The following is a 269,450-nucleotide window of genomic DNA, read 5'->3' on the forward strand; positions in this document are numbered from 1 at the left end:
CAACCCCTCTGCCATTGCATCTCCTGCCTCACCCACATGCTCACCTGGCTCCAGCCAGCCTGTCGCTCTAGTCTGCTGCCCTGTCCCACCACCATCCTACCACCTCTCGTGGGATGGAGCCCTCCCTCTTTGTCCCCCATCCCAGATGGCTTGGAGCTGCAGCAGCCTGTTGACCTGCTGGTCCCATTTTTCTCCTCATGCCACTGCCCACACAAAGGTGGGGGCTGTGCGGCTGCACTGCTCTGGGAGCTGTTGGTTTTTTCAAATTAAGTCTCTGGGCCAACCGTGGAACCCTGCTGTGGTTGTTGAGGCTCTGCACTCAATGTGCCCTGGCCTTTCTGCTGCTTCTGAGCTGGCCGCAGGGGCTAGGACTGGAGGCTGGGGCTCTAGGGAAGCCAGTCCTGGGAAGGCTTCGTGCTCTGGAGCTGCCCTGGGCTCTCCTGGGCTTCCTGCTGGGCCTGCAGGTGGAAAGTTCCCCAGACCACATCAATGCAGAGATGGCCTATCTCTCATGGTGGGACCATCTGCTGGACTGGGCCACTCAGATCTCCCTGCGATACAGGACTCAGCTCAAGGCCCACCCCAGGTACAGCGGCAACTGGAGCAGGTGTAGGGGAATGATGAGAGGGGCAAGGCAGCTGGGGCCTGCTGTCCAAGAGACATAGAAGGAATGAGGGCTGTTGTACCTCAGGGGCTCGTCTGGGTTGGGGGACAGGCTTGGCTGGCAGTTTGACCAGTCCCTGTGATTCTGGGATTCTGCCTTCATCTCCCCGGGAGCCCCTTCCTCCTACTTCTCTGTCTTTGCCGTAGGGAGGATTTAGATGGGCAGGGAAGGCGGGGAGTGGGGAGCAGAGGCAGTATGAACAAAGGTGTGACAATGGGAATCAGCATGGGCTGGGGGCCCAAAAGTCTACAGGTGCATGATGGGACAGTGGGCTGGGGGCACAGGGTCAGTAGAAGGGCAGCATGGTAGGTCCTTGGGTAGAAGTGGTCTGAGAGGAAAGCATGGCAGGTGCGGCCCCAGGCTCCGAGGGGTTCCACAGCTTCAGACTGAAGTGGAAGAGTCAGACCTAGGCCCAGATGGCCCTGAGTCTGCTCTTAAACTTAGAATTGGACGGATGCATTTCCCCAGGGTCCACTGCACACAGGCCCAGCGTTTGGGGAGAGATGGAAGGGAGCTGACCGTGGCTATGCCCTATCAGCGGCATCCCCATGTCTGGGCTCCCACTTTATCACCTCCAGGGCAGAGGCTGAGGTGTCGGAGACAAGGACAAGGTGCCCAGGGGAGGGGGGATACATTGCCCAGGCAGGCCTGGGAGGAGGGGGTGGGGGCTGGAAGTGAACAGACCTTGGGGAGATGGAGGCTGACTGCTTTGGACAGCCCTAAGTGTGGGGATCTAGCAGGGAGAGGGTGGGGACAGGGGACTGTGATTCCCTCTGCAGAAAGCTGGCGATCCTAAACAATGGCAGTAGCAACAATAACACAGGCCACTTGCTATGAGTCATGTGGTCCTCAGTGGGCCCATGAGATAGAGGTTGCCGCTCCCTCATTTAATAGATCTGGAGACTGAGGCCAAGAGACGGGGTGACTCTTGGCTGAGTTGCTACTTCCAAGCCCTTGTGTTACTTGTTGGGACCTTGGGGTGTGGCCCTGCCACCTGGAAACCCACCTCCTCTGTGGCCCCCGAGCCTGGCCCAATCACCGTACCAAACTGCAAGGGGGCATCCTGGACCCCATCCTAGCCACACAGACCCCCCCCCCACCCACCCAGGGGTCTTCCCAGGAGGCCTCAGTGTCCAGCCTTGGATCCTGGGGCTGCCTCTGTTACAGGCGGCCCAGACAGCCCTGACCGTGGCGGCACCTGAGAATGACCTTGATAGGGGAGGCTGAGGTTTGGGAACTTCCCCAGCCCAGAAAAGCCAGGCATCTGTGCCCCCTGCTGGCACAAGTGGTCTCTGGGTGTGAGCTCTGCAGAGGCTTCAGCCAGAGTGGCTGTTGGACTGTGGATGGGGCAGTGGTCCAAGGCCAGGGAAAGGGTATAGTTTTAACGTCCCAAAACCTGGGAAGAATGGTTCAGGTAGGGTGGGGGACCTGGCTTTACCACTTACAGCTGTGTGGCCTTGACCTGTCCTCTCCTATCTCTGAGCCTCAGTTTCCCCAGCCATAAGGCACTGGGCTGCAAGCTACTTGCATTTAGCCAGCGACCTCCAGGCTCTGACCCCTCCAGGCTGCCTGTCTCTATCCCTGCCTCCCATCTGGGGGCCTTTGTCCTGAAACAGGGCCCAGGGGCCCAGGAACAGCCTGGCCTGGCGCCCGCCTGGGCCTTCATCCTCCTGGCCATGTGGCCAGGCCTCGCAACTTGCCCCCTAATTGCCACTGCTCTGCAGAAAGGAATGACTTCGCCACAAATTATTTTGTTCTAGAGAAGAGAAGCTGAGAGGGATGGGGGGCAGGAGAAGGAGGAATTGCCTGAGTCGGGCTTTGTGCTGCGCTTTAACCCTTTACTGCTGGATGTTGGGGGGAGGGGCGGGGCTCTAGTGGCGCCCAACCCCCCATCCTTCTGTAAGATGATAGTGGCCTTATCTCCCACCATCAAGCTGTCACTCTCCAACCTTATCTCTCCCCACCTCTCTTTGTCTCTCATCAGCTGCCTCTCCCACCTTATCTCCCTCTCATTGCCTCCGCCTCCTCTCTCTGTCTCCACATCCCTCTGCTTCTGTACAACTTGATGGCGGCAGTTCAGTTGTGGTGACCGAGCCTGTGACCTGGTGAAGGAGCCAGCTCAGGTCACAGACCTCCTGGGTACCTGGAGGGGCATATGGACCCAGCCAGGGACAGAGCCACATGCAGGGGTATGCAGTGCATGCACACATGTGTGCACACACATGTATGTGCACATACCCCAAGACCCCAGCCACGAACAAAGACGCCCACTGAAATCTGCTCATAAGACTCACGTACAAGCCCCAGGCTTAGTCTAGAGGCCCTAACCCCACCTCATGCCAGCACACAGGCACCGGCACACAGATGGGTGTGTGTTGAGCCATAATGCAAAGGCTCGCACACAGGTACAGACTGTCCTAGTTACACCCGCATGCACATGTGCACAGGTCCACACCCTGAGGAGGAGTGATGGGCAGACCCACTCCTCCACCTGCATCTTCCTCCTTGGTCGCCTCTACATAGTCTGTGCCCTGAGTGACAGAAGAGCCTCCAGCACCCAGAGCCCCTGCTACAGTTTCTGCAGACATCCTGGGGCAGTGCCAGCAGAAAGGGATGTTGTTGCCTGAGCTGTGTGGCGTGGCGGCTGTATGTGTGATGCATGTGTGGGTGTATGTGTGTGTGCATGCGTGAGCATCATTGTGTTGATGTATGGGTGTGTAACGTGTGCTTATTGGTTCCATCTCCCTGCCACCATGCCCTGCCCCTTCTGGTGCTCAGAGCTACTCTGGGCTAGTCATGGAGATGCTGCTTATGGCCCTCAGAAGGGGAATACTGACATCCCCACCCCATAACCACCATCCCCCAACCAGCCCAAACTGGGAGCCCATCCCGGATGCTAGCTGTGGAGCCCATCCATGAGGACACTGGGTTGAACCCCTAGACTTCATCCAGGCTGCCTCAAGGTAGCCAAAGCTAGGGTGGGGGTGGGGTGGAGGCTGTCCTGAGGTGAGCTGTGCTGAGAGGCTGTGCAGGGGCCATGGCATGGGAACATGGGACGACACCAGCCTCACTGCCAGCCTCTGCTTTCTTCCAGATCTACAAGGACAACCGGAACCTGTTTGAGGTGCAGGAGAATGAACCTCAGAAGTTGGTGGAGAAGGTGGCGGGAGACATTGAGAGCCTGCTGGACAGGAAGGTGCAGGCCCTGAAGGTAGGCATGTGTGTGGGGTTGATGAGGACGAGGCCAGTAGCCATGCACCCTGAGGGCAATGTCCCTACTCCCTGTGATCACACAGCCCTCTGGTCCCTCTGAATTCAGGCTGAGCCATCGTTGGCAGGCTGTGCACATGCAGACTATGGGCAGCTGTGGCAGGAGCAGGATGGTTATGTCTGGAGTAAGATGTAGGCTGCAGGAGGGGTGACCTGGGGGTCTCAGAGACCTTATGTAGGCGTGAAGGCGGGGCCCACTCAGGCCTCACCCCACCCCCACCGGACCTGGAGTCCTCCCATTCCTCTGAGTGCCCCAAACTGTCTATGGGTGATGCCCTAGGTGAGCACCTGACCAGGACAGCGACCTGTTGATGGCAGAGTCTGCCCCCGAAGGAGCCAGGAGGTTGAGCTTCAAGCTGTGGTGAAGAGGGAGTGTGGAGAGGCCCTGGATACCCCACAGAGAAGGCTGTGGCTGTGGGAGGCTGGGGCCTATAGCCCCTGCTCTGCCTGTGACCTTAAACGTTTCTCTACCTCCCTCTGGGCCTCAATCTCCCCATCTATACCCAGAGAAATTGTGCCTGTCAGTTCCATGGTGCTCCTGGCCACAAGGTGCTGTGGTTCTCTGGGGTGACAGGGCCCACTGAGCTGTGTGAGGAGGTCTACAACACTGGCAGTCCCTGGTATGCAGCCAACCCAGGGAGAGTAGGTGGGGAAGGGCATCTGGAGCTGCAGTGTCCTGAGCAGGTCATGAGGTAAATGAAGAAGGAGGGTCCAAGTGTCATCAGATCAGAGGCCCAGCTGCAGCTACCCCTGACTCTGTCAAAGATAGGAATGCATAATAAAAATAAACAGAATTCTAATACACGCTACAACATGGATGAGTTTGAACACATTATGCTCAGTGAAAGAAACCAGCCACAAAAGACCACATATTGTATGATCCTATTGTATGAACTGTCCAGAATAGACAAATCCCTTGAAACAGAAAGTAGAGTAGTGGTTGCCTAGGGCTGAGGGGTAGGGGAGGGGAGGGGAAAAGGCTAGGAAGTGCCTGCTAATAGATACATGGCTTCTTTTTGAATTGATGAAAATGTTCTAAAATTAAATAGTGGTTGCTTGCTGTCTTAGTTATCTAGTGCTGCTAAAACAGAAATACCACAAATGGATGGCTTTAACAAACAGAAATTTATTCTCTCATAGTTTAGGAAGCTAGAAGTCTGAATTCCGGGTGCCAGCTCTAGGGGAAGGCTTTCTCACTTTGTCAGCTCTGGGGGAAGGTCCTTGTCTCCTTTCAACATCTGTGGGCCCTGCATTCCTTCTAGAGATCTCCACCTGTCTTGACATCAATCTTCCCCTGGGTCTAGGAGGCTCTCAGCACAGGGACCCCGGGTCCAAAAGACACACTCCTCTCCTGCCTCTCTTTCTTGATGGTAGGAGGTCCCCCCTCTCTGCTTGCTTCTCTCTCTTTTTATCTCTTGTAAGATAAAAAGTGATGTAGACCAGACCCCAGGGAAACTCCTTACAATGGGTCAGGGCTGTGACCTGTGTAAGGGTGTTGCATCCTACCCTACTCCTCATTAACATGACCTAATCCTGCCTCATTAACATAATAAACTGCTCACTCCCAAATGAGGCCATAACCACAGGCATAGAAAACAAAAACCAAACCCGTTGTTACTGCTGTGGAGTTGATTCTGACTCATAGCCACAGGCATAGAGGCTAGGATTTATAACATCACAAAATGGAGGATAATCAGATCACAAAATGGAGGACAACCACACAATACTGGGAATCATGGCCTAGCCAAGTAAACACATATTTCTGGGGGGACCTATTTCAATCCATGACAGTTGCACAACTCTGAATATGTTAAAAACCACTGAATTGTATACTTCAAATGGATGGATTTTATGGTATGTAAATTATAGCTCAATACAGCTCTTTAAAAAAAAAAAAAAGATAAGTGAGTTCACACTAGCCATGCCCAGGCTCAAGCCAGGGTCCTGCAAGGTCAAGTCAAGGCAACCAACCTGGCCTAGACCCCCACCACATCCAGGCATCCGGGTAGAACCAGAACCCCTTTCCCAGGAGCTGGGCCCTGCTTTCCTCCCTGGAGTCCTCTGCCTGCCCCATGTGACCCAAGGTCATGGAGTAGAGAAAGGCTGAGATCCTGGGGCCAAGGACCTGGAAAAGGTAGACCATGAAGGCCTCCTACTCAGTGCAGACCCAGAGCTGGGTCCAGCCCCCGTCCAGAATGCAGGACCTCCTAGTGGAGGTTGTAGGGAGGCGATTAGGGAAATGAACTGTCTGGGGAGGAGCCAGAAACCAAGCCTTCAGCGGGGACAGGAGCCCAGCTGGGGTCTCCCCTGATCATGGGAAACGTTCTTATCACCTTGCCCAGCCAACACATTGCTTCCCACCTGTTTGCCTTTACTGGACCTGGGCTTTCCATTCTATCTTTTTGTTTCCGTCTCTCCCCTCCCCGCCTCATTTCCAGACCCGTTGCTTGCATGCTGCTTCCTTGCTTTGCTGCCCCCCTTCGCAGTTTGCAGAGTGCAAGCTGCCCAGTCCCCAACTTGTGTTGGAAAAGTCTGATAAATTGGAGAAGGATCACCCTTCAGGCCTGCCACCCACCCAGGCTTCAGGCCTGGTCCCCACAGAGGGTGGTGCTGAGTGGTGACAGTGACAGATTCCTAGCTCGCCCTCCACACAGGGAGCTCAGGGCCCAGCTCTGGCTGTGTTGCCTCCGGAGCTGCAGGGCTAGAGTCCCTCCCCAGACCCCTCTCCCCTTCCAGGGGTATGGATCAACTCCAACAGCTGGGTGGGGGGAGGTGCCTGGGGTCCTGGTCCCACCTCTCTTCCTGCAACCCACAAACCGGCCCCTGCCTCATGAGGCAGGACAATTGTCTGTCTCCCTTCCACTGCTCTGCAGCCCAGCCCATGGCCTGATACACACTCAGCACTGAATACAAATTATTTTCAATGGAAGAAATGATGGGGAAAGGTGCCCACTGGCTGAGCACTCACTGTGTGCGAGCAAGGGAGGCCCTGCTACCCCCACTTCACAGATGGGGACACTGAGACTTGGAGGTGCTATACATCAGGCCAGGGTGTGGCAAACTCATGATTTTTTTCCTTTTTAATTTTTATTGTGCTTTAAATGCAAGTTTACAAATCAAGTTGGACTCTCATACAAAAATTTATATACACATTGCTATATACTTCTAATTGTTCTCCCCCTAACGAGACAGCACACTCCTTCCCTCCTCTATTTCTTTTCGTGTCCATTCGGCCAGCTTCTGACCCTCTCTACCCTCTCATCTCCCCTTCAGACAGGAGATGCCAACATAGTCTCATGTGTCTACTTGATCTAAGAAGCTTATTCTTCACCAGTATCATTGTCAGTCCCATACTCTAGTCCAATCCCTGTCTGAAGAGTTAGCAAAGTCAGGATTTGAACTCAGGTCTCTCGGACCCTAAGCTGAGCCCTCAAAAAAAAAAAAAAATTTATTCCTGAGGTATGCATAGAGCCCTCCTAGCCGGCTACTGCTACAAGCGCCCCCTGGCTGCAGGCCCTCAGGATGCACCTTGTCCACATCCCCAGTAGCAGGGGGAACCACCATCCCCCTTCTGGGTCCTAATTGTTCCAAGATGCGCTTTGGTCTTAATTATGTTTTAAATTTGCTTTTAATCAAGTTCTGGCCCTTTTCTCCTTTGCCACATTTGTTTGCAGCCTGACTGTGTATGGAGGGAGGGGTGTTGGGGGGCTGGATCCCCCCCACCCCCACTCCATTGTTCCTTTCTCCCTGGACCCCATCCAGTAATCCAATTTAAATCCCCTTGCTCTGGTCTGGAATTTTAAGTCGGGGCTTGCAAAGAGGGAGCGAAGCAGCACAGGCTCACCAGGATGGAAGTTTATTGTCTCATCTAATCAGGGACAATCAGATGTTTGTTACGAGTTTCTTGAACCTGCATAGGCTAGTTGATGGAGCTGAGAGTCACGGGGGAGCAGTCAGGTTGGGGGAGCCTTGCACACAGGCAACCAGCATCCCTAAGTCTGGGAAATATGCTGGGGCCTCAGCTTCAGAAATGTGGAGGGGAACCTGCCTTGGAACTTTGACTACGCAGGGAGAGGGGGCCTCTGAGCCAGGGCTCATACTCAGGGTCTTGAGTCCCCAGAAGGATAGGGAGGTGCCTAAGGGACAAGGCCAAGGGCCTTGTGGCTGGGCGGGGGGATGCCAAGCCTGGGGCCAGGGCAGCCAGGCCAGAACAAGTCCTAGGAGGGCATCAGTGTGGGCCAGAAACGTGCTCTCGGGAGGCTCTTCGACCTCCAACCTCTAACAAGCAAGGGCAGTGGAAAAACCTGGCTGGGATCCAGGACCTAAGCCCCCAGCCTTAGGCTTAGCTCTGTCATTCTTACCATGCTCATGTTTCCTATGCTCTTCCTCAGGTATGTCCCCCTGTCCCAGGGGCCAAGCCCTTCCAGCTGCCCTACCTTCGTGCCTGCCATTCCCTTTGCCTCCATGCACATTGGAATCATGATGCCCAGGCTCCACCCACATCAAGTACATCAGGGTCTCCAGGAGCGGGCCAGACATCATCGTTTTTTAGTGCTTCCCAGATGATTCTGTATCAATTCAGCGTTCAGGACCTTTCCCCGGAAATGGCAGAAATCATTCCTTCCCATGATCACTGGCCTCTCGCAGAGTACCTGCCGAGTGCCGGGCTTACGATAAGCCAGAACTCTCGGGATCAGTCCACATCCTCACCACAAGCTCACTCTTATATTCCCATTTTACATCTGAGGAAACCAAGCCTCAAAGAGGTTAAGCCACTTGCCCCAAGCCTCACAGCAAGAACAGGCTTGGACCCAGGCAGACCCCACAAAGTACCCACAACACTGCCCTCCCCTGTGCTGCCATTAGTGGCCACATGGCACTTGCTCCCCACAGAGGGGCAGGGCTGAGAGAAGAGAAGATGGAGCAATTTTCTTCTCTGACAGGGACTTGTTGTGTGTTGACCTAGTGACCTTGGGCAAGTCCTTGTCCCTTCTGTTTCCTCCTTGGGCCCTGGAGACTCTGAGTACCCTGCTCCTTCCAGTGAGGCTCAGATGGACGGGCAGGGGGAGGTACAGCTCTGGCCCTGGCTCTGGGGGCTACAGCAGGCAGTGTTCCCACCATCAGCAGCCTCTCTGGGGAGCGAGCATCATTTAAAGAATAAAATTAAAAAGCCTCCTGCACGCAACAGCCCCGTTTTTGCCGTTAATGGCCACTTAACCCAATTAAGCTGGCGCATTGTTGGCAGTGTGGCCAGGTCTGTTCAGGAACTGGGCTGTGGGCTGGGTAATCAGAGGAGCAGGGGGTATGAGCTAGGGAAGGAGCCAGGGAGCAGGGGCTGTGGTGCAGACCACCCCCCTTTGTCAGCCAGTCCCGGAAGAGAGAACATTCTGCCTGGCTCCCACTTATTCACTGCCTCCTCTCTTAAAAAAAACCCTTAGGCTTCATCTAATGCAAAGGTTCTCAACCTCAGCACTACTGACATCTTCAGCTAGATAATTCTTTGCTGTGGGGGCTGTCTGGTGCATTGCAGGATGCTCAGCAGCCTCCCTGGCCTCTACCATGATTGGCACACCACTTCCCCAGTTATAACCACCAGAAATGCCTCTAGATGTGGCCAAATGTCCCCTGGGGGCAAAATCACCCCTGGTGGAGAACCACTGGTCTGATGGGACAGGGAGGTGCTGCCATGGTAAACAGAAGCTCTGCAGGCATGGGGACTTTGGGGACCTGTGAGAAATGCAGATGGAATGGGGCAGTCCCAGCAAAAAGAACACCTCTTTAATCCAAGGGGGCAATAGGGAAGGCTGCCTGGAGGAGGCATCGAGGCTATTGGGGGAAAGTTTGGCATTGAGGTAGCTGGAGGCCATTTCAGAGCTGGGCCCACTGATGCATTTATTGACGGGGGTTAGGCAAGCAGTTTCAGCCCTTGGAGGACAAGGCCACCGGTGGCACCTACTGCCAAGGCCTGGCCCAGGGTAGGAGCCTCATGAGTGTCTGCAGAGCAGATGACAGGACTGTGGCTCTGGGTTCTAGCCAGAACTCAACCTTGGCATCTGACTTCAGACCAGAGACGCTCTAGAAAATGCAGTAACGGTGGACAGACAGCCTGGGCATTCTGTAGCGTTGGCTGCCTCCGCCCACCGTTCTCTGAGCAATTAAAAGGTGTTTATATGGGGCTGGCAGTGGCTTCTGCCTCCCCTCCATTATGAACATTAAGAGATCTTGACCCTTCTACTTTCCCTCTTTTGAAAGGAGCCGCAGACACGTGGAGCCAATTAGGCACACGCGTGGGCGCCAAGGGCCTGAGCAGCCTTTTCTCCCTGATTGCGGTGTTTACGGCTGATTATTCTCCCCTCACCCAAACAGCTCTGCCGCTTCCTGGCAGGATGCCACTGCCACCCAGAGGAGCCGGCTGGGGCCCCTAGGGATGGGGTGTGCGGAGAATTAGTGAACAGGAATTTGTTGAGCACCTATTATGTGGCAACCCTTGGGACCCTCTGCCTGTGGGAAAAGGCGGCCGGAGAAACGGCCAGCAAGGAAATAAAAAAGGGGGCTTGGCTGGTGATAAGAGAGACAGGGCAGCATGCCGTAGTAGAGAACGCCACTCAGATATGGGGGTCTGACCCCAAATTCTCATATGACCAGACTTAATGGTCTGACTGAGACTAGAAGGACCCCGGTGGTCATGGCCCCCAGGCCTTCTGTTGGCCCAGGACAGCAACCATTCCCAAAGCCAGCTCTTCAGACAGGGATTGGACTGGACTGTGGGTTGGAGAGGGATGCTGGTGAGGAGTAAGCTTCTTGGATCAGGTGGACACTTGAGACTATGTTGGCATCTCCTGCCTGGAGGGGAGATGAGAGGGTGGAGGAGGTTAGCAGCTGGCGAAATGGACACGAAAAGAGAGAGTAGAGGGAGGGAGTGGGCTGTCTCATTAGGGGGAGAGTAATTGGGAGTGTGTAGCAAGGTGTATATGGCTTTTTGTGTGAGAGACTTACTTGATTTGTAAACTTTCACTTAAAGCACAATAGAAACTATAAAAAAAAGAAATGGGGGTCTGAGGGGGCTCCTCGGAGGAGGTGGCCTGAATATGTGTGGAGGGAAGGTGAACTGCTGTCTACTCCCCACACACCTGAAGGGCCTGGGGATCAGTGTGCACCTGGAGCAAAGACACAGCAGCTGCTCCCAGAAATCAGTGGGTGTGAGGGTGGGGACGGCTACTCCATCAGATGGCCAAGAATCTGGAGACTCCACCTCAAAGACCTTTAGGCTGTGCTGGCAAGGCAGGGAGCTGGCCTCCCTAGAAAGGTCACAGGAGACAGAGAGCAGGTGAGGTGTAGCTGGGGTATGGCTGAAGGGTCCTTCAGGAGAACATGTCATCCCTCACCTTCCCCCACCTGCTCAAGCTAGTGGTGGTCAGACAAGGGCCTGGCCTGGTCAGGCCTGGCAGGCCTCAGGAAGGGTCAGGTCAGGAATTTGATGCTGTACCCCCTGTGGGACAGGCCTCTCTCCTGGGTCCTCCTCCAAGGTGCAGGTAGCTGCAGGGCCCTCCAGAAGGGTCAGAAGAGTTGTGATCATTTTCTAGCATCCTAGCCAAAGGAAGGGTTTAGGTGGGCTAGGGTGTGGTGTCACTGAGGCCCACAGAGCTTGGTGGGTCAGCTTTTCACACACCCTACCCCACTGCTGAGTTCTCTGGAGCCGCTGAAGGTCAGAGAGAAAAGGCCGAATACAGCCATGTGTCAGGTTAGGAGGCTCACTATCCCATTCACCCTGATCAGCATCACCTTCACCTACCTGCTGTGGGGACACCTGGACTGGAATGCCCTAGGCCCAGGTATCACCCCAAGAGGGGTGTCTGAGCCACTCCCGCCCAGTGGCCCTGCCAGATGTGTGTCCTGTGCATGCCGTTCAGTCTCCCATTTGTTCCCTTGCTCACTCATTCAGAAGTCCTTCTCCACTGCCCCTGGCCTGGCCTGGCCCTAGGACAGGCTTGGTACCAGTCTCTACTCACTGTGGGGCAGAATTCCCATTTTACAGATGAGGAAACAGACACAGAGAGAGGATGCAACCCCAGTCAGTGCCTGGCTGAGACAGGGTCACGATTCCTCTGCTTGCCCTAGTTTCTGAGCCTGTTACCTCCCCTGCATCCTGAGCCCCCAGAGGTTGGGAGGAAGCAGAGTGGCGGTGACTGGGGGAGGGGAAGGTGAGGGTACACCAGGCAGAGGGCCAAACACAAGCAAGGGCCTAAAGGCAGGGCTCAGTTGGGAGATGTTCGGGAGCATCTGGAAAGGATGACAAACTGGGTTGGGGTGGTCCCCAGGTGCAGCCCAGGAGCCAACACTTGAGTTCCCTTTTTAACACCCCTGTACCCTGCCCACCACAGGAAGAGGAATCTAGGGCATGGGGCTGGGAGGGGGAGGGTGTCAGCTAAATAGAAAAAAATGAGCCCTGGGCCCGAGGGAGACGCAGTGGGCACTATTCCCTGAAGAAGGGCTGCACTGAGGGGGGATCCCCTCAGTTTCTGCCCACCTCGCTGGGGGTCCCAGTGAACAAAGGGGGGTGGGTGCTAGGAAGCAGAATGAAAAGGCCTGCAGGTGCCACAGGGACAAACCAGCCTAATTTAGGATCAGAGAAGAGAGGAATTTAATTGAGTTTTAATAGCATCTGGCCCTTTGTTCTGAAATCCTCACGTTCAAGGGCTGGGGGAGCGTGGGGGTGCATCAGAGGTAGGGGAACCAATGGCTGGGCTGGTGCTGCCCTCCAGGGCTTCAGACTGCAGGGAGCCAGAGAGCAGGCTTCACAGACCCGAGGCGCAGAGCGGCTCATGTGGGAGAGGTGAGTCTAAGAAGACAGCCTGGAGGAGGTGGTGTTTGAGCTGAGTCTCGGAAATCGAGTGGAATTCCCAAAGGTGGAGAAAGGGAAGAAGGAAAGCACCCAGGCCAAGCTCCCAGCCCAAGCACTGGCCCAGCAGTGAGTGAGCAGAGCTGATGCAGGCTGGGTCTTTGGAGGTGAGAGCACTATGGGCCTGGGGGGTGCAGCCTGTACAGCAGTGTTTCTACTGGAGTGAAGAGGAGGCCAGGAGGTGACAAGGGCAGGGAGAGGCAGGACTTAGCACCTGATTTCTGGGGTGGTATCTGCACATTCGCAAGCAGGATCCCCTCATAATGCAGGCAGCCTGGAGTGGTCAGTCACCTTTCTCACTCCAATTTCTGTGGCTTAAAATACATAGCGAACAACGCCTCCATTGTAGCAGTGAGCGGCTGTGGGAGAATGAGCCAGGCTCACACGGGCGCTGGTGGGAAGGGCACAGTGCCACAGGCCCAGCCCTGGGGGGGTGGAGGCGGGGCACTGGGGTGGCAAGAAGCCCCCTCTGAGGGCCCTCACGGGACCCTCAGCTCTCTTTTCCATGCCCACACCTGGAAGCTGGACCAGGCCCAGGTGCCGTGATGACCCCGGGCAGGGTTTCCTGGAAGAGGCCACATGACCCTGGCTCATTACATCATGGGATACCAGGGCCTCAGGTGCCTTTGCATCCTTCAGCCTCTGTTTACTGAGCACTGAGCACCCGCTGTGTGCAGGCACCGTACCAGATGCAGGGAATGGTGGGAGTAGACTCGCAGGACCCCTCCCTCGAGGAGTGCAGACGTTGAAGGTCACAGTGATGTGATCCACGCAACAAAGTGCATAGCCAGGGTGGCAAGCCCTGGGGGCACTTGACCAGGCCTAGGAGGGACCTTTGCCAGGGACTTAGGCAGGCGAAGGAGGATAAGGAAGGAAGAGGGCTAGAGGCAGAGGGAACAGCAAAATGCAAAGGCCAGAGTATACAGTGTCTGCATACTTGTGCATATGTACATAGGTAGTGATGGGGGATCTTGCCCGCTGGTCTGGCTCTGCATAACATGTGCACAGAGGCACTCGGAGACAGGTTTCAAGGTAGAAAGGCCTGTTTGGGCTGTGTCCATTGCACATACCCCTTGCTGGGATCCAGCAGAGACCTTGCCTGGTGGCCGTAGCCCACCCAGACCTGCTCTTGCACCCAAAAATGGAACCTCTGGCCACAAGCCCTCCTCAGACAGATGTAACTCGACACATGGTGCACATGACCAGGCCCAGAGCACTGAGGGTGGCCGAGAGTCAGGGGTCTCACCCACCGCTGTGCTGCAGCGCCCACTCGGCACTTGAGCAGCATCGAGCACTTGGCAAATCTCTCACACTCTCTGGGCCTCAGCTTCCCTCCCTTACACTGGGAACAATGTAGCCCCAGAGATCTGTCGTCAGAGTTTGCACCAGGCTTTGGTGCCGTTGATTCAGGACAGATACTAATGGAGGTATCACATGAGGCAGGCCCCATGGACAGGACTGACCTGTGTTCCTTTGGCCCTGCCCAGCATGTGAACAAACCTGGGGCTGCAGGACCTCATGTCAAGCCCCCCTCCTGGGTGCAGGAAGAGTAGGACTGGCCTCATCAAAGCCCCATCCTTATCTCCCACCTCCATGGGCCGTTCTTTCTAGGCTCTTCAGTGCTTCCTTCCTCCTGGCACAGGCTTTGGGGCCTTCATTTGAGAGGCTGGTCACGGTTGTTGGCCCTTTGTGCCAGCCTCCCTGTGTTTGCCCACTCTGTGCCTCTGCAAATGGGAGTCAAAGCATGTTTGCTGTGTCAACACCAGCTGGAGCCCAGTTATCAAGAGAGCCGAGGGCATGAGGCCTGGTCTGCCAGCTGCCTAAGGTTCAGTTCCTCTCTGGGCATGCAGTCATGTTGGTTGGTGGGTAGGTAGCCCCTTACCTATGCACCATCCATTCACCCCACAGGATCACTGGACATGAGCTGGGGTGGGTATCTGAAACCAATGAGTGTGGTCCCAGGTGGAGAGCAGGGCTTAGAAAGGGCCAACAGGGGAAGCAATCTTTTGTCAGTGCAGTCCAGGGAGGCTTCCTGGCAGAAGTGGCATTCAAACCTTTGAAGACTGAGTATGGAGCTTCTCCACCCCTTCATGCAAGATTGCTTTGATGTCCCTGATCCCTAGCCCCAGCCGTCTCATCCCCTCATTCCCAGTCATCAGGCCCAGCAGTTTATGAGGAGAGGAGGCCTCAGTGGTCAGACAGATGAATAGACAGACAGCAAGACCGTGTCAGAGCAGGTGACCAGAACTCCAGAAGACCTGAGTGGATCATGAACTGGGCATACTGCTATGTCTCATCCATGTGTATGCAGGGGTAGGGCAGCCACAGCCCAGGGAGGGCTGAGATGGGCAGCTTCTGGCTGGTGGCTGGCACTAAGAACAGAGGCCCAGAGATGGGGAGCTAGTTGCCCCAGGCCTGGATGAGAACCTGGGTTCCCTCATTCAGTGAAGGCTGTTCTGCCACCTGGGGGCTGGGTCAGTTGGCCACAAGGAAGGACAGGATCTCTGAATCCTGTTTACTCCTAGGATGGGACCCCTACCCACTTTATCAGTGGGTTTTCCATAAATGGGCATTTCAGGGTGACTCCCTCAGGAGACAGAAGCCTCCAGGGCATGGGCCAAGTGGCTGGATCAAGAGCAGAAAGAGCAGTTGAGGTCAGAGCTGTAGCACTGACACCCCTGCTGCATGACCTTCACTAGTGATTTCCTTTCTCTGAGCCTCAGTTCCCCCATCTATAAAATGGGACAGTAAGAGTCCAGCTGGCAGGGTTGCCAAGAAGATCACCAGAGCTGAGACGGGGCCAGAGCATCTTCCTGTGCACCTCTAGTGCCCAGAGGCCACAAAGCTGGCAAGGAGGGCACCGTGGGATGAGAAGCCGATGTCTCCCCACACACACCCAGTCAGCAAGTAGAGTTAGGAGGGGCCTGTGTCAGGCCCAGCAGGAAGTAATGGGCATGTGAACAGAGAAAATAAACCCATCTGTGCTCAGCCAATGAACAGAAGTGACAGCCCAGTTAATGATACGGACCCAGCTCCAGTGTCCTCTGGCTCAGAACATGTGTGTTGGGGGCCCACTGCGAGCGCCCATGCCCCGACCCTGAGATACCAGCTTGCAGTGGGAGGGAAGAAGGGGAGGAGCCCTTGCAAATGCTCCTTCAGCTGTGTGTGTGTGTGTTGGGGGGGTGTCCATGGAGGTGACCGTGTGTATTCTCATGTGCGTACACACACCTGCTCACTTTCCTGAAGCTACGACTCCCACGCGGACTGGAACCAAGCCGTGTGACTGGCCTGAGTGAGGGGGTTGCCACCCCACACCCCATGGCCCAGGCAGAAGCCCTGGGCTCCCCTGTCCTCCAGTGATGACACTGACCTTTCCCAGCCACCCATGTGCATACCTGGGCCTCCTTTTTATCAAATATTCTGTTAATCATATCTCCCTGTGTGACTGCCGTGTCATTAGCTCATTTCACAGAATATTGCATCTGTCATATTTTCCCCTCTGTTTTTTTTCTTTTTCCAGCAAGGGGTGGGAGAGGATGGGGTCGAGGAAGATTCCTGGGCATGGGACCACCTTACGGGTCAGCTCTGGCTCCACCCCCTGCACCCAGGGCCCCCACATGCACTGACACACGCCCCTCTACACACACCCCCAATCCAGAGCCTGGCGAACAAGAGAAAAGGTAGGCTGGAGGGTGTCCAGAGCCTGCCTGGTGCTAGGAGGAAGGAAGGGTGCAGGCCTAGCTAAGCCCTACCCCCAGGAGTGCCCCCACACACCTGCTCACCCCTAGGGACTGCTCAGGCCCAAGATGGGCTCAGACAAGCTTGATACTAAGTGGCATTGCCCACCAACAGCCCAGCATGTTGTGGGCATGTATGTGACAGGCAAGCTGGGTTGAGTAAGGGTCAAGTGGGCAGCACCCTGGGATGGCGCCTCTGCTGGACCATGTATGGATGGCGTGCAGCAGACACTCGGTTAACAGTCCCCATGATCCTCACTATCGACTGCCCACCCCCACCTGTCAGACACGTTCTCACAACTGTGGACTGCCCCAAACTCTCACATTGTCCCTCCCACCCACCCACCCACCAAAGCCAGGGCCTGGCCCAGCTGTGAGGTGGGTCTGCTGGGACAGTGAACCATGGACAGGGCACACATGGAGCCCGTGATGCATCACATGTGGCTTAACCCCAGCCAGGGGACCCGAGGCCTCGTCCTCCTCCCTGGGAGCAGAAACACTGGTCCTCCCTGCCCCCAGAGGTGGGCCAGGCAGACGAAGCTGCCCAAATGTTTAAGCTATTCTAGCATCAGAATTCGGTGCTGCCCTGACCCAGCCATTGCCGCTGAGCCCCCCGACCCTCACCTTCCCTCACCCACTCCCCAGATGGAAAACCACAGGTTGCCGAGGCCACACCTGGACAGAATCCTCAGTGACACCTGTCTACCCCGCCAGAGCCTGCTGCAAGGGCTGGGCTCTGAGCCCTGAGCCAGGGTGGCCTACTTTCCTGCTGCCCCCTCTGTCCCCTCTTCGCCTTTCCCACCTTCTCCTGCTGCGACTCCCTCGGGATGTGAATTCTCTTGAACTTTTAATTAAAAAGATTCTCCTTTCTCTCCTTAAGATTTGCTTCCCTGTGATTTTCCCCTTAGAAGGAGAAGTGGCAGGAGTAGCAGGCAAGAAAGTGGGGATAGGCCTTCCTGGGTTTTCATGAGGGACCTGGCGGAACCAGGGCCTGGCCCAGGGTAGGCTGCTAGCTACCTTCTGCCCTGTGCCACCTTCCCTGGCTTCCTGGCTCTGCCAGGGGAGGCATCTCTGAAGGTCCCAGCACTGCCTGTCACTGCCAGATCCCTCACCCATCCTACCTTATCACTCAGGACTTTATGGCAAGTTCCAGTTAGACAGGCCAGGATTTCACCACATAGAAGGAGCCTCCTGCTTTCAGTAAGGGTGCCATTAGCCTGTCCCTGAGTCTAGAGGGAGATACCGCCATATCCTCAGACCCCCATTTCAGGGTTGGAGCCACTAACTGGAAGCTCTTCCTTGCTCCAGACCACGATCCCTCTTGTTGAAGTCTAAGCCCGTTTCCTTGGCTCCACCTCCAGAAAACTGCCTGGCCCTCATCGAGAGCATCGGGATGCCCCAGGGAAGGGGCAACAATGGAGGCATTGGCCCATGGCTGGAACAAGGGCCCTCCCGCCACCAGTCTCCTGATACTCCCAGCATGTAGCCTGCTTTTTGGACCCCAGGGCAGCTCCACTTGGTCCTGGGAATTGTCAGAGAGACATCTCCATACAGGTGGGTGGTGTCCTAGCAGGATCTGAGGGTGGGTGAGATTAAAATTGGCTGAGGAGGGGCAGGCATGCCAGGTAGGAGCACAGCATAAGCAAAGGCAGAAGAGGCTCTGGGCAGGGCACTGGTTGGGGGTGGCAGCAGTATAAGGCCAAGAAGGTAGAAAGGGAAGTGGGAGGCCTTGAACCCCAGATACTAGGATTTAGACCCCAGGCATCAGAAGCCTGAACAGCCTCTTGAGTAAGGCAGTGGCATTATTCATTCATCTTACAAATATATGTTGAGTACCTACTGGACTACCATGCCTGTGTCCTGGCCTGGTCCAGCCCCTAGGCAGTGCCCACCTCCCCTGCAGATGCTGTGAGGCTCTAGGGGTGATAAAGTGGGAGTGATCATAGGGGAGAAGTCTGGCATCCCCCAGAGGGCAGGGGCACAGCCTCTCTGGCTCTTCCTGTCTCTCAGCACTGCCATCTCCTCCTGGCTGGCATCCCCTAGGGCCCATTAATTTCCAAACTTGATGCTGGTGGAGGTGGAGAGCGCTTCTTCCCCCAGCAGCATGTCTTGGTGCTCCCAGACCCACCCCATCATGCCAGGCTCTACCCATCCATTGATTTTCTAAGCACACATTGAGTGTCGACTGTGTGCCAGGCCCTATGCTAGGCGCTGGGGATTCTGCAGTGACAGAGGCAAACCTGGCCCTCCTTGGGGTCCTTGTGGTCCAGATGGGAGGCAGAGGGTAGTTAAGTAATGTGAGGATGTGTAGTGAGGTGGCAGAGGGGTGTCAGAGGACAAACGCAGCAGATAGGCAAGGAGAGGGTCTGGTGACGATCTCAGCACTCCTCCCCCACATCTGCAGGGGCAAACCCAGAGCCTGAGCAGGGGTGAAGGCAGTGAGGAGGAAGAGACAGGCTTTCCTCCTGGCTTAAGGTCTGAGCCCCATCTCCTCACCTGGGCCACAGCTTCCCAAGGTTTTGGGGGTCTCCACTCCCTTCTTCCCAGCCCTGCTCCTGCTGGGAACACAAATAGCGAGAAGTCTCCCCCAAGGGGCAAGGTGCAGCTCTGCAGAAAACTGTGCCAACTGAAAAGCTACCCCCATGCCCTGCAGGGCCTGCTGAGCAGTGCCTGCAAGCAGGTGGGCACTGGGAAGAGCAGGCAGCGCTAGATCTTCCTGGGTTCCCCAGCCCCCGGCCACCCTGAGCCACCGCTGATGTCAGCAAAGGAGAACCCCAAGTGCTCCTAAAGAGCTTACAGCAGTGGAGGGGGGGTCTGCGTATGCCAAGGAACAAATGGAGTGTTTGTGCACGCTTTTGCACACACACACACACATGCTAATGAGGGGTTGTCTGTGTGACTAGGGCATGCCCCATATGCATGCCAGGTATGGTTCTGGTGGATATGCCCATGTGTGTGGCAGTGGGTCTCCATGACAGGCCAGCGTCTCCATGACAGGGCCTGCAGTCACGCCTTTGTGTGAGAGATGTGTGGTGTGGGCTGAAGGAGTCTGAAGAACTGAAAGTGAGAGGGAAAGGAAGAGCCTACCACCTCAAGACTCATGCTATACCAACATGGCCCATCTGCCTTACAGACACTTGTGTGGGCATGCTTTGGACACCCACAAATGTATATATGTACACAACCCATGTGCACATGTCCCTTCCTCCCTGTCTACAACCACACAAGCATCCCTGGGCCTGTGCCCTCATGTGAGTGCACAGATACATGCAATACACGTACACGAGTGCACCTTGGTCCATGCACACCCACATGTGCACATTCTTATTCCTGTTATAAACCCCCTGTCACTTCTATGTGGGCAGCCCCATCACAGAGCAGGGGGCAACTGAACTGGGTGTTGGGAGGTGGAAACAATTGCCCAAACAAAGGAGGGAGGAGAATGACCTTCCAGGCAGAGGGAATGGTATGTGCAAAAGCACAGAGGTGTGTCATAACAGTCAGAGATATTTACTGAGTCCCTGTCTCATGCATTTGAGCATCTGTGCAGCCAAGGCCCTTCATTCATTCACCAAATAGTTAATCAAGTGCTGAATGTCATGGTCACTGGGATGGAAAAAAAACAGCATCCCTGTCTCAGGGAGTGTACTGCTGGGAAATTACAGAACAGGGCAGTAAAGTTGTCAATGAGGGGAACACAGGCACCAAAGGAGCCTTGAGAAGGGGCCTACCCAGGACTGGGGCTCACTGGTTGATTTGTTTATCGATATTTGATTGGTACCCAGTCTTTAGAGGCCTTCGAAGCTGGGAGGACCCTTGGCGGTCCAAGTTTATACCCTTTATTATATTAAAAAAAGATTATATTATTATCATAGAGACTAAGCTCAGAGCCCAAGTCTCCAGGGTTCCTGTTTTGGGAATGTAGTGGTACTGGCTAAAGCAGGTCTCTACCATAGCCAAACCGAGCCCTGGACTCACACAGGACTCAGTCCCTCTGCACAGCACCTCCTGCAACACAGAGGTTGAATTGCAGAGCCAGGAGCCAAACCTATCCAGGCTCCCTCAGAGCTGGACGTGACCTTCTTAGGCTGGCAGTAGTGTCTGGAGACCTTGGATATGCCTTTGGGCCTCAGTTTCCCACCACAGAATGGAGACATGATTCCTGGTCCGGCTGCCTACCCTGCTGGGTTGTTGAGAATGGGGAGTGTGCTGATTCCCATGAGGGTGCTCTCCGAGGCCTTACTACTAAGGGAATGTTGGGCTGCTCACCTGCAGCTGCAGGACCGATGACTGGCTTCTCCTCCTCCTCCATGGCTTTGAAGCCATCCGTCACTTACACCTTCTCCTCATTTCTAAATAAAAAAAAAAAAAAAATGATTTGTTAATTTGAATGAGTGATCGCCAGCGTCCGAGCCTTTTTGCAGGTCCAGGAACAGCTTGTGGGCTCCCGGAGCCTCCGTGCCGCTGGCCTGACGCAGACTTGGAGGGGTTGTTTTCGATTTAAATGTGAATTGAATGAGGAGAAAAATGTTTCTCTTGGCAATTCCATAGGAGCTTGCTCTTCTGACAGATGTTGGAGTTTATTATCCCATCGGGCCTGCGTTTTGTCGAGCAGAATTGCTAATTATCTCAGAGGCCCGACCACAGCCGAGGAGGGGAGGGAGGTGGTGGTGCGGCTTTGGGCAGCATCTGTCGACAGGCAGGCACTGGGACTGTAGGCCCAGCCTGCTACCCCTTTCCCCACCATCCGCGATCTGCGGACATTTTGGGGTGGGGGCTCCCCCTCCCTTGGTTTTTGCTGCATGGAGTACCCTGGAGGAGAGTGTGGTCGTGTTTGTTCTTGTCAGTGCTGCTTTGGCCTTGGAATAGGACTCTGGGAGGTCAGTCTTGGGGTCTTGAATTGCTTGTGGGTTTAATGGGTTCAGGGGGTGGAGGAAAGAAAAAGGCTGCAGAGAAGCCAGTGTTTTTCTCTGTGGGAAGCCTAGCCTTGATTGTAAGGGTGTGGGCAGACAGGGGCTATGCTTATGCAGGGGCGGGGCTGAATGTCTCTTAACTAGGGGCTCTGTGCAGGCCTGTGTGCCTTTGGCATGACTGTGTTTGCGTGTCACGGGCCACCTCACGCGTGCCTGCGTGTTTCTGTGACTGAGATGTCTGTGGCTTTGCCGCAGGGGCTTCAAGGTATGGCTTTGATGTCTGGAGCCTAAATCCTTGTAGCTGGAAGACAGATTGTCAGAGGGAACTGGACCCCTGGAAGGGTGGGCTGAGGCTGCCCAGGGTGTCACCCAGCCACTGTGAGGGTGCCACAGGTTTCAAGGGGCTCCTTGGTGGATGGACTAGGAGGGTGGATTTTGTTGTGGAGATGTGACCCTAGCTCCCAGACTCCTGCCCCTTGGGGGAGACTTCTGGCCACGGACCTTAACCTCACTTGGGGCAGATTAGAGCAGGGCAGCATAGCCAGCCTCCCCCAACCCAGTGGGGGCCCCAGAATTCCTCCAGGGCTGGATCCCAGAGCCCCCTGACTCCACACAGCCCCAGGTCTGACTCCAGAGCTGTGTTATTCATCTCTGATCTGACCCCAAGAAGACCGTTCTTCTGCTGCAGCCCCTGAGAACCAGCCCCCTTGAGAGAGTCCCTCCACCTCTCTCCCCTTTCTTACCTTCATCTCTCCTTCCAGAGCCCTGAGGCAGGGAGGGGGCTGGATGCCATGACTGCCCCCAGGCTTCAGCACTTCACCCCTCCCCCATGCTTTGATGTCCTGTCCCCTCCCCCTTCCCATCCCCTCCTCCCTCATCCTCCACCATCCCCAAAGTACCCCCACCAACTCCAGGCCTCCAAAGTTCAGCTTTCTGGGTGTAACACAAAGGCAGCCACAGCAGCTGGGCAGGATTTTATAACCGTAATTAACACTGGATTCCCTGGGGTCCTGGCTTTAGAATCCTGATGCCGGCTGAGACCAGCAGAGCTCCAGCCTGGGAGAGTCCGCCCTGGTGCCAGGGCGGGCAGATGGAAGCTCGGTCCACGGCAGCTGAACCTACGAAGGGCCCTGCAGGCTTGTTCTCTCCCCACGCGAGTGCTGGGCCCTAGCAGCCTCCTTAACGGGGACACTGGGGAGCAGGAGAGGGGTGCCCAGCCACCCCCAGGCTAAGAGCGTGCCAGGCGCCTCTGATTGACCGCAGGTCCCTGGGAACCGGGTCTTCTCTCTCCTCTGGATAAAACTCCACCGTGACATCCTTCCATTAAATAGGGCATGTTCAGAAGAGAAAATTGCTACTATTTTCCCCTTTTACTTCACTGTCATCAAAAATTGATCCCATATTGCATCCTTATTTCAAAGAATGAGCTAAAAAAAATGATAATAATAAAAATCCCCACTTCTCAGAGCCACGGCTGCATCAAGCTTCCCACTCCCTCCACACCTCCCAAAAAAAAGAAAGAAAAGGAAACCAGGGCCCTGGAGGGAGGGCACAACTGCCATCTGGGATGCCTGGGATGCGCATGACCTGGGCTGGGGGTCCCCCTCCCGGGCAAGACGGTGGCGCAGGCAGGCTTCGATCTGGTGAAATGTGGTAGAAAATGGGTTAATAAGTGGGAGAGGTTAATTTGGATCTAAATGGAGCGATTCGTTATCTCAATAAGAAGCGTCTCGTTTTCCAGGGAGAGGGCTGCACCTGCCAGATGCCAGCCTGCCCGCTGGCGTGTGATGGCTCAGAGCAGGGCCCCACGTCAGTCTAACCTCACAGAGCAGCCCACCCTGCCCGGTGGACATGGGGAAACTGAGGCTGGGAGAACACTCCACAAAGTGCTGGGCCTCCTGACTCTTGTCCAGTGTTCCTTCCCATGGGTCTAGCTGCCTCCTGGAAGAGGGAGGGCAGTTTAATTTGCCTTATTCCCCAATTCATTTAGCAAAGTGCAGAACAGCTCTTCACACAAGCTCATGCAGTAAAAATCAGGACTGGACAGCATCAGGACCAGGCTATCTGAGCTTTCAGGTTGACTCTGAGCCTCCTGGCAGCCAAAAGAAAAAGGAAGCCCCAGTGCTTGGTGCTCTCACCAGAGGAGACAAGACGTTTAGATCAACTCCCCATGGAAGCCGAGCCCAGCTCCCACGGGGTGGTGTTTGGGGGACTTTCACAATGGTGCCCCTCAGGCTCTAGTCCTGCATCTACCACCATGGGACTCAGTGTGACCTTGGATGGGTCTCTCCCTGGGTCTCAGAGCCCCATCTGTTCCTGTGCCAGGCGCTACATGCAGGAGCCGCCAGCAGTGCTGCAGTTGCTGGTCACTCAGGTGCGGTTGGTGCGGGTACGTGCTGTGTGCTGTGGGTTCGCCATCTGAACAGACTTAGGTTCCGATTCCTAAGCCTGGCAGCTTAGTGGCCCTGAAGCACTCACTGCAGTGTTCTGAGCCGGCTTCTTCTGAAAACATGGGCCAGTAGCACTACTACCATCCCTCCCCACCACCATCTCATGATTGTGACAGTCAAGTGGGGACAAGATCCTGGGCACAGCACCCAGTTGGCACCCATAAGTGATAGCTGTGGTTATGAGGGCACCTGGTGGGCAGTTGGTTGGGATCAATGTGTGAGGTTTCCATGGTTCAGCTATGTGTCTAGCCTGATGTTAGCTGTACTGTGTCTGGGGGGAGGGGCATGGAGATGAGCAGCACCCCCTCCTCTCTGCTTGGACTCTGAAGGTGGGGATGGGTCTGATTCATCCTGTGTGTCTGGCACCCAGCACAGGCCATGAACCCAGAAAGTGCTGAATAAATGTTTATTGAAAGAAGAAGGGCACTGGGGTCACTGTTTCATTGATTCCACACTGTGGGGTAAGTAGGGGAACATAACACAAAACAAAATGATCACAGGCAGGGGTGAGGGCTAGGAAGAAGGTAAACCAATGGAGAAATTGAGGGCACATTAAAGGAGGGGACAGCTGGGTGTGAGCCAGCAGCTTGCAGTTAGAAAAGCCCATTTCACCAGGCTTGAGCAGGTGAGTGGTGCTTCGTGAGGCGTGTCCAGGACACGAAGGCGTAGGTGGGCTGCCCCTACTGTGTATACATATGCTGACACATGGATGCATACACATGTGCAAATACTCAGATGTACACATACATGTATACATCCTCTTCCTCTCACCCTAAGCCTCTACCTCCCAGGATCGCAAACTTGACCACAAAGTCAGAAGGAGGAGCCTCCCTGCCCACAACCACTAAAACCACAGACTCCTGCCATCCCCCTGTTTGGCAGACCTTCCTCAGTGGAGGCCCAAGAAACCCTGCCACAGGGATCTGCTTATCCCCCTTTCTTCTGGGGGTGTCCTGCAAGGAGTCCCTTGAGGGCAGGAGTACTGGGAAGGGGAGGCCCCCATGGCCAGGGTCCAGACCTGGAGATGGGTCGGCAGGCCTGGGCTGGGTGGAGCAGTGGGCTGGGAATCAGGTGGTCCAGAAGCCTTGTATGGGCTGAGGGTAGGTGGTACTGGGGGTACAAGGACCCTCCCTCCCCGAGAGACCACTGACTCTGTGGATTCAGGAAAGGGAAGTAGACGCAAGAGTAGTGAACAATGCTGACATATGGGGTCCCTGGGTCAGGGGGGTGCAGTTCTATGCTTAGACTCACTACTCACTCTCACCCCAGGGGAGTTCCACCTCTTGCTGAGCTCCTGTGGCTTCATCTGTGAAACTGGGTGAGGACAGCTCATGTGAGACATTCAATAAGCTCTTGATGGGCATGGAAGGGCAGCTCTAGGACCTGCTAAGTCAGCCCAAGACTCTGCGTCTGCTTCTCAGGGGGTAGACCTGGCCCTGATCTTCTACCTTTAGCCCCTCCAGGCCCCTCTTTCAGGCATGTCTCTGATCTAGGCAGAGCAAAGTGCAGCTGCCCCCAAAGGGTCACGGGACTCAACATTGATAAACAAACCCATAGCAGCAGCTCCCAGCCCCAGCACTGATGCCTTGAGGGTCCCAGCCCAAGCCTAGCAGCAGTGCTGGACACTGACCACATGTGGAAGAGGACTTCAGGAGCCCTTGTGTGACCTTGGGCAGGGCACAGAGCTCCCCACCTTCTTTGGGTTCTCCTCTGCCACCTCCGACTTAAGCCTGTGCCCCGGGAAAGGGGCAAGAACTCTGAAGCCATGCAGGAGGACAGCCCGGGTCTCCTCCTGCCCCCTGGATTCCTCCCCACCCCAGTGCTGTCTACCCAGCTCATGCTCTCTGATCCACGGCAAGCTGAAGGGCCCACTTCCTCCTCAGAGTGGGCAAATCAGCAAATGGGAGAGGGGCTGCAGTGACACAAACCCACAGATAATCTCTCACTCTGCCCTCAAAGAACTGTGATCACAGGCAAACTGAGTGACCGCTTCTGAGGCTCAGTCTCCTCATTTGGAAATTCACGTCGCAGTCCCCACCTGACAGTGGATGGTGAGAATTCAAGGCGAAGGCATGTGGTGAAGGAAAGAAGAGCCGGGTGCTGGGCTCAAGCCCCACATCCGTCCCTTACTCACAACTAGTTCTTGACAAAGTGCTCTAGCTCTCTGTGCCTCAGTTCTCATCTGAAAAAATGGGCCTGCTTCACAGGGGCTACTGTAAGGAGTGATGAATGGTGCTGGGCCCTGGGAGTGCTCAGTGGCATCACCCCTGACAACAGCCTGTGAGCTCCAGGACAGTGCTGGCACCCAGTCCTCATGGGTGCTCTGGCAGGAGTAGGAATTCCTTGTCAACCCTGCATATTTCAGGAGTACTTATTCAAAACCCCACTCCATCACCCAGCTGTGGGTCTGGCCTCTCCAGCAAACACCTGGCCCTTTGCTGAAGCTTGCTCTGGCTCCTTCTTCAGGGGCCTACCTCTTCTTCAGGTGGCCCTGGGGTCCACGCTTCCTCTCCCACCCACCCCTCTGGTCTGACTCTACTCCCGGCCCTTCCCCATAAGCCCAAGGGCCACTGGCCTCCACGTGGCCAGCACAGCAGCGTTCCCGTGCTTTTGCACTGATGTGCTCAGGCTACCTGGGTGGCTGGTGCCATTTCTGTTTTATGGGGAAGAAAACGGAGGCCAAGAGAGGCGAAGTCGTTATACCAGAGTAGATCCGAGTCCAATGTGGGTTCACCACTAGAGGGTCTCTCCCACACAAAGTCCAACCCAAGGGCTGAAGGAAGAGAGCCTTGGGCAGCTGGGATTCAGGGTGCTCTTGTCTGGGGGGTGGCATGGTGAGACCCAGGGCAGGGGGGCTGCAGTCTGAATGGAGGCAGAGATGGCAATGATGTCCCAAATAGGCAGGCATGTGCTGCGTGGCTGCTGCCCAACCCTCCCCAGCTGGCACACGGCACCATGGCCGTTGCTAGGTGTCTGTAAGGCCCAGGTGGGCCCTACCTGTCCTGGAGCAGCCGCGCAGCATGGGGTGGGCACGGGGCCCGGGCAGGAGCAAGGCCGCCTCCGCCTGCCCGCCCTTCTCTCACTTGGCAGCAGCGAGCAGAAGCCATTAGCGCCTGGCAGCCTGTGTCCCACGGCTCTGACAAACGCCTTAAATGTTGTCACCATGGCTCCAGCTGTCCCGCCGGCCGCCTTTACTTCTCGTAATAACCGAGTGTCAAGGCTGATTGCAGCAGCGGGATGTAGCCAGTATTCAGAGCAGCTTTTACCCTGGGCGTTTCCACCCAGCAACCTCCATGCCCACCCCGCCCTCCTCCTCCAGGCCTTTGTCTGCCTGCCACCTCCACCCACACCCCCTGCATCGCCCCTGGGACAGCTGGTGCCCAGCTTTGTGTCCTGGTGGTGCCCAAGTAGCCACTACCAGAGCTGGTGGGCAGTGACTAGTGGGCACTCAGGCACCCACGCCCAGAAGAGTGACAGCCTGGTGGGAAGATCTGGCTCCAATTCCCACTCTTGGGTGGACTCTGCAGGGATCCCCTGCCTCATCTTGGGCAGCCTCATCTCTTGGCCTTGATGACCAGGGAGGCAGGGAGTGGTCAGAGCCCAGGCCTGTTGTGGACAAAGCTGGTTTCCAATGTGAGCTCCTCCATTCAACTGCTATGTGGTCTTGGACAAGTGACTCACCCTCTCTGAGGCTTGATGTCCTTGTCAGTAGAATGGGAATAACAATTGGGCTTCGTGGGCCTTAGAGGGAATGTGTGTGAATCAAGGTATGAATAATGATGTCCACACTGGCCACACTGATGAGTGTAACACGGGGGCATAAACCCTTGGATTAAGGGAGGCTGCCCTGGCCTTGACTGCCCTCTTCTCCCCCACAGAAAAGTCCACTCATTCCCACCTCCACACCTTTGCCTCTTCTGAGGTGCCCACTTGGAATCACCTCTCCTCTCCCCTTCATCAGCCCTTCTCCCTCAAGTTTTGACTGCTGCTCCCTCTTCTTGGAATCCCTCTCGGCTTGGTCTAACCACACTCGTCTCACACAAGGTTTACATGGCCTTTGAGCAGGCCCTGAATGTGCAACATTTTCCTCTCATCAACTACCTTTATCTTCACACAGTCTTGTGAGGTGGGGACTATTAGAAGCTCCATTTTAGAGATGAGATCATCCAGGTTCAGAGAGGTATATCAGTTGCCAGTGTCACACACACAGCTCCTGGCTGGCAGAATGAGGATCGAGCCCCTGGCTTGGAGTATATGAGTGCCCCAGGCTGGCTCTGACCACACCCTGCCCATCCCAGGCTGGCAGGGCCTCCTCACTTCCAACTGGGCAGCCCTGAGATCAGGGACCAGATTCCCCTATCCCTAATTAGTGGCTCAATCTCTGCTTGCCTAGGACAGACTTCTGCACTCTAGGGGTACGAGGGGGTTCAAGGGCCTGAGGTTAGGAGCCACCCTCCTGTAGGCTCACACCAAGAGTGAGAGGCCCAGTCAACACAACCAGGTTGGAGACAGGAGCAGATGGACAGATGGGGTGAGGCCAGGTAGTCTTCAAGCTGGGCTGCAGGGGCAAGAGGAACTTCTGTCAGCAGCAGACATGGAAGACAGGAAATTGCAGGCCTTGGTGGGACAGGAATGGACCAACAGCTGGCACTGCTGGAAGGCAGTGTAGACAGGCCATGCTGCCACCCCAGTCAGCACTTCATCACTGATCAGAGGGAATGGGTCCTCCCAGTGGACAGTGCTGGGCACTCTCAGCATGGGGGGTCTTCCTGTGAGTGGGTCCCTTATGGACCGATCTTGATCCTGTCCCATGGGGCACTGTGGCCACTGATCTCCATCTGCTCAGCCTCAGGTCCCTGCTAGGATCAGGGGAGTGAACTAAACCCTGCTCCTTCCAGGACCTCTACCAGAATGAGTGCCCCCCCTACCCCAGCTTAAGGGCTTCCTTCCTGAGCCATTCAAGCACAAGTACCAGTGTCCAGGTTGGATTTGAGTGGTTGATACATGTGGTCTCTGAGCACTGAATCATTTGTTTACAGGTTCCCTAATGCTCTGATGATGCTAGAGGGGGATGAGCAGAGAAAGCAGAGCGAGTGGTTCATCAGACTTTTCTCTGGTGTGCACAGGCGATGGTGCAGGTAGGCAGTGATGGCGGTGATGAATATGATGGTGGTGGTGATCAGTGTGATGGTGGTGGTGATGGAGGTGATGAAAGTGATGGTGTTTATGTCAGTGACGGTAGTAGTGAATGTGGCAACGGTGATAGAGTTGGTAATAATGGTCGTGGTGATGAGGCAGGTGATGGTAATGGTGTTGGTGATGGTAATAAAAAATAGGGATGAAGGTGATGGTGGTAAAGGGTGATTGAAGTAACATTGACGGTTGGTGATGGGGGATCAGTAGTGATTTATCAGGTAGTGAGTTACTGGGAGTAACAGTGGTAGTGGTGATGCGAATAATATTGTGATAATGATGGGGGTAATGGTGGTGGTGTTGGGGGTAAGTGGCAGTAGTGCTAGGGGTAACTTTGATTTGATGGAATAATGTTGGCAGTGGGGTAACACTGACAGTGATCACAGGAACATTGGTGGTAGTGATGGGATAACAATGGTGATGGTGAGGGTAACATTGGTGGTGGTAAGAGGAGTAATGGTGTTAACGGTGGTGGTGGCAATGGGGGTGATAAGGCTGGAAGGGCTCCCTGTGGACTGTACTTCTCAGGACAGCCCACCAGGCAGCCCTGCTCCGCTCATAGACTGCAACCTAGCTGGAGGCAGGACTCAGTGGGGCTTGCTTGGCTCTCTTTTTCTTTTAACCTCCAGTGAGCACAGCCTTCTGGGTAATGAGATGTAAATGGACAGAAAAGACAATGAGCCAGCCTGCGGCCGGTGGGGCAGCTTTTAGAGTTAGGCTGATTGCCTCCGTGCCAATTTGCATGGCATTAGCCATGCTTGTCTCCTCCAACGGGCTTGTACATTTCATCAGCGGTCATTCAGATTGTTACCATGCTTGCAACCGACAAGGGGCAGTGGCCTGTAATTCCAGGCCAGGGATAGGGCAGAGCTACATTGACCCTGACCTGACCAGACTCCAGGTTGTGGCTTCAAAAAGTCTGGGTCTATGAGGGTGGGCAGTGGATAGAGGGCTTCCTGGTCAGCCAGGGCCAGGGCCAGGCCAGGGATCAGGATCCACATCTGGCAGGCCTAGGAGGTCCAGTTTGGCCGGCACTGTGGTTCCATCTGAGCATTTTACAAAGGCGACAGACAGACCTCAGGAGGGAGGCCTGGTCCTGGCCTGGGATGCCTCAGTGCAGGTCCAGGCTCTGCCCCTAACTGGGACTGTGGTCTGGGCAGTCCCTCCAGTCTCTGGGCCTCGGCTTCCTCATTGTGCAGTGGGGCCAGTGAGCCCCTGACCTCATGGTCTCTACAGTGAAGGTGATGATCGTTAAGCCAGGCCCTGACTGTGGTTGCACAGCAAGAGTGGCTGGGGTCAATTTTCCACATCCAAGGTCACTCACCACAGCCCTCTGTAATGGTCTACCCTTTGTTTCGCTGTCACCGTCACTCAAGCTACCTAGGAATCATTTATCTCCCCCTAAGTGGGGGGCTTAGGAAAGATAGGACCCAGGTCACTGTCCAAACCTGGCCTTGTAGACCACCCTGCCCATTCTCCCACCTCTGTCTGTGGTGCTGAAAGTCATGGGCCCAATCCACCCTGCCCATTCTCCCACCTCTGTCTGTGGTGCTGAAAGTCATGGGCCCAATCCACCCTAGGGTCCCTGATGCTGAGGTAGATAGACCAGGGGTCTTTCCCCTACTGCCTTTGCTCTCTGACCCCTAGCCTGACACAATGCAACTCAAGGCTCCGTGACCTCCCCTAGAGCAGGCAATAGTGGGCCCCAGGGCTCTTCCCTCCCCCTCTCCACCCTCTGCTGTCCGCCCCATCCCAGCAAGTGTCCCTGAGGCACATCCCAGTGCCCCTCTGGCCCCGCCTCCCTGCTCACTGTCCCACCCCCTCTCCTGAGGTTGGGCCTAATCAGAGCTAATCAGAAAATTATGAGCTGCCTGATTACTGATTAGATTCCTAATGTTAATAGAGTCGAGAAGGGCCCGCTCGGGCTGTGTTTTAGGAAAAAGTATAAAAATAACATCGTGGGAAGAGAGTGTGGTGGCTGGGCGGGGGCTGGGACCAAGCTGTCCTCACAGGTGGGGGCTGGGGCAAAGCCATTCTAGTTGGGGGTGGGGTGGGGGGCCCAGGCTCAGCTTTACTTGAGGCTGGAGGCTAGACTCAGGCCCTGCCTGAGCTGAAGGGTCAGACGTGATGATACCTTTCAAAGCAGAGGGACCTTCTGGCACCCCTACATTCTGCCAGTGAGATTGCCACCCCAGGCATCTCTTTCTCTAGAGACCTGTAGCGATTGGTGTGATCAGGACTGAATTGTACTGGAAAGAAGTTAGGTGGGATATAAAGAACTTGCTGATGTATGCTAGGCCATCTCTATTGCTTGTTACCTCCTCATGCCTAGCACAGGCCAGGCACACAGTAGGTGCTTAACTAACATTTGTCAATAGGAAGGAGGGAGGGTCACATCAACCCCTTTCCACTGGATCCCTACCCTGCCCTGCCCTGTTCCTGAGCCATATGAGGGCACAGAGGGGAGAGGCATCTAAGAAGCCCCCTCAGGGGGACATTGGAGCACATCAGAAGAATGCAGTGGTCTGAGGCCAGGGCAAGGGGTGCTGAACTCCCCAGGGACCCAACTCCTGGCTGACCTAGCCAGATAAGAGCCCCATGCCCCTCCCCCAGCTTCTCACTCCAGCAGGGCCCCAGCAGCTTTTGCTTTTGCAGCAGCTGGGTAGGCTGTAGGTGACATTTTCACAAGGCCTAGAGTGAGGTTGGGGTCCTGGAGTACAGACGTCAGCGATTCAGATGCCTGACACAGCCCTTGGCCCCTCTGCCTGGGGTGCCCAGTGAGGCTCATGTTTAGACTCAGCTCAACCTACCCACATCTTCATCCCTGTACCATCTCGGATCGCTGTTTTCTATCATCAGCCCTGTCCTGGTGTGGCTTGGTCTCTGCCATCTCTGTCCCAGGGAAACCAAAGCCTCTGAGCTGGCAGGTCCTGAGGACGCCTCTGATCTACCGCCACCCCCACTCCTGTTTCCTCTCTTGACCATGAAGGGAGCCTGAGGCTACTTAGCACCTCTGGGCTGAGCTGAACTGGGCCACACAGATCCATGAGCCCAGTCCCTGCCCCCCAGGGACCACATGTGGCAGGGAGTCAGATACACAAGCATGATAGAGATGCCACAGGAGACTCTGGGAGCCCAGCCTGGCAGGGGCGCCAGCCTTCCTGGAAGAAGTAGATCACCCTGACTCCTAACAGCTGAGGAGGAGCAGGCCGGGTGAGGGGCAGAGGAAGGGCCAGGCCAGGCATAGGCACAGCACTCACAAGGGTGGAGAACACAAGCATGGCAGGAAGGCAGCAGTCAGGGTGAGCATGGTGGGAGAGTGATGAGGTTGGCAGGGCCAGGCCACACAGGGCCTTGTAAAGGATGGCAGCAGGTAAGGGAGGAGTGGTCAGCGCTTCCAGGAAGCACTGGTCAGAGGGCACATAAGCCAAGGCGGGGATGCAAAGGGCCTGAGGCGAGGCCTGAAGGTGCAGGGGCTTGGGCAAATGAGCCAAGCAGCTCTGGGCAGGAGGCTGAAGCCTACCTGCTTTGGGTTGGGGGTGTGCTGGAGAGGCCTGGCTGGGAAGGCAGTCATGGAAGTGGGGAGATTTGGAGGGAAGCAGCTTCTAAGAGATGACCTTGGGAAAATGATGGCTCATCTTGGGTAGCTCCTAGGCCCTTGCCTTGGGCATGGCTGAGCTGGAAGCCAGGGCAGGAAGAGCAGACAACAGTTCCCAGCAAAGGCAGGGCTGTAGAAAGGGACAGCCCACTGGCATCAGGAAAGACCAGGTGCCCTCCAGGGTGAGGTTAAGCCAAGGGGAAGGGCAGTCAGGAGTCCCCTCTGGTGGGGTCAAGGAAAGAGGCAACCCAGGGCCTGGGACTGTGACTCCAATATCCAAAGTGAGTCCACATCTACATACTGCTCTCTGTCCATGTACCCACAGTCCTGGGAGGGAGTCAGGCAGGGTTCTGGTCTCATAGGTGAGAAACTGAGGTCCAGGGAGGTGAGGGTGATGGTCCCCAAATTATGTGCTGGGTCAGTTGCCAAGCCTCAGGAACTCAGGCCTCCCACCCCCAGAGGGAGTGAGTAGTTGTCACACGTAAGCACACGCACACCCACGTGCACACGCCGGCAGTCTCCTGAATGTGGCCTGATGAGGGGAAAAAAGCAGCGCCGCGCTTTATGTTCCACTCAAATAAATAACGTGTCATCCAGCTCCCCTAGCCAGAGAGTGGCCGACAGCCCTCGGCCTGATACCTTCACCGCATGCTATCTGCCTGTTGTTTAAAAGGATGAAAGAAATTGATGAATTATACTGGGTCATAATTCAGTGGAAGGAAGACTGACAAAACTGTCAAAATTATGAGAAATTCCACCTGGCTCACCAAGGACCGATTCATTTCCCCCACTGAAATGCGTGGGCTTTGTGTTGAGGACGGTACTGGCTAGATTGGAGAGTTCTCACCCACTTGAGTCCCCAAGGAATTGGGCTGGGCAGGGAAGTGCCATGGAACCACCCCCGGCAGCCTGGGAGTGGGCACAGCTCGGGAGTTTCACGCACAGGGTGAGTCTACCTCCACAGGGCTGTGCTCGGGAGCTCCAGCGCAAACATGCAGCCCAAGCTGTTTGTCTGATTTATTGATTTGTTTCTTTTTGGGACACCTCTCACACATGCTTGACATCTGGGGGACCCAGGAGCAGCAACAGTAACCCAGCAGGGCAGAGACCTGTAGCCCCAAAAGCCAGGCCTGCCCTCTACCCCGTAGTTCTGCAGGCTACCCTCCAGTGACAGGGCATTCACTCCTCCTGAAGCAGCCAGAGGCCAGAGTTGAAATCTCCAGGGCATGGGCCTGCTTTGGAGGCAAGACCAGCTGGGCCGGGGGTTTAAGTAGCACCCAAGCCTGGGGAGTGGGTTTGACCCACGGGTCCCAAAAGCTGGTCTGTAAATTTAGGCTCGTCCCTTGCAGGTGGTCTGTCTTGCCAGAGGCCCCTTTCCTAGTCCCATCCACACTGGACACATTTGGCTCATGTCCCACAACACATCCAACCCACTCTTCTGTAGTAAGCGTGGTTCCAGTTTAAAGATAGAACAGCAACCCGTGGAATATACGTTATCACTTATGGGTGGCATGTCACTTCCTTTCCTTTCCGGGAAGGATTGTCTTTCAGAGTTCATGTTCTTCCTACTACTGAGGTCGTCATGTCCATCTTTTGGTAAAATACTAGTAATAGGGAAGAATGAGGTTTTTAAGTATCTTCTCTTGCAAGTACAACATTGGCAGCCGTCCCTGAGTCCCCAGGGATGTCCTGGGAATTCCTGTCTGGTCTGAAATTCCAGCCTCTGGGACACCATGTCCCCTACCCCAGTTGCTCAAGCCCTTGCCCTTCCCATTTCCATCACCGGGCACCACTTACTTCTTCGTATTTTCTGGGAAATTAACACACAGGCTGTCCATTCCAGGTGGGACCAAGGGGCACAGGAATCGATAACCAAGCCCAGAATGCCCATGGGGAGCCAGCTAGCCCAGACTCAAGGGTGGAGAGGCAGGAGCCCCCTGCACAGGGAAGCCACAACTGGAATGAGTTTTTCCCTGTTACACATATTCTGACCTTTTTTTTTTTTAAGAAAAAAAATGCATTTCACCACAATTTTTTTTTTTTTTAATCAATTTGTGGAGAATGCGTGCAGTTGGAAGGGAAAAGGTCAGGCAGCCTGTCGCTGCCAAGAACAGGGTGAGCCTCACGTGACAGCTTTCCCCTGTGGCGCCCTGTGTGGCTAGAGGGTTTGTTATTTTCCCTGCAGTTTTTGGTAGCTGGAATTTTAGTCAGGGTCTTGGATCCCACCATTGTTCTGGTGGTTGTTTTATCCTGATGCTGGAAGCACAGTTAATACAGAAAGGGTAGGTTGGATATGTTGTTGGGCAGCAACCAAATGCATCCATTGTGGATGGGGCAAGGACGAGGGAAGAGACCTCAGGAAAAAGGGGTGCAGAGGGTGGGCGGAAAAGCCGAGAGCCCATCCTGGCCCCAGGAGGTGGGAGCATCAGAGTGCACCTGATAGAGAAAAGCAAAGCCACCGGTGTCTGTCCATCATCTGTAATGCATAAGGTTATGGATCCTGGTCCAGCACCGCTCTGCGCATCCTGGTGCCTTCCTTTTCATCCATCAGAGCCCAGCAGAGTGAGGGACCAGGACAGGGCCTGCCTTCAGGAGGTTGTGGTGAGTGAGGTTGTGCACATAAAGCTCTGAGTACATCATGTGCCCCAGATGGCGGCAGTCAAAGGGGTTGTCGAGGCAGCCATTGCTCAGGAAGCAGGAACTGTCTGTCCATGTGTGTGCCTCCCCCCAGACCACGAGTTGTGCAAGGACAGTGGCCAAGGTGAGATTTTCCTTGTCCCTGACTGTGGATGTACCTGCTTGGGGCAGGCAGTGGACGAACAGAGGCCCACTCAAGCCAAGGCCGAGGCCACAGGAAGGAGAGAAAAACAGGGCCAGGAGGACCCCGGCGCCCTGCCTGCACTTCTGCCCCTACTGTCAGCCCGGGGCTCCAGCTCCCTCCTTCTGAGCCAGGTCTTGCTTCGTTATCATGCAGATATTTTAATTATGCAGATATGTTTTTAGACAGTTTTAAATATGTATATTATTTACTCATTAGACCATAACAGCTCTGGAAATTGGAAATCTGTATTTAGTATCTATCAGTGCACAATACAGAGCTGATACAGGCCCACAGGTGGGGAGGGGAGGAAGGTGATAGCGGTGGCAGCGCTGCCCTGGGCCAGAGTTGCTAGGCACCCTGGAGCTCACCCCCTCTGGGGCCCAGTGACACCAAGGTTGGGGATTGGGCCCATAGCAGCATCTGGGGGGCAGGTATGTATCTGAGGGCCCTGAGCCCAACCACCCAGGCCCCACCTGGCCAGACTGGGCTCCTTCCCTGAGACATTCACTGTCCAACATCGCTGTGCTTTGGCATCAGGCATACTTCGGTTTGATGTCCCCTCCACCACTTCTTCGCCAGGGGCCTGGGGCAGTGGCACAAATGCTCCTTCTCAGTCCCCTCGCCTGTTAAAAGAGGAGTGCAAAAGAACCTGCCTCTCAGGCATCTGGCTCCGTCAAGGTGGGGGCATAGTCCTTCACCAGATGTGAGATTAACTGCATCAGTCAGTGACACCCTGGCCCAGGGTGGGGGCTGGGGGCAGTGTCTGGTGCCATCTTGTCATTATTACCTTCCTTGCAATCCTCCAACGGGATTCTCAGGCCATCTGCTTGGTGCTATGACTTTGCTCAGGGCTTAGCTGCCCCCAGCCTCCACCTCAGGGTCCTCCATCATAGCCTCTACACAGCTCAGCTCCAGTGGCCCAGATCTCAATATCCTGCCCCATGGGTTCAGGGCCATTTATCCTAAACCTCTCACATCCTCTTGGAAGTGGGAGTAGCTATAACTAAGACCCAAAACACTGTTACAGTTTTTCCTTCTGGGCTACACAGAACAAGTCTTGTTTGATGGGCTGTTGCTCCCCGAGGCCTCTTCAGGGCAGGCTGGGGCTTGGGTGGAGGGGACTCCTAGGTGAAGAGAAAAGGAGAGTGGGGTACCCAGCCTAGGGGGAGGAGCAGATAGCAAAGAGAATAGGGAAGCCTGAGGGCTCCAGCCTGCCAGCACCGAAGTGCCTCCCAACATGCAGTGGGACATCACCTGCCAGGCAATGGCCTCTGGTGGTGCCCACCATGGCCCCCCAGACCTGAGTCTTTTATCCAAAGTCATTGTCTATCTCAGTTATGTGGCAATTGAAAAACATTTAGCTTAGTGAAATTTGAAGGTATCCGTGGAGAGGGCTGCTCCCCATGGGAGCTTCGTCCCCAGCCCAGCGCCGCCTGTCCTGTCTTGGCTTTTCCTCTAAGAATCGTCCTGGATCTGAGGGAATTGATGGTTAAGTGAAACTCTCCGATAATGGCGTCTGAAATGCCCACTGTTATCGCAGTGGCATTGCTGGGGGTGCGGGCTGTGTGGACTGCACCAGGTGACACTGTCAGGGGGGTGACACCAAAATGACTGTCCATAAAATTTTTGTGCAGTGTTTCAGCAGAAATTTATCATTTTTAATAAAAATATCCCTATAGTTAGTTATAACAACAAAAACACTTTTCATAAGCCCAGCTTACACGCATCGATACACCTACAAGGCTAAAACTCTTTGCAAATTTACTTTTTGAACCTTCTAATGCACGCCGGTCAGAGCTGTCATCATTACCCAATTACAGTGACACTTCGAATCACGTAGTTTCTTGTGCGTACGCTACAAGCATCCGCTGTCGTTTTCATTGCTGCCAGTGTTTTTATAGTCGCTGATTTTTCAAAATTTCTGATGTTTTAGCTACAACATTGTGGTAATTAGTACTTGTGAACCTATATCAATAATTGTTTTGAGAATGAAGTAGTAACTAAAGGAAAAGAAAGAATGATTTACGGGAATTACGATTTACGAGTAACATTAGTACAAAAAACATTACTAAGGATTCAGTATGGTCTGGTATGGGAGGAGGTCCATGTGAAGGGGTGACACCATAGTTAAAGCCCTGGGTGACACCAGCCCTAGTGATGCCACTGTGTTATCATGATGGACTTGGCATGAGCAGCACCTCTCAGCAGTCTACTGCAGATCCCTACAATGCCATGGTCGGGACAGGGACAGTGTGGGCCAGGCAAGGAACCATCAGTGGCTTCATAGCAGCACCATCCTCCTGGGCAACCCCCAATCCCTGGGAATGAGGCTCAGAGAGGTTTAATCACATGCCTGGGGTCACACAGCTGGCCTGGCAGAGCCAGACTCTAGCCCAGGCCCAGAGCTGCCCTGGCCTTGATTTAGCAGGCATTCATTGTGCACCTACTGTGTGCAGGTGCCAGACACTGACACCACTGAGCTGAGGGCTTGGAGGGGAAGGATGCGGACCAGGCAGAGGGCTTGTTGAGTGCCACAATGGGGGACGGGTAGGGCTTGGCAAAGGGAGTTTAGCAGTGATCAAGCAGTGGTCGGGAAGAGATCCTAAGGTTTAAACTAACAGACAGCTCAAGGGTGAAGGAGTGAACCAGGCCAGAGGAGTCAGGGTGAGAGTCATCGGGGAGGGAGTAGCATGTGAGGGGCTTGGGGGCCAGGAGAACCAGAGACGCAAGCAGAACACAGCCAGAGCAGGTATGAGCAGGGAGCCGATCTCTTGACAGGCAAGGGCCCTGGAAACAGGACCGAGCCATGGCCCCAGCCCCGCCCCTGGCCTCCTGAGAATCCTGGGTAGGTTCTCCCCTTAGCTCCAGACCTGTTTCCTCAGTTTTCTTCCCTTTCCTGCCTGCTGCCCCAGGCCATCAGGAGGGCTCCGGTGAATTGGGAGGATTGCTGGAAGAATGAACCGTGGGGGAGGTGGGGGCGGGGCTGTAAGCATGTTCACCACAGGCCACTCCTGAACAGGCCTGACTGTTGTGGGCAGTATGGGGACAGGAGCCTGAGGCTCGGAGTGCCCAGCCTGGGCCAGGCAGGTGGGGCTAAGCTTGAAGATCCCTCCCCTCAGAACGTGTCCTGCCTGGCAGGGGGAAAGGGAAGTCCATGAGGTGAGCAAGGGCAAAAGGGAGCTTCCAGAGGAGGTGACACAGACTGATAGGGCTGAGAGAGGTGATGGGGAGGGCGTCCCGGGCAGAGAGAGCAGGATAACAGAGGAAGGCTTGGAGTTGGGCAAGAGCCAGCGAGCTTGGAGCCAGCAAGAGAAACTCCAGAGGACTAACCCCACTGTGTGCAGCTGCTGGGGGTCGAAAGTGGGGGGCTGCCAAGATCCTACCTGCCCTCTGAGTAGGGGTAGTTTCTGTCTCCAATGTACAGACAGGAAATCGAGGGCCATGGGAGTGAAGCCACTGCCTGAGGAAGCAAGAGGCAGAGCTGGGATTTGGGCCAGGCCAGGGCTCCAGGGTCCAGGCTCTGGTCCCCATTTGGAGCCCCAAGTGGACCACGCCAGCGGGTGCTCCTGGTCCTCTCACTTCTCCCACTGTTGGGCCTGATGGGACCGAGAGTGGCCACGGCCTGCCCACTGCATCCGCATGCAGCCACCTTGGCCCTTCCTGGAACGCCACCAGGCCCGCGCGCTTAGCAGTTTCTACACGTTCAGTGCCTGGGGATGGACTGATTGATCTGTAACACCGAAAAAAAATAGTAATGGCTTGATCGTCACTGAGGATTAAAAGTAATCCTTTAGCTGTGGCTACTGCGACTCCGTTACTCATGAGTCAGCGGGCTGACCCAGGCCTTCAAGCCCACGGGACTCCATGAGCTCAAGGCAGCTGGGCCCTCCCCCGCCAGGTGTCCCTCGCCTTGGCCGTGCAGCCAGGGAGCTAGAGGACCCTGTGGCCTCCATGGTCTTGGAGCCGCTGGTTCCTGGGGTCAGAGCCAAGCCCCGAGAGGGTGGAGGCGCTGGCATCCCCTGGCCAGGGGTGGGGGTGGGGGCAGAAGGGGACAGCTCCTCAAAACATGGCCCAGCTTGGAAACCTTCACTAGTAGTGGTTCGATGCCTACATCCCCATCAGCTACTTGGCTTTTCTGTGAGAAGAGACCCCATCTGGTTGTTCCCACACCTTGCCCAAACCTCAGCCCCATGAAGGACAGTGGCCCTGGCAGAGCCCAAGTGGACTCTAGGCCTGCTCTGAGGAGGATCTGGGTTCCAGGAAAGGAGGTGGGCCACTGGGTGAGGAAAGGGGGGTGCAGTGATGACTGCCTAAGGCCCAAGGCTATAAGAGCTGAGGTGCTGAGCTGGGCCCTGCCCCCAGGTATTGCTTTTTTCTGGAAGAGCTGCCTCTCGGGCTGAGTCCCTGGGCTTCACAGATCCTCCAGGCCAAGTGCCGAGCTCTGAGCCTGGTTTGCTCAGTTAACCTTAGTGACAGGTGTTAACCATGCAGGTAATGTCCTCCGAGGAAGGGTGCTGCGGGCTTGTGAACCTGGGGCCTCACCCACCCTGGGGTTAGAGTCAGGGCAAGGGTATGTTGGTTTAGGCCAAGAGGAAACCCCAGGGTGGACACAGAGGGGCAGGCGTTGAGCTTAAGTGAGCCTCATGGGGTCTTAATAGGATCTTTTCTTTTATATCCAGAGCAATAGATAGCTACTGGAGGGTTTAGGGGGGCTGCAACATGGTCAGATCTCTATTTTGAGATGAGGCTCCGGCGGGTGTATGGAGAAGGATGAAGAAGCACAAGAGGGAACACGGGCCTGGGGGAGGACAATGCTGGGACAGTGGCAGACTGGATGGGGGTAGGGGGATGAACAGAAGGTGATCTGAGTAGTAGGTGGGGTGATGGATTCTGAGGCAGATGGGCTTGTTCCAAACAAGAGGAGGTGGTGTGAGCTCAGGTGGGCCTGATGATTGTCCCAGAAGGCATCCAGAAGCTCAGGAGGGGCCAAGATTGGAGGTGACACGTGGGAGGCATCTGGGAATAGAGAGGCCTATGGTCCCTGTGGCCCCAGGAGTGGGAGTGTGAAGACCAGTTGTGGGGGGGAGGGTAGGCAGAGGAGGGTGTTAGTCCTGCCCTGCATTCAAGGGCGGGTGGAGGATGGAGCCTATAAAGGAGATGGTGGGCATCTAGAGAGGAAGGTGGAGGCCAAGAGGGGCTCAGCACTGTGAGGTGAGGGTGTTTGACTCCAAGACGGACTTTCTGACCTTCCCTGCCCCTAGGACGCTTTTCTCCACCCAGTCCTCTTGGCCTGGGTGGAGGTAGGGGGACGCCAGGCCCAGGAGGAGTAGGGAGGGCTCTGAACAGCCACTCTAGCTGCCAGGGGTGGTATCCTGTCTCAGGAGATTGGAAACCAAAGCTCCACATGGGGTTCCACCATACTCTCCCTTCCACGCTGTCCCATGCTGGAAAGGAGGAAGAGCTGGTCCCCTGCATCCTACCTCCCACTTCCCCTTAATGGGTAGCTGCCAGCCTTTATTAGAACCTCTTCTCTGGGGACCCACGTGCCATGTCGGGTCTGGGCTGGTGCATAGGGGGTTGGTGTCCTGAAAACCAAGGTTCTGAGGGCTCCTGAGTGGGGAGGGGAAGCCTAGAAGCAAAACCCTGGTTCCACCCACAGGACAGGGCTCCCAGGACCAAGATGGCACCTTGGGGAAGAGATGGGGGACAAAAGCTGCCCCCCGCCGTGAGTTGCTCTACCCCTCACCGGGCATGGTGGGCCCCACAGAGGGTGGCCTGGGGGCCTCGGTCATAGGCTGGGCAAGGAGAATTCGGTGATGAGGGCCAGGCTCAGGGCCCCAGCCCAACCCAGACTCTGTGACCATGGGCAGACTGCTTGTCATCTCTGTACCTGGGTATCCTTGTTTGTCAAGGGGCCATAACAGGCTCGTGTCAGACACGTGAAGATAGCAGGTACAAATGTGTCACTGGCCTGGGGAGCACTTGACATGCAGTAGGGTCAGAGCTGCAAGCTCATGGTCACGGTCATCATGATTAACAAGGCTTCACTGCACTCAGCTCTGCTGGAGGCCCAGGAGGGCCAGACTCAGCCCAAGCCTCAAGAGTCCCGAGACGTCACAGAGGGTCAGGATCCTTGGGACAGGCCAAACGAGAACTCCTGGGTGGCCCAAGTTCAGGCGCACAGCATGGCCAGGTCCCAGTGCCTCCTCCAGGAAGGCTTTCCTGATGTCCCAAGTTCCCTCAGCCCTAAGCTTCCTGCATCTTAGCTACCCCCACCCTGTGCTGTTCTGCCTGGCTATGTCTCTGTTACCCTCTCTGGACTGTGAACTGGGTGCACCCAGTGACAAGGCCGGGGATGAACAGTCACACGGCAGTGCTCTAAGGGAAACATGGTCTGCTCGCAGGCACAGGGCCGTGCTGGAGGGGGCTGCTGAAATGAGCCCCAAAGGATGGGCTGGGCTCGTGTACACAGAGGGCTTGGGGAACCCTGCCAGGAAGGAACTCAGAAAGCCTGGGAGAGGGATGGTGGGAGAGGGTACGTCCTGCAGGGCCCTGAGCTGACTGAGAGCAAAGGAGGATCAGTGAAGCACTATGTAATTTATGGCAGATCACCCCTTGGCAGGGGAGGACATTCCTCTTGGTGCTGAGGTGACACTGGCTTGTGGGGTATGGAGAGTGGCAATGGGGTTTGGGGCCCCCAGTCCTCCCCTGGGGGTCTCCCTACCAGTGGGAGACCTGCTGGGCGGAAATACAGGGAGTCGCTCAGAGATGACACTCTGTGCAGGGTTCACCTTTCCTGTGTAAGTCCAGCAGTAGGTGGGGGAAGTGCCCACACAGCAAGTTGGGTATGTCTGGGGCCAAGGTATCTCTGGCAGGATGGAGGGGTCCCTGAGCTGGCCTGGCCCAGGGTGTGCTGGAGAGGCGGGGGAGAAGAACACTGTGGGATGGCCATGGGGCAGGCTGCCTTCCCTCAGCCTCTGACCTCCCTGTGCTCTGTCCCTCAGAGATTGGCTGACGCTGCGGAGAACTTCCAGAAAGCCCACCGCTGGCAGGACAACATCAAGGTAAGAACCAAGACATCTTTACCATCCCCTACGGCCTGCCCACCCCCAGCGAGGGTGGATGTGAATGGCGTTGGGTGCCCAGGCACTCTGGAGGAGCACTGAGGGGTCTATAGAGCCAGGAACCTTTGCAGCAAACATTCGAGGCTCCCCCTCAGTGCTGGGGCATGGGATGCCGACCTCAGCTCCTGTTCCCCAAGAAGAGCATGGAGTTACTCGTGAGTGAACAGACTGCTCTGAAGTCATGTTCCCCAAAGCTGGTGTTGCCTTGGTCGTTAAAGAGGTGGCCAGATTCCTTGGAAAACTCATGGGCCAAAAAGGCCTCTTCTTGACTACACGACTTTTCAGAGCCTTTAATACGCTAACTGGAAGAGACACTGAAAGACAAGGGCTGCATCCCTTTGTGCTCTTCCATGAGCAGCAGCCTGTCGTCCCAGGAGGCCCTCAGGCTGGCATCAGGGGACCAGGCCATTCCCAAGAGGGGGTGGCTTCGGGCCATCCTCTTCTGTGGTCTCCCTGGGCCTGAGACAGGTAGGCAGGATGATCAAATCTGTGTTACAGACGAGGAAGCTGAGGCTAAAGAGAGGTGGACTTTCCAAGGTTTCCCAGCGAGTCAGGGGCATGGTGGGGTGAAACTTAAGCTCCCAAAGCCAGGGTCTGTCCACTGGAGAAACAGGTCTGATTATTATCCTTGTTTTATTGATGAGAAAACTGAGGCACAAAGTGGTTAGACCTACCTGAGTTACCTGTCGGTGGCAGAGATGTATGGCCAGGCTGTCAGGTGCCGGGGGTTCACAGCTCTGATCCAGGCCCCCCAATCCTGTTCTTCCTCCCAGGTCGCCATCCCCTGAGCTACCTTGCCCATGCCAGGGCATTCTTCCTTTACTGCCTGGTGGCTGCTGGGTGCTGCCCTCAATGAGCTCACGTGGGACTTGAAGGCAGATGATTTTTACAGTGAATAAATAAATGAGCTAATGACTCTTGGGGAAACCCTGGTGGCATAGTGGTTAAGTGCTGTGGCTGCTAACCAAAGGGTCGGCAGTTTGAATCCGCCAGGCGCTCCTTGGAAACTCTACGGGGCAGCTCTACTCTGTCCTATAGGGTCGCTATGAGTCAGAAACAACTCGACAGCACTGGGTTTGGTTTGGTTTTTAAGGGGCCTGAGACTGACCTTTCTCTGTCTTCCCATACCAGTACCACCACCCATCACTGGGCCCCTGTGCCTCCTCAGCTCCTCGATACCAAGTATGGGAGACAGCAGCCAGGTTCTGTCTCTCACCTGCCACCAGGACCACGCTTCTCACGTCCAAATAATCCCTGTCCTGACACCTCCACCTTTAAGGCCCAGTCCTGAGCCTGGATCCAGCCACTGTTCCCCCCTTGCCAACCTCACTCCTCATTCCACTCCTCCTGGGCTCTAGCCACACTGAACACCTCTCTTCAGGCCCTTTCTTACCTCTGGCCTTTGCTCATGCTGACCCCTCCACCCAGAATGCCTTCAGTTCCTCCTGGAGCCCAGCTGACCTGTCCCCTCCCTGGGAAGTGATGCCCAGCTCATCAGCCCCTCCACCTTCAGCGCATCCAGGACCCTCAGCTCGTGCTGTGTTGCTGCATTCATCCCTGACACATCTGCTTTCCCCTCACACACATACCTCCTAGGACAAGTGTACAGAGCAGACACAGGAAGGGCGAGTGAAGGAATCAGGCCCTAGTCCAGGCCCCAAATGGAGACAGGCTGCCTAGGCCCCTAACCCGCTTTCTCTTCCTGACTGCGGAAGACCCAAGATTTCCAAGGGTCACCTGCCAGACCCCTGACCCCTGATTTTCAGCCATTCCCTGAGGCACAGGCAGCTTCTCCCAGACCAGGGTAGGCACCCAGGGGGCCTGCCAGGGAGGAGGGCCCAGCTCTCAGGGGCATTGGGGTGATGCTAAGACAGATTCTGCTGGAAGATTTGCTTCCTAGGCACTGGGTCACAGTCCCTCTCTGGGCTCAGTCACCCATCTGGAGAAGAGCTGGCCAGTGTTAAGGCTGCCTGTCTGCTCTGACATGGTGTGTGAGAGGGTCAGTCGTATATCAGCCATTCAGGTGCCATGTTGGTGATGGTGTGGGTGTGTGTCTGGCTGTACCAACCCTTGGACCTTGGTATGCATATGTGTGGGCTCCTGGCCAGCCCTGGGCATGACCACAGGCAGCACGTATCTGCTTCCCCCCTAAAGGGCCAGCTGGGCCCAGCCTCACTCGCTCAATGCTCACTGCCTTCCCTCCGCAGTCCATCCAGTCTGCCCGCCCGCCTGTCTGTCTGTCCCACTGGGGTTCCCAACAGGGTAGGGCTGTAGTCATTCCCTCCTCCCCCGGCTGCAGGGTCACTGCTCTTCCAGGAAGCACTGCAGCTGCCAGGCCGGAAGGCATTAGCACTAATGGGCCTATCAGCCTGCACACTGGCCAGCCCTGCCTAGGCTGCTAGGGACAGCCCGAGCGGTTGCCAGCGGGGGCTGTCCATGCTGGGGGCCTACGGGGGCTTGAGGCTGGGGAAGGGATAATGTTTTGTCCTTTGCAAGCACATCACCCACCTCCTTCCCAGCGACCTTCAGGAGGTGACAGAGGAGCCGTGTTCCTCCACAGCTTGCAGGAGAAGCACCTGGCCTATACCACAACCCCAGCTTCAAACTCAGGGCCTTTATCCAAGCCAGATCTTCTCCCAGGAGTTCCCTTGCCCCCTTCTTCAAATGGGTAAAACCTCTCTCTCCAGATATTGGCCTAGGGCTCCTCTTTCTAGCCCCAATCCTAGGATTGGCCCCCGCTGCCCACAGCAGCCGCCTTTGGTGCCCCCATTACAGACAGTTCCCAGTTCAGGCTGTCTCAGGCCCATGTCCTAGGGCTCACCTGTCTGCCCCACTCCCAGCTCATCCAAGCCAGAAGCAGCCAGGCCTGGCTCAGCACATCCATGTGCCCAGCCAAGTGCCCTGTGAACAGAGAGACCAGGAGCACCCAGGCCTCCTTATCCATGAGACCGGGAGGATGGTGCCCAACAGAGCTGGGCACAGAGGAGACGCTTGATGTGTGGGACCAGACTACAGTCCACTTCACCCTCAGTAGGGTGTGACCCTCCCTGTGTCAACAGCAAACTGCTGAGGAACAATGATCAACCCACTCCCACCAAACCCTCCCCCTAACACCAGCCAGGGACTTGAGGAACCTTGGAGTCTGCAGGGTCAGAGCTGGCATAGAAGAACAAGGCAGCAATGTCTGAGAATGAACCCCCCCTGCCCTCCTCCCCAGTCTCAGGCCACAACCCCACACACTTGGCTCCAGTAGTCACAGCCCTGGAACACCCAGACCATAGGACCGCAGGGAAACCATGGCCCCCATTAGCAGACATTACCTCCCATGGCCCAGCAGACAGGCAGCAGGTGCTCCAGTGCCCATAACACTTAGGGCAGATGAAGACAACAGCCTGCCGGACACCGTGCCTGGCGCCAGCATCGCACTGTGCCAGCATTGTCTGCCACCTAACCCGCCGCCAGGGAGGAGCTGGCCCAGGGCAAGGGTTGGGGAGGGAGGAGACGCCATTGTCCCCAGAGCCTCCACGCCAATACCAGCATCTTGAGGAGACAAAGCCTTGCCCTGGAAATCTAAAGGGGGAGGTAGTCCTGCCCTGGGAAGTCTGATGGAGGAAGCAGCTTTACCTTCGAGAGTGTGATATGAAGTCAAAGCCCTGCACCGGAAGTCTGATGGGGGAGACAAAGCCCTCCCCTGGGGACCCTGATGGGGGAGGCAGCTTTGCCCTGGGCAGTCTAATAGTGGAGAAAAGCCCTGCCCTAGAAGTCTAATGGAGGAGGCAGTCCTGCCCTGGGGAGTCTAATGGGGGAGGCAGCTTTACCGTGGGAAGACTGATGAGGGAGACAGTCCTGTCCTGTGGAGTCTAATGAGAGAGGCAGCTTTATATCCTGGGGAGTCTGATGAGGGAGGCAGTACTGTCCTGGGAGTCTGATGGGAGAGGCAGCTCTGTCTGGGGAATCTAAAGAGAGGGCTGCGAAAGCTGGGCCAGATTGGAGGAGCCGGCTGGACAGGACAGGTGGCTGCCCTGGCCTGAAGGCCTACCCTAGCCATCGGGCCCACTGCCTGCTTCTCTGCCAAGCCAGCAACAGACGGCTGTCTCAGAAAACAGTCCTCTTGGCTGAGCTAAGCTGGTGGTGGGCCAGGGCAGGAAGGCCAAGCGTCCTCACTGGTGTGACAGGGGCTGGCCTGGGCCCTCACAGGGGGCTGATGGGCAGACGGTAGTCAGGTCTGGCCAGGGCATGGCAGCCGCCTTCCAGTGCATCAAACATGGACGAAAACTGCTGTTTCCTATGCTCATCCCATGCTGACTCTTTCAACCTGTGTCCCACCTGCTCACACCTCTCATACCCTCTCCTGGGCTCAGCTCCAGCCAAGGAGCATGTATGTGTCATCTACACATGGCCATGAGGGCCCCATGTCCTTAAAGGGCCCCCAGCCCCACCCCTCATGTACTGCCTATGTGCGGGGCATGTGTTTGAGTTCAGAAGGGGTAATTCCCTCCACCCTCTGCCCAATTTGAGCAAAACGGCCCTAAAATACCAGGTAACAGAGGGGTGTTAAGGGTGTGGACTGCAGATGTTGAGGACACCTCATTTTGCCCCACCCAGGGAATCCCTTCCACACTCAAGCCCCTCCTGTGGGGCTGCAGAGGTGCAAACATGAGGGGGGCCTCCTCCTGGGTAGAGTTGGCCCCAACCCCTGGGGAGGCCCAGTTCCCTGTCCTCTTAGCACCCTCAGGGCAGGGCGTCACCCTGACTTTACAGGTGGGGATATCAGGACCAGAAGGTCAAGCCTCACTGAGGCTACGTGACCTAGCCAGGCACCCCTGCCTCACTGGTGAGATGGAGGTGACCCCAGGAGTCCTTATGGGGCCATCAGGACAGTCTGTAGGTTGGAGCCCTTGAGGCTTCAGCCTTACTCTTCACTCACTGCTCAGAAGTTCACATGTGTCCAGGTCAAGGCTTGAACCCAGGCCCATTTGCCAAGGCCCCTGTACTTAATCACTAGGTAGTAGTAACTGCCTTATCGTTGTTTAACCCAGGAGGCAGGGCACTAATGGTGGACCCTCAGGCATTGTGTGGGCCAGAGCAGGCCCAGAGGCTTTCTTAGGGACCTTCACACCTCAATCCTGCTGGCCACATCCTGCCATACCACCTGCTTCATGTCACAAAAAGCTTACTCTGCTCACAATGTATTTTTACACGTGTGACCTTGCCCAGACACTGTCCCACACTACTCTCTCCAGGAAAGAGGCATGACCTGGTCCTCCTGAAGGTGGCAGGAGGGGGACCGGGAGGAAATCCTGCCCACATGCATGCCCCCCCTACCCGGGGACAGGGAAGGCGTGCAGATACCTGAGCCTCACCCACAGTCTGCAGGGGGCTGGGAATCCTCCAGTTTGATATGCACCCCACACACCCCATATCTCTGATGCCACCAATATCTGATCCTCTGCGACACCATGAAACAACAAAACAGAGAAATGGAGCCATTGGAGTAGCTGGGAGGGTGGGCCAAGTGAATGCCAGGGCATCCCAGGGACAGCCCAAGTGCAGGCAAGTCCCAGCTCCAACCTGCGAGGGGAGCCCAAGGCTCCAGGAGCCCAAGAGTGACTGGCCCCTATCCTGTGCCCTTTCCCGTCCTTGTGGAAGGTTCACCTAAAAAGTTGATGAGTGAAGCCCCATATTCTAATCTACAGTCCTCCCACCACGCCCGCTTGTTTTCATTACGGAGGAAAAGAGCATCAGAGCCGTGTTTATAACCCCTTTTTAGATAACAAATCACATTTTCTTTTCACCAGTGAGTGTGTTGAATTGATATTTTTTCCCCTCGGTTTAATGGGTTTGTGTGTTCAGGAATGATCTTCATCAACTGAAACTCCTTATTGTGTTTGATGTAATGTCAGCTTTCATTATGTACTGAGGTTGGAGCCAGGCGCAGGGAAAGACCATGCACCCTGGAGCTTGGGTCCCTGCCCCAGCCCCCGCCACAGGCTCTTTGGGCTCCAGTCTTCCTGGACTGGTGGGTGGGTGGGTGCGGGAGCAGCTGGAGATGATGAGCTGGAAAGGCGGCTTGGAGCCATGATGTGAAGCCTTTCTTATCCCTGCCTCAGTTTCCTCATCTGTATAACGGAGGTCATGGAGCTGTTGTGAGGACCCAGTAACTCAATATGTATGAAAGTGATTGTCAAGTCGCCTTTGGCCTGATGTACATCAAGAGTTTGTGTGTGGTCTTCCCCAAGCATAATGCCAGGCACGCAGTCAGTGTTCCGGAATGCTTGGACTGTGCCTGCATGTCCAGCCAGTGGCCTGCATCCCCCAGACCCCTGGTGGGAGACAGCCCCGGACTGCTCCCAGCAATGACCCCCAGTACTGACCACCTCAGGCCATGGCCTCAGACCCAGCAGTCCCCAAGGCCAAGACCCTTCCCCGAGAGATGAGGAGCCCAAGACAGAGAGGGGACGGTCCAGCCCTGCCGAGGTCACACAGAGCAATCAGGGCCTCATGAGGTTCCAGGATGGCCAAGGTGACTTTCACTCCCCACAGAGCAAGTACTATTTCAGTGCTCGCTGCGTTAGAGCCAGGCCCTTGGGAGCAGACATGGTCAAACCCCTGTTTGCAGACCACAAAGAAACAGGCCCCAAATGAGTGAGGGACTTCCCGGGCCATGCTGCAGGGCTTTGCTGCACAAAACAGGGCTGAGGAGGGTGACTTGGACACTGGCCCTGGGCGGGGGTCCTGGCCCTAGGGGTTGGGGAGGCGGCCTCTTCTGGGAGTATGGCACTGGTTGGCACCAGACTCACCTTCTGGTGGCCTCTGTCAGCCGTGCTTGGTTCCGATTAAAAAATATTAAACATGAAATTAGCCCGTTTGTATTACAGGTCCTCGGGGTGGCCAGTGATTATGACGCACAGTTGGCCAAGAACCCAGGCGGCAGGCGTGTGGTCCCATGCCAGGACTGGCGGGGTGGCACAGCGGCAGGCAAGGGCCAGGAAGCAGGCTCATAGGCCGGGCTTTGTTTCTTCCTGCTCCTGTTGTGTAAACCCTTTGCATTTCACAACAAATCACAGATAATTAATAAGTACATGCCTGTAATGAGCAGGCTTTTTAATAGAAGAAATTGGAAGATGCGGCCTCGAGTCATTATTTCACTCGGGCCCAGACTCTGCTTTATTTTTCCAGCTTCCTCACTCCGCCTCCCCTGCCCCCGCCCCCCAGCTTCAGCCACAGTCTCTGCCGGTGGGCCTCCTCTGACCCTATCTCCTGGCAGGGCTGCAGTGCTGGGACCAGGAGCCCCAGACCAGGAACCTCACCCCTCCAGAAGCCCAGGTGAGGCCTGGTGAGGGCAGTGCATCCCCAGCACTGGCTCACCCAGCGCCTCAGGATGTTGGCTCTGGAAGGGCAGAGGGGAAAGTGTGCCTCAAGACCCTCAGGAACTCCTGGAGGAATCTGAGGGGGCCATCCAGGCCTTGGGGCTGGGGTCCCAGCTGCATCTCAGGAGGCCTTGGGCTGTGAGTGCTGAGGCTTCTCTCCCCCACCAGGAGGAAGACATCATGTACTATGACGCCAAGGCTGACACTGAGCTGGTAAGTGCCCCACCTGGCTTCACTGCTGCCAGGTCAGGGTGGGGGCAGCTGTGAACCCCATGCCCCCTCTCTGGGTCTAGGAGGCTTCAGCTGTAAAACAGGTGTGAGGGCTCACTACTTGGATCCTGAGCTCTACCCTGCAGAGCTGTGGTGACACAGACCTCCCACTCACCTCCCACAACTTCCCTGACCCCTCCAGAGCTGTGGTAACACAGACCCCGCACTTACCTCTCACAACTTCCCTGACCCCTCCAGAGCTGTGGCTCAGTGGCCTCAGTGGCCTATGGCAAGGCTTCAGGGCACAGTGTAGAGCAGACCCAATCCCCTCCCTGGGCCGGGTGGTGAGGCCGTTGGACCGCCCCACAAAGGGCAGTTGAGAGCTCCAGCATAAGAAGGGCTCTCTGAGCACGATGAGAGGCGGGGAGAAAGGAGCATTTTGGGAGGGCTCCCTGGATGTGGGCAGGCAGGGCTGTGGTGCGGACGCCATGACGTCCAGGTGGCATGTCCAGGCCAAGGCAGGTTCCTTTCTTTGTATCCAGGGAAATAGCACCCCGCCCACCTATCTTGGCTGGAGCTCAGCCAGTACACGCTGGCTGCAGACACAGCCCAGTTCGTGTGCCCATTCTTCAAATGGAGGATGGGGCTCCGGCTCAGCTGTGGTCGCCCCTCCTCAGAAGTGGTGGCTCGGGACCCTCGTCACCAGAGGACTCATGCAGAAGATATGTGACCATTTTTGGGGGGTCTGTGGAGGGGAGAGGAGTGTCAAAGGTACAGGAGACTGGAGGTAGACAGTGTTTGGTGAACCTGTTAAGGCCTGAGCCCCTTTGTCTGCCTTTGAGGCAAAGTAGTAAAACCCAACTGCCCCTTATGTAAATAGAGGCATCACAGTCTCTGGGGTGCCCCTGCCCTGAGCTGGCTGGTACAGGAGACCCAGAATCCTGTCTTCCTCTCCCAAGCTTATTGGCCTGGGGTGTTTCCTGGAGTAAACAGGAGGTATCCAATGACACAGGAGGTGGGTACACTGAATGATCTCTTGCAGGGTCCATGGACCAGGCGGGGCTGGATGAGCCTTCGGGAGGGCAGGTGGGCAGGAGGCCTGAGAAGGAGGGGTGGGTGGGCTGAAGCAGGTGTGCTTCCCCTTGGCTGAGCCTCTGTGGCTCCCGGAGAAGTTGCTAAAATTAAAGCCGGAATCTGAAATTCAAATGAAGAGCGAACCTTTAATTAGACCCTGAATCTAATTCCTTACCCCCCTCGGCAGCGGGCTGTAATTTTAGCAATCAGTGCATTAAATATAAACCAGGAGACTGCGGTTGCCCACCCTACAAAGCCCCTGGGCTCTGGGGGTGGCACTGAGGGGCGAGTTGGCCAGCCTGGCCCTGCCCCAGTGTCCAGCGCCCTACCAAGACACTCTGAACTCCCAGCGGCCCCCAACTGTGTCCAGGTCCCCAGTCCCTGGCTCCAGATTGCTGGCTTCCTGTCCCTGGCCCCTTGGACATCTGCTGGGGACCTAGAGACTGCCCAAAGAGAGAGCTTCACCCCAGGGTGGGGCTGGGCTAAGGTCAGTAAGCTAACAGCCCAGCCTGGCCTGACAAGCCCCCGGTAGGAACAATGGCACGCAAACACTTGCCGGCTCACGTGCTTGTTGTGTTGTTCTGTTTTTTTAATCTTTGCCAGAGGTACAGTTAGGGATCTTTCTAGACCATTTACTTTTAAATTACCAGCCAGAAGGTGGGGGTGGGGGAAAGAGAAAGGAAGGAAAAAGTTCGCCAGCTGATAGCTTATCAGAACGGAATCCAAATGTCACATTAGTTGGAAAAGTTGGGAGATTAAATTTTCCAGCGCCCTTCATCTGCCGCTGACATTTCAGGGGCTTTCTTCTCCGGCGCCACCCCCTCGTCCGAGCAGAACGTGAGCGGAGCACGCCTCAGAGGCAGCTGGCTCCCTGCTCAGGCCTCCCTGCTCAGTGGCTGCCTGCCCTAGCTTTACCTGGCATCCAGGAGCGTCCGTGTGTCCTCAAGGGTGTGCCTGGTTGGGTAGAGGGGTGGCACACTGGGTGAGGGGCAATGGGAGAGCAGCAAATGGTTTGGGTTTGCTCCACAAAACCCACCCTTGAAGAGGTGAAAAGGGTGTTGTCAGAGACGGGCCAATCCCACACCAGTCCAGGCCACTGCCCAGCCCAGGTTGGCACCCCAGGGGGGAGGCCAAGCACCCCTGCGGTGTGTAGAGCACCTCTGACTGGCTCAGGAGAAAGCCAGCCCTGTGGGCATATCACCTTACCTAGGGATGGGAACATGAGGAGCGTGCACAGAACCCAGGGGCGGTACGGGATCCTCAGGGGAGAGGAAACAAGGCAAGTCTGGTGCTGGGGGTGGTCAGAGGTCTTGAGGGGCATTGAGGGAGCACAGGGTCGTTTAGCCACTTAGCCCCCTTCCTTCGAGGGCATAAAGCCCCCCAGCTCTGCTCCTCGTCCTGCCGCAGCCTCTGTCTCTCTCTCTGCCTCCTTAGTCTGGCTTTTCCCATCTCCCCCTCCTCTCTCTGCCACCATCTTCCCTCTCTCCTGCACACCTGCACCATGCCTGACCCCCCCTCGGCTGCGGCATCCATGCTGCAGTCGCAGACCCACTCCTGCCAGCCTCTGGTGGTAGGCGGGGGTGCACGGCGCATGCCCAGCCTGCCCAGCAGAGAGATGCCATAATTGGCACCTGTCAGACGGCTGCAGCTCATTTTAGAAAGTCAACGGGGGTCCTTGCGGTCCTGCCGCTAGCAGGCACCACAGGCCCTCCCTCTAGAGGCCACCGAGTCTAAGTGCTGGCCCCCACCCAGCCCAGCTCTCCCCGAGGACTGCTACTACTCCGGCTCAGCCCTGGACCCATCCTGCTGCATGAGTAGTGCCCATCTGCGTGGGGCCAGGGCCCCTCTCCCTGGTGCCAAAGGAACACCTGGCAGGGGATGAGTGGGGCCCAGGGTGGGGGTCACAGAGCTCCTGGGAGGGGCTGCCAAGGCCTCCCTGTGGTTGCACAAGGCACATCCTTGTGAGCAGAAGTCTGCAGCGCACTCCTTCTGACTGGATTTGCCCCCTTTGCTGATAATTGGTTTTCAACGATGTGGGGGCGGGGTTGGGTTTGGTTTTGGTTTTAGGATTTGGGTTTAGCAGACGTGGAGATGGTGGTCAGGGGCAGGAAGGGGCAGGTGGGAGTCACAGGCCACTTGGGTGAGCTCCGTACCCCTGGTCTGTCTGTCCCTTTGTCTCTCCATCCATCAGTCTCTTTCTCTCAGATGCCCCTGTTCCCGAGACACTGCCCTCCCTGCCCCCACCCACAGGCCTGCCTGACCCCAGCCCTGCTGTTTTCCAGCCTTGACACTGCTGTGGGGGTGGGGGTGGGGGGGTGCTCTCTGCAGGACGACCCTGAGAGTGAGGATATGGAGAGGGGATCAAAGGCCAGCACCTTGAGGCTGGACTTTGTCGAGGATCCAAACTTCAAGAACAAGGTCAACTATTCGTACACAGCGGTGCAGATCCCTACGGACATCTACAAAGGCTGTGAGTGTACAGAGCAATCCGGGCTCCCCACCCACCATGGGAGCAAGGCCCACTGCCCCAGCACTCCCAGGGCCCTGGGGATGGAAGGCCAGTGCCATCCACCCCAGCCTCCTACCCCCACGGTCACAAATGCTCACCTGATGCGCCCACAGGCAGGCATCAAGCCACACACAGTCACAGCCTTGCACTAACCCCCCAGCAAGTACAAAGCACAGAGCTTTTCAGCAAGCTACAAAGTACTGAGCTTCTTATACCTGTGCAAGTGTGGTCTCCTCATGTACACACATGTGCACACACGAATGCGTGCACACATACACGGTTCCCACACACAGAGCTGAGTCCTACCCAGCCCCTGCAGCAGCTCCTCCCCAACTCACCGTACTCCCTGCCCCTTTGTGAGGGAGGTTAAGGAGCTACCACATCAGGTGGATCCAGGGGCAGCGGGGACATGGAGCCACACCTCACTCACCGACACCAGCCCTGAAACACCTCCCGCTTCTCCTTGGCTAAGAGCACAGAGCTGAGGAGTTGGAGAGATGGTTTCCAGCCCAGAGCAGCCAGGGTCTGAGATGGGGAAGGAGATTGGGATGAGGGTGGTTGAGATTCCAGGAACAGAGCAGTTTTGCACAATGGGAAACCAGGTTACTACAGCTGGAAGGATTTGAGGTGGATATAAGGAGGAACTTCCTAATGATCTTGGGAGATGTAGGCAGAGGAGGCCAGGAGTCTAGGTAGGCTAGGAGGAGGCTAGGTGGGGAGCTCCACTGGCAGGATTCAGATGACTTCTTGAGCACTTACAGAGTAGCCTTAGAATCCAACGTGCCCACCAGGCTGGGGGTCCTGGGGCAAAGATTCCAGAGCTGATGTGTGGGTACCATAATGCAGGGAATCTTCCAGGATCCTCAGGGAGGCCCCCTCTACCCTTCGGGTCAGCCAGGCCATGTTGGCAGCTTCAAGCAGGAGTAGGGGAGGACACCCCCCCACTCCTCCCCCACAGGCCACCCACAGGCCACCTGCCCGAGCCAGTCGAGGGGCACTATCACAGGCAAGCACGCTAATTAAAACAGGAGCCACACGGCCCTCCCCAGTCACCCCTCGCTACCCACACAAATTACATTTTATATGTTTTTTATTTACTGTGTCACTTTTAATTAAATCTGTAATCGCCTGCCTGAGGGGGCATGGTCCCCGTTTCCCAACTCAGCTCCATCTGAGTGTGTGTACACACGGGTACGGGAGTGTGCACACGGGGCGGAGTAGCTGCCCCTTTCGAGGCGGGGGCAGGGTGTTTGCGCAGTGTGGCTTGCAATAAAGGTATGTGCACACGTATGTGGGTGGCCACATATACCTGCAGGGACAGCCCAGCAGGTACAAGGATTTTCTCTTGGCTCTTGACCTGAGTCAGGGACATGCCTCTGCCAGCAGCTAGAGGAGCTTCCAGGACCATCTGCTCTCAGCCTCTCTTTGTGCAGATGGGGAGATTGAGGCCCAGTGAGGGGTGGGGCTTGCCAAGCAAGGACAGGGCCCTACCTCCAGAGAGTACCATGTGAAATGTTTGACAGCCTGACTTTATTTGTTCCTTAAAAAGAAAAATAGAAATTGTTCAACTCACTAAGTTTCTAAATTAGGAATGAGACCATAACACACTGTTCAATAGGCACAGCCAATGCTAGGAATGTGTTTTGTTTTCATATTATGGCCAGTTAAGGGCAGCGGCAGGGACTGAGAGAAGGAGCAAGGGCAGACAGGGAGGGACTAGGCAGCAGAGAGGGCACAGCAGAGGTCCCCACCCTCTGGAGGGAGAAAACAGAAGGGAGAGTGCCCAGGAATATGTTGGTACCCCCTGGGCTGTGGGCAGCCTTGAGCGTTTGTATCTGTACATCACAGCTCCTCATCTGCTCTGAAGGTTTCAGTGTTCAGAGGCTCTGCTTTGAATAGAAGAGCAAAACTTTGGAAGGCATTGTCTGGTTCTCACTGAGGGTGGGTGCTTGACAGGGGTCCATTGTCTGGTTCTCACTGAGGTTGGGTGCTTGACAGGGGTCGGGATGGGATGGTGATGGTGGCAGGTCTCCACCTGGGAAGAAAGGGGTGGTGGCAGCTGGAGGAAGAAAAAACTGCCACCCAGGGGAGGGGATAAAGTACAGAGACCTGGCAGAAGCAGGTGTCCCACTCCTACTGCTTTTTCTGAGCACACGCGTGACACACACATGCCCACAGGTACAGTGCACACCTGAGAGCATGTGTCACACATCTGCGGAGCCATCGGGCAGATTTAGGGCTGCCCTGAGTTGGGGAGGGGGTCACTGCTAAAGTCACCCTGGGTCTCTGCCTGGGTTAAAGGATCCCCAGAACGGATGGTCAGCTGCCTGAGAGGAGCCCTGCTCTGTGAGTGTGCGTGCGGGGTGGGTCTGGCCAGGGGATTGCACGTGTGCAGCCACAGGAGGGTGGAGGCGAGGGGGGTTACTGGCTGGGGGGTTGTGAGAGCAGGACCCACTGAGGAACGGGGTGGTGTGTAAGCATGAGCATGTGTGCCCTGAGCCACGGCAACAGTCGGGGCTTCCAGGCAGTGGGCTTGAAGTGGGGAGGGGGTGGGGGGAAGCTAGGGGTCACACACCTGACTAGAAACATGGAGGTTGGCTGCAGGTATACCTGTAGGGGAATGCAAGCTCTGTGTGTGTGTGTGTCCGCGCACGCGCGCGGGTTGGTGCCTGTGTTGGAGCAGGATCAGGGCGCTGCCTCTGCCCCTCTGAGGGCCCCTGCCCCCTCCCCTGCCTGTTCCTGGCCCCGGCTGATTAATCATGGAGCTGAGTGGCTTCCAGCTTATCAGGTACCTTAATAGCTGAATAATTCCAGCCCCATCATCGGGCCCTTAATTGCTTTCTTGTGGCTGCAGCCCGGAGTGCATGCTGAGTGGGTAAGCTCCCGTGGGAGCAGCCTAGGCTCCAGGCAGGACGCTGGGCTGGGTCCCAGCTCACAGCTCCCACCACCCAGGCCACAGCCACCCTGCCTGATCACGTAGGCCCGGCTGAGGGGTAGGCTGAGCCAAACCTTCAAGGACTTGGGAGGAGTGAGGACCAGGAAGTCTTTCTGTAGGAGGCCCTGGGGAATGAGGGAGGCTCTGGACAGGCAGAGAGCAGGTGAGGCTTCCTAGATAGAGGGCACATGCAGGGGTGTCATTGTGGCAAGAAAAGTGGGGTTCAGTGGGAGACAGCCCTGGCACTTGCCACCCCAGCCGCCTGCTTCCCCATAGCCACTGTCATCCTCAACGAGCTCAACTGGACGGAGGCCCTGGAAAATGTCTTCATCGAGAACCGCAGGCAGGACCCCACACTGCTATGGCAGGTCTTCGGCAGTGCCACAGGAGTCACCCGCTACTATCCAGGTAGGTGCCAGCCTCTCCCCATCTCTCAGCCTACCTGTCCTGGGTGCACAGGGTAGGATGAGCATCCTGCAGGTGCGGAAGGGCCCGGCCACTCCTGCCAGTTCTGCCCTCGGGGCTGGGCCCTCCCCTGCCAGTCCCACCTCACACCCCCTTTCCCCCCACAGCCACCCCATGGCGAGCCCCCAAGAAGATTGACCTGTACGACGTCCGAAGGAGACCCTGGTGAGCAAGCAAGGGGAGGCCGGGTAGAGACACCTCCGCAGCAAACCCACCTCCCTGGCCTGCTCCCCTCCCTCCTGCTATCCAGTCCTTGGAGCAGGGCGCAGCCAGCTCTATCCAATTTTCATTTCACACATCGTTGCCACTGGAAAATGGATCCTATCACCCAGGCAGGCCTCCCAGCTGCCTCTGCCCCCCATCCACTGCCCAGTACCCCCACCTCCTCAGGACTGAGGGACTGGGACAGTGGGGGTTCCCAAGGGTGGATTCATCCTCTGCAAGGTTGGCCAGGCCCTGCCCTGCCCATCTGAGCCCTAGAAGCCCCTCCAACAGCGCCACTGCCAGGCCTGGGCTAGAAGGTCTTTGGCCCTGGTACTGCTCACTTCTCCTTCAGTATCCATGACCTCCTTCCTCTCTGTCACCTGTTCCATCCCATACACAGCTAAGGTTCTGCCCTTTGGGGCCTCAACCCGGGACAGGGGACACGACTAGCCACTGAGGCCAAGGAACAAACCTCCTGCCCCCTCTCTGGATCACCTACTCACCCTTCCCTGGGGTTGTTCATGTGCCAGGGAATCAGGTCACTGTGATTTATCAAAGTGGCATCCTCAGTGCCTAGAACAGTGCCTGGCCCTTGCAGTGGATGCTTACTAGAACCACGTTGAATCAATATCCACAAGGCCCCAGTGGGCCTGGCCCTGACTGAGGCTTCTCTGGGCAGGTACATCCAGGGGGCCTCGTCACCCAAGGACATGGTCATCATCGTGGATGTGTGAGTGAGCTTGCCAGGAGGCCAGGCTAGGGCGGGCCCAGGGATGGACTCTGCTTCCCCGGGAACATCATGCGGGATGGCAGGAGGACAGCTGAGGCCTGCCTGGCACCTCCATGGCCCCTGCCTGACCTCTGCAGGAGCGGCAGCGTGAGCGGCCTGACTCTGAAGCTGATGAAGACATCTGTCTGTGAGATGCTGGATACACTGTCCGATGATGACTATGTGAACGTGGCCTCGGTGAGTGCCAAGGCAGCAGGTGGGCAAGGTATTGGCCACCCCCACTCACACCATCCCCATGACCACCACCAGCCCCATCCATGCCAACAGCTGCCTAGCCTGGCAGCCTGAGGCAACTCACCACCCGCACTGTCCCTGCAGTTCAACGAGAAGGCACAGCCTGTGTCATGCTTCACGCACCTGGTGCAGGCCAATGTGCGTAACAAGAAGGTGTTCAAGGAAGCTGTGCAGGGCATGGTGGCCAAGGGCACCACAGGCTACAAGGCCGGCTTTGAGTATGCTTTCGACCAGCTGCAGAATGTGAGCCCCATGGGTGGGCAAGTGGGCGAGAAGGGGCGGGCAAGGGCCTGGGCACAGAGACACCAGGGAAATCAAGACAGATGGCCTTGTTAGTGCCGAGCAGGCAGGCAGCTCAGGCAGACAGCACTGTCTGCTGTGGGGAAGGAGGGCCAGAGAGCCAGGCCTGCCAGGGGAGGGAGGCTCTGCCCCTGGACTGGGGAGATGCCAAGAGCCACCTGACCCCATGCCTGCCCCTGCCCAGTCCAACATTACTCGTGCCAACTGCAACAAGATGATCATGATGTTCACGGATGGTGGTGAGGACCGAGTGCAGGACGTCTTTGAGAAGTACAACTGGCCCAACCGGACGGTGAGGCTCATCCCAGGTGGGGCTCTCCTGGCCTGGGCCCAGTTCAGGAGAGGGTTGTCCTCTGGTGGCCTCGGCAGTGACTTCACGCCCCCTGCAGGTACGCGTGTTCACATTTTCCGTGGGGCAGCACAACTATGATGTCACGCCCCTACAGTGGATGGCCTGTGCCAACAAAGGTACATTGCCCAGGTGCCACTGCCACAGGGCCTGCCTACCATTCCTGTTGTCCGTTGGGTTTGTTGTCTACCTGCCCATCCTTATGTCTGTCTGTCCAGTTGTTCTACTATTTGTTCATCCTCTGTCTATCCGTCTTTCCATACATGTGGCTGTCCATCTCTCAGCCTGTCTGATGGGCTGTCTAACTTGTCCATCTGACTGAGCGTCTTTCAGCCCATCTGTCTGGTTGTCCATTGTCCATCCATCTCCCAGCTTGTCTGCTGCCGTATCCCCGTTTGCTGGTCAGATCATCTCTCCATGCACTTGGGCCTGCCCCGGGTGGACTCTGAATGTCACTGCTTTCATAGCATGGGGGACTTCCAGCCTCAGGCCCCTCGCTTCACCCTATGTCTGCCCCAGCTCTGCTTCCTATACCCCTATACTTACTCCCCCTTTCACAGCAGCAGTCCCAATGACAGGGCAAGGGCAGGGAGCACCAAAGGGACATGAGTTTAGGGGGAGTGACACCAAAGAGAGAAAGAGCCTGAGGGAAAGGTCAAGGCTGCAGACACGCCCCACAGTGCAGGACCCCCAGCACTGTCGGTCCCACAGAGCCACCCAGGTCTGCCTCCCCTTCACTCACAGGTTACTATTTTGAGATCCCTTCCATCGGTGCCATCCGCATCAACACGCAGGTGAGACTGTGGAGGCGGCCCCCACCCCCAGCTGTGGGATGCAGTGTTCCTCGGGCTGGTGTGGGGCGAGAGCGCCCCCTGGTGGCTTTTAAGGGTACAATCCCAACACACAAAGTGACAGAATGGGAGGGTACAGTGCAGGGGCAGGAGTGTGACCTGCCCACACCCCCTCTCCAGGAATATCTGGACGTGTTGGGCAGGCCCATGGTGCTGGCAGGCAAAGAGGCCAAGCAGGTGCAATGGACCAACGTGTATGAGGATGCGCTGGTAAGGCCTCTGGGCAAGGTAGGGGTGGGGCTGACTACCTTTCCCCAAGGATGTGCCCACAGGGTCAAGTTCCTCAAGGGCTCTCTTATGGAGATAGATAAAGAAGACAGAGAGAGGTGCTGTGACTACTCAGGGTAGAAGCAGGTCTGGCCACAGGAAGGAGACCCATTGTCCTCCTCTCCTCTCCTTTCAGGGGCTAGGATTGGTAGTGACAGGGACCCTCCCCGTTTTCAACCTGACACAGGATGGCCCTGGGGAAAAGAAGGTGAGGCTTCACACTGGGGGAGGGTTGGGCATGCCCATGGCAGGTATGGGGATGGAGGGGCAATGGGACAGGACTGCTAACTCGGTGTGGGGAGCGGCTTGTGAGAGCAGGGTGAAGCTGTGGGTGTGGGGGCTGGACAGAGCGGGCTACCAAGGAATTGGGCCCATCACAGACCCCCAATGCCTCTGCTCTCAGAACCAGCTGATCCTCGGCGTGATGGGCATCGATGTGGCTCTAAGTGACATCAAGAGGCTGACTCCCAACTATACAGTGAGTGTCCACCTGCGCTTCTGCCTTACTCGGCCTCCTCCGTGGACACAGGCCAGGCTCCATAGAAGAGACCTGCAGAAGTTACAGCACCTGCCTCCACGGAGACCTCTGAGTGCAGGGAATCAGACAATGCTTCCAGGGGAGGTGACCTTGGGCCTAGTGCCAGGGTCGGCAAACTTTCTATAAAGGGCCAGACCGTAAGGGTTTTAGGTTTTATAGGCCATACAGTCTACACAGCTCTGCTATTGTGTGGCTCTGTTCCAAAACAATTTGACTTGTGGATTCTGAATTTTTAATTCCATGTAATTTTCACATGTCATAAAATATAATTCCATTTTGGGGTTTTCAACCATTTAAAAATGCAGACAGCATTCTTAGTTCATAGCCGTACGAGTGAAACAGGCAGCAGGCCAGACTCGACCCATGGACTGCCGGCCTGAACTGGAGCGCAGGCAGGAGTGTCCTGGGCAGAAAGAAGAGGAAGGTGTAGCTTAGGGAACTCTCTGGGTAAAGACCTGAAGGTGAAAAACAAAATGATAAACCAGGGAAGGAGCAAGATCACAGTGTGGCTGGCCCAGGGCCTGTGGGAAAGGGAATTTGGTTTTTGATTGTTGCAGGGGGCAGGGGGGTGTGGGTGGAGCAGCTGTGCCCTAAGCCCAAGCCACATGAGCAGGCAGGGGCCATGTCATTGGCCTCCATATGCAAGGAGAAAACTGTACCTCAGAGAGGTGAGTCAGGTTTCCCACCTACTCCCTCCCAGCTGGAGGGGAAAGCCCAGGCCTTCAGGATTTCAAAACCTATGCTCCTCCTTCCCCACACTCACTGAGATGAGGACAAGGGGAGGCACAGATCTGAGGCAGGAGGGAGCATCTGGCCTGCAGCTCTTGGAGGATGCGAGGCTAGAGACAGGATGGCCCATGGGCACAGCAGCCGGAGGAACAGACAGGACAGAAGCAGCAGGCTTGGACCGTGGAAGCAGAGAGGTTGAGCTGACTGACAGCTCCATGAGAACCAGGGGTAGGAGAGAGAACCACAGAATATCAAATTGAACGGGACCCCCACAAAGCTGGTGAACCTTGGCAAGGGCCAGTGCATGAGGGGCGCCCAGCATGCTGGGCGTTGGTTTGAGGGGTAGGCTTAGGCTGCATGGCATGTGGGGCAGACAAACAACACTCCTCAGTGGGGCAGAAAGCAAGAAGTAGAAGAGCCCTAGAACATAGGGAATCCCTGCCCAGCCCTCTAAACCCTGAGACCCTGATCTGTGTCCGCAGCTTGGAGCCAATGGCTACGTGTTTGCCATTGACCTGAACGGCTATGTGCTGCTACACCCCAACCTCAAGCCCCAGGTGAGCCAGATGGGCGGTCTGTAGGTGGGCGAACCCTTAGAAATGGGGACTCCTGACTTCCCACCCGGCCTCTCGCAGACCACTAACTTCCGGGAGCCTGTGACCCTGGACTTCCTGGATGCAGAGCTGGAGGATGAGAACAAGGAGGAGGTAAGGAGAGCGGGGGGAGCAGGAAGGGGAAACAGGGAGCAGAGGAGGGCAGGGGCCCTGCCCCTCATGTCTCTTGCCCCTCCAGATCCGTAGAAGCATGATTGATGGCAACAAAGGCCACAAGCAGATCAGAACGCTGGTCAAGTCCCTGGATGAGGTGAGAAGGTGGGGGAGTAGAGCTGGGAGTCAGGCTGGGCACCCTCCTGCCCCCCCACCCCACCACCACCTCGGCCTGCTAGCCTGAGCGCCTGACCCAGCCTCTTCTCCCAGAGGTACATAGACGAGGTGATGCGGAACTACACCTGGGTTCCCATAAGGAGCACCAACTACAGGTGAGTGGGGCCAGGGCTGGGCTGGCAGAGGGTGGCGGGGTGTGGGGGAGCCAGAGCCCAGAGTCTGAGCCGGGCTTCCCCCTCACTTTCCCACTCAAGTCTGCTGGGAGAACAAGGGTCTTGGCTGGCTGTGACCACCATCCCAGGGGGGCACCACCAGCCAGGGCTGCTCACTGAACACTCCGGGATGCTCGGTCCCCCAAGGGCTTCCGCCTGGCCCTTCAGGGGCAAGTGCCAGCCCCCTGGAACTAAGGACAGAGACAGGACAGTGCATCTGATGTCTCCCCACACCCAGCACCCTTTCTTGTCACTCCCGCCTGGATTGTACCCCCAGTATCTGCACCCAGGATATCATCCTCAGTACATTCACAGGCTGCTCTCAACTGGCATCACAGCTTCAGAGCAGGTCCCCCTATGGGCCAGGTCAGTCAGGGCAGCTGTTCTCTGTGCAGCCTGAAACTGCTGTCCTTCTGAGATGCCAGGGGCATCCACACACCCGCTATCACCAGTGACTGCCCCTCACCACCTTAGGCCAGCCCTGCTTCTCACCACCTCTCACATAGTGTAAGTGTCCGGACTGTAGACCCCACCCCTAAGGCAGTGCCTGCCCCCCCCAGCCTACCTCACTGGCAGTGTTTGTTCTGCCCCTTGTAAGTTTGCTGCTGGCTAGATGGGGGAGGCTGACTGGGCAGGTGATGTGCTGTGGGAGGCTGCTGGGGGTGGGATTTGTTGTGGGGCTGGGAGTTCTGTGGTCTCCAGAAGAGTTTGGGGGAGTGGAAGGTCCTGACCCCTGGGTGTCTCCATGGCCCCTAGGCCATGAATCTTCAGCTGGCCAGGGAAAGGTGTCCCTGGTGGTTGGGGCAGGGGACACCACAGCCTGGGCCTCTCTGCACAGCTCCAAGGTCCAGGGGGAGAGGGTGCCAGTGTGATCTGCCTCTCCCCAGCAGTGACCTATGCTCCTCCCTCCTCCCCAGCCTAGGGCTGGTGCTCCCGCCATACAGCACCTTCTACCTCCAAGCCAACCTCAGTGATCAGATCCTGCAGGTCAAGTGTAAGTGGCCCGGCCCCTGCCTGCGCCCTGCACCCCTGCCTCTCCCCCGCACCCTGGCCGGCCCCAGGCAGCATAGCCAGCCACCGCTTGCTGGAGGCAAGGGTGGCAAGGCAGCCCCTCCCACCCCGTGTGCCCACCCCAAGGCACCCACAGGCTGGGGGCACCTGCTGTCGGAAAGTCTGTGGAAATCTGCATGCTCGCCTTTTCTCAGATTTGGTTCCAGGCCATTCTTTCATGGTTTGAGGTTTCTGTTTTTGGTTTCTCCTACTCAGTGTCTTCCCTCCTTAGCCTGCCTCCCTGCACACCCCTAGGGGCTGCATTCTCGGAAGACACCCCCTTCCCTCACCTCTCCCTCCCCCTTTTCCCTGGTCAGTTCTCTCCCCCTGTGGTGTCCCCCAGGGTCCCTCTGCCTCCTCCTGTTTCCTCCTCATCCATGCTCAGTTCACACTCTGCCTCATTTTCTTCCTCTCACCTCCTCCCTCATCTTCTGCTTCACTCATCTCCCTATACCCCTGACTCTCTCCCTTACTGTCTCTTCCCCCTTCCTTCTCTCTCTTTCCTTCCCTCTCTCCCTCTCTTCCCCTCCCTTCTGCTCACTCCTTCCTTCTCTCTGTTCCACTTGCCCCCTCCCTCTCTCCCCTACCCCTGCACCATCACTCTCCGTCTGTCCACGTCATTCCAGTCTCCTTCCCTCCTCTGTCCCACCCTTGTTCTCTCCCTTTTTCACTCCCTCTCATCTGCTCTCCCTCCCCCCTCCTTCCCTCTCTTCTTCATCCCTGTCTCTCCCCCTTCCTTCCTACCCTCTCCCCCACCCCTCTGCCTGTGGCTCTCCCCTGCATGCCCTGCTCACCCTTGGCCTCCCCTGGAAGGCCCTGCTGCCCACCGCCCGAGGTCACTGGGAGGGAGGCTGGGGCTCCGGCCCCACCGGGCGCCCCCCACCTGCCTGGCCGACTGGGGCTCCTCTCCTTTGAGTTTTCTTGCTCTCTCTTTCTCTCTCATGTCGTTTTTTGCAAGAAGTTTCCTTTCGGTATGATGATGAGACACAATATTTTCATTCAAACAGCCATTGAATAAAATATTGTTTGTGCCCCTCCCCTTCCCCTCCCCTTTTTCGTTTGTTTTTTGTGTTTGTGTTGTTTTTGTTTTCCTCGCTTTCTCTCTTGGTGGACTGTCCCAGTGCCAATCAGCAAACTGAAGGGCAAGTATATCCAGAACCAGTGCACCCTCCTCTCCCCACCCCACCCACCCTCACACCCCTGCTTGCCCCCCTCCCTGCCCAGGACCAGCCAAACCTCTGCTCTCCAGGGCTCCCCTCCCAGCATCCCCTAGGATCCTCTAGATCTTGCCTTTCCTCTAATCCCTAAACCCCCATTAAAGCCGGTGGCCCACTCCCCTGGCCCTGCCTGCAGGGTGTTGTCCCCCGTGGGCTGAGAGCTCAGGCCCCTCCTCGTCTTCCTCACTCCCACTAGGCAGGCCCCTGGCTCCCCACACCTTCTCTGTCCCTCCAAGACAACTCAACAGTGGAGACAGGGCTAAAGGCCTCCCCATCACACTTCACCCAGCAGGGCAGGGGGTCTGAGATTCAAGGCGTAGGTCAGCCCTCAGAGAGGCTTATGTCAGGGTGAGAAAGGGGCCAGCTGCACAAGCTTCCCCTGGGGTGGCTTTCCCTCTTCTGACCTCTGACAGTAGCACCAAGCTGACCGCTGACAGCCCTCCACAAGAGGAGACAGAAGGCTTTGGAAACCTCACACCCTGAGCAGGATAGGGCAGGCAGCCAGGCCATTGGGAGGGAGAGCAAGGCTGAGCGAGGCCAACTGGACCAGCCCGGGCACTGGCCAAGGTGCTGAAGCACCAGCCCCTGCTGCTCTCCTGGCTTAGGCTTCGCTAAAGTCCAGTGGCCTGGCCCAGCCCTGTCCTGTGGGGCTCACTGCTCCTGGGCAAGTCAGAGGGTCAATGGGAGCACCAGACATAGCAGTGGTGTTCCCCTGGGTAAATAAAGGCAGACTCAGGGGCAGTGAGCCTGGCCAGGGAAGGAATGGAATCTGTCTGGACCCCCAAGGACCAGCAAAGGAGCTAGAAGAGAATCAGGCTGGGTGTGAGGAAAAAGGTTCTGGCACTCAGAAATGCCCGAGCAAAAGAGGCTTCTGGGAAAGGTGGGAAGTGAGCTCCCCAGTTCTTGGCAGAGAACAAGGGGAGGCTTGTCATGGAGGGTGCTGGGGAGTCAGAGAGTACAGCACACAAGGGTTGCTGCCACTGGCCCACAGAGAGCCACCCTTCCCAGAGAATAACTGGGCAGATGGGGCATGGAGAATTACAAGGGGATGCCTCATCCCCTATGGCCTGGAAGCAGGGGCTCCCCAAGAAGTCCAGGGGCTCTGTCCAGCCTAGCCCAGCAAAGGGGATACAGTGACCCCCACTGGCCTGGGTGAGGGTGGGAGACATGTCCTATTCTCACTGGCTTGAGTTGTCTTTTTCTTCCCCCATCCCAACAAATGAACCCAGAAATGCGGGATCCTAGTAACAGTGACAACCATAGCATAGTCTCCCTGCTCCTCCTCCCTCTTTTTTCTTTCTCCTTCTCCTCCTCTCCCCCTGCCACCCCCCCGCCACGTCCCATTGGCTTGTGTCCAAACCCTGCCTCACAGTCCTATCAGAAAGCAACAGTCCAACCAGTGACTGCCCAGCCCCTCCAGGCATGCCCAAGTCCTCCTCCCCAGAATCTTGCAGTGCATTGTGGGAGTATTTGGGAACAAGGAAGACTCCTCTTCTGCAAAAATGAAGCCCTGGGGGTAAGCAAGGTCGGGATCTAGGTCAAGACAGGATGGAAAGGTAGGCTGTCCTGAGTGGGGACAGCTAAGAGCTGAAGGGCCCTTCCCAGATATAGACCGCCAAAGGCAGCAAGTCCAGCTGAGCAGGGAGAGGCCACAGAGGGGGCCCAGTGGCCACATCCACAGGTTCACTCACAAACTCACACACACTCTCACATACAGACATTCACATACATACTTACACACATACACACACACACTCATGTACAGATCACAAGCCCAGGGCACAAGCCCAATTGGTGCACCCTTCAACAGCGCCCCCATGCCCTCCCTAAAGTCCCTAGCATTCCTCCCTGGCTCCTCTGACCCCAGGCAGGTCCTAAAGAAGGGAAGAGACCCCTCCCTATGCCCTCCTCACCTGCCCCTCATGCCTCCAGCCTAGGAGGACAGGTGTGCAGGTCCAAGTGCCCTGTCCCCTCCCACCTCCCAACCTCTCCTCCCACAGTGTAGGACAGGCCTGGGCACCTTGAAGGTCTCCCCTCACCCAGTTCCGTGCCCCAGGGAAGACTGCCCCACAATGCACTGCAGCCCACCACCAGCTGCCCACACCTGTCTCTGGTTGGACTGTCTGTGCCCATGAGAAACACCCTCGGTTTGGCCATGTTGATGCCTGACACAGAACAAAAGCGAGACCTACCAAAACGCAAATAGCTGCGGCAAAGAAAGATAAAAATCTGCAGCCAAAAGCCAATTCCCTTCCTCAAAGTCTCTTTGGAGGCAAAGGAAGCTCAGCATGCGTTTTTTTCCATTATGGGTGTGATAAGAGCAAGACTGGCGCCTCCCCCAGACCATGCATATATATAGCAGTGTGTGTATATATATGTGTGTGTGTGTGTCCGTGTATATGTGCTATACAGCCGTATGGAAGCATATACAGCCACGCCAAGGGACTCACTGCCGACAGAGGACCAGACCCGGGCAACATATTGGCTATAACTGCCCTCCTCCTGCGATGCTGTAGTCTCCACAGGCCCTCCACCCCTCCCCACCTGCCCCTTCTCTCTGGCTCGAAACTGAACATGGAAGTGGCGGGTTCCCTCTCTGCTGGTGTCTCCCTCTCCCTCAAGCCATCCTCTCCCCTACCTCTCCAGCCCCGTCAGCTCTGAGCCCCCTGGCCTCCCGCCTCCCCAGCCCCCGCCAGATAACCCCCCGTTTCTGTTGCAGATTTTGAATTCCTGCTCCCCAGCAGCTTTGAGTCTGAAGGACATGTTTTCATTGCTCCCAGGTAGCTTGTGTGTGGCCTTGCTGAGGTGTCCTCCCCCACCCCGACTGCCCCGGCCCCGCCTCTTGCACCGCTGCCTGGAGCTCTGTGTGTCTGTGTCCTGTGCAGTGTCGCCCCTCTCCCATACATAGCCCCGTATGTGCTGCCGTGCGCATACCCGGAGCCATGTAGCCACACCAGGCAGCAGTGGCCAGCAGTTCCACAGCTTTGGCTCCCGCCAGCCTGGGATGAGAGAGCTCTGGACTCTCTGCTGAACTTCCGTGGCCTCCCAGGCAACCAGGAGGGAGCCCTTCCTGCCCTGGGCTGGCTGTCTGCAGTTTGCCCCTCGCTGGGCGGCTGCTGCTCTGGTTTGTGGTGCTCTCCCCATCCCCCACCCGGCACCCTGTCATTGTCCTGTGTCAGTGTTTGTGTGGGTCTGGGGGCCGAGCCAGCCAGAGCCCCTGTCGGCACGGCAGTGCCAAGTCTAGGTGTGGTGGCTCGCTGAAGACTGGTGGGGTGGGGGCGGGGCTTTGAAGAGTTGCTCTGGCAAGTGATGGGTGTGGCCTAGAGCAGGCGGGGCCTGGGACCTTCCTGGAGCACACTCTCAGCATCCACACACACATTCTCATGCACACACTGCCTGTTGGCCCACAGCTGAGGAGGCAGGTGGCCCCCAGTGGTGAAACCCTGCCCTGTGACCTGGGTTTTGGATGAGGGCTGGTGGGTGCAGTTGGCAGAGACCTATGGCACTCTCAGGCACCACACGGGGGCTCTGGGCAATCCTCACCTCTGTGTGTGTGCACATGCGTGCATGCACCCACAAATTTCTCTGTGACTCTGTCAATGTGAGTTTGTATTTGTGAATCACTGTGTGTGTGTGTGTGTGTGTGTGTGTGTGTGTGTGTAAGAGTCCGGGTGTAAATGTGGGGTGGGCGTTCTGCATCAGTGACTGTGGGAATGTGTGAAAAGACCTGTGCAGCCCATGTAACCCTGAGGAAGCTCTCCGAGGTTGGGGACTGTGTTTTGGTCACTTCTGATTCTTTGGCTCAAGAGAGCTCACTATTTCCTGGGTGAGTGACTGAAGTAACCACAAATGTGAATGTGTGTATTGTGTGGGGGGCAGGGACTGCAAGTGACTTGGTGTCAAGCACAGCTGTGTGGGTGTCATTCTGGGTGTGTAAGGTGTGGCCTCCATGCATAGAGGTAAAGGTTGTGCACTGCACAAAGGCCCTTGGAGCCAGGGAGTAAGTAGGGACTGAGACCCAGTCCCAAATTCTCACAAAGTTGTTGGAGGAAAGTCCCTGGTGGATGAGGATCAGGGTAGAGGGACTACTTGCCAAGACTTCCTGGGGGAGCAGAGCCCCAAGAGGGCCCCTCCACTCCCCAAAGCCCCCGTATTCTCTGGACCCAGAGCCAATGTTGAGCCCAGTGAGGGCCTTGGGGAGGTGAGGGAGTTGGCATTTCTACCTCTGGGGAAAACATTCCAGGCAAAGAGAACATTCAGTCCAAGGACCCACATGCTCCCACTGACTTCCCAACACCCTGTATGGTAAACAAACAAACAAAAAAAAAACAACCCATTGCTGTCAAGTCGATTCCAGCTCATAGCGATCCTATAGGACAGGGCAGAACTGTCCCCATAGGGTTTCCAAGGCTGCAAGTCTTCACACAGCCACATCTTTCTCCTGCAGAGCCACTGGTGGGTTCAAACCACCAACTTTTCAGTTAGCAGCCAAGCACTTAACCACTGCGCCACCAGGGCTTCCACCCTCTATGGTGGGGCAGTGATTTCCCATTTTCTAAATGAAGACACTGAGGCTCAGGGAGCTTGAGCGAGTTGCCCAAAGGTGCACAGTCAAGAAGCAGGATGAGATCTTAGACGCAGGTTGACAAAGCCCATGCTGGTCCTGTGGCCTCACCTGTGCCCACATGGATGAGGCAGCCATGAAGCATTTCCTGGGGCCTCCAAGCGCACCATCCTGGATATATGGGAGGCTCTGCAAGTCCATGCTCTGGAGGGAGAACTGGCCAGGGTCGAGGAAGTTGACCCTCATTCTCCTGTCAGTTCTGTCCCAACTGAGACCTGGGCAGCCAGGCACATGGCGGCTGCAGGCCATGAGAACACGTGTCCCTCCCTGAGGCCTGGATTTCTCAGCGAATGGCCAGGTCGACCTGTTGAGAAGCCCCAGGCCCACTGCTCTGTCCAGCCCTGCAAGCCCACTCTTCTTGCCCCTCCCCACCCCCAGAGAGTATTGCAAGGACCTGAACGCCTCTGACAACAACACCGAGTTCCTGAAAAACTTCATTGAGCTCATGGAGAAGGTGACTCCAGACTCCAAGCAGTGTGAGTGCCCAGCAGGGCAGCCGGGTCTGGGCAGTGCAGTGGCAGCTCAGAGGAAGCCAGGGTCCCAGCAGGCAGGCATGGAAATATGCAGACCCAAGCCAGGGGCAGGGCCAGGGCCAGGTCCTGGGAAAGGCTCCTATGGGTGAGGGTGGATGAAGGGAGAAGGTTGGGGAGTGTGGGCAGAGGGCCAAAAGAAGATGCTCCCCTACCCAACCCTCAAATTCCAGGCAACAACTTCCTTCTGCACAACCTGATCTTGGACACGGGCATCACACAACAGCTGGTGGAGCGTGTATGGCGGGACCAGGACCTCAACACGTAGGCACCACCCAGCCTGTGGGGGCAGGAGGCTGGGATGGGCCTGGAGGCCCCAGCCCTGCTTGGCGGAAGACAGGCCTATGACCCTACCTCCCTGCTGCCCCCAGGTACAGCCTGCTGGCAGTGTTCGCTGCCACTGATGGTGGCATCACCCGTGTCTTCCCCAACAAGTAAGTGATCTGCCCAACTCCCTGCCCCTGTCCTGCTGCCCAGAAGCCTCCCTGCCTCTAATGAGACCACTGCTCCCCACTGGGCTAGGCCAGAACCACCCCTTGCCTACCAACCTCTGCCTTTCTGGATGCTCCAGGGCAGCTGAGGACTGGACAGAGAACCCCGAACCCTTCAATTCCAGCTTCTACCGCCGCAGCCTGGATAACCACGGCTATGTCTTCAAGCCCCCACACCAGGATAGTAAGTATCCACCCAGGGTGTCCAACAGCAGGTGGGAAGCCTCACCTTCCCTGTCCACCCAGCCAGGGCTGGGCTGTGCTGCCTGAGGCCCCTCTCGAATATGACACTGGCCAAGACTGGAGCAGACATGGAGAGAGTGCTGGGCTGCTCCTGTCTTTGTTGAGCACTCACTGTGCCAAACACTGTGTTGGGTGCTTAGGCCGGAGCCGGCCCTGGGTTGGGCTCCTGAGCCCATGAAGCCAGAGTGGAGGGGTCAGTGGCCGCCAACCCCTGCTCCTGATGGCCCCACCCCATCCCACCCCCAGCCCTGTTAAGGCCACTGGAGCTGGAGAACGACACTGTTGGTGTCCTGGTCAGCACAGCTGTGGAACTCAGCCTGGGAGGGCGCACACTGAGGCCAGCAGGTGAATGCCCGGAGGGGAGGCAACAGAAGGGGCAATGGGCAGGGTGCTGCCCAGGCAAGCAGGCATTGATGGCCCTTCACTTTCTGCAGTGGTGGGCGTCAAGCTGGACCTGGAGGCCTGGGCTGAAAAGTTCAAGGTGCTAGCCAGCAATCGCACTCACCAGGACCAACCTCAGAAGGTACCTGGGCAGGAGGCAGTAGGCCGAACAGTGCCCTTCCTGAATCCCCAGGAACCCCTACAAGCCTCCCGCCCAGAGTTGCACCGGCACCTAAGGAGAGGCCGGGGCTGCTGCAGGTGGCCTGGGAAACCAGATGTATGAGGGATAATGGGAGGAGGAAGGAGGGAGAACTGGTGGTCGCCTTATAGCCCTCACACTCTATCCAGCAGTGCGGCCCCAGCAGCCACTGTGAGATGGATTGCGAAGTTAACAATGAGGTGCGTGTACCCTGAACCTGCCCAGGATCCAAGCTTACCCACTCTCGGACATCTTAGTCCCAACCCTGACTACTGGCCCATTCCTTGGCCTGTGGGCCTCAACATCCCCACCCTGACTTCGCAGCCTTACCAGGGCTGAGGGAGGTGGCAGCACCCCCACTCTCAATCACTGGACTGCCAGGGCCTGGGGAGGAGGGTCTGAGGCTCAGCCCCTCTCCATCCTCCTTCCCCTTCCTCACCTCTCAGGACCTGCTCTGTGTTCTCATTGATGATGGGGGATTCCTGGTGCTGTCGAACCAGAACCATCAGTGGGACCAGGTGAAAGTCAGGAAAAGGGTGGAAGGAGAGGGACAAGGCTCAAACCTTCTGTGGGTGTGGCACTGCCAGCCTGTGTCCACAACCCCCTTCCGGCATCCCCAGGTGGGCAGGTTCTTCAGTGAAGTGGATGCCAACCTGATGCTGGCACTCTACAATAATTCCTTCTACGCCCGCAAGGAGTCCTTCGACTATCAGGCAGCCTGTGCACCCCAGCCCCCAGGGAACCTGGGGGCTGCGCCGCGGGGCGTCTTTGTGGTGAGCCCCCAGCAATGCCTGGTCTGGAGGTGGGGGTCTAGGAGACCTGCCCACAGATGACCCCCACCTCTGACTCACCCGAGAGGGCTGGGGGTGACCTGGGACGAGGGGCAGCGGAGGCAGCCCACAACCCTCTCTCCACTGCAGCCCACCATTGCAGACTTCCTTAACCTGGCCTGGTGGACCTCGGCTGCGGCCTGGTGAGTCCTGGGGGCGGTAGAGAGGGTGCTCCCTGGCCAGGAGGACTGAGGAGGAGTGGGGATACTGGCTTCTGCTGACAGCTCCCACTTGGTGCTCCGTGCCCTGTAGGTCCTTGTTCCAGCAGTTTCTCTATGGCCTCATCTACCACAGCTGGTTCCAGGCAGGTAGGCAGGATTTTGGAGACCCCTCCCCAACCCCTCCCCTCCATTCTAGGTAGAGAAGGATCCCAAGGGGGGCGGGGCTTACGGCTGAGTGAGGCTGAGGCCCGAGACCGTGCCAGCGTCTGTGGGCGGGGCTGAGGCACTCTGGGTCCTCGCAGACCCGGCGGAGGCCGAGGGGAGCCCCGAGGCGCGTGAGAGCAGCTGCGTCATGAAACAGACCCAGTACTACTTCGGCTCGGTGAACGCCTCCTACAACGCCATCATCGACTGCGGAAACTGCTCCAGGTACGCGGGGGAAGAGCCGCGAGCCGGGGCCCGGGGCGGGGCCTGTAGGTGGTGCTGGACGCGCCGGGAGGACAGAAGGGAGGAGGCGGGACCTGCGGCTGTACTCGGCCGGGGCGGGGCCGAGGCTGCAAACGGAGGGGCGGAGCGAATCTCAAAGCCAGGTCTCCCTGCGCTGCTGTCCAGGCTGTTCCACGCGCAGAGACTGACCCACACCAACCTTCTCTTCGTGGTGGCCGAGAAGCCGCTGTGCAGCCAGTGTGAAGCTGGCCGGCTGCTGCAAAAGGAGACACACTGTATCCTGCCACCGCCCCCCCGCCGCCCGCGCCCCTCCCTCCCCATGTGCCCCCTCCGTGCATCCGCGGCCTCCTTGACTACCCACCCATGCCCAGCGGACGGCCCGGAGCAGTGTGAGCTGGTGCAGAGACCGCGATACCGGAGAGGCCCACACATCTGCTTCGACTACAACGCGACGGTGAGGACGGGGGCGTCAGGCTAGACACCCCGCTTCCCTCCCCCAGGCCTGGTGAGGCCCTGCGTCCCGTCCTGCCCGGCTGATCAGCTGCCTGTTTCTCCCCGCAGGAAGATACCTCAGACTGTGGCCGCGGAGCCTCCTTCCCGCCGTCGCTGAGCGTCCTGGTCTCCCTGCAGCTGCTGCTCCTTCTGGGCCTGCAGCCCCAAGTTCAGGCCCACGCCTCATGTCGCCTTTGAGCGCCCCCACCCTCGCGCCTCCCAGCCTTTACCCAGCCCTCCAGCTCCATACTCCCGCCTTAGAGCCTTGCCACCTCCCCTCACTGAAGGACATGAACCCTGAGAGTTTGCGCCATGGGTTGGGGTCCCAAAGGAGGACGCCGCAGGTCTTTGGCCCCCAAGCCACATGTCACCGCTGAACTGTCACAGTGTCCCCAGACCCTTCATTCCCACTGGACTCACCCATCCCGGAGAACTGGGACAGGGAAGCCACACTCACTGGTGCAAGACAGGCCTCCACTGCCCACCAGGCCTCGAGTCTCCCTCTGCGTTGGAGACCTAACCCCTGCCCCAGCTGGATTCCTATACCATGGCCCGGCTGCCCCAGCCCAGCCCAGCCCAGCCCTGGTTTCCCTGGGAATAATGGAGGAAGGTGAGATGGGCACTTTGAGACTTGCGCATCCCAGCTCCCTGAGCAGGGTATGCAAGGGAGAGGCTCTGATTAAGCTTTAGCAGGAGAGGGGTCCTAAGGACCCCCCTGCCCCCGCAAGGGCTCCTGGCCCTCTGAGGCCTACAACCACCTCCCCTCCTTCAAGCCCTTCGGGTGCCAGGACAGACATGGTGACAGCGTTTCAGACACAACCCCATGCATACCCGGTGCCCTGAGGGCAGAAACTGGACTCATACTAGACATACCCTGGAGTATACACATACAGAGACATACACACACACACAAACACACACACACACACACACACACGACGGAGTGGGTGGGGCTCACAAAGCCTTATACTGGGTGAGGGGTTGGTGGGAGGGTTGCCACCTCACACTCCATCTCCTGCTCACCGCCTGCCTCTAATCTGAGCTGTACCCCAGCTGATCCTCCCATCTCTAAAGCAGGATGTCAAATAGTGCCAAATGCCAGGGCCAGGGCAGAGACCCCTCTGTCTTACCTCTGGCTGCCAGTGTCCCCCAAGTGCCCCTGACTCTGCCAGGTGCTCATTGTAACCATTTCTCACTAGTGTCAGGCCCCCACCGGGTCCATATGCCACTGCCTGCACCCCTCAGCAGAGGAACCCCTGCTAGACATCGGCCTTTGCCTTAGCAGGGGTGACTTGGTCTCTCCTGGCTGGGCCATCCCACCCTCAATCCGGCCCTCACACACTCAGGCCTGCACCTACTCCCTGTTCCATTTCCACTCACATATACACACTCCCTGCCCCCAGGAGGCCAAACTGCCCCTCCCCTACTGAACACACACTTGCACACACACACTGCACACACAGAGGCTGGGCCTGGGCACATCTCTTCACACTTCATTTTGGTCATTTCCCCCAAGGCATCCCATCTTGGGGGTCAGTGGGGGACTGAGGGCAGGGGGATGTGGCCATGGGGCTCAGATGGACTGGGAGGAGGGGGGAGGGTGATGCATTAATTAATGGCTCCGTTAATTAATGTCATGTTGCTTGTCGCTTTCTCGGTGTGTGTATGGTCCATGCCTGCTGCTGGTGCCCAGCCTGGTTGCCAGCCGTGTCCTGTGGGGGTGTGTGTGTAAATGTAGTGTAGTCAGGTGCTCAATGGAGAATATAAAAATAAAGAAACAAACATATACAGAAAAAAATATATTTTAAGTTTAAAAAACAGAAAAACAGACAAAACAATCCCCATCAGCTAGCTATCCAACCTCCAGCTGGGTCTGATCCTCCTCATAGCCCACCCAACCTGGCTGCCCCTTCACCTCGGGCTCAGGGGACCTGTGGGGGATGGGGGACCATTTCTTTTTTCTGCCCTTTTTTTTTTGTTCTATTTTGTACAGACAAGTCAGAAAAACAACAGTGACAAAAAAGACAAGAAACTTTGTAAAATATTGTGTGTGTGATTCCTTGTAAAATATTTTCAAATGGTTTATTACAGAAGATCAGTTATTAAATAATGTTCATATTTTCACTTCAAACAGTTCCCATCCACTGTGTCTGCCCAATGGTGGGGACTGGGTAGCAATGATGACAGGTGACCTTGACCTCAGAATCCCACCTACTGCTCAGCTGGGTGTGACTGCCAGTTGGGCATAGGGCATAATGCTTTTGGCAAAAAGAAAAAAAAAAGCCTCCCAAAGACTCAAGGACGGGACCCTGGAACGAGGAAGAGAGATGAAATACAGGTTTGAATGGGGAGAGCTGTAGGAGGCCGGGGGCTAGCTTGCCCACAAGCACAGCCGTAGTCCCCTCTGGCCCAGGGGAGGCCCGAGCCGCTGTTGCTAATGCTGGAGCCTGAATTCCAGGCAGTATTTGCAAAATTCTCTTGTGCTGCACTAACCAGGACCAATGCCCCTATGTCATTGTTCATTTTAAACTTAACCCTCTTAACCCTAGTCGACATGGCCTTCACATTATTTTCAAGAGAAGAGAGTTATAACCACCAGGGCTGAGGTTTTCTTCTGACCCGCAACCCTCATTCCCGTTCTAAAATGCACTTAGTTGCAGGGGCGGGGGGATTCGCTCACTCCTCGGTTACCCTGAGGCCTTGGGCCTTCCAACTGAGTCTTCGCCACAACCCTTTTTGTTGTTGAGTCAGCCCTGACTCATGGCGATCCCATGTGTGTCAGAGTAGAACTGTGCGTTACAGAGTTTCCAGTGCTGATTTTTTGAAAGCAGATGGCCAGGCTTTCTTCTGAACCACAACCTTAGGGGTGGGTAATACCGTGTTCCCATTCTGCAGATAAGAGAACTGAGACTTAGAGGAGAAATCCTTTCTTCCTGGGTGGGAAGGGTAAGAAATCAGCAAATGTTTCAGAGAGGAGGTGGCCAGTGGGAGGAGGGCCTTGGATGCTAAATAGATGGAAGGCATTTCAGCCCTCTGCAAAGGCATGGGGCTTTCCTCACTCCTCTGCAGGCAACCCGGGAGACAGATTCCATGACCCCTAACAGCAGTCCTGGAGTAGGATTGCCAGATACAGAACATCCAGTTGAATTTGATTTTCAGAGAAACAAGCAATAATTTTTTAGTATAGGTGTAATATGATAGGAGTAGAGGTCCCTATCTAACTTCACGAGGGAGTAGGATAACCAGTATCAGCATCAGGCCAAAGCTGACCTTATGAGGTGGAAGTCAGACATACTTCCATCTTCCAAATTTTGACCAATTCTGACACCAGCTGTCCCTCCCATGGCACTCTCTACTTCTCTCCTGGGCTTGATAATTTGTTGCAATGGCCAGACAGAACTCACAGACCACACTCATGATTATGGGGTTTATTAGGGAAGTAACAGGTTACAGTTCAGGATCAGGATCAACTTGGAAGTAACAGGAACAACTCAGGATACACTTACTTGATCAGGACAGCTTCTTCTTGGTCATGCATACCCAAAGGGAGGCCTCTGCCACTGGGCCCTGCTCGGGCCTGGCCTCTGCCCTGCTTGGGCAAGTGTTACAGTTCTTTAGCTTGCCAGTAAGTGCCCAGAGGCACCCCATTCTGCCAAGAAGCCTCCTGCCTGAAGGCACGCAGCTCTCTGGCTCTGTGGTTTGGTGAACCCACTGCAGCCATCTGCCGGTTCTGTGCTGCTGCTGTCTCATGCTACTGTCACAGCCTCCAGTGTTAACAGCTCTCCAATGTTAACAGCTGTCTCCTGGGACTAGGAGGTTCTCAGTACAGGGGCCCTGAGTCCAAAGGACGCACTTCGCTCCCAGCTGTTCTTCTTGATGGTAGTGAGATTCCCCCTCCATCTCTGGGATTGGCTCTTTTCAAGCCTAGTGGGATGGCAAAACTGACCAATCTCCCTGGTGGGCCACAAGCACCTTATTTGCATAGTCCCAGCCAGTCATTTAATGGGAGTTTAGAAGACCATGGCTAGAAAGGGCATACAAAAGTGATTCATTGCACCACAATAAGTATATTTCAAATAGGGAACCCTGGTAGTCCAATGGTTAAGCACTCAGCTGCTAACAGGTTGGCAGTTTCAACCCACCTGAGTGGCTTCAAAGGAGACAGACTTGGTGATCTGCTTCTGCAGAGATTACAACCTAGAAAACCCTATGGCGCTGTTCTACTCTGTCACACATGGTTGCTATGAGTCAAAAACTGGCTTGCCAGCACCCAATTGCAACATGTTTCAAATATTGCAGGGGCCATACTTACACTAAAAATTTTGGGACATGCATATTGCTAAAAATATTAGTAAAAAACACACATGGTTGCTATGAGTCAAAAACTGGCTTGCCAGCACCCAATTGCAACATGTTTCAAATATTGCAGGGGCCATACTTACACTAAAAATTTTGGGACATGCATATTGCTAAAAATATTAGTGTTCATTAAAATTCAAAATTAACTTGGTGTCCTGTATTTTGATTTACTAAATCTGGCAACTCTACCCTGAGGTTGTATCCAGTGGGAACCCACTCTCCAGACAAAGATAAAAGGTGTCGATGGCCTTTATAGCCCGGAAGGCTCCGCACACATCAGCAGCTGTACTTTGAACAGTGGCTGAGAAGAAGTTCTGAGCTTTATATAAACATTCTGTCATATAATTATGTTAATCAAATGCACACTTTAAAAAGTAACTCAGTATACAAAAAAATCAGTTTGCACAGGACACAACCTGCCGGAAGCCACTGGGCATGCCTGGCCCAGGCTTGTGGGGAGACCTCTCTTCCTCTCACCAGCGATCAGAAGTCTCTGGTGGAGGGCAACTGAGGACAGCCCGTCCTCACTCTTTTGGAGTGAGGAAACGGAAGACCTGGGTTCCTGCCCCAGTTCTACCTCAAGTGGGGCCTGAGCAACAACACTCTACTGGCAGTTTATACGTCTGTCTCCTCAAGGTAGGAAGGTCCTGCCATTATCTCCATTTTCAGGACCACGAAACCGAGTTCCAAAAAGTTTCAGTAACTTAGCCAAGGTCACAGAGTTGCCTAGTGGCAAAGCAAGGATTTCAGCCTAGGTTGGACACCATACATCCGACCGCCGAGATTCTGAGAACTCGCGCACACACCTTACACACACCAGGACCTTAGGGAATTCTCACCCCTACACACCTGCCCACAGGGACACACCCATTCAGATGTTCATACACAAATAGAGCCACTGTGGCTCTTCCCTAGTAACTGACAAGTGTCAGCCATGGGGTTGTGTTGCTGCCGGTACTCTCCACTTTCCCGAGATCAGCGATGCTCGTTCAGCCTCCCCCACCTCTTGAGAACCGGAGAAAACGGCGCTGAGAACTACAACTTCCAGCACACCCTCCTCTCACCACCAAGGGGAGCGTCCGGGCGCATGGCCCCCTGGGACTTGTAGTTCCTCTCAGAACACCGTTTCCACTCGTCCCGGAACTCCGAGGGACTCCATGTCCCAGCATGCCGCGGGGCCGGAAGACCAGCGCTCAGAGGGCACCCCGCCTTCGCTTGGGCGCGCAAGCGTAGCGCCCATGTTTGTCGGCCCCTGAAAAGGGAGGAGGTACAGTCGAAATCAAGACTGAGGCAGAGCCGAAGCTAACCGGACTTAACTCGGACCCAGAAGAAGGCGTCAGTCCCGCGCTCGGACCGATGGGACCCCGCTGGATGGAGGAGGCCGAGCCCTGAGATCAACAACGGCCCGGCCGGCCTGGCGCGGGGCCCACAGTGGGGCCAGGCAAGCGTGCCTAAGCCGCCCAGGGCCTTTCCTCAGGTCCCGGGCAAGGGGCCTAGGCCCCGGCCCCGCAACCAGGCCCGGCTCGGCCTCTCAGTATCAGTGCCCGATCCGACCGGAAGTGGAGCCTTCACCAGGGCCATAGTCCAGTGACTAGGCCGGTCCCGGGCCTCCCGTCGGGGCCGGACGGGAACGAGGCCCCGGGGAGGCCCCTAGGCCACCAGATCTTACCCCAAGGCTGTCGTCTCCCGCGAAGATGCAGCGCGCCCTACCAGGCGCCCGCCAGCACTTGGGGGCCATCCTGGCCAGCGCCAGCGTGGTGGTGAAGGCCCTGTGCGCGGCTGTGCTTTTCCTCTACCTGCTGTCCTTCGCCGTGGACACGGGCTGCCTGGCGGTCACCCCAGGCTACCTCTTTCCCCCCAACTTCTGGATCTGGACCTTGGCCACTCATGGGCTGATGGAGCAGCACGTGTGGGACGTGGCCATTAGCCTAGCTACAGTAGTGGTGGCCGGGCGTTTGCTAGAGCCCCTCTGGGGGGCCTTGGAGCTGCTCATCTTCTTCTCAGTGGTGAACGTGTCTGTGGGACTGCTGGGGGCCTTCGCCTACCTCCTCACCTACATGGCTTCCTTCAACTTGGTCTACCTGTTCACTGTCCGCATCCATGGCGCCCTGGGCTTTCTAGGTGGTGTCCTGGTGGCACTCAAGCAAACCATGGGAGACTGTGTAGTGCTGCGAGTGCCCCAGGTGCGCATCAGCGTCGTGCCCATGCTGCTGCTGGCACTGCTACTGCTACTGCGGCTGGCCACACTGCTCCAGAGCCCAGCACTGGCCTCCTATGGCTTTGGGCTGCTCTCCAGTTGGATCTATCTTCGCTTCTACCAGCGCCACAGCCGGGGCCGAGGGGACATGGCCGACCACTTTGCTTTTGCCACCTTCTTCCCTGAGATCCTGCAGCCTGTGGTCGGACTGTTGGCGAACTTGGTCCATGGCCTCCTGGTGAAGGTAAAGATATGCCAGAAGACAGTGAAACGCTATGACGTGGGTGCCCCATCCTCCATCACCATCAGCCTCCCAGGCACAGACCCTCAGGATGCTGAGAGGAGAAGGTACTGTGGAATCTTCCAAAACCTTTTCAAGCTAGCAGACTATTTATTGGTTCATCTGTAGAAGTGCTGCTGTGTGTAGGCTACTGGCCCTGGGGCAGATGCAGAAAGGGATAAAATGCAGTGTTTGGCCTTAAGGAACCCAGCATTTAGGTGCTTTCTAACGTTGGGGAGTCAAAGTAGCTTTTCTCGCCTCTTAGGCCACTTAACAAACCTCCAGAAATGCGCAGTTTCCTTTGATGCTGCGTGAGGGACTAATGGAGAACCACGTAAACATAACCCAGGCTTGGAATCCTGGACCCGGGTCCTACAGGAACCAGAGACAACCTGTTGGTCCCTTCTCCCCTGTGAGGGAGAGACAGGGAGGGAGTCTTGGGGTCCATAAGAGGCCATCTGGGCCACCCTGATTTCCAAATGTTGAACCCTGTATGCCTCCTGGTCCTTAATTCAGATTCTGTGCTTCTCTGCCGCTTATTTATTGAGAAGCGAGCTTGGGGTACTGCCAGATTCCCCTCCTCCTCCAGCAGGCACGTGTCACCAAACCCAAGGGACAGGCCACATGACACACCAGGGAGTGGAGGATGACCCTTTTGTTATCTGTAAACTAAGCCACCGGCACCATCAGGAGTCCCAGGTGAATTATTCACTGGGTGCATCTTGGCCAGGCCAGAATAGGTCTTTGTTAAATACTGCTCTGACTTTCCCAGCTCTGTGGCCTCACCAAAGCGGTCACAGCTTCCACCAGGCCCACAGCTCCATTTCCACCATCATTCTTGAGTTTTTTTGAGGCAATTATTCAGGTAGTAAAATCTAAGGCAGGTTCTGTTTCTCCTTTGTCATTTGTCAAAGACTTTTGCTTTTGTTCCCCTGTAAAATGGGTTCTTGGCAGGAAGCTTCATGAATTCAGCTGAACAGGTATCGCTATGCTTACCCTTCATTGGGGCTATGGAGTTGTTTGTAGAAGACATCCCTTTCTTGAAGGAGTTTCCAGGCTGGTGAAGGAGCGACATAAGATGATGGCTGTGGTCCAAGGTGGTGGGTGTCAAAAAGTACACAGAGCACACTGCAGGACATAATTCTGAGCCCTACAGCTTGCGTTCCTGCAGCTGATGAGCCCTAAAGACAGAGATAGTCTTAATCTTGTCACATGGACGAAATGGGGCTGGGAGAGCTGGGGCTAGTAAGAACCAAGCTGCCCTCAGAGCTATTCAGATGGGGCTAGACCTCAGTGGGGGCCCCTCCTCCAGTGAGAGAGTTGGTTAGGCGTTCCAAAAACCTCTGCCCAGGCCCAGGAAAATAGACAGGGGGAGGCAGGTTGCAGGAAGGGGGCAGGGTGCAGGAGGAGAATTCTTAACATAACCTTGTGGTTGTCACCTTACGTGGGGGTGGGGTCTGCTCCTCAAACCAGCTTGACATCTGACTGCATGCCACCTGCAGACCCAAAGGGCTACTAACAGAGGGAGACAAGGTTTCCTGTTTGTCTCTTTGACCCTTGTGAGAAAGAAGGCACTGGCATGCCACTACCTCGCTGCCTTGGCAGGCTTTAGACAGCTAGCAAGGGCTACTCTGGGATGGGGGCCTGGGTAGAGACAGGGAATAACTGACCTGCCTGTGCCAACTTGCTGTGTGCCAGGTTAGAGGGCAGAGTGGAAGTGTGCAGAGCCGTCTGTGCCTGTGCCCTTTTGCCTCTCCTGTCATGTTCCTGGCATGGTGAAGATTCGTTCTCTTCTAGAGCCTGGGAGGCTATACAAGCCATCCCCCAAACTGGTGGTAGAGTGTTTGGAGCATCAGGGGTCCATAGTGGCACTGTTGGAAGTATTGCCTGGCAGCATAGGCACTCTACCTGCTGGTGATTCTGAGCGCATATGTGTATGTTCTTATAGTGAATTTTCCCACCTCTCCCCAAAGTGGGGTCTGCTAGGGTCTGCCCTATGAAATGAGTAGGCTCTGATCTGTGCCCTACCCATGTGAGCTGTTTGCCCTTCCTCTCTTCCTGCAAGGGCTTAACTAGGCCCTGCTCTAACACAGGCCCTGGTGGCTTTGGGAATTATGGGAAGAAGGATATTAGAGTCATGTAGGAGGGATGGGCTGGCCCAAGTTGGCTGACAGACAAGGCAGAGGCCTGAGTTCCAGCCTTCCCTACAGATGGTTGCCAGGAACCTCAGGACACCCCTGACCTGGAGAGGGGGAGAAGTAATAACCTTCTCCCTGGATGTGATGACAGTGGCCAGGGACTTACCCTTCCACCATCTGCCCTGAGGCACCAGCTCCACCCACCCTTAGGTACTATATTCAGAACCTTCCTGTTGGCTGGCCTGGCTGGCAGTCTGGCAGTCAGCCTCCTGGCCACCTGGCAGATAGCCCACTGGCCTCAGCCTGGAGGTGGAGTGCTCCGTTTTTGGAGGGAAGGCTCAAAAGCCACTGGGTCCTATTTCTGATGGCAGAGTGGGCCCTAATCCAACCTCTAGGTAGCCCTGGGCCCTGCATGGGGAGGGGTAGCACATGGGATTCTGGGGGAGAAGCCTGGGTGCAGTCAGTCTCATGGGGGAAGGGTGCAGGGTATAAGCCAAGCCCAAGCTAAGAGTGACCTGTGACCTGTCTTCTCTCCTCTGGCCCCAGGCAACTAGCCCTGAAGGCCCTCAATGAGCGGCTGAAGAAAGTGGAGGACCAGTCTGTCTGGCCCAGTCTGGATGATGATGAAGAGGAGACCAGAGCCAAGGTGGACAGCCCCCTGCCATCAGACAAGGGCTCCACACCCCCAGGGAAGGGGGCTGCCCCAGAATCTAGCCTAATTACCTTCGAGGCGGTGACCCCGAATCTGTAACTCCACACCACCCCAAGGGCAGCACCTCCTAAGCCCCCTTCACCACCCTCTCAGCTACTCCAGGGCACCAGCTGCTCTAAGGGGAGGGAAGAATGCCTGCTGGATGTTTCCACAGCGTTCTGCTGTTTCTCGCCAACACTACCCAGGCCTCTTGCTAACTTGGTTTCAACTCCAGACAACCACTATGCCCAGGCATGGGGCTACATCAGGCAGCCCACGCCCCATCTGAGGTAAGACTATGCCTCAGCAGACAGCCCCAGGCAAGTGGCTGCAAGGACATTGGTGCCACAGCTCCTAAGCTGGCCCTCATGCCTGAAACTGGTTGCTGAGAGCCCTGAGCCAAGGCAAGGATTTGCCAAAAATGTTCTGGGGGCCCAGCCGGTGCAGAGCTGCACAGCCCCAACTACCCCCAGAAAGACTGAGTTCATTTCAGGATTTCTGTTTCCCTCTGCTGTGGCCGTGGCTGCTTCTGGGCCAGGACAGCCACAGGTCCCAGGTATTTTCTACAGGACCACTTGAGCGGGCAGCCAAGCCCAGCCTCGCAGTATCAATAAAGCAGTTCTTTGAGATGTGGCTCCTGGGCTCTGTCAGACCACTTTGGGCAGCACCCTCATCATGCCCAACTGCAAAGTTAGAGATTTTACTCTGAGTTTAAGGGCTCAGCCCTTACAGCAACTCCAGCTGGATAAGGGGCCCCAGTCCCCAACCACATGCCTACTACCAAGCAACCTTCCCAGAGCTGTCACCACAGACCTGTCCCCCTTTTCTCTTTCAGTGACCTCCCATCCCAAGTCAGGGAGGACCTATACCCCTACCCAGGGGATCTGATGATTGAGGACCTCTATCATAAAGAGTTGTTCCTACCCCTGGCTCATCTCCGTGACAGAGTGCCCAGTGCTGGCTGACTCCTGTGGGTATAGAAACCATCTGCAGCCCCCATCCTGTTGTTGTCCATATCTAGCCACCAGTGTGGAGACTCCAGCACAGTGGATAACTGGGAGACTGACAGGATGCACATTTATAGCTGCAATGCAGCGCTAGCCTTCCTGTGTGCCAGGAAGGCTCCCCTCACTCAGTGCACAGCCAGGGCAGGGATCCCCAACTTTCCCAGCTTCCTGTTTTCTCGTGCTGACGGTATTAGCAAGAACCATCCCCAACTCTGTGCTGCTCCTCCCATCCAGTCTTTTCAGTCATTTTTATTTTACTTTTTTTTTTCCTCGTAATTTCTGGAAATACCACTACTGATTTGCTGGGGAGGCAGTCTTGCAACCCCAACTTCATTCAGACACATGATCCATGTGGTCCTCTGGGACAATGGATAGAGAAGAGGAGGCACTCTAGCATGAAGAACAAAGATGTCACACACAGCTCTCCTCCCAACCCTGACTGCCCCAGTACTTGAGGTGTCCCCTTGACTCAGTCAACTGAGAGAGCCCAGGTGGTCATAGCCCCAGCTTGTATACTGAGGGACAAGTCCAGAGTTCCACTAGGTTAGGAGGGGTTCATGGCTGGATCCTCTTGCGATACAGATAGGCATTGCTCACCTGGTTCATGATGACAAGGCTGGTGAGGACAGGACATAGCACAGCCAGGTACCAGGCCCCACCAGTAACTGTGGCAGTAAACCACAGGGAGCACATGCCCAACAAGAGGCTGGCACTACCCAGAAGGTAGCCCACCAGCCCTGAAGTGGCATGGTACAGCTTGAGCTTGGCCAGGGGCCATCGGGTCAGCAGCTTGGGGTACAGCAGCCCCACCCCACCTGAGCACTGCAGCCCCGCCCACAGCACAGCCAGCAGCCCTGCCCGTCCATGCCACGTGGCCAGGTGGGCTTTGCTCTGTTGCTCCTTGTGGAGGATGACAAGACCCAAGCCCAGCAGCGCACACAGCAGGGCCAGCAGCTGCAGCACCCAGTGGCAGCGTGCTCGACCTTTCCTCGAGAGGGAGTGCAGCAGTGAACTTTCAGGAGAGAACACCAGTAGTGCCTCAGTCATCAGGAAGGAGAACTGGGGAGACAGGGATGGGAAACTCAAGTGAGGGTGCAGTCGCAGCAGAAAGGAAAAGAACTTTAGATAACCCTCTAAGCTGTCAGCCAATCTGGGCTGATTCCTCTTTATTTTCTCCCCACTTGGTGTCCATTTGATGAGAAAGGAGTGGAGAAGCCCATCTGGGACAGAACATCTGCCCTAAATAATCAGGGAGAGATGCCTCTCTACACTAGGTGCCATTCTGAAATGTCATCTCTGTTGAGTTACCCAGCAAATACAAGGTTTGAGCTGTGGCAGTTATAAATGATTCACAAGCTTTGTTTCTCTGACGTGGGACTGGATACAATTTCTTGGCAAGAGTTGGCCACATGGGTGCACTGTTTCAGAGGAAATTAAATGCATCATCATAAATCATGGTCGAAAGAACATAGATACATCCAAATAGGTAAAAAGGAACACAGGTATATGCAAATGCATTTTCTAAGCTTCTTGCCTAGAGATAGGTTAAACCTCATGTTGTGCTTAGACAAATTTCACCCATTTGCTCTAGGTCTTGAGCACTCTGGTTCAAGTCTGGGATACAGAACATGGGCAGGAGTTAGAATGTGCAGAAAAAAAAAAAAAAACAGACATTAATTGTTCACAAGGTTTCAGAGGCCACAAAGGCCATCACCCATGCCCAAGCTCCCTCCTTTCCCCCAGAGCTGACTAGGCCCACTACTTACAGCAAGAGACATAAGCACAGGGTGCCAGGAGAACAGGCCTGGAAAGAGAAGAGGAGGCCTTGTGAGGCTGAGGCAAGAACCCAGCCATGCCAATCCCTACCGACAAAAATATGGGCAGCCCATCACCCAAAGAGGTTTTGGCAAAGTGTGAGCCCCTCCTTACTGCAACAACGTGACCCCATACCTATTCTGTCTTCCTGGCCTCTCCTTGGATCAGAGACCACGCTTTGCCACCCCGCTTCTCTGGCAGTCCCCCCAGCATCTCCCAGGAGGCAGTCAAGTGGAGTACCAAGACAAGAAAAGAGATAGCAGGTACCCTGTTGGGCTTGGCCAAGCTGAGAGAGCCCCCTACACCCATCTGCTCCACCCCAGTCATCCCTCTAGCACAGCCAGCCAGGTCTATTCCCAGGAGTCAAGGCCAAAGCCACCTACCGGCCCTGTTCCCCAGGAAAGTGACCCTTTCCTTCCCAGAAGCCAACTCTGACTCCTACTTACTGGAGCCAGGCCTGGCAAGCACAGCCACAAAGATGGTGAAACCCAGGGCCACGAGGTGGGCAGCAGCACCGGAGGCAGTGCGCAGAGCTCGATAGATGTGCGATTCGGTCTCCACAGTCAAGGCCATAACCAAGCAAGCCCGTGGCTGTACCCTGAAAGCATAATAGAGTGGGCAAGGGTCTCAGGTGCCTGCTGTCCACTCCTCACTGGGGCAAGTTTAGCAGGGCAGAAAAGCCACCCTCTCCCAGGAAGGTAAGCTAAGAAGGGACATTGCCACAATATGCCAGTTAAGGCACGAGGAACAGTCACAATATACCACGTAAGGACTGGGGCCTGTCACCCTGTACCCACACCTGAGCTGGATCTGATTGCTGACCCGCCTCCCAAAAAAGATAAGCAAGGCCATGTAAGACTACAAATCCCAGCGTACATCACGCCATTGCCGGGCTTGGGGCGCCGGCGGAGAGGGCGTGGAGCACTACGGGAATTGTAGTTCCCAGCGGCGACCCACGGTTCCAGCGTGTATCCCTTCGCGAACAGTCTCCCCACGTGCCGCTCGCATGCTGCCCATCCATTCTAGGGATTCGCCTGCCTCACCCACAGTACCGATCCGACGCGGTGGTTTCCTCCCGAGAAAGCGGGATCCTCGGGGCCCTTCCGCGCTTGCCACAGCTCCGTCGCGGAGCCGCTTCACTTCCGGGTGCGACGTCCACCCGCCCGGGACTTCCTGGGACGAGCCCCCCAGCCACGCCTCTGAGTCGCGCTGCGCAGGCGCTGTTGAAGTGACGGCCTCGCTGTTGTTGGGCTCGCAGGTGCTTGTGACCCGGCAGCCGAGGCTTTCGAGCTGTCGCTAACAGGTGTTCTCAAGGGTGGGGGCGTCTCCGCCCGCGAGGGTCTAGAAGCTACGGACCTGGGCCCTGGTGGCGCAATGGGCAGCAGCTGTCGCATCGAATGCATATTCTTCAGCGAGTTCCACCCCACGCTGGGACCCAAGATCACCTATCAGGTGCCACTCGGGCTTGCGGGGCTAGACCAGGAGAGGGACGCTCTCGGGAACTCGGCCGACTGCCTGGAGGCGGCAGATACCCGAGATTCATGTGGGCGCGCCACTCCTTCATTCGAGGCGAAACTTGAACCAAGAGGATACTCAGACACAGGGTCCTGGCTCCTGTGTGTCAGAGGAGACATACATTACACAGGCAGTGATTGTCAGAAATCGGGCTGTGGGGAGGTGCCAGGCTTCAAGAACGGGGGTGGTGGTCGGTGAGTATAACTGGGTTATTGAGATCTAAACGATGCATAGGAAGTTAGGTAAGGGAGGGGAGTGTGTTTCAGGCAGAGGGAACAACACATGCAAAAGCTAGAAAGGGGGCAGGGCCTCGAGGGTCAGCCCTGTGCATCCATCCAGTCGCAAAATGCGATGAAGAGCCTCTTGCCGTTCCCCTTCCCAGGTCCCCGAGGACTTCATCTCCCGGGAGCTGTTTGACACAGTCCAGGTGTACATCATCACCAAGCCAGAGCTGCAGAACAAGCTCATCACTGTGTGAGGCCCCAGCTGGGGGATCCCCAGGAAGAGGGAATGGGGTTGGGGGAGAGCCTGACTGTTCCCACCTGTTTCCCCATCCAGCACAGCCATGGAGAAGAAGCTGATTGGCTGCCCCGTTTGCATCGAGCACAAGAAGTACAGCCGCAACGCCTTGCTCTTCAACCTGGGCTTCGTGTGTGATGCCCAGGCCAAGACCTGTGCCCTTGAGCCCATCGTCAAAAAACTGGCTGGCTACCTGACCACACTGGAGGTCTGCTTGGGCGGATGGGCAGGCAGAGCTAGGGCAGGTGCTCCCATGTTTCCAAAGCCCCCCAGACCTGGAACTGCCAGCCAGGTCTGGACCTAGACAGGGCAGGCAGACAGCCAGGGGTCCTGGGGTGTGCCCACCATGCTGTCCATGCTCCATCCAGCTAGAGAGCAGCTTCGTGTCCACAGAGGAGAGCAAGCAGAAACTGGTGCCCATCATGACCATCTTGCTGGAGGAGCTAAATGCCTCGGGCCGGTGCACTCTGCCCATCGGTATGTCCCAGCCTCTGCAAGGAGAACATAGTAGGGGTAGAGGAGGGATGGCAAAGTGACGGGGGAGGTAATCCCAGCCACGGGCAAGAAGGATAAGACTCACGAACAGATTGGTGGCTAGGAAATAGCTATGGGCTAGGCTGATAATGTCCAGGATCCAATGTGTAATGGAGTCAGGGTTTGGGGCTGGCAGAACCCTCCAGCTCTGCCCCCTGGGCATATCCTTTCCCCTCTCTGGACCTCAATCTCTCACTCTGTAAAAGGGAAGGCTGGCCCTACCTAGGGTCATCTGCCTGCTTCCAAGGATGCTGGGAGGCCTGAATGGTTATGGAGGGCCTCTTGGAAGAAATGACACTGAGAATGTGGGTGGGGTCCCTTGCAGATGAGTCCAACACCATCCACTTGAAGGTGATTGAGCAGCGACCAGACCCTCCTGTGGCTCAGGAGTATGATGTGCCTGTCTTTACCAAGGACAAGGAGGATTTCCTCAATTCACAGTGGGACCTCACCACACAACAGGTGTGCCAGCCCTCCCTGGGTATCATCCCTTGGGGCTGGCCACAGCCCTGACCTCATCCCACCCACACTGACCCTTCCCTGTCCTGCCTAGATCCTTCCCTACATTGATGGTTTCCGCCACGTCCAGAAGATCTCTGCTGAGGCAGATGTGGAGCTCAACCTGGTGCGCATTGCAATCCAGAACCTGCTGTGAGTAGGGCTATGGTCATGCCCAAGACAGGGTTGCCAGTCAGGGCAGAGCCCAGGGGCCCTGGGTGTGGGGGTAGGAAAGTATGACTCTCAGAAGCTGAGCACAGCTGTCTCCCCCAGGTACTACGGCGTTGTGACACTGGTGTCCATCCTCCAGGTAGATGGGTCTGGTTAGGTGGAGTGTGGCTGGGTCAGGCTGGGGGCTGTGTCAGATCCCCCAAGCCCCTTACTCAGGTCACTGTGCCTCCTGCTATCCTCTAGTATTCCAATGTGTACTGCCCGACGCCTAAGGTCCAGGACCTGGTAGACGACAAGTCCCTGCAGGAAGCGTGTCTGTCCTATGTGACCAAGCAAGGTAGTGGCCAGAAGATGGTGAGCTCTGGTGGAGACTGTCTTGGGGAGGGCAGGGCCAGCTGGTGAACTGAACCCTGGCATCCACAGGGCACAAGAGGGCCAGTCTCCGGGATGTGTTCCAGCTGTACTGCAGCCTGAGCCCTGGCACTACTGTGCGAGACCTCATTGGCCGCCACCCCCAGCAGCTGCAGCGCGTCGATGAGCGGTCAGAGGGGGATCCCTGGAGCATGACGGGGTTGCCTGAGGGCAGAAAGACCCTCTACATCTGTCAGGAGCCCTGATTTGAGGGGAGGCAGGGGATGCCCAGTGAGCAGAGTCATGTGGCACTGCCAGTTCAGGCAAGACTTCCTGGAGGTGATGGGCTTGGAGGCCAATCTGGCGACAGAGGCGAAATTAGAAGGGAGATGGCTGGAAAGGATTGGCCTGGCTGGATGGAGGCCTGGACAGGACATCACCCCTCTCTTCCCAATCCCACTCCAGGAAGCTGATCCAGTTTGGGCTTATGAAGAACCTCATCCGCCGGCTGCAGAAGTACCCTGTGCGGGTGTCTCAGGAGGAGCGGAGCCACCCTGCCCGGCTTTACACGGGCTGCCACAGCTATGATGAGATCTGCTGCAAGACAGGTGGAGGCAGGCAGGGCAGCCAGGGCAGGGGCAGGGTAGGGTGGCTGGCCAAGGTCTCTGACCTCACCTCCACCACCCTACCCAGGCATGAGCTACCATGAGCTGGATGAGCGGCTAGAAAATGATCCCAACATTATCATCTGCTGGAAGTGAGGCCTGTGGGGGCTGGACCGGGGCATACTGCTATGGGCACTCCCTCCTGCTAAGCCCTGCCTGGTGCCACATCCAGACTGGCTTCAAGGTTAACCCTCAGTTCTATAAATAAATTCATTCATTTCAACCTACCTTTATTGAGTACCACTTCTGTGCCATCCACCAAAGACCCAGCAGTGAATGAGACAGCCACAGTCCTGGGCCCCCCTCATCCAGAACAAGTAAAACCTGGAAAAACCTAGACCCATCTCCACAGAGTTGAATTCCAACTCATAGGGACCCTACAGGACAGAGTAGAACCGTCCCCTAGGGTTTCCAAGGCTGTAAATCTTTATGGAAGCAGACTGCTGCAGGTGGGTTTGAACTACCAGCCTTTTGATTAGCAGCTGAGCGCTTAACCACTGTACCACTAGGGCTCCTTCCCACTAATTATAAACTGAAATAAACAGAAACAATCAGGGAGGTGTGATGGAGAGTGAGTTGGGACAGAAGAAGGGGTTGCTCTGGATTAGGTGGACAAGGAAGGCCTCATTGAGGAGGTGACTTAAGCTGCATCTTCAAAGAGGCTGAGTTCCAGGCAGAGGTAACACGTGCAGAAGCCCTGCTGCAGAAAGCACTTTGGGATGTTGAGGAAGCCAAGGGAAACCCATGGGGCTGGAACATAGGAGGCAAGGATGACAAAGTCAAGAAAGTCCCAAGCTAGAAGAGGAGGAAAGGGCCAGACCTGCAGAGCTGCTGGTAAGCCACTTTGGACTGAATATTCTGAGGGCTAGAGGCAACCATAGAAAGGTTTCATGCAAGGGAATACTGTCTTTAAAAGACTCCTGGCTGTTCATGAGGGTCAAGAGTGGAAGTGGGTCCAGTGAAAAGACCGCTGCAGTTACCCCATGAGATGTGATGGCAGCCTAGACTTAGGATGAGAAGTTGTAGGACCTGGGCAGTATTGTGGAGGTAGAGCCAAGAGGTGGAAGTGACCCAGATGGGGCAGCCATAGGAGAAGCAGATAGGGGTCAGAATTGCCCCCATCCCTTTACGGGCTGCCTGGACATCCTAAGAGAGAAGGTCTAGGAAGCACCGGCCACGAGAATCTGGAGCTCAGGGGAGGCCAGTGGGCTGCAGCAGGTTGTCGGGGGAAAAAGCTCCAGAAATCCAAATCGGACGGCTACCGGCAAGCAGGCCGGCAGGCTTGCTGGTGGATCCGGACCCTCAAGTCGCCGCCAGGGGGCAGAACTCAGGCCATACTGCGCAGACGCTTGCTAACCCTTCTCCATGGCAACGAGGACCCACGCGACCCCAACCGCTCCGCAACAGTCCTGTCCTGGACTTCGTCCCCACCGGAGCCTTTCGTTTCCAAGCGTGGCCCTGTGTCAGATTCTCCCAGTGCCAGCTGCGGCCCCAAGTCAGCCGGACCCCACCTTCCCGTTTTCTGTCCTCATCCCCGATATGGGCGACCTGGAGCTGCTGCTGCCGGGCCAGGCGGATGTGCTGGTGCGGGGTCTGCGCAGCTTCCCGCTGCGCGAGATGGGCTCCGGAGGGTGAGGCAGCCAGGTCGAGGGTCAGGCGGTGTCATGGGGTCAGGACCCCTTGTGGGGAGGCTTTCGGCCTTACACTGCGGGAAGGGGTTGCCTAGGATGGAGGGGACTCCGGGTGAGGACAGAGAACTCTCTGAGCTAAGGATATATAGCCCCTGACGCCCCTCCGGCCTCTGGGGATCAGGTTAGGCTTGCAATAGGACCCAGATCCTACCCCTACTCCGCATACAAGTACACCCAAATGCACACATCCCCTCTGGGGCAGGTGGAACCAGCAGCATGAGAACCTGGAGAAACTGAACATCCAGGCCATTCTGGATGCCACGGCCAGCCAGGGTGAGCCCATCCAGGAGCTGCTGGTCACCCATGGGAAGGTATGCCGAGATCACAGGTAGTATTCCTGTCTTCTCCCCTGCCATCTCTCCTCTCTACCCGTCAGGAGCATGCTGGGTGCCTGCTTTCCCCTTTGGTACACCTGTCTTCCCCAAAGGGGAAGGAGTGTGTTACACATTCATTCTGCACTGCTATTAGACAGGACCCTGATGAAGTGGACAACCGTGAATCCTAGAACAGCCTAGGCAGCAGGGGGACGGCTGAATGCTATGGGTACACCTGAGTAGACTGTTAGGCTGGAAGGGGTCCTTACTAAAGTGGAGGTGGGACTTTGACATGAAGGGAGGCTGCCTTCCCAGTAGGGGAGTGGAGAGTTAGACACCAGGGATCAATGTGGCTGGAGCATTCGCCAGGAAGCGGCCCTAGTAAATGACCTGAGATATTACTTAAAAAGAGGCTCCCAGCAAGGAAAAGTAGAAACCTACCTTAGGGGGAAAGGGAAAGAACACTGTGAAGATCCCTGACGAAGGGTGAAGCCAAGGCACTCAACAGCCTCCAAGGGCCAGAGGACAGCGACAAGAGGGAGGCCTGGATGGGGGAACAAAGGCACAGGGGAAGAGGGAGCAAGGTGACTCCCAGCAGCCTGGGCAGGACAGAAGTCAGTCCTGGGCAGCAGCAGCACAGGGGGTGTCTCCATAGATGTGAGGAACAGCTGGAGATGCAGGTCTAAGGCTCAAGAGAGAAGTTAAAAAAGGTATACATGGGGCCTGGGAGAGTCTGGGGGCCCAGGGGAATTTGAGAGGAGCTGGGCTGTGCCAAGCCAGGGATGGGGAGGTTTCCAGGCCAAGGCAGGCCCACCTCATCCCTGTCCTCCCCCCGCCACCCCTCAAAGATCCCAACACTGGTGGAGGAGCTGATCACAGTGGAGCTGTGGAAGCAGAAGGTGTTCCCTGTGCTGTGCAGGCTGGAGGACTTCAAGCCCCAGAACACGTTCCCCATATATATGGTGGTGAGCTGGGCCCCCGGTTTGCACCCCTGCCCACCCCTTCAGAAGGCCCTGGACTGGGGAGGGCAGCTGGTGGTCCCTAACCCTCACTGTATAAGGCCCTGGCCTCATCCTCATCTTTGGATGGCAGGTACACCACGAGGCCTCCATCATCAATCTCCTAGAGACGGTGTTCTTTCACAAGGTGAGGCAAGTGGAAGTGGGTCCAGTGCCCCAAGCTGGGGTGTGGCAGGAAGAGGTTGTCCCTCAGTGGGGACGGTATTGAAGGCAGAAGGTTTCCCCTCCCCCTGCACCCCAGGAGGTGTGTGAGTCAGCAGAAGATACCATCTTGGACCTGGTGGACTACTGTCACCGCAAACTGACTCTGCTGGTGGCCCGGAGTGGCCGTGGTGGCCCCCCTGAGGAGGAGGGGTCCCAGGACAGCACTCCCATGCAGGTGGGCTGAGTTCCTTGGGGCTAGCAAGGGCTGGGCCTGAGCTCCCTCAAGCCTGGGCAGCAGGGAGTGGCCCACCCTGAGTACCATATGGCCCCCCTCCAGGAGCTCCAGAAGCAGGCAGAGCTGATGGAATTTGAGATCGCACTGAAGGCCCTCTCAGTGCTGCGCTACATCACAGACTGCATGGACAGGTAGGCAGCCCTACTGGGCCTGATGCCAATAGTGGAGAGCTGGGAAGCTGGGCCTGTAGCCTCTGCTAACTTCCCTCCATCCCCTGCCTCTAGCCTTTCCCTGAGCACTTTGAGTCGCATGCTCAGAACCCACAACCTGCCCTGCCTCCTGGTGGAACTGCTGGAACACAGTCCCTGGAGCCGGCAGGATGGAAGTAAGGGCCTGCCTAAACCCCAGCCCGCTGTTTCTAGGACATTCTCCAGGATTGGCAGTAGTTGGTAGCTTGCACACAGACAAGGCCCCAGAGGATACAAGGATGCCTCAGCCAGGGTGGTCCTGGACCTGGGCTCTGCAGCAAGCGAGACCTCTGTGTCTACTACTGAGATCTCAGCCTGCTCTGAGGCCAGCAGCACCCAGCCTGGGCAAGTCCCATGTCCAAGGCTCTCCCTACCATGCCCGGGTGGTGGTCAGCCAGCCCACACAGCTGGCTCACTCAAGGAGCATGCTCCACTTGCACCCAATGTGCTGGTCCCTCTCTTCAGGCAAGCTGCAGAGATTTGAGGGTGGCCATTGGCAGACTGTGGCCCCCTCAGAGCAGCAAAAGCTAAGCAAGCTGGACGGGCAGGTGTGGATCGCCCTGTACAACCTGTTGCTAAGCCCTGAGGCCCAGGCCCGCTACTGCCTCACAAGCTTTGCCAAGGGTCAGTTGCTCAAGGTGAGGAGTGGCCCCAGTTTCCCCCACACCGGTGCCCACAGCCCAGCACTGGGTCCCACGGGCACCTACAGACACCCTCAGCCCAGCCCAGCCCCGTAGCCAGCACCTGCCTCTCACTGGTTTCCCCTGGACACCTTTGCAGCTTCAGGCCTTCTTCACAGACACATTGCTCGATCAGTTGCCCAATCTGGCAGACCTGCAGAATTTCCTGGCCCACCTGGCCTTGGCCGAAACTCAGACCCCCAAGAAGGACCTGGTGTTGGAACAGGTAGGCACTGAGTAGTTACTCAGGACCACTGCCCACTGCCAGCTCCTCCCTGACCCTCTGCTTCTCTCTCCCTACCCCCACTCCCACCCCCCCACCCCACCCCCACCCCCACCCCCACCCCGCCTAGATCCCAGAAATCTGGGAGCGGCTGGAGCGAGAGAACAGAGGCAAGTGGCAGGCTATTGCCAAGCATCAGCTTCGGCACGTGTTCAACCCCTCGGAGCAGGACCTTCGGCTGCAGGCACGGAGGTGAAGTCTGCTGAGCTGGCAGAAGGGATGGAAGGGATGCAGGAGGTATGGAAGAGGGTGGGGAGCTCCATAGCCCCCACCTGCCACGCTCAGCCAGGCCCTCCCAATCTCCTCCCCAGGTGGGCTGAAACCTACAGGCTGGATGTGCTGGAGGTGGTGGCTCCAGAGCGGCCCCGCTGTGCCTACTGCAGTGCAGAGGCCTCCAAGCGCTGTTCCAGATGCCAGAAGGAGTGGTATTGCTGCAGGTGAGGGTACCCTAAGATCCTGGAACCCTGAGCCCCACCCCCCAAACCACTGCCCTCCTCACTGCCCCACCTGCCCACAGGGAGTGCCAAGTCAAGCACTGGGAGAAACACGGAAAGGCCTGTGTCCTGGCAGCCCAGGGTGACACAGCCAAGTGAGGGCTACAGCTGCAGAGGGCTGACTACTCCCGCCAAGGGATCCTACCGAGAGTGCGCCCGTGAACCTCAAAGGATCCTACCGGGAGTGCGCCCCTTAACCTTGAGACCTCTGCCCAGCCCCGGGCCTGCGCGTGGGGAAAGTCGTGGGGCAGAGTAGAAATGCTGACCCACCCCTCTCCGGCAAAGCGCTCCCCGCTTCCTGCCCCGCCGTGGAGAGCAGGCCGGCAGCTGCCTCAGCAAGCTGGGGCTGGAGACCTGAAGCTGAGGCGAGGGCGAAGGCCGGATGTGGGGACCCTCTTCCTCTAGCACAATAAAGCTGGCCTCCAGAAACACTCCTGTCTCCGTGTGCCCCAACGCCTTCGTCGTCGTGGGCGGAGAAGGATATTGCCCGAAGGGATGGAGGGAGGGAAGGAAAGGCAAGGCAGGGATTCTGCGAGAGCTCCTCCGCCCCGGTCATCCTCGGCTCCTTCTGCGGGCAGACACAGCCCCCGCGCCCAAGTTTCCATTGCACCGTTCCCCTCAGCTCTCTCCCACCGCCCGGCTTGAAGCCTAGAGGCGGTGCTGCAGTCGGGTCCCGCCCCGCGGCCCCGCCCGCCCAGCGCTCGCGCCCAGAGCAGCCCGCTTTTCGCTCGGGGCCGGCCGAAGTCCCGGCGGAGCCGAGCCATGTCAGCGGAGCCTGAGCTTATCGAGCTGCGGGACCTCGCTCCCGCACAGCGCGCCGGCCCGGGCCGCGCCCGCCTAGAGCGCGCCAACGCGCTGCGCATCGCGCCAGGCACCACGCGCAACCCCGCAAGGCAGCTGGCCCCCGGCCGCGGCCACCGCTTCCAGCCCGCCGGACCCACCACGCACACGTGGTGCGACCTCTGCGGCGACTTCATCTGGGGCGTCGTGCGCAAGGGCCTGCAGTGCGCGCGTGAGTAGTGGCCCCGCGCGCGGGCAAGAGCATAACGCGCGGCCGGGGGGCAGCACCATCGCTGCGGGCCAAGTCGCAGCGGAGGGGGGCAGTGGGGAAGGCTCACGCGGACCAGATCCGTTACTTTTGGTCCATCGCAGAAATGAGTGCGGGCAGATGACGGTTATCTCCTTGCCGCGCTCCACCTGAGTCTGGGGCACAGTTGGGCAGGGACAGTTGCCTGTGAATAACAAGGTGCTGATTGGAAGGTTTTTTTGTTTTTTTCTTTAATCTCTTTAAAGTGCCTTGGTCTTTCTCGAAAAAGGCTGTGAGCCCACCGGTCTTTGAGCCCACAGGCCTGTCCCTTCCCAAAGATTACTCACCGTTTCCCCCTCCAGAATCCCTGAGGTGAAGGGAATTCACCGACCTGTGGGAGGAGACCTGGATAAAGTTTAGGACATTGGGTGGGCCCCCTGCAAGCAAAGATTTTTCCGAGTCTTTATTCAGCAAACATCTCCTTTGGGATCCACTGAGCCAGGTACTGAAATATGGAAGCTAGCCACATTCCAGGGTTGCCTCTGCCCTTCTGGGAATCACTGGCCTGCAGAGGTCGCTCCCCATTGGCTGGAACGCTGTTGTAATCACCTGGGGCGACTTTACAGCCCTCCCACCCCCTATACCTGGACCCCATCTCAGAGCCATTGAATCAATTCCTAGGGGGGTGGCAGGGCTAGGCATCAGTCATTTTTTGGAATTCCCCAGATCATCCTAATGTCCAGCCTGCGTTGAGAATCAGTGCTGGCCCATTTAGAAACTTAGGGATGGTGTTTCAGTCCTGTGTGTGCACGGAGACCCTCCCATCCGGTTCTGAAGTCTGTCCCATATTCAACTGGGAGAAGCAGAGTTGTGATTGAATACAAAGCCATGAACAAGTGCTGGAGACACTGCAATATCCCCAGTGAGAAATAAAATGGCCATGGAGATGAGAAATGGGACAATCTGGGTGTGTTTCAGGAGACAGAGACAAGGGAGGAATCAAGAATGAGTTGGGATTTTGCCTCAAACACCTGGGGAAATGGTGGCTGTTTTTGATGCGATGAGGAACCCTGGGTTGAGGTGGAGGAAAAATAAGTTAAATTTTGGCGTTTTTAGTTTGAAATGTCTATTAGACGTTCAAGCAAAGATACTGACATATAGGATTTGATCTGAGGGTACAGGTCAGCGCTGGAGCTTTAGATCTGGGATGCAAAGGAAGCGGATGAGATTTGGGTACGTAAGTGTTGACAAAGAACACCGATCAAGACTGAGCCCCAGACACTCCGTCATTAATAGACGAGGGTTAAGGTGAAACCAGAAAATCGCAGAGCAGGAGCTGCAAGAGGAAGAGTGTAGGCACCTGGGAGCCAAGAGGAACAAGTGTCAAACGATGCTGAGGAGGTGGGGTGGAGAATGAACCACTCAGATTTGGCAGCGCGTAAGTTGCTGACGACCCCGACCACAGCAGTTTCGTGGAGGGAAGGACAAACCTGACTGGAGAGAGTGAAGGCAAGGAATTAAGAGTCTATGCAATTGTTTATAAGTTTTGGTGTGAGGGGAGAAAGATGACAGCTAGAGGAACATGTGGGTTAAAGGTTTTTGTTTTACCTTTAAGGAAATGAGAGGAGGAAAACTGACAATCTGGAAAGAGGGGGACCCTGCCTAGGCTCTACAGGTCCAACTGTTGAGCAAGCCTGGGTCTCTAACCGCCTGAGGCTTTCCAACCAGTTTTCAGACAACCAGGGATCGACAACAGTTTGTGTAACTGGCAGATAAAAGGCCCTGAGAGAACACGGGTTATGTAGGGCCCCCGGGCCTTCTTTTCCTTCCCCTGGAACGCTTCCGCGAGCTGGAGCAGGGGATCCTCCGCCTCACGGCCCGGCCTTTCCGCAGACTGCAAGTTCACTTGCCACTACCGTTGCCGCGCACTCGTCTGTCTGGACTGCTGCGGACCGAGAGACCTTGGCTGGGAGCCGGCGCTGGAGCGGGACACGAACGTGGTGAGCGGGGCCGGGGGCGTACGGGCGGGACAGAGACGGATGGACGGGCCACAGCGCAGGTGTCCCCAACTACTGCCCTGGCGCTGCGTGCTCTGAACGTTCTAATAGTATATTTCGCCGCTGCATAGGGCGGTTAATTCCGTATGCGGGCTCGGCTCGAACCTCACAGGCCGGAAGCCGAACGCAGCGGGCTCGGCACCGCCCAGGCTCTGCGCAAGCGCATTGTCCGCAAAGTGCCCCACTTGCATCCGGTCCAGCGGCCACGCGGTTGCACATGCGCGTACTTCCCGACACGTCCCCTACGGGAAGTGGGCGTGCCAGACAGAGAAGACCTGAGCTGTGCTGTCTGGGCAATGAGGTCATTCCTGGAAGTGAGGCGTGTGTGGCCCTGCCCCTTGATGTTCCTCCCCCAATGAGACAAGAGCTGGATCCCGGCTGTCTACGTTTCAGTCTTAACGGTTGCCGCGCGGACGCTGTTGGTCTTGGCGCACGCGCACACGAGCGCACGCGCCCGGGGCGGTGGTTGGCGGCTGCGGGCGTACGCTACCGGGGGACCGGGCGGGCTGGCGCGGCGATGGGCGAGGCGGACGCGGGGACGCCTTCTTTCGAGATGACTTGGAGCAGCACGACAAGCAGCGGTTACTGCAGCCAGGAGGACTCAGACTCGGAGCTCGAGCAGTACTTCACGGCGCGCACCTCGCTGGCTCGCAGGCCGCGACGGGATCAGGTGGGGGCCGGGTGCTGCTGGCGGCCGGCGGGGGGCAGCCGTTGGGACTCCGCCCCTCCCCGGTGAGTTGCCTTGTCGAGAGTTGGTGGGCAGCTCCACTTCTCATCACTTAGAAACTGCTCCCTTCTCGGCCGGGGGACGACCAGCTCAACCGTGTGTCCACTCTCAGCTCACGGTGAAGCCCTGATTCCAGCGCCTCGGTATCAGGCATCAAGGCCTCCTTCTCTCAGTCACAAGACCGGTTGATCCGGGGGAAGCAGCTACGTGGCTTGGGGTAGACCAGGAATGGGCATCATTCACCTGTGACTAAGGCCGAGACTGTACAGTCTGGACTAGCACCTCGATTTTCCCCTTCGGGCGCTCCCACCCCCTCCCTGGAGGACCAGGGGGAGGAAGTGGCGGAGTGCTCACCGGGAGTCCAAAAGTGTGTTAAGGAAAAGGGAGAGGCCAGGAAGATCCGGTCTTTTCATTAGCACTCCTGGTTGGAGCCAGCTGAGCCACCACTCCTGCTGGCCCTAGCCCGTCTCTAGCCGCTAGAATGTGGAGGATTCCAGTCCCCCTCTGGGGTGGACATGGAGAAAGGGGATTTGGGAATAGATAGAAGGAAGTCTTGTTTCCGAGGAAAAACATTAAGAAGCACTTTACCCTCCTTACTCTCAAGAGGTGGGTAGGGCTGTATAGTAAAATGCCATGAGAGGGGTTGAGAGAGATCAGGATTACTAATCCAGGACTGTAAAATGTGAAGCTGTCCCTGGGTTGTTGAAATTGATGCCAGGGCAGCTGAGCCTCTCAAAATGTCCTTGTAGTTATTGGGTGCTCACAAGTTAATTCCGACTCTTAGCGACCTCGTGCGACAGAGTAGAACTGTCTGATAGAGCTTCTTTTGGCTATAGTCTTTATAGAAGCAGTTTACCGCGTCTTTCTTCCACATAGCCACTGGGTAGATTTGAACTGCCAAACTTTTAGTTAGCAGCTGAGCACTTAACTGTTGTGCCACCAGGGCTCTATCACAGTCTCCTAGGTGTGTCTCCATTATCAGAGACCTCTCTGTGGTGTGCTAGGGTGTTAACTATCAGGCTCAGATAACTGCCCTGGGTCTGGGACCTGTCAGGGAAGCATCCAGACCAGGGTATTAGGAAAGAGAGATGGGGACTATGAGACTCACTACACCTGGCAGAACTGGGGCAGAATCCCTTACGTGAGCCAGGAAAAGAGTGTCGTGGATGTTTTTGGTGAAATTTTACAAAAGGAGTGATACTCAGCAGTCTGAAAAGAGCCCAGGGTCTTTTATGAGGCTTGAGTGTGGACCTTAGGGATTGTCCCTATGTCACTCAGCCCTGAGCCATTTTCCATTGTGAAAAAGTGGGAAAACCACAGTGAACTAACTCATTGAAAAAGAAGCCAGGGAGTCCGAAAGTGGTATTTAAAAAATAACGAGCTGTCACTATGGAGGGTAGCAGAGGAGAGGGTGGGTCGCTATGGTGCAAGGAAAGGAAAACTTCCTACTGTGCATCCCTCCAGGACAGCTGTTGGAATACTCCTCCAGTGAGTGGCTTTGGAAAAGGAAAAAGAAACTCTTCCTCTAGAATTCTGGCAGGAGAGTGCTGTCCTTCCAGCCCAAGGCCCTTGTTTTACAAGTGAGAATAATGAGAGAGGTCCACCTGGAGAAGGGAAAGGACTGGAACTGAGATCACTGTGGTGACCTGGAAAGGGAAGATGGAGGAGCAAGGTTTCTAATTCCCAGGGTGGCACTCAGAGCTGCCTCATGGAAGGGGAGTAAGCTGGCACTATTTCTGGGCCCTCTCAGTTCTATAAACAGAATATTATTGTTTTTTGCCCTGACACTAGAGTCTGTTCAGTGTTCTTCCTACTCCTGACCCTAGTATTCCTACATCCAGGTTCTCCTTCCTGTCAGGGCACTCCTTCCTGTCCCAAGCCTTCTCCCTGGGCCTGAACAAACATTTCTACCCTTTATGCCCATCATCCAGTCCTCATTTTACTCCCCAGGCCCCCATTTTCCAGGGTTCCCACCATTTGTTATGACTAGCCTGATAAGGTTACTCACTGTCCCCAACAAAGTTTCTGCTGGATTTTTCACTCCTGGGTGCTCTTCTCCATCCAGACCTTTGGAAACATGGGGAACCAAAAGGGCTTCCATTCCCACCTTTTCCCCAATACTTTTTTTCCTCTTTGAGGCCCCAGCCTCAGTCCTCAGCCCCATTAACTAGCTGGCTGCTGAACAGTAGCAGGTTCTTGGTGACTAGCATAATGCTAAAAGGCCATGGAGGACTCCATCTTCCCTCCATCTGTTCTCACTTGTCTCCATTGATGGTTTAATCCCCTTAGGGAGCTTCAGGGCATCAGGCAGGGAGAAACCCGGCTGTCCTGGACTCAGAGCTGGGCACAGGTCATTCTGCAGGAAACCCTGTGATAGGAAGTCCCTTGGAATAAGGCATCGATGGGTGGTGATTTCAGCTGTGTCTGTGACAACTCCTTTCTAGCTGACATCAACAGGAAGTAAGAGTGATGCAGTGGGGCCAAGGGAGTTTGGTAGAAGTCAGTTAATTGAGAGCCCAGGCCCTGGCCCACACTCCACCTTCTGGCAGGAATCCAGTCCTTCTTTAAACCTTAAACCAAAAATATCCCCTGAAGTCTTAAATCCAAACAGTAGTTTAGCTTAACCAGTAAAGGTGCATTTGAGTTATGGAGTTGGTGAAGAATATTGAATATACCATTACTGTCAGAAGAATGAACAAAACTGTCTTAGAAGAAGTATAGCCAGAATGCTCTTTAGAAGTGAAGATGGCGAAATTGTGTCTCATATACTTTGGACATATTTTCAGGAGGGGCCAGTCCCTGGAGAAGGACCTCATGCTTGGTAAAGTGGAGGGTCTGTGAAAAAGAAGAAGACACTCAACAAGATGGATTGATACTGGCTGCAACATTGGGCTCAAACAGCAACGATTGTGAGAATGGCACAGAATTGGGCAGTGTTTACTTCTTTTATACATAGGGTCACTATGAGTCAGAACTGACTCGACAGTACTTAAAAACAACAGAGATGGAACATCTAATCATGGCATATTAAATGACCACAACATATAAGATGGTCTGGGTTCTGTCAGACTCACTAAGTCATAAGGTCTGGTGGGCCCAAGAACAATCCACTGTAATAAGAAATGATACATCCTTGACCCGTATGATATGATCAGCAGGCACAAGTAAGCCCTCTATCGTACCAGTGCCTCTCTCTCAACTATTGCTGCAGGAAGGGAAGTGCGTCCCTCATGATCAGCTGGTGGAGGAGGAAAAAGGCTAAGCTTGTTCTAAGATAGCAGATTGGAGCCTGACCTGAAGCTGCCTTTTGTGCCAAATGGGTCAAGGTTAAACAGCACATCACAGTGGTTTCCTCACTATGTCTGAGACACAAAAGGTGGAGCCCAAGTTCCCCAGGAATGTTTATGTTGTGGAGGTTCCCTTTCTCTCCTGCCCACTGGTGGCTGGGCACCTGATATACACTAGTTCCCACACTTCCACCCTACACCCTATAGTAGTTATGGCCCTGTGTATGGGCAGAGAAAGTAGGCTGACTTCTCCAGGACATACCCTTACCCTACCCAGGTAGATTTTACTTTAAACAAGGATTCTTCCTCAACCCCTCAGCTTTTCTTGGCGCCTGGTCTCTTGCTCATAGTTCTGAGTGGAGTCTTTGGCCAGGCTCTGCAGGCATTACCTCTCCTGAGGGACACACCCAATGCTGAGGAGGCATCAGGCTGGCAGCAGAGGAGTCAAATGATTCTGCCTTTGCTGCCTCCACCCACACAGGCAGAAACAGGAGCAGTGGAGGGCTCAGGGTGGGCCACTCCTGGGTAGCTATGTACATCAGCAACAGGAGGTCAAAGGCAGCTCTGGGAGCAGGCCCAGAGGGCCAGGGATTCTTCTCATCAGGTTTCAGGCTTTGTTACCAGTGTCCAAGGGCTGCCCCTGAGCTTCAGGGAGGCCCTGGGTGGGCCAAAGCAAGCATGCATTCCAGCCTGTCTCTCTGGAGGTGAGGGGTGATAATGGTTCCCCAAGAATCCTCTCTGCCTGTGTCATGCATTGCAGAGAGATGTGTTCCTCAAGGGCCTACGTGTGTGCTGACTCTCTTTCAGGATGAGCCCGTGGAGTGGGAGACACCTGACCTTTCTCAGGCTGAGATTGAGCAGAAGATCAAGGAGTACAACAGCCAGATCAATAGCAACCTCTTTATGAGCTTGGTGAGTTGAGGGCCTGGGGTTGGAAAAGGGGGAACAGAAACCTAGCTGTGTGCTTAATGCCCAAAGGGTCACAGCTGAGGTATTCTTAGGAGAGTCCACGGAGTGATTTGTTGACACCCAGTCTAGCCCCAAGTGGACTGACCGTGCCTGAGTCTGTTCCATCTCACCTGGGTTCTGCAGTCATTGTTTCGTCTCTCCCTCTCTTCAGAACAAGGACGGTTCCTACACAGGCTTCATCAAGGTTCAGCTGAAGCTGGTGCGCCCTGTCTCAGTGCCTGCCAGCAAGAAGCCACCCTCCCTGCAGGATGCCCGACGTAGCCCAGTGCGGGGCACTGCTGTGAGGCGTCGCACCTCCTTCTACCTGCCTAAGGATGCTGTCAAACACCTGCACGTGCTGTCACGCACACGAGCACGTGAGGTCATTGAGGCCCTGCTGCGCAAGTTCTTGGTAGTGGATGACCCCCGCAAGTTTGCACTTTTTGAGCGGGCAGAGCGCCACGGCCAAGGTGGGCTTCCCAGCCTGCCCCTCCCTGTGTGAGTGTGTATGTGCATGCCACTGTTCATGTAAGGGTTACAGGGGCTGGGCCTCTCTTGACTCACTTGCCTCCCTTCCCACCTGGCCCTCAGTGTATCTGCGGAAGCTGTCGGATGATGAACAGCCCCTGCGGCTGCGGCTCCTTGCAGGACCCAGTGAGAAGGCCCTGAGCTTTGTCCTAAAGGAGAACGACTCTGGGGAGGTGAATGTGAGTACACACCTCTCCTTCATTTCTTGGTTGTCACTAGGCAGGACTGGCAGGTTGCAGCTACAGTAAGGCTTGGAGGAGGAACAGAGCTGGAAGACAAGCCCTACAAAGCCTGAAAGCTTTATGGTCCCAAAGCATTGCACCTGTGGAATGGGATTAGCCTGAGAGCCTGGGCCTGACTTGCCTCATGGGTGACTGGGGAACATCCGATTTGTTTGCCTGTCAGTGAGGTTAACCCATTGCCGTTGAGTCAATTCCGACTCATAGTGACCCTATAGGACAGAGTAGAACCGTCCCATAAGGTTTCCAAGGCTGTAAATCTTTGCAGAAGCAGTTCGCCACATCTTGGTCCCGTGGAGCGGCTGGTGGCTTTGCACTGCTGACCTTTCAGTTAGCAGCTGAGTGCTTAATCACTGTGCCACCAGGGCTCCTCAGTGAGATTACTGCCCTACTTTGTGGGGCATCCGTCTTCTATACTGATGGCCATCAGAGATCCCAGCATAGGCCACTCAGGCAAGAGCCTGACATCAGAAGACCCCAGCCTAACTTGTGTGACCATGAGATGCTGGTCTCCTGTGGGGAGGGGCTGCTGACTTGGCCCAGACCTGCTATGGCCTGTGTTCCCTCTCCTCTCGTAGTGGGATGCCTTCAGCATGCCGGAACTACACAACTTTCTGCGCATCCTGCAGCGAGAGGAGGAGGAGCACCTTCGCCAGATCCTGCAGAAGTACTCCTGTTGCCGCCAGAAGATCCAGGAGGCTCTGCATGCCTGCCCTCTGGGGTGACCTTGTCCACCTCAGAGGGTGGAAGGAGGAGAGTAGGCAGCACCAAGGGCATGCCGTGTGAATGTGACATGGCCCGTGGGGCCTGAGGAGTGAGTGTGCGTGGGGTTTCTCCCCTGTTGGGGGTACGAGCCCAGAGAACAGCTAAGGAGCTGACCTGTGTCCGTCAGTGGGTGCAGCAGAGTATGACTCTGCACCCCTTTGCCCTTCATGCACTGAGTCATGGTGGGCCAGGGCTTCCCTGGAAAGCTGCTTCAGGCTTCTGGCAGGAGTGGAGTAGACAGAAGTCTCCCTAATTCATGGCTCTGATGTGAGAATCATGGAAACCCTACAAGAGGAACAAGGGCGTGTTTGTAGGGGTGAGAGCCCTCATATATGGGGAAAGGTTGTATGTTTTGGGTATTGGATGGGTTCAGAAGACATCCTAGAGAGCCAAGGGTGGGTGCTCAGGATAAGGCAGGCATCGAGGGAGAATATATTCCCTCTAGACTGCCCTCTGACCCCTCATACACCCTGGGGTCAGTGAACACTGTCTCACAGTGCAGCAACAGTGCCTCAGTGCCTCCTCTGAGGAGGAAGTCCCTGGGCCAGGGCCCATGCAAGTGTGGGCACTGCCCAGGTCTGTGCCTTGTTTGCCAACTAAAGTCAGGGTCTCTCCAGTATTTTTGATGATGTGTGCGAATGTGTATAATGTTTTGTGGCCTCAGCTGAATGCCTTCTGTGGGGTGAAAGGGGTGGGGGTGTCAGTCATCATGGCCTGGGGCCTGAGAGAATTGACTGAATAAAGGTTTGAGAATACTCCTGCTTTTGGACTCTTTTTCATGGGCCCACAGCCACAGTTGCCCCTCATGCTAGAGACTACCAAGGGTGATGGACAGACTCACAGGGCACCTCTTTTGCCGAGTCACCGTAGGCCCAATTTATAAAGGATATGGGATGCTCTGTCAAGAAAATATACCCAGCCGTTACTCAGCACCCTGGGTCTCAGGTTGTGGCAAGGCCGAGTATCAGCTGCAGCCAGCTTAGGGAAACACACACACCAAGCTCTGGGGAGGTACTGTGGCATGACTCCACCAAATATTTACTGAGCTGCTACTGAGCTGTGGACCAGACACTGTGGCACTGAAGATAGAGCTGTCAACAGTTCTCACTTTGATGGAGCTTGTATTCTGGTGAGTTTTGAAAGAACAGTGAATTTAAAAGACATACTTTAGACCTGGGTCTATGTGACATTTGGTCTGTTAATTTTATTTAGACCCCGTTTCTTCACATGTGACGCTGGCTATCAAAAAGACACAGTTGTGGCAATAGAATAAGGCCAGGTGGGCACTCTGTGGCATGGCAAAACCATTCTTTGGTACACCTGGCCTGGCTCTGGGGAGACCTGGTGGTTGGGCCGGTCAGCTGGGCCCGAATTCCGGGAACTGGAGCGTAGGGGCACCACACACTCGAGAGCTCCAGATTTCTGGGTGGGACCTACCGCCGCTGGCGAGAGCGTGTCCTGCCGGTACCTGGCGTCTCGCAGAGCATGCTGGGATGCGCAGCGTCTTAGGGCCGCCATTGGTCTCGTTTCGCGGACCGACGAGAGAGGCAGCCAATCAGAGGGAGCACCGCTCGGGATGTGCGGAAGCGGAAGTGAGGTTTCCGTGGAGACGGCCGAGCCTGGGGAAGGCGGCGGCGGTGGCGGCAGCGACGGCGACGGTGGCACCTGCGAGCGGAGGCCGAGACAGGGCATGGCGGCGCTGTCGGCTCTGTGAGGGCGGAGCGGCCGTGGGGCCCGCCATGCGCCGGCGGCCCTGACATGGGCGCCAGCGGCTCCAAAACTCGGGGGCTGTGGCCCTTCGCCTCAGCGGCGGGGGGCAGTGGCTCGGAGGCGCCCGGCGCGGTGGGTGCTGATCAAGCTTTGGTGCGGCCGCGAGGCCGAGCTGTGCCCCCCTTCGTTTTCACGCGTCGTGGGTAAGTGCACGGGCCCCGCCAGCGGTGGACAGGAGGGCGCCGGCACCATTGGGAACTCCCGTCGCCTCACGCCCTACACCCGGGTCAGGACGATTCCCTATTTTAAGCCCTTATTGGGGCAAGAGATGGGGAAAGCTGGGCTTTCGGCTTCTGGTCTTCCTAGGGGAAGAACGGACCTGAGGCTTGTTCTTGGGGTTGGAGCACGCAGGTTTCTCTTCACTCAGTAAAGCCAAAATAAAGCCTCCTCGAGACCTCGGGCCTCTTTCATCCCATCGATTCCAATCTGCAGTCCCAAGGCTCCTAGCCCCACCCCCTCACCCCCATTCTTCCGAGGGGAGAATGACCCTCTGTTGTGGCTCCTCCCTTTTCCCACAGTGATAGGGCTGGACTTTTGAGGGTAGTATCCGGGAAAGCAGGGGTGGGCCTGGGTGAAGAAAGACCCTTACCTGGGTATGTTCTCCAGACTTGGAGCACTGACCTCCCCCAGAGGCCCAGACAGGAGCACCAGATTGGCCTGGCCTTAGTGGGCTTCTGGGGGAGGACACTCAGGTGATGCTGGAGATTTGAGTAGATACCAGGGAGATCCAACAGTGGCAGTTTGGCTGTACCAACCGCCTCCTGCCTTATAGGCTCCCTCCTAGCTTGGGCATCTGCTGTCTCAGGCTTTGGCACTGGACCAGCATGGCACTATGGAATAAGATCAAGATGTCCAGGCCATCACCCTGTCCAGTCTAGAGGTCCTTTACCATACCGAGTGAAGGCAAGTTCAGTGGGCTGCCCTTGCTGAACAAACCAGGGGTAAGAATTGGCCTTGGTTGCCTGCACAGTGCTCTGGTGTGGTCTCTCTTTTGAGGTCTGATAGAGTAGCATTGGCCACCACTCCACTCCCCACTGCCTTCTAGTTGATCCCAGTCCCAGCAAGGGGTTCTGCAGGCACATTAGCCTCCCTTCCTTCCACCAAAGTTGTTCCTGCCCACTTGGGTGTGGGCACACTTCCCTGTGGTCTGTGGTATTTGCCATGACTAGATGTGGGGCTCCAGCCCACTAACTCTGTTCACCTGTCCCTCTACACAGCTCCATGTTCTATGATGAAGATGGGGATCTGGCTCACGAGTTCTATGAAGAGACAATCGTCACCAAGAATGGGCAGAAGCGGGCCAAGCTGAGGCGGGTGCATAAGAACCTTATTCCTCAGGTGAGGGGCTGGGCAGTGGTCACAAATCCTACATTGAGTATGTGAAGGTAGGGTCTGCCTTCATGATGGGGACCTTTGTGGGAGGAGCTGGGAGGAACAGGAAGACTTACTGTAGTAGGGGGCCTGAGTTAGCCCTCACTACCCTCTGTTTCCATGGCAGGGCATCGTGAAGCTGGATACCCCCCGCATCCATGTGGATTTCCCTGTGATCCTCTATGAAATGTGAGCCTGGAGGGTGGCAGGCACAAGCGCCTCCTGCCCCAGCAAGAAATTCCCGGGCTCAAGGTGTGGCTTCCCTTGAGGACCTCAGGCTGGGGCCACAACCCTGAATAAACTCCGTTGGCCTGGAACCTTCAGCTGTGAGCAGGGCAGTTCTTCAGTGTTGGTGTGTGTGTATGGACAAGAAGCAAGACAGGACTACTCTGGTCAGGAATGCCTAGTTCTTGTGCCCTTGCCTGGCCTGCTTTCTTCCAAGCTTGCCTGAGGCCCAGGCCTGTTTGAGGCCATAGCACTTTACAAGTAAGGTCTGCCTTCTTCCAGCCCCTGGGCTGTGGGGGCTATACACAAATGGGAACTTCCATTCCTTCGCTTCCCTTGTCCCCTTGTTGGAGCATTTCAGCCGTTTGCTACCTCGATTCTTCCTGTGTTGGACAGAGGCTGGGGGCAGCACCAGCCTGATGCTTTCTGCCTACTTGCCCATCTGTTCCTACTCCCAGATGGATGAACACTTTGCTGGCAGTTGATAGTAGAGGGGACTGATGTGGGAGACTTCTCCTTCCACCCAGGGCTGGGCTGACCTCTCCCACTGCAACTGATTGTTGCACTGGTCCCCCAGTTAAGAGGGTGCAGGCCAGGTCAGGAAGGGGCGTCGATGCCTGTGCCTAAGGGGAGTTGCCCCAACCTACCTACTCTGTCTAATCCCCCTTGCCTTTGCACCAGCCCTCCCCTTCAGAGGTGATCATCCACAACCCTGTGATAATGGACAGCACCCCAGGGTGGTGCCAGTAGCTCTGAGGCACCCATCAACTCTCACCTGTAGTATCCCCACCCCTTCAGGATCAGTCAACGGAAAGTACTGGAGCCCCTGCCTTTTGTGCCCTAAGTAGGGACAGAAAGGAGGACACAATAATAAAAAGAAGACTTAAAATGTGAAGGTTTGTAAATAGTCCATGATGTTGTTGGGGCAGAGTCTGATTTCTATACAAAGATGGTTTTTTTTTTTTTTAATTACTGTGCAAGATGTGTGCTTCTAGAGTGTGGGAAAATGGCTAGGGGACAGTGGTCCCCAGCCTAGGAAGGCTGCTGTGTTACTTGTTCAATTTCAATAAAAGTATTTGTAGATCCTGCACACGAGTGAAATCTTGTGGGGCTGAGCCCAGCCTGCAGCCAGCAGGTGGCAGTGTGTGCACACGGACCTTGCTGCAGGATGGGGATGGGTAGGGGTGGGGCTCAGAATGGAGGCCCATTGTGTTCAGTGTGGTGGGGGGACCCTTGGAATTGGGAGGCCTTGGGAGGTCTCACTAGGAATTGGCCCCACCTGCCTGACCTGAGGTAAAGGTATGGCCCCAGGTAGGTCTGGAATAGCTGCTTTGCAGCCAGCAGTGCCAGCGACCGTGAGTGAGGTCATTGCCTGAGCCGTATGGACCCCCAAGGCTCAGCCTTAGGTAGATAGCAGTTTGATCGGTGCCACCATGCCCTCAGCCTATTTCCAGGCTGTGCAGCCCAAACCCACCTGCCTCTTCCCAGTCCTACCCGTGGACACCAACCAAGGAAAGTGGAATCAGGATTCCTGTTCAGCAGGCAAGGCTGAGCCCCCCAGTACCCCATACTGCCTCTGCTCCCTGCTGCCTAGTCTGCTGACCTGCACCCCATCCCCTGTGGACATTTTTCCCTACACTTCTCAGGGGCTGGTATGAGGCACAGTCTCTGCTAGGCCTTGCTCTTGGCCAACAGCCCAACTCCCAGTCAGGGAGGGAATAGTTAGAGGACACAAGCTGCTGGGTGAGGAGAGTTGGCCTGCCTCCAAGTCTGAGGCAGGATCACCCTGTACAGCCTGGACTTCCAGTAGCATGGGGCACCTTTCTATTCCCCTCACAAGATGCCAGGTATAAGGACCCATCATCCTCCACTTACCCCCCTCCCCAAAACTAGCTGCCCTGTGGCTGTGGCTCTTACATTCCAGATGTCATTCCATCTCCCACTACCACTGTCCCAGCATTGGGGAACTCCCTGTGCTGTGCCTGCCCCAGCTGACCCTGAAGCTGGAAAACAATGGGGGTCAGGCAGTGCTTCCCCACTCCCTCCCAAGGGCTGTGTTCACTTCCTTCCTGCTGGCTGCCTGAGGAAGTGTCCCTGCCCTGGGACAGTCTGGTCTGGCCTTCATTCCCCCAGGAGCCCCCAGCCCTGGAGCCTCCAAGGTGTCCATGCAGGGGTACAGGAACACTCCACCCTCCATGCCCAGGGCAAGATATCAAGCTAGCTGCCCACCTCCCGCAGTCCCCCTCCTCCTGTCTCACACAGCCTGTTAGAGAGGCCCTGGGCATCTGGAGGTGGGCCAGTGGTGTACTGGAGGTAAGAGGGATCTCAGGGTGATTTGAGGGTGTACTGCTACGTCTGCACCTCTGAAGGGGTCTGCTGGGACCCTACTGCAGCCTGCCTTGGGGCCAGCAGCATTATGGGCCCCTCTTTCTGCAGGACCACACTATCTTTCTTTCCTCACCCATCTTGTAAGGAGTCCCCTGCTCTGTAGCAGACTCAGTGAAAACCTCCCAGGAATGGTCTTCAGGAAAGTCCTCTGCAGAGCTCTCCTGCCCTCTCCTTCCAGGCACACATGTCAACACAACTGTCCACTTGAGCACACTTGGGATGCTTCTGCTCTCGGTGGGGGAAAAAAAAACATGGACTCAGCTTCTCCAAGTCCCCTTTCCCAGACCCCCACCCGGGGTGGTTCTCTTACTCTTTGGCACCAGTTCTGAGCCACTATCAGCTGAGCATTCCCGGAGTAGTCTGATTCCCAAAAGCACCACATCACTGGGTTCCCTCTGAGCACACTCTCCTAGATTTGAGCATGGGCCCAACCCAAGGGAAGGCCGGAGAGAAGAGGCATCTCCAGTGTTGGTGTGCGGGGAGGCCAGCATCTAAGCCTGGCCCCTCTCCTCTCACCTGGTGAAGTTGGTGGGGCCAGTGACCAGTCAGGGCAAGGTGGGGATGGCAGCCAGCCAGCCAGCCAGCCCCAGATGCCCGAAGGAAACAGTGCCTGTTCCTGGCCCTTTCCTCTCGGAGGGGCAGCAGGAAGTGAGGAGAAAGGACTGGGGTGGGAGGCGGGAACGGGTGGGAGGGGGATGGAGTTTATCAAGTCGCCGGCGGGCTGCCGGAGGACAGCAGCTGGTGTCAGTGGCCCGGCGGGAGAGGTTCGCCAAGGAAGAAAGGAGGCTGCTGACCTGCTGGGCCGACTGGCTCCCACACAGGTGAGCCCGGCGCAGACCGATGGTCTGCACCCCGGTAGATGCTCCCCAAGCAGCGCCCCCTTCCTCTCCTCCCTACCCTTCGAAGAGCTGAGCCCCACACGGGGGAGCGGATCTAAGAAGAGGCGAGAAGAGCTCGCACAGGACTCGCCCCTGCCCAGCTCCATGTCTGCTCCTCGCCGGGAGGGGCGTGAGGGGCTAGCGGGCCCTGGATACCGGACGGCGGCCCCTGAGGAGTCCCTCCAGTCGGCTTGCTCCGCGGCCTGTGTGGCAGCCTCTTCGGAGTTGAGAGGGAGCCCTGGAGGCTCCCACAGGATCCCTCCAGAGATTGGGCAGGAGGGAACGGGAATCCAGGGATTGGCTCGCCCCGAAGCGGGTACAAGGTAGCGGGGCGCCCTCCTGCCTAGCCCCTGCTGGGCCTCCCCGCTGCCAGTCCCGCCGGTCACGCTGCGACCCGCAGACCGGGTTGTCAAGACATCCAGTGCCTCTTGGCCCAAACCCCACTGGGCTGAGGCGGGTGTTTGGCCCCCTCCCCAAGCCTGGCAGCGGAGGGAGAGGGGGCCTGGACCAGAGGGGGCGGGGCATAACTCTCTCCGGAGGCTAAAGGCGAAAGTGTCAGGGTCCCTTTTTCCACTCCGAGGGACCCTAGGACTGGGAGCTAAACTCTGAGGTGCAGAGCCCGATCCGCTGGTACCCCCAGGCAAGGCCGCAGGATCCTACAGCACCTCCTTATGGCTGAACGGGGGAAAGCAACCTCTTTTATCCCTCTCCCTTCCACTGTCCCTTATGCCTGTCCCTTTAAGGGGCTGGCGACGCCGCGGAGTGGGGCGGACTGTACCACCGGCCGCAGACTGCAGGGGGAAAATCTCGGGCTGACGTGCCCTCGCAGCTGCGACTTCTGCAGGAAGCCTCATCGAGAGGGGCTTCATGGTCCCATATAGGAAGCCGCCCTTCCGGGCAGAGGGTTTGGAGGCCCTGGAAGCCGAAACCCGGAACTGGGACCGCGGGAGGCCGACATACCCTCCCTCCTGGGTCGCAAGTCTTGCCCAGGGCCCGCCTCCGTGCTGGGTTCTTAAAGGAGCCGGGGGCCAGGGGGCCGAGCCAGCAGAGGCGCCGAGCCGGGGCAGTGCCTGGGAGAGCGGCCGGAGTTTGCTGGGCTGGACTGGGGACGGCGGTGGCGGCGATGGCCATGGAGTGGGTCCCGGCTACGCCCCGCGCGAGGTGAGGGCGGGTAATGCAGGACTAGGGGGCTTTGTCCCTGCGGACTGGGCTCTGAACCCCTCCCGGGGGGTGCGCCCAGAGGAACGACCCAGGGACCCCACCCCCACCAGGCTGGGCTCAGGCCCCACGTGCGGGGCGGGGGCGGGGTCCCGCACAAAGGCCTAGAGGAGTGGGCTCTGCCCGGGACTACCCTGGCAGGGGGACGCGCGCACTCCCGCGGCGTCGGCGGTGGAAAGGGCCGGTTGGCTGGAGCCGCCGTGGGAGGTTCACCGCCCCTTTGTCGCCGCGGGGCCTCCACTGATCTCGGGAGAGAGTCTGCAAACGAGACAAAATCTTGACAGCTTCACTCTTCTGCCTGGCGGGTCCTACACAGATAACAACAGCTCCGAGGCATGTGCCTTCCAGTTTCTGAGGCTTTGCATGAGCTGTGCCCTGCCTTACCTGAGTGTTAGCATTTTTCTAGACCAAGAGTTCTTCACGGGGTGCAGGGTGGGCCTCAGGGGTTCAGGGCCCACAGAACTGTGTGCTGGGTGTATGTGAGTCTCTCAGCAGTGGGCCTATAGCCCAATTCGTCCATTCTCAGAAAGGTCACATATCTGAGAGGCCCCTACCCAACCATAAGCTACCTGCTCCAAGGAGCTGGATGCTCCTAGCAGTCTTCAGGATGTCTTGGTTTTAGCCACGTATGGTCGGAATAGCCGTGGGCATAGTGCCCATGCAGAGTGGGTTTTGGGAGTGCGGATTGGCTTGTGGTAGGTACCTCCAGGATTCTCTAGTGAGATTTGTTCTTTGTTTTCCCCCAACCTTCCCCCAGTTCCTGAACTGGTGCCAGACAGGTGACACCATCTTCCTGCAGCCTCCAGCATGCAGGCAGGCCCGAGCCCCTCCGTCACACTGGCCCTGATGCTGGCGGTGGCATGGGCCACAGAGCTCAAGCCGACAGCGCCTCCCATCTTCACAGGCCGGCCCTTCGTGGTAGCATGGGATGTGCCCACACAGGACTGCGGCCCACGCCACAAGGTGCCACTGGACCTGAAGGTCTTCGATGTGCAGGCCTCACCTAATGAGGGTTGGGTGAACCAGAACATTACCATCTTCTACTACGATCGGCTGGGCCTATATCCGCGCTTTGATTCAGAGGGGCGGTCTGTTCATGGTGGCCTGCCACAAAATGGCAGCCTCCCAGCACACCTGAAGACACTGAAGGCACATGTGGTTCACTACATTCGCACACAGGAGCCTGCTGGGCTGGCAATCATTGACTGGGAGGACTGGCGGCCTGTGTGGGTACGCAACTGGCAGGACAAGGATGTGTACCGTCAGTTGTCACGCCAGGTGGTGGCCAACCGCCACCCCGACTGGCCACAGGACTGCGTGAGCAAGCAGGCACAATACGAGTTTGAGTATGCTGCACGGCAGTTCATGCTGGAGACACTGCGGTGGGTCAAAGCAGTGCGTCCCCGGCACCTCTGGGGCTTCTACCTCTTCCCTGACTGCTACAACCATGATTATGTGCAGAACTGGGCCACCTACACGGGTCGCTGCCCTGATGTTGAGGTTGCCCGCAATGACCAGCTGGCCTGGCTGTGGGCTGAGAGCACGGCCCTCTTTCCCTCTGTCTACCTAGATGAAATACTTGCCTCCTCTGCCCATGGCCGCAAGTTTGTCAGCTTTCGTGTACAAGAGGCTCTTCGCGTGGCTCACACCCACCATGCCAACCATGCACTCCCTGTCTATGTCTTCACGCGGCCCACCTATAGCCGTGGGCTCACAGGGCTCAGTGAGGTACGTGCCTCAAAGGACCCCACCTTCTTCCTTCTCCTTTGAGGAACCACTAGCAGGTTTGGGCTACCAGGCTTGTAGTTTAGTGACTACTTCACATCCCCTTGCCTCATTCTCTCTGCAGCCTCGTGAAAGGATAGCTGTATTATCACCATCTTGCAGATGAGAAAACTAAGACCCAGAGATGCTGAGAAATTTACCCAAAGCTTCCCAGCAAATCCAGAGCAAAGCAGGGACATGGGCCCAGGCATTCTGACTTTGGAGTCCATCAGATGGATACCCTAGGCTCAAGTGTGCCCTAGGCTTGGGAAACTGAGGCCAAAATGGGGATGGAAACAAGCTTATAAACGCTTAAGGAGAAAATGAAGCAGATGAACCCTTGCTGGGAGGGTGAGAAATGATGACCACCAGCAAAGAGAGGGCTGGACGGAGGGCCAGCAGGTTAGAATAGGCTGGGGCCTGCCCACCCTGTCTGTTCTTTTCGCCTTGGGTCTCAGTCTCCCTCAGTGACTATCCCCTTCCCACACAGATGGACCTCATCTCCACCATTGGCGAAAGCGCGGCCCTGGGTGCAGCCGGCGTCATCCTCTGGGGTGACGCAGGGTATACCACGAGCACGGTAAGAGCTGAGTCTACAGGAACAGGCAGAGAATGGACCTTTGGCTCCCAACCTCAGGGTGGCCAAAACCAGTCTAGCCCCCTTGTCTCTTTCCCACCTGAGACGTCCCTGGTCCCAGCAGAGAAAGAAGGTACCCCCACCCTGCTCCCAGGAAAGGGGAAACTGTGTTCTGAACAGCTGTTGAATTCCACCCTTCCCCGCCTGCCCAGCTGGGCTTCAGTCTCTGCCCCCACCCTCTCCCCGCAAGAGCAGGAACTGAGGATTCAGGCATGCACCGTGCATGTATGTATGTGTGCACACACACGGGTTGATAAGAGAAGGTTCAGTCACCGTAGCGTGGACACAGTTTCCTGTGGGCTGGGGCAGCTGACCCCTGACCCTTGATTCCTGGCCTCTGCCCCCAGAATACCTGCCGGTACCTCAAGAATTACCTGACGCAGCTGCTGGTCCCTTATGTGGTCAACGTGTCCTGGGCTGCCCAGTATTGCAGCTCGGCCCAGTGTCATGGCCATGGACGTTGTGTGCGCCGTGACCCCAGTGCCAATGCCTTCCTGCACCTCAGCACCAGCAGCTTCCGCCTAGTGCCTGGCCATGGACCTGGTGAGCCCCAGCTACGACCCGAGGGGGAGCTCAGCAGGGCCGACCTTGACCACTTGCAGACACACTTTCGCTGCCAGTGCTACTTGGGTTGGGGTGGTGAGCAATGCCAGTGGGACCATGGGAAGGCAGCTGGGGGTGCCAGCCAGGCCTGGGCTGGGCCCCACCTCCCCAGCCTGCTGGCTCTGACAGCCCTGCCCCTCACCTGGACCTTGTAGGGGTCTCCCACGCAGCTGCCAGGCAAGCTGGCCTCTGCCACAAGGGCTCTGCTGGGCATGTAGGAGCCTGTAGGAGTAGGCGAATGAGTCCGGAGGGGGCAGAGCCCCCAGGATGCCCAGCAAGGCATCCATACCAGCTCTCACCACCCCACCTCTGTTCTAAGGGGGAGGGGCAGTCTCCTGGGAGGCCCCATCTCTCCCTGCTGGGGGGGTGGGGAAGGGGGACATAACCAGATAGGGGAGGGCCTGACCCTACTCCCCGGCCCTTGACTAGTTTATTGTTATTATTTTGGGGTCTCTTTTGTAAATTAAATATAAAACAAATGCTTCTGTGCTTGAACTTTCTGCACCTGGGCCAGGGTATGGGAGGGAGATTCCAGGGTCTCCCGAGAGGTTTGAGCTCAGCTTTGTCTGTGCCTGTGAATCCTGTTCTGGGGACTTCTCATCTATAAAATGCATTTGCTGGGACCTGAGTCTGTGGACCCACAGCTGCCTACTCTGCCACTGTCCTACTGGGGCAGGGGCCACTGGGAGTGAAGGGACCCACATTCTATCGCAGCACCAAGGGCCTTGCTTATTCCATATTGATTGGCAAGGGCTAGGGCCAAACCTTGTGTGAGAGACCTGTACCCTCAGCTGGGCTTGTGCGGGCTCCCCCGCCTTGCCTCGCCCACCCAGGGAGAAGGGGGAAGTGGATGTTTGATCTTCCCTGGCTGGGCAGGTAGCCAGCCACCCCTCCCTGCTGTTCCCACAGGCTAGAGTCTCTCCTCCACTCCCCTCTCCGGAGAGCTAGAGCAGTGGACTCCAGCCGCACATACCATACCTCTTCCTGCCTGGGTCGGGGAGGAGGAGCAGGCAGGGGCTTGGGATCTGAATCCTGAAGTTCAGTCCCCATCCCACTTTAGAGATACATTCTAGGACTGGGGGGCCATCCTCAGCCTGGGAGCAGAGGCATCCTCAAAGGTCAGCTCTGTCCTGACAATGAGAGGGCATGGCTAGTGCCAGGTTGTCCTATGGGGAAGAAATAGCAGCTGGAGCAGTCAGACCAGCTCTGATCTGTGTCACCACACCCACCTCTGACAGGAGTTACTCTGGGTAGGTCCCTGCCCCTCCCCTCAGCCATCAAACCCACACCCAGTTCCCCTTCTGAGTCAGAGATGACTCACCTGTGGGCACTGGCTAGCCCAGCTGCTTGGGGCTCGGGGAGATAACTTCCTACATCTTGTTTTGGAAGGTGAAGGGGAGAGGCACACTAGAAGCTAGAAGTGAAGACTGAGTCAGGTGCCGGGCAATAGAGGGTGCTCCCGAGAAGCACACAGGTGAGGGATGGTGTGGTCCAGAAGCAGAGCCTTGGAGGAGCAACCAGGCCAGGTGGAGGTCAGTCAGGTGGTAAAGTTATCCCTCATCCCTCTGGCTGTCTGTCGGTGGGCAGAGAATGGAGAAGGGGGGCTGGGTGATAGGACTGGGAGGGCAATGAGGTAAATTCACATGGTGGGGGAGGAGGCAGAGGGGTGCTCAAGTGCACATGGCCCTGGATGGGAGAGGCTGGGCTGGAGAGAGAAGGTTGTGAGATGGAGGAGCCCAGCAGAGGGAGGGCAAGAAAGGAGGAGCTGTCACCTATCTCCCGAACACCTGTGACTTCTCCCTACTCCTACCCAGCTGTGATTCTCTGCACCTGCCACCTGCCCCACCCGTTCTTATAATCTCCCGCACACACGAGTGACTCAGACATACCTGTGCCTTTCCTACACAGCTGTGACTTCCCAGCACACACCTGTGATTTCATATATACACAGGTGTGACTCTCCACAGTTGTGATCGGACCCATACAACTGCTGTTACCTTTCCCAAACATCTGTGAGTGCCCCACAACTGTGACCTGCACCTACCCAGGTGTGGTGAACACACCATGTTCCTAGGAGGTATCTGCAAGACAGCCTTGGGAAAGAGTACAACTCAGGGACAGCCAGAGCTGTCCTGTGAGTGAGGTGGGGGAAGGTGCAGGCAAGGTGACCCAGGCCCTCCAGTATGCACAGCCAGAGAGAGCAGGCAGGGCTGGACCCTCAAGCTGGACTACTGATCCCAGGCACACCACTTGCACCAATCTGGCCAGACCAGCCTGCAAGAGCAGGCTGCTGGGCAGGGCCCTGGAATGGGGGAGGGCTTTGGGAAGGTATCCTCAGTCTCTTCCTGCTGCCTGCCATTAGAGCTTCTCCCTTGGACTGAGGCCAGCTGGAGACATTGGCCTGCTGGTTGCTGGTTGCCTGTGTTGTGTCAACTGCTGCACTAGTTTTCTGGGGGCATCAAGAGGTAGCATAGCACCTCGGGGAGGGGGGTTAGGAGCTGCCTTGATGCTCTCCTGTCCCTTCAGCCTTCAGGAGTTGTGCCAAGTTTTCTGGGCCTACATGGTCATTACTCTAAGACCCTGCTTCCTGAACAGGATCAGCAGCCATTGTTCAGGCCGTGGCCACGGTGCCCACAGCTGCCAGTACCCTGGGGCCATCTCTCCCTCAACTCTTTCAGCTTCTCCATTTCAGCTGGCCTGTCCCTGGAGGCCCAACCCCAGATAGTAGACAACTATGAATGTCATTTCTGCAGCAGCCACCAGGCCAGGGTGCTCACTGACTCAGACTCTGCTGCAGACCCAGGCAGCACTTTCTCCCTTGGGAGGGGACATGGTTTTTCCTTCACTCTACCCTGGCAGGCAAGCCTGGGCCTGGGCATCTGGCAGGTCTCAATGATCAACTTCTGAATCCGAATAAGTGAAACCACCAATGAATGAACAAGCACATGGTCACTGATAAACCCGCAGCATACTCATGGTCACACAAACACAGGGTCTCAGGGTCAAAGACAACAGGGCCTCACACACACCCAGTCCCAGGCACTAGCTCCTACACTCACATACACGCACCACTGGAGTTTGTGCAGAGGCCGAGATGGTCACTAACTAGGGCTTCACAAAGACACTGTGACCCTGACCCAGCATGTTTACGAGTGATGACAGAGCCCTGACTTCACAGTCTTTCAGAAATAGGTCTCAAGAGCAGGGCTGACCCTCTAGGCAGCAGGCACAGAGCCTGAGGCCTACAGTACTTGTCCCACAAAAATGTCTTAATTTTTTTTAATCTGAAGAAAATAATAATGAGTATATAATAATGAACCCAGCCTGGATTGTATATGTTTATACCCACATAGTTGTAAAATACATTCTTAAATATATTTTTAAGGAGGAAGGGGCCCACAAAGGCAAAAGTGCCCAGGGCCCAGGAATGTTGTAATGTGGCAGTGCCTGAAAGTACACAACCCCTAGGCACCCAGACTAGAGGACCCAAAGAGGCCTCTGCCCAGCTAGGTTGGCCACCCAGGCTGCCACCCTCCCTAACCGCCCCCTGCCCTCCCAGTAAATCCACAAAGCCCGTCCCTAGTGTTGACAGGGTGGGAGGGGCTACTTCCCCCCCTACTCCCACCGAAGGCACTTTGCTGGGGGGTGCGGAGGTGACTGCTGCCTGGCAAGGCCTCCCAATCCAGGGCCTGCCCCTTGGCCCGCCCCCAGACTGGGTGGGGTCACCCCCTACAAAAGCTCAGAGTTTCCAGCAGCAGCTTCCTCTGAAAATTTCTGGTGCAGCTGCGACCAGAGTTGAGGAACAACGGAATCTGGCTGGGCCCTGCCTATGCCCCCACCCCGGGGCTCAGGAAGCTTAGAGATGAAGCCTTTCAGCCCTGAGGTCAGCAGGGACAAATGGGCAGACTGGCGGGTATATAGAAGGGCGGGGCTAACCTGTCCTTGGTCACTAAGCATCCCCTCCTCAAATGGATGGCCAGGATTCTGGGGGGAAAGGAGAGGAAAGGCCCTCATCAGCAGGTCAGCCTAAGGGCCAAGGGCCTGGCTCTTGGTGTTTTTCCCAGAACAGAAATCACAGCCTTCGTAGCCCTTGGGGGAAGTGGGGGAGGGTGGGCAGTTTGAGGCCAGGCTAAGGCCCGTGAGATTGAGGGCAGGGGCCTGGCCCATGAGGCAACTCAGATGTGGCCTTCAATGGCAGGGCTACCCTCCCTGCCTCTCCTCTGCCTTCTGACCTTTGTGAGGTCAGTGTTTGCCTGAAACCAGAGCAGGGGCAGTTTAATGAGCAAGGGGCTTGGTCTGCCTGCCCTAAGCTGGGTTAAAGAGTGTTTGAGGCCTGCTCTCAGCTCTGCCTCCCTTGAACAGGTTCCAAAAGACCCATCCTGTGCCATGGCAGCCCACCTGCTGCCCTTTTGTGCTCTCTTCCTGACCTTGCTGGGCATGGCCCAAGGCTCCAGGGGACCTGTGGTACCCAACAAGCCCTTCGCCACCATCTGGAATGCAAACACCCAGGGGTGCCTGGAGAGACACGGTGTGGATGTGGACGTCAGTGTCTTTGATGTAGTGGTCAACCCAGGGCAGACCTTTCGCGGCCCTGACATGACCATTTTCTACAGCTCCCAGCTGGGCACATACCCCTACTACACACCCACGGGGGAGCCTATCTTTGGCGGCCTGCCCCAGAATGCCAGCCTGGACACGCACCTGGCCCAAACACACCAGGACATCCTGGCTGCCGTGCCTGCACCTGACTTCTCAGGGCTGGCAGTTATTGACTGGGAGGCATGGCGCCCGCGCTGGGCCTTTAACTGGGATGCCAAAGACATTTACCGGAAGCGCTCACGGGAGCTGGTACAGGCGCAGCACCCTGACTGGCCATCTTCTTGGGTGGAGGCAACGGCCCAGGACCAGTTCCAGAGGGCCGCGCAGGCCTGGATGGCAGGCACCCTCCAGCTGGGGTGGGCACTGCGGCCTCGTGGCCTTTGGGGCTTCTATGGCTTCCCTGACTGCTACAACCATGACTTTCTAAGCCCCAACTACACAGGCCAGTGTCCACTGGGCATACGTGCCCAGAATGACCAGCTGGGATGGCTATGGGGCCGGAGCCGTGCTCTCTACCCCAGCATCTACCTGCCCGTAGCACTGGAGGGCACAAGGAAGGCACAGATGTATGTGCGGCACCGTGTGGGTGAGGCTTTCCGTGTGGCCATGAGTGCTGGAGACACTGACCTGCCAGTGCTGCCCTATGCCCAGATCGTCTACAACATGACAAACCGCTTCCTGCCCCTGGTAAGTCACTTTCTGTGACCCTGCCTACCTTGTGAGTTTGCCCTGTCAGGCATTGAGCCCAGTGACTCAGGCCACACAGTCTTGGGGCACTTTATCCATTCCCTCACACGTTCACTGAGCCTCTGTGCCAACCTGTGTGCTAGACACTGGTGATTATGCATGCCTTAGAAAGCTGAGTCCCTGCCAGTGTGGCACTTACAGACTAGAGGGGGCCAGCTTGCCTCTGGCCACCAGAGCAACCCCAGATGGAGGGTTAGAGAGCTATTTGTCCCATCCAGTGGTGTTACATCAACGTGCTGTGGGGAGGGAAGGAGGGAGGCCCCACAGAGCTGTGCTGTCCACTTTCCTAGGATGAGCTGGAGCACAGCCTGGGAGAGAGTGCAGCCCAGGGAGCAGCAGGAGTGGTGTTGTGGGTGAGCTGGGAGAACACACGAACCAAGGTGAGTTCAGGATGGGGCAGGGGGTAAGGGGTGGGGTGGGGCCTCCAGGCTGGCTGGGGAGACCCTGCCTTTTCCATCTCTGCAACCCTGGCAGGCCAGCGAGTAAGTGACTCAGTGCCCCAGGTAGGCATGTGCATGACTGCAATGTCCCTGACAGTCCCTCTTCTCTCCCAGGAATCATGCCAGGCCATCAAGGAGTACGTGGATGCCACGCTGGGGCCCTTCATCCTGAATGTGACCAGCGGAGCTCTGCTTTGCAGTCAGGCCCTGTGCTCGGACCATGGCCGCTGTGTCCGCCGCCCCAGCCACCCTGAGGCCCTCCTCATCCTCAACCCCACCAGTTTCTCTATCCAGGTCACACCCGGTGGTGGGCCTCTGACCCTTCGAGGTGCCCTGTCACTCGAGGATAGGGCTCAGATGGCTGTGGAGTTCAAATGTCACTGTTACCGTGGCTGGCGGGGAGTGTGGTGTGAGCAGCAGGGCATGTGGTGACTGGTCACCTATGAGAACACACACCTTGAGCATCTAATAATGCACTCTGGGCCTGGCCACAGCTTTCCAAGTACAGGCACAGTCACACAAGTCATGGTCACAGTCGGGCGTGCACTCAGTCATCACCATGGACATCTGCCCAGCACATGCACGCTTGCCCGCCCAGGAGTGTCACATAAGGAGTTAAAGCCATGGGCAGACACCATCCACTCATGTCCACAGGTGCCCCCCAGCAGGGTAATAGCTAATTCCTCCAGAGACATGGAGCCAGACTTTAAACTGCAGCCATCATAGAAGCTGACGTTCGCCGAGCATTTAAAGTAGACGAGCTCATTTAATCCTTCCAACACTATTAGGAAATTGAGGTACACACAGGAAGGGTAAGCACTTTGTCCAAAATCGCAGTCAGGAGGAGAAGCAGAAATTCGAACCCAGGCTGTCTAGTTACAGAGGTGGAGCCCTTGAGCTCCTACAGTGTGTTGATGGTGACCAGCCCTGCACAAGTCCTGAACGCATTCAGAGACACTAGCCCCGCACAGCCCTGCAAATAAAGAAGGCATGAATCTTCCTTTGAGGGCTGTTTATTGAGAGCCTAAAATGTGCAGGCCCCGGGATCTACAGGGCATGGGAGAGACCAGGCTGACTCGGTTAGCCCTCTGTACGAGGGCGGCTGCTTCCGAGGGCGGGGCCCAAATCTCAGGAGGAAACTTCACCTGAGGGTTGTCCTGCTGGGAATGGGCTGGGGCGCGGAGGAGAGAAAGGGGGCGGGACCTGTCTGAGCCTGGGGCGGGGCGAGGCGGAGGCGGAGCCAGCTGGAAAAGGGGCGAGCGCCCGGCAGAGGATGTGACGCGCTGGGCTGGGACGCGGCCGCGGCGGAGCTGAAGAGAGGCGGGCCCTAAACTGCGGCGGGCGGATCCAGAGACGGGACCCGTCGGGGGAGGAGGGCGGGGCGGGGCGGGGCGGGGCGGAGGCGGAGCCAGGGCACAGGCTGAGTCTGCGCCGGGGCAGAGTTATGACGCGCCGAGCCGGGGGCGGGGCCTAAGGGGTGTCGCGCGAGGCCGGGTTCGGGACCCGGCCGCTGGGGGACACCCTGAGGAGCTGGTCGTGAGCTGCGGGCCGCTACGGCTGCAGTGTGCCCGCCGGACCGCTGAGGACCAGAGCGAACGGACAGAGGAGTCCGAGCCAGAGCGAGATCCCGAGCCGCGCAGAGCCCGGACGCGGAGCATCCCGGAGCCCGGCGTCAACATGTCAGTACCGCTCCCTCCCCACGCGCGACGTACCTGCCCTCGCGGTTGGCGGCGCTTCCCCTGCGAACCGCATGTGCGGTCCCCAAGTGGCCGTGCTGCCCCGCACGCCCTCCCTGCGTCTGTTGTTACCTCCTAGCGTATGCAGGGCCACACCCACCTACAGAGTCAAACTCCCGAAGCCCCCACCCCCTAGAAACTCCACGGTCCGTGACCCATTAGGAGGGAGGGAGAAACCGAGGCACCGGAGAGGTGCAGTTCCCCTCTGAGCACCGCCCAGCCCATAGGAGGAGGAGTCTGCACTGAAGGGGTTAAGCCCACGGGGAAGTCTGGGGCTCCCGCCTAGAGGCGGATCCTGGGGGCTTCCTCTCTCCTGACCAAGGGGTGCAACGCTGCTGTGGAAGAGGCTGGTGCAGGTAAGGGGCCTACACTTCTGTGAGGAGAGGGGGCTGCCTGTTACTGATCAGCATTGAATTGGCCTCAACTTCAGGGGCCTCCCCTGGGGAAGTGGGGGAGGGGAGCCAAGACACCCCTTCTGAAGCAGGTGAGTATTGAGGTGGGGCGCAGTTGTCCCCAATTCCCAGAAGTCCGACAGCAGAGACTCCTGCCAGCAGGACCTGGGGCAGAGTGGGCAAGCAGTGGGGTCTGGGCACAGGAGGTCTGGACGCCCAGCTCAGCAGCCGTTGGACACCCCTGTGGGTATGGGAAGGAAGCTGTGGCCCTTATCTAGGGTAGCTACGAAACTCAGGCTAGTGGGGAACCAGGCCTGCAGGGGCCTCACTGCTGGGTGATGTGGGCCAGGCCTTGTGCTGGTTCTGGGGCCAGGGCACCGTCTGGGGGGACTGTTGGGCCCATGCTCAGTGAAAGTGCAGTGAAATGGGCAGAGTTGGGGAAGGGGCCATAGACTCTGTGCCCCAGCAGGGAAGGCTGTCCTAAGAGGGGAAAGCTGAGCCTGTGGATGGGTTAGTGGGGCCCCAGGATTGGCTAAGCAGTGGACATTGCCCACGTGGTTGAAAACGCTAGGAGCTGGAGGAGACCTGGGATCTAAGAAGAAGGAAGAGACAGAGGAGTGTCTGGAGGCAGCTGTGTTCCCACTTGAAGGGAGCCTTGGTGGGGTTAAACAGGGAAGTCAGGGGATTGAGTTTGCATGTTCTATCCAATAGCAAGCCTGCCCTGGTGGTGGACTGCTGAAGACAGGATGATCAGCAAGGAGGGTGGGTCAGCTGTCCTGGCACAGTGGAGTTCTGGGAAGGACAAAGCTGTAGCCATAGTAGGCTGGGGCCAGGACTCCTGGGTTCTTCCCTGGCCTTCAGCAGCTCACCATTGCCCTCAGCCTCCATCCCGTGTAGGGCAGGACACCCTGAACCCATCCTCCCTAATCTTCACCTGAGTCAGCCCCCCTAGATATAGGGAGTAGGTTTGCTCTACATCACCTGTGCAATCAGGTGAGCATGAGGACAAGGTACAGCCCACCACTCCCCAGTTCCAGGATGCATGCATGACCCTCCTTGCACTCTTAACACCTCCCTGTCCCAACCCCTGCATGCCTTCCTGGCCCAGCCCAGCATGGGCTGTTGTCCACAGGAGACGCTTTGTGGTCTGAAGAAACACCACTGCCTGGAGACTGTGACCTTAACTCCTAGCCTGGTGCTGAGCCACCTGCAGCCTGGCACATTTAAGCTTGGATCCTACATTCAGGCAAGAGCTGACTCTGAATCCCAGCCTATCCAAGCTGACCCCAAGCACAGACCCTGCATACCAGATGGAGCTGATCCTGAGGCCCAGCCTGTCCGAGCTGACTCTGGATCCTGTATGCTAGCCAGAGTTGACCCTGGATCCCTCACACCAACGAGAGCTGACTCTGAGCCCCAGGCTGGCTGAGCTGACCCCAAGCCCTCCATGCCATCCAGAGATGACCCTCAGTCCTGGTGCAGCTGAGATGATTCCAGATCCTGCACACCAGCCAGAAGAGACCCCAGTCCCCAACCTGGCCGAGCTGACCCTGGAGCCTGTACACTGCAGGCCTGAGCTCCTGGATGCCTGTGCTGACCTCATCAATGAACAGTGGCCCCGCAGCCGTGCCTCCCGCCTACACTCCCTGGGCCAGTCCTCAGACGCCTTCCCTCTCTGCCTGATGCTGTTGAGCCCCCACCCCTCGCCAGAAGCAGCCCCCATTGTGGTGGGCCATGCCCGCCTGTCACGGGTGCTGGACCGGCCCCAGAGTCTCCTGGTAGAGACGGTAGTGGTGGCCCGGGCCTTGAGAGGCCGTGGCTTTGGCCGCCGCCTCATGGAGGGCCTGGAGGTCTTTGCCAAGGCCCGCGGCTTCTGCCGGCTGCACCTCACTACTCAGGATCAGCTGCACTTTTACGCCCACCTGGGCTACCAGCTAAGCGAGCCTGTACAGGGCTTGGTCTTCACCAGTCGAGGGCTGCCCGCCACCCTGCTCAGTGCCTTCCCCAGGGCCTCCTACCCCCAGCCACCCTGCAAGGCCCCCAACCTGACTGCCCAAGCTGCCACAAGAGCCCCCAAAGGGCCCCCACTGCCACCTCCTCCTCCCCTGCCTGAGCTCCTAACTACCCCACCCCCACCCAAAGCAGGCTCCTCTCCACAAAGCCTGCTGGAGACACAATACCGAGACCTGAGGGGCTGTCCCATCTTCTGGATGGAAAAGGACATCTGAGGGCCACCCAGGGAAAGGCACCACCTTTTTGGGTCAATGGATTGCCTAGAACAGTACCAGCCCCTAACCCCTGGAGGTGGCTTTAGCCTGCATGTGTTTTCTGAGTACCAGTGGGGCCAGGAGGTGCCTTCCGGGGCTCTGGCTCAGAGCCATCAGTGTGGCTGAATAAAGGCTTCTCTTGGGTGTGGATGTGATCGTTCATTTGTTGATCCCCACCCTTGCCTCTCAGCCTTGCCTCAGGACCCCTGTCCCTATATGAGCCCCCAGATCTACCTTGGCCCTGGGGCCCTGGTGGAGGGACACCTACCTGCCTTTTGCCTCTCCCACCCTGCTGGGCCCAGGAGACAAAAAGCAGGGTGGCTATTCCCTTCCCCATTCACTCATCACCACTCACCGAGTACCTACTGTGTGTCAGGCTCTGGGCTAGGCACAGGTAACAGGGACAAGACAGATAGGTCTCAACCCAAAAGGACAGACAGGGAGACAGGCATAGAGGCAGGATTTATGCTGGGATGAGGAAGGTAACAGGTTGTGGGAGCCCAGATGCTCTCACTCCACCTGTGGATCCAGGAGGCCTCCCCAGGGAGGTGCTGTTACAGCAGAGATCTCAGTGCTGAGCAGGAATTAGCCAGGCAAGGAGGTGAGGACTGAGTGTTCTTGGGGCAGGGAACAAGATGGGCAAAGGAGAGAAGGGGCCTTCTGAGAGTGCTGGGGTGGAGTGGGGTCCGATGGCACAGTGGTACCATGGCAGAGACGGAGAACACAGGAGGGGAGCTGCCAAGGCTAGCTTGGTGTGTGGTTGCTCTGAGAGGCCTGTGGGACCCCTTGGGGACCATGCTTTCCCCAGCCCCTAAATCCTTTTGGGAATGGGCTGGGGAGCTGCCCTTTCTGTATGGAAGGTGTGGCTATGGCTGTGCTCTCTAAGCTCACACCCCCTCTCTCCTGCAGGTTTCCATCCCTGGGGCATGAGCATGCAGCCAGGCCTGGCCCTGGTGCTGGGGGTGGCCCTGTGCCTGGGGTGTGGCCAGCCCCCTCCGCGGGCCCCTGAACGCCCCTTCTCCGTACTGTGGAATGTGCCCTCAGCACACTGTAAGGACCGCTTTGGCGTGCTCCTGCCACTCAGGGCCCTGGGCATCACAGCCAACCGTGGCCAGCACTTCCAAGGCCAGAATGTCACCATCTTCTACAAGAACCGGCTTGGTCTCTATCCCTACTTTGGGCCCAGGGGCACAGCTCACCATGGGGGCATCCCCCAGGTTGTGCCCCTTGGCCGCCACCTGGCAAGGGCTGCCTGTCAGATCCGCCACAGCCTGCGACCTGACTTTGCTGGCCTGGCAGTGCTGGACTGGGAGGAGTGGTGTCCACTCTGGGCTGGAAACTGGGGCCGCCGTCGGGCCTATCAGGCAGCCTCATGGGCTTGGGCACAGCAAGTGTTCCCCCATCTGGACCCCCAGGAGCAACTCCATCAGGCCCGTGCTGGCTTTGAGCAGGCAGCCCGTGCACTGATGGAGGACACACTGCGGCTGGGCCAGGCACTGCAGCCCCACGGGCTATGGGGCTTCTATCGCTTCCCAGCCTGCGGCAATGGCTGGCATAGCATGGCCTCCAACTACACAGGCCGCTGCCACGCAGCCACCCTTGCCCGCAACACCCAGCTGCACTGGCTCTGGGCTGCCTCCACTGCCCTCTTCCCCAGCATCTACCTACCACCCAGGCTGCCACCTGCCCATCACCAAGCCTTTGTCCGACACCGCCTGGAAGAGGCCTTCCGTGTGGCTCACGCTGGGCACCTGCATCCCCTGCCAGTCCTGGCCTATGCCCGCCTCACATACCGGAATTCTGGGAGGTTCCTGTCCCAGGTGAGTAGAAACTGAGGCCTAGGGGTCTGAATGGGCCCTGTCCAAGGAAGGGCTGAGGACACCTTGCCCAGGATTATCTAGGGGAGGCCGTTCCCTGGGGCATCTGATGAGGGAAGCATGGCTCTGTCCTGGTGAATCTTGTGGGCAAGGCGAGGCCTGGCCTTTGGAGTGGTCTAAAGGGAAACATTCTCTGAGTGTAGGACCTGAGAGGCCACTTACAGGCTCAGTGCCAAGGTGCCCTACACTAGAGGTGGAGTCAGATAGATCATGGGGGTGAACCAGGAGAACTTCTTGAAAGTAGAAGTGAGCCTAAATGGGTCTGGCCAGCCCGGCTCTGGCTGAGCAGTTCTCTGCTTCCAGGATGACCTAGTGCAGACCATGGGTGTAAGCGCGGCACTGGGGGCAGCTGGCGTCGTGCTCTGGGGGGACCTGAGCATCTCCAGCTCTGAGGTGAGTATCGCCCCCTCCAGCCTGCCACACAGCCCACACTGCGGTCCAGCCAATGTTGGCGCCATGGAGCAGAGCAATGGCACATCCCACCCCCTCTCCTCAGGAGGAATGCTGGCGTCTCCACGACTACCTGGTGGGCACTTTGGGCCCCTATGTGATCAACGTGACCAGGGCAGCTATGGCCTGCAGTCACCAGCGGTGCCACGGCCATGGGCGCTGTGCTCGGCGAGACCCGGGACAGCTGGAAGCCTTTCTGCACCTGCGGCCAGATGGTATCCCTGGAGCTTGGGAGTCCTTCAGCTGCCGCTGTTACCGGGGCTGGGCTGGGCCTACCTGCCAGAAGCCTAGGCCTGGGCCTAAGGAGGTGGCATAAAGCCAGGAGTCTTCTGCTTCTGACCAGCCACTTCTCTGGTCCCTGCTGCCACCTGCCCAGGCCATGATGGAAAACTCTGGCTCACCCCTGCTCTATTCAGCTCATAGTCAACCTTCCCACTCACGCACCTCACTCCCCTCCCCATCCCTGGGGGGTGGAAAGGGCCAGAGAAAACACTTCCGCGATTTTAAAAATCTGACCACTCCTGAAGAGGAGGCAGCCCCAGAGTCAGCCAGGTTTCCAGCTGGTTAGGGCTGCCGGTCCAGAGCTCTGTTCCTGCACCTGACTGGGTCCACGGGGTGGTCACAGGAAACCTATCCAGGGGCAGATGAACCCCAAGAAAATTTTGGCTAAGCTCTGGGCGTGCCAAGCTGTTTGCTCTCTGTACTATGCTTTCCTCATAAACTCACTTTTTCTTTTCACTGTCTGAGGTTTAGCTGTCCTCACTTTTCTACTCAGCCCCAAGCTCCTGCCATGGTCACCTGATCGAGGTACCCGTGTAGACCCCGTCGCGAGTGCCCTGAGAGGCCAGTCCTGCCACGGGGGACTGCTCTGAGGGGCAGGTTCAGACTTAACGACCATGCACGTGTACGGTTGGGGGGGGGGGGGATGCAGGGCATTGTGGGTACAGAGTTCAGCAAGAGACTTGTCAGCTTACGGGCCCAAGGAGTAGACTACAACTCCCGAGGTGCTCTGCGCCCAGTCGGCGGGCGCTAATCCGTGCGCGCAGCCTCTTGGGAATAGTAGTTTCGGCCGCGTGGATGAAGGTCTGAGCCGGGTGACCAGGCACTCGCCTTCCCGGCGGCCCATTTGGCAGGGCGGGGCGCCTGGCGAAGATGGTGGAGCGCGCGGCGTGTGGCTCCAGTAGCTTGCCCAAGTCTCAGCTTCGCTCACCGGCCGGTGTCTCGCTGGTCCGGAGCCCCCGCCCGCCAGGTCCCTGACCCAGCGCCCCCCGTGTTCGGTTTTCGGCATGCCCCGCGCCCGCAAGGGGAACGCACCTCGCAAGAGCGGCCAGCGCCGCGGAGGGGGTGAGTAAGGGGCGCGGGGTAGTTGATGGACGGAGGGTCCCTGTCATGTGTCCCTGTCAGTGACTCTGAGGCTCCTGCGATGGGGATCCCCGCCTCGATCAGCCCGGTGCCGCCTTCCGGAACTCCCCTGGGGCTGGCACGTGCCCTGGGAAGCAGCGGCCACGTGTGCGCCCAACTTAGGTGTGCTGCCCCCAGTCTGGAGGCCGCGCTCCCGGCCATAGCCCAACAGGTACTTCCCTCAGGTTTTCCATTGCCTTTCCACCCCAGGTGCCTGCTGGGTTGGACAAACCCTCCAGAAAGGGAGGGTAGCCGGCCTTGTCGCCAAGCCTAATGTTTTCCCGTACTGGACGAGGAAGGTGGTGGGAAGCCCGGTCTGCCCGGGAGAACCGAGGGAGAGGGAGGACCAGCAGGAAGCGGTAGGAGTCTGGCCTCGGTGGGCTTGGCCCACGAGGAGATGGAGGGAGCCCACGCCCTGGAACCCTGGGCAGTCCCGGACTCACTTATCAACGTCGAGCAGGAGTGTAACCTGGTGCAGTAAACAGATATGTTTACTGTGCAGTAATGGGACACCCATGAGGCACAGCTCAGACCTGACCACTACTCTAATGGGACTTGGATTGGGGGACATCTAAGTGGGTAGTGACAAACCCAAAGGACAGCGCTGGGGCGTGTTCGCCAAGTGTTGTCAGCTCCAGAATTAGGGACTGGAGAGACTTCCCAGGGGTGGAGCTTCTGTGAGCCTTGAGAAGGTGGGAAAGACAGCACCATGCCAAGGGAACAAGTTATGCAAAGGCTGGGTTGCTTTGGCAGACAGAGTGGTGAGAGAGGAGGTGAGCAGAGACCAATGAGCTGGACTTTGTCTGGCAGGCAGAAGGAGTATTTTGTGAGAAATACAGCCAGTCTGATGACCAGAACCTGCCCAGCTGTCAGCCTCACCTCACGAAGAGTCCCAGTACCAGAGTGCTCCAGCCCTGCTGACCTGGACATCCTCTGTGTTCACCCATCTTCAGAGGCTCACACAGTTCAGGGTCACTTCCTTTTTGCTGCTACTCCTAGCATTGGGAGGAGCTTGTGTGTCTATCACTCAGGGTTGAAGGCCCACGCTGGACCAAGGGGAACTTAGAGGACAGTATGTTTGAAGCCTGGGGTACTTACCTACCTCTTATGAGCTGGGCTGCTGCCCCCAAGGCTGAGAGATGGCTTGGTAAGATTGTTGATCCACAGAAGAAGCATTAAAAAAAAACTTGTTTAGTCATAATCTCCACCTGTTCCCGCCTGAAAGAGATGCTTTTGCATCTCTATTTTGCAAATGGAGAAACCGAGTCTGGTTACCTGACCTGGTTATATACCTGTAAAAGTGTGGAGTCAGGATTTGAAACCCGGGTCTGTCTGATTCTAGAATCTAAGCCTCTGACCTTCACCCTGCCCACTTTGTGGTCATAATCCGGGCTGGTGGCTGATCTTGCCCAGGATCTGCCTGTACATGGCCCCACTCCAGGCTGAGCCACAGTCCTAGGTGAGGACTGTGCAGCTCCTTCTGCCTCTACCTGCCTTCTAGTCCTTAAAGAAGGCTCTGGCTGCAGGAAGACATTGCCCACCAAGCCTGACAGGGTGTCAGTAGGCTGGGTCTGATACCTAATGCCGTCTAGTAGATAGACCTTCCTTTTCTCCTGCTTTCTGGCTCAGTGCTGCCTGCATCAGCCCTGTGCTGCCCACCTCAGCCTCTGTTTTCTTATCTCTGAGAGGGGACCATGTTCTGTCTTGCAGGGTCGTGGGGCTGGGGTGAGGTGCCTCCAGCCATCCCTCACCAATGGAGGCAGGCTAAGCACCCTTTTCCGCTTTCCCCAGGTGCCCGGAGCAGTGCCCAAGCTGACTCAGGTTCCAGTGAGGATGAGGCGGCCAGTGAGGCCCGCAGCACCACCAGTGAATGCCCCAGCCTTCTCAGTGTCACAGCAGAGGACTGCCTTGGTGAGAGCTGGTGGGAGCAGGGACCGGCTCAGTGGGGCCTCAGTGGGCAAGGGTAGGAAGTGGGACTGACCAGCTGGCTTTGCAGGGGGAGATGCTGTGAATGAGCAGGCTCAGCAGGAAGACCTTGAGGATAAGCTAAAGGAATATGTGGACTGCCTCACAGACAAGAGGTACCGGCAGCCGCCAGCCAACCCCTACATCCATATCCCTCCTCAGCCCATGCCAATTGTGGGCTGGTCCACATGACCCTCCTTCTCTGCCCCCACCAGTGCCAAGACCCGGCAAGGTGCCCTGGAGAGCCTGCGCCTGGCCCTGGCATCCCGCCTACTTCCTGACTTCTTGCTAGAGCGCCGCCTCACACTGGCTGATGCCCTAGAAAAGTGCCTCAAGAAAGGTTGGGAGCAGGAATGTGTGGGGGACCTGAACTGGACGGGTACTGACCCTTGCTGCGCAGGCTTACAGAAAGCATCCCCTAGGGAAGGGTGAGGAGCAGGCCCTGGCTGCTGCTGTGCTAGGCCTCTTCTGTGTGCAGCTGGGCCCTGGGCCCAAGGGTGAGGAGCTGTTCCACAACCTGCAGCCCCTGCTGGTTTCTGTGCTCAGCGATGGCACAGCTAACCCTGCTGCCCGGCTCCACGTGAGTGTTCCCACGCCCCTCCCCCACCCCTAAGGAGCGTGGTGGGTTCCTCTTAACTCCATGCTCCCCTACTCTAAGGGACTGTGAGACTCGTGATTGGAATCCAGGCTCACACTCCTGACTGTGACCTGAATTTGCCCTCCTCCCAACAGTGCGCTTCTGCTCTCAGCTTGGGCTGTTACGTGGCTGCTGCCGATGTCCAGGTGAGTGGCCTTTAGGGGCAGGTGGTAAAGCACCTATGCCCTCGCTCTGCCCCTAAGTCACTCCCCTACCTTCCTGTGTCCCTAGGACCTGGTCTCTTGCCTTACTTGCTTGGAAGGTGTTTTTAGCCGGGCCTGCGGTATGGGTGGCTCCACAGCCCCAGGGGCCCCTGCCAGCCTACATGGCCTGCTGTGTGCTGCCCTGCAGGCCTGGGCGTTGCTGCTCACCATCTGCCCCAGCACTCACATCAGCCACATCCTTGACAGGTAGGGGCACCGGGAGGGGAAGGAGAAGGGAGAGGAGCCCCCTAACCTACACATGAAGCTCAGCCTACCCTTTTCCCAGGCAGCTGCCCTGGCTGCCCCAGCTCTTGTCCAGTGAAAGTGTGAACCTGCGGATCGCTGCCGGCGAGACCATCGCTTTGCTCTTTGAGCTCGCCCGGGACCTTGAGGTGCAGGAAATTGGTGGGGAATAGTGTCTGCGAATGCCACCTGCCCCCCGCCCTCGGCTGCATACAGGCGATGCCAGAGAACTGGGCAGGGGTGTCCAGCCTAGGCAGGGGCCAAGGAGGGGCTCAGGAGGCTAGGCAGGAGAAGAGAAGGGCTTTGTCAGTGAAGGAAGGGCTTGGGTGGCCCATGTTGAGAGCCAGCTGTGCTCTAGTCCTGCCCACATGCTCTGTCCCTCCCCACAGGAAGACTTTATTTACGAGGACATGGAGGCCCTCTGCGGTGCTCTGCGCACTCTGGCCACTGACAGCAACAAGTACCGGGCCAAGGCTGACCGCCGGCGCCAGCGCTCAACTTTTCGTGCTGTCCTGCACTTTATTGAGGTGTGTGAGAACGCGTGTGTCCTAGTGGGGGTGCACCCCCAAGCACCGTGGCCAAGCCCTGTCTACCCTGCAGGGTGGCGAGTGTGAGGAAGAGACAGTCCGCTTTGGGCTCGAGGTGCTGTATGTGGACAGCTGGGCCCGGCGCCGGGTCTACACGGCCTTCAAGGATGTGCTGGGTTCTGGCATGCACCACCACCTCCAGGTGGGGGACCGACCGGGTGGGAGCAGGAAGGGCTGCTTCTGACTGGCTTGATCTCACTGCCCTCTTTGTCCCTAGAACAACGAGCTACTCCGTGACATCTTTGGTCTGGGCCCTGTACTGGTGCTGGATGCTACTGCCCTTAAAGCCTACAAGATTTCACGCTTTGAGAAGGTTTGCACTCTTGCGCACCTTTATCTCCCCCCATTCCCGTTTCCTGGGAGACTGGGACTCTGCAGGGGCTAGAGGAGGAGCCCTGGGCTTCCCTCTTCCCAGCTCACCAGGTCATCATCCCCTGCCCCTCCAGCACCTATACAACGCTGCCGCCTTCAAAGCCCGGACCAAAGCTCGCAGCCGCGTGCGGGACAAGCGGGCAGACATCCTGTGAGGCAGGACCAGCTGGGAAGGAGACTGTCCACACTCTTGTCCACGTTTTTAACAGAAGACAGTGCAACGACTGGTTCCCGCCAGTAATTGTCGCTTTATTTTTTTAATGACAGAACCAAAAACAGATATGGGGGTGAGGGAGCTGGCAGCCAAGCTGCTTGGGACCCTGGCCCTTTGCCCCGGTACTCAGTCCTCTTGCTTCTTCCTGCCCTCTCAGGCCTGGCCAGATGTGTGCCTGTCCCAGGCTGTAGGGCAGGCCTTGAGGGAGTGGGGGACTGTCCCTTTCTCTTCCTTTTCAGGCCTTAACCCACCTATTGGTAGGGGAGGGGGGGAACTGTAGAGCACCTGGACAGCCACCACAGCAAGTGGGCAGGTGAGGCTACCTGGAATGGATTTTTGTGCTGATTTTTTAAGATTATTAGAGACAATTAAACAGAATGCTCAGTTTTCTGTGGTCCTGGCTTCTGGGTGTTTCTGCCTGTCACTTCCCCTCCACCACCCCATGCTTGGGCCCAGCTGGCTCTCCCTGTCTCCCCTTTGCCCTCCAAGGCAGCCTCTACTCAGGTGGCCCCTCCCCCTCCTCATAACCCAACCTGTCCTGGGAACTGAAGCTGGACCCCACTGGGAGGCCTGGCAGAGTTTAGACGACAGGAGTGGAGGTGGTAGGCAGCTATTTCTGGACTTCTTGAGCTTGCTATCTGGGGGGTGGCCAGAGGGTGCTGACGGGCTACGGGAGTTGCCAGGAGGCTGATGCCCCCGCCTCTGACCTTGGACTACCCAGGCAGGGCCGTGGCACTGGAAGGCTTGGCTAGACCTGAGCTGCAGCAGTCAGGAGGGACTGGCAGCTGTGGGCTCAGGTCCTGCTCTTGTACAAAAACCTCATCAAGGAAGTAGTGTAGATGTAGCCGGCGGTGGGAGGGGGGGAGCCCTACTGGTGGCCACTTTATTTCCCCCTCTACACACCCCCAGACCCCAGGTCCAGGCAGCACCTCAGCTGGGTGCTCGGGCCTCACTCAAGTTGAGCCTTCGAAGCTGGCTGAGGCTGGCAAGCCGGAGTTTGAGTAGCGTCTCTTCTTGTGTCCGCAGTGTGTGCGCCAGGACACGCAGGGATTCACTCTGCAGCACTGAAGCAGGCAGGCAAGGGAGGTGGGGAGGTGGGTGTGTTGTCAGCCAGATACCACCCCTCAGCCCCTCCTGCCCCACCCAGCACCAGGGGTGCCCATGAACACTGCCCTACATCCTGTCCCTCTCACCCCCTGCTGCTATCTCTGGCTGCACTCTCCAACCACACAGAAAGGCCCCCCCATCCCACTGCCTTGCCCTCAGTTCCCACCAGCACCCCACACCATCCATACCACTCAGGTAGACGGCCAGGATGGCAAGCGCCAGACAGGTGAGCACCAGCAGTGTGAGCAGGAGCAGGAAGCCCCCACGGCCATACACAGGGCCACAGCCAGCCTGGGCGCACAATGACGGTGGCAAGACCCCCAGCAGTTCTTCCCACGGCTGTGCCTCCTCGGCCAGGTAGGGGCACAGTGAGCCTGTGGGGCAGGTGGGGTATCAGGAGGGCGGTGGGTGCACCTGCCTCTCCTCCTTCCCAGTACCTGCCCACACCCCTGCCCTCTCACCTCCGCTGTGTAGGTCGCTGATGGACTCCACCCGGTGCAGGCACACCTCCTGCATATGGTTGGGAGCCAGTGACGCCCTGCTCCTTGGGCTCAGTGTAGGCACCACGGTATCTGCAGGGGCAGTGTGTAGCAGCCTCAGCTAGCTGGTCACACCCTCCATCCTCCCCAGGCGGCCTCAGGAAGCAGGGACTATTGTAGGATGGGGACAGTGGGGCATTTGGCTCCAAATCACCTAAAACTGACTCAGGGGTAATCTTTGGTTTGGAGTCAGGGTGACCTCAGACCCCCGCTTAGGCCTGTTTGTGTGCACAGTGGCAAGGGTTGGGCTGGACTTGCCTGTGTTTGCTTCCTTCTCAGCTCAAGGACTTTCAGACTTCTTCTGCCTACTCGTCTCTAGTGAATAGTTTTTCAGCCTTGCAGGACTTTACCCACAGTGCGTGGAATTCAGTCCTGACTCTTCTGCTATTGAGTTTCCCTGCAAACCCTGTGAGTTAGCCATCAGGTCAGATCCAGGGCCTGGTCCCTGCTGTGCCCAGCACAGAAGCAGCCCCTCTCTAGCCTTTGCTGTGCCTTTCCCTCTTGGCCTTGGTTCTACGTTCTTCTAACATTCTCAGGATGATGCTCCTGTACTCGCGTGAACCCTGCTGTTTTCACTCAACAGCGTGGCAGGGGACCATCTTTATTACGAGACTGCTTCACGTGCTGCTGAGCTCTTTCGCAGGCATCCCTGTGAGGCTGCCTGGACATTTAGGTTGTTTCCAGTTCTTTCGGAAATAACCCCCAGAAGGACATCCATCATGGAGTATGAAGGTTTTTCTCAATTTCCTGATAGTCATTAAAGACAGATTCTCAGAAGTGAAATTACCAGATGAAAGAACAGGAATCTTTTTAAAGCTCTTATCAAATTGTCCTCCAGAATGGCCGTCCAACAGGGTACAACATCACCAGCATGAGACATCCCCACTGAAATAAAATATTTACATATACACATGTGTACATAGATAACATTTGCCAATTTGCGAGATGGGAAAGGGCTTTTCTTGACTGGTTTGATTTGGCTTTCTTTGCCTGGGGAGCTTGGCCATTAAATGCATGACTTCTGCTCGGGATTTATTCACAGCTACTGCACGTTTCATCTCTGAGGTCTGTGTACTGTTCTTGTGATTTTAACCCCACCCTGCCTCCAACAGATGTGTTTATGTTGTGATTTCTAAATATTTGATTCTGTTTTCTTCTGGCTGCTCTTTGACTTGGTTATTTTTATTATCTTGGCTCCTTAAGACCTCCAGATGCCCATCGGGAAGCTAGATGACAAAGTATATATGTGGGGGGCACACCTCCTGGCAGGGGCAAGGGTGGCAGGGAAAACTGTGGACCTGTCATTCTCAGGACAGTAACTTGACCCTCACGATTTGGTTGAAAATGTTCCCTGCATCCTATACTGTACCTGAAGCTAGCTGCATACGTGGGTCCCTGCTGCTAAGGCTCCTCTGAGCCTCAGTACCTCTCACATGCGGTAGAGCAGTTAGGTAAATGGCCACCATGATCTTGACTACCAGAATCAGTCTGAGCAGGCCAAGGGACCCTGACCCTCAGCTGTTGGGGATATTGAGGTCCAAGTTGGGGGAGGCCAGAGGCCTGTTTACTCCCAGTCCTCTGGCCTGGCAACTGCCCAGATGCCCACACGCCCTCTTGGGCACAGCCTGTAGCTGAACCACACCCAACTGGGCAGCTCCCCGCCACCTCCCCTGCTGTCCACAGCAAGGGGAAGTAAAGCCGGGGGGCCTGAGGTGAGGAGGGGTTTCAGGCAAGGCAGGCATCTCCATGCATAGGGAGCAGGTCTGTTTTCTCTGGAGTTGGGACAGGACGCTGACGACCAGCCAAAGCAGTGAGGTCAGGGGGCAGGTCTCTATGGTCCATGGGGTCACAGGTCTGGGATCATGCCCTCCCCTCATGGTCACCCTCTCCTACCTTCTTGGACCTCCTCGGGCATGGCAGGTGGCGGGTAGTGGGCAGTCGGGACCGGTGACAGCACCCAGTAGCAGAACTGGATGGAGGTAACAGTGGCTCCTGTGAGAGCCGGGGGAAGGCCTGGCCACCTCCCATTCTGGGCCTAAAATAGGTCTGAGCTCAGCCCACTGGGCTATATTTAGAGGGGGCAGCTCTCAGCCCTGGGAAGGGGCAGAGTGACCCACACGGGCCAGCCTGAACTGTCTACCCAAGTGCAGGCCTCCACTAGTGCATGTGCGCAGGGTCCTACTCAGGTGTTGTATTATCCCGTACATGCACGAGACTCTGGGTCTCCAGACCAGCCACCTCGGGCTCAGCCTCCAACAATGCCCCATGTGGCAGTCCAGACATGCAAGAATACCCCGTGCACCTCCACCCCAGCAGACCCCTCTACTGCCCCGCTGGCCTCTCCTCAAAGCAAACTGGTGCTGGGGGCAGTGGGCAGCCAGAGCTCATGCCATGAGGACTCAGGGCTCAGAGTACCACAAGGGAGCAGAAACACCCCGCCCCCCAATATAGGACTCTATGCTAGGCCAAGTGGTAAAAGTTATTACTAAGCTTATAACCTTGGGTAAAGGATTGCCCCTCTCTGACCTCGGTTTCCTCATCTGTAAAACGGGAATAACTGGTTCTTTCCTGGTAGGATCTACATGAAAACAGACATGGAACCCTATGTCTGAAGCGGGATGCACTTTAAATCCTCTAACCCTCCTCTCCACAAGCGCACACAGGTCACATGAGGTTATGTGAGGATACAGGCACCTACTTAGACTTGGAGCCTGAGGAAGTGATTCAGCTGTGGTCCCCATTATCTCCCCACCCTCTGTCATTGAACCCTGTGTCCCTCCTTCCCAAGTGGGGCACAGCAAGGCCATGGACTGTACCTCCTAAAATAATCCCCTATCTGTCACTCCATTATGTCACATTGACTGCCTTGATGTTCCTCAAAAATGGCAAGCTTGTTCCCACTTCAGGGCCTTTGCACTGGCTGTTCCCTCCTCCTGAAATGCTCTGCCTCCAATATTCCCATGGCTGACTCCTGCTCATTCAGCTCAAATGTCACCCCTTAGTGAGGCCTTCTGCTCACACTTACCCACATCACCCAGTTTTATTTTTTTCATAGCACTTGGCCCCTGAAATTATCCAGAATACCGTGCATGTCAGTATCCCCAAAGGCCCTACAAACCCCGCTTGGTTACATGGAAAACACCTTTGATCACCACGGCTTCCTTGGATAGGAAGGTGGGAAGATGCCCAAGGCCACATAGCAAGTCCTAGGACAGCGGCTGCCCACTGCTGCCGTTCCAGGTTCGGCTGATAATGTGTTTATTGTGTTACTTTAGTACAGTTGGCCTGCCCCACCCCTGCCCCCAGCAGTCTGGGCCGTTCACAGCTTCCTGCTTGTTGCCCCAGGTGGGGGTCTCTTCCCCAGAGTGGGCACTCCGGTCACCTCTCTGGCCCCGGTGGGTGCTCTGGAGCCCCACTTCTCTGGCCCCTCCCGACAGGCGGACCTGTGCGCTGGGCCTGGGCCGCCCCTCTCGGGGCTACATTCAAGGGTTATTTGTTAATAAATAAGCCAGTGCGGCTGCCCCTGGGCCAGGGCCTGTCAGCTGGTGTCTCCATCCGCCAGGGTCTGCTGTATGCCCGGCCCCACTCCTCCGTCTCCGCGTCCCAGGGTCTGTCCTCCCCTCTCCCGCCTGTTATCTCCCGTCCAGTCCCGGCATGGGGACAGCCTGGTCACCAGTGCACGGCACTGCGCGGGCCCCGATCAGCACGCGGCTCCGAGAAATGCGTCCGCCGATTGCGGCCCTTCCTCCGCGGTTCGGGAGGCGGGGGGCGCGGCGCGGGAAGCGGCCGACACATGCGCAGGGAGCTTGCGCCGCCGCCGCCGGGCTCCACCAGCTGCAGGAAGTCTCGGTACCAGAGCTTGGGGCTCTGCGGCGCGGCTGGCGCAGCCTCCTCAACCCGCGCCAGCCGCTCGGCCTGCCCGGCGTTCAGCACGTGCAGCGCCAGGCGACGCAGCGGCTGAGAAAAGCCGCGCTCGACCGCGGTGCACAGGTACACGCCTGAGTCCCCGCGCTGCAGCCTGCGCAGCAGCAGCCCCTGCCCGGTGTGCTGAACACGTCCTTCCGCTGGCACCTGCAGGCGGGGCCGGCGTGAGGCGGGGGCATCGGGGCCTGGAAGAGGGCTCTCCGGCCCAACCAAGGAACGGAGAGGCAAAGGGGCATCGGGAGCTAAGTGGGAAAAGGGGTGCTCTAGAGTCCACCCTTGAAGGTTGGATGCATCCGTGCCAGTGGTCTGCAAGTGAGTCCCGAAGGGGGCGGGGTTCACCTGAATGTGGGGGGCGGGCCGGAGAACTCAACGGGCGGGGCGGGGCGGGGCAGGGCGGGGCTTCTCCCGGATGTGGGGGAAGTCCGGAGCCTAAATTGTTGGGTGGGATGATACTTCATCTGGACGTGGGGTGCAAGTAAGGGACCAAACTGGAAGGGGTGAGTAAGGAGCCTGGTGGGGTGGGGCCTCACCTAGATGTGAGGGGTAGGCCAAGGGCCTCCTTAGCCACGGTGGGACAGAAGCCTGGTTGGGAGGGGCGGAGCGAGGCTCACCTGGGTTTGGGCCGGCTCCCCTGCGCGCTGGAAGGTCCAATTCACCCGCGCCTGCAGAGAGCGGGGCTCACATTCCAGGAAGGCGCTGTCGCCCTCCACGCCGAACACCTTCCGCTCCTGTAGCGTGGGGCGCGAAGAGTCTGGAGGCGAAGGGAATGTCAGATTCAGGCAGGGCGGGGCAGGGTGCGTCTTCGGAGCTGATGGGTGGAGGCTGCTGGGACACTCACCTCCGGAGCAGAGCGTGCTGGGGTCGCCATTCCTTACGTCTTGCCGCCGGAACCGCCTGAGAACATTGGAGCCTCAGTGAGCCTTTCCACCCTAGAGGTGAAAGACCCTCGTGCTTCTCCTCAGCGGCCCGCCCCCCAGCCCCGCCCACCTCTTGGAGCTGGGCTGGAAGCGCGTGCATGCGGCCCCGTCCCAGGCGCAGTAGGGGTCGCGCGCCAGGCAGCATTCGACGCAGGCGCGGCCATGGGCAGCGCAGCGGTGCAGCGCGATCTGGGTCACCCCGCTCCGTGAGGCTACGTACAGCTGGTGCTGGGGGACATAAGGGGCTTTAGGCTGACTGAGGGTGCCCTCGTGCCGACCTCCCAGCTGTCAGGGATCCCTTCTCCCACTTGACAGATGGGAACTCTGAGGTCTCATTCAGGCCACACGGTCTAGCCAAGGCAGAACCTATACTGGAACCCGAGGCTGCGAACTACCAAGGGGAACATGGCGCTCTAAGTATACACTCGGTCCATCCCACCCCTTCACTGTTCTGGTCACTCACCCTCTTGGAGGAGATCTGCATGCTGGTGACAGCGGCTGAGTCCTGAGAGGGAGGAATATGGGGGGGGGGGGTCAGGACTCAGTGGGGTAGGGGGAACCCCGGCAACCGGAGAAGCAGCCTCACCTCGAACACGTGCAGCTCCTCCAATAGCAGCCCCTCAGAGCTAGGACGGCTGCCTTTGGGGACAGAGATTACCTTCAGCACTGTGCCCGTGTCTGCAGGGATAAGAAGGGGTGAGTGCTCCTGCTGATGTTCCCTGACAGCCAGGGGTAGGGGTCTTCTTGACTTTGAGGCCTTCACCCTCACCAGGGTTGGGCCCATTGAGGGCAGAAGGAGGTGGTGGGAGCACAGCCCAGGCAGAGACTTGAAAACGGGACCGAACGGGGGTAACTTCTACTACCAGGCCAAGGAGCCTGCACGGGGCTCCATGGGTGGTCATGGGGAGACTCACCTGTGCCAATAAAGAGGACATCATATTGTCCGTCAGCAGCTGCTACTCTGTCAGCAACGATTTGGGTGAAAGTGTACCCAGCACCCACTTGTAGGAAAAGAGGGCGACTCCCGATGGGCAGAACTGAACTGTACATGAGGGGATGGTTCCGGGCAAACTGGATGACGTCGTCAGGGAAGTCCTTGGTGGAGCTGAAGGTGCCAAAGGTCTTGCTGGGGCACTAGGGAGGGGGCACAGCAGAGATGTGGGTGTGGGAGCCTAGTAGGCTGCCTTCCACTGGAGGCCTCTGGGAACCTGAGAGGCAGGAGACAGAGCCCTGCCCTGGGGATCTGAGAGGGGAGACCCAGTCTTGCCTTGGGGAGTCTGAGGGGGGAAACATAGCCTCCTTTGGGGAGCCCTGTCTCATGATAGTGACATTTTCCTACCCATAAAAACCAAAACCAAACCCAGGGTCATCCAGTCGATTCTGACTCATAGCGACCCTAGAGGACAGAGTAGAACTGCCCCGTAGAGTTTCCAAGGAGCGCCTGGCAGATTTGAGCTGGTGACTCTCTGCTTAGCAGCCTAGCACTTAACCACTAAGCCACCAGGGTTTCCCTTCCTACCCATAACAACAACAACAAAAAAGAAACCACATTCACCAAGAAGACCCCAGGCGGAGCTCTCCAGCCCTGAGGTTTTGACGTGGGTTCTGGAAGGAGTCCTGGGGCCACGCACCATGCCGGGCCGCGGGTAGGGGACGCGGCCCTGGTAAGACATCCACTGGTGCATTGGCCCCTCCTTATGTGCGAAGGGTCCCAGGAAAGCCCGACGCACGTCGTTCATGCTATACACGCATACTGCAGAGCCCTGGAAGACGCCGCTGCAGGTGAAGACAAGGGAGGAGTGAAGAAGTGACTTGGAGGCCCGGCCGGCCACCCTAGGGGTGTCCCGTTCCCTCCCGACCCTAACCTGGACGTTGAGAAGACGGCGTAGAGCAGCGGGCTCCAGCGGTCCCGGGATGGCAGCAGGAACACGTCCTCTGTAGGGAAGGAGCCTGACTGGGGGAGGAGCTCCTGGGGTGCACCCCAGCACCCCTCCCCACCTCAGCCCCCATCCCGGCTCTCACGGAGCTGGTCGAAGTGGGTGTCGCCCTCGACACCGGGCACCGAGCACACCAGCCGTGCCTTCAGGAAGGTCGTCCACTTGTTGACCAGGCTACGCTGGCCGCCCACGTCGTTCTGCGGGAGCGAAGACGGGGGTGGGGGGGCGGGGGGTGAGGGCTGAGCCCAGGAGGGCAAAAGGCCAGAACAGACTAGGTCGCCAGGCGTGGCTCGGTGACTCCTTACCCGGCAGATCTGGCCGACGCGAGATACTGACAGACGTCCCAGTGCCGGAGCCGCCTCCACCGCCAACTCACGGAAGAAGAAGTAGATCTTGTCGTCATCTGGGTTCTCACTCTCCGGGATCCAAAAGACTTTAACGAACTTGGGCTCTGGCCACAAGAGCAGGAGTCGCTGAATCAGAGGGGTCCTGGTTCTGTCAACCACCCACCCCACCCCCCTGCTGCGGGACTCACGGGCTTCTTCCCCTCCCCCAGCGCGGCCCGGAGCCCCCGGAATAGCGTGGGACAGACAACCCAGCCCCCAGGACTGAGTTCAGTTGGGGCTCGCAATGCGCGGACCAAATCCAAAGGGGCAGGGCTTGCGAAACAAGGAGCGTCCACAAGAGGGCAGCAGAGACCATGGCTATCTGGGCTCCGGGAAAGGAAACCGGAGAGACCTCCGACCTTTCCCCTCACTCTCAGGCCAGTGAATCAGGAAGATAGGGAATCTAGTTTCTCCTTCACTAGTGAATCCTTCTTCCTACCAGGAAGCAGATGCTCCACTCCGCCGCAAAGCGGACCCCTGGGTCCCATTGCTCTTAGCATAAACTACCCTTTCTCCTGACAATTCTAGCCTTTTACTACTGTTTCCTCCATGAGTCTGTTCCTTGGCATGTTTCTGCCTCAGGGCATTTGCACCGGCTTTTCCCTCTGCCTGATATGCTGTTCCCTCAATCCTGCTGGCTGACCCTCTTTTGCTTTGAGAATTAGTTCATATCTCCCTTCAACAGAGTGGACTCTTTCCCCCTCCACCCAGTCTCTTTTTCCTTGCTCTCTATTCTGTCCTTGGCCCCGTGGCCACTGGAATCTTATCATGTATTTCTTCTTCAGTCTGTGAACTCAAAGAGGGCACCGGCCATACCTGTCTTGTCTGCCGCATGTCCCCAGCACCTGGCACTGGGCCTGGCACACAGTAGGTGCTCAGTGAGACCCGGCTCCGCCCACTGCTTACTCACTTCATGGGCCTTGCTTGGAATCCGCCCTGTGGGGGATGAGGCCCCTTCCTTCCTGGCCCACCAGCCTCTCACCGTTGAGCCATCGGGAGTCATGTGGCTCTGTGCGGAGACTCGGCCGCCGGCCCAGGCTGCGGAAGATGGTAAAGTCCCGGCCCATGAGGTCTGCGGCCACCCCCGAATACAGCTCCTCCCCTGTGGACAGGGCAAGGGCTGCTCAGCCAGGCCGAGGGCACTTGGAGTGGGAGGGCCTGGGCAGTTCCTGGGGCTCTAGTGAAGTCACGAGGCTATGGGAGATCCCCAGGGCTTTAGGAGGGTCCTGGGACTTTATGACATTCTAGAGTCTCTGAGGGTTCCAGGAGCTCTGTTGGGGTCTCAGCCTTTGGACTCACCCACCAGCACGGAGGCAGCCCGATGCCTGGGGTCATAAGGACTCTTCCCCTTGCCGTCCTCTAGGCTTCGAAGGTCCAACCGAAGCATGGGCTCCTGGGAGGCGGGGGGTGGGGGGCGATTGCTACTGCCAGGCCCTTCCTTACCTCCTGCCCCCCTTCTCTGCCTAGGTCTGGCCTTACCTCCAGCCGGTGGCCCACCTCCACAAATGCACAGGTCGGGTGGAAGGCCCCGGTGCCGCAGGCCAGCAGGTGTGTGTGGTTGTAGACATGCAGCAGCTTCACGAAGTTCATGCACTCGGTCTAGTGGGCAGGCAGGGGCTGTGAGGCCTCCTCCCTCCCTCAAGAGGTCCCAGCTCACCAGTGGCACCCATGCCCCTTCCTCTCTTCTACATCAGCCTATGCACGAACCAGTATTGGTCACAGGGACCCAGGTGCCCTCAGTGATCAGTCCAGCCTACCCCTCACCAGGGTGGTACACAGGGAATCATAGGCCTGCACAGCCCCCGCCCCCATGACTCAGAGGCCTCCAAGAAGAATCACATGGGCCCCCACCCTGACTCACCACCTCGAGACCTCAGCCACCTCGACCCCTCTGCCCTCATCCCAGTCAGAACAGGCAGGCCTCTGTCTTAGCACTGCCCATCTATGGGGTGAGGGGCTGACCCTCCCCACTCACCACCCCCCCTCCCCGCGCCGCAGGCAGCCAGCACTCACACCAATGTCCTTCCCTGCCCAGTTGCATTCCTCTCGCCATTCTACGGGGGCCGGCCAGGCCAGCTATGGAGGGAGGGGAGCCAAGTCAGGGTCTCTCCACTCGGGTCACATCCCCCCTGGGTCTCTCCAGGCTGTCTGCCACGGGGTCCCTGGGCTCTTTCCCTGGACAGCACGGAGGCTGGGGGGCCCTGGCACCTTCTTGGCCCGCTTGCTGATGTTGTCCAGGCTGAGGGAAGCCACGTGGTTCTCAGCACCCACAAACAGGCGTCCGCGCTCCTCATCCACTAGCAGCGCTTCATAGCAGCAGGTCCGCCCCAGCTGGAAGGTCCGTAGACCATGGCCGGCCTGAAGCTCTGCAGGGTGGGGCATCACTGAGGACTCTGCAGCCCTTCTGGAAGCCTCCCCCAGGCCCTGGCTGGGTGTCTCTCTCACAGGCCAGGGTTGTACATGTGACCTGGCTCACACACATGTGAGTTTACACATGTGTGAGTTTACAAACGCAAAGACGTGCCCACCCAGGTGGATGTGAGTAGCTGCTGGGGTGGGCAGCGCAGCCCCCCTGGAAGGGGAAGCAAGTTGAGCTTGGGCATGCAGGAGCAAGCAGAGTCTCGGGGTGGACATACTGGGAGGCCAGGCTTGTGGACGCCAGGGTTCTGGGGGAGGCTGGGCATGCAGGGACAGCCAGAACCCCAACCTCAAAGTCAAACTGAGGGTTCCCTCCCTGCCACCCCACCAACAGCCTGTGCCCAGCAGAACTGCCTGCCAGATGCCTCTGTCTTGCCTCGGAGCCACCCTCCTGTGCAGTGGGGAGTGAGAAGGGGCTCTGGTGGCTTCTGTGGCAGGGGCATGGTCTGCTTGGGGGTGGGGGATGGATCAGAGACACAGTCTGTTGCCATGGGGACAGGAAGGGTCTTACTAGGAAAGCATGAGTAGAATGTGGGCAGAGAGGTCGGGGGCGAGACCAGGACAGGGTTAACTGGAGATGACCTGAGTCCCCGTACACCAGCCTGGAACCGCCATCTGGTGACAGGCGCACAAAGGAGGCAACAGCAAGCACGGCACCCCCCCCCCACCCCACACTCCAAGTGGGTCCCCTTCCTACCCTACCTAAACCCAGCCCCCCCGCCCGCCAGGTGCACCTACCTTGGAAGGACAGCCTCAGGCGTGGGGGGCTGGGGGCAGCACCCCCCAGTGCCGCGGCCCAGAGCAGGGCCAAGCCTGGGATCATGGCGGCGGCCGCAGGCTGCCCCATCCCGGTGGCGGCTCAAGGCACTCAGGGTTCAGCGGGCCTGTGTGGAGAAGCCTTGAGCCGCCTGGACTCTGCCCCGGGATCTGGAAGAGAAGGAGTCGGCAGCGAGGGGGGAGTCCCCAGGGATCAGATTACAGCCCCTAGGCGCACGCGGCTGGGGGGTCGCATTCCACTTCCGAGCCCTCCCCTAGGAGGGTGCACTGCCTGGCCACAATCACAGACACACCCACACTGGGCGCACCCTCGAGGTCACCCCCGCACAGGCAGGCACCCGCCCCACCACGTCACCCTCCCCAGTCACGCTTTCCCCGTACACACATGCACAAACATTAATTCAAAAACACTGCACACTTACTTCATGCCAGCCTGGGTCTAGGGGTGGGGACACTGGGGGACACAGACAAGGACCCCGTGAGGGAGGTGGCAGAGTGCCAACAAGGGCTTAGATTGTGAGGTCATTGCAGAGGCGCCAAATGCAATGAGCAAAACACTGAGAGGAGGGGGTCAGGCCTCTAGGAAGGAGCTGTGCAGGCACCTTTGGGTCTGGGGCCAGGGTGTGGGTGCCTGTGAGTGTGAATGTGTTTCTGCGTGTCCCTTGTGTATCTGTATGTGCACGCGCGTGCACATGTAGTGTGTATACATGCATACATGTATGCATGCGTATATGCGTACTGTTTGGTGAGTATGTGTTGTATGTACACAGGTGTGCAAATATGTGTGCACGTTCACATGTGTGGCACATGCATGTCTAGGTAGTGTGTATACCTGTGTGCACTGTGTGATACATGTACGTTGTGTTACGTAGTGTGTACACAGATACATGCCAAGCAGATGTGCATGCATGTGTATGCATGTCTGGAGGCATGCAGGTGAGCAAATACAACTGCAGCACCATCAGCCACTCCCTTCAACTCTGAGACGCTGGTGAAACCCATTTCTCAGAGGGAGACCTGATACCCAGGAGACCAGGAGCCTGGGTCCCTGGGGCTGACCAGAAGCCTGGGCCTCCCTCTGACTTGGGGCTGCTGCCACAGCCTGACTCAGCCCAGAGGCCCGCACTTGACCTCTCCCTCTCTGTACCCCAGAGGGAGTGAAAGGGGCTGACCACACGGTAGAGATTCTGTGAGGTCAGGTCTCAGAACCAAGAGGAACTGAGTGAGTGGGGAGAGCCCTTGAGTGGGGAAAGCGAAGGGCCCAAGGTGGTCTCTCATCCCTCATCTCAGTTAAACTGCCCCTCCCTCCCATCTCAGAGCCTCCAGTCTCCCTAAGCCTCTCCCTCCCCTTGTGCTGCTCCCCTTCCTTAGCCTCTCCTGAGGTTTCACCATCCCTGAGCCCGAGCCCTTCCCTGGACCCCTCAGATGGCTGCAATGCCCACCCTCCTTCCTAAAAGCTGCCACGGCAGGTGCCGGGCAAAGGAGCTATGGGGTGGGGCAAGGTCCTGGGGTAGGATCTAGCAAGGGGCGTAGCTGCTGGGGCAGGTCCCAGATCCCTCCACCCACATCCCTGCCCAGCTCTGGGGTCCCTTGCAGGCCAAGACCTCCACCTCCCTCCTTCCCTCCGCTGACACTTGCCGCTGCCTCTTCCAGGCCCTGTGAGGTCTGCAACGCTGAGAGAAATCCTCGACCTCCGGCAGCAGCGTCCACACCAGCCCCTTCCTGCTCCGGGAAAGGGGAGAAGCCTAGGGGCCGCAGGGCACCCTTCAACGGCTCCTTTAAGGCGTAGCCCCCGCCCACACCAGCCCAGCTGCCACCGCTCCACACGCCATAAAGTTTACGGGGCGGATCGGGTGACCGGGCAGGCGGGACTGGCTAGAGACGGTAGAGCGAAGCCAGCGGGCACACAGGAAGGGTCGAGTAGAGATGACCCCTCCCCCGCCAGGCCTCAAGAAGGAAGGGTGCCCTGCGAGCAGTCCCGGAAGAGGGGTGGCCGGTCACGGCAAAGGAGAAAGAAGCAACAGAGATCCCCCAGCCCCAGATGGCTCTGCACAGCAGGAAGAGAGTGCAGCCCGGTATGGGGCTGCCCCAGGGACTCCAGCTCCTCACCTGTCCCTCAGAAGCTGGGGAGCTGAGGGCAGGGGTAATAGGGTGCAGCTGCCACCTCAGCTCCTAGGAGCCGCTGAGATGGGATGGGACAGCTGGGGGCCCAGGAGGGGGTGGTTCTTAACTGGAGGGCTGATGGCCCCCAGGACCCCAGCTCCAGTCCTTCCTCACCACTTAGACCACTTCTCAGCGCTTCTGCAGCCGAGCCACAGAGGTGGGGGGGAGGGCGGGAGGGGCAGGGGGGTGGGGAGGACAGAAGGGAGGGCCAGAGAGGGGCAGGCCAAGAAAGAGGCCTGGCAGAGCTCACTTCTGCACTGCAGGGTGTGGGCCCACTGAGAGGTCTCCATCCTAGGCTGAAGGTGGGGGAAATTGCCCCCACCAAGCACAGAGCCAGGAACCAGAGGCGGCTGTACAGACAGGACTTTGGCACTTCAGTTGGGAAGGGACTGGGGTCTTGTGCTGAAGTTGGCTCTGGAGGACACACCCTATTTGGGCTGTGAGGGGTACTTCTTTGGAGAGACTGATGTTGATGGTGGCAGAGTGGGACCTCAGGTCCACCTGGGTGAACATGCAAGGGCTTCAACCCCTAAATGTCCCCAAAAGGCATCTCCAGCCACCTCCCCAAGGCAGATCAACAGCTCCCTCCTCGGGATCAGCGAGGCCCTGTCTTAAAAGAGCACAGTTCTGTTGTCCACCCCCTGGGTGCCATCCAGCCAGGCAGGGACAGGGCTGGGGGAAGACTCAACTTCAAGCCCCCTAGAGCAGAAGAGTCTGCTGCACCCAGCCAGGGCAGGGTCATGCCCAACCACCCCTCTGTCCAGAACCTCAGGACCTGGTGTTCCTGGGCTGGCCTGGGTGCCTGGCTCTGAGGAGCAGGAAAAGGGCCAGCAGGGGGGGCCAGGGGCCTTTAGGAGGGGGAGCAGAGGGAAACACTCCTGCCTGAGCTCTGGTCTTCCAGGATGCGGCCTCTCCTTACTTCAGGCTAGCTGTCTCTTGGACCTGGGCAGCCTCGCCTGGCCTGGCTCCACGCAAACAAACAAAATTCTTCAGCTGTTTACAAGTTTCCACCCAAGCAGCCAAGATCAGCAAGTGCCTTCTGAAGCTTCTGCCCACCCTACTGTGTCCCCTGCTTGCCCCCACTTCCTTCAGTTCTGCAGGCCCAGGGTCCCAGCCTCTGTTTAGTCACCACCACCACCCCAGCGCTGAGTCTATACTGAGAAATGGGATCAGGATCCCCCACCGTCTTTCCAACCCCCTGGGACTCAATCCCCAGCCAGATGGACTGAGTCTCCCCTGGCCCACCTGAGCCCTGCACACTGCCCTCCCTCCTCTAGATGTGTCTTTCCCCAGATATGGGAACGCAGGTTGTCCCTGTCCCTACGAGGTCTCCTTTCTGCTCCCCAGTCCCAGGTCCAGGCCCTGACACGCAACTGTATGCCATACCATGGGTGAGGGCCTTTATACAGACAGTACTCCAGGAACGGGGTCATTGGCTGTGGGTCACACTGGAGCTGTGGAAGTCCCTGAGGATTCTGGAATTAGGCAGCCTGGGCCTGTGTCTCAACAAAATGGGACAAACCAGGAGGAGACAGCTGGGGTCCCTACTCCTGCCTGTACCCCACCCTAGAGCCACCCTAGTCTCCTGGACCGCAACCTTTTGCCGGGGCATCCGTGGGCAGTCTATTGGTTTTTCCTTTTGGAAATAACTGAATTGCTATACCAAGCCCCAGAACCTGATTCCCCACCCCCCCAACCCTCATCCAGCTGATCTGCCCCTCATACCCTGCTTGGACTCTGGGCGGTGCAGCTGGGGCAGAACACCCATCTGAGGAAGGCTGCACCAGCTCTCTAAGTTCCCAGCCTATGCTGGATTGGGCCTTTGGCTTCCCACTCACACCTGCTTTAACCATTAAGGCTGGTGGCTCCAACATCACATCACATTTCCCTGTTCTGGCCACGTGGGCACCAGGACATGCTACCCTGAGGACTAAGGGTTGGTGAAGGGGTAGGGAGCAGGCCCTGGAGAGTTCCCAGTCACCCCCAGGCATCACCTGAGATCTAACTTCCCTGACTCTCTACTACCCACTCTGGGGATGGGGGGGTCTCCTGGGGAAGGATCTGTCTGGGCGCTTCCCCCACCCACCTCTAGCCTGGTCTCCACATCTCCAGAGGACCCTTAGCCAACGTTTTTGGAAAGATCAGCCCCTCTTCTCCTTGCCTGCTCCCCTTCCCTTCTGAGAGCCCTGTCTGAGCTGAGGTGGAGGAGCTGCGGGAGGGGCCACCAGGAACCCAGGGCCTCTGGTTGCGGCCCTCCACCAACCCCACTCCACCCCTCCCCTCCGCCTCCTGCACATTCCTCTCGGGCTGAGGTCAGCCCCTCTGGGAGTGGGGAGCCCCCCCAACCAGCCACATCACAGCTCTTCACTCACTTCTGTTTTCTTCATTGTCCAGCAGGGTGGGGCGGGGGTGGGGGTGGGGGCAGGGCCTTCCTGTCCTGAGCCTGCCCCAGAGAGTAGGGTGCCAGGAATGCTGCAAAAGGGGATTCGGGCAGGCCCTCTACAGCCATTAACATACATTAACATAAAGTCTGCATTCCCTTCATCTGCTGAGAAAGGGTCTCCCTGGAGTGCTGGTTGGGGGGGCTCTGAAAGGCTTCGGAGGTGGTGGAGGTGCCTGGAGCCTGTCCCAGGGATCACCCCCCCACCCCCACCCCGTTGGCTGCCCAGGGAGGGGCAGGGCTGAATCCTGACACTGCTGCTCACCAGCAGTCCCTGGGAGAGACTAACCCTCTCAGACCCTCTCTTCACTTTTCCTATAGCATTTCAGTGGGCAGATCTGGCACAAGGTGGGGGCGCCCCAGGTGGGCACTCTTGTTGCCTCCTCAGCTCTGGGCAGCCTGAGACATCCAGGCCTACGAGAGCCTCATGAGAGACCCTTCACTGTGGCCTCTTCCATCCCAGTTTGAAGCCTGACCCCTTTACCCTGCCCCTAGGCTGTGTCCCTGTGGCCTTCCAGCCACTCCTCTTCCCCATGCCTCCATTCTGTATTCCCCACCCCTCCATCCCCTGACTCAGAGAGGGCACTGAAGCCCAACATTCACACCACCCCTCCCCAGCTCAGCTGGACCACCACCCTCCTCATCCCATTTCTGGAATGCATCAGCTCTGTCTTCGCCAGGACTTTGCTTGGGATTGGTCTCCAGTTGGAAGGCCCTTCCCTCTGCCACCTGCTGAACTCCTCCTCATCATCCTCTATCCATCTTGGGCATCACGCTTTCTCTGTGAAGCCCCAGAGCTCTCTAGCAGCAGGTTCAAGCCCCTCTGCAGGGCTCTGGATTCCTCTCTGTGTGTGGGGAGGGCAGCAGGAGCTATCATCACCTGGGGGCCCCCAGGACCCGGCAGAGGACAGGCACAGGGAAGCAGAAGATGCCATTCCTGCAGGAAGGTCTTCCACTTTTCTGGGCCTGCTGAGCCTGGGTGGGGACCAATGGGGCAGGGATACCTCAGGCCCCTCCCTGACCCTGCCCCAGTTCCCCAGGCCTTGGCTCCTTCCACCCAGTGAGGTCAGAGAGCAGAGATGTTGGGAGGGGATGTCAAACTATGATTTTTCTCCCAACCGATATCACCTGCAGCTGTGTCTCCTGCAAAGGGAGAAACCAAGGCAGGGAGGAACAGTTGCTCTGAACCCAGGGACAGGGGTCCATGGCTTTGACCCTTGGACATTGGTGTCCATCATTATGTGACTGAGGAGCTGAATGGTCAGCAGGCATGGACACACTTGCTGTCACAGTGCTGTACACATACCCCAGCTGGCTAAAGGCCCTCTCTGGGTGGATGATGGCTGCCTTCCCTTCTGGGGGCCTGAGACAGGGGTGGGGGAATGCAGATCCTCATGGCAGGGATGAGGGCCCCTAGTATCTCTTTTAGAGCAGTAGATGCAGGGACTGTTTGGGAGTGGGCCTGGACCCAGACCTCAGTGAGAAGCTACGGTCCTGTCCCTACCCTCTCCCTGACTCCCAGGGCTGCCAGGACCTGGCTGACCATGCCCCAGCTAGGTGGTTGGAGTCAGAGCATGTGTTCTCCAGCCTTGGTGGTGGACTTGGCCCTTTGGGTTTGGGGGGAGGGGGAATGACTCCGAGGGCACCCATGGGGAGTGGGAGGCTTTCCTGACTTCAGGCATAGCCATGGAGCAGCCCTGGAACATGGTGAGGGGTTCTGAGGCTTGCAGCCCCTGCAGCTTCAGAGGCCCTAGCTCTAACCCTGGGGAAGCTCTCCTCCTCATTCTGTACCTGCCATCATGGGCCACCATCCACCTGCTAAATGGGGATCTGGGCCTGGGGAGATGGGGGAGAGGCTGCCTGCCTGCCTGGCTCCTCCCCAGAGCATCTTTCCACACCCTCCTGTCTTCAGGCCTCTCTGACCCCCAGAGCTTGTCTCTTTCTCTCTCCCCAGCTATCCCTGCACTCCCCAAATGGGTTAAAAATACCAAGGCTGCCACCACATCAGTAGCCTGAGCAACTATTTCGAGTGGGGCGGGCCTTCTCAAAGGTGGATCAAACTCACGGCAGTCCCCACAGCTGGAAAGAGCCCACCCTACACTGTGACGTTTAGGCTTGTTCTGGGAGCAGGAGCATGGGTCCCTGCCGGGCTCTGTCTGTCCCGCTAAGGGTTCTGGGCCTCAAAACTGCAGCTGCCCATGTGTGGGAATTTCTCAGGCCTGGAGAGTTCTGGGGAACACAGGAGCAGGGAGCCTTGAATCCCTGGCTCACTTCACTCAGCTGCTCTTAGGGATAAGAGATGGCTAAGGTCCAGCCAGGGCCATCTCCAGACAGGGGGAGATCCCTAGGAGCTGACCTCATGGAGTCCTTCCAGCTGGGGTGCAGGACACCTGGGCAGCCCTTCCCTGCCTGCCGCCACCCCCCACCCCCATGACTGGGAATTTCCCAACCACCAAGGACAAGGCTGAATTGAGGGGCCACCCCCACCAGTGCTGGGACAATGGAGCCTTATGCCCTTAAAATCTGAGCGTGGGGGTAGGAGGGCTAAAGGCAGGTGGGGGCCTAGTCATCTGTGCCTGCACCCAGGGAAGCCGTGTTTGCCAGGCCCCACCCAGGCCCACTGCCCAGCCAGTTGTTATAAGGGGAATTCTGGCCAGAGCCTTACATGGCCCACCAGTGGAGGGAGGTACTGGGTGTGCCTGGCGGACAACGCCAAGTCCTCAATGGTCCTTCTGTGCAGAAATCCCTGCCAGGAGGGAAGGAAAGGACCATCTCCGGCTCTCTTCCTGCTGGGCAGGCATCAAGGCACCCGAGCGCCCTCCAGCACCTCTGGGGCTCAGCAGAGTCCGGGCCAGAGCCGCTGAAGGAAGGGGAGGATCCTGTTCTCCTGCCAGTCGGCCCTCGGAGGCACGGGTAGTAGGAAGGGCCCTAGGAACTGGGGTGGAGACGGGTACTGGGGGGCGTTGATCTCCTTCCGACTGTGCGGCTGCTGCCTCTCATCTCCTGCCAACGCTCGGGCCCGAGGCCACCGGGGACTGGCAGGTGTGCGGGGGCGGAGTTCCAGGTCCCCGGCACTACCCCTCCCTCACCCCGCCCTCTTCGCCTCCGCGGCGCCGACCGCAGCCGGCCCCCAGCCCAGGCTGCTTTGTCCCGCTGAGGGCGCGGAGCCGCCGCCGCCCCACAAAGCTGCTTTTGTGCCCCGCGGCCTCCAAGGGACCCGGTGACGTCAGCCTCCGTGACCGGCCCGCGGGACCAAGCGCGGGCCGCCGCGCCCCCTGGCGGCGGGTTGCGGAGGAGCTGGCCTTGGAGCACCGCCCAGTCGGGGCTTGACGTTTGTTTGACAGGGTCCTCTTCAAATCGCCACTGTCCCCCAGTGCCCATGGGAGAAGGTCCATGGCACTTGCCCGGCACTCAGTGGTCACCCCACTGGCACCTCGGGCCCTGCCACCTGCCATTCCCTTCTCCAACAACGAGCTGCACTTCCCATAGCCTCATCGAACCCTCCACATTCTTAGACCCCTGGCCCTCCAGTTCTCACGCCCTAGTGTGGCTGTATGACAGCCCCCCCTTCCCCAATCCCAGTTCCGAGGGCAGCACTCTGACAGAGACCAAACATGCCTCAAGGCTCCTCCTGTTTCCTGCTTTCTGTTTAGTCAAGTCCAAGGGGCTTCAGTTCTGGGCAACATCTCAGATAGGGCAAAGGGAGGGTGTGCCAGGAGCTGCAGCACAAGCAGCTCACAGTCTCTGGGCCTTTGGTCGTGTGTTCCTTCTACACCGGACAACCCTCCTGCTCCCACTGAGGAAGGGCCCCGTAGGAAAACAGCCTCTTAGGAACTGTGCCCAGTTGCCCTAGTCAGGCCTGAAGACTGTCCTAGAGCTGCAGAGGTGCCAGGAAGCAGGGGGAGAGACACAGGTCTCAACACGTGAGCTGCCTAGTCCGAGTGGGAAAACAGAAGCTCGGAGCGCTGGGTGCAAGCATAACCTGGAGAGCTGAGCACCCAGGGCCCTGCCACAGGTGAGGATTCAGGTCCAGATCACCTTGGCACATCTTAACCCAGTCTCTGCTGCTGGGAGAGAAGAGCACCAATCAGTTCTTGGTATCTTTTTTTCTTTCTACATTTTATTATTTCAAACCAGGTGAACAATTCCATAAAACATGTGAAAAAAGCAAGGAAGTGTTCAACGCTGAAGGACCCGGGCCTGGGGTGAGGGCATGAGGGGCCTGGCCCCTCAGCAGGCAGCGGCGGTTCCTAGGTTAGCGCTAAGGAGCTACATTTAGGTTAATGGAGCCAGGGCCCAGGGCCACTGGGCGGGGCCCTCAGTGATGTTGGCAGTTGTCTGGAACAGCCCTTGGAACCCAATTCTGTGGAGGGCAAGGCAGGGGTGCTGCCCCACAGGGGGACAGCCAGCAGAAGGATGGGTGTAAACACACAGACACACTCAAGGCACACTCAAGGCACGGAATCACTGGAGGAGGGGGAGCGGGCAGGCGCTGGTCAGGACCTGACAGTTTTAAATAGTTTTTCTCTAAAAATTTTTTAGGTTTTTTTTTTCCCCCCCCTTTACTTTCATTTTTTAAAAAAGCTACGAGAATGAGCAGGTGGACTGTGGTCTCCGGGAATGGTGGCGTCTCACGATTCTTGTGCTTTTTTCCTTTGGGGCCTCCAAGCGGTTGGGGGGTGGGGTGGGGTGGACAGGAGGCTCCCTGTAAACATTTGGACTTGGGCTGGGTCAGGGGCTGGTGTTGGACAAAGCCAGGGGTCCCAGGCTGGAGAAGTGGGTACCCCTCCAGCCACAGGCCTTGGGAGACTCAAGTGTATGCTCCCACCGCCCCCCATCACAGAATAAGACAATGGTTAAAAACCAGAACAAATGCCCAGGAAAGGGGTACCGTGGCCATTCCCGGCACCTCAGGCAAGGCCGGCTTCAATTAGGGAGGCCTGTGGCAACTCCTCCCCCAAGTCTTTGGAGCTGAGGGAGGGGGCAGGGAGAGCCAAGAACAGAAAGAGAAAAGAAGGGAGAAGCGGCCAGGGGGCACAGGTAGGGAGCGTGGTCCTCTTGCCCCCATCTTCCTCAGGGGTTAGGGGGAGCAGAGTCGGCGGTGGCCCTGGAGGTGGGGGGACAGTCAGGGCATGGGTGGGGGATAGCCAGTGCGGTGGGCCACTCCTCCCACCTTGCTAGCCTGCCTAGACAATGACCCTCTCCTTTTCCCCACCACCCGTTACCAGGGACACAGTCACCGCCCAGGAGCCAGTTTCTGTTGCTGGGTTACGTGGGGGAGGCGGGTCAAACACTGGCAGAATCACTCCCATCTCCGCCAGGGCCAGTGGGGCCAGCCTCAACCCAGGACCCTCAGATAGATCTGAGAGAAAGACAATTCAGGATAAGCAGAGGGCTGATTGTACTGAGGGGCAGGCGGCTGGGCCCCTGGCATGCAGCCTCTTGCAGACGAGGCCCATGGCCCAGTGGGTAAGGAGTGGGGTTTTTCTGAGGAAGGTTGGGGCAGCCCTCTAGTCCTGTCCCAGGGCATAGCCAGGTCCCTGTCTGGATCACAGGGTAGAACCCAGCCACCTCCCACCAAAAAAAAACCAAACCCGTTGCCGCCGAGTCGATTCCAACTCATAGTAACCCTATAGGTTAGAGTAGAACTGCCCCATAGAGTTTCCAAGGAGGACCTGGTGAATCTGAACTGCCGACCTTTTGGTTAGCAGCCACGGCACTTAACCACTATGCCACCAGGGTTTCTGAACCCAGCCCAGGCCTACCTAAATACTTCCTTAGTGCTCTCCTGATTTACCACGCTGGGCTCCCTTCCTTGCTCTCTGATCTCCTACTGTGCGTGTCACCTCTCCAGGTTCACCACCCCCACCTGGTCCCTCTCCTGTCTCCCACCCCGACCCTCTGGGCTCACTGGCCCTACTTGGTCCTTCCCCAGCCTGACCCCACTCTGGCTCACCATCCTGCCAGGCCCCGCTGCCCCTCAGAAGAGGCCGCAGTCCTTCAGGTTGTTCTTGATGATGACGTCGGTGACGGCATCAAACACAAACTGCACGTTCTTGGTGTCGGTGGCACACGTGAAGTGTGTGTAGATCTCCTTGGTGTCCTTGCGCTTGTTCAGGTCCTCAAACTTGCTCTGGATATAGCTGGCTGCCTCGTCGTACTTGTTGGCCCCTGTGGGACACAAAATGGCAAGGCTTTGAGCCACATGTGTGGCAGGCAGGCCCCTCTGTTCCGCATGTACAGCAAGGTTCTGTACATGTGAATAGACAAGCATATAATGTGTGCGTGTACGTGCACAGGATGACAATGTGAGTGCACACACAGGCCTGAGTGTGAAGGAGAATGCCTGTGTGCCCATGTACAGGGGTACAAGCCTGAGGGTGTCATGAAGGGCCCCCATAGGCGCAAGCATACGTAATAAGCCCTAAGTGTGTGAATGAGGACGCCCACCCATAGAGAGGTGCCAGCCTCTGAAAGAGCATCTCGTGGTCACCCTTCTGTCCAGCGGGGGGCGCCCACGAGCCACACTGGGGACAGGCACTGCCCCTCCCCAGAGGTCCCACCCCCACACCTGTGTATTCAGGGAAGCAGATGGTCAGGGGGCTGTGTGTGATCTTCTCCTCGAACAGGTCCTTCTTGTTGAGGAAGAGGATGATGGACGTGTCCGTGAACCACTTGTTGTTGCAGATGCTGTCAAACAGCTTCATGCTTTCATGCATGCGGTTCTGGAGACAGGACAGGGTGGTAGGGACCAGCCACCACCCCACCTTGCCGCCGCCCCCGCCTGCCATGTCTTGCTTCCTGAGCCCACAGGCATCTCACCATCTCCTCATCCTCAGCCAGCACCAGGTCATAGGCGCTCAAGGCTACACAGAAGATGATCGCTGTGACGCCCTCAAAGCAGTGGATCCACTTTTTCCGCTCAGACCGCTGACCACCCACATCAAACATCCTGTGGACGTGGGGTTGACTTAGCTCCAGGGAAGGGAGCCCTGGGGAGAATCCTGGACCCATTTCACAGGCTAGCAGACTGAGGACAGAGGCCGGCTCAGAATGGGGCAGCTGCCTTCATGGAATCGCCCACGCTCACCCACCTCACCCCTGGTTCTGGGCCAAGGCATGTCTGGGTATGCAGGATCTGGCGCCTGGTCAGCAGGGCAGGCTGCAGCCTTATGGGGCTGGGCCAGAGAGGCCCCTGAGCCACTGGCAGGAGGGAGCAGATTCTGGCCGTTGGTTTACTAGGTGGTGAGGACATGCTTTCCCAGAATCACCCACTGGCAACCACACAGCCATGAGAAACCCTAGTGGGGCTGGGGTATCCTAGATGAGCCCCTTCCTCCTAACACAGCCACCAGCAGGCCCTAGAATGAGGGTCTCTCCTGTCAACCCAAAGGCTGGCAGGCCCTGCCCCTCTACCTTTTCTCTGGACCCTGCCCACATGCCCACTCACTTGAAGTGCAGGTCCTTGAAGGTGAAGTGTGTCTCCACGATGCCCGTGGTCTTCACACGGGTCCGCAGCACGTCCTGCTGCGTGGGGATATAGTCACTCTGTGCGATGCGCTCCAGGTCGTTCAGGTAGCTGGGGTGGAGGTGGGGTAAGTAGGCTGGCAGGGGCCAGTGTGAGGCCTCCTCATCTGGGCCCCAGTCCAGCCGGATGAGGCCCCTTTCCTCCTACCCTTCCATTTCCCAGGCAAGGCCCTTGCTTCTTTAACCCTTGCCTCCACTACATTCATTGCTCAGATGAGGAGACCTGGACTCAGCTTGCCTCCCGCCTGTGGAACGGGCCTGGGAAGAGGTGCGGCTCTGTGGCCAGGCGGCCAGCCAGGCACCAATACCCAGGGCCTTAGCCAGGTTGGCCTGGGACAGAATCCAGGATGGCAGGGCTGCAGGCAAGGGGAGTGAGGGGGGATAAAATTAGTCCTTCAGTGAGGGATTTGGGCTGCTAATCAGTGCAATTATGGCACCCACTGCAGAGCAGCCTGGCAAAGTCCCTCGATGTAGCTCTGGACAAGCTGGGGCCTGCCAGCCCCAGTGGGCTCCCTGCCCAGAGGCCAGTAAAATTTGGGCTCCTTAGGGAGGGCACTGACACCTGCCTGGCAGGGGGGGTCCCTCATTATTAGCTCCCTTAATCAGCATCACTGCTGCCCCTGCTGGGCCTGGAACCAGCTCTGCTGCCTCTCTGGAGACCCTGGCTTGTGCCCCGGGGCTGGGTCAAGGTCTCCAGCATTGCTCTGTGCTGAGGTCTTGACCCTGGGACAAGGCTGCTGAGGCCACCCCTTGGCTCCCACCAGCAGCCAAGCCAAGCTGAGCCAGGCCAGAGGGAAATGACCTCAGAGACACAGGCACAGAACAGAAAAACAGGAAGGGCCATGGGGGACTATGACGCACAGGCTGTGATCTGCATACTGTGCCCTGCCCTCTAGGCAGCTAGTGGACTCCAAACCAGCCTCCCCTTCTCACTAGCAGGCAGGCTCCCCCCAGCTTCCCCTAACCCGCCCACTGAAGCCTTGGAGAATTGCTGTGAAGAGGGACTGGAGTATCCCTGCTACCTGTGGGGTTCCAATCTGCTCCCTACCCCTGGGTGATCTTGTCAAAGTATAAACCTGCCTGGGAGAGTAAGGCCATGTTCACTGCCAAATCCTCAAGCCCTGAACAGCGCTAGGCACACTCTAAGTACTCAATAAACAGGGAATGAAGAAACAGGGTGGCAGAGGAGTGGGAAGTGGGGTGGGGTGACTCTGTCCCCACCCTTTTGGTGGACAGAGTATCCCAGGCACTGAGGTGGTGATGGTGGATGGGACCAAACCCTCCCTGCCTCCCGGGCCCCAGCAGCTGAGCCTCTCTGATCTCAGGGAGGGACAGCACTGAGACCTGGAGGCCCCACGACACAACTGTGACCCTGCAGCTCCTTTAAGGTGGATGCTCTCACGAGGGCACTCAGGCCACATGAGGAGGGTGAGGGAGGATCAGCTCAGCCTCTATGAGATCTGTGTCCATGTGATGGGCCAGGACTCAGAAATCATGGCCCGGTAAGACCTGCCTTCCGTCTACCCTTGCCAGGGTCCAGGCTTAGATGGGCAGTAGGAACAAGAAGGGTGGTCCAGACAGAGACTGACGTAAGCAGAGGTAGGAAAGGGAAGATTGAGAACAGGGACAGCAGCCTATCTGGATGGCACATCCAAAGCCCATGGGTTCCCCCCACTGGTGGCAGACATTGACCTGGCCACCAGCCTGTCTGTTCTGTTCCCGTGGCATCCTCAGCACCCTGTATCAGGCCTGGCCCATGGCAGGTGCTGCCGGGAAGGAGCTCAGAGCATAATTCTGTGGGCTGAGCCCAAAGGGTCCAGGACTGCCATGCCTCTGGGACTCCCAGAACCCCTCATGATTCCCCAGCTGAGTCCTGGGCTTGGCCTGGGGCCGCCGAGGTCCAGGGCTCTGACCTGCATGCATACCTGTCACCTCCTGGACAGCCTCTCCCTGCCTCTGTCCTCCTCTCCAGCCCTTTCCCCCGGATTCTGCCTTTTCAGTGCCCCTGCCTGGAAGCCTCTTTCCCGTTTCTGCTCTGGCTAACTCCCGTTCAGAGCTCAGCTGAGGCAGTCCCTTCTCTGGTCCTCCCCCAGCCCCACCATGACGCTGACACCCTAGTAGTCACTGCTTGGGGACTTGTCTGGTCCACTTATTGGTATCCCTGGAGCCTTGCACAGGGCCTAGCACACAGCAGGTGGCTGCAAATGTCCTTCAGAATGAATATCTCTAAGGATAGGTAAGACTCAGTCGGCCTGGAGGAATGTGTAGTACAAGCCATCCTGCCTGTCACTCCTGGCCTTTCCATACCATGCCCCCTCCAGCCAAAAATACCAACGCTGTGGTTGACAGTCATCAACCTCATAAACCAGCAGGATCTTTCCAGGGGTGCACAGGTCCTCTGGTCCAGCCTCTCCCCACCCCTCACTCTGCCCAGACCCATGGATACTCACTAGGCAGCTGAATCATTGAGCTGGTACTCCCTTGAGCGGCCAAAGCAGGCCTGTACACCATGGTCAGCCCAGAGCCTCCGGATGACGCTGGACAGGTCCTCTGGAAGCACGCCCTGCTCCTCAGCCGTGCAAGACAGTGCAAACAGCTGCCTGGCATCGTCCTGGGCACAGCAGGTGGATGGTCAGCCAGCCACAGAAGCACACCCCCACCCCACCTATCAGAGACAGGGAAACCTCTGGGATGGGGCCCAGGCTGGGGTATTCCTGGATCCTTCAAGACAAGATAAGATTTGCCATGAAGTCTTTTGGAAGGTGGGAGGGGATGGGAGGTGTCCACATACCTCTCGGGAGGAGTCAGAAAAGTTAATCTGCAGGTTGTTCATGGCCTTGACGATGGCCATGATAGACTGAATGGTGTTGCTGTAGACCACTGCCCGGTACTGCCGGCATTCCTCCTCTGAGTAGCCATCCTCATGGATGATCCTGGCAGCCAAGGGTTAGGGGTTAGGGTTCACAGGGTGCAGGGACCCCAGACGGCCACCTGAGGCTGCTGGGGTGTGCAGAGACCTGATTCGTAGAGGGAGAAACTGTCCCTGGCCCACTGGGATCTGAGGGTGGATGACTGCCTCCGAGAAGCTCCTGGGCCTGGCCAAGACTATATTGGAGGCAGCCAAATCTGCCTGCTGGAGGAAGGGAGAACAGGGGAATCAAGGTCTAGGGGATGACTCCCATACACAGCACTTACTTCATCTGCTTGACAATGGTGCTCTTCCCTGACTCCCCAGCACCTGGAATAGAAGGCACAGGTCGTCAGGAGTAGGCCTAGCTAGGCAACCCAAGTGAACAACCAGTGGTTCAGTCCCCTATGGCAATGGAGGCAGAACTCACCCTCCCCATCAGGTGAGATGGAACCAGCTGGCCTAGTGACCAGTGGGGCTACCAGGGGTGTGGTTAGCAGGGTACTATGCTCAACACAACCTGGACCACCTGCACCCTGTGATGGACTCTCCCCAGGCCTTTCCCTCCCACAAGCTCCACTGCCCACTATGGCTCCCAACCATCCTGGTTGAGTTCAGGAGCCTTGGCTGGAGACTTCAGGCCAGCCCCACAGGAGCCATCCTGCTGTCCCCATACGCAGGCTCACCACACCGTGCAGCCGGTACTTGGCAGACGGTGCCCTGGGCACAGAGGTGGGAAGGAACCCTGCATACCCCAGCAGGGCAGCAGCCCCTTTCCTCCCTGTATTCTAAGCTGAGGCACAGCATCACACTCTTGACTCCAGGAGGACGTGACCCAAGGCACGGCCCTCATGGATGATCCTGGCAACCAGGGGCTGGGCCCAGGTCTGTCCAGAGCAGATGGAGACCAGGCCCTGGGAGACACACGGTGTCACATACACACAGCACACACACACAGCCCTCTGTTGACTCAAGCCGCTTCAGGCCTCACTCTCATACCCCTCATCCTGGTCTGGCAGTCCCCACCCCATACTTCTCCTTGCCCAGTGCTGGCATTCTCTCCTGTGATTGTCACAGCAGCCCCACAGGCAGATACTGTTTTTGCTCCCATTTTACAGATGAGGACACTGAAGCTCACAAAAGTAAAGTCTTGGCCCAAGATCACACAACTAGGATTCAGAAGAGCAGAAGGGCACGTGGGACCACAATGCCTGACCCACGCAGCCCTTCTCAAAATGTGGGTCAGGCACTGCAGGACAATGCCTTGGGTGTTACAAAGCAGATTCCCAGGTCCCACTCCAGACACATCTCAAGAAGTGCAGCCCAGGAAACTGCATTCCCCAGGGAGCCTGTGCAGCGAAGTATGAAGATCAAGAGGGCCAACCCACCTCCCCAGCCTGGGAGGTGCCAGGGATGGGGGCAGGGCCTCACTTTTCTTACTCATTACTGCCTGTCCTGAGCTCCAGGTACAAAGGACTTCAGCTGGGGCTCGCTCTCCCTCCCAGCCCGTGCCCTGGCTGTTTCCCCTCCTCCTGCCCCAGTGCTACCAGTCACACCTACACCTGCTAGGTAGTGCCTCTTGCCACCTTCAGGCCTTGCCCATGCTGTTCCCTTTGCTTGGCATACCCACCCCATTCACATGTATCCCTCTGAGCAGCTCAGCAGGGTGGGGGCAGGGCCTGCAGGGAGGTCACACTTGAGGACTCTGGCCCCACCCCAGAACCCCTCATAGCTAGTATAGACAACCTCAGGGAGAAAGCGGCTAACTAACTAACACGAGCGACAAAGATAAAACCAGCAAAACTAGTAACAGCAAAGCTACCAACAGTGGTATAGGGTCGCTCACTATGAGTCAGAATCGACTCGAGAGCAATAGGTATGGGCCAGAAGCTGTGCTACACCTCTCACATTCGCTAAATCATTTTAATCCCAAAGAGAGCCTGAGAAGCTGGTTCTATTCTCACCCCCACCTAACAAGTGAGGAAACTGAGGCATTGAGAGGTTGAAGTCACACAGTGACAGTCCCCTCTGTGGGTGGCCCACCTTGCCCGCCATGTAGTGCCCCCAAGTGCTGTCCTAAGTGCCTCGTGCTACTCCTGGACACACAGTCTCCTTGGGCCCCGGCAGCACCTGTCACTGGGCTCACTCCCTGCCTCCCTGGGCAGTCTCCGGTCCCAGTCTTTGCAGTGCCCTCCAAGCAGCAGGAGGCACCAGAATGGGGTGGCAGACCTTATCAAGGCCCCCGCCTGCATGGACCAAGTCCCTGAGAGACCTACACGTTACCAGCAGAAACCGAAGTACAGCTGTGGCCCCCACAAGCTCTACCACCCACCATGGATCCCCACTGCCCTGGTTGAGTTCAGAAGCCTTGGCCGGAGACTTGAGGCCAGCCCCACAGGAGCCACCCAGCTGTTCTCACACACACAGCCTACCCGAGGAGCAGGGACTGGGCCTTCCTTATGACCACCACCAGGTGGCTGGAATCACGGGGCTTCTGGTTGCCCCCAGCCTGTTCTCCAGGATGCTTGGGCATGGTACAAATGTCCAGACTCTGGGCAGTGATTCCCTTTGTTGGTCCATCTCCTGTGGCACTTGGGGGATCAGGCCCAACGTGTTCCCCTGGGCATGGGCTGTGGTCAAATGGCAGCAACCCCTCCCTTCTATCGGGCCGGACATGGCAAAGGCACAGCCAGAACCCCTCACACTAACTCCCCTACCTGCCAAGTGGGATGCGAAGATGGCCTAGAAAAGCTTGGAAGTGATGCCAAGTCACTGGGGCCATCAACTGGGCACAAAATATCCATTGGGGTGGGGCAGGGAGAGCAGCAGTAGCCGGGCTGAGCCCTAGGGCTGTGTGACGGCCAGCCTGCTGGCTTTCTCTCTTCTTGCTCCCACAAATGAGGAGGAAGGGAGTGCATCCAGGAGAAGAGGAAAAACCAGGAGCGAGAGTCTCAGGCAGGGTTGGGGGCCCAGGTAGGGGAGCGGGGGCCAAGGACTTGAAATGTTGGGTCAGATCATGCCATCCCTAGCCAGACTCAGAGAGGGCAGCTGCCCAGAGCACAGTGGACCTGAAGTCTACGGTGGGGTCACCTCCTCTAGTGTGACTTTGGGACCCTTGCCCACCTGAGACATCAGTTTCCCTGTCTGGCTACTGGAGGTGGAGAGGGTACCTGGCACTTTGACCACCACTCTCTTGGAAGGTAATGTGAGCCACCCCGCACCCCTGCCCAGCAATGGGGATGAGAGTGCAAACTTGCTTTGCATATGATTTTCCTAGCAGCACCAGGCCTGGCAGACACTGAGGCGGGCAGCACCTGGGCCAGCTGGGCTGGGGCCAAGACACATGTGCTCCCGTGTAACTGTGGGCTCTGTTCCCTCTGAGTCTCAGTCTCCCCTCCTAAAACCTTTCAAATTCTAACAGCTAAGAGGATATTCTCTTAGCAGGGGTCACTGCAGAAAGAATCCCATTTGACAGGTGGGCAAACCAAGGCCATGGAGCCTCCATTCCTGGACTTAGGGCGGTCCCTTTGTGCTTCCAGTAGCTGTGACTCAGGCGGGAAGAAGTAAGTGGCAGGACAAGGGTGTGGTGCCGGCAGCCATGCAGGAAGCAGGCCTAGCCTGGAACACCAGGACAGAGTCAGGGTCATGGCCCAGGGGCAGCTATGTCAGAGCAGGAGACGAGGGGGCAGAGCTGGGCAGGGCCGGGCATCATGCCTAGGTAAGATGGGTGGGGCTGGGTGCCCCCGGAGCTGTAGGGCAGCAACCTCACTGTTTACTCCTCCAGCTGGGCCCCTCTTCCATTGGGGCCCCTACCAGATCAGCTGGCAATGGCTCAGAGTTTGCTCACACCCTGCTGGTCCTGGACATCCAGCTCCCCCCAACCAGCTTTGCCAGCTGGCTCCAGACTGTCACAAAGGCACTGACCAGGTAGAGGTGCCTGGTAATAGACGGCAGCGGCAGTCAACCCCCTGTCTACAGAGGGTCTCACCAGGCCCTCCATCTCCACCTAGGTGAGAGCAGAGAAGCCCACAGAAGCTCCTGGCATTGACCAGAGCCACACCTTTCCCCATCAAGGAAGAAACCTCCGCAGCTCTTGCCCCACGGCGCAGCTGCTGGGCCCACAGCGGGCGGGCAGTAATCACTGTGATCTGCGGGCAGCAGTTGCTGCTCTGTTACATTTGCTTCCACCCCAGGAGCGCTGAGCTCCAGTGCTGGGGGAACAGATGGGGAGAAGGGAGACAGTACTGCCTGCCATCCAAGCAAGGCTAGCAGGGACTCTGTAGCAGGAGACGAGGGGACACAGCTTCTGTCGCTTGATGCTTATCCCAGGCGCCAACATTCAAGTCACTGCTGTCTGTCCCTCTCAGGCCCTCTCCCTCCCAGATGAGGCTTTGTCGTGGTTCACACCCTGACATGCTGCTGCTGTCCTCTCTGGTCTCACTCTCCTCTCTGCAGAGGCAGCTGGGCCGCAGGTTCAGCAGGCCCAGCAGGCCCAGCAGGCCCCAAGAAGTCAGCCAGCCCATCTCTCACTTTCAGATTCTCTGCCCCAGGGAGCTCCAGACCTGCCACAGTCCTGGTGACCACCCTGATCCTTCCTGAGATCTCCAAGAGCTTCAGCCCCCTTTCGGTACCCACCCTGGCACCTCACCTGAAATGGAACACCGTTACCTCCTCCTAGGAGAGAGGTGAGGAATAAACAGAAAGCTCTTCTCAGGGTGCCAGGCACATGGTAAGTATTCAGATAAAAGTTATCATCATGATTCTTCTACACTTTGGAGGAACACTGGCTTTCCCAAACTTCTCACTTCCTGCAGCCCGCAGAGTAATGCTGTGCTGGTCACTGCAACCATACCCTGCAGAGGGAACTGCTGTGGTCAACTCATTTAAAACAGAGCTTCTGAAGACTTTCAGACAAAGAGCAGATGAAGAACGATAACAGCGGCTAACAGGCTGACTCAGAGCAATGGTAGTTCCCTGCTGGGCCTTGGGTCAGGAGTCAGCTACTTAGTTTCTCTGCTGACTTTTTGCCCTGAGTTCGTCACTTCCCTTCCATACAGCTCCAGGTAGCTGGGGCCTCATCCTACCCAGGAGCCTCACCACAGACACTGCTCACTGACTGCACACTCAGAAGGCTGGGCAAGCTGGATAAAATCCCTCCCTACAGAAAGCCCCCATGCCCGTGGGCCCCCCTGGAACACATGGGCCTGGGAGAGAAGTCAGCTGACGTGGCAGGCCTGAGGGCAGAGATTCTTACAAGCAGAGTTGTTGGGACCACAGTGGGGGCCACCCACTGTTGTTCAGGAGACTTGGGCAGCAGCCCAGCTAAAACCCACAGCACCAAGCCCGCCCACATTGCCACAAACCCAAGGTCCACCCTAGTGGGGCATAGGGGGGAGCCCTGGGAAGCCCACCCCAAAGGCAGTGCGGATACCACCCCCCGACTCCCATCCCAGGAAGGTGCCACGTCTCCAGCCTGCAGTTGCCGGCTCCCGTTACCCCGCCCCTCCCCTGCAGCCACAAGGTCCCAGCCCCCATCACCACCAGGGGGAGCCCGGCTGCCAGAGACGCACAGGAGGAGGTGGGGGCTGGGCAGTGCTGGGGAGCATTTGTTTCCGCAAAGCAGCTTCAGCTTGAGGCAGCTGGAGAAGGTGGCGGTACCTTCATTCACCCACCCCTCCCGAGTCTTGGAAGCCTCTAGGCCTGCCAGACCCCAAACAAATGAGAACAATGGGAAAGTGGGGGTGCACCCCCGCCAGACACAAAGGCCCTCCAAGCCCCACCCCTGGCGTCTCTTCCTTCCTCCAGGTGCTGCTCTTTGGCCCCCACACTCCCTTCTCTGAGGAGGCTCAACCAGAACTTGGCACTGTGGGGGGCAGGGAGACACCCTGTGTGACACCCCTACCCATACATGCAGCACTAGATGCCCCAACAAACCCTGCACCTCCTTCTCTCCAGTTGCCATCACTTGGGCTGTCTCCAGTGGCTTCCAGGGGGTCCCAATGGCCTTGGCCTCAGGGCTGCCCCCACCTGTCAGGTAAGCACTAGCAACCAGGGCCTGGTCTGCTACTGCAGAGTCAGAGCCCTCCGTGCAGGAGAATCTGAGACCTGGGGTCCTTGCCCAGACACGGAGGGGGCTTTCCTGGTCAGCGCTGTGTCTCCCTTAGTGGGGCCCTGTCCACTGTAGAGAGAAACTGAGGCCCTGGATGATGAAGGCTAGGCTGAGGAAGAAAAGGCCCTGAGACCCTCAGGCTGCAGGTCTTACACACTACAGGAGCCAGGAGGTTCTAGAGCTGGGGCCCAGGTCAGGGGATCCTGGCCATTTGGCACACCTCTCTTCCCGGAAACTTTTTCATTTGAGGAATCCCTTTCTGTTCTCAAGGGCCTCAAACAGCCTCCACCTCTCTTCAGAATCATTGTGGTGGACCCTGGGTGAAGTGCCCAGTGCTTCAGCGTCAGCGTTTCCATCTGTGAAGTGTAGCCCTTAAGGGAGTATACCAACCCCAAGGCCTGCCCCGAGCAGCCCTCACTTGGGTCCTTACCCACTCCCCAAACTGCTCCAGGGCCCAGGCCAAGCCAAGAGGTGTCTGTGTGTCTAAAGGCCACAGGACCATGCTGAGAATCATGACACCACAGGTTCCAGCATTGGGCACACAGGGGGAAGTGGGTAGCCTGAGGTCACACAGTGAGGGAGGTGGGCGATTGGGCCCTCTGGGACTTGAGGTCTTGGGTGGCCATGAGGATGCATGGTGTCTGCTCTGTGCATGACTTCATGGCCCTGAGAGGCCTGGATACCTCCCCAAGGCTGCTCAGGCTCTTTTAAGTCTCTCTCAGTCCCCTCAGCCTTCTAGAACTGGCCTGATAACACAGAACAGGACCCCTGGGAGCCTCTGTGGAAAGGGCAGGGCCCCACCAGGCCACAAAACTCAGATTCTGAGGCCATGGAGCATGAGGAAGCAGTCTCACCATCTACCATGCCACCACCAGGCCACACAGCGGCCACACTCAGCCTCCACAGAGCACCATGCACGCATCTGCCAGCCTTGCCCACAGAGTGAGCCCTCTGCTGCAACACTCTTCCCCTCCACTCTATCTGGACAACTCTCAGACTCAGGACCTGGCTCATGGGTCCCCACCCTGGACTTCCACAGCCTCTGGGCCTTCCTTAGGCCTGGCCTAAGTACTCCCAAGTCTGGCACCAGGGCCAGCTGGGGGTTTGGGGAGGAACAAGCATAATGTTAGGGAGAAAGTGAAGTGCTACAATGCTTATGACATGAACTTTACTGTGAAGGGACATGGGCCGGGAATAAAAGGGAGAAAGCTGCATGTAAGGTGAGGTCACCCATGGCTGCATGGCAGATTTCGATGTGTAGACTCTTGGGTTCCACCCTCCACGGCAGAGAGTCCCCTTCAAGTTCCTAAAGAGGACTTGGAGCCCCCAAAGGCAGGGCCCCTAGGCATACCAGCATGGGTACCATCTGCCCCAGTTTCTGCCTGCAGTCCTGACTGATCAATTCCTGCCAGCCAGGTACAAACTCCCAAGGGGCCACAGTAATCAGGGGGCAGGTGCCCAGGATCACTACCTGGGTCATATCCTGGTGTCTCCACTTATTGGGTACAACCAAAAACCCAGTGCCCTCGAGATTGGGTAGGTCAAATAATGTCCTCAAACCTCAGTTTCTCCATCAGTAAAACAGATGTAATGCAGTTAACAGCCTCACAGGATTATAAGAGACAAGACCCTGCTGGCCCTAGTCCAGTCCTGCACAATAGTCAAGATTTAATCAGAGGCAGTCACTGTTATCACCAGAGGGGAAACCGAGGCCCAGTGTGGGCACCGGGTAGTGGCCGGGGTAGGGGGGGATCCTTGGCCTGAGCCAAGGGCCCCTCTGTCCACCCCCAAGCAGGGGAAATCCAGAGTGAGCTAATCCCGGGGCTGCTGCTCCATTTCCGGGCATTCATCTCAGCCTGTGGCCGGCCTTCTGGGCCGGGAGGGCAATGGCTGCTCAGGAATCTAAGAGCAGTCCTCTGCCTTCCTGCTCACCCTCCCACTGATGTCCCTCTCCCAGCCACCACTTCCTGTGGCCAAAGGAGGAGCCTGGAATCCTTTTCAGAGGCGCCACCTTTTCTGGGATCCTGGGTCCAGTGGCTGCTGGGGCAGGACAAAGAACAGGGCTGCCTGGACTGACCTTAACCCAGGGACTCCCAGTAGGGCAGCCCACAGGGGTATGTAGGTGAGCAGGTGTGGTTTACCTTCTAGACTCTCTAGCTGACAGAAGCCTGAGATGGGCGGGGGGGGCGGGGCTTGGGCTCATCCCCCTAACACTGTGCAGCCCTCTGGCTTCTTCCTCTTTTGGGCTCCTCCTCTCCCAGCTGCTTCCTCCTTTTCCTCTGGTGTGGACACCACTTCCCCGAGAGGCCCAGGCCCAGGCCCAGCCCTGCCCAGGCCCAGGCCCAGCCCTGCCGTGCAGAACTCACTGCCCCCTCCCTGCCCAGCACACAGTAGGTGCTGTCATCGAAATCCTTCTGCATATCTTGAGGCTGCAGCAGTCTTGGTGACCTCGGAATGGTTCAAGCCACGAGGACACCTTCTCCCAGCAAGCCTAGTAGTAATCTCACCTTCAAGCCTTTGCTCAAACTCAACCGGCATGCCCTTCTAAGTCAGTTTCTTTTGAGTACACACAGAAGACCAACTCCAAAGGCCACAAGCAGCAAATGTTCGATCATTACAGGGAGATTGTTCCTCCCAAACCACCAAGATTGCCCACAGCTCCAAGTAGCAGCAGTGAGGTGGTGGTAGGATTGGGGTTTAGTAAAAACAAGAGTTCTAGGCTTGAGGGGCTGAGCTGTGCTGGGCGGGGCGGCGCAGGGCGGGGCAGAGGGAACTCCACCATGTACCTGTGGCTGAGGGAGGGGCTGCCTGAGGGGATCAGGTACCAGGGCAACTATCAAAAGGCCCTCCCCCAGGCACCCTGCAGGACATTCTTAGGCAGGACTTGCCCAAAACCTGTTGAACTGAATCCCCTAGGTTGGCATTCCTGCCCAGGGGCGCTGGGAATATGAGGCAGGTGCCTGGCCTGTGCCCTGCCCCCATCTGCCAGTCCTGCTTCCCTCAGAGTACACAGGGGCCCGGGAGGCAGCACTCTGGTTCTGGATCAAATTGTCTTATCCTTTTTTTTCTGCTGGGGATGCAGTTGGGGGAGGCCCTGGTCCCTCAGTAGCAAAGAGCTCAGGCAGACCCAGTCTCCTCCATCCTTGTTCCTGTCAAGAGAATGGGTGGCTTTTAAAGACAGAGACCGAGAGAGAGGCACACCCAGGATAGGGTCAAAAGCAGGGTGTACAGGTCAGTATGCCTGCTTGTGGCCCAAGCAGCCGCAAGTGCCAACCCCCACAGTGGGGGAGGCCTGGGGACGTCACTGGGATTTGATCGGGTCCCAACCCCAGCACTGCCTGCTGTCACTTGTTGGTCAAACATTCGAAGGCCTGGGACACCAGTGATGCTACCCAGCGACCCTGTGGTTCAGGCCAGCCCAGGGCCACCACTCTGACAGGCTGCCCAGGCTCAAGGGGCTCCCTGATCATGCCTAGACCCCAGCTCAAACACAGTGGGTAGCTCGACGCTGCCTCAGGACCCGAGGTGGCGGCCCTGTGCCCCTAGCTACCTTGATTACCACCTCCAGCCATGGTAGCCACTCATTTATGAGGCTTCATCATCTGCTCTGCCCTATCTGGAGGTTCCCCACCCCTGGGATGCCCTCAGCTGAGCTCCACTGTCACTTCCTCTGCAAAGCCACCTTATTCACCAGGTTTCCCTGCTCTGCGGTATTCCTTGCAGGTCGCAACTCTCACTCCTACCCGAGAGGTAGGACTTCTCAAACTGCTCTGCCGACACCGGGGTAACTGGGGGTGGGGCTGAATCCAGAGGGACTGGGCAGGACACAGGCAGAGGTAGTCAGAAATGGCTTCAACCCCTCCCACCACCACTCACCCCCTATTGTGGGAGCCTGCCTGCTGCCTCTTGAAGACAAAGCATTTGCCCAGCCTGGGGGAGGGGTGGGAAGAAGAGACTCAAGAATCCAGAGGCCCAAGCCACCCCACCCCCATTCAAGTGCTAATGAGCTCCAGCTTCTATGTGAAAGGGGTGAGGGAGAACACCAAGCCTGGGGGCTGCCTGGGTACCAACCCACCTGGCACCCAAGGCCACGCCACATCCCCAACCCCAGGTCGCTGTGAAGGCTGCTCGGCCCCCAGAAATTAGGACTAAAATCCCCACGACAGTCTGTCACCCCAGCTGGCCCCAATTGGCCTCAGTTACCCCAGTTGCTGCAAGCAGTTTCTTGAGGGTGGGAGAAGAGGTTTCCCAGGGCCCCCATGGCACCCATACTGTTGCCAGGCCACCTCTTGGTTGGAGAGACAAACTCTCAGCTGGGCAGTTGTGAGCAGAGGCCCCCTTACGATTTCACACTTCCAGGCTTTAGTCGTAGGGGAGGACTCTCCAAGTGTACAGTCCCCACAACACCCAAGGCTGTGGGCCAGCACTCCTGTCCCCAGGTTATGGATGGAGAGCAGAACTCTTGCCAGGGGTTCACCTGACGCTAGCTCTCTCAGCCAGTGCACTAGGTGGAGGTAGGATTCAAACTCAGGTTTGCGTGACCAAGGGCTGGTCCAGAGAAAGTGAGTCCTCTTCCCTCAGGCCAGGAAACGCCCACCCTAGGTTTGGGAACCTAGGCCAGGCTGTCCAGCCTCATCACCTTTGCTAAGCCAGTTCTTCTGCCCCCAGTCCCTGACCCTGGCACCTACAGGACCCCTCCTCCAGGGAGCCCAAACTTCAACAAGCACCACTAGCCTCCTGAGACAGCCAGATAGCAGCACACACTGCCCCCTCCCTTTGGGTATCTACTGTGTGCCCAGTAGAGCTGGGCTAATCCGCTGGCCCTAGCACCAAACACGAACCAAGACAACCAATGAATCCCAGGCTGTTGGAGCCCTTCCTGTAGGGAGCCAGCTCTCACAATCCCCCGGGGGGCATGGCCTGAGCTGGGCTGGCAGTAGCAGTCTTGCAAAGGGCCTAGGAAGACTGGGAGACGCCAGGCTCCTAGCAGCCATACATAGGATGGTTAGACCAGCCAGCTCAGGCTCCATGTAGTAGCAGAAAATAGCAGCCCTGCAGCAGTCCCCAAAGAGTCTGAGCTGCAAGGAAAAACGCAAAGCCATTCTCCCATCTGAAGAGGTGGAGCCCCTACTGTGTGCTGTGCCCAGTGCCAGCAAGAGTTCTACACAGGGCGATAAGGGCTGCCCCTGAGGTGCAGACACAGCCTGTGGTGGGGCCAAGGGGATACCGCCTGAAGAACTTTTCCTCAGTCTCCCCCAGAATCCTGGTCCCAAGGGCCCTATATTGAGTCCTTGCCACCTGCCCATGTATACCAGACTGTGGCTCAGTGCCCACCTTCTTACTCTTCTATCTTCCCATCCTCAAAACCAAGTTCAGAGGCTACTTCCTTCATCCAATAAACAGACGAGAAGCACCCAATAGGTACCAGGTTCCATGTTGGGCACAGAAATGAATAGGACCCAGCCCTGCTCTTGCCATCTCAAGGGAGAGGCAGCTGCAACCCAGGCAGATACCAAGCTCTGATGGTCGAAGTACCAGAGCTGGGTGCCAGAGGAGGTGCTGCACCCAGCCTCAGTGGAGGAGGGAGATCAAGAAGGGTTCCCTGGGATGTGATCCCTCAACCAAGCCATAAAGAACAATCAAGTGGCCCTAAGTTAAAAGGAAACAGGGAAAGCTTGCCAAGTGAAGGGAAGAACGGGTGCAAAGGCCCAGGGGCAAAAGACAGCTTTTATATTTACAGCCTAAAACCTTCATGATGGGCATTGTCTCTTCTTCCTCTGCAAGGCTGCTAGCTTTTGTTTTCTTTCCCCCAAGTGTCTAGCTCAAGACCCCAAATTGCATCTGGACCTTGCTGGTCAGGCAAGTTGAACTGGGTGGGGGGTGGGAGAATCTCTGGAATAGGGCTGGTATCAACTCCTCTGCTCCCCCGACCAAGCTGTCAGGGAAAATCCTCTTGCCAGTGTGTACCACATCTGCCTCTGCCCCAGTGACAGTGACTGTATATGCCTGCTGGCAGGGCTACCCAGGACAGGATAGAGCCAGTATGTGGGTGGGGCAGCAGGCGGGCTCTGGCTGGGAGGGAAGCCTGGCAAATGCCCAGCCTGAGTCCCGTTGCCTGGACAGTCTCTTCCGCTATGTGGGACAGGTGCCCAGTAGTCTGAACTTGCCACAACTGGGCACCCATTACCATCTTGTACCTGGATAGGGAAGGCTCAGTGGTGACTCCTCCCCAGGCAGTCGTGGCAGATCAGGTCCTCAATTTCAGGTAGAGCTTGGTCTCCCAGACCCTTACAGAGCACCCTCTGCAGGGTCCTTCTAGCTCCCACCTCACACCCTCAACAAGAACCTTCATGAGGCCCCATTTTCCCTGACCTGGGCCCAGGCACTTCTATGGCACTCCTCTGGCTCAAGCCCAGAAAGCCCATTTCACAGAGGAAGCAAAGGCCTAAGGTGCAGGATGCTGGGTTGGATTCCCCAGGCTAAAAAGTGCTAAGCTGGCCCCTGTACCCCTGACTGCTACCATCCCAATGTGGGAGGTGTTGCCGGGTCCCACCTGGCCTGCCCCAAAAGCACAGCTGGGCTTCAAGGGACAAGGTCGGCAGGATGGGGGGCCCTTCCGGGGTCAGGACAGAACAGGCAAGGAGCCCTGTACTCTGCTCCCCCTCTTCGCCCCCCACCGCACCATGACCCAGCCCAGCAGTCTTCTCAGCCACCATAATGACCACAATCAACCCAGGAAGAAGCTGGCTAGAGGCTCTGGTCTGGGCACTGGGAGGCAGCAGTACCGGAAGCATCCTCCCCAGGCCCGGCAGGCAGAAGAGACGGGCATTTATTTCACTGCGTCGACACCCACTCACTGCGGCCGCACTCGCAGCAGCAGAGACAGGAAGAGGCAAGCGCCCAACGCAAAGCAGCCCAGGAGGCTGGGCCGCCGCCCCTTCCCGCCCCTTCTCTTCCTCCCCGCGGCGGCAACGGAGCGGATGCCATTTTGAAACCTCGGGGCCGTGCCCCCGAGGCTGGGCCCTCAGGGACAGTCAACAGATGGGCCTATGATGGACAGACACACTGTCTCTCAGCCACAAGCACTGCCTGAAAATCCCAGGTTTTCATAGCCTGGGGACCCCAAGGCGACTGGGGCTAAGGGGCCACACCCCCGCCACACACACACTGTCCAGCCTCCAACGCCACTGCAGGGGCCTCCTTAACCCCCTACCCTGAAAGCACGAAACCGTTGGGCCCCACACCTGCCCCCCGTGGCAGGTTAGACAGGGATGCACACTGGGCCCACGTCTCGGCAAAAGGCTGGTTCAGATGATCAGAGACATCCTGGCCTACCCTCAGCAGCCCCCAGCTCCTCATTCAGCTGGTCCACTACACTCCCCTTACAGGGCCCCAAGATCCAACAGGGTCACTCTCTCCCAGAGGCTGAGTCCCAGCCCTTCGGCCCTGAAGTGCAGCTTTGGGAAGCCCATCATCGTCAGCAGATTTCCTTGGCCTGCCCGCAGGGGCAGCAATATGTCGGCTGTCTCACCACTTCCACTTCCCCCCACTCCTCGAGCAGCCACCATCTTCCCTGGCCTTGGAGGCGGTCTCAATCCTTACTACGCACACCCCCCCCCCATTCCCCAGACACCCAGGCATCCCTCCCTGGCCTCCCCCCTCGCCGGCCGGGATGAGGCTTAGAAACTTGAAAACATATAGCAAGCGGAACCTTCCGGGAGGCTTGAGGACTGGCCCTTGTCTGAGCCTGGCCCTTGGGGGCCTTGCTCCAGTTCCTTGGGGGTTTGCCTAACCCAGCCTGGGTGGTCCCTAGCCCCTGGGCTCCTTCCTTTCAGCCCAGCCTACCTGGTGCAGGGGAGGTGGAGGAACCTGGGGAAGGCCACTGAGTGGGAGGGGATTTAGGGGAGGGGAAGCAGAGCACTGCAGTAGTGATGCCTGCAAAAGGGGACTTGAGGGTCGGAGACCAGGGGCCTCTGCACATTTGGGAGTTCTGGCTGAAGAGGGCCCATGAGCAGTTACGGGCTCTCACTTGAGAGGTCCCTTGGGGTTGGAGGGTACAGGTGGAGGATATAGAGTCTAGAGTAGAAATGGGACACAGATCGGAAAGGAGTGGATGGGCGCCTGGGAAGGTCTGGGGATGCTCATGCTCAATAGAAATATGGGGGAGCAGGTGGGGAAAACAGGTAAAGCCTGAGGGTAGGGCTGGGTGGGGTTCTGGAAGGATGAAACGACAAGGCCGAGGCTCTGGGGGTATGAGAGGTTGGTCAGCAAGAGTGAATGGTCAAGAAGGGTTCTGGACAGCTGATGTTATCCGACTAGTGCCTGGGTTTGGGATTTGGGGGTCTAGGATTAGTTGGAGGGTCTGATATAGAGTCTGGGCTACCCTCAGAGGTCTAGGCAGACCCAGAGTTTCAGACCCTTATTTGGGAGTCCGGGCTAGGGTTTCAGGCCGGGCCGAGGGGCTCGAAGCCCTTGTCTGGGAGTTTGAAGTCCTTGTCTGGGGAACTGAGTGGGAATCGGGGGTCCCAACGTGGGGCGCGGCCTCACCCAGCAGCAGCAACTTCACCTCCCGCGCCGCCTTCTCGCCGTCTTCCCGCAGATTCTTGTCGATCATCTTGGAGCGCTCGGCCGCCGCCTTGTCCTCGGCGCTCACGGTGCAGCCCATCCCGCTGTCCGCCCGGCCTGGCCGCCGTCCGGCCCCCACACGGCCCCCGGCCCGGCTCGGCCCCGCCCGACCCACTCCGCTCCCGCCGCCGGCCCTCTGCGGGCAGCTCTCGGGTCGGCAGTTCCGAGCGTCTGCGGGCTGCGCCTTCTCGGCCGCGGCGCACCGACGGCGGGGCGGGCCGGGGGTGGGGCCGGGACGAGACGGGCCCGGGACTGGGCCGGGGCGGGTCCGGAGGCGGGGCCAGAGGAGACCTGGGGCCAGTGATTGGCTCGAGGGCAGAGGGAAGGGCGAAGCTAGGCGCAGCCCAGGCTCAGGCCTGGGCTGGAGGCGGAGCCGCGCCGAAGAACAGCACTAAAGGTAGAGCCCAGTCCACGACTGGGCTCCCGGCGGGCTGCCGGCGGGGCGAGGCCCCGGATGGGTTCGGAACCGAGCGCCGGGAGCTCTGAGGCCCGAAGGCGGGGCGGGCGGATCTAGTAGCCCGAGGGTGGGAATCCGGTGCATCTCGCGGGCTGGGCAGGAACCCGCCCTCCGGGCTTTTGCGAGTTGGGTGAGTGGAGTGGAGGAGGCGTGACTTCGTCACTTGCTAAAGTTATTGAATCCAGTAAACTTCTTTAGGATCTAAGGAACCCTGGAGCCTCCCTGAACTGTGGTTTTCTCAATCTTAAGGCAGGTTTGCCTCTTTCTTGAGTTGCAGGAAAAAAAAAAAAGGAAAGAAAATAAAGTCAATTACCTCTACACCTTTGTCCAGGCTGTCTCCCTCAGCAAAGGTGCCTTCCTCTATTCACCCAAAGCTTATCCATCCTTCTTTGATCTGCCGGGAGGTGTCCTCCTGCAGGCAGCCATTCTGGACTCCAGCCTTGGACATGGCAACCAGGACTCAAGGGAGAGAGACAGCTGCCATAGTACTTCTGGAAACCTACGTGGCCACGATCTTATGGCCTATCCTTTCCATAGTTCTGTCCACCTCTGACCATGGCCACAACCCCAAGGCCTATCCTCCCATGGCCTGTCCCCAGTGGGTGGTGGTGGCAGCCGTATGGCCTGTCCGCATCCACTCTGGGCAAAGGTGGGTGGGAACAACAATGTTTCTAGCTGAACATTTCTGCCTTTCTGATTCTGCTCAGGAGGAGCCCACAGCCCTGACCTGGATTGGTCATTTGAAGGGTCTGCCAGGGTTACCCAGGAAGGTGTCCTGTGTGGCCTCAGTGCCATAAGCCTGGGATGCCTGGCTTCTGAGAGAGGGAACGTCCATAAAGTCACATGGGGGAGCTGGCCACCCCAAACCCCTACTGATCACCAACCCCCTCCTCCCCACCCTAGCACATTCCTTGTTCCAGCTCCCAGTCCTCAGGCTGTCCCCTACCCCCGAGTGCCTGTGCATCACTATTTGAACGGCTCCTTTGTTTCAGGAGGCATTGGACTGTAGGCCCTCCAGTGGTTCCCCAACAACTCCCTCCTGCCAAGAGTCAAAGCTCAAGCAGGCCCTGCCCCAGGCAAGCAACAAACATGGCCCACCCAGGGATATGTTCTAATGTAAACCTGGACACAGACCCAGCCCAAAGTATGCCCTATACATTCACACCCAGGCCCAGCCTCCAACGTGCCTTGAGTCCACGGAACACACTATAAAGATGGGTACAGACAGCCAAGAACACAGCCTGTCTACACACAGACCACAAACCCAGCTCCAAGGCGGGCCCCTTCCCTGCTAGCCCCGCCCCATGCCTGAGAGCCGATCCTCTCTCCTCAGGCCTCCCCAGCCTGCTCCTAGCAACAGCCAACAGCTCTCACAGTTGCCGGGCAACAGGGAGAACCTGTCAGCCCCTTGGAGGCCCAGCTCTCCGGAGGTGGGAGAGACACAGACCCCAATCAACGGAAACGGCGGGGCAGGGTGGGGCCACTGAGAGGAATGTCCTGGTCTTGTGGCCATGCTGGTCCCTGGATCTCCCAGCACCTTGGCACCAGCCAGCCACCCCCTTCCAGCCATGTGCTCATCCCAGGGAGTCCAGCAACACCCCCCTCACCCCAATGGGTGCACCTTTCCACCTCCATGAGGTCCCCAGGGCTTTGGCTACACCTCTGCTTAGCACTCCAGTCACACACCTCTCACTCCAGGGACTCAGAACCCCACCCGGACATCTCTAGACTGACCTTTCACCTGACTGCCAGTCCATGTCCACCATTGTTCAGAAGCCTCCCCCAGACACCTTGGACACCTCAAACCCATGTTGTCCAGTACTGGGTACGTCCCACCCCCCAACTGGGCCCTGCTCCTGGGCCCTATACCCCTTCATGACCCCTCCCACCAGCCAGAGCCATGAACCCCTCTCCCCACCCTTACATCCTGTCAGCCTCTTCCTCTCCTCAATTCACCCTCAAGTTTGTCCCCGTTCTCTGTCCCCACTGTCCCCCATTATAGGCCTCCTCCGGCCTCCTCCCTGGCTCTTTCGTTTCCCCTACAATCTATCTGGAAACCCTGGTAGCGTAGTGGTTAAGTGCTACGGCTGCTAACCAAAGGGTCGGCAGTTTGAATCCTCTAGGTGCTCCTTGGAAACTCTGTGGGGCAGTTCTACTCTGTCCTATAGGGTCGCTATGAGCCGGGATCGACTCGACAGCACTGGGTTTGGTTTTTTTGGTTTACAATCTATCCACCACATGGCAGCAAAGAGGATCCTGCTGAAACAAATTACATCACTCCCTTGCTCACAAATCTTCCATGGCTCCCCAGTGCCCTGAGGATAAAGCCCATACACACTGCTCTGGACTACACAAGAGATGGTAGAGTGGCTGTTGGCAGCAAGAACTCTAGGGATCAGTCTGCAAACTTGCCAGATGCATGACTCTGGACAAGTATCAGAAACTCCCTGTGCCTCAGTTTTCTCACCCATAAAATGGGCCTAACCCGCTGGATGGCTGAGGTTAGGACTAAGAGAGAAAATAAGGGTAAGAGACCTGGTGTTCTGTTCCCGTGAAGATTTCAGCCAAGGAAACCCTATGGGGAAGTTCTGCTCTGTCCTATAGGGTCATTATGAGTTGGAACGGACTCAATGACACATGACGACAACAACAGAGGGAGAAGAGCAATGAGGAAGGGCATTCCAGGAACAGGGAACAGTACATGCAAAGGTAAGCAGGTGGAACTGAGAGGGTGGGTTTGGGGAAGGGTCAGCAAGAAAATCAAGGGTCAGAGCTGGAGAAACTCCTTGCTTTGCAGCTGAGTCAAGTGATGCCCAGAGGGACCAGGAACTATCCACGATCACCAGCGAGGGACATTGCCAGCATGCTGGTTCCTTCACACCTCAGAACCCAGGGCTCCTTCCAAGAAAGTCTGTTTTGGGGGCAGGGGATTTTGCTGCCTGGCTAGGGTCTCATGGTCACCAGAAGAGGTATGCCTCGTCCCTGCTCTCACGGGCCCAGCACCACCTAAACTAGACCATAAAGGACAGTGATAGGACATCCAGCAGAGCTGAGGGCAGCACCCCAGCAGGACTGGAGAAGCAACAGCTGCTACTAGCTATCTGGGACAGCTAGGACAGCCAGGGGGCTCGCCACAGGCCACAGGGCAGGTCCAGCTTGTCCTGAGTTCCTACTGTGCACATCCCTAAACAGGGTGAGGAATGAAGACCCCTTCAGTGGGCTGGCCCCATAACCCACAGGCTCCAGGAAGAGGAAGCTGCCAGCACTTCCCCAAAGGCAGTTTCGGGTGGGTGTGTCTGCCTCACCCCTCCTGCCCAGAGTCTAGAAACAGGCAGGATCCCACCGGGATGCCCAGAGTCTGGGATTTCGGTTATGCCACCTCCATGGCTTCCAGGTGGCAGGGGGTCCCTGGCCGGCTGAGACCCTGTAACCACCAAATCACAGCCTTGTTGGCAGGACCTCTCTTGGCAGCTTCTGTTTGCAGACCTCAGTGACAGGGAGCTCGCTTGCTTGTTCCCTACAGCCCTGAGCCAGGCTTCACCTTCCTGCTTTTTGGCCCAGTAGCAGCTCTGAGATTGGAGTCAGCCATCCTACCCTCCCTTCCCCCTCCCCGCCAGGCCTCTCTTCCCCAAAAAGGAACAGTCCCAGGCCTGGGGACCCTCAGGATCCAGCACCCCCTTCCTAGCCACCGAGCACCATTCACAGATAGTTGGCTTTAGCCTGGGGAATCATGCCCCAGAACTCCTCACTCAGAAGTTTCTGAATGGGCTAGGGGACCCCACCTGAGGCGGGATCAGCAGGATGACCTGCAGGGAGGGTTTGTCTGTTCAGCCACTGTTTACTGTGAATCTATTGTGTGCTAATGTGCTGAGAACCCTGGGGTGAGTGAGGCAGACAGGACCCTGCACTTCAGGAGTGAGGAGCGGGGTACACCAAGCTAGTAAACAGGGAAATCAGGGTGACTAAGGAAACCAAAAAAGGTCTTGAAAGCTTCACTCCATCCACGTCATAAAGGTCGACTCTACTTTGAGAAGGCAGCTCTTCCCCAGTCGTATTTTGAGTGGCCCCCAACCTGGAGTGGGGGGCTCATCTTCCGGCACTATATCAGACAATGTTCCATTGCTCTTCATAAGGTTTTCACTGGCTAATTCTTTTCAGAAGTAGACTGCCAGGTCCTTCTTCCTAGTCTGTCTTAGTCTGGGAGCTCAGCTGAAACCTGTCCTTCATGGGTGACCCTGCTTGTATCTGAATACAGGTGGCATAGCTCCCAGTATCACAGCAACACGCAAGCCCCCACAGTACGACAAACTGACAATTGTTTCAAGAGGTATCATCTGATCAGGAACCGATGGTACATCATCGCTGATATCAGATGGATCCTGACTGAAAGCAGAGAGTACCAGGAGGATGTTTACCTGTGTTTTACTGACTATGCAAAGGCATTCGACTGTGTGTATCATAACAAATATGGATAACATTGCAAAGAATGGGAACTCCAGAACACTTAATTGTGCTCATGAGGAACCTGTACATTGATCAAGAGGCAGCTCTTCTGACAGAACAAGGGGGTACTCAGTGGTTTAAAGTCAGGAAAGGTGTGTGTTAGGGTTGTATCCTTTCACCATACCTATTCGATCTGTATGCTGAGCAAATAATCTGAGACGCTGGACTATATGAAGAAGAACGGGGCATCAGGATTGGAGGAGGACTCATTAACACCTGTGTTATGCAGATGACACAACCTTGCTTGCTGAAAGTGGGCAGGACTTGAAGCACTTACTAATGAAGATCAAAGACCACAGCCTTCAGTATGGGTTACACCTCAACATAAAGAAAACAAAAATCCTCCCAAATGGACCAGTAAGCCACATCATGATAAATGGAGCAAAGATTGAAGTTGTCAAAGATTTCATTTTACTTGGATCCACAATCAACACCCATGGAAACAGCAATTAAGAAATCAAAAGGCGCATTGCATTGGGAAAATCTGCTGCAAAGGACCTCTTTAAAAAAGTGTTGAAAAGCAAAGATGTCATCTTGAAGATTAAGGTGCAACTGACCCAAGCCATGGTATTTGCAACTGCATCATATGCCTGTGAATGCTGGACAATGAATAAGGAAGACCAAAGAACTGATGCCTTTGAATTGTGGTGTTGGCAAAGAATATTTAAAATACCACGGACTGCCAAAAGAACAAACATATCTGTCTTAGAAGAAGTACAACCAGAACGCTCCTTGGAGGCAAGGATGGCGAGACTTTGTGTCTTACATACTTTGGACATGTTGTCAGGAGGGATCAGTCTCTGGAGAAGGACATCATGCTTGGTAAAGTACAGGGTCAGCGGAAAAGAGGAAGACCCTCAACGAGATGGATTGACTCAGTGGTTGCAACCACGTGCTCAAGCATAACAACGATTGTAAGGACGGTGCAGGACTAGGCAGTGTTTCGTTCTGTGGTACATATAGGATCACTATGAGTCAGAACTGACTCGACAGCACCTAACAACAACAACAAGGAAACCCTGGTGGTGTAGTGGTTAAGAGCTACAACTGCTAACCAAAGCTTGGCTGCCCAAATCCACCAGGCACTCCTTGGAAGCCCTATTGGTCTTTTCTACTCTGTCCTACAGGGTTGCTATGAGTCGGAATCAACTCGATGGCAACAGGTTTGGTTTTTTTTGGTTTTGAGAGCTGCTGGAAACACTGGTGGCATAGTGGTTAAGAGCTACGGTTACTAACCAAAAGGTTGGCAGTTCAAACCCACCAGGGGCTCCTTGGAAACCCTATGGGGCAGTTCCACTTTGTCCTATAGGGTTGCTATGGGTTAGAATTGACTGGACAGCAATGGGTTTGGTTTTGGTTTTGAGAGCTACTAGGGTGTGGGTGCCAGAGGGAACAGTGTGAGAGGAGGGGTCCTTTAAATCATGAGAAGGAACCAATGGTATGGCAAGCCAGAAGCGAGTGACAGGCAGCCAGAACAAGTGCAAAGGCCCTCTGGGGTGGGAAGGAGTTGGATGTTCCTAGAACAGAAAGAGAACCGGCCTGGCCAGAAGAGTGAGAGCAAGAGGCACAGTGCTGTGAGAGACCAGAGCAGTCGGCAGGATGATCATGCAGGGCCTTGTGGACTGCAGTGAGGACTCTGGGCTTCATCCTGGAGCTCTGGGAGGCACCATGGGAGAGTGGGGCAGGCAGGAGGTTCCCAAGTCCACAGGAGGTGCTGAGGTAGGGTTTGGATGTGAGCCTGCAGCATGTCTGGCCCTGCAAATCCAATCGGTCCTGGCTCTGTTCCTAGTGGGTGTGTGTGTGTGCGGGGCACTGCCCAGGGTGCTGGAAGGGAGCCCAGGGAGCCCTCAGAACTTTGGGGAAAAGTTCTGAGTGAGGCCTCTCTCCCTGTCCTCAAAGAGCTCATGGTCCAACCTGCAACCGTGCCTGCCACCGTGCCCGCTGCATACAGAACCTCTAAAGGCCCCTGCCCCAGGAGCTCCAGGGTCCTTCGAGGGCCCAGGAATCAATAATCAACCCCACCTCAGGAGCCGCTGCTTTGCTCAAGTTGTTGCCAAGCCCTCCCTGCCATGCTGTTCAACAGCTGGGGCTGGTAGCCTCTCCTGCGGCTTGTTATGGCCTTCATTAGCATTGCTTCCTGGAATTTAATCTAATGAAGGAGCAAAAACAGCCCTAATGAAGGTGATGCAACAGAAACGGCCCAGTGAGGTGCACAGCAAGGTCTCCAAAGCCCAGCCACCTGAGCTCAGGGGTTTCCTGTAGATAGTGATTAGGGGGTGGGGGTTAGAGGTCTCCTGTCTTAGGAGGGGAAGCTGGTCATTGAACCCTGGGAGCATAGGGCCTTGCTCTGCAGGACTGCAGGGAGTAAACGCCGCAACCCAAGGGACCAGTATGGTTGGGGGCTGCTTCAGGCTGGTGGAGAAAAAGCTTCTGAAAAGCTATCAGCCAGTGCAAAGGCCCCGAGATGAGGACCAATGAAGTGGCCTGAAGTAACAGACCAGGCTGTGGGCTATTGACAGGGGTGGGAGGTCAGCCGGGGCCAGATCATCAGGGCCATGGGGCTAGGAGTTTAAATTTTACTCCAAGTGTGAAGGTTTTAAGGAAAAGAGACACGATCTGATATTTTAAAGTTCCTTCTGGCTGGTATATGGAGAATGGCCCCTGAGAACAAGAGTGAAGGCAGGGATGCTGGGAGTGGCCACCATGCAGTACAGGAGGTGGGGGTGATGGGAGTGAAGGCCTATAGGGACAAGGGTGTCCTCCCTTCCTTGGGAGAGAAGAGTACTGAGGACAGGGAAGGCTACATGTAACTGGGCCAAGCTTTTGCCTCCTTGAACAGGGCTTGGGCTGACCCCAGTGCTCTTCAGCCTCACCAGAAGGCTTAGCCTCTCTTCCAAATTTTACAGAAAGTCGGTCTAAAGGGGGCTCCTGATGCCCCCATCCCTGCCTCCTCGCCTTTGTATCCTTCTCCTGGAGTGTCCTTCCCACTTCGCCTTCTCTAGGAAACCTTTCCTAAGCTGCCCCAGGTCGAGGCCCGCGCTGAGGTCCCCATGGACTCAGGACTGCGTTACACAAAGGGATAGGCGGGAGAGGCCCAGGCGTAGCCATTGATCTTTCCAGGGTGCAGCCTTGCAGACAGGGGGACCTGCACCTCCTGCCCCTATCATCCATCCCCACCCTCTGCCCTCGCAACCGCGCCTGTCTTCGACCTCTCTCCCTGGCTGCCACCTGGCACCCCTCAGTCCTCACACTCCGCCCCCTCTCCCCAACATGTTCTTACTTCCCCCCGCCCACGGGGGCCTCCACCGTCGCAGGCCCGCTCAGCCGAGCTCAAACCGGAAGCAGCCTCGGGGCGCGCTCCCCCGCCTCTTCCGGGGCTTTTCTAGGCCGGAGCGTGGATCTCGGTGGCCGCGGGAGGCAGGGACGCGGCTTCGCGAGGCAGCGGCGCCTCCTAGTGGGCCATAGGCGCAACGCGGCAGTCGCGGCCAGCCCAGCCCCCACCTCCCTGCAGCCACCTCCTCTCCTCCCTGCTTCCTCTCGCGGCTACCTTCCCACCCGGTCCTGCCTCTGGCCCTAACCCGCGCCTCCGCGTACTTGCCCCTCCTGGGCTATCGAGGGCCTCCCCCCACGGATAGCAGCCGTTCTGCATCCTCTCCAGCCCGGAGCCCTCCGTCACCCCGCTATTGCCCTCACCCGCAGGCTGACCCCAGCCCGCCAGGCCCTCGCCAGGCCGTGGCAGCACGTGTCCATCATACCCGCCTTTCTGCTTCTCGCGCTGTGGGGTCTTCACTCCCGCCGTTTTCTCTGCTGGACGCTCCATTCCAGGACGCTCCCCGGCCTCCCTCTTCATAAAGGGGAGATTAAACTGTGATTCGGGTGATTCTTCTCCTGAGGGCCGGGCAGCTTCCGTTCCCATTGCCGTATCCAGCCCAAGGGTCGGCTGTGCCCTAGGGGGCTCCCGGTGCCTGACTGAATTTGACCTCAAAGACACCAGCATGATAGGCAGAGGGGCTGGGAAATACTTGGAGGGACTCTCAGAAGGCTGGGCCAGACCCCTTCCTCCACTCTGGGACCCCTCCAAGGTCAGGCAGCTGGTGGAAGGCTTGGGCTTGACTCGCTGAGGACACAACCCAGTGAGGAACAGACTGGCAGTGCCCCGTTCACCTGCCACTGTACACAGCATGAAGTCTCGCTGCCTTCCTCCCATGTGCCAATCGGGAAGCCTTCCTAGACTGCCTCGGAGCCTTGAGGCCCAGCTGCAGGCCTCTGGCTGACCGTCCCAGCCGCTCGGCCCAGCAACGTGCGGGTGGGTTTCCGCCTAATCCAGACTCAGCCGTTGACCGCCAGGGGGCAGCAGAGGCCGCCTCCCGCCGGTCTCCGGGGATTAGGTCGCGGATAATCCTGTCCAGGTCCGGCTGTGCAGGGCCACGCGGGCTTGCAGCCTTGTGCGGTTTTGAAAGCAGATTTGTTCGTTCAGATGTTTTCCAGGGACCTTTTGCTACTTTTTCTTCCTAAGCAACTTTCAGTCAATTATTACTGCTCCAAGTTGTATGAAAGAAGGTCAGTTGCTGGGTGATTTTAAAGCGGGATCAGGACAGAAGCCTGGATGAGACTCCTGGGTCCCCCCACAAGCTCCTAACTGCCCCAGGCTGGATCCTGGACACACAATGTCCCTAGCCACTAGCACTTGGCCAGGCTAGTCAGTGGCCACCCCGCACACCTCCCCGATGCCCAGGCCCCACTGTCCAATGTCCACCTGTCTTCCGGCCTGATCCCAAAAGTTCTTCATCTATCTCCAATCCGCCATTTTACCAGCTTCTTCCAATCTCTCTTCCCCTCTTCTCCTCAAACTATACCAAGCCAAACCCACTGCCGTCTAGTTGATTCCAATTCATAGCTGCTACCCCATTGGAGGAGAGCTGCTCCATAGGGTTTCCAAGGCTATAAATCCTTATGGAAACAGACTGCCCCATTTTTCTCCCACTGAGCAGCTGGTGGGTTCAAACCACTGACATTTTGGTTAGCAGCCAAGTGCTTTAACCACTGCACCACCAGGGCTCCTGTCTTCTCCCCAGTCCACCTTAAAAGCCTCTGTTCGCCATTGTCACTCCCGGTCCCCTGTCACTTCACATAAGTTGGCTACACTCACTCTTTCCAGTTCCAGCCTTCCACTCACTCCTCTATACACTCCAGTCAGGCTTGTCCCTCTGTTGCAGATTGAATTGTGTCCCACAAAAAGATATGTTGAAGTCTTAACCCCTGTGCCTGTGAATGTGACCCTGTTTGGTAATAGGGTTTTCTTTTCTTACATTAATAAGGTCATATTGGAGTAGGGTGGGTTCTAAACTTAATCCTTCTGAGTGTTGTGTTGTAAAAAGGGAAAACAGACATGAAGAGTCACATACACAGGGGAAGAGACCATGTGAGGATCTGTCTGTAAGCCAAGGAATGCCAAGAAGTGCCTGGGGCTGCCAGAAGCTGAGAGACACATGGAATGATCTTTTCCTAGAGCAAATAGAGCATAGTCCTGCTGACACCCTGAATTCAGACTCCTATCCTCCAAAACGGTGAGATAGTAAATCCCTGTTTTTAAAGCCACCCACCTGGTATTTTTGTTACGCCAGCACTAGGTCACTAAGACACCCTCCCTCTATGAAACTGATGTGGTTAGGGTCCTTAGTGACCAACACATTGCCAAAGCCAGTGGTCTATTCTCCACCCTCACCTCCTCAGCATTGTTTGATGCTCGCTTGGCTCCCAGGTTTTCACACTCTCCTGGTTTCCTCTCACCTCCTTGCTGCTCCTGCTCAGCTCCTTTGCTGGTTGTTTCTCATCTCTCCCATCTCCTAACTGTGGAGTGTTCTGGAACTCAGTCCTGACCACTGCCCTCCTCTGACTAAACTCATCTCCGCAGGCCCATGGCTTTAAATACAATCCACTCACTTTGCCTCCTCATCCAAGGCTCCAGTGTTGGCCTCTCTACTAAACTTCAGAGTCACACAGTCAGTGGCTGTATTAGCATTTCCACTGGATAGCCAGTCAGTATCTCAAACTCTTCATGTGCATAACTGATACAAGCTTGCTCCTCCCCCAGCCTCCCTCAGTGGATGGAATGGCAGTTCGTTCCTCTAGTAGCTCAGGCTACACAGCCTTGGAACCACTTTTGATTCCTCTCTGCCCCTCCACCCATGCCCAGACCCTGCCGCCCCACCTTCTGAAAAAGCCCAGCGTCTCATCCCAGCTCTGCCGCCACCTGGGCTGAGCCACCCAGTAACGTCTGTCCTGAACAACTGCAGCAGCCTCATGTCACCCTTCATCCCCCGTCTTCCTCACCCAGGAGTCTAGTCTCAATGCAGCAACCAGGATAACCCATTTAGAACTTGGAGTTACTGTCAGATCAGGTCCTGCCCCCTTCTCTGTTCAGGACCTGGCATGGGCTTTCATCTCACAAAGAGAAAAACCCAAAGTCCTTATGGTAGCTGACAAGGCCCCACAACATCTGCCCCCTACTAGCCCCCACCTGCCCCTTCTACCTTCTTCTGCCTCTCTGGCTGTCCCCTCACATGCAAGGGGTGTCCTGCCTTAGGGCTTTGCTCTGGCAGATCCCTCTGGCTGGAAGTTCCCCTGCAACCATCCAAATGGCTGCTGCTGCCTCCGGCTCCAAATCTCGGATCAGACAGCTCTTTTTCAGTGGTCAGGCCCACCTTGACCTCTCCCCTCCCCCGACCTTCATGTTCCCTATCACCTTACCCTACCTTTCTTACTTCCCATAGCACTGAGTATCTTCTAACAAATGATGTAACTTAGTGGTTAGGTTTCACGTTTCTGGTCTGAATCACCCACCTAGAATGCAAATTCAAGCAAGGCGGGTGTCTTCCCTTTGCTCACTACTCTATTTACAGCTGCTGGAAGACTGCCTAGCATGTAGGAAATCTCAATAAACACTTGTTGAATGAATGAGTGAACGAGTGAATCCCTGTTTAGTTGATAGGGAGTGTGTAAATGTGCCCAGGGAGAGGAGGGTGCAGGCTGAACAGGGAGTCTGAAGCCCATGCTTTTGCCCCTTATCCTGATCATATTGCCATTTTTCTATAACAAGCATCCATAAGAAAAAACAGTGAATAGAAATATAGAAGACCTCTGTGGTGGACTTTCCAGCTGCTCTAGAAAAACTTTCCAGCTGCTCTAACTTGTCTATATTCTAGACAGGGCACATTTTAAAGGGCAAAAAAGAAGGGGAAAAAACAACCTGGGAAACTCTTCAAAGCTTGCAAAAATGCTTAAAGACTTTAAACCAAAAATACCCCCTGAAGTTCTTTTTAAAGCCAAACAATACCTTAAATTAACTGGTAAAAAAAGTCTACCTTGAGCATTATGCTCTTTTAAGCTCTGTCTACATGGGATTAAGTTGACAACAGCCACTGGAAAGATTAGATAGGAACCTTAGTGGGCAGTGAGTTTATGTTAAAGGGGGAGAAACAAATTCAGAAAAGGAGGGTGGAAATGATTGCACAACTTGAAGAATGTAATCAATGTCACTGAATTGTACATGTAGAAACGGTTGCATTGGTGTATGTTTTGCTGTGTATATTCTCAACAACAAAATAAGTAAAATTAAAAAAGAAAATGCTTAATGATGCCCAAGGACCTACAGACCCATCCACATGGAGGCTGAGTGGCTGGAGCTTGACAGCTGGGGATGAAGGACACTAATTTTCAATCAACAGTCATGTGGGCAGTGGATTGAGTATATCGGCTACTTCACCTGCACCCTGCCCCACCATCCCACCTCTGAAGCCTGCCGCCCACCAGTCCAGCTGGAGGAGGACTACTTGGGCAGGCCAGGGTGGCCTCTCAGGGCTGATGGCCCTCTCCACACTGTGTGTGTTGGTGGGGTGGACACTGTCGGCACATCCTCTGATCCAAGAGGCCTGAGGCAGGCCTGACATCTTAACAGGATTCCACCAGTCCTGCTGCTGCTCTGACCTGCAGCCTTCTTTGGATGGAGTGCTAAAGAAGACCCCTAGGGTCTGCTTGTGGGATGGACCTCACCCTTTACTGACTCCTACCCCTAGGCACCAAGGAGCCTAGAAAGGGCTATGGCCACACTTTATGGGGGAAAAGCCAGAGAACCCCAGAGGGCAACTCCTCCTGCCAGGGCACCCTGGGCCATAGCCACCTGTAGGCTAGTGTCCAGCCTCCTTCCTGGGGCCACGGGGCTCCTCTGTGAGTCTCCAGGCTGGAGTCAGGCACCTGGGGCTGAGGAAAGCCGAACTCAGGAAGCCTCCCTCTGCCCAGCTGGCACTGCCGTGGACCTAACAACCACCAGCTTGAGGAAGTTCTTTCTTCAGGGGTTTCCAGGGCTGGCAGCCACATAGTAAGCTCAAACTGGATTTTTCCTGCTGTCCTTTTGCTGGCGGTCTAGCTGGGTGCAGGGTCTCTCCTAATGAGAGTTTGGTGCCAGAGCCCAGGCAGCTCCATCCCACTGGGCCCCAGCTGGTTCAGGCCTGCCGGAGGCAGCGGGCAGCTTCCCGGTCCCACCAGGCCTGGGCACCTGGGGCTGCCTCGACTCCCTGCAGCCCCCAGCCTGCCTTTGACCCTCTACCTCCCAACCCTGCTCACACACAGGGACTCACTAACCCACCTTTATTCACAGTGGATTTTACTGTTAATAAAAAGATCAGCCCAACAGGGCACAGGATCCCTGGATTTTTGTCCCCAGACTTGGGGATTTGACAGAGGGTTGACAAGGCAGCTTGGGAGCCGGGGGAGGGTAGGATAGGGGGCCCTTCCTGGGGCTTCTGCAGCTCAGCTGCCCCCAACTCAGACCCTCCCTGAAGCTGCTGGGGATGCACCTCACGTTGCCTCCTTCCGGAGGCCTCTTTCTGTCCCAATTCCTAGGGCCTCATTAATTCCTCCCCACCTCACCCCGTGAGAAAGCAGGTCTGTGCTGAGCCTGGCCCAGGCCCAGAGCCGGGTCTGAGCACTGATGGTTGGTTTGGGAGGCAGGGGGTGGGGTGGGGTGGTCTGTCCCCATCCCCACCCCAGGGAAGGGGGCAGGAGGGCCTCCATCATACCCTGGCCTTCACTCTACCTTCCAGGAACCCGGAAGTCATACAGCCTAAGAACATAAAACACAGCTGGTCTTATGTCTAATATTTATAAAAGAGGGCTACCAGCCTCCCCACCCTAGCCTCAGGCTGGCCCCTGGGATCTTTGGCCTCCCAGGTATAGGGACACTCTGAGCTCAGCCTCTCCCTTCTCCCAGCAGCAGAATGTGAGCTGTGGCCCAGGACTCAGGCTGGGGGTGGGACGGGGGTAGGGGAAGCCTCAGTCTCCCCAGGACTGGTGAAGGGCAAGGTAGGGGTCCCTTAGGGGAGCCCATACTAGCTCCACTCTCAGCAGAACCCACTGACTCCAGCTGTGGGGTGGAGGGTCTCCTCCTGGTGGGGGATGGGAGAAAGGGACAGAGGTTTTCAAGGGCCTGAGCCCAAGGGCCTGAAAGGGGCCTGGGGAACTGAAGGAGGGAAGGCAAGGGTGCTGGGGGAGATGAGGCCTCAGGGCACAGACCTTGGCCCTAGTGGCAGGGTAGGGGATGGCAGCAGGCCTGTGTTCCAGCCTGTGTGTCCCTACAGGCTGTGTGAGCTCAGAGGCAGCTGCTGGCCCTTAGTATATGCATCTGTGCAAGGAAGATGAGGAGCGTGGCAGGATCTGAGGTGACAAAAGGGGGCAAGGGGTGCATCTCCACCCCAACCTCCAACTAAGGAAGCCCCTGCAGCATGGTGGTGGCCCAAAGGCCTTGGTTCTGGCTCTTTAACACAAGAACTTCTACAGAGAGGATGTGGGGCAGGGCCAAATGTCATCATGTTAACTTGTCCTTCTCCTGCTTTGTGACTGGCCACTGGATGGGAGTAGGGGCTGGACAGTCTGGGCAGGGGTGCTGGGACGAGTAGGCAGGACAGGGGCAATCTAGTGGCTTCCTCCATGCTGGCTGGTCCCGGAGACCCAGTCAATGATGATGAAGCTCAGGCTCATGGTCATCAACAAGAGACCAAGCATGGCGAAGCAAAGGGCCTGAGGGGTCAGAGGTTAGTGTCAGGTCTGAGGTCAGGGCAGCCCCCTAACCCCCGACACCAGCCCACCAACCTCCAGGTCCCTCGCACCAGGATTTTAGGGGTGGACCTCGCAGGCTCCTTCTCAGTGGGCACGATGCGGAAGTAGAAGATGGCAGGAAAGATGAATATGAGGCATGGGGCAGATGTGGCACCTGCAAAAGAACAAGGCATGGCCACTGCTGGCTAATGTCCACCTATCAGCTAAGGCTTAGATCAAACATCTCTTGTTAGGGGAGTCTCATCAAGGTCCCAGAGCATGGGGGAATTGTCCCTAGCTCTACTTGATTCTGAGTAAGTAACCCACCATCCCCTCTCCTTGTTCTCTGTCCACCAGGATGGAAGGCTGATGCCGTTGATGTCAGGAGGACCTGTTGGTGAATGAAACTAACAAAGAGAAAAGCCAAGCCAAGAGATGGGCAGAGGCAGAGCTTTGAGGATTTTGTTTGGGTTCCTGGATACAGCTATTCCTGAAGGCTTTCCCATTATTCGAACCAATAGATTCTTTTCTGCTTAACTCATTTTGAATTGGATTTCAGATCCATAGAACTAAGAGTTCTGGCCATGATCTTCACGAGGCTTAGCCCCCAGGTCCGTGCATCAATCCGTGAGGAGTTGTGTTGGGGAGTCAGTTTCCTCAGTTGGGTCACCCTAAAGATGCCTCAGGAATTTCTGACCTTCCAGCTCAAAGCCCCAGTTGGGATGGGGCAGTAGACAGAGCACCAAACATGGAGTCCAGCGGTCCTGGGAATCAGGCCTCTCTCACTTGCCAGCTGTGTGGCCATGCTTCTCCCTTAATAACCCTGAAATTCAGTCTCATCATATGCGAAATGGGAACAAGACTCAATAAGATCCTGTAGGGAGGCCCCTGACCCTTGGGCTTCCCCCTACCCCCCGGAGGGGGCTGGTCTAGCCCCTGACTCGGTGGTTCTGAGCCCTTAACGGGGTTAAAATAGCCTTAAGGACAAAAGGTCAGGGGGAGGTTAAGCGTGCACATGACCAACAGTCATCACTTAAATATAGGGTGTGAGCTCAAGAGTTTGCCAGGATTTGCAGAAGGGAAATTCTCTGGGGAAATGCCCTCCCTCACGTACAACAGGGCCAGACCCTCACCAATGATCCCAAAGATGCCCAGGATGTTGGGAGCAAAGATGACCAGAAGGTTGATACAAGTGAGCAGGCTGGTGGCGATGAGCACGTGCCGCAGCCAGCTGAACTCCTGGTTCTGAAATAGCATCTGCTGGATGGCCCGGCGTACCTGAGGGGTGGGGGTGGAGAGCCATCAGCCCATCAGTCCCATCAGCCCTACCCGCTCATTGGACTGGCTACCTGCCCATTGGCTCACCGGGAACAGAACGATTGGCACTGTGAGTGTGACTGCCGTCAGCACTGCCACTCGCACACACAGAATCAGCACATCAAACGGGTCCACGTTGTTGTAGGTGTGCAGCAGCTCCGACTCCACCCCGTCTGTGGCGGGCAGGGAGGGTGGTCAATAGGTGACCCAGGGAGGGGTCTGGGCCCTGTGCTGCTGGGCCAATCCTGACACTGTGGTGAGTGGCGCTCAGACTCACCTCCACAGCTGCAGAGCACAGTCAGGTATCACACACCTAATGAGCGCCTATAGTATGCGGGGTGCCATGGCCACTGGCCAGTCCCTTGCCCCCAGCCTGGCCTCTGCCCCCACCGGTCCAGCCATACCGTAGAAGGTGAGGTAGCCGAAGAGGGCAGCCAGGAAGTACATGACGTACATGACGGCAATGGACAGGTTGGAGATGTGTTGCATCTTCCTCTTGGTGGGGCTATGGGGTAGTGGGGTGAGGGAGAGGGCTGGTGCCAGAGGGGCCACATTGGGAGAGCCCCATTGCCCTTGGGATCTTTCTGGCACCACACTCTCACCATCCCACACCCATGGGAGCCTCCTTCTTGCTCCCAACCCCACCTCATGGGAATCAGCAAGATCTCTGATAAAATTACTTGGCTCCTGTCACTATCACCCCCATTCTTGGGACCACATCCATTCTCTCCAAGACAGCTCAAGGCTGCCCCGCGCTGTCTCCCAGTCATGGACACCTACTCCTTGAGCTCTGTATAGATGGGCAGCACCTCAGGGTGGCAGACGAAGGCGAAGGCCATGATGGGGACGGTGTACGCCGTCTGGGGAAACATGGGGACTGGGTTACGGTGCCCCCCGCCACCGTTGCTGGGTCCCCTGCCCCCACCCTAGCCTGTCAGTACCTGTGTGTTGAGTGTGAAGTAGCTCGGGGTGCAGAAGGCTGCAGCCTCAGTCTCCACCTGCAGCTGTGCCTCCTCTTCGATGACCACGTGGCTGGAGTTGCCCACGATGTTGGTAACGTTGAGGGGCAACGGGCAGGGCACATGGAACTTTTTGTAGATGACCTGGGTGGAGACGAGGGTATCAGGGCTGTGCTAGGCTACCTGGGGAGTCACCATAGGGCCACACTTAGATCAGAAACGGAGGCGCTGTCCTCTGATCCAGGCTTCCCTGGGAGATCTGCCCATCCCTCTGACAGAGGGCTCCGCTGGGAGATCTGCCCATCCCTCTGACAGAGGGCTCCGCTGGGAGATCTGCCCTCTTCCTCAACTGGTGTAGAGGGTGACTCACTGCAATTAGGAAGAACACCATGCAGCTGAGAGAGAAGCCACTTGAGTAGCCCAGGTAGCCTACAAAGTGAAGGAGGGCTGTGAGACTGGGGAGCCCCTCCTCTGCTCCCTCTACTATCCCCTTTGAGGGTCCCTAACCCTGACACACCACTCACCGAGCTGCCGCATAAGTGCTAAGGGCAAAATGACGGTGATAGAGACTAGGATCACCAGGTAGTTTCCATTCACGTACCAGTCCCTGTGGGGATGGGAATGGGAGCCAGAGTCAGAGCCCTCTCTGTCCAGGGCAGGGCTACCTGCCTCCCCCAATCATAGTCACCAGTGATGCCACTGAGTGACCTCTGGAGAAGACTTGTCTTCAGCTCTGAGTGTCCCTTTCCCCATTTGCGAAATAGGTACCGTCCCAGCATCCTCCTCATGGTGGACTGAGGCACTGGCCTGGTAACTGTTACGATTATGTCACTGCTCAGGACACACAGGTAGAGGACCCAAGGGGCTGAGAGAGATGGGTGAGATAAAAGGACCTGGCTCTGGAGGGGGGCGTTTTCCAAGGGGGTCTCAGAGCCTTGCCAACTTTGTGGTCCCTCTTGGCCTCTGGAACAGGCATGGGGCACAGGGAGATAAGGGACAAGGCCATCCTTCAAGGGCAAGTCCGAAGGCCAACTCTTTGAGAAAGGGATCCAGCTTGTTTCTCTCCTCTTGGAGCTGCCCTTAGCCTCTCAACCCCTCTGCTTGCCCAGGCTGGGCTGTGAGCGTAGACCTAGCTGTCTGCTCTCTCCTTCCCACCCACAAAATGTGGTTGGTGTCCAGGCAGGGCTGGCTAAAGTGATGGGCAACAGAGACACCCTGGGCTTAAGCTCTTGGTGGTGGGGGTGCTAACCCCCAAGTCATGGTCAGGAATAGCAGGTGCTTAGAGCTAAGCCTGGAGGCTCTCACCCCCACTCACGCTCACAGGCTAGGGCCAGGTGGCCCAGCTTTCTCAGCCTCACCATCCCCCACCCCAACCCATACACGTCCCCTCCCTGGGGGTTCCCCTAGATGTTTCATGACAACTGTGTGCTGAATGTTGGCTCACCAGCAGCTCTCCATCCCCTCCACTCGCCCAGTATGAGGCCCCAGGGCCAGTGGGTGGATGTGAAGGGGTGGACTAGGGCCTCCCAGCCTCACCCAGTCCCTCCCCACCCTGGGGCTCACGAAGTTTTCTCTTCCAGGTTCAGGAAGGTCTGTATGACAAGAGGCAGCTCCGACTTGATGATGTACAGGTAGCTGCACATGGCTGGGGGCAGAAGGGCAAGCAGATCCTGGGGTTAGGCAAACCAGCCAACCTTCAGACCTGTCCACCCACCAACCACTGCCCCTGGCCTTACCACCAATGTTCTGTAGGGCGATGGCCAGGGCTGCAGCCAGCTTCCCCGGCATTCCGAAGGCACGGTAGCCCAGCTGCTCATAGGCACGGATGCCTGTGGATACAGAGGTCAGGACAGTCAGGGGCATTCCTCAATACCACACCCCCTGCTGAAGGCCTGGTTTGAGGCTCACCCACGATCCCCGAGGACTTGAGCAGCAGGTGGATGGAGTAGCTGGAGAGCAGGGCGACGGCTGTCAACAGGAACCTGGGAAGATGGGTGACAAGAGGCCACTGGGGCTCTCCTGGTTGGCAGGGGGTAGTGGGCTCCAGAAGACCTGGCTGTGCAGCCCCTGGGTGCCTGGACCCCAAACAGGTGCAGTGCAAGCTCAGCAGGCCCCAGAGGTGGTGAACACCCCCTGTGTGAACCAGGGTGGGACATGACCCAGAAGTGGGCCCTCTGAGCACCTCCTGCCGCTGAGGCCTTGGAATAAACAGGTTTTCCATTCAGGCTGCAGGGCAGAGCCCCCAGGTGAATGACACATGTACCCACACGAGGCCGGCCATGGGGATTTGGCCACCACACGTGGACATGGTGGAAGGAAAGACTCAGGCCTGTAAGGCTGGCCCGGTGTCATGACCTCAGAGGGTTTGCTCAGCGGTGAGGTATATTTGTCCGACCTTGGCTGTTTTTTTTAGCTGTGGTTTGGATTGAGTGTAAGAAGTGCCCACCCACTGTAGGCTGGGCCTAGGTATGGGGAGTTGGCAGGTCCTGGGAGGTCATGGTTGGCAGCTTGCTGAGCTCCCAGCCCCTGAGTCTATCTAACAGAAGACTCACTGAGGGCACTCACAGGAAAAGGATGATGCCTGTATTGGCCATGGCATAGGCGAGCCCGAGGATGCCACTGCCCATGATGGCGTTGCTGAGGTTGAACACTGACATCCCAAACGATGTCTTCCCCTCGAACTGTGGGCACCAGAGTGGGATGAGGAGGGGTGGAGATAGTCAGCACGGCCTGAGGCACCGTGGTGCTCCCTCACTGCCCCTGGGCCTCCCATCACCCATGCTGACAACAGTGCCCCAAGCCCCCACTGCTGCCCCGGCTCACGTCAGTGAAGTGTGGCTCCTTGCTTGGGCTTTTCTGCAGAAAGTCCTCGCCCTCAACATAGCTCCTTCTGGGGCCCTCGACTCTGCAGGCACAGGCAGGACAGGCGGCTTGGTTCTAGCCCCTTGCTCTGTACCCCTGCCCTGTTCTGCCCTGTCCTGAGCCATGGCTGGGTCCCTCCTCTGCTCACCTCTGGTTGTCCGCCGTAGGGGTGGTGGCTGGGAGCAGCCCCTCCGAGTGTTTGCCATTGGGTACCAGCTCCACCATCTCCGTCTGCAGAGGTGCCTCCATGGCTCAGGCACCACCACCAGGAGCACTAGCTTTCACACCAACACAGGTCAGAAGTCTGCAGAGCAGACGGTCCCTCTGGTTATCTTCTGTTTGGGCCCACTGCCTAGCCTCCCAGGTAGAGCCTGCAGCCATGGTGCACCTCCCTGGGGGGCGCTCACAACATACGTGCACATTTGTGGCTCCATCTTCTGCCTCCCCGGGACCTGCCTTCAGGAGGGTAAAGCTGCCATACCTGGGTCTCTCAGGCTATCCTGGCGGGACACCTCAGCCAGTATGTGGCTCCCTCCTCAAACACACAGCAGCCGAGACAAGCCCTTGGGGCCTCAGTTTCCCTGTCTGTGAAGTAAGCGTCAGCTGGATGACCTGAGTTCAGAGCTCAGGGGCACCCGGACCCCCAGATACTGAGTCCCAGGCCCCCAGGCCCCACTCTAGAGGTGGGCCCTGAGTTGCCTCTCCCTCTCTGACATTAATACTGGGAGATGGTTTCCTGCATTGCTCTCACTTGCCAGGGGCCTCCTGGCCAACCTAGAATGATACTGCCCGATGGCTGGAGGCCTCGGGACAGGGTGAGGGCTGTGGGCCCTGTTCCCAGCCGCCCGGCGGGCACTGTTGGCAGCCAGAACAAAAGGCCTTCTGTGGGCTGAGAGCTGGCGCTGGGAACGGCAGGCGCAGAGACTAACCCCCCCCGGAGCCAGGAGGCCTGAGGCAGTGCTGGGTGGCTGGACACCTGGGCCCTTCCCGCCTAGCTGTGAAGGGCTCTTGGTGGGCCTTCCAGGAAATGGGTGCTCCAGGGCCCAGTTCCCTGGACCACACAGGCCTTACCCTTCACATAGCCCTGGCCTCAGGGTCATGTTATCCTACCAGGCTCTCCTTCCCTGCCAGGGGACCCCCACCCGCAGGTGCCACCCTCCAGGAGCAGACCCTCTGAGCAACCCCCCCCATTTTCTTGAGCCCTGGCCAGGAGTTCAGGGCCTCGGCCAGCTGGAGAGGGAACTGGATCACTGGATCAGGCCCCCTTTCCCTGCTCTCTGGGCTTGGCTCTGCTTGGCCTTGAAGGAACTAGCTGCCCCTCCACCCCACTGCCCAGACAACTCATGGCCCCTCTCCCATCACTGGGGCCTGGTGTCACCTACCACATGCCCAGAAGGTGCCTGGGCAAACTGCTTCCAGGCTCTGCGAGGACATCCTGGAGGCCAGACCTGCCAGCAGGAGCACCAAGGCCAGAGGAGAGACCAGGGAGGGGGTAACACTGCCAGACAGGTCAGCCAGAGACTGGTCCTGAGGCCATGGAACCCCCTCCACTTGAAAACCTCAAATCTTGCTCTGAATCTGCCATCCCCACTCCAGGCTCTGGTGGTCTCAGGTCTGCTCTTGAACCTGGACTTAGCACTCAGACTTAGTGCTTGGGGGTAGGAGTGGGTAGGGAAGGCCACACAGTACTAACCAGAGCCACACACATCACTAATCAGAGATAGTCCTCCACTGTCTCAGGGAGCCCCAGGTCAGACTTCAGAACCCAGGCACCTTGGCCTGGGGACCCCACACTGGAACCGCTGGACCCCTTCAACTTGCTCTCCCTCCCCTGATGCCTGTGTCTGAGCCCTCTTCCCCAACCAGCACCCCCTCCCCTCGCACTCAGGACCGTGACAATGTTACCATCTCTTCTCGAACCCTCATCCTCTAGACCAGGGCTCCAGAGGTGAGCCTTTCCTCATGCCTCTGCCATAAGCCTCACCATCAGCACCCCTCCAAGGATCCCACCTGGGTGTGGAGATGCCGGTGCCTGGTTTCCAGGCTGGTACTCAGCTGGGGTTGCCCTCGCCCAGCCCCCTGCCCTGGACAGGCTGGGACAGGCCCTCAAAGTGTGCTGAGTCGGCAGCCTGGACAAAGCACCCTTCTCTGCCTTAATATCCTTCCCTAGCAGCCAGGCATTGCCTCCAGGGAGACTACAGCCTATAGCATGGGCTTGCTGGGAGGTACCTGAAGTCCTGGATCCAGGTTCCCCACCCCCTAGCAGGACCTGGTTCTAGACCTTCAGGGCCTGGTAGCTATTACTCATGACTAGTCACTGCTGGGTCTCTGGCTGGCCTGAGATCCCACAGACGACCTGACATACCCATCCTCCAATGACCTCCAGTCTGGAAAGGACAAGACCCCTAAACACATCCCCCACTCTATAGCTCCTGCTGTAACTGAGTGTGGGTCACATAGCACCCAGACTCAGTAAAGGGGAGAGGAAGGAGCCAAAGGGGCTTCCTGGAGGAGGAGTGGTGATGGAGCCAGTCCTGAAGTTCCAGTGGGAGCCCCGATATGTGGAAATGGGGAAAGAGTGCTGGAGGTAGAGGACACAGCACCGGCAAAGGCCCTGTGGTGTGGTGTGAATGTAGATGGTAGGCTGTGAGGGTGAAATGAGTTTCGCTGAGGGTTCCACGCCACAGACAAGCCTGACAAGGCCTTAAAGGTCAAGTCGAGGAGTCTGACTTCACCGTAGGTCAGGGCTGAGGGCTTGGGGGCTGTGTTGGGGGTTTACTCTAGCCTGGCATGCAGGCCCCAGCCATTCCCTGGGGCTGTCAGCCCATTTTCAACCACTTCAGCCCCTCAGGCCTGTCACTTCCCAGACTCCTTTGTAGCAGGGACTCAGGGTAGACTGAGGCGAGGACCCCTTATATAAGGAAAGCTGCCAGCAGATCCTAACCCACTATGAGGAAAACCCAGAGCAAACACCCTGAGTCTGAGGCCCTGCCCAGCCCTACCTTGCTGTGTGGCTGTGGCAGAATATTCCACCCCCTCCAGACCTCAGTGTCCCCCTGTCCCCTCTGAGACTTGGCTGGAGCTGGGGGTGGAGTGAGGAGCCTCTCCAAGGCCTTCACCTCCAGAGGGGAGTCAGACACCAGGGCAGAGAGATCACTGTGACCCTGGGTGAGTCATCAGAATGACATCTCTTATGGGTGCAGCATGGGTCAGGGCAGTAAATCGATGGCCCAGGCCTCTGCCCTGGGGCCTGTTTGCTCTGCTGAGAGATAAGGACCAGGAGGGAGCCAGGAGCCACACGGATGGTGCAGCAGGTGACGCCCGCCCACGCGGGCATCACAGGGTGAGACTTCATCAGGCACACCTTGGCAGGTGTTGGGCTGGGCTAATTAAAGATTTCGGGGCCCAGGAATTCAGGCCACCGAGGGCGGCTTCTCTTGTCAGCAGCTCGGGGAAGCACAGCTCTCTGTCCCGGGATTAAGGTCCTTGGAATCCCCAGGGGTCTGAGCTGTGGCTTCCTTCCCGATGCTCAGGGACATGAGTAGGTCTGCAGAAGAGGGCTGGCCACAGGAAGGTACCAACACTGTTGCATGCACTGGTGGGGGCAGAGATCCAGCAGAACTTGTTGCTGTGACCCCCAGACACCCTAAGCTTGGGCATCCCTAACCTCAGCCAGATCTCAGGGGAGGGGCAGCTGGTCTGGCTTGAGGGTCCCCTGTGGTTATCTCCGGGGGCTCGGGGATAACCCCAGTTCTAGCTTAGCCCATCGTCACCACTCCCCTTCTTAGCTGAGACAGGGTGCCCTCCCACCCTGGCACCCATCTAGATCACTGCTCCTCTGCACACATGTGTCCCCAGGCCTCAAAGGGAAGCCCCACTCCGAGGACAGATCAGTCAATGGGGAACCAGGTTCAACTGACACATTCGAATTGTCTGTACTCAAGGTACAGCCACGGGTTTTGTGGGGAGCTGATAGCAGGTCTGAGGTCTAAGGCTTGTGGAAGGGTGTGTAGAACAGGGGAAGGTACCAAAAGTCACCCCTTACCTCTCCCAAGATCCAGAACTCCAGATTTTGACCCTAGTAGAGGCCAGTCCCCCATCCACTACTCCCTTACCACCGTCAACAACACTGAGGGGCCAGTATGTGGCCCATACCAGGCTGGTACTGAGGGGCGGGCATGCAAGAGGGAGCCCACCCTAGAGAAAGGCAGCTGGCCCAGAGATTGGCGTACTGACCATCCCAGCCCTCCAGCTCCCTGGCCCTGTGATCTGGGGTCTGTACCTCTGTGTACCGGGCATCCGGAGTATCTGGGAGGATCTGAGAGGCCCACAGCTGGGGCCGGAAGGTGGACTTTCCTGTGGCAGGGAACATTTTCCAGACATCCAAGAGGTGCTCAGACTTGGGCCTAGTCCCAGTCATTTGGCCTACCCTCTGGACCAGCCCTGGATCCTCCTTGCTCAGGTTACCCCCAATAAAGTCTGCAGCCAGAACCTCTTGATGGCTGGCCAGAGCCAGCAGCAGCCCCTTCCCCCAACTGCCAGCCTGCTGAGAAGAACGTGCCGCCCAAGGCCCAGCGAACGCAAAGGACAGGACATCACGTGTCTGTGACCCCCAGGAGCAAGGGAGACCCTGAGCCAGGCAGCCCATCCTCTTTCCTGCTGACTGGGAATTCCCTGGAGGCAGCCAAATATTTGGACAGCCGGACTCCTGGCCCCAAAGAAAACTGGAGCAGGGGCCTGGGGTAGCTCAGGACTCATTGGAGACCCCCACAGGGGGCTAAAGGCAAGGCCAGCCTAGAGGAGGGCATCATCCAATGTCAGGGAGGAGAAGAGAGAGGCAGAAAGATAGACAGGGAGGAAGAAGGGAGAGAATACATATACACACATTAGGTGTCCATGCATACTGATCCAGAGAGACAGAGAAACAGATAGAATAGGACACAGACAGAGAAAAACACACAGAAAGACAGGAATTTCATGTAGATAGGTGAATAGAAATTCAGACAAGGAGACAGAGAAAGACAGAGACAACCAGAGAGGGTGAGAGATAGACATGAAGAGATGACCAACCAGTCAGAGATAGCCAGATGGAGGAAGAGACTGAGAGACAGCAAGTCAGACAAAGAATGATGGCCAATGAAAAGCAGAGAAAGACCCGGAAGAAACAAGAAGTGGAGAGGGAGTCAGAAGACCCAGGCAAGGGGGAAGGCGGCCCAGTGGCATTGCAGGGATGGCCAGGCAAGGCTCCACAAGAAGGCTGCCACCTTACTCCCAAGTCCCCACAAGGGCAGTCTATTCCCCTACTGACCAGGTGTAGGGACATCCAGAAAGTGGGGCTGAGCTCACCAGGGCCACAAGGTCAGGTCTAGATGGAAAGCTCAGAGCTCCTGGCTTGTCTACTGAATGATGGGAAAGACCTATGGAGATGACGGTCAGTTGGGGTGATCCTCATCCTCAGCAACTATGCATGTGTGCAGACGTGCCGGCTGAGGGGCTGGGTACAGGACATGGCCTGCAGAGCGGAAATTCAAAACCAAGCCACCCCAGGCGGCTGACCGGAAAGCCCCTCCTGACCCAGCAGCTGGTCCTTCCTTTTGGTTCCTGAAGCGCCTCCTGGTCCTCTAGAGTACCCACCCCCCCACATCTGTCCTCCCATCCAGTATCAAAGGCCTGCCTTCTGCCCACCAGACTGAACATGCACAAGCACATAGTAGGTGTTCAGTAAATGTTGTTAAATAAATGGAACGGGTCCAAGGTTCTCTGCAAGCCCCCAGCTCATCTCAGCTGCTCCAAGTGTTCACTCTGGAATATCCTGCCCCAGGGTCCCCATCCTGCCACGGAATAGACCGCCTTCCATCCACAGATGCCAGCACTGCACTTCCTCTGTGGCCAGCCCCCTCCTCCCACAACAAGTTTTCCCTGCAAACTGAGTGCCTGTCCCAACACCCAGCCCAGACTGCCCGGGCTGCTCAGTTTAGCTCCAAATCCTTCTGTGATCCAGCCCAGAGATCATGAACCACCCAGCCTGTCCTGTTGTGCCTCAGTTTCTCCACCTGCGTGGGGCTCTAAAGCTAGGACAGCAGGCACAGGACAGGAGCATTCAACTGTCATGGTCCCACCTGTTGGAGCCCTGGACTCCAAGCCCACCCTGGACTGGTGGGCTTTTGTGATGTGGGCCCAAAGAACCAGCATTGAAGAACCAGCACTGAGAGGGTAGTGAGGGCCTTGGCTCCAGCAGCCCAGGCAGAAGTCAGTTCTGAGGCACTCCCCCCCATACCCTCTCTAGAGACACAGTCCCTGCCCCCAGTATCGAGGAGTCAGAGACTCCCATTCCTGATGGCAGTCAATCCAGCCCTCTCGGAGATGAGCTGGGCCTGGCTCCATTCATCACCTGGCTTCATTCAAGCACCAGTGGTGCTTCTTGCAGGAAAGTCTCAGTGGCTATGCTGCAGCTCCTTCCCGCAAAAAAGAAACAGCTCTTTTCTGTTGAGTGCTGTGTATGTCACCACATATATAACAAACCACGTAGGGGACACAGTTACAGAGGCTTCCTAGACATATCCAAACAACTTGCAGGACTGGTACTGGGTTAAAAGGCTTGGGACCATAGCCTCAGGGGACAATTTAGTCAACTGACATGACATAGTTCATAAAGATAGTGTCCTACATCCTAGTTTGGTGAGTAGTGTCTGGAGTCTTAAAAGCTTGCAAGTGGCCATCTAAGATACAACTATTGGCTCTCCTAGTATGGAGCAAAAGAGAATGAAGGAAATTAAAGGCTCAAAGAAGAGTCTAGTCCTTGGGACTAATAGCCCACATGAACCACAGCCTCTTCTAACCGGAGACCAGAACTAGATGGTACCTGGCTACCACTACTGACCATTCTGATCAGAGACACAGTAGGAGGTCCTGGATAGAATGGAAGAAAAATGTAGAACAAAACTCAAGTTCCTAAAAAAGGCCACACCTACTGGACCAATAGAAATCAGAGGAACCCCCAAGACTATTGCCCTAAGATAACCTTTGAACTTGGAATTGAAGCTATTTGAGTGGGTCCTCTTTCAGTCAAATAACTCACTGGCTTATTAAACAAACCATACCAACCTTGAGTAATGTGCTCCCTTAGACAATTAACTATATGAGACCAAACAGTCAACATTTACCCAAAAGCAAAGATGAAAAGGCAAGAAAAGGAAGGGAAGCTAGATCAATGGAAAGAGAAGAAATAGAATGGAAGTCATGAGAATGCTGACACATTGTAAAAATGGTAACCAATGGCAGGGGACAATTTATATAAACATTGTTAAAGGGGAACCTAATTTGATGTGTAAACTTTCACCTAAAACAGTAAAAGATTATTATTATTATTTTTTAATGGAACAGTTCTGATCCCTCTAGCTTTCTGTGCCCCAGACTGAGAGCCCTGGAGAGATTTGCTTCCTCTTCAGAAGAAATGAGCCCCCACCCAGGCCGTGTTGAAGAGGGGATGGAAAGTGGAAGGGCCCCTGGAAGGGCAGCACAGTGGCTGGAGACAGTAGTGGAAGGAAGGACAGCTCTGTCAGGCTGAAGGAAAGATGGCCATAGATGGAGGACAGGGTCCTCCAAGATGGTCCCTAGGGTACCAGGGCCTTGACTTAGCCCTCCTCAGTCCTGTCAGGGAGCCCACCCATAGCTGCCCTCAGGGATCAAGTCACCATGCGGGGACAGGGCAGATTCTCACAGGTTCCGCCCCCGACCTCCCCCTCCCCAGGTGTAAACAAATGCACGCATTCTCTGCGGCCAATCGGAGGGGCCAGTCCTATGGGGGTAGGCTCATGCGAACGAAGTCCGCGTCCCTTCCAGTCCCACGCGGTGCGTGCTCTTACACCCGGCCTGGGCACCCGGCGGGGAGGGGCGCACAGCGGCGCCCCGCATGCAGGCTGGCAAGCGACGCGCGCCCTGAACCTACCGTTCCCGCTGGTCCCACTGCGAATGGCACGGGCTCTGGGGCCAGCATGTAACCCGCGGCTCCTCGGGCTACCCGGCCGGATCTACCCTCAAGCCCCTGCCCAACGCAGCCGGTATAAATATACACGGATTCCCGGCGTGCCAGCCTGGCTGCTCTGTCAGGCGCCCGTCGGGGCAACGCTCCAGGGCCAGTCCTAGCCCCCTCTTGAGCCCCCCTCCAGGCCCCTCTCCAGTGTGCCCCCACGGGCCCTATCCCGGGAAGCCCTCGGGTGCCCCGCGCCCGCAACAAGGCGTTCTAATCGGCCACAAGTTGTGGCCCCAGCTTCTGGTGCTGCCAACTTTCTGGTGTCCCTCCCGGCCCGGCCGAGAGGCCCAGAGAAAAGGAGGTACTCCTCCCAGGACCACGGCTCAGGCCTGGGGCTGGGTCCCAACTAGTGGATGTCCAGGTCTGCTCCCGGACCGCACCGAGCTCTGGCTCGCTGGAGGCGGGGGCGCCTACCCGGGTGGAGGCGGATGAGGGGAGCTGTCCAGAGCCGAGCCACCGACTGGAGAGTGGATAGCACGGCCTGGCCCGCCAAGCGCCCCTGGGACGGCGGGTCGGCACCCCCAGCGGTACCTGGGTTCGCGGGTGGAGACTTACCGCGCTCTGCTCAGGCCCCTGCGGTCCGCTCTGCTCCCGGTTGAGCGCAGAGCTGCAGCCGCTACAGCGGAGTCTCGGGAAGAAGGGCGCCCGGCCCCGCCCCCGGCCCGCCCCCAACCCTCCAATCCCTGGCGGCCCGCGGGAGGAGGGGCTGGTCGGGGAGAGGCGGGGGCGGGACCCGGGGCAGGCCTGGAGGAAAAGGGCAGCCCCAGCGCTAAGGAGCCCCTAGGCAGGAGAACAGCTGCTCCGGGAGGGGCTCAGTTGGGTCTTGTTGGGGGAGAGGCTTCAGTCCCAAGCAGATTCTCTCTGAGGTTTCTAGGTGCCCCTTAACCTCTGAAATTCTCTGCCCTCACTTTCCTGCAGCCTGAGGGGGATTTTCAGCCAAGAGGAGTGGGACCAGGGCAATGTTCAACCTAGATGGAATGCATTGAGTAATGGACTTGCAGACAGCACTCAAGACAAAAAAAAAAATACTCTTTCTGCCTACCTCACCCATCCCAACCAGAGACATGGTGTGGGTGGAAGCCTCAACAATCCCTCTGTCTTCACCTCACATACCCAGGCGAGATTGTGTCTGAAGCAGACAGGGGCAAGGGCAATGAAGACGGCAGCGGGGGGGGGGGGGGGGTGGGGGGAGCGGAGCAAAGCCTGGCTTGTGCTCAGTCTTGCCTGAGACATCCCTGACCATGCCGCCCCCCCCCCCATTTCCTTACCGGTGATGTGTAGGGGATGCTGTCAGCCTGTCCATGGGAAATAGGGGATGGGATTTGGTGCTCTGGAGGGAGGGGATTTTGAGTGACCTGGTTTCTGGCTGGAATCTCCTATCCTACTTCTTCCTGCATCCCACCCAGGGCCTTGGTGCTCAAGGTGGGTGGTGGGTGTCAAGACCCCGGGCTCAGGCAACAGGGAGTTGGGGAAGGTGCTGATCTTTGGGGTGAGCTGGTGAGGGGGCTTCCAGGACAGCTGTCTCCCTTGCTTCTTGGCCACTGGATCTGATTGGATTAATCTCATGGCCTCTGCTGCTCCTGCTCCGAGCCAAGCTGCACTTCTGTGTCATATCTGTCCCTCTTCCTGGTGCTGGGGGAGTGCCCTCAGAAGACAGGCTCAACCCTGGGCTTGGAGTCAGGACTCCCAGATTCTCTTCCTGCTGACTCACAGTACCACCACACCCAAGCACCACTGTTCCTCAGTTTCCCTTTGTGTCACAAGGAAATTGTTCTGTCTTTTTCTTTGATCTGGGGATAATGGGTGAAGAGGAAGCTGTGAGGGAAGGGGAGAGGGCTCAGCTATGGCTGGAAGGGCTAAAGAGAAAGACACTGGGACCGTGCCCCCACCCCCCGCAAACCTCTGACCACAGGAGCTGCTCCTGGGGGTTGGGACATAGGGAGGGAGGAAACTGGCTTTTCCTCCTGTCCAGATCAGAGCTTACCTTCATTATAGAGGCCCTCAGATTTCCACCCTCCAAAGGGGCTTGAGGGCTGTCCATGAGACAGTCAAATAGAAGAGGTGCTAACTGGGGTCTCTCAGGCCTGTCCCCACCTCCTATTCCTATTCGCAGACACCCTGGATGCTCACAGAAACCATATGCAAAGAGTGGGATGTCCCCAGTGGCAACTCCAGGCCTGAGAGGCCAGGCCTGCTTTCAAAGTCACCCAACATGTGGGTGTTAGGGTCCTCATACCAGACTGGGGGGAGCAGGGTCTGGCTGGGCTGGGCTGCTCTGGGAGGCCCAGAGGCGGGCATGCTGTAGGGTCCCCGGGCCAGGCCAGTTGTGGCCAAGCTGGGGGAGGGGCTGTTTGTTATTGCTAGGCCTGGGCCCAGGCCAGGGCAAACACGGCTCTGAGGCCTTTCCTACCACCTGCTGCATCTCCCAGCCCAGCCTGCAGTGGCTGGACAGCTGGGTAGTTAGGATGGGGCTCTGAGAGCTGCTGGACTCCTTCTCTAAGAACTGGGGGGGGGAATGTCCATCCATGAAGTCACAGCATTCAGGGCAGCCGCCTGGAGTGGTGAGTTGGGGAGCTTTATCTCAGGCCATTTGTCCCAGCCTCTGCCTCTACTCCCTGGTCTTCCAGAAACTGAAACATAGGCCCAAGAGAATGCCAGATACAGTGAGGCAGAACTTAGGGTCCCAAAATTCCTCAGGCCCTCCCTTCACAGTCCCTGCAGGCAGCTCTCTGCTCTTGGCTCGCATCTGCTCAGTTTCTAGTTAGGCAGCCCCTCTCACCATGCCTCCACCTCTGCAGGCCCACTGTTCACACAGTGCTCTCTTGCCATGTCCCATCTTCACCTCCAGCTTCCTTCTCCTGGAGCCCAGCCTTTGTATTCACTGGCTCTCTGACACCCTGCAGACCCCTGCCTCACACCTAGCTGGCCCTGATATTCCCCATCTACCTCCCCCACTGGCTGGCTGGCCACACATGCGTTTCTGCAGTTCCCAGAACATGATGGCCTTCACACCCCTGTGCCTCTGCCCTGGCGGTTCCCAGGGCCTGAGGTTCTCCACCTTGTCCCATTTCTTTGGCAAACCCCTAATTGTCCTTCAACATCCAAATGGAGAATCACCTCTAAGAACTCTGCCCAAATATCCCTATACTTACTGTGCCTATTGCCATCTTGCACACATGGCCCCAGCCTCAGTGTCTCCAAGTGCTATCATTAGGTGGTCTAGATGGAAAAGCTCCTGCCAGGTTGGAGCAGCATGAATCAGAAAAAGATGGAGGGAGAAGCAGCCTGTGGGCTTGGCTCTGCTAAGGGGGAAGAAGGCACATGCCAGGGTGGGGAACAGAAAGGGCACTTTGGATGGAGAAAGCAGCTTGGCCAAAGGACTGGAGGTAGAAAACTTGAGTGTGGGATTAGCACTGATAGATGAGGGGTGAGGGGAGGGGAGGGCACTTGGTCAGAGTCAGGCTGGGGCAGGTGGAGGGGTGCATGAAGACCTTCCAAGAAAGGGTGGTTTTCACACCACCTGCAGGGTATGAGAACTGATGCCCACAGCTCCTGGTGCCTGGGAGGCTCGTTTTCAGCATGAGTGTGGGTTTAGTGGCACAACACAGGACTGTAGAAGTGTGGAGGGAACCCACAGGCAACCCTCCTGTCTAGCCTTTCTCAGAGCTGGTGACCCCTTGGCTGAGACCTATCTCCACAGCCCTGGCCCGCCTGCTTGATCTCCTCTGAGATCCGGCCCCCCCGTTCCTCTGGCCACCGAAGCAGCTTAAGGAGCTCAGGTCACATGGGCTGTGCCATTGCCCGTGGGGAGAGCCCAAGCCCCCAGTGGCCACCCAATGAGGCCCTGACATCAGCAGCATTAACTATTCGCCAGGCTTGTCCAATCTCTGGTTGGTGGCCGGGCCAGGTTAGTCCTGCCAGGGCCAGATCTAAAGGCTGTGGGGGACCCTCAGGGGCACCTTGAGGTTGCAGGTCAGGCAAGGGTGGTGATGGATGGAGGTGCCCACAATAAATGATCCCACCTACGAGTGGCCGCTGTGCCACTTCTGGGCCAGTGCTCTCTGATCCTCTGCTCTGGGCTGTGAATCAGGCATTGGGCACCCACTGATCCTGCTCCTTAGGGTATAATTATACTGGTGTAGTGGGTGGGGCTGAGGATGCTTCAGGCTGGGGGATTCACTTGCTGGCTATGGACAAGGCAGCTCAAGGTCAGGCAGCACCCCTAGCCTGGTCCTGAATCCCAGACCCTGGGGTAAGAACCATATGTGAGAGGGGATTCCTAAAGGGTGGTGTCCAGCCGCTGTATGGTATTCAGGCTACTCTCTGCCTCTTGCCCAGAAAGGCCGGGGAAGTCATTACCTTTCTTCTAAGACCCTGCTGACCCACCCCTCCTGACAACTTCCTCCCTCTCTAGCCCACTACCTCCAGCTTCTCAAGACCTCCTGCCCTCTGCCTAGTCTCTCCCCACTGAATCCTGCTCTCATTCCCCCTGCCCCACCTACTGTAGTAAACTACTCAGGTAGGGGATCCATAGAGACAAACCCTCCCAGTTCAGCCAAGCCTAGACTACCCAGTACCACAGGTCCAAGCCCCATCCTTCTGAGCAGCACCAGTGTGGCTGCCAAAACCCGTCCTGGGCTCCCTGACACCCCCTAACCCATTCAGTGTTTGTCCCATGCTAAGATCTGGACTCCCTCACTCTCCTCCTGCCCGAGGCTCCCAGCTCCACCCTCCCTCTGGTCATTGAGGATGCTGTCTATGCTTTGCCTTCTGTCCAGTCCCAAGTATCTGTCTGCCTCTTGGACATCTTCCCCAGGTGCCCACAGATCCCACAAATTCAGCTTGTCCAATGCTCGAGAATCTTCCCCTCCAAGTGGATTCTTCCTCTGCAGTACCAGCTTGGTGGGGGTGTTGCATGCACTTGGTCAACTGCACAGACCACGACCCTTGCCACTGAGCCTCATGGTTTGCAGATCTTGGCTGCCAGGCGGGTGATGAGGACCTAAGCCTCTGCCTCCTGGACCCAGAACCACCCCTCTCCTCCCCCATGCCCACAACCACCCACAAGAAAATGTGGGTGCTGCACCCCAATCCCAGTCATGCAATCATGTCCCAGCTTCAAAGGTCTCCATGATGCCCCATCATCTTCTGGAGAAGGCCCAGACCTTCAGCCTGGCACTTGGGACCTGTCCACTGGCCCCAACTCTTCCCAGCTCCTGCTCCTCTAAACTCGTATGGCCCACAACCCTGTGCTCCTGGGCCTTATTTGTACACCCACAGTTCCTGCTGATTGAGCCTTGGCCTCAAAGCTCCGCCTTGATTTAAGACTGTCCTTGTGAACATTTCCCTGTGGCTCCTCTCCCTCCATGAACCACCCTCAAGAAGTACAAATTTGTCCGATGCCCCCTAGGGGTGGCCCCCACCAAGTCAGGCCAGCTGCTTCTCCCTGGGAGGTGCCATCTTCCTACCTCATGTCCAACCCAGCACTGGGCACTTATTAATGCCCATGACTCATGATAGTTAACTGTCCACCCAACTGCCCCCAGAAAGGACAACTGGGGCCTGAAGCAAAGCTTTATTGCTGAATCTGTACATCTAGCTGAAGGGAGTGCGAATCGTGCCCTGGCCTTGCCAGATAGAAGCTCCTTGTCCCCAGCTGCAGCACAGACTCCAGTCCAAGGGCACCAGCAAGGACTTGGTGCTTGATGAAGGAGGAGGGAGCAGGGATGCGGGGGACATGGTCCTTCAGTCTCTGACGGTTCAGGCATGGCCCTCAGTTTTCCCTGCCAGGGAACGGGCCCTGAATAGAGGGTGGAAGAAGCCACTGGCAAGGACAAGAGGGTCACCTGGGTTTGCTTGTGGCTCCACCTGAGGTAGGCCCCTCTGGGCACAGCCTGGGCCTCCATCCTGTCCTGAATCCTTGGCCTGGGTCTGATCAATGAGAGCCGGACTCTGCCCCAGCCACCCCTCAGGATTGCTTAACCATTGGCCACAGTTGGTGTCAACACTACCCTCCCCAACAGAGATGGGCATAGATCTGGTATCCAAGGACAGAGGGGGCAGAGCCTGTGGGGGAAAGGGCTGGGGGTTACTATGAGCCTGGCATGTGGGTAGGGGTTCGGTTTGAGTTTCTCCCTAGCACCAGGGACTCCTAGGCCTGTCCCCTACTCACTAATTCATCTACATGGGGGCTGCACATGCCAGAGCTGGCTTGAACTTTGAGCCCCTGAAGCTGCTGGGAGGGAGAGCCACTGGCTACTGGGTAGACAGATGTCAGTCTTGTCACATGGAAGAGGCAGGGCTGGAGTGGGCTGATGGTAAGCAGTAGGCCTGCCTGGAGGGGAGATCCCTGCCTGCCCCCTGCTCTTCATGAAATGCTGAGAGGGAGGGCTATTTGCTGAGCCCAGCCCCCCCCACCACCACCCCAGGGTGAATCATGGGGCCCCTGGGTGGGGAGAGCTGCAAGAGATTGGTCAACTGGGCCCTGCTGAGTCACAGTGAGCCCCAGCTGCCCCAAGTCCTGCCTGCTCCTAGCTGGGACTGGTAGCTGCAGGTTCTGAAGGCCAGCACTGACAGGCCGTGAAGGGCAGGGCTGGAGTTGGGGGCACTGGGCTCTGGGGCACCTGGGGACTACAGGGAAGGGTCCCGGTCTCAAGGCTGGTAGGAATCAGGACTTCGGGTCTGTGGTTGCTGGGGCCACAGGCTGCCATCCAGGAGTCCTGGGTAAGTGATGGGGTCATGGGGGCTGGGGCTACAAGGCAGCTAGGGCTATAGGAGCTCAGGGCCAGGGAAGCACATGAGTTCAGGTACCTGGGAAAAGAAAAGGGAACCCCAGTCAGTATCCCTGAGCCCCAAGATAAGTGGGTTTATGCTGAGGGGCACTGTGGTGGTAGGCTGGAAGTTGTGACATCCAGAGGGAGGGAAGAGTTGGGTCGAAATAAATGAAATGAGTGGAACTTGTGAGTCAGGGGAGGGAATGTGGCAGTGGGTAGAACCTGAAAAGCTGGGGTGGGGTCTGGGAGTTGGGGGCGAAGCCTCAGCGGTGTAGGGTCGGAGAGCCAGGGCAGGGCGTGGTGATCTGGGACTGAGTCTGCAGTAGTGAGGTGAGGCGGGGACCTGGGGGCGGGACTTGTGGTACTGAGATGAAGGCGCCAGGCGCTGGACAGCGGAGCGCCCCTGGTCGTGAAAACCCTACCTCAGAAGAGCCCGCAGTCTTTGAGGTTCTCCTTGATGATGATGTCGGTGACCGCGTCGAAGACGAACTTGACGTTCTGCGTGTCGGTGGCGCAGGTCATGTGGGAGTAGATCTCCTTCACGTCGCGCCGCATGTTGAGTTCCAGGAACTGCACCTTGATGTAGTTGCCCGCGTCCTCGTACGTGTTGGGGCCTGGCGGGGATGGGGGTTCTCACTCCCTGCCCCAAACCCTTCCCCCAGAGTGAGGGGCGTCGCTTGGCGGCTGGGCGGGAGTCTCACCGTCGTAGTCCGGGAAGCAGATGCTAAGGTGAGCCTTTTTGATTTTCTCGGAGAATACGTCCTTCTTGTTGAGGAAGAGCACGATGGACGTGGTGGCGAAGTAGCGGTGGTTGCAGATGCTGTTGAACAGGTGGAGGCTCTCGTGCATGCGGTTCTGGGGGGGCAGGGACTGTTGGGCACCCGGGGACAGGCAGCCGCCCCAGGCGGGCCCCGTCCCACAGGCCGAGCCCTCCTCCCCAGTCTCCTGAGCACGCGGGGCCTCCCCAGACAGCTCCAAAAGTGCCTCCCCCACCGGACACTTCCAGGGTGGTCTGCCCCCGTCAGGTCAGGTGGGGGCCGCTGGCTGCTTCCTTGCCTCCTGGGAAGGCTCTGGAATGGACCTCCCCTCTCAGACACTCCTCCTCCCGCAGCACTTTCTCTCCCTTAAAGTGGGCAGTAGCCTTGCCTATCCCCTCGAACACTCAGGTCTCAGTTGGCACTCACCACTTCGTCGTCCTCCACCAGCACCATGTCGTAGGCGCTTAGCGCCGCGATGAAGATAATACAGGTTACACCCTCGAAGCAGTGGATCCACTTCTTGCGCTCCGAGCGTTGGCCGCCCACGTCGAACATCCTGCGGGGCCGTGGGGGCCTGAACCCGCGCATTGAGCCCCCTGCATGCGCCCAGCGGCATGCCCTCGCCTCCCCATGGTCAGACGTAGATGGGACGGGCATCTGGAGGGGCAGGGCCTCTCTGAGAGCGGGGTGGCCCGGGGTGGCCGGGCGTCTGGTAGGGATGAGGCCTCTCAGACGCAGTGGGAGTGGGGCCTCGGGGAGGTGATGCCCGGGCAGGCCCCAGGAGCGACGGCGCGGAGTCATACCGGAAGTTGAGATCCTTGAAGGAGAACTGCGTCTCAATGATGCCAGTGGTCTTGACTCGTGAGCGCAGCACGTCCTGCTCAGTGGGAACGTAGCCCGGGGTTACCAGGCGCTCCAGGTCCGAGAGGTAGCTGCGGAAGACCCCGGGATGTGAGTTAGATGGTGGGGGCGTGACAGGGCCCAGCCCGCGCCCCCACGCCCCACCTGCGCGCTCACTAGCCAGCCGAGTCGTTGAGCTGGTACTCTGAGGCGCGGTCGAAGCAGGCCTGGATACCCGAGTCCTTCCACAGCCGCTGGATGATGTCCGACATCTCCTTGGGCATCGTGCCCTCCTCGATGGTGTCTGCCATATGCATCAGCTTCCGAGCGTCGTCCTGGAGGTGAAGGTAAGGATAGTGATCACCGTGGCCCGCGGCCCTGCCCTGTCCCTTTGATTCCCAGAGTCCACACCCAGCCCGCCTCCCTGCGCACCTGGCGCGCAGAGTCTCCGTATTGGATGTTAAGTGTGGTCATGGCTCGCACAATGGCCAGGATGGATTGCAGCGTGTTGCCGTAGATGATGGCAATGAACTCTAGGCACTCTTCTAATGAGTACCCATCCTGGTGAATAATCCTGCAGAACGGCAGAGCAGGGTCAAGGCCTTGTGGGCCGGTGGGGAGGGGCAGGCCCCGTACGCGCACCAGCCCCCAGGGGCCTCAGGATGAGCAGGGGCACTCACTTCATTTGCTTGACGATGGTGCTCTTCCCAGACTCGCCGGCACCTGGAAGGGAAGCCGGGCCTCAGAGTCACCCTGTGACCACCCATCCTTTCTCACCCCAGCAGTGAGCCCCAGGAGATGCAACCAGCCTGGGTCTGGTGGGTGGACTGAGGGCCAGTGGGCAGATCTTTAGCAGAAGAGGCCTGGGTGCCAGTCCTATCCCCAGTCACACCTGCCCCAACCCCATCCAAAGTAAGATCTGACAGCCCTGGAGGAAAAGCATTTGTAAATGTCAGAAAAGCCACAGAAACGACTAACGAGGGGAATGAGCATCCTCAACTCTGCCTCTGAGCCCCACCCCTGCCCTAAGACCCTGCTATACCAGTACCAGTTGCTGTCAAGTCGATTCTGACTCATGGGGGCCCCACGCAAGTCAGGCAGAAGTGTGCCCCGCAGGGTTTCCAGCGGCTGAATTTTCCGAAGTAGGTCACCGGAGCTTTTTTTCCAGGTGCCCTTGGGTGGACCCGTATCTCCAGCCTTTGTTAGCAGCCAAGCACGTTAACCATTTGCTCCACCCAGGGACTCCTGGTGCTATTGTTAGGTGCCATCGGGTCAATTTTGACTCATAGCAACCCCATGTGGCAGAGTAGAATGTCCCCATAGAGTTTTCTAGGTTGTAATCTTCGCAGGAGGAGCTCTGGTGGCGCAGTGGCTAAGCGCTTGGCTGCTAAGGAAAGTTGGAGGGTTAAAAAAAAAACAAACCAACTGCTCTGCGGAAGAAATAGGTGGTAGTCTGCTTCCATAAAGATTTACAGCCTTGAAAACCCTATGGGGCAGTTCTGCTCTGTCCTATAGGGCCGCTATGAGTCCGAATTGACTCGATGGCAGTGGGTTTGGCTTGGTTTTAATCTTTACAGGAGCAGATCTCCAGGTCTTTCTCCCGGGAAGCCGCTGGGTGGGTTGGCAGTCAGTCCTGCGTTTAACCGCTTACACCACCCAGGGCTCGGCAGTCTTTCGTCTGTGAGGCCGAACTAAATCCTGGAGTGCCACCTTGTGGGAGGATCTGGTATTGCAACATGGGATTGAACCGGATCAACGCTTGGTTTTCATCGGAAGGGGGCTGGGGCATATCCAAAAGGCTCAGAAGGAATTAGCGCCTTTGGGTGGGGAGGAGGACAGAGTTGACTGAACGCCTTGCCCCTGTGAGCACTGGTCACAATTAATGGGATTGCTGGCTTAACCTCTCTGGCTTCCCTGGGGTGCCTTGGCTTCCCTCTGCCCATCTTGACCTGGCCAAATGGACCCTGGAGAGCTTGGGTGGAGCCTGCTTGGCCCTCTTAAAAAAGCTTCCTATTTCCCTTAGGGGGTCGGACAGTGACCAAGAGGCAGGCCTGGATCAGCATCACCTTCTCTCATCACCCATGGGGCCATGGAAATGGCTTAAGCTGCTCTCCACTGGGCCTCAGTGCCCTTCCCCTCGTTTAGCTGCTTTGAAGGTCAACCACCAATAAAGCTGTGGCACCTGAGGGCCATTGTCTGTGGGTCCGGGTGGTCCTAGAGACTCCCCACTCCCAGGACTGTGACTTTCTCCTTCCCGAGGGAGCAGCCATGTTGTGGGGCTCCTATGGGGTCCCCAGTTTCTGAGTCCCTGCCTAGCAGGCTCATCAAGCCAAAGGCTGGAGCTTGAGGGAGCCCAGCCAGGGCAGAAATGTACCTTGTACAAACATACACACTTTTGTGTAGGGGAGGTTGCCTGAGGCCAGGCCCTCTGTTGGGAAGCATGGTGGGTCAGGTCTGGCCTTGTCTGGCTGGGACTCCCGCACTGTGCCCTGCCCTGTCACAGGCTCCTCTGCTTCCCAAGGAATCCCAGCTTCACAGTAGGGCTGCCTGCCTTCCCTCAGGCCACTGACCTGGTGGCCATGACCCCATCTGGGCCCATGCCCCTACCCAGAAGCAGCAGTTTCACGGTTCGAGCATCCTTCTCAGCATCCTCTTTTAGCTTCTTTTCCAGCTCCCTCGAGTGCTTCTCCTCAGCGCTGGCTCCAGCCCCCATGGCCCCAGAAGCAGTTGAAGGGACAGGGTGGGCAGGTGACTCTTCTGTATGGAGGGGATCCCCAGAGCCAGGCTCTGGCCAGCCTCTGGCCTTCCCAGATGCCCTTCTGGTCCAGGGCTGGCAACCAACTGGCTCTCCACAGGCCTGTGCAAGCCCTGGTGGGGGCTGCTTAGTGGGATTTGGGGGCGGGGGTGCCTAAGAGCCAACCAGAGACAAGGACAGGTGAATCCAGCTCAGCCCCCCAACCTTTCTAATCGGGCTGGCGTGGCCCCAATCCCTTGACTGCTGACTCTGCACCCTCTGTGCCCCACCTCAACCCTCCAGGAGAGGCCTTGGAGAGAGTTCTGCCCCCACCCCAGAGTTGGAAGACATGTGCAGACCTGAGAAAGGGGTGGAGAGGCCCTTGAGCCAGGGGATGGGGGCTAGCAATAGGATTGTCATCTTAGGTTGGGTTCTCTAGAGAAGCAAAACCAGTGAAGTGAATATATATATACATGTATATATATAGAGAGAGATTTATCTCAAGGAAATGGCTCATGCAGTTGTAGAGGCTGGCAAATCCTAAGTCTATGGGTCAGGAGTCAGGCTGGAGACTTCTCCTGACTCATGTAGGTGCAGGGGCTGACAAACCCAAGATCAACAGGTCAGATGGCAGGCCACTGGCTCATAGGTGGCACAGGCTGACAAATCTGAGATCAGCAGGCAAGAAGCCAGGCTACTGGCTCACCAGCTGTGGAGGCTGACAGATCCCAAGATTGGCAGGCAATACGGCAGGCTGCTGGCTCAAGTTCCAAGAACTGAAGGTCAGATGATGACGAGCCGGATGCAGCATCCAGAGCAAGGAAAACAAACTTTGCCAGAACTTTATATATATATATGGTGCAGGCCACATGCCTGAGGAAACTCCTTTACAACTGATTGGCTGATCGTATCAGATCACATTACAGAGGTGATTCTATTAGTATTACTTATGGGAAATCACAAAACTGAGGATAATTACATCAGATCACAAAATGGAGAATAATTATGTAATACTGAGACTCATGACCTAGCCAAGTTGACATTTAACATTAACCATTACAAGGGTGAAGAGGGTGAAGCATGGAGCACCTGTGGCCTGCCCAGCACGGGGCTCAGCCCTACTCACACCAACCCTGGGGGAACATGTGCCCGTATCATCAGCCCCATTTTCCTCATGAGGAAGTAGATGTACAGGGGGGTCACACACCGGGAGGTGGTTGAGCTGGGCTGGATGACTCTGCACCAGGGTTCCGTATCCTGCAGGAGCTCAAGAGGAAAAATGTGGGCACTGCAGCACTGCTTCTGCCCAGTGCCTAGGGTTAGGTCTGACCCGGGTAGGGACTCTAATGCTTCCTGGTGGAAGAACAGTGGATGTGCATGGCCCGTGTGTTTGTCCTTCACTGGCATCAACAAGGCAATGACTTGACACATTTGTGGGTATATGCCTGTGTGTACACGTGTGCCTGTCCTGTATGTTTGTGCATGCAGGTGTGCTGTTACATGCAGTGTGTGCACGTGCCTGTGTATGTATACCTGTGTGTGCACATGTAACTGTATGTGTGGGCATGCTTTTATGCATTTCTCTTCATAGGCATATGTGCTTGTATGCATACTTTGCACAGGCTGGTGAGAGTTCATGTGTGTGCATGTGTGTGCACAGCATGCAAATGCATGTATATGTGCAATGTGTGAGTGCAGATGAGCGTTCACTTGCATGTGTGTGTGCCTTGTGCATGTGGAAATGTTTGTGTACGCACGTATTCCTGTGTGTGCCTGTGCATGAGTGAGCCTATGCAAGCATGTTCCTGTGTGCATGTACGTTTTTGCCTGTGTGTATGTGTGTCCTCGTGCCCATGCCTATGTGTACACGAGTAGTTGGGTGCAACAAAATCTCTGACCTGCAGAGGTGGCCAGGCTCTTCCAGAGAATATTTTGGAGGCCTGTTGTCAGATAGGGAAACTGAGTCCCAGAGCAGGTCAGGCATTCTTAAGGGCATGGAAGAGCGGGGTTCACCTGGTCTGCTCTGTCCCATGTGTCCCCTGAAGCCTGCCTGGGAGTACCTTTACAGCCTGCCTACCTCACCCAAGGAGTCTGGCTTCCAGGTATATATTCAGGTGGGCCAGGGTGCACCGCTGTGCAGGAGTGATTTATGTTGAGCATGCAATGTTGAGCTCCTAGGCTCTGAAGACCATCCCCCCATCATAAGACCCAACCTCTGGGCTATTAAGGCCTCTCCTGGGGCCCCTGTGTCTTCTGGATGGACTCCCTCCCCAGAAACCTGGCTGCTTTTTTTCACTCAACTCTGCAGCAGACCTGAGAGACCACGAGGGGGTGCCAGGGCCCCAGACATGGAGCATCAAAGGCTGGCTGACCATAGGGGATCATGTGGCAAGTGGAATACTGGCTCCTACCATGGGCTTGGAAACCCTGGCTGTTAACCAAGAGGTCAGAGGTCGGCACTTCGAAATCTGCCAGATACTCCTTGGAAACTCTATGGGGCAGTTCTACTCTGTCCTATAGACTCGACATCAGTGGGATACCATGGGCTAGCTGGCACCTTGTTCAGTGAGGGCAGATCTATCTGGAAGAGAGACTCATTTGTGTCACTTTCAGCCTTCTAGCTCCATTCACCCTCCAGACACCTGCATTGTGAGGGGGCCAGAGGGGGTGGTGGTCTCTGCAGTCCCTTACAGTGCCCAGGGTGCAGGGCTTAGGCAACCAACCAAAACCTGGTTTCTGCATATTGGGTTTGCTTAAAGTGGGGGCCAACTCACAATCTTCTGCTGGTGGCTGTGGGGGTGGGGGTCTATGGGCCTTCCCAGCCCCACCTCCTCCTCTCCAGCAACTCCCACCTCTGGGTATTTGCTCATGCTGGGTCCTTGTGGGAGGGGTCTGGAAGGACAGGGAGGGAATTAGGTTCTTTTGCTGGGACACCTGGAGGACTGGGAGGGTTTCTGCTTTGTCTTGCCAATTCCAAGTCCTTGGTGGTCCACACAAGGCTGGGCCCAAAGATGGATGAGAGGGCAGTGGTGGAATAAACGACTGAACTGTTAAATAAGCAAACGGAAACCAAGGCAAAATCTGGGAACTGGTGGTCGGGCCATATTGGAGGTGGCAGGAACTGGAAGGGCAGGACCTAGGACTTGGACTAAGCCATTGCCTCCCTATCCCTCAAGGAGAGAAGCCAGAGTCCGGTCTCAGAGCCAGTGTTTATTAGCAAGATGGAACCCCAGGGTGCCATGGCCTGGACAGCAGAGGGCTGCCAGGAGCCCCCACCCACCTACCCGACCACCCCCCAGAGCTATTTACACCCATTGCCTGGAGTGGTGGGCAGAGGGAAAGCCCTGGAGAGGCCCTTGCAGGCCTCAGGCCACCACCATGGCACCCCTCCCATTAGAGCAGGGGTGCTCCCCTCAGCCCTGCCTGTGCCTGGCCCCTCTGCTATTCCCCCAGCCCCAAATTAGGGGAGCACAGGAAAAGTTAAGAGGAGATGGGGCAGCCCTGTCCTGGCCAGGCAGGCAGGGTATGAGGGCCTGGAGGTATTGCCCCACCCAGGCAGGACTCCTTTCCTCCTGTCCCCAATAAATAAATACCCAGGAAGGGGCTGCCCTCGGGCTGAGCGCCCCCTCCCAGGCAGGGGCTGGCATCCTGTGACGGCCCCTTGTTCCCTTCTCTGAGTGCACCTGAGCCCACCCCTCCCACCCCCAGTCTCCAAAACAGTCCTCAAATCCATGTCTGTGCCACAGCACAGCTTGACCACACCTATTGGCACAGGTGTGCAGTCTGTGCCCTGTCCAGGCAGGGCTTTGTCCCTCCCCGTGTCCTGCAGATCCTGGTGGTGGCTGTTGAGCAGGTAGACTCCCACCGGAGCCTGGGGACTTCGTGGTGCTGGCCCAGTCCTCTCCACTGGCAGGCGAGGTGGACTCTGTGTTCTGCTGTCTCTGATCAGCATGGGTCCAGGTTCTGGACAATGCTGCCACTGAGGCAAGCTATATACAACCCACCAATAAATACTGTCTTTGCGGGGTAGGGTGTGTATAGAATATAGATATTTTATATATATATATATATATATATCTTTTATATTAAAAGGGACGAGGACTAGGCTGGTCCATTGCAGGGCTCAAGTGGCTGGCCTCATGTGTCCGGCGGGTGGTGGCGGCGGTTCCGGGGTTTTTTCTGGTCCTGGAGCTCAGGAGGCCTCGGTGCCCCTGGGGCCTCCCTGGGGCTGAGGGGCACATGGCGCCAGTAGCCCTGGCAGTACTCATGGATGAGGCCCACTTCTGGCTGGGCCAACAGTTGGGCCAGCTCTTGGTAGGGAGCTGTCGGGGGGCCTGCGCCTGGGGGTGGTGGGGCGCTCGCGGCTGGCGGTGGGAAGAGAGCAGCATGGACGGCATCCTGGCCCAGGACGTGCAGCTGCACCCGTGTGACGACGTGCTTGAAGTTATTCTCTGTGGCCGTGCAGGAGTAGAGGCCCCGATCACCAAGCTGCAGGGCGCGAAGCAGCAAGCCCTGCTCTGTGCGTAGGAGGCGGTCCTCTGTGCGAATCTGCAGGGGCAGAAAGGAGGGGGTCAGGGGCTGTGTGATCACTAGCTGCCCCTTGGCCAGCTCCCAGATCAGACCACCTCTGCAGCCATTCCATGTAAGGGCACCCATGTGGAGTTCCTATACCCCAAGAGAAACCCACGTGAGGTTTTCACAGAATGAAAGGCATCTGAATAAGGTATCCTTAGACATTTCCATGTCAGCAGGGATGACCATAAGGGGGTTTCATAAGAGAATTTCCATATAACAGAGCACACAGGCAGGGAATTTCTATTTAATAAGGATACCCAAATGGGGCACCCACAGAGAATTTCCATATAAGGAGGGATGCCCATAAGACATTTCCATAAAATGAGTTACCTTACAGAATTTTCATCTATTGGAGCCTACCCATATGACATTTCCGTACAACAAGTTATGCAGCCGTGGGGTAACATATGGAATTTTCATGCAAAGGAGTATGCCTACAAATGGTTTCCATGCAAAGAGGCCCACCCCATGGAGTTTCCATATAATGAGATTACCCAAATAATTTCTACATCAGGGAGGGAGCCTGGAAGGGGTTTCCTAGAAGGAGGGCTCCTCCAGATTGGCTCTTCACCACATTTCAGCCATGTGGAGCTTCCACTGTATGAGGGACTCCAGCATCCGTACCCAGGGTACAGGACTGTGGGCATGGGAACTCACCTCTCGGCGCCGGTCTCCGGGATCTCGCTGGAACAGCCACTTCACCGTAGCCTGCGGCGAGCGGGGCTGGCACTCAAGGAAGGCTGCGCTGCCTGCCACACCATACTGCACAGATTCCACCGCATTCTTGTTGGCTGTGGATCAAGAAGGCGCTGAGTGAATGCAGCATTGCCTCTGGGCAGACTGCAGGCCAGCAAGGGGAGCCCACCCAAAAAGGCTGGGCTATTGGGCATCGTTCCTCAAGGGGGTGGCTGGAGACATCCCACTCCAAAACCCCAAGTCCCCTTCCCACCCACGGAGGATCTGGGAATCCTTACAGTGGGGGACCCGGCGAGCAGCTACGTGGGATGCTTGGGCCCCAGAGTATGAGGTGCACCCAGTGGCAAGGTGCAGCATACTCACCATTGGAGTTGAACCCACGGCACTGCCTGATGGGGTTCCCGTGCCGGACGTCCTGCCGCCGGCTCCGCCTGGATGAGGACAGCTCTTGAAGGAGTGCACCAAGGGGAGTTTGTCCCCTCCCTGATCCCCATATCCCCAAGACCCAGGGCAGGGCCCTATATCCCCAGGGCAGAGTGGTGATGTCTTGCCCATAGACTCCCCCAGGGTAATACCATATCCACCTCCAGAGCCTAGAACAGGGCCCGGGGTCTGGTGGCCAAAATCCCAGCATCCACACCTCTTGGAGGATGCTGTATAGCGGGAGCAGGACTGGCCATCCCAGGCGCAGTAGGGGTCCCGGGCGAGGCAGCAGTCAGCACAGGCAGCCCCATATGCCTGGCAGCGGTGCAGGCTCAGGTGTGTGACACCCACAGCTGAAGCCACGTACAGTTGTTGCTGAGGGTGAGGGCAGGGACTTGTCAGTTCCCTCCCCACAGCCAGCCCCCACCAGCAGCCTGCAAGGCCCAGGCTCCTTCCCATCCCTGTTCTGTTCCTCGATTTCTCCACCCCTGTGCCAAGGACATGACCCCAAAGGGATGTAGATTCCAACCTACCCCCAGACCACCTTGACAAAGACTCACCCGCTTGGAAGAGATGGTCATGGTCTTAACAGGTGCCGGGTCCTGGAAGAAGGCAGGGGTCAGCTTGGCACTCTGGGGATCCCTCCCTTCCCTGCCCTTGAGGTCTGAAGTCAGGGGCTCAGATGAGGAGGGCAGGCCTGGGTGGTGGCACACCTACCTTGAAGACCTCCACCTCCTCCAGCATGAGCTCCTCCATCTCCTGGTCATCCTTGGGCAGCACGATGACCTTCTGTACTGTCCCGCGGTCTGGAACGGGCCAGGCAGGACCTCAGTGGGGCTGGCGGGGGGAGGGGCACCAGCCTCAGCCCCTTCCCCTACCAGGGCCCAAACCCCCTGAAGGTAGCAGAGCAGGGGTTCTATGCCAAGGTTGAAGGGTCTCACCCAGACAGTGGTCCAGGGGGACTGGCCCAGGGAAAGAAGAGCCACGATCAGGGTCTGCTCCCCCAACCCAGGCCCTTACTCTGGGCCTTGATGTGAACAGGACCCAAGAGGTATTCCCCTGTGCTGGGGCTGCTGGAGCTGTGGCAGATGTGCGTCTACACACACACACATTAGTCTGTGGATCTGCGCACCCTGCGGGTGTCTCTTCCACTTCCTGTCTACACATGGGTCCTCAGGTACCCCAACAGTGCCCCTGCTCTCCTGACTGCCTCAGGATGGGAATGGAGTCTCTCCACCCCAACCTTAGCTACCATGGCAATAGGGAGAAGGCTCCAAAGGACAAGGGTGGCAGAGCTGACCTGGATGAGCCTGCAGCACCCCCTAGTAGGGCAGGTCCCAGCCCCCATGAAGCATCACCCCCCACCCAGTGGGCCCATCGTGGGAGGGGCTGGGAGCAGCAGCGGGTACCTGTGCCCAGGAAAAGCACCTCATAGCGCCCATCAGCTGCATCCACCTGGTCCACAGCGACAGTGGTAAGCCGGTAGGGAACGCCTGTGCGGACAACCAGGGGCCGCCGCTGCAGTGGGTACACGGCCTGGTACATGAGCGGGTGGCCACGCATGAAGTTGATCACTTCGTCTGGATAGTCCTTGGTGGACTTCATGGATGGCGTGAAGGTTCCGCCAGGGCACTGTGGGCAGGTGGTGATGTCAGTGCCAGCCCTCCCTGGTGGGGCACACTGAACCCATTAGCTTCGGGAGATACCTCGGCACTCTCTGCCCCCACCACCTCCACATGCCCCTCTCCTCAAAACCCGCCATCCAGGCTTCCCTTCACACACCCCAGCCTCTGGCTTTTGGTCCCATGGTGGCCAAATCCCGTGACCACCTCCTCAGCCTCAAGTGCCATGACCTTGTTGCGGCATTTGGCGGAGCTGACCACTCCCTTTCCAGTCCTCACACCCTACCCTGCTGTCTTCTTCCTCTCTGGCTGCTCCTCCCAGTCTCAACCCTCTCCTTCCTGCTCAGCTGAACTACAGGTCCTGAGATTCCCTTAACACACCAGGCATTCCCCCCTTCCCTGACGCTCTTCCCTTTGCCTGGGCCTCAGCTGATGCTGACCACATGGAACTGTGCCCGCTTGCTGCCTCTGACCAGATCATGTTGCTCTCCTGTTTAGACCCCTGCAGCAGCCCCCATCACACCGAGATAAAGTAAAACTCCTCATTTGGCCACAGAGGCCCTGCCGGCCTGACCACTGTCCATTGCCCACCTCCTTGCCTAATGAACTCCAGCCTGCCTCCCAGCTCACCCTGCTGACCTTCAGCTCAGAAACACCACCAAGGAGGGCCCTCTGAGCAGCCCGTCCAACCCAGCCTGTCATCTTTGTCTCAGGAACCTTTACTTATTTGTGCGTTAATCTCCTCATCCCCTGCCAGTCTGTGAGCTCCATGGAGGTGGGGACCGTGTCTGTAGAGCCTAGCCTGAATCAGGGCTCTCAGAAGAAAAGGGGAGAGGCAGGGGTGAGCTGGGTCCTCACCGTGCCAGGCCGAGGATAGGGCATCTTCCCCGAGAAGGGCATCCACTGGTAGTTGGGGCCCTCCTTGTGGGCAAAGGGCCCATTGAAGACCATGCGAATGTCAGCCATGGAGTAGACGCACACGGCAGAGCCTCGGAACACGGAGCTGCGGGTGGGGCCGGCCGCTGCTGTGGGCAGGGCAAACCCTCGACCCAGGGCCCCTATCCAGCCTGCTCCCACCCCACAGCTCACCACACCACCAGGCTGGGGTCTTCCACAATTCACAGCCCCCCAGTCTGGCCACACCTGCCCCTGCTGGCCTGGGCCCTGGCCTCACCCAGAGGAGATAAAGACAGCATAAATGACCGGGTTCCTCACATCCTGGGTCTGCTGGACAAACACATCCTCTGGGGGCAGAGAGAGAAGGAGCTGAGAGGGTGCCTTAGCCAGAAGCCCCAAAGCCCTGTCAACTTCTGCCCAGGGGGTCCACTGAAGGCACCCACCCACCTATCTGGCCTCCATCCCTCCGGCAGTAGCCACAGGCCCCTGCCTCCCTGCCAGGTACTCACGGAGCTCATCAAAGTGAGTTTCGATGCCATCCTCGCCCGGCACGGAGCAGACCAGCCGCGCCTTTAGGAACGTGCTCCACTTGTTGACCAGGCAGCAGTGACCACCATCATCATTCTAGAGGGAGGGAGCAGGGGTCAGGTCAGCTCACTCACACCCGAACCCTGGTGGGTCCGGCTGATGGGAGCCAGGGCTGGACCTAGCAAAGCCTGGTGTGGCGCTCCACCTGTGCATACCAAGCAGATACGCCCGATGCGGGCGTACACGGCAGGGCTTTGAGGGGCCTCTGCTGACCGCTCCCGGAAGAAGAAGTACAGCTTGTCATCATTACGCTCTGCGCTGTCAGGGATGAGCTCGGCATGGATGAACGAAGGGTCTGAGGGCAAGCAGGATATCAGCTGGGCAAACCCCTCCTCCCACAGTGCCCCCTTACCCAACAGAATCCCTGGGGACAGGAACACCTTCAGCTCTTCCCCAGACAAGAAACTCCCGCTCCCCAGCTAGTCACAGGGCTGAAGATTTCCCTATTAGTCTTCTTTACGATCTCCCAGACACACCGTCCACCTAAGGTCTTACGGGCTGCGCTCACCATTGAGCCACCGGGAATTGTACTGGTCTGTGCGCATGGCCGTCTGCTTTCCAAGCGTTCGGAAGATGGCTGCATCAGTGCCCATGAAATCAATGTACACACCAGCATAGAGCTCCTCATCTGTGAGTGGGTCGGTAGGTCAGTCAGGGGGGTTGCCTTTGCTAAGGCATAGCCTGAATGACTCCAGGGCAGGGCCCTGTCTTCTCCCTCATACTCCCTAGGACAAGATCTCCAGTGGTGTGCAGGTAAGTGTTTAACAACTGCTTGGAAGGTGGGGCTGGGTAAGGGAAGCCCTGATTAGTAACAATGGCCAATTCCTGTGGTGTAAAATCTCCCATCATGGCCCATTTCAAGGTAGTAATCTGAGCTCTTTGAAAGCTGGGAAGAGCTACTAAGCCCATTGTATAGTATTTCTACCCCACAGTTAAAAAAAAAACAGATAAAATAGATGTAAATAATTTCAGGAGCATAAATAGTAAAGTGTAGTAAAAATCATTAGGAAGTAATGAGTTTTGAGTATCTGTTACCTTTGTTTTTAATATAATTTATTTAGTTGTAAATTTATATAATTTTTCATAATATCTGTGCTTAACAATTGGCTTACAAAATTCCTGAAAATTTAACCATTGAGCTGGCTCCAGCATGGCACTCTGTCTTTCCTCTCAGACTCCCCCAGGACCGGCTCTGTCTCTGCTATCAGACTCCCTGTGCTATGCCTGGTCCTAGGCTCTGCCATCAAGCTGAGGTCACCTCCCTAGCCAAGAGGGGGAGGATAATGGCCATTCCTGCCCAGGGGCCTTTCCCAGGCTCAGAGTGGCACAGTGCCTGGCAGCTGCTCTGAAAGGCAGATTGGGTTGAGCAGGCAGAAAACAGGCAGAGTATAAGGGCCAGGATCAATGGGGCTTGCCTGACCTGGGGATGGGGGCAGCAGATGCTCCTGAGGCAGGACCTCTCCTCAGAGAAGAGCCCCCAACTCTCCCAGACACCTGCTCAGACCAGAAACGTGTTCTCCTCAGCTGATCACAGGGCCAGAAATCCCCACTGGTGCTTCCTTGTGGGCTTCTCCCGCCTCCCAGACACACTGAGAACGTGCTTTGGGACACCCCTCACACTACCCCCAATCCAGACTTGGCTTGTCTTCTCCAGGCAGTGTGTGACCTGGGGGGCTCTAGGCTACAATGTGTATACAGGGCAGGGCCTGGCCCCTCAGCTTCCCCACCTGGAGGGGCTGGATAGATGGTTATATCACCTGGTCTCTGCCCCTCAGTTCAACACCTGGGGTCTGGTCCATGTTCTCTGCCCTGGAGTAAGCGTTGGTGCCCTCCCCCCACTCCAGAGGCAGAGGCCACACGTTCAGCTTGTAGAACCAGGGTTGGGTGGGGGCACTCACTGATGAGGGCTGAGGTCGTGTCCAGCTTGGGGTCGTACGGACACTTGCCCTTCCCTGACTCGAGTCTCTCAGGCTCCAGGTAGAAGATGTAATCCTGCAGGACAGAGAGCGGCTCAGCACCGTCCAAGCTGCTCCCACAGCCGGGAGGGGCAAGGGTTGCCAGGCGCCCAGGGCAAGAGTGAGTTCTTGGGGACATCCTGAAGGTCCTGTTCGCATCCCCCAGATCTCCTTGGGCTTGAGCTCCATCCAGTCAGGTCTCCCAGGGCAAGGCCATGCTGTGAGTTCCAAGGGAGGTCCTTCCTGGTCCCAGGTCTCAGGGAAGACCTGGGAATCAGGTCTTGGACGGGTCTGCCTCAGGGGCCAAGACAGGGGCATGAGGTGGGCTTATTTGGACTGAAGCCCCTCCCCGCCAACTGGCTCGGAAGACTCTGCCCAGGGCCCTCTCGGGGCACAGAGGTATAATTCTTTGGGCCAAGGAGGGCTTCAGACCTGACCAAGGCAGGGGGCACTGACCGAGGGCCTGGGGTTCTGTCCTTTGTCACCAGGTCCTACTCGGCCAGGGGGCTTTGAGGTCACTGTGTCCCCAGGCTTTATGCCCTACCTGTGGGCCTCAGAAAGGACCAGCAGGCCACGGATTTTTCCCTGCCCCTTGGCAGAGCCCCCAGCTCCACAGTTCTCCCCAGGAGGTCGGAGTTGAGGGGTCTAGACTGGACTACAGGGAATTCCCCAAGTCCCCTGTGCCTCCCAGCCCAGCCCTGAAGATGCTAGGAGGGAGGCTGGTGAGGGCAGCAGGACCAGCAGGAGCTCATGGGGCCATGAGGGAAAGATGAGGAGACGGGAGGGAGAGGGGCGAGGAGAGAGCAGAGGCAGGAGGGAGGCAGCTGGCGGCAGGGATGGTGATGGGAAGGCGCACACAGGCCTGCTTCCAGTTACACTCTGCACACAGAGGGGCTGCACACACAGCTCAGCACACATCGTGGCCAGCACTCAGAACCACTGCTCACACCCTGCACACACACGCTGAGTCTGGGCCCATTCCACTCCACAGCACTCCCCACACAAACACACGCTCCAGCGACCACTTGCTCATCACTTATGGCAGCCCCTGCCCTCTGCCCGCCCCTGCCCAGCCCCAGCTCCCCCAGCCTGGTCACGGGGCACAGCTAGTGAACAGACAGCTCAGCCACTCCCATCCCAGGGGAAGAGGGCCTGTGTCCACTAGGTGACCGGGGGAGGCGTGGCCATGAACCCCAGAGAACAATGTGTCTGATGGCATACATGAGCCACGGGCTCCCTCTGGGCACTCAGTCAGGTGTGGGTTTGAGACTGCACATGTGTGTGCCCAAGTCTGTGCTGGCATGTACTCATGTGTGTCTACACACGTGTGTTCTGAGTGGCGGAGGCTCAGCTGTCCCCAGGGCTCCTATCGTCCCTACGTGGTGGCTCCATGACTTCTTGCCTACAGGGGTCGCACTGAGGCCGATATGGGTCCCCAGGGAATGCCTTCTGAGCCTGAGGTCACTTCAGGGGAAGGGGAGAGGCACTGAGGTCCGGGAAAGACCCCGGGGAGGCTGGCCTGGGGTGTATGCTCCTGGCCATAGGCCCAGGATGAGTTCAGCTCAGAGCAGTGTTGTCTGGTGAGGGCCTGAGGGATGAGGCCCACCTGGCGTGGGGCTTTGGGCGTCGGGTGGAAGGCATCATCGGTGGCTCTGCTGCCGCGGCCTCTTACCACCTGCATCTGGGTCCACGGTGTGGCCTGGGGAGACGAGGAACAGGGGTTAGAGCTGCGGGGGGCAGGGGCTGGGGGAGCGGGCTCGGGCTGCCAGCCTCTCACACCACACCTGCCAGGCACACACATGAGCACATGGGTCCCAGAGTACGCATATGCACGTGCGTGTGCATACACACACAGGCTTAGTGCACGCCTGCACACACAAGTGCCCCTTAGGTCCAGTCACGCTCACACGTGCCCTATGAGGTCACATCAGCTCACACACACACTCATGTGGAAATGGAAAAGGGCAGAAGCGGGCAGGGTAGGGCGCAGCTGGGCAGGGCAGCTCCCCCAACCTCCTGGACGCAGGGGAGGAAGGCACCTCTCCCCAGACCACACAGTGGACGCTGACCCAGGCATCTAGCCTCCTGATGCTGAGGCCCCGCCAGACTCTCTGGCTTGGCCACAGAGGTACGGTCCTCAGGCATAGCCAAGAGAACTGTTGCCCCATATGGAGTGAGAACTCACTGCATGCAGGCACAGGGCTGAGAGCTTTAGGAGGATTAGCTCACTGCCTCTTCCTCACACCGACCTGTGAGGAAGGCAGCTGTCAGCCCCATTTTCAGGTGAGAATCTGAGGCTCAGACAGGTGAGCGAAGTCACTTGCCCAGGGTCACAGGGCTGGGAAGTGGCAGGGCTGGGGTTCAAGTCCATCCTCCCATCAGGACCTTGGAACACAGTCACCAGTGGGAGCAGCACAGGGCCAGGGTGGACGCGGCTTACCTGGGCACGGCGGCCTCGGTTCACATAGGTGCACATGGGGTTGTAGGCGCCTGTCCCACACACGTACAGGTGTGTTCGGTTCCAGGGCTGGATGAGCCTGACGAAGTTCCCGCACTCGCCCTGGGGCCAGAGGTAGAGCCATGGAGCTGCCCTGTACCTGCCTGGTCTCATGCCCTCCCTGGGGGCACCTGGGCCCCCCATCCCCCCTGTGGGCCCCACAGCACTCACGTTGCCATCCTTGCCTGAGAGCACACACTCCTCAATGCGCTGTGGGGAGGCCGCCCAGTGGATCTGCCAGAGATGGGGGGTCAGATGGTACACCTGCTGGACAGGGCACCTGACCCCAGGATCCAGGACCCTCATCCCCACGCCCTGCACCTATGCCTGCCCTTACAATGAGGGGCTCGCGGTTGATGTCATGTAGGTCCAGGGACAGCACGTAGTCCTTGCTGCCCACGTACATGCGGTCATGGTCCTCGTCCTTGAGCAGGATTCGGTAATCAGTCGTGTTGAGCAGGAAGTTGAAGAAGTGTGCAGTACCTGTGGCCTTAAGCTCTGTGGGTGGGAAGCAATTAGCACCCTCAGAGTCCACCCTTTGACAGAGGGGGGACAGAGGCCTGTGGCTTTCCTTCCGGCCCCCACTCCACCCTCAGCCTAAGCCCCCAGGTCCCCTCCCAGGGCCCACTGTGGCCCCTCTCCAGTCCCTGCCCAGGCTGGGGAGGAGAAAGTGGGACAGGTGGGTGGGCCAGGGAAGGGGCCACACCCAAAGCTAAACTCCTGATTCATCAGCAGCCCAGCCAGTCTCTGAGTCCCAGTGAAAAGGCAGTGGGTGCGGGTCAGGGCGAGTGATGACATCAAAGACTCTTTAGGCTCAGGGGTGGGTTAATGCTCCCACGCTCAGGGTGGGGCAAGCTCCCCACAGGGGCTTAAAAGGGTTAATGAGCAGGTGAGGTTGGGGGGCAGTTACTGCCAGGACAGCCAGCAGATACTGGCATGGGGCCCTGCTGTCCTGTCTTCACCCCAGCTGCCCTCTTCTGGCTGAGAGCAAAGCTGGCGCACAGCAAGTTCCCCCCACAGGACAGCGGAAGCCCCTGCTGGAGCCATGCTGCCCCACAGACCTCCCACTTCCTCTAGGCCTGGGGATGGAGGGAGGGGACTCCTGGGGAGGGGCCCCAGGACTCACAGGCCCTTAGTGGCTCCACCTAGACAGACCAGGCTGGCTCCAGAGCCTGGCAGAGCAGTGCTGAGCCCACTGGGCTGCTAATGGTAGAGTTCTCAGGCCACTTTAAGCCAGCCAGGAGCAGTCATTCCCGGGAAAGAGGCCCTCCACCTTGTGTGCAGAGTCCCCAGGGCTGGGGGCAGGGTCCAGCTGGGTCCTCTGTTTTCTCTTTCGTGGCCTGCACTTCCCAGCAGCCCTGGCCCTCCCACCCCCAGGTTGTTGGGGAAAAGCCCTCCTTCCTAGGGTGAAGGACAAGAGGGAGCTTGGCCAGTGGCAGACTCGGGACTCCAGGGAGATTGGGAAGCTGTCTCTGGTAGGGCGGGGGTAGGGGTGGCAAGGGGGTGTAGAGGGCCCCTCCTCCACCCCCAGCTATTTTTAGCTCAGCAGGAGAGGGAGGATTGTAATGAGGGGGATGAATATTCACAAGCACAGGAGGCTCAGGATGGCAGTGCACAGAATAGCACATGTATGATACACAGGGCCCAGGTATGCACACGTGTACTTGCATGTCCTGCATCGGAGGAAGTGCTCACCAAAGGGATCCCACATATTCCGTCTCCCCTCCCCACAGCTGGTAACCCATTTCACAGGTGAGGCAATCAAGAGAGAGGCCTGGGCCAGGCCCCAAGGCACCTGGAAGGGGAGAACAGCTGGGGTCTGAGGCCCTGGACAGCCTGAAGGCAGGACCAGCAGGTGGCCCCATCCCACCCATTGAGGTCACCCTCCACTCAGAGCAGCTGTCCCTGACTGGCCTGGCTGACCCCGACCCCTGCTGTGTGCTGGGGACCTGAGGGAGAGATCAGAGAAGCTTTCCCGGGGAGCAGGAGCAGCTTCAAACAGAAACTCCAATGATGGGCATGCGGTAGTCATGGTAGGCTGGGGCCAGGGGGCTCCCACAGCAGCCCCAGAGCCCATGTCTGGTACCAGGACCTCATTCAAAGGGCTGGGGGGCAGGAAGAGGACTTGCCCTCCCCACTCCTGACCTGTGGCAACAAGAGAATACAGGTGATGACCTTGGCCAACCACTGGGATGCAGGGACGCCAAATGATCAAAGGGCCAATCCCTGCCTGGCTTCGGCCTCACCAGCCTGTCCGGCGGCGCCTCTGAAGTCCTGGGCAGGGCAGTCCAGGCACCTGTCCTGCACCTGTTGTTGGGCCACTTGGAGTCCCCCGCCTGGCCACCCAGCCATAGTGACAACAGGAAAGTAAACACTATCCCACCCCCAGGGCCGGGAAGTCGCCAGAGAGGAAGTAGGGTTGCCAGCGGAGCCCCCCCAGGCTGGGATGGCCCGCCAGGGGTTATTTATACCCTGGCTGGGGGCATGGCCTTGGTGGTGCCCTTACCCATCCAATTGGACTAAGGGACACTTTGGGGGCAAAAGGGGTGGGGGCAGGGGATCATAAGGTACCTTCAGACACAGGAACTGGGGCTGGGGGAAAGCTCCAGATATCTAGCCCCGAGGGACCCAACCAGCCATAACTCCTACCCTGCGCCCCTTCCCAGCCTTGGGTGTCCATATTCTGTACCCTCCCCCTCTGCTGTGCCATGACTCCCAGAGCCCAAGCCAAGCCCCAGGTCCAAGCCCCCAGCCTGAGGCCCAAAGCCCCAGCACTCTCCAGCTCCAGATCCTTCTGTGAGCAAGGAAGGGCAGGGATCACTCAACAGATGAGGAAACTGAGATCTCATCAACAGATGAGGGCAGGAGACTAGCTTTGAGCAACATCCTGCCTCTCTGCCCTGTCCTCCCCAGTCTGTCCCTGGACAGAGGTGGGGGTAGGGGGAGCCTCTATTCAGTCATCAAGCACCTACTCTGTGGGAAGCCCTGTGTTTGCAATATCTAATTTACAGATGAGAACATCAGGTACAGGGAAGGGAAGTGACATGCCAAGGTGCAAGGATGTGCGTGGGACTCCCACCAAGGTCACTGGCCTTTTGAGCTGAAGAAGGGGAGACACAGGGGAAGGCAATCCTGCTGGAGAGAGCCTCTCCAGGAGGGCCATGGCAGGAAGGTGACTCGCATGACTCAGGACCCTCGGGACCCCTCCAAGTGGCCACAGGATGTGGCGTCAATGGCTCTTGGCACAGGACATGATGTTTCACAGACTGTGGAAACTGTGGTGGGGGGGGTCTCACGAGGGTGTGAGGGTGGGAAAGGGGTGGGACCAAGGGTCAGGAAACCCCAGCAATGCCTTGAGCTCTGGCCTGGGCTTCATGACCCCGGTTGGGGCACTCTGGCTCTCTGAGCCTCAGTTTCCAGTCTAGGCCATCTCTTGGGGCCTTTCTAGTACTGACATTCAAAGTGATCCTGGGGTGAGTGTCCTGCTCTGATCTTAGAGATATGCTTACAGCTGGCCATTCCTTGGGTCCTTCTCCCACCCATACTTCATGGGTGGTCTCTGCCTTTAGGGGGAGGGAGAAGGGAAAGGGATGGGGTTCCAAATTCTTTGTCCAAGGAAGCAATTCCCAGCTGTCACCATCTCTTAGAGAACGATTCCCCATTCCCATCCCTGCTGTCCCACTTCCCAGAGCTGGGGAGGGGAGCAGAGAGAGCAGTAAGGGGCTTCAGCTGACTCATCCCAACCACCCCCCAACTCTGACCTGTCTGCACCATCCCCTGGCTTATAGGAGCAGAGCTAAATCCCAAATCATTCACCTTCACTCATCTTACAGAAGGGGAAACTGAGGCAAAGAGAGGTAGGTGTTTTCCAGGATCACAGAGCAAACTGGGTATAGGGCTCTGGCCTTGCCAATTCATGCCAGAAAGGTTAACCTCACTCATGTCAGACCATGGGGAAGAATTGAAACTTGACAGCGCTGTACCCCCAGCTCCAGGCAGGAGGACCGAGGCCCAGGGGAGAGTAGAGATCACCCTAGGTCACAGGGTGAGGGCTGCAACTGGTATCCTGTCCCGCCTCCCCCCACCAGGAACTGGGGATCTTTATTCCTCTGGATGCCTGACTCAGGGCAGGGGGTGAATGAGTGAGCTGGAGCCTTGGCTAGCCCTGGGTACCCTCCTCTGACACCTTCAGTGTCTGCAGGGACCGTAGCCCACTGGTTCCCAGCTCCCTTCAGGGCCAGGGACTTGGGCCAAGGGGACCTGGAGGCCCAAAGAGGTATCAGTGAGGGGAGGCCTGGGTGTCATGAACCCAGTCTGATCATGTCCTCAGGCCTGTCCCTATCTCTGCCCTACTTGTCCCAGGCATGGCTATGGTGAAAGGAGTGCTGCTCCTCCCTCACCTCCATGGCAATATGTGCACAAGTGAGGGCTCTGGGAGGTGCCAGGACTCAGGTCCGGATAAACTTTGACCTCCAGGCCCTCAAGTGGGGGGATGTGCCTGGGTAATGCCTCCTGGGAAGGAACCCACATCCTCACCCAAACTAGGCACAAGCTGGGTGGGGTGACATCCAGGAAGGCCTTTCCCGTCAGCAGGAAGGAAGAGCCTTTTCTAGTATCAGACACCTCATTTCCGTAGCTGTTCCCAGCCTCTAGCAGTCCCCCATGGCTGTTAGACACTCAGGGTTCTGGCCCAGAATGGCCTGGCAAAGGTCCACGGGCAGGAACATCCGCAGTGTGTAGGGGCTTAGTCCTGGGGGTCTCTGTTTTTTCATCTTTGGGAAGCAGCAGATGATGCCTTAGTCTGAAGGAGGTGGTGGGCGGACATGGGCACTGAGGAGGCGGGTCCACAGCCCTCACCTCCAGATCTCAGAGTGGGCAACCCCCTACCCCCTGCTGCCTGTCTCCAGGACACCAGGTCAGCTGTCAGTGAGGTAGGGACTGCTGCAAAAATGGGGCTTTGGAGCAGAGATGGGTATCCTCCTCCTTGGTTACAGCCCCACAAAGCAGCAAGCCCTGACTGACAGCATCACCTCCCCCAGCTGTGCTGGGTACTGGGGGGGTGATGGACAGGCCCCTGAAGCCCAGCCCTGGCCTCTGACCTTGTGTGGGCTGGTGCAGCCCTAATCCCTGAGCTGAAGAGAAATGCATGGAGTGGGGGCTACCTGGCCAGGGTGTTTGTCAGGGTCTCTGGAAAGACAGACCTCCTGCCCTTCTGAGGAGGGAAACTGAGGTAGATAAGGATATTGTGGCTGTGGCAGCAGTGGTAGGGCTCAAGCAACCCCTCCTAGACACCCTCGCAGGCTCTGCGGGGGGGTGGCCCCCCAGCCTCTTTATTACTTCCCCAAAGCTGTGAGGGGCCTCAGATGAAGGCCTCGGTACTGGGCTGGCCCCCTGGCTCCTGGCCTAATCCCCTTTTAATGAGCGGCCAGCCGGAAGGCCTCAGCCCCTGGCCGCAGCCCCGCAACTCTGGGAGCCCCAGCCAGGCTGAGCTGGGGGCAGGGCAGCCCAAAGCCTTTGCATGCACCTTTCCCCTGTTCATCACATCAGCCCCATTCATGCCCCAACGCCCAAGACCCCAGCCCCTGGCCAGGCCAACTCAGGACCCCCGGCATCTGCAGGAAGATATACCAGGGTGATACCTGCCTTGTGCCCTCGTGGACCCTCTCCTGGACATTTACCATCTATTCACACCCAGGTCCCACTAGGGCAGGAGAGGTTGTCACTGTTGACCCAGGATCCCCCAGTCTCTTTTCCCAGTTGGATGTTCTGGATAAGACCTCCCTGGAAACCAGACCCAGAGTTTTGTGGTAGGCTTAAGCTGCCCCTCCTTGTGGAGTAGGATCCAGGTTCTTCTGGCCCCAAGTCCCTCAATATCTGCCCTCCAACATCACCACCCCTGGGGCCTGGCTCTCCAGATTGGAGACTCAGAGGCCTCCCCAGTAGCCATCCGAGCCCCACCCCATCCCCATTGCAGGTGAGCCAGGTCTGTGCCAACAAAACCAATTACAGCTGCTCTCACCCAATTAGCAACTAATTATGGCCTCGTAGCCCATTCAACATAATTAACATGTAAATGACTCTGCGTGTTTATATTCAATAACCGCTCTGATTGAATTTAATTTAAATGTCTGAACTGGGGACCCAGTTACCGTATTTCACTATCTAGAACTGCCACTTCCTGGGACATGTCTGTTCCTCCAGAGGAAAGGGAGCCAAGGCCAGAGTCAAGGGACATCCATGGGATGGGGAGAAGGCAGCAAAGAGACCCTGGCCTGGTCCCTCAGGGTAGAGGAGCAGGCGCCAGCCCAGCCTTGGTGTCTGGAACAGCACTGAGCAGGGTGGGGATGGCTGCAGTCCCCACATCCCTGACACGCCTATTGCAGGGGTGTGGGGAGGTGATGAGGTCTGAAGAACCCCCAGTGGGACCCTCAAGATGGGAAATCCTCTGGCACAAGGGGCCCCTTCTTAAGGACTACTGTAAACATTCCAGCTGTTCAGTAAACACCAAGCCCGAGCTGAGCAAGCCGCGGCCGCCCACTGAGTTTAGCTCCATGGATTGGGATGCTTCCCTCCCACTTTGGGGGTTGGGGGCTGGGGACTGGGGGCTTGGAGCTGGCAGGCCCAGGCATGCTGTTCCCACGCCCGTTCCGCCCCAGTGGCCACCACCTGCTCCGCCCCAGAGGGGACGGACTGGGGGCATGCTCCTCAAACAGGAGAAGCCAGAGGGAAGGAGCAGCAGGTCACTCATGGCACACCGCCAGCCCGGAACCAGAGGTTCCACACCTCCCCCAAGGATGCCCATGGATCTGGGCCTCTCTGCCCCAGCAGGTGGGGTTCACTCCTACCTCGGGGCCTCAACTGACCCCTGCCCCCTCCCCCCGTGCCCCCATGGCACCTGATTGTTCTGGGTCAGGGCTGGTGGTTCAGGGGCTGGGGAGGTTCTACGTGACCCTCAGTGGCACTCATGGTTGGCTGAGAGAATACTTTTGAGCTTTTACTGGCAGGGCAGAGATCAGCGTTCCAGTTAGCTTGGAAGGACACAGTGTGACTAAGGGACCTGCAGGATTACCAAGTGCCATGGGAGGGGTGTCCTGGTCAGGCAAGCAGCTCACATAGACATGTGCCCCCAAGGAAGCTTGGAGGGGTGGTGCCGAGGGGGAGGGTTGCATGGGTGCATTTCTCAGGTGGGGAGAGGGAAACAGCCAGTCAGATTCTCCAGCTCCAGAGGCCTGGGGACCCACCCCTCCTCCCACATTCCAGACCTGTCCCGGAAACCCCTCACTCCTTCCTCCACCACCACCTCCTCTCTCCGTGACTGTAAAAGACAACAAACTCTCCATGGCTCATGAATCACCCAGACAGACAGGCCAGGATGGGACCCACAGGCCAATGGGTGTCGAGATCTTCCCCCCGCTGCCCCTGGGTCCAGCCCCCACCTCTGCTGCCCTCCTTGGACTCCTGAGGTCCCTGCAACCCCTGCACACCATCCACCTGGAGATTCTCAGGATGTCCCAGACAGGCTTAGCCCCCTTCCCAACATTCTGCTGAGGAAACTGAGGCATAGAGCAGAAAGATGTATGCTCAGGATCAGCTCACAGGATGCAGTGCAGCTAGGTCAGGAGCCCAAGACTCAGTGGTTAAGGGAAGGCAGTGAGAGGGCCACACAGGCCTGCTGCTGGGACAGGAAGTGCTGATCAAAACAACAGGCTCAACCAGCCCTGGGCAGAGACCCCCTGAAGCGCCACTCACTCAACTTTGGGTGCTGCAGCGAGCCCATGAGGTTCTCGTGTTCTAGCCTCTGTTCTGCCAATTGTAGAGTGTGACCCACAGAAGTCACCAGGAGCCAGCCATGCTGACTGACCAGCAGATACACAGACAGTGGACTCGGCCCACGGAGGTAAGCAAGGGCATCACACTGAGCTCCAAGTAGGAAGGAACAAGGCCCTTGGCTAGGAAACCTTAGAGGAAAGAGCATGTCCGGGTAGGAAGCTAAGGAGGGGACAGGGTGGCGGGGAGGTTGGGGGAGAAGAGGGGGTAGGAGAAGGAAGGAAGGAAGGAAAAGAGTAGGGGAGGGGGCCTGGATCCTAGGCCAGCAGCTCCAGCCAAGGCCCTACCCCTTGCTGGGACAAGCCCAGTGATCAGGGTCCAGAGCGCAGGAGGCCCTTGGTGACTCCAGCGGCCTCCACCCTCTCCCTGATCAATGGCATGGCAAGGGGGTGGGGGGCCCGCAGGACTGCCAAGCTCAGGCACCCACGTGAGCAGGGCTCTGGATTCAGACTGCAGCCTTCTGGCATCCAGGTCTCTGGCAAAGGCCCTCTTGCTATTTCTAAGAAAAATGCAGCAGGAATCCGCTGCTTCTCCAAGGCTCCAGGGGCTCCCTGGAGGCGGGGCTCAGATTCCCAGGACAGCAGCAGGCCTGGTCAGGAAAACATGCTCTCGGCCCAGCCATGTAGGTGCCCACGCAAGTGGCCAGATCTTGCCACCCCTGGACAAGAACCAGCACAGCATTCTCAGAGAGGGCCCACCAATGTATCTTGGTCATTGGATCTTTTCCCAATATGTATTTACTACCTCTGCCGTGAGAAAAGAGCTTAAAAACCACAAAGGGAAAGTCCAAACTCCACATCCTATAACCAAAAGCAAGATCCAGCCTCCCACCTTTCCCCACAGGCGCTGCACCACCCACACGCCTACGCTTGCCTCAGCTCCTGCCTCTCTCCTCCCACAATCTCCCTTCCCTGCTGGATGCAGCTGCCTCCAGGAAGCCTGCCTGGAAGCCTTTGTTAGGAATTCACCTCTTGACCCCACTCCACAGGCCTCGGGTCCCTACTGCACCTCTTGCCAAATGTCTTTCTTATCAAATGTTAGAATTCTGGAGGGGTGTGGGACTCCTTGGGGTACCCTCCCGGATCAGCACTCACGGGTCAGCTACCATCACGTAGCTCCTGGTTGCTGAGACTCCCTTTACCAGGCCAGTAACCAGATTAATGCACTCAATCATCCTGACAAACCCATGAGGTCAGTACTATTATTCTTCCCATTTTACAGACGAGGCAGTGGGAATATAGAGAGAAGTTAATTATCCAAAGTCTACCCACAGCTAAAGAGTCCCTGGGAGGAACAAATGGTTAACATTTTAAATTGGCTGCTACCCAAGAGGTTATACAGTATCAAACCCACCCAGAGGATCCTCAGAAGAAAGGCCTGACTTCTAGAAAATCAGCCATTGAAAACCCTATGGAGCACAGTTCTATTCTGACACACATGGGCTTGCCATGAGTCGGAATCGACTTGATGGGAAAAAACAACATAAAACCACAGCCAGAATGCAAGCAAGGCAGCCAGAGTTCTCAAGATGCTGCTTCCACAGGGCCACTGGCCCCGACCTCATGTAGAGGGAGCCCGGGCTAGGAGAGGCAAAGCTACTCGTCAGAGGTCACAGAGCTGACAAGGGTAGAACCGGGGTTCATCTGCCTTTCAGGGAAGCACAGGGCCACTGGCACCCCCACCTCATGTAGAGGGAGCCAGGGCTAGGAGAGGCAAAGCTACTCGTCAGAGGTCACAGAGCTGACAAGGGTAGAACCGGGGTTTGTCTTCCTTTGGGGCTAGCACCCTCACCACCACCTCCACCTCCACATTATACCAACTGCCCCACATTCTGCCCCCATGAGGGGCTGGAGATCTCTTGGCAGGCAGGGGCCAGGTCCCCACAGCCATGCAGACGCCCCCTGAGCCATTACCACCTCGGGAGGGGTCACGGGGTCAGAGGGTGCACATACACAGGTGTAGACAGTCAAGGGCCTACTCAGAGGCATACTGCCTCTGAGCCACAGGGTGAAAGATGCCTTTACGGGCGGGGTGAGATTTTTATCTTGGCGGTTTCTCTTTAAATTCTTTACGATTACGAAGCAGTGGGGGCTGCCAAGGAACATGATTTACTCCTTGAGCATGCACCGGCTCCTTGCTTGGTGCCAAGGGAAGCTGGAGCCAGGGAGGGAGGGACGGGCAGCATGCCAGGGAACCAGAGGCAAGGCCTGTGCTGCTGAGGCCCCATTGGTGGCGGTTCCATCTGAAGCTTGGCTGGACCTGGAAGGGCCACAGTTGAAGGCCCCAGCCCCTGGCCTGGCTGACTCAGGCCGGACCTCAGGCAGGTTCTCAGCAAGCACAAGGATCCTGTCTCTACTTCCCCCAAGGGTCGATTCCTGGCCAGCTGGGAGAAGGCAGCACCCTGGGCCTCCCAACTCCCGAAGTGCCCACTTCTGAAGGCCCCTTTTAGGAGCGAGGTGGCTCTCATTTCCTGGAAAAGCAAGATCCCAGATAGAGAAATTTGGACTCAGGTTCATGGGTCTTCCTTCTGCCCTCATCATGGCTCATCCGGGAACACTCGCCCCTCCTAGGCTGACCAGTTCCAAACTCCATGTCACTGTCAAACTCACCTGACCCCTGCCCAGCTCCCTGGCCTGATCCCTGGTCTTCAAGTTCCCGGGCCTCCTCCCCCACCCTGTGCAGTCTAACAATTGACGCCTTCATTTGGCTGGTCCCATAGTCCCCGGGGGCCAGGGTCAGCCCTCTAGTTGTACAAACCCCCCCTCTCCCCCGAGCTAGGCCCGGGCCAACAGTCCCTCAAGGCTTGCTAAAGGCCCTCCCTTCTCCACCCATACTCACCCCCTCTACTGGGGAAGTAAACAGGCTATGACCCCTCCCAACCTCTCATATCATTTCCAAACAAGGAGATCTGGTGACTTCGGTCCTTTGCTGCCACATGCAAATGATGCAAGTGATGGTACTGTTCTGGGCCATTAGCCCCAAAGGCCAGGCTGAGGTAGGTGGGAAGGCAGTGACGGGTGCCCACTCCATTCACCCCTACCTGCAGACATCCTTCGCCACTGAGCAAGCCAGTTATGGTGGACTGACCTGAACATAGGCAAGGCACCCTTTTCTCTCTTGGACCCTGGTTTTCTCATCTCTGAAGTGAGCGGGCTTCCTAGGGGACCCACTGAGTGTAGGGCCTAGGGTGTTCAAGGGCTGGATTTACAGCCTAGAAATAAGCAAACCCAAGTGCTGCTGCTTTAGCAGACAGGACACGGGGAGCTCGCCCAGTGCGACCCCTGTTCCTTCCTTTGGAAATGAGCCTGGGAGACTGAAGCTGGTATCACAGGAATCTGAAACCCTGGGCCTTTCACTCACTCTCCACGCTCTCAGTTCCAGGACAAGACCAGACACCAGCAGAACTAGGCTCAATCTCATTCTGCTCCTGAGTAATCTGGGAAGCCACTAAACCTCTCTGAGCCTCATTCTTCACCAGAAACTCAGGGAGATCCCTCAGGCCTTGCGGGGGCCACCGTTTGGTTATCAGCAGACACCTACCATTATTTCTGTTTCATTTTTCCTGACCTCCCCCGGCAAGGTCTACTCTCTGTCCATACTCCTGCCTCAGTTTCCACAGTAGTCCAGTCCCCCCTCTTGTGATCACAAGACCTCTCCCCGCACCAAACACCTCCTGGCCTCAAGTCCTGGCCAAGCCAGCCCAGGCCAGCATAGGTGTGTGCTGGGAGAGGGTTTCCCAGAAAAACGTAAACACTCTCCAAGCTGAGCAAAAGTTCTGGTAGGGGTACTTACACCACTCTGCTGCTGCCAGGAGGTAGTGCCCAGAGCCTGGAGCCACCCTCCCAGGGGCAAGGCCATGCTGCCTGGGGTCACATGGTAGAGGGGAAGGAGAGTTTTTCTGCCTTGGATTGCAGCTCTGGGTGGAGGGGACCCCAGGCCCAGCCACGGATGTGTAGAGGAAAGAAGGGCCCACTGACCAGGCTCTCCAGCCTCAAGCATCCACAAGCTCTCAGGAGCCGGGAATCCAAGATCTCACTTGCTCCTGAAAGTGAGGAAGATCCAAGATCTTCCTCACTTGACCCCTCACTTCTACCTGACCTTGGGTGTGCTGCTGATGGAAGCTTAGGAGATGGGGCCATAGGAGCTCCTCCAAATCTGACTGAACCCTGGGCCCCATCTCCCTCAGGCCCTCGCAGCGCTAGACCTGGCCAGGGTGCCCAGGCGGACGGGTGGGCAGTAAGCCCAAGCCTGGCCCAGTTCCTGCCTTTGTTCCTTTATCTGCCTGGGCAGCACGGCCCCTCACGCCAGCACTTCCGGCTTAGAGGGTCTGGCCCAACCCAGTCCGGAACTGGCACCTCCCAGCTATAGCAGGACCTAGGGCAGGGGGAGGGGATACCTAACGTAAGCCCCTGAGGCCTTGTATGCCAGCTACTATATCCATCTGAAGTACAGATGGAGAAACTGAGGTACAGCCAGAGTGAGCACCAGTGTTTCTGCGAGCAGCCCTCTCTGTGCTCCTTGTGGTTACCCTGGAGGGAGAGGCTTCGCTTCCCAGCATCTGTCCTGGCTGTGGGATTCTTGTTTCTCTAGGTGTTGGTCTCTGTTCTTACCCCACAAACACTTGGTGAGGGCCTACTGCTTACTAAGGGCCACTTTGTGCACATGACCCAGCTGAGAACAACTAGCATGGGGGCAATGCACAGGGCCTGGTGCATAGTAGGTCTTGGGCTCCCAGGTGACACTGACCAGCTGAGTGCCCATTGTCCTTTCAGCCAGTTTGACTGTGAGCTCCCCATCTTGTTCACTGTGGACTCTCTGGTATCCAGCACAGGGCCTGGCGCGTAGTAGGTACTCAAGTACCTGCTGAACTAAAGTGACATCTAAAGATAAAACTAGGACACAAAGTCAAGTGGGGAGCAGGGAGGGTCACTCCGGACAAAGGAACCTGTGTGTGCGGACACACAGTAGCTCCTGGGAGGGGGTAGCCCCAGGCATCCTACAACCCCACCCCAGGCTGTGTCAGCAGCACAGGCTGGATGCTAGCCTAAGAGGTGAATTGGGCTTTTAGTCACTGCGGGTGTCAGCTTCAGAGCTAATTGAGAGGGAATCGACCCGACGCACTGTGGGCGCTGAGAAAGCCAGGACGCCAGGGTTCTATTTCTGGCCTCCCTGCCTCCTGCCTGACCTTGGCCCTGTCCTTGCCTGAGCCTTGGTTTCTCTCTCTGGAAAACAGGAACAAAAGCCTTTGCCCCTGGAGGTATAAGAAGGTTTAAAAGTAGCACGCAGAGAACTTCCCTATGTCTTGTCTTGTCTCTCCTGCTCCCTCTCACAGTTCTCAGGGATGATGACAAAAATAACACCCTGAGTGAAAGCCTGGGCCCCAGGGGTTCCAGGGGTGTGGAGGCTGAGCCAGGCTTCCCTTCCACTTTGGGGGGGGGCTGGGGGGGATGGCGGGGGGGCGCTCCACTCACCCTGGGCTGGGGAGGGGGTGGAGCATCGGGGTGGGGGTTGGCTCCTTCAAGATTTATTAATCTGCTCTAAGGAATTCCATCAAGGGAGGGTGGAGGTATCAGCAGAATAAATATCTTACCTCCCCAGGTCTGGGGCCATATTGGCGGCAGGGGCGGGGGTGGGGGATACGTTAACATCCCAAACTGATTAACTCTTTTCCGCACATTTCTCATGTCCTCCACAATACCCCTTCTGAGCACATCCTCAGAAATCCCCAGAAATTGGTGACTGGGAAGAGCTCATTCCCTCTCCTCCCAATGAGTGGCAGGGGTGGGATAAGGCCAGGGGAAGGGCCTGCAGGGGGACTTGCAGAGGTGGGGGCTGGGCCTTGGCTGAGCCTGAGGAAGGAAAGTTTAGCCCAGCCTTTCACCCCAATACAGCTACCCGGAAACCTGGCCAGCCAGGACTAAGTCGGCCCCGCCCTGGGCAGGCGGCTGGACAAAGTTACCTCAGGCCAAGAGGGGCCAAGGCTAAGGACTTAGCAGTGATCCTAGGTACCCTGGGCCCCAGCGCCAAAGGTAGGTTCTTCTGACAACACTCTTGAGGAAGTGGCTGGCGAGTGAGCCACCTATACACCTGGGAAGGTGCCACCTGTGTTCACCTGCCCAGGAGGAAGTGCAGAGGTGACGGAGATGAGGGACCAGCCCCTCACTCTGCAGACCCCATTCCATCATTAACACCTTCCCGTGACTTCCCAGGCAGGGTGCTTACTGGAAATTTCAGGAGGGTGCGTTGTCCCTTAACCCACCAGGTGTCCCACCCACCAGCCATTCAGCCGATAACATCCTCCCTGATTTCTGGGAATCCCTCCCACCTGTAGACCCATAACGAAGGTTCCTTAAGCACCCACACCCCAAGAGAGCAGGTCTCTGGTCCTCAGACTTCCTGAGGCACCAGGGTCTGCCTGATTGTCTGTCCCTCTGGCCTGAGCTGCCCAAGGCAGGACCAGGTGCATAGCAGTGGGAAAGAAGGGCCTTAGCAAACACAGATTCGGAATTGTTACACAGAGGGACACAACCTGCAGACCCTAGATAACCCAGCCCAGAACCCTGCAGTTCAACCCTGGAAGGCACCGAGAGTCAAGACCCTTCCCCCAAAATGCCTAAGTGGTCCAGACTCCAGGCTTTCCATTCCCCACTCCCTGCACATACGCACACCCAGGGCAACCCACACAGCTGCATAATTTGTCTTTTTTTTATTGTTAGTTTAAGAACTATTATGAAATATTTCACATACGAAAAAAGACGTAGAGCAGCATCGTGGATATCATCCAGCTTAAGAAATAACAATTTGTCTGTTTTTGTCGCGATTTCTCCTCTTTCCGGTACAACAGGGCCAAGTGCTATGAGCAGAGGATGGTGCCTGGGGAAGACCAAGGCAGCCTCTTACCTTTGAATGAGAGCCGGACCCGGGGCGTGGCCTGCAGGAGGTCCTGGATGGGGGCAGCTGGCCAGGCCCCAGTCAGTAGGGAAGCCCAGAGGAGGAGACCAGCGACAGGCATTGTGGGAGGGGCCTAGGGCCCAGGAAGCAGGCTCTGTTCTCTCCGGACACCTGGAAGGGGGAACCAAGAGGTGAATGTAAGAGGCAGATGAGGGAGTCCCATCCTACCATCATCTTCCTATGCCCAAGATGCCTCAGTTTCCCCACCTGAACAAGAAGGATGATAGGTGCCTCCTTGCCCATACCACCAGCCTAACGCCATGAGTGCCCCACAGTATGCACACCTCATATACATTCTTTTGCCTTTGTTTGTCTGAGGAGGTATCAACAATGGGCCCGAAGACCAGGCAACGGTCACCAGGCTGAAGAGGGCCTCCAGAGGGCCAAACCCTCCCCACCCCACCAGCATCCTGAATTCCACTCACAGAGACCAGCTCCAGCAGGCTATCTTGGAGCCCTCCCCTAGCCCCCAACAGGCTCTCTCCCCTGCACCCATTCCCACAAAGGGGACTGCTCCTTCTCTCCCCCACCTCGAGGAATGGGGTCTTTCCCTGCCTGTTCCAGCCAAACCTCTCCTCCCAGTGCAGAGAAATCTGGACCTGATTATTAGGACGGAGGTGGGGCATGGGAGAGAGCGGGAGGATGAGCAAGACATACACAGACAGCCCAAAGTGAACAAGAGACAGCACTGGGCAGAGAAGGAGAGGCAGAGGAGCAGGGTCTACTTCTGCTGAAATCATAGCAGGAAGGATCCAGGTTAGATAGACAGAAGGACTTCCTGCCAGGGAAAAGTTTCAGCCCTTCTTAGAGGGATGAAGAAGGGAAGCTAGCCTGGGGCAGTGTCTGAGCCAGCATCGGTCACCCCTGCAGAGCCCCCAACCCTCAGCAGGTCCAAGTTTTGATTCTGTGTTTTTCAAATATTGTCTCCTCAGGCAGGCTGGCTGTTGGATAAACGCAGCCCAGCACCAGTTGTCAGAACATATTGCTCCCTCCCGGCACAAATCAGCGCCAACTCCCACCCCCCACCCCCACAAACTGGGATGTGCTGGGGTAGGGGCACCACCACGTATGACAATGAGAGCCCCATCCCCCAGATTTGCCCTGTTTAGTCTCTTCTCCCATGGGAGGCAGGACCCCAGGCCCATCCCTAGGACCCTGGGGTGGGGGTGGGGGTTTTTATGGCTTGTCACTCCCCTGCTGAGAACCTTGCTCAATGCTGAGGCCAGGCCCAGACTCCACATCTGACTCTCAGGTCCCATTCGTCAGGCCCTGATGCCCTCCCCAGACTCACCTCCCCAACGCCCTGGCCTCTTTGCCAAGGCAAACCACTCAAGGTTTCTCAGACAGAACGTGCGGCTTTAGGCCTTCTGCCCTATTTCCCATGTGATGCCCTCTGCTGGGAACACCCTGTCTTGAGTGCCTGGCACACCTTTTGTGTTCCTTCAAGATCTCTCATCCCAGATGCTCTCTCCTGGAGAGGCTGGCTGAGGGAGAGGAAAGTCAGAGCCAGCCCCTGCCCCAGTGTGGTGGGGCACAAAGCTCCTGCAGACTACAAGGCAGGCTCTGATGAGGGGGCAGGTGGCAGATAGGACTGCACAGCCACCATCACCCTCAGGGTGCACCTGGGAGGCCCCCACTAACAGACGTGGATATACACACGTCCACACTTGCATGTCCACACACGTCCTCACACGCATGCATTTGCTCAAGAACTTGACCTGCTAGTGGGGTGGGGCTCAGAGGAGCTGTGAAACAGTGTCCTGGCTGGAGAGGGTGCAATGCAGCCTGAGCCCCTCAGAGAGTTTTGGTCCTACTATCAGGGAGCTCAGGTCAACCACTTCACCCTGTGTTCTCATTTCTCCTGCATCCTCTTTCATGGTGACAGGGTCAGAGTCAGCAAGGACATAGCTGGAGTCCTCTAAGGTGTCCAAGAAGGTGAAGGGACTTGCCCCACTGGGACCTCCCACAATTCTCTGGCCCTTTAAAGGAGTCACTTGGGGGACGCTGAAGTCTAATGGGTCCTTAGTCTCCCTCTTTGGCAGCATAGGAGGTGGTGGAGAGAAAGAGAAGGAAGGAGGAAGAGGAGGAAAAGGAAGGAGAGGGGGAGGGGAGGGCACTGTCTACAGTCACTCAGATCTATCAGCCCCTAGATGCCTTCCATTCAGCCCCAGAGGTGCCCCCAAGTCTGGCCAAGCTGAGGTGGGCGGACAGAGGAGGAACAGCCACCGCCACCTGGGAGCCCACCAGGAGGAGAGTCTGGAAGGAGGGAAGGAAGGCTGGCGGGAGGGAGTGAGGGAGGCAGGCAGGAGGGAGGGAGGAGGAGTGAGGGAGGAGAGAGGGAGGGACGGAGGAGAGACGCTCAAACAAAGAAACGAGGAGCTGGGGCTGACAAGGGGTACAGGAAAGGGGCGGCTGGAGGAGGGGGTCCGGAGGCACCTGGGGGTGGGGCAGAGGGCCAGGTGGTCGAACTGTCCAGCCCAATCCGGACTTCCCAGCCTTGGAAGGGGGATGGGGAACAGCCTGCCTCAGGGAAGGGAGGTTGGCTCCAACGAGCTAAGAACTGCCTAGATGGTGGGGAGTCAGGCAGAAGCAGGGGCTGCAGGGGAACACCGGGAGGGAATTATTAACAGCCCCCCACCCCTTCTTGAGTCCCTCAGATACCCCCCTCAGGCCAGAGGTCTTTCCTGGTTCCTTGGCCAGCCCCTCCCCCAACACCCCATGGACCAGGAAGCAAAGCCACCTCAGCACGGCTAGGACTGAAACCCCCTTAGCTGCCAGGGTGTTCCAGTCAAGGTCACCTGCTCCATCCTCTCCCCCTAAGGTACGCAGAGCAGGGTGGGCAGAGGCTGGGTTGCTGGCTTTCCTCATCTCCCCTCCTCACTTCCGGGCCTGGCTCCGTCAGAGCTGGGGACAGCAACAGGGGTAGGCACACCAGCCTGTGCTCCTCCCCTTGCCCTAGAGCCTGTACCCCCATGGGGTCCAGGCACACCCCCTGGGCAGCTTGGGAAGAGGCCCTAGATCCATGCAGCCTCTTAAGCTGGGTCCAAGCCCTGGGTGCAGTTTCAGTTTCACCATCTCTGCAGCTAGGGTCGGGGCTGCTGGGAGATAACCTGGGTAAACTCAGGTGGACAGGAGCCCTCAACCTGGTGCAGCTCAAGGGCGGACACACAGCTGCCTTCAGTTATGGCCCCTAGCCCAGACTTTAATGGGCTGGTGGCAGCGACAAAGCTATCTCAAGAATTAGGAGTTATTTACTCAGCCAGGCTCATGACCCTGGCTCCAACCAACCTCTCCTGCCAGCCCTGCCTCATTCCTGGGTCACCTCAACACCTACCAAGTCCACCTGCTCGGGGCCAGCCCAACAAGCCCCTGGTGTCAACTGCCCACTTCACGTCAGGGTCCCCAGCCTGCCCTGACTGGAATTTGAAGACACACAGGCTCTCCCAGCTCACCTACACCCCACAGGCAGCCAGCCCCTAATCCAGGCAGAACAGGAAAAGCAAACAGAAGCTGGCAACTGGGGGTCAGGCCGGCACAAAACAGCGACAAGTCCCCAGGGGCTGACGTTCCTACTACCTAGCACACGTGGGGGGTGCCACTATAGTGCTTCTCTTCGGGTAGACCCGTGTGGGCACTGAGGCAGAGCAGTGGAGGAGGGCTACCTGAGGCGCTGGTGGGAGAGAAAGCTGTGCAAGAAGGGAGTTCTGGACTCCAGTTCCAGGAGCGTGGGGGTGGGGTGTAGGAACGCCTACCCACCCAGGGCCTTGCGGAAAAAGTTGCTTTGCACACTGGTGAACCCGCAGGCCACATCTCCCACACATCCCCAGGCCAGTCCCAGACGTACGGGGTCTGGGCCGCCAGAACAGGTACGGCGCCTATCACAGTCCTGTTGCCCTTGCGTCTGAGAGCAATCACCCGGCTCGCGGAGCTCCGCGCCCCGGACACTTCCGTGGAGTTGCAGCTCCGCAGGTCCCAGAGGGGCCGGGCGGGGTGGGGGGCGGAGAGTGGCCCAGTCGCCTGCCCGCTCCCTCCCGGTTCCCGTGGCACTTACCTCTCCCGCAGCGGCGGGGCCTGGGCGCCCGGGAGGCGGCGGCGGCAGCGGTAGCGGAGCGTCTTCTAGCTCGCCAGCCCGCGCTAGCGGCCTCCCGGGGCCATGGCCCTGCCCGCGCCCTCTTGCCGCTGCGCCTCAGCCGGGGTGGCGCCGCGACCGCTGCTAGGTGGGCAGCACAGGATCCGGGCGCGTCAGCAGCCGAGGCCCGGGGTCCCAGCCCGGGCCATGGGAAGGCTCAGGGGCGCTCGGGGCCGCCTCCCCGGGGGTGGGCTGCGGGCGCCCCCTGGCCGGCGCGCCAAGGGCGCATTCCCCCGCCCGGGGCGCGGGCGGCGGCGCGCGTCTGGCTTTGGGGCGCAGCGCCCGGCTTGGCCCAGTGGCGCTGCTCTCTACTGGCTGCTGGACCCGTGCCGGGCGGCCGCGCTGGGCTGCGCCGCTTCTTGCGGCGCGCGGTGGCCCTGCGCTGCGCTGCGCTGGGGGCTCGCCGGATCGCGGCCGCTCGCTCCCTCGCTCGCTCTCGTCTCACGGCCGCCGGCGGGACAGGGAGCTCACAGCCGCGCGGGGAGCGCCAGCAATTGGCCGCCCGTGGGCATCATTTGCATAGCGCGGCCCCGCCCCGCCCGGCCCGCCCAGCCCCACCCCCTGGGCGGGACCCGCCGGGCCGCCCTCCCGCCCCCGCTCCACCTGTCCGCGGGCTGGGCTCGGGGATCCCACACCCTGGGGTCCCACTCGCCGAGAGAGGCTAGTTTGCCCTCCGCGGCCGCGCCCCTGCCCCCGCCTTGTAGGTGGTGCCCCCGCCCCGCTCCGGCTTTGTCTCTCCGTGGATACACCACGCCTGGTGTTTACCCGGGCACTCAACTCCCTGGCGGAAAGGACAAGCGCGCTGGAAAGCAACAAGCCTGCGCTCACCTGCGCACCCCCTGCCGCTTCCCTCCTCCCCCTCACTGCGGGCGGCGCCCCTGGACCCGCGCGTGAGCCCCGCGGCGTGAGCCCCAGAACTGCCCAGGACGCTCAGCAGGTGGCGGTGCAGTCCCTGCGACAGCTGGCTCCGCTGGACCTGCCCGAGGCCTCTGCCTCCAGCCCAGGCCAGGCCATGGCAGCTTAGCCGCACAGTTCTGTGCAACAACCCAAGGGTTCCCAGAGACGTCCCCAACCAGCAGCCCTATTTGAGGCCAGCAGCCCCCACAGACCCAGCAAATACTACACTTTTAGTTCCAAATCCCGGAGAAACCAAATGGGCTGAGTGTCTCTCCTAAAAGGGTCATTTGCTTTCAAATGGCCCGGTGATGGTCCCAGGGCCTAGCAACTGAGCGTGGGTCTACCTTTGCCCCAGGAAGGGACCTTCCCCCATCCCCACTCCCAAGGCCACAGCCACAGCAGCCAGGACCATAGTCTCAACCCTGCCCCATGCACTCTCCTGAGGTCCCAGGGACTTTGGCCTTCTTTGTCCTCTCCCCTGTTTCCTCCTCTTCCTCCTCCTCCCTCCTCCATTTCTCCTCCTCCTCCTTATTCTTCTCTCCCTTCTCCACCACTTCCCCCTCCTTCTTCTCCACTGAAATCTTCCTTCTTTTCTCCCTCCTCCTCCTTTCCTTTCCTCTCCCTTGTCCTCCCTCTCTTGCCTCTTCCACTTCTCTTCCTCTTCTCTCCACTCTTCTCCCTTCTCCTCCCTCTCTTTTTCTTCTTACTCCTCCTCTTCTTCCCTGCCTCTTCTTTTCAGCCTAACAAGACCCCCAGGAGACATCTTTCCTCTGACCCTTTGACTGGTTGACTGCAAGTGTAGGCTGGGGGTGGGGGTTAGGGATCCTGCCAAAGGTCTCCTGGCCCAGACTGAGAGTGTTTGCCCACGTGCTCCAGAGACTGTGCATTTGAGGTCAGGAAACACCAGCCTGGAGTTCTAGTGGCTGCATTGACCGTGACTGCGTCTCTCCCTTCTGTAATGCCTTATTTAAAACACTGTGAAACTGTTTCCTCACTCCCCTGCACCAGGGCCACCCCTGAAACCACCACCACTGTACCACCATCACTATGGTTTCCAACACCATCCCTTCCATTCTGGCCTCCCCATCTCCAAGCCACCTCTGTCATCACCCCTAGCACCATCATCATCACCATCACTAAGGGAGAACTCAAGACTCACCAAAGACTTTAGGGTGCTGGGCTGGGAACAAAAGAGACACAATTGACCTGTCCATGCAGCTCCGCTCAGAGGGAAGAGGGCTAGAGTTGAGCCATGGCTACATACAGTGGGATGCCAATTGTCTTCTAAGCAATTTGAGATGGCTGAATAAGCAATATAAATAAAAACAGAGAACCCACACTGCACCCTTGCTCTGGGTCAATGCTGGGCTGGGCATTGATATTTATATAGATACATACACAGTATTATTCTATATATGATACATATTATGAGGAAGAATATTGGACAGTCTCCCATGATTTTTCAGTTTTGCCTTCTGTTTCATAGGGCCCAAAGGCCCGTTGAAGCCAGCCCTGGGCACTGGGCTTGGAGGCCCTTCATGCCAGCAGGGTTTATTCTCCCCCAGGCTCAACCAGGGGAGAGGTAAGACCTATTGTCCTCATTGTACAGATGAAGAAGTGGAGACTGGGAGAAGTGGGGTGAGGCCTGTAACCAACAGGGAGTGGCACCTCGAGAAGGAGACATTTTCAAGAGATGTGGAAAGACTCTAAGAGGGAAGGGAAGGACCATGAGACCCTCATGGGGCCAGGGCCTGCAAGCCAGACAGGCAGTAGGAGGGGCTGGAGATGAGTGCTAGAGCCCGTGCTGCACTTATGGAGTTCAATAAATCTTTACTGAATGAGCCAAGGGGCCAAGAGATCAGAGAGCCAACTCCCTTCCCTCCTACCCAGCTCCTCTGCCACCTACAGTTCTGTCCTCCCTTCCAAAAGCCATTCAGCGGCTCTAGCTCCACCTGAGAGCCACCCAGGATTCTCTGTGGGATGGTGTGATGGGAGACAGCCAGGCTGAATTCCCACTGGCCAGGCTCCTCTCCTTTCTCTGTAGAATACTCAGCTCCCAGCCATCTCCCTGGCATGCTTCTTCTCTGCCTCCTCCATGGCCCACCTTGGTACCAGTCTAGACACACAAGATGGGGGGACAGGCAAGAGTTGGTCAGACCAGGTCTGGTTTCCCCAGTGACCCCAGCCTCTGGAATTTATTCCTGGGGCAGCCCCCTCCCTCTTCCCAGATTGGCCCTTAGGGTGGCATCCTGCTTATGTGACTATGGGTTCATAGCAAGGCCTCTCGGACCTTTTGAGGTGCCACAGAGCCCAACAGTGGGCGTCGCAATGGAGAAGGAATTAGCCCCCTTGAGTCCAGCCCCCACTCTGTGATAGTGCTGGCGTCAGGCAGAAGAACTTGAAGGCTCTCTCCCCAAACCCCTCGGCCCTTCGGACCTGGCCCAGTTTTTGTTTCTGGCAGAGCTCCTGCCTGTTTCTTTTCTTCCTGGCTGTTCCTGGCCGTGTTGTGGGGGGCTGAACTGCAGCCTCTGGGCCTCATGTCCATCCTCTGTCATCCCTGGCCTGTCTCAGTGGACGGAAGACTGATGTACTAGGTGACCTCGAGGGAGACCCTGACGGTCTGGTCTCTGCACACATGGAGGGTTGTATGTACCTCGAAGGCCTTGGCCTTAGAGTACCCCGCCCCCCATGCCCCTGGATGGAAGTGGCAGCTATATGGGCACTCCCTTCCCTTGCCTAGTCTCGGGGGAACCTGTTTCCCGGGCCTAGCAGGCTGAGCAGGCCCTGTCCCGCCCAGCTCCAGCGTTGCAGGCTCAGGTTTCCCACTTTCTGGTTTTCTCATCTCCCCTGCCCCAGGCGCCACTGGCTCTCTGCCCTGCCCCCACCCGCCGGGAACTGGATCCTAGAGAGGGGGAGTGTTAGGAAGGGGCCAGGGAGGGGGTATGTGGCTGCTGGTTCAGTGGCACAGGGAGGGGGCAGGCAGTGAGGAATCACTCGTGGCCTAAACCCAGGATGGGTTTCAGCTCAGGCTTTTCCTGCCCAGCTTGCCCCTGGGGCTGGCTCTGAGCCCACCAAATGTTGGTGGCTCCCTGGCTGCTCCCCAAATCTGCCTTTAGGTCTTTTCTGCTGTTGTTCCCTCCATCAGAAATGCTCTTCCCAGACATTAGACCACCAGTGTAAACCCTGTCTTTCCTCTAGATCTCAACCCTCCACCTCCTCTTTTACCCACAAAAGATGCCCCTTTCTGCATGAGAGGCCCAGGCTTCCTCCTTGAGGCTGCCTCATCCTCCCCTTCCCCACTTAAACTTCTCAAGCATCCCAGGCCTCTCGAAGGAGCTCTGTGCTCTTTTATCTCTGGGCTTTGCACATGCTGTTCCTCTCTGCCCAGGTACCTTTCCTGTTTCCTTCTAGATCCTTCAAGCCTCTGAGCAGACATCTTATTCCCAGGAAGCCAATCCTAAGAGCTGGGTCTGGGGCTTCCTTAGGCCCTGCAGGTCCTGCACCACCATTCAAACACTAAGAGGCCCTGGCTGGGCCCCAGGCCCACATGGACCTGTCAGCAACTCTTCCTCACATGAAAAAAAACGAGCTCAGAGTAAATAATAGAGAGGGGTACACAAGGCTCCAAGACTCTCACGTGTGACCCCACACCCTCTTATCCGGTGTGTGTGTGTGCGCGTGCATGCGTGCATACGCGCGCATACGCGAGCGCGGTGAGGGAGGTGGGAGTTGGGTGGGCCCGAGCACGGCTGGATTTGCAGTGACCCATGACCGTTGGCCAGCCAAGCACATCCTGTTTAGACAGAAGCCAGACACAGCCATCTCTCACCCTCTTGAGCCTGCCCAGCCCCTGCCGGGGAGCCCAGGTCCTGGGCCTGGAGCTCAATCCTTATCTGGCTTTGTGAAAGGCCTCCTGAGGAACAGTTAGGGGTGAGAATTCTGGGGTTTCTCTACCCCTGTAGCAGAGGCCTTGTCTCTCTCTAGGTGAGTAGGGCCCTGGGTCAGTAATGATTGGGCAACCCTTGCCACAGTGGAGTAGAGGAAGCTGAGGAGGCCAGGCCTGTGTGGAAAAGACCTTGAATCTGAAGCCCAACCTGGGAGCCACCCCATGAACTCCTCCTTGGCCTTCCTCAGATCAGCTGGGGCAGCTCCATCCTTCTAACTGCTCAGGCCAAAAAGCCTTGGAGTCAGTGCAGATTTGCTCTTTCTCCCACATCCACAGCCAATCCATCGGCAAGCTCTTTCAGCTTCGCCTTCAAAATATGTAACATATGAGGTGTCTACTTTTCACTTTCTCCTAGGCCACCAGCTCTGCAGCCACTTCCTATGTGGCCATCACTTCCTCGGCCACCCTCGTCTCTTGCCTGATGAGTACAGGAGCCTCCTCACTGGGCTCAACTTCTGCCCTTGCCTCCTATAATCCAGTCAACCAGGATCCAGAGGGACTCAGTTAGAGTAGAAGTCAGGTCATGTCTCTCCCCTGCCCAATGCCCTCCATGGCTCCTACTTGGCTGAGAGTCAAAGCCAAGTCCTTACAGTGGCCGTCAAGGCCCTGCCCATTATTCCCCCACCCCATTACCTCTCTGACTCTTCCCACTCCTTGCTATAGCCTCCTTACTCTGCAGCTGCCACACCAGGTACACTCCAGCTTCAGGACCCGTGCACTGACTGTTCCCTTTGCCTGGAGGACCTTCCCACAATCACCTATATGGCTTCTCCCTCCCCTCCTTCAGGTCTTTGCTCAGATACTACCTGACCACCACCCCACAATTCTTGACCTCCTCTTTCCTTCCTCTCTTTTTCTCCCCCCAATGTCCTGTATCACTGACTAATTTTGATGTTTGTTTTTGATTGTCCATCTCCCCATTCATGCAAGACTGCCTACTCCAAGAGGGGAGGGGTTTTGTCTCTTTGGTCTATTGCTGTCCTCAGTACTCAGAGACTGGCACACAGTAGGTGCTGAATGAATAACTGAATGGGGCTGAATGGGGTGGGGGTGGAGCCCAGCCCAGGGCCCCTCTCTACTCTGAGCAGAGGCTGTGAACTCCTTTCCACCCTCATCTGAGGGCCTCTGCTCACATTCACCTGGAGCTGAGGCTAGGGTAGGGAAGAATGCTCTTTTGTTCAATTTTCCCTCCAGAGCTGGGCTGACGAGAGTCTCAAACTGCAGCAGCATGTACTCAGGATAGACTCTGCCTTAACTCAGAAAGCAGTAAATCTCCAGCTATGACCTCTCCAGGAGTAAGCATCCTCCCTTAGGCAAAGGCTACCTCAAGGCCAGGGCAGACCTGGGCACCACCCCCAGCCCCCCACCCCTGCCACACACACACACAAAACTGACTGGGACAGGCTCTGATCCTGTGGGGTTTCTGGCTGCCTCCCAGGCCCACATCTGCTGCACACACCCCCTCCATGTGTGTGTGGCCATGGTTCTTGGAGGGGAAGGCAAGGAGCTTCCTGCACCAGGCCTGCAAACTGGGATCTGGACTTACTTAGTTCCAAATGACTGGGGAATGTCCCTTCCGTGACAGCCACAGTGTGGCCTCCTCTGGTCCCCAACTCCCAGCAGGGGAGTGGGGCCCAGATGAAGGCAGTCCGCTTGGAAGCGGGGAGGGGCTAGTGGGCAGACAATGGGTACCCTGCCAGCCTGGCCCTTCTCCCTACTGAGGCCTGGCCTCTGTTTTCCCCAAGCCCAGCTCCGGGTCACCCCCTGAAGAGGGGATGCAATATGAGGCCACCATCTCTGCCCTCAGACCAGAGATCTGCAGCTAGAGCACCCCATCTAAGTAACCAGCCTCCTTGAGCCAGGAAACAGGGTCCCAGGCAGCACTGGTGTAGGGACCAGCCAACGAGAAAAGCTCCTTCCGGAGAATCGCCCCTTTACAGCTGTGGCTTCAGTGCTTTGGAGTGAGGGCTGGGGTAGCAGAGTTGGTGCCAGGCGGATGCAGAGCTGGTCTGGCTCTGGTGCTTGCTGAGCACTCCACCCGGCATGGTAACCCTCATTGCTCCCTGTGCTGTGGCTGGCAGGGCAGTGAGGCTATGCCTGTGCCTGGCCTCTGACCCTGCACCCTAGGTATTGAGGACTCTAACTGTATTTTTGAGTCCTCTGGCTCACCTTTGCCAGATTGTCACTGTGTACCTATTTAATAGAGAGGAATACTGAGACGTTGAAGAGCAGGGATCTGGGCAGTCCCCTCTGGGGATTCTGAACTAGGAACCTCCGAAATGTTGGGGTGCAGCCTCTGCAAGATTAAGGACAAGGGCTGGCCTGAGGGTGGCAGGGCATGGGATAGTCTGATTTAAGATTTTAAAGGATCCCACTGGCTACTTGGGGGCCAGAGCGGAAGCTATAGGCATCCAGGAGGGAGAGGACAGGTGCCCAACTAAATCACCCTGGGGGCACCACTGGGCACCCTGGAACTAGGGTCCCCTCCTCCTTCCCCCAGAGCTCAACCAGCAGGCCTGACCTGGAACTTTGGGCTGGGGAGAGAGGCCCCCTTCACACATGCACCCCACACCTGGCTGGCCTCTGCCCTCCCTCTTCTGAGACAGCGGTTTAAGCTTTAATCCCAGGACATGTTTCTGCAAAGCTCATGTTCGCTGCTGGAAGGAGCAGGGACCAGCCTAGATGGAGGGATAAGAGCTGGGGGAGGAATAGAGGGAGGGAGGGGGGCTGGGCCTGCATGGGGAAAAATCCAGATTCCATCCAGGCTACAGCACCCCCAGACAAACTTAGTAGAGAAACTTGTCCTGCCACCCAAAGGAATCTATTCATGTGTTCACAGCCTGCCTTACTGTGTGCCACCTCCGCCTTAGTCATGGTCATGCAGCCCACAGGGAAGAGGATGTCTGAGACTCAAACAGCACCCTGAGGGGGTGGCTGGAGCACCCCCTACCCACCCATCCCTGGACAGGCCCTGATTCCCCTGGACATTGGTAGAGGGGCATGGGGGCCACTGCTTGCCAAAAGCAGGCAGCTAACTCCCACACTGATTGCAGGGCCCCTCATAACCTTTGAGTGGAAACTGAGGCCTGCATTGTGTCCACATCCTGGGTCCTAGAAAGTTGGGTGCCTAGAACCTGAAAGAAACTCCTCTGTTAACTACCCCACATCTCAGTACACCCGTGCTGGGATGGAGCCAGGTATGCAGGGGCAGGTCTGTTGATCTCCGACCTAGTTTTTGTCTGATTCACCGGAGGACACGTCCTATCGATCACCCCTCTCAGCCTCAGCTTTCCTCCCTGAGAAATGGACTGTATCAAGCATCTTCCTGTCCCACTGTGGCTGTCCCACCAGCTGAACACCCCTGACAATTAGCACCTCCCAGTCAAGGACATCTACACCCCAGCCTGAGAGAGGTCTTAGCCCCCTGGAGTGGTCCAAAAGTGGTATCTTCGGTGGCGACCCAAAGCCCTGAGTTGACACAGAGCCTCAGGAAGCCCACGTTTCCCAGTCTGGGGTCTGGGTCTGGGTCCAGGCTGGGCCACGTGGGCCCTGCTCTCCAGGGGGAGCTGGACCGGCTGCCTGGTGCTCATTCTCTGAATAACACTGGCATTTCTAGCTGGGGCAGAGTCACCCAGCAGGGGACCGAGTCCTGGACCATCAGCTTGCCCAGGTCTCGGGCCCTGTGGCCTCAGTAACACAAGATAGTCCAGGCTGTACTCCATCATTCTAGGGCCTTTGGGTGGAGAAGTGGTCCCAGAAGAGGAGGTAGAGGCTAGGCTGAGGGTGGGACACAAGGCGTGACAGCCCCCACACTGTCCAGGATTTGGGAGAAATTCTGATAATTTTTAATTTCCCTGAGCCCCCTACACCTCCCCAGAGCTGCTTCCTTCGCCCTGATGTTTGCTCACGATGGAGATTGTTGGGCAGATACCTTGGGGCTTCAAGTTGCCTAGGCAGGTGCCAGCTTCTGTCCCCTCTGTTGTCTGTTGATTAAGGGCAGTCCCCGCAGGGCAGAGAGAAATTCATGGCCTGTGGGTCCTGGGCTCTAGAGAACCCATCCCTACCTCTCTGCTCTCCTCACAGGACCCAAGAATGGGGTCTCTGCACCTTCGCATACCAGGGGCCCACGGGGTCTCATCTGCACACTACCTGGCACCCTTTACCTCTACCCGGACAGACCTCAGATCAAGGTGGCACTTGGCAGGTGGGGAAACCAGGGTCTTAAATGAGTCCCATGGAAAGTCTGAGTCAAAACCAACAAAGCCATTTGCCTGCTATGTGGCCCCGGCAATCAGTCGGATGTGTCTCTGGAGGGCTTCCTGGCAAACTCAGTGCCTAGAGACCAGGTCGCCATGGTTTGGCTGGACAAGTCCTCAAGTCACTCCAAGATTCCTGGAGGTCCCCAGCCCCATCATGCCTAGCACCATGCTGCTCCCAGGTCTTTGCCCAGGCTATTCTGCCACCAGGACTGCCTTTCCCTGACTCCCTAGGGAGGTTCTCCTGGCCCTTATGGCCTGACTCAAATGCTACTTCCCCCCAAAACCCTCCGTCAATTTCCCAGCTAGTGCAGAGGTCTCTATTCTGGACTTTTGGTGGGGAGAGACCACTCACTCTGCCCTGTGTCTTGGTCAAATATCATTCATTCATTAATTTGGCAGATATTGTGTCTGCCTTATGCCTGTGCCATGAGCCCCAGGGGGTCTGGTCCAGTTCCTCCACCAGCTAGAGGTACAGAGCTGGCTCTGGGAGATCGGGTAAAATGTGCAAGACTGTCCTTGAGCTCCTTCGGGCAGTGGGCAAAGAGCCACCAACTTCTTGCCCAGTTCTCAGTGGGCACCCATGCCCCACGCCACCCCCTCAACTGCTGAATCTCCACCTAAGTTTGGCTTGAATTTCAAAAACATTGGCTCTGAGGAATGGCAGTCCAGGTTTACAGGCCTGGAGCTGGGGTGTGGAGGCCACTTCAGGAAGATAGTACAAGGCTGGTGTTGTGCAAGTTCCTGCCCTTGAGGGGTGGAAGAAGGACCTGGGATCTAGAGAAGTGTGGAGACCAGCGTGCGGCCTGGGCAGAGCGGGAAGCCCTGCAGCTATGGTCTCCATGTCCACAGATCCTCTGTAGCTTCCATGGAAGTAGGTAAGTGGGCAGATGTAAGCAAGGCCACCAAGCTGGCCAGGGGGCCTGGGAGCTCCTTGACCTCATTGTGCCTCACTCTACCTACCCAAATGTCAGGGCCAACAAGGCTGGGCCGTAGGTGTGTATGTTGAGGAGGTTCTTCTGCCACCAACAGACCCCTCCATGTACATTCTCTGGGCCCCAGTTTCCTCATTTGTAAAATGAGAAGAATAAGCCCCTCCCTCACAGGGTGCTGGCAAGATTGAACAAGCCACCAAGAACAGACTGTTGAGAGCAGCACCTGGCACGTAGGACACACTCTACTTGTCACCTTTTTGTGACTCACCATCCCTCCCTAGTGGGTGACAGGGAGACCCAGACCCATAGCTGGGAGCACAAGGGCCTGCCAGGAATTGCCCTGCCACAGGCTGGGGCCCCAGGAAGGTGGGTGGCTGTTTGTCTTCTCATCCAGCAGAAGGCTCCACTCAGGCCGGGGCAACCCACAACCACACAGCCTTGATTCCATCTCCTGCTGTCTTTGTTTGTCATATCCAGGCCCTGCGCAGCAGCTCACAATCTCACATGCAGCACAGTGGCCCTATGCCTCACAGGCAAAGGCATCCTCACCATCCTCCCCCTCCCTGAGAGAGGGCCTGCATTCAGGTTGCCATGGGAACTCGGTGCCAGCAAAGTAGGCTGCCTGGGACTCCTGGGCCCCATGCCTGACCCTCTCCTTAAACAGGCCAGCCCCACTCTGGTCCTGACCCCAACATCCCATTCACAATTTCTCCAAACATTTATAAACCTGGGGCTGTGGGAGTTGGCAAGGTAATGAGGCCTGACCTATGAAGGGCTTCTAGGTCAGGAGGGAGGTGTCCTGGCAGGTGTGTAGACAGAGGAGAGAGGGATGGGGGTGGGGTGAGCGACTCAGAGAGGACTGCCTAGAGGAGGTGACATTGGTGCTAGGCCCTAAAGGACCAGTCGAAGATCTTCCATTCTGAAGGATGAGGGGAACAGCCTGGGCAATGGCTGGAGGCGTGACCTGGCATGGTGTGTCCTGGAGGCCAGGGCACAGGTACCACCTTGAGCAGGACTCAGACAGTGGAGGCAGGCTCCACTAGTGATGTGGGTGAGAGGGCAGTGGCCAGGAGGGGCCAGGGCTGAGGTTGGCAAACAGGTGGAGTAAAGGTAGATGTGGGCCCTGGAATTGTCCTTGGGGAGGCCCTGGCCAGAGGCTGCGGCCAGGTGAGGAGGCAGCAGCTAGACCAGGGAAGCTGGTGGGACTGGTCAGAAGTGGAAGCAGTGGTGCAAGAAATGAGGTCAACCCTGCACGTGGGGCTGGGGTGGGAGCTCCTGGAGACCCCTAGCCTGTAGGACCTATGCACTTCAAAGTACAGATTTTGGTGGTAGATTGAGGGGCAAGAAGCCGCCTCTGCAGGACACGCTGCTTTCACAAAGGGTAGGGAGTTGGGGAGCCTTGACATAGGTGGTGTCCCGCTCACACCTGCCACCCTCCCAGGTTTTCTAGTGTCCTCCTCTATGCACCTGGCTGCCATTCAAGAGCATACCCTGGAGGTATGGGTTACTCCTCAGAGACCTTACCCTAGCACCCTTGTTCACAAATGGTGAAATTGAAGTCCAGAGGGAGAAGGACTTGCCCAAAGTACCAAGGGGCTGAGGGCTTCGGCCCTCCATCATCTCCATCAGCCCCTTCTCCCAGGCTCCCATAAATGAGGAAAAGTCGGCTCAGGCTGAAAGTTGGATTTGAGGTGTCCTTGGAAGCCTCGACCCTGCCTTCCAGGGCCCTCAAACGCTGCTCCACTCTTCCTGCTGTGTCCCCTCCTGGGGGCCCCAGGCTCAGCAGAGCTTCCCTACTCCTGGAGGCCCCTACTGTCTGCCTCCTGTGAGCTGAGAGAGGTCCTGGGCCAGTCCCTGACCACCTCTCTCTGCCAGCCCTGTGTAGGGACTCCCTGCTCCACGGGCTATGGCTCCTCCAAGGGCTTCTCAGGGAGGTGGTTCTGCTGAGCCACGTCTGGGGAGAGACAGATTGGGGTGGGGTTACAGTGGGGAGGCCCACAGGAAGACAGAGCCCATCCTGTCACCCCCAGGGGTTGTCTGTGCTCAGGGGATCAGGAGGGGCTCCTGGCTGCCCTGCCACCACCAGGTGTGGGGCTTCCGGCAGCTAAGAGGCCCCTTTGTCCCTTATCTTCTCCAAGTCCTTGGTGGCAGCATTCAGATAAGCATCCCATTTGGGGCTGAAATTCCAGCCTAGATGCCCACTTCCCCACCCAGGAGTCTGGAACCTACCAGCTGCACACTCTCCCCAGACCACCCCCTCCCCAGCTGCAGATTCTCCCCAGTTCCCATCCAGAGATCTACCCAGAATCCGCCCCCCACACAGATTTTCCCTGGGACCCCCTTATCTGTATACTTGGACTTGCACCCCAAATCCCCTGGGTACTGCTCATGGGAGGGTGCACACACACACACACACACACACACAAGGTCTCATTACCCCCAACCCTCCCCATCTCCCCAATTTTGTTGATAGTGGGCCACTTTGAGGTCCCTCCCCATTCCTCCATTTCCACCCCACAAATCTGGGGGTGGGGAGGTTTGCAGATGGCCCCTGACATACCAGTGGTAGCTGAAGCTGAAGAGCTGACCCCTGTCTGATTCCCAAAACCTCTCAGGCAACCCTCAGATGCAAATATCCCTGAGGCTTCTGAGACCACCCCTCTCAGGGACTCTCCTCTGTCTCCATCTCCCAGCCCCGTCTCAGTCTCTCTTCTTCTGAGTCTCATCTCCCCCCTCCCCCTCATTAAGCCTCCCAAACCCGCCAGCTCCCTGAAGCAGGAAATTGCATTCTGCCAAGATTAAATGGACTTGAACGCCCTGCCTCTGCCCGCGAGGGAGGGGAGCTGAAAGGAGCCAAGTTTGCTGGGAGTGGGGGCCCCAGGACACTGAACCCTGGGTTGGGGAGGGCTGGAACCCAGAAGGGTGGGGTATTTCGGGATGCGGGGGCTTCCTGAAGGGCAGAAGGGAGAGGACAGGGCCTGCAGGGAGTCAGGGGCTGACGGTGATGGCCTGCCTCTCTGAACCCTCTTCTAGCTGTGGGAATGCAAAGCTTGAGGGGAAACCACTCAGTGGGGGTGGGGGCCAGATTCTGATTACTCTTCAAGAGTGAAGGGGCAGTGTTGGGGGGAGACGAGTGGGAGGAAATGATGATTGGGAGGTGAGGGGGATGCCTGTCAGGTTGAGAATCAACCAACTGGAAATGAACCTTGGGGATGCAAGGTGAGAGGAGGGCAGGAAGTGACTCACTGCTTTTTGGAGTGCCCAGAGGGAGGGGCTGGGACACCTCTCACTATCCATGGCCCAAGGTCTCATAGCCAAGGCACAGCCAGGCCAGCTGGGGACTCCATGTGCCCTTAGGTCCTTGGGGGTTCTGCTCAGTCCTATAGGCACCCAGGACCCCACAGCCCCTACCCTCCACTGTCTGAAACTACCCACTCAGGAGACAGAGAGCACTGACTGGTCTGGGAGAGATCTCATCATCTAGGGAGAAGTGTACTGAGGGTCAACAGATCCCCTCCCTGCTCCCTACAAGCAGGAAATATGGAGGGGTGATCTGTTCTGAGGGACAGCCAGGCAAAGAGGGCCTGAAGAACTATCATCCCCACTTCCCAGATAAGAACTCTGAGGCCCGGAGAGATTGCCCCATCCCAGATCACAAGGTTTCCCTCCAGGCCAATTCCAGATGCCAGGGGAGTGAGGAGGGGGTCATGACAGCCCCCTCCTGGGGCACCAGCCCAGCTCTGAGTGCAAGTTAGGACTTCAGGGCCTGGTAAAGCCACGTGGGCTGGAGCCAGGGCTAGAGGAGCGGGAAGGAGCATAGCAGGTCCGAATCGGTGAAGCCTTGTCCCTGGAGCACCCACCCTGGAAAGTCACGAACAGAGGTGACTGCCCTGGCCCTCAGTTAACCCACCAACACTTACTAAACACCCACACATTGGGGCCAGTGGTGGGCACTGGGACACTGAGGAGGACAGCCCAGCACAATCAGTAAGGTGGCAGGGAATGGAGGGGCAGGGGAGGAGTCTTCCTGGAGAGAAGCAGAGGCCATTTGTGTACCAGGTTGTCTGGAGAGGGCCTAGCCATGGGGCACGGACAGCATGTCAGTCTGTCTAAGCGTGGGCAGGGAGTGGTCAGCCATGAGGCTGAGGGTGGGAGTCGGTATACTCACCGAGCAAGATTGGGGCACTGGAGTTGTGGGAATTTGTGTGCTCTGGAGCAGGGCTTGGAGGCTGCCTCCCCTCGACACCCCAGTCCCACTGGACTGCAGAGCTCTGTTTGTTCAGATGCTGGTGCCCCTTTCATGTAACCTGAGCTGGGCAAACAGTTTTCTAGGAAGGAGGTTAGCTCCGTCTGGTGGCTGGTGAAAAATGGTCTTCACCTGTCTGGATGTGGGAGAATTAATCATTGGGTCCCTGGGAGGGTGGGCAAACTTTGGGGCAAGTATACATCTAGTAAGGGCATCAAGGGTCACCCTGGAAGGCCCCAGAAGAAGACAGATGAGTCTCTGAGAAAGGAGTGACTGTTGAAGCAACAGATGTGCGGTACATGGCAGAGTACAGACCATAAGGCTGGGGAGGTAGGTACCCCCCACAGCCTGCCCCAACCGGCCCGTGGACCTGAATATTCCCTGTTCACTTCCTGGTTACATTCTCAGTCTTCAGTTGGATCAGTGGGATCAGCGGCCGGCGAGATTTGAGCGGACCTGTACTTTAGGTCAAGGACCAGAGGCCTTGGCCTGGTTCCATGCCCCCCCAGGCTATCCAACATGGACAAGAGGTGCCTCCAGCACCTCCCCTCCCACTGCCTTTCCTTCAGACCTGCTCTCAGACAAAGGCTGCCAAGACAACTCCAGCCATAGGGAGCTCTGCCCAGGTCCTGACACAACTTCTTCCTCTGGGCTGCAGCTCAGCTCAGGGACCTGTTCCAGGAAGCCCTCTCTGGCCCCAGACTGGGAAGGGCGCCTCCTTGGTGTCTGCTGGCTTTTGTGGCCCCCATCACAGTTCAGACTACTCTGTATTTCCTTTGCCTGCCTTTTGCATGGGACCGTGAGCTCTGGGATGGTGGAGGCTGCATCTTTCTCAGTCACCTTGTCTCTAGGTCCTGGCAGCACTGTGGGTAATGGCTCAGTCAACGTTTGTCAACGTTTGTTGACTGAGTGACCACAAAGTACAGGTACATTTCCAAGGCTTTAAGGCAAATTCATTCCCTGCCTGGCACATGGATGAGTCTGTGTGTCTTTCTTTCCTGGGCGTCTCTCTCATTCCTAGAATGGGCATGGGGTGGGGAGGTGTGGTTTCTGGCTGCAGAGAGCACAGAACCTTCCTGGAGGACAGGACTGGACTGAGGAGAGGGGTGTCATCCCCTTGGACCCCAGAAAGAGGCTTGGAAGGGGCAGTCTGGCAGACATCAGGAGACTGGGTGGGCTGTTGAGGTCAGGGGTGCTTCGTGCAGGGGGTCCAGGAAGAGCACTGTCATCAGGTGGGTGAGGAGGGCTTCTCAAGCCTCCTCTGTGCTCCGGCCTGGTCAGCCAGCAGGGGGCAGCCTCAGCATCCACCCAGTGCTCCTCCCCAGGTCTGACCTGCTTCCTGCCCCTGTGGCTGGGCTGCCTGAGCAGCCAACAGGACAATTTATGCTCTCCACTCCTCAGTAATCACCACCAACCCACAGATGGTCCTACATGGCTCAGCTTCATGTGGGGGGACTGGATCCTTCACTCCCCTACCAGGAGGCTCATTCAACCACAGTTCTCTGTTGACCAGGCTCGCTCACCCTGCCTTGGAGCGGAGAGTCCTACCTTGGCAATCTGAGTCAATGTGCTCATCCCGATGCCCTTCCCTGACACACAGTGTCCAGCTCCCTAGGCTGTCCTGACCATGAGTTGTGGGACTGCCTACAAGTCTCCTGCCCTTTCTGAACCGTCAAGGCTTCCCAGCTTTAGAGCAGAGATGCTTACCCCTGGGGCGGGGGGCAGATGACCACCAGAACAAGGGCACATATCCTGGGTTTGGGCTGGCTCATCCCACAGCTATAAATAGTTTTTGGCATTTCCTCAGCTTCTCTTTTAAATGCTCCCTGGGGAGGCAGACCTCTGAGCCCTGATTCCTGCTCCCTTGGTCCCAGGGACCCTTCTCCACTGAAGCAGAGAAATTTCGGGTTTCTTGAGCCTCAGGGATTGGGCCAGTCAAGGGATACCCGTGGTGGAGCTTGAGGGTTGCTTCCTCTGAGATGTGTGAGCACATGGTGTGTGGGGTGGGTGCTGGCTCTGACCCTGGAGGAGAGAAGATGCCAGAAATCTAGGCAGCGCCCAGAGTCTAGGCCGTCAGGTATCTGCACTGAGCTGCCTCTATTTCCATCCCATTTGTCCTGCCCAAAGGGATCAGTCCTTGAATCAGCCCTGCCCTGTGCCCCTCAGGTGATTCCGGGTGGGGGCTTTGCTGTTGGACAAGCCTGCCAGGACCAGCAGGCCTTCTTGGAGGGTCTGTGCAGCCAGACTTTGCTCTAGCTGATACCAAGCCCTCATAAGCAGATCACGTTAATAGGTCTCGCCAGATACCTACTGCCCACATGAGGAGCCTCCCTCAACCCTGGCCCCCAGGACATGAGACATAGTTTCAAGTGTGGAGACCCTGGTGGAACTGTAGCATGATTCGAAACCAGTTCCCTGACATTGGGGGCCTCTTTGGGGGAGCCCAGGAGCCACAGGGTACTGAAGGGGAGAGGGTGTTCGGCCCTACTGGGTTTGCTAACTGTGGGTGGAGGTGGCAAGTACAGAGAGCAGGCACCTGGGAGATAAGCATCCCCCTCTGCCTGCTGCTGACTATAGAGGAAAGGCTCAGGGACCAGAGCGTCCCCCCACCTAGGAGACCCCCACTCTTGCCTAGGGCTGGGTTTGGGCTCCCTCACGCCCTACCTAGTCTGGGGCTTCTCTGGTGTGGAAGCCTGGAAGGAGCAGGGGAAGGAAAGAAAAGTGGGCAGATGGTAGGTGGGTGGGCCCTGACACTCCACCAGCCCTGTCCCTTTCCTGGGCCCACCGCCTTCTCACTAGAGGTCTCTGGCTTAACCTCTCCTCTCCTACCCCTCCCAACAGCTGGCAGGAGGACAGGAAAGAGTTAACAATGCCTGTCATTGAGAAGCATGTGGCTTTGTCTGGGCCGGTGGAGCCTACAGGGCTGGTGGGAGTAATAACTTACAAAAAGTGTCAAACACAGACTTTATTATCCTGCGTGTGGGGGGCCGCAGAGCCAGGTGTTCAGGCACTATAAGGGCCTTGGGGGTCCTGGGGGGCAGGGCAGCAGGGAGCCCCTCCTCCAGGTGGGGTGGGCTCTGGGGCTGGGGTGGCTTTCTAATGAAGTGAGGGCAGTGCTTACCTTAAACAACCTGTCTGGAATCTGGGACTTCCCTGTCTTGGGTGAGAAAGGAGTGAGAGTGGGCAGGGCCTCAGACACCTGAGCCTCAAGCCAGGGCTTCTCTGTAGCCCTCCAAGTTCAACCAGCCCACCTGTGCCCTCGAAGGGTTGTTTCTGTAGAATCTTGGCTTGGGCCCAATGGATAGGGAGACTGGAATCCACTTCCCTTTGGCCTTGGCACCTACCTGGTGGTTCTGCAGTCCCCGGCTTTGGGGAACCAGGCCTGAGCTGCCGGAGCTATAGCGATGCCCACAGCCAACTGACTGATGGGATGGGAGAAGAGGTATAGGTCAGAACTGAGTGGGGAAGTGGGGGTGCTCCTCCCCAACTTCTCCCTCCTCAAAGCCTCTACTCTGGGGTAGACCCCACCTATGACAGTGCCAGACTGCAGCACGGACAAGGCAAGGTGCGAAAGAGCTACAGGCAGATGAGGCAGGGCCAGGCGGCAATGGTGCTTGGGGCCAGAAGAGGGCCCCGTCGTCATCCCCCAGACTCCTCCGTTCTGTTCGGGGAGCATTCACCTGTCTGTCCCTGGCAGTCAGCTCCTCTTCTCCCAGCCAGGAAGCAGGGAGGGGATGCTGGTCATCATGAATTCACAATGACCAGACTTAATGAAGCAGGTGCCTAGGGAGAGAAGGTTCTAGTGGGGAGGGGAAGGGGCAGGGATTGGACAGTGTCTGCATCCCCCTTCCCTCCATTTTTCTCCTCAGACACCCTCCACCCAAATCCAGCCAGCGCAGGGTTCCAGTAAGCTCCTTAGCACCAGGACACAACATAAACAACATCTGTCCCCTATTGTCCAGGGCATCTTGAGATGAGCCCTGGGGACACAGCAGGGTCGGGGAGGCCTGGGAGGACCCCTGCTGACTCTTCTGCCCCTGCATAGGCACATGACTACCCAGCCTGTACCCTTAATCAGGCCTCCCAGGGGTTCTGGCCTGTGCCTGCCCAGCCATGGAAGCCCTCATGGTCTTACCATAGACCTCAGGCTGGGGAGGAATGGGCAGAGGAGGCTGTTCTAGTCTGGTCTGGGTGGAGGAGTCAGGGAGGAATGAGGGCCAAGTTTTCCCACCAGCCCCTCTGACCCACCACGTTCGGCCAGTGGCTGTGAGTACCCCTCAACCTTCTAAGATTCAGAGAAGAAAAGAGAAGAAAGAAGTGTCTGAGGATGAGGATCGAGGGGTGGAAATTACCTCAACTGAATTTTAAAAACCCCTGGCTGGTTGCCATGGTAACAGAAAGGTGCATCCCATTGCCATGGCAACAGGCAAACACCCGAGGTCTGCTGCTGGGATTGGGGATTTGGGATGTGGCTGGAGGAGGTCGGGGGAGAAGGTTGGGCCTGGGCTAGAGCAGTGGAGGTGTGGGGGGCTACCCAACCTGGGAGGCCCCATCTCCACCTTTCCAAGTGGGCTGGGAGGTCAGGCTAAGTGCTTCTTTCCTGGCAGTGGGGTCAGAGGAGAAAGGATTGTCAGGAGTAACCCTCCCACTCCCCACTCCCTACTTGTATCTCATACTGTCTCTTAGAGTCAAGGGCAGGACCCTGAGCCTGCTTAACTTGGCTCCTAGCCCAGGAGAGCCTGGGAGCTTGGAGACAATCCAACCCAGCTCCTGACCTCAGGGAGTCTCAGCCTGGGAGTCACTATCACCCATCACTGGTCCTGGGAAAGGAGTGCGTGGCTAGGGACCAGCTCCATGATGCCTGGAGGGCAACTCTATAATACCTATCGAGGACAGCTACACAGCATCCGGAGGGGCTGCTACACACGTGGAGGGCTGCTACACACACACGTGGAGGGTTGCTATACACACCTGGAGGATGGCCACAGGCACCTGGAGGATGGTCACAGACACATGGAGGTGGTGGTCATCTCCTTCACAGAGGAGGAGACTGATCACTAGGACCCTGTTTTAATGTGAGAGTCCAGCGATGGGCAAGAGGACTTCTGCTCTGTTACCACTGAGGACACTTGAAGGAAGCCCAGGACACTATGGCAGCCAGGGCCACAGATCACATTCAACAGATCCTGGTGTAGGCTCAGAACTGACCTGTGCAGCCGTGCAGTTCCAACTGACTATCTCACACCCACATGCCCCACGATGGGGGCTGGATATCCAGGCTTACTGGCCCCATGGCCTGACAGTCTACCATCAGAGTCAGTGTCTTGGGTTACCCAGTGCTGCCACAAGACACTTGTTAGACACACCTGGGATCATCACGGGTCCTGGAGTCTCAGACTTTTCCATTAATGCATTAGTGTAGCGGAGGTTCAGAGAGTAGATGGACTGCCTGTGGCCTTGGTGGTAGTGGTGGTGTGTGTATGTGTGAGGGAGGACAGTCAGCGAAGGAGGTAGAGGTGTCTACCCTCCCAGTCTGCCAGCCTGAGGAGGTCCAGCAGGCTTGTTAAAATGTAGATTCCCAGACCCAACCCCAGACTACCATGGCCTGGGGCATGGCCTGGGGACCAGGATTTTGAGGAGACACTAGAGCAGCAGACAGGTTGGGGCCTCCTGGGCTCCTAGGCAGGCTGCATAATTCCTGGGGCTACCCTGCAGGAGGAAGCATGTCAGGGTCAAAGAGAAAAGCAGCACTCAGGCAGGAAGGCCCACCCTCAAGATGCAGCCTGAGCCTATTCTTCCAACAGGCTGTGTGATAATAGCTGAAAGGGAGGCAGAGCATTCTCTGGGAGGGCTACTCTAGCCCAAGGACAAATCAGTGCCTCAGGTGGGCCCCCTCTCAGATGGAGCCCCTTTACATGGAGCTCCCCTCCGATGGCCCCCCTCAGATGGAGCCCCTCCCAGCTGCCTCCTCCAACTGCCTCTCCCAACAGCCCCTCTCTCAGTTGGGAAGACTGAGACCGGAGGGGGCCAACACCTGCCCAAGCTCCTCTGGCCCAGCCCTGGGAGACTAAGAGCCAGCTGGATAGGGGTCAGGGCTGTTCCTTCAGGATCAAGCCCTCCCACTAACACTTCAGGATCCTGCCTTCCCACTAACCCAGGTCGCGCCAGGTTAAGGAAGCCTGGAGGTCCCCACGGCCTGCCTGCGCCTGCGGCCACAGGGCTTCTGCTAAATACAACCACCACCTGGGCGTCAGCCCCGCCTCTCCCCACGGACTGCAAGGTGGGGCATTAATCACCAGGGCCCTGGGCGCTCCACCGCCCCAGGAAGGTGGCTCGGAAGCGCTGCGACTGGAGTTTTGCTGGCCGGCATGGGGTGCAGAACTGTCCGCTGACTGGGATAAGGGCTCCGTGCACCCGGGCCACGCCTTTCTCTCACTCCTGGGCATGCAAGCAGGGATCACAGACCCCTTGGATCCTGCATTCCCACCCCTTGCCCTGAGCTGCACCATGTGGGGGCGCAGCTCTCTGGGCTGCAGCCCCAGAGTCTACAAGTTGCGCCCCACCGTGCCCGGGGGCGTTATTTGATGAAGGAGACAACCCAGCTCTGTACCAAAAGGAGCCTGGCTGACTCTCTTCGAGGCCTCATCACCTGGCTCCCAGGGGCCAATGCCAGTGAGCAGGAAGGGCAGAATGGGGGGCCAAGGAGGCAGGAGCCAGAGAGCAGCCAGGGAGGTGGGGACTCCTCCCTAGGCCTCCCTCAGCTGCCTCCATCCCTTCACTGCCAACCCTGAGCCAGTCTGGCAGAGCTGAGTCCCATCCTTTGAGGGGTTTGGAACCTGGGGCAGCTCCACACCCCATGGGCCACCCTGGACCTCACCCCTGGACCAGGAAAGCCTGGAGCCTCACTGGGTTCATCATTAATGATGGTCCCCTTTCCATGTCAAGGCTGCTTTTAATGCCCTCGCTGAGGACTGCCCCTAAATGTGGCTTCAAGCCCACCCTGGGTACAGCAGTTGTCCAGACTGGAGCAGGATTCAAGTGGGTGCCAAGTGTGTACCCATGTCCCACCCGCCAGTACAAGATCTAACTCCAGCCTGACTTGCTACTACAACCCAAAACAATATTTACTCGCATCCTGGGTATAGTATTTCATAAGGTTCTAGATGTCATAGGACCCAGGAAAATATTTATTTATGCCCCTAGAACATCAGTATTTACCCACATTTGGGGTGCCATACGTACCTACAGCCTGGGAGAGGTACATGTCTTTCCTCTGTGGGTGCAGCATACACCCATGAACTTGGGACAGTCTTTACCCACACACTTTGTGTTGCTTTATTTTCTCACATTTTAGGTATAGTATTTATCCATACTCTGGGTACAGTTCTTAGCCATCCCCAGAGAGTATTATTTAGCCACATGGCAGGGACGGTATTCACCCACACTCAGGTACACTGCGTACGGTATTTACCACACTTAGGTACAATATTTACCTATACCCTGATACAATATCTGCTGATACTCTGGTCCAGTATTTACCCCACACTCTGGTTCAGTGCTTACTAAAACTCAGGTACAGCATCTGCCCACACTCAGGTATACTGAATACGATACTTACCCCTACCCAGCAACGCTGTTTTGCCCTTCTGCCCCTGGAACTTTCAAACCCTTCTGCTTGCTTTTGTTCCTGGCACCCAGATAGAAAGACTTTGGATGGCCCCTCAGAGGGATGTGGAGTTTGGTCTCCTGCTAGCCTCCTTGATATCCCATGGGCCAGTGCAGCCTTGGCTTGGTAGGGGAGGGGAGCTGAAGTCATCAGGACATGGAGAAAGCCAGAAGCCAGGGCAGCAGCATGGGCCTATGGGTGGTGGGGCTCAAGTACAGTGCTAGTCCCCAAAGATCCAGCCATGTGGTGGGGACAGCCAGTGTGGCCACAGACTCAGTGAGAGGCAGAGGGGGGCGGCATTTGGCAGTGTGGCACATCAGATAGTGTGACTCCCTCCCTCGCCCCCTACTCCTGAACCCCTCCCCTCCCAGCACCCTTTTTCCTGAACCTGCCCAGCCCCCCTCCCCAGCATGGGGCCCAGGAGGCCTACCCTGTCAGGTCTGCCCCTATCCAGAGCCCACCACACCCTAGGCCCAGCTCTGCTCACAGAAGCTCAAGTCCTGTTTTGAGGATGCTTCTCTCTTCTGCTCCCAGGACAAAGGTTTGGGCTGGGACCTGACAGAGCCTGCTTATCT

General features: G+C 57.3%; 18 protein-coding genes and 1 long non-coding RNA gene across 48 annotated transcripts; 12 read left to right on the forward strand and 7 right to left on the reverse strand.

Moving 5' to 3' along the window:
- Positions 1–2,989: 2,989 nt before the first annotated feature.
- Positions 2,990–77,012, forward strand: CACNA2D2 (calcium voltage-gated channel auxiliary subunit alpha2delta 2). Its single transcript, XM_064274474.1, has 35 exons — positions 2,990–3,875; positions 42,550–42,609; positions 50,208–50,252; positions 53,652–53,793; positions 57,044–57,175; positions 57,340–57,397; positions 58,116–58,166; positions 58,304–58,403; positions 58,545–58,703; positions 58,945–59,052; positions 59,150–59,228; positions 59,854–59,903; positions 60,081–60,170; positions 60,364–60,435; positions 60,631–60,705; positions 61,977–62,051; positions 62,130–62,201; positions 62,287–62,358; positions 62,472–62,533; positions 63,508–63,584; positions 67,577–67,637; positions 69,860–69,957; positions 70,185–70,275; positions 70,383–70,445; positions 70,583–70,686; positions 70,992–71,090; positions 71,180–71,268; positions 71,475–71,525; positions 71,772–71,843; positions 71,946–72,098; positions 72,246–72,298; positions 72,408–72,463; positions 72,619–72,745; positions 72,929–73,217; positions 73,325–77,012. The coding sequence occupies exons 1-35, from the start codon at positions 3,702–3,704 to the stop codon at positions 73,451–73,453; spliced, it is 3,288 nt and encodes a 1,095-aa protein (XP_064130544.1). The 5' UTR covers positions 2,990–3,701; the 3' UTR covers positions 73,454–77,012.
- Positions 77,013–78,806: 1,794 nt separating this feature from the next.
- Positions 78,807–83,554, forward strand: TMEM115 (transmembrane protein 115). The gene is made up of 2 exons (XM_003409866.4): positions 78,807–80,159; positions 82,776–83,554. Exons 1-2 carry the CDS (start codon positions 79,309–79,311, stop codon positions 82,978–82,980), a joined length of 1,056 nt encoding a protein of 351 aa, XP_003409914.1. The 5' UTR covers positions 78,807–79,308; the 3' UTR covers positions 82,981–83,554.
- A 591-nt stretch (positions 83,555–84,145) lies between these two features.
- Positions 84,146–86,923, reverse strand: LOC100667585 (transmembrane reductase CYB561D2). 5 transcript variants are annotated; one of them, XM_010589772.3, is made up of 4 exons: positions 86,795–86,923; positions 86,189–86,340; positions 85,694–85,731; positions 84,146–84,986 (listed from the first exon to the last, which is right to left on the reverse strand). In XM_010589772.3, the coding sequence occupies exons 2-4, from the start codon at positions 86,313–86,315 to the stop codon at positions 84,483–84,485; spliced, it is 669 nt and encodes a 222-aa protein (XP_010588074.1). In that variant the 5' UTR covers positions 86,316–86,340; positions 86,795–86,923; the 3' UTR covers positions 84,146–84,482. The 5 variants fall into 5 exon arrangements, with proteins under 5 accessions (XP_010588074.1, XP_003410134.1, XP_064130541.1 ...); XM_003410086.4 differs by having other exon boundaries at positions 86,786–86,917; XM_064274471.1 differs by lacking the exon at positions 86,189–86,340 and having other exon boundaries at positions 86,786–86,914.
- Positions 86,924–86,951: 28 nt separating this feature from the next.
- On the forward strand, positions 86,952–90,222 carry NPRL2 (NPR2 like, GATOR1 complex subunit). Of its 2 annotated transcripts, XM_003410087.4 has the most exons (11): positions 86,953–87,194; positions 87,640–87,731; positions 87,816–87,984; positions 88,145–88,253; positions 88,636–88,772; positions 88,864–88,961; positions 89,082–89,118; positions 89,223–89,316; positions 89,403–89,520; positions 89,796–89,938; positions 90,024–90,222. In XM_003410087.4, the coding sequence occupies exons 1-11, from the start codon at positions 87,117–87,119 to the stop codon at positions 90,089–90,091; spliced, it is 1,143 nt and encodes a 380-aa protein (XP_003410135.1). In that variant the 5' UTR covers positions 86,953–87,116; the 3' UTR covers positions 90,092–90,222. The 2 variants fall into 2 exon arrangements, with proteins under 2 accessions (XP_064130536.1, XP_003410135.1); XM_064274466.1 differs by lacking the exon at positions 89,403–89,520 and having other exon boundaries at positions 86,952–87,194; positions 89,223–89,333.
- Positions 90,223–90,341: 119 nt separating this feature from the next.
- On the forward strand, positions 90,342–95,313 carry ZMYND10 (zinc finger MYND-type containing 10). The gene is made up of 12 exons (XM_003410088.3): positions 90,342–91,626; positions 91,889–91,997; positions 92,849–92,965; positions 93,093–93,146; positions 93,261–93,398; positions 93,501–93,589; positions 93,683–93,783; positions 94,112–94,284; positions 94,427–94,552; positions 94,680–94,801; positions 94,921–95,046; positions 95,127–95,313. The coding sequence occupies exons 1-12, from the start codon at positions 91,361–91,363 to the stop codon at positions 95,200–95,202; spliced, it is 1,497 nt and encodes a 498-aa protein (XP_003410136.2). The 5' UTR covers positions 90,342–91,360; the 3' UTR covers positions 95,203–95,313.
- Positions 95,314–95,865: 552 nt separating this feature from the next.
- On the forward strand, positions 95,866–105,436 carry RASSF1 (Ras association domain family member 1). Of its 7 annotated transcripts, none has more exons than XM_023547666.2 (6): positions 95,866–96,119; positions 97,989–98,130; positions 103,009–103,113; positions 103,322–103,619; positions 103,741–103,856; positions 104,495–105,436. In XM_023547666.2, exons 1-6 carry the CDS (start codon positions 95,866–95,868, stop codon positions 104,639–104,641), a joined length of 1,062 nt encoding a protein of 353 aa, XP_023403434.1. In that variant the 3' UTR covers positions 104,642–105,436. The 7 variants fall into 7 exon arrangements, with proteins under 7 accessions (XP_023403434.1, XP_010588075.1, XP_003410137.1 ...); XM_010589773.2 differs by having other exon boundaries at positions 95,866–96,115; positions 98,024–98,130; XM_003410089.4 differs by lacking the exons at positions 95,866–96,119; positions 97,989–98,130 and adding an exon at positions 98,635–98,857.
- A 123-nt stretch (positions 105,437–105,559) lies between these two features.
- TUSC2 (tumor suppressor 2, mitochondrial calcium regulator) lies at positions 105,560–109,130 on the forward strand. The gene is made up of 3 exons (XM_003410091.4): positions 105,560–106,594; positions 107,669–107,789; positions 107,950–109,130. The coding sequence occupies exons 1-3, from the start codon at positions 106,440–106,442 to the stop codon at positions 108,013–108,015; spliced, it is 342 nt and encodes a 113-aa protein (XP_003410139.1). The 5' UTR covers positions 105,560–106,439; the 3' UTR covers positions 108,016–109,130.
- Positions 109,131–111,159: 2,029 nt separating this feature from the next.
- HYAL2 (hyaluronidase 2) lies at positions 111,160–116,918 on the forward strand. Of its 2 annotated transcripts, none has more exons than XM_064274465.1 (4): positions 111,160–111,256; positions 113,289–114,259; positions 114,786–114,875; positions 115,280–116,918. In XM_064274465.1, the coding sequence occupies exons 2-4, from the start codon at positions 113,339–113,341 to the stop codon at positions 115,688–115,690; spliced, it is 1,422 nt and encodes a 473-aa protein (XP_064130535.1). In that variant the 5' UTR covers positions 111,160–111,256; positions 113,289–113,338; the 3' UTR covers positions 115,691–116,918. The 2 variants fall into 2 exon arrangements, with proteins under 2 accessions (XP_064130535.1, XP_064130534.1); XM_064274464.1 differs by lacking the exon at positions 111,160–111,256 and adding an exon at positions 111,271–112,474.
- A 254-nt stretch (positions 116,919–117,172) lies between these two features.
- Positions 117,173–122,464, forward strand: HYAL1 (hyaluronidase 1). Of its 3 annotated transcripts, XM_010589776.3 has the most exons (4): positions 117,179–119,418; positions 119,898–120,821; positions 121,172–121,261; positions 121,436–122,461. In XM_010589776.3, exons 1-4 carry the CDS (start codon positions 119,365–119,367, stop codon positions 121,751–121,753), a joined length of 1,386 nt encoding a protein of 461 aa, XP_010588078.2. In that variant the 5' UTR covers positions 117,179–119,364; the 3' UTR covers positions 121,754–122,461. The 3 variants fall into 3 exon arrangements, with proteins under 3 accessions (XP_023403430.2, XP_023403429.2, XP_010588078.2); XM_023547661.2 differs by having other exon boundaries at positions 117,178–120,821; positions 121,436–122,462; XM_023547662.2 differs by lacking the exon at positions 121,172–121,261 and having other exon boundaries at positions 117,173–120,821; positions 121,436–122,464.
- A 2,445-nt stretch (positions 122,465–124,909) lies between these two features.
- NAA80 (N-alpha-acetyltransferase 80, NatH catalytic subunit) lies at positions 124,910–125,677 on the forward strand. Its single transcript, XM_064274489.1, has one exon. The coding sequence runs from the start codon at positions 124,910–124,912 to the stop codon at positions 125,675–125,677; it is 768 nt and encodes a 255-aa protein (XP_064130559.1).
- An 866-nt stretch (positions 125,678–126,543) lies between these two features.
- On the forward strand, positions 126,544–128,781 carry HYAL3 (hyaluronidase 3). 2 transcript variants are annotated; one of them, XM_064274485.1, is made up of 3 exons: positions 126,544–127,536; positions 127,897–127,986; positions 128,090–128,781. In XM_064274485.1, exons 1-3 carry the CDS (start codon positions 126,544–126,546, stop codon positions 128,357–128,359), a joined length of 1,353 nt encoding a protein of 450 aa, XP_064130555.1. In that variant the 3' UTR covers positions 128,360–128,781. The 2 variants fall into 2 exon arrangements, with proteins under 2 accessions (XP_064130555.1, XP_064130556.1); XM_064274486.1 differs by lacking the exon at positions 127,897–127,986 and having other exon boundaries at positions 128,007–128,249.
- Positions 128,782–129,032: 251 nt separating this feature from the next.
- On the forward strand, positions 129,033–133,712 carry IFRD2 (interferon related developmental regulator 2). 2 transcript variants are annotated; one of them, XM_064274487.1, is made up of 12 exons: positions 129,038–129,387; positions 131,236–131,355; positions 131,441–131,525; positions 131,625–131,749; positions 131,832–131,989; positions 132,142–132,192; positions 132,278–132,456; positions 132,536–132,641; positions 132,882–133,019; positions 133,093–133,221; positions 133,297–133,392; positions 133,526–133,644. In XM_064274487.1, the coding sequence occupies exons 1-12, from the start codon at positions 129,330–129,332 to the stop codon at positions 133,604–133,606; spliced, it is 1,326 nt and encodes a 441-aa protein (XP_064130557.1). In that variant the 5' UTR covers positions 129,038–129,329; the 3' UTR covers positions 133,607–133,644. The 2 variants fall into 2 exon arrangements, with proteins under 2 accessions (XP_064130558.1, XP_064130557.1); XM_064274488.1 differs by lacking the exon at positions 132,536–132,641 and having other exon boundaries at positions 129,033–129,387; positions 133,526–133,712.
- Positions 133,713–134,595: 883 nt separating this feature from the next.
- Positions 134,596–136,105, reverse strand: LSMEM2 (leucine rich single-pass membrane protein 2). Its single transcript, XM_023548110.2, has 4 exons — positions 136,099–136,105; positions 135,234–135,344; positions 134,961–135,146; positions 134,596–134,729 (listed from the first exon to the last, which is right to left on the reverse strand). The coding sequence occupies exons 2-4, from the start codon at positions 135,286–135,288 to the stop codon at positions 134,596–134,598; spliced, it is 375 nt and encodes a 124-aa protein (XP_023403878.2). The 5' UTR covers positions 135,289–135,344; positions 136,099–136,105.
- On the reverse strand, positions 136,021–153,377 carry SEMA3B (semaphorin 3B). Of its 10 annotated transcripts, none has more exons than XM_003410095.4 (18): positions 149,220–153,376; positions 145,632–148,794; positions 144,684–144,841; positions 144,489–144,551; positions 143,955–144,074; positions 143,775–143,868; positions 143,458–143,577; positions 142,395–142,540; positions 142,175–142,286; positions 142,018–142,087; positions 141,784–141,928; positions 141,067–141,286; positions 140,739–140,830; positions 140,616–140,657; positions 140,223–140,380; positions 140,074–140,129; positions 139,847–139,986; positions 138,531–139,382 (listed from the first exon to the last, which is right to left on the reverse strand). In XM_003410095.4, the coding sequence occupies exons 2-18, from the start codon at positions 145,738–145,740 to the stop codon at positions 138,981–138,983; spliced, it is 2,247 nt and encodes a 748-aa protein (XP_003410143.2). In that variant the 5' UTR covers positions 145,741–148,794; positions 149,220–153,376; the 3' UTR covers positions 138,531–138,980. The 10 variants fall into 10 exon arrangements, with proteins under 10 accessions (XP_064130549.1, XP_003410143.2, XP_064130546.1 ...); XM_064274476.1 differs by having other exon boundaries at positions 145,632–148,798; XM_064274479.1 differs by lacking the exon at positions 138,531–139,382 and adding an exon at positions 136,021–136,196 and having other exon boundaries at positions 145,632–153,376.
- A 987-nt stretch (positions 153,378–154,364) lies between these two features.
- GNAI2 (G protein subunit alpha i2) lies at positions 154,365–175,520 on the reverse strand. 2 transcript variants are annotated; one of them, XM_010589779.2, is made up of 9 exons: positions 175,365–175,520; positions 160,996–161,038; positions 160,592–160,733; positions 160,251–160,411; positions 157,724–157,852; positions 157,096–157,225; positions 156,845–156,998; positions 156,230–156,444; positions 154,365–155,380 (listed from the first exon to the last, which is right to left on the reverse strand). In XM_010589779.2, the coding sequence occupies exons 1-8, from the start codon at positions 175,480–175,482 to the stop codon at positions 156,254–156,256; spliced, it is 1,068 nt and encodes a 355-aa protein (XP_010588081.2). In that variant the 5' UTR covers positions 175,483–175,520; the 3' UTR covers positions 154,365–155,380; positions 156,230–156,253. The 2 variants fall into 2 exon arrangements, with proteins under 2 accessions (XP_010588081.2, XP_003410144.2); XM_003410096.4 differs by having other exon boundaries at positions 154,365–155,635.
- A 13,562-nt stretch (positions 175,521–189,082) lies between these two features.
- SLC38A3 (solute carrier family 38 member 3) lies at positions 189,083–204,277 on the reverse strand. The gene is made up of 17 exons (XM_023547672.2): positions 204,220–204,277; positions 196,114–196,217; positions 195,781–195,936; positions 195,594–195,675; positions 195,336–195,451; positions 194,679–194,752; positions 194,507–194,599; positions 194,334–194,415; positions 193,295–193,377; positions 193,141–193,199; positions 192,753–192,914; positions 192,592–192,671; positions 192,216–192,316; positions 191,860–191,984; positions 191,628–191,772; positions 190,566–190,669; positions 189,083–190,476 (listed from the first exon to the last, which is right to left on the reverse strand). Exons 3-17 carry the CDS (start codon positions 195,879–195,881, stop codon positions 190,372–190,374), a joined length of 1,512 nt encoding a protein of 503 aa, XP_023403440.1. The 5' UTR covers positions 195,882–195,936; positions 196,114–196,217; positions 204,220–204,277; the 3' UTR covers positions 189,083–190,371.
- A 2,744-nt stretch (positions 204,278–207,021) lies between these two features.
- GNAT1 (G protein subunit alpha transducin 1) lies at positions 207,022–214,980 on the reverse strand. Its single transcript, XM_023547675.2, has 9 exons — positions 214,643–214,980; positions 212,716–212,758; positions 212,468–212,609; positions 212,213–212,370; positions 211,999–212,127; positions 211,622–211,751; positions 211,139–211,292; positions 210,860–211,051; positions 207,022–210,474 (listed from the first exon to the last, which is right to left on the reverse strand). The coding sequence occupies exons 1-8, from the start codon at positions 214,746–214,748 to the stop codon at positions 210,861–210,863; spliced, it is 1,053 nt and encodes a 350-aa protein (XP_023403443.2). The 5' UTR covers positions 214,749–214,980; the 3' UTR covers positions 207,022–210,474; position 210,860.
- LOC135228475 (uncharacterized) lies at positions 209,744–217,967 on the forward strand. Of its 2 annotated transcripts, XR_010318988.1 has the most exons (4): positions 209,744–210,387; positions 210,955–211,037; positions 211,192–211,268; positions 211,643–217,967. It is a non-coding gene; the product is annotated as an uncharacterized LOC135228475 (long non-coding RNA). The 2 variants fall into 2 exon arrangements; XR_010318987.1 differs by having other exon boundaries at positions 209,744–211,037.
- SEMA3F (semaphorin 3F) lies at positions 217,965–247,072 on the reverse strand. Of its 3 annotated transcripts, XM_064274491.1 has the most exons (19): positions 246,852–247,072; positions 242,750–242,911; positions 228,360–228,520; positions 228,194–228,256; positions 227,966–228,085; positions 227,132–227,224; positions 225,469–225,562; positions 224,079–224,198; positions 223,726–223,865; positions 223,492–223,606; positions 223,260–223,329; positions 222,944–223,088; positions 221,873–222,095; positions 221,181–221,269; positions 221,024–221,065; positions 220,681–220,838; positions 220,404–220,471; positions 220,002–220,135; positions 217,965–219,317 (listed from the first exon to the last, which is right to left on the reverse strand). In XM_064274491.1, exons 2-19 carry the CDS (start codon positions 242,859–242,861, stop codon positions 218,907–218,909), a joined length of 2,358 nt encoding a protein of 785 aa, XP_064130561.1. In that variant the 5' UTR covers positions 242,862–242,911; positions 246,852–247,072; the 3' UTR covers positions 217,965–218,906. The 3 variants fall into 3 exon arrangements, with proteins under 3 accessions (XP_064130561.1, XP_064130562.1, XP_023403444.2); XM_064274492.1 differs by lacking the exon at positions 227,132–227,224; XM_023547676.2 differs by lacking the exon at positions 246,852–247,072 and having other exon boundaries at positions 242,750–246,814.
- Positions 247,073–269,450: the final 22,378 nt, after the last annotated feature.

This window comes from Loxodonta africana, chromosome 22 (genome assembly GCF_030014295.1).
Source record: "Loxodonta africana isolate mLoxAfr1 chromosome 22, mLoxAfr1.hap2, whole genome shotgun sequence".
Lineage (NCBI taxonomy): Eukaryota > Metazoa > Chordata > Mammalia > Proboscidea > Elephantidae > Loxodonta > Loxodonta africana.

What these genes read in the sequence shown, in the direction of transcription:
- HYAL2 (XM_064274465.1), top strand. Translation starts at nt 113,339, where the DNA reads ATGCAGGCAGGCCCGAGCCCCTCCGTCACACTGGCCCTGATGCTGGCG. An exon ending in GGCTCACAGGGCTCAGTGAG is followed by an intron (nt 114,260 to 114,785) that starts GTACGTGCCTCA and finishes CTTCCCACACAG; the next exon opens with ATGGACCTCATCTCCACCAT. An exon ending in CAGGGTATACCACGAGCACG is followed by an intron (nt 114,876 to 115,279) that starts GTAAGAGCTGAG and finishes CTCTGCCCCCAG; the next exon opens with AATACCTGCCGGTACCTCAA.
- HYAL3 (XM_064274485.1), top strand. Translation starts at nt 126,544, where the DNA reads ATGGGCTGGGGAGCTGCCCTTTCTGTATGGAAGGTGTGGCTATGGCTG. An exon ending in CTGGGAGGTTCCTGTCCCAG is followed by an intron (nt 127,537 to 127,896) that starts GTGAGTAGAAAC and finishes CTCTGCTTCCAG; the next exon opens with GATGACCTAGTGCAGACCAT. An exon ending in TGAGCATCTCCAGCTCTGAG is followed by an intron (nt 127,987 to 128,089) that starts GTGAGTATCGCC and finishes CCCTCTCCTCAG; the next exon opens with GAGGAATGCTGGCGTCTCCA.
- TMEM115 (XM_003409866.4), top strand. Translation starts at nt 79,309, where the DNA reads ATGCAGCGCGCCCTACCAGGCGCCCGCCAGCACTTGGGGGCCATCCTG. An exon ending in CAGGATGCTGAGAGGAGAAG is followed by an intron (nt 80,160 to 82,775) that starts GTACTGTGGAAT and finishes CTCTGGCCCCAG; the next exon opens with GCAACTAGCCCTGAAGGCCC.
- TUSC2 (XM_003410091.4), top strand. Translation starts at nt 106,440, where the DNA reads ATGGGCGCCAGCGGCTCCAAAACTCGGGGGCTGTGGCCCTTCGCCTCA. An exon ending in TTCGTTTTCACGCGTCGTGG is followed by an intron (nt 106,595 to 107,668) that starts GTAAGTGCACGG and finishes CCCTCTACACAG; the next exon opens with CTCCATGTTCTATGATGAAG. An exon ending in ATAAGAACCTTATTCCTCAG is followed by an intron (nt 107,790 to 107,949) that starts GTGAGGGGCTGG and finishes TTTCCATGGCAG; the next exon opens with GGCATCGTGAAGCTGGATAC.
- GNAI2 (XM_010589779.2), bottom strand. Translation starts at nt 175,482, where the DNA reads ATGGGCTGCACCGTGAGCGCCGAGGACAAGGCGGCGGCCGAGCGCTCC. An exon ending in ACCATTGTCAAGCAGATGAA is followed by an intron (nt 160,734 to 160,995) that starts GTAAGTGCTGTG and finishes CTTGGCTGCCAG; the next exon opens with GATCATCCATGAGGATGGCT. An exon ending in TTTCTGACTCCTCCCGAGAG is followed by an intron (nt 160,412 to 160,591) that starts GTATGTGGACAC and finishes TGCTGTGCCCAG; the next exon opens with GACGATGCCAGGCAGCTGTT.
- SEMA3B (XM_003410095.4), bottom strand. Translation starts at nt 145,740, where the DNA reads ATGGGGCAGCCTGCGGCCGCCGCCATGATCCCAGGCTTGGCCCTGCTC. An exon ending in TGTCCTCTTTATTGGCACAG is followed by an intron (nt 140,831 to 141,066) that starts GTGAGTCTCCCC and finishes TTATCCCTGCAG; the next exon opens with ACACGGGCACAGTGCTGAAG. An exon ending in TTCCAGCCCAGCTCCAAGAG is followed by an intron (nt 140,130 to 140,222) that starts GTGGGCGGGGCT and finishes CAATGTTCTCAG; the next exon opens with GCGGTTCCGGCGGCAAGACG.
- CACNA2D2 (XM_064274474.1), top strand. Translation starts at nt 3,702, where the DNA reads ATGGCATGGGAACATGGGACGACACCAGCCTCACTGCCAGCCTCTGCT. An exon ending in CGGGACCAGGACCTCAACAC is followed by an intron (nt 70,276 to 70,382) that starts GTAGGCACCACC and finishes TGCTGCCCCCAG; the next exon opens with GTACAGCCTGCTGGCAGTGT. An exon ending in ACCCGTGTCTTCCCCAACAA is followed by an intron (nt 70,446 to 70,582) that starts GTAAGTGATCTG and finishes TGGATGCTCCAG; the next exon opens with GGCAGCTGAGGACTGGACAG.
- LOC100667585 (XM_010589772.3), bottom strand. Translation starts at nt 86,315, where the DNA reads ATGGCCTTGACTGTGGAGACCGAATCGCACATCTATCGAGCTCTGCGC. An exon ending in GCTTGCCAGGCCTGGCTCCA is followed by an intron (nt 85,732 to 86,188) that starts GTAAGTAGGAGT and finishes TTCTCTTTCCAG; the next exon opens with GCCTGTTCTCCTGGCACCCT. An exon ending in CTGTGCTTATGTCTCTTGCT is followed by an intron (nt 84,987 to 85,693) that starts GTAAGTAGTGGG and finishes CTGTCTCCCCAG; the next exon opens with TTCTCCTTCCTGATGACTGA.
- NAA80 (XM_064274489.1), top strand. Translation starts at nt 124,910, where the DNA reads ATGACCCTCAGTCCTGGTGCAGCTGAGATGATTCCAGATCCTGCACAC.
- SLC38A3 (XM_023547672.2), bottom strand. Translation starts at nt 195,881, where the DNA reads ATGGAGGCACCTCTGCAGACGGAGATGGTGGAGCTGGTACCCAATGGC. An exon ending in ATCTATACAGAGCTCAAGGA is followed by an intron (nt 192,317 to 192,591) that starts GTAGGTGTCCAT and finishes ACTACCCCATAG; the next exon opens with CCCCACCAAGAGGAAGATGC. An exon ending in GGTCCACCCCTAAAATCCTG is followed by an intron (nt 190,477 to 190,565) that starts GTGCGAGGGACC and finishes CTGACCCCTCAG; the next exon opens with GCCCTTTGCTTCGCCATGCT.
- SEMA3F (XM_064274491.1), bottom strand. Translation starts at nt 242,861, where the DNA reads ATGCCTGTCGCTGGTCTCCTCCTCTGGGCTTCCCTACTGACTGGGGCC. An exon ending in CAATTCCCGGTGGCTCAATG is followed by an intron (nt 223,866 to 224,078) that starts GTGAGCGCAGCC and finishes GCTTGCCCTCAG; the next exon opens with ACCCTTCGTTCATCCATGCC. An exon ending in TATACAGCATCCTCCAAGAG is followed by an intron (nt 220,472 to 220,680) that starts GTGTGGATGCTG and finishes GTCCTCATCCAG; the next exon opens with GCGGAGCCGGCGGCAGGACG.
- LSMEM2 (XM_023548110.2), bottom strand. Translation starts at nt 135,288, where the DNA reads ATGCAGGAGGTGTGCCTGCACCGGGTGGAGTCCATCAGCGACCTACAC. An exon ending in CAGCGACCTACACAGCGGAG is followed by an intron (nt 135,147 to 135,233) that starts GTGAGAGGGCAG and finishes CCTGCCCCACAG; the next exon opens with GCTCACTGTGCCCCTACCTG. An exon ending in CCTGGCCGTCTACCTGAGTG is followed by an intron (nt 134,730 to 134,960) that starts GTATGGATGGTG and finishes TGCCTGCTTCAG; the next exon opens with TGCTGCAGAGTGAATCCCTG.
- NPRL2 (XM_003410087.4), top strand. Translation starts at nt 87,117, where the DNA reads ATGGGCAGCAGCTGTCGCATCGAATGCATATTCTTCAGCGAGTTCCAC. An exon ending in GACCCAAGATCACCTATCAG is followed by an intron (nt 87,195 to 87,639) that starts GTGCCACTCGGG and finishes TCCCCTTCCCAG; the next exon opens with GTCCCCGAGGACTTCATCTC. An exon ending in CTGCAGCGCGTCGATGAGCG is followed by an intron (nt 89,521 to 89,795) that starts GTCAGAGGGGGA and finishes ATCCCACTCCAG; the next exon opens with GAAGCTGATCCAGTTTGGGC.
- RASSF1 (XM_023547666.2), top strand. Translation starts at nt 95,866, where the DNA reads ATGTCAGCGGAGCCTGAGCTTATCGAGCTGCGGGACCTCGCTCCCGCA. An exon ending in TGGAGCGGGACACGAACGTG is followed by an intron (nt 98,131 to 103,008) that starts GTGAGCGGGGCC and finishes ACTCTCTTTCAG; the next exon opens with GATGAGCCCGTGGAGTGGGA. An exon ending in ACGACTCTGGGGAGGTGAAT is followed by an intron (nt 103,857 to 104,494) that starts GTGAGTACACAC and finishes CTCCTCTCGTAG; the next exon opens with TGGGATGCCTTCAGCATGCC.
- IFRD2 (XM_064274488.1), top strand. Translation starts at nt 129,330, where the DNA reads ATGCCCCGCGCCCGCAAGGGGAACGCACCTCGCAAGAGCGGCCAGCGC. An exon ending in CGGCCAGCGCCGCGGAGGGG is followed by an intron (nt 129,388 to 131,235) that starts GTGAGTAAGGGG and finishes CGCTTTCCCCAG; the next exon opens with GTGCCCGGAGCAGTGCCCAA. An exon ending in CTGTCCTGCACTTTATTGAG is followed by an intron (nt 133,020 to 133,092) that starts GTGTGTGAGAAC and finishes TCTACCCTGCAG; the next exon opens with GGTGGCGAGTGTGAGGAAGA.
- GNAT1 (XM_023547675.2), bottom strand. Translation starts at nt 214,748, where the DNA reads ATGGGGGCTGGAGCCAGCGCTGAGGAGAAGCACTCGAGGGAGCTGGAA. An exon ending in TTCAAGGATCTCAACTTCCG is followed by an intron (nt 211,752 to 211,998) that starts GTATGACTCCGC and finishes ACGGCCCCGCAG; the next exon opens with GATGTTCGACGTGGGCGGCC. An exon ending in TGGTGGAGGACGACGAAGTG is followed by an intron (nt 211,293 to 211,621) that starts GTGAGTGCCAAC and finishes CTGCCCCCCCAG; the next exon opens with AACCGCATGCACGAGAGCCT.
- ZMYND10 (XM_003410088.3), top strand. Translation starts at nt 91,361, where the DNA reads ATGGCAACGAGGACCCACGCGACCCCAACCGCTCCGCAACAGTCCTGT. An exon ending in CGTTCCCCATATATATGGTG is followed by an intron (nt 92,966 to 93,092) that starts GTGAGCTGGGCC and finishes TTTGGATGGCAG; the next exon opens with GTACACCACGAGGCCTCCAT. An exon ending in AGGACCTGGTGTTGGAACAG is followed by an intron (nt 94,553 to 94,679) that starts GTAGGCACTGAG and finishes CACCCCGCCTAG; the next exon opens with ATCCCAGAAATCTGGGAGCG.
- HYAL1 (XM_023547661.2), top strand. Translation starts at nt 119,814, where the DNA reads ATGAGCAAGGGGCTTGGTCTGCCTGCCCTAAGCTGGGTTAAAGAGTGT. An exon ending in CAAACCGCTTCCTGCCCCTG is followed by an intron (nt 120,822 to 121,171) that starts GTAAGTCACTTT and finishes CCACTTTCCTAG; the next exon opens with GATGAGCTGGAGCACAGCCT. An exon ending in GGGAGAACACACGAACCAAG is followed by an intron (nt 121,262 to 121,435) that starts GTGAGTTCAGGA and finishes CTTCTCTCCCAG; the next exon opens with GAATCATGCCAGGCCATCAA.